Here is a 288358-nt window from a genome sequence, read left to right as displayed (position 1 = left end):
CAGGTAAGAAAATATTACTGATGTTGCATTTTCAGTGAGAGAAATGTTCAATAGCCATGAGTACCATTCACATAGAGTTGGGGAATGGCTGTAATCACAGCACTGTAAGATGGTGAAAGCTGTAGCATCTAATATAGGCCCCCTCCTGGTTTCAGAGATGGTCTTTCTGACTCCTCTTTCAAACAGCATTCCTCCCCATCCAGGATGTGTACCCTACGCTCTCATCATTGAACAAGTGGTCACTGCCCTGTAGGTGTAATTAGACTGTGGAGTCCTGGCCTGCAGGTTTTCACAACATTCAGAAGAGGCAGGTCTTCTGAAGCAGAAGAAAATCATATCAAAAAGGCCCGGGGTAAAAGAAAGACTGTTAACTGTTACCTAAACAAAAATCGTTAATGATCCCTAATCTGTCAGGTAAGGGAACAGTTGAGCTACATTTTCTCAAAACACCTGTTTCTGGAGCTTTCAAACCTCAAAACACACTACTCCACAAACAGGTCCACCCCGAGGATCGGGTTCATCAGAACAGAGTAATTTAGTGCATGCTGTTAAGTGCAGGAGGATGGATGTGATATATACATCGGGGAAACCAAACAACCTCTGGCTAAATGGATGGCACAACACAGAAAAGCGTTATTTCAAGTTGTTAATAGAAGTGGTTATACAAGCAATGAAATCGTTAGAGGCGTACTTAATTTTTCTAAATTTTGCTTTCCATTCTCTATAACGCAGAACACAAAATTCCATAATCTTGGCATATATTTTTTGTTTTTTGTGTATTGTGTTACCACCCTTCAAAAACAACACTCACAAACCTCATTTTCTGTTGCATGGTGCAACACTAACCCAGCTCCTCCATACCAACATTCCCAGAGGCTCAAGTTCTCCTTTGCTTGGTTATAAAACAATGAAACACACACAGCATGACCTGGAGGACTACAACATGAAAGAAGGCACAACGGCTCTTGCATCTCATTTAATCCACTCTTCTATCACTCAATTATAGTTGCTTCTCTGCAAAAAACAAAAAAATAAGTCTCATCTTGCTCTTGACTTTTTTTCTCTCCTTAGCTTTGTTTTTTCCCCTTCATCCTCTCCTTTTGCTCGATCTCCTAATTTACCTTCATCTGTCCTTTCCATACATTGTTCTCCTTTCCTCATCCCCTTTACATCAACGCTCTGCTCTAATCTTTCCTCCACCCCTCTGCCCTGCTCTCATCACCTCGCCACTATAGTGTCTTCTTTTTCTCCTCCAAAGGCTCGTGGTCTTGTTTAATAATTGATTCTGGCTGTCACAGTGTGCTGATAAAGACAACAGCAGGGCCATTAAAAGTTCCTCGCCTGTTCTTTCTTCCTGTTTTTTTCCCCTTCACTTTACAGACATACACACATACACACCAACTGTCTCTCGTCTCCCCCTCTGTTTTCTCACTTCATTCGGTCTCCTTTTCATCCTCCCCTCTTTCTCTCCACCTCCTCTCCGCCTCTCCGTCTGCTTGTTCAAAACAGTCGAAGCTGACTACTCCCTCTGAGCCCCTTTTCTCTCTTTTTTTTTGTCTTTACCTCCATCATCGCCTTCATAGCACGCTTCCCAGTTCATCCCTATTGTTGCACCCTTGGTTATCTTCAGTCATGTTAGTAACAACTGGCTGATGCTCTTTTTGATGCACAACAGGCGGATGACACTGTAAATTGTACAGAAGCACACTCAACCACTGTTGTTACACATCACACAGAGATACAAAAATATACCTGTCATTCTCTTTTGTACTCGACTTATGGAGTCACTGATTCAAATTTATTTTATTTTCTGTACTTCTTGGATTGTGCAGTTGCACAGTTGTTCCCTTTTCCTTCTTCTTTTGGCTTTTCCTTTTAAGGGTAGGTGGATCCTCCACCTCAATCCTGTCCTAATACCCTCTTCTGTTATACCAAAACTCTGCATGTCCCCCTTCAGAGCATTTATTAATCTTTTCTGTCCTCTTCTTTTTTTGTTGCAGCCGGGCTATATCTTTCTCCCTCTCGTTGACGGACACATGTATTCTATCTTGTTTCCGCTGACTTCCATTCCCCTATTCTCCAGAGCATACCTCCACTTCTCTTTTCCACCTGCTCCCTACTCTCACTAGAGGTCACAATGTTGCCTGCAAACATCATAGTCCATAGAGACTCCTGCCTGACACCATCTGTCAGCCTGTCCATCATCACTGCGGATGTAATGGTGATGGACAGGATGATTAGCATGAAACATGAGAGAGAGAGAGAGAGAGAGAGAGAGAGAGAGAGAGAGCGCTTATTTGACCACATCCTCCCATCTCTAAAAGTCTTTTTTTGTTCTTTTGCATTTCCTCCACTTTGTTTTTATCATTACTAAATGATGAATTCAGCACTTGCACCTTACTAATGTTTATTAGTATGAGTGTGACATTATTATAAAGTGCTACCCCCAAACATTTACAGGCTGTTGATAAAAGAAGATGAGCTGCTCCAAAGTGGTAAACATGGTTGTGCTCCAAGTTTTTTTTTTAAATTATTTTTTTTTAAGTATTGCTGCCATCGAATTGAAAATGAGCTAATGTTTTCTTAAAATAACAAACTTTCCCAGCTCAAACAGTTAATGTGGCGTCTATGATGTTTTGTGAATAAAACATGGGTCTATGAGATTTGCAAATCATTGAATCTAGTTTGTATTTCAGGCAGCATCACAACATTTTTGTAATTGGGGTTGTAACATTTTAGTGATATATGCACTCGCACACACATACACAACATTTTACACTGATACAGTATACACTAACATTCTCGTAGGGCTATCTGCAGCCCATTTTAACCACAGTTTATAGTGTTTTATCCATCCAGGGACTCCAGATGGAAATTAGCTACTAGCCAAAACTGGTACAAAACATCTTTTTCTCTTTTGTGTGATTAATGCATTTGTAACTAGTCCCTGAAACACACTGACTGCCTTTTATATACACTCTCCCCACAATTCAGGGAGAGGCGTAACAGCACTAATCTGTCATGCTCTGTCTCTCCCATTCATTACAGACACTATAATCCAGCACACCTCCGATGTGATCAGCCTCCAATTAGAAATCCATCAAGCCCAAGGTGCGTTTAATTGCCTTGTCGGAGCCACACTTCCCAAGCCACCACCTTTCTCTTGCCCAACTCTTTGCTTCACCTCACCGTGAGGTGTACTCCTCCCCAATAGCAGGATGTAATTTCACATTGACAGTGTTGCGCTATTGCTGACAACAGTGTTTATCTATCAAATGTTTGTACTAACAGATTGAGAACTGAGTTCCCTGCAAATGAGTTCACTGATTGAGGTAATGTTGATACTCTAATGTAATTGACTCTATGTCTGTCTGTCGGTATGTTTTAAATAGTGACATGAGAAACATTAGCGTTCTCTTACACATAGTGTTATAGGACATTAATTTGAATGCCTTAAGTTTGGAGTGATTAGGATCGTGTTTTCACATTAGCGTGCAAAGTTTAAGCTCAGAACACAATCAACATTTCTGTTTTTTTATTGAATTATTCAAAGATTGCACCCTGTGTAAACCTAACAAGTTTAAAGAACCTTAAGATAATAGATTAATGTTGTTTAGTGAAACATAATTTAAAAAGTGAACACATTTTAGTAAAATGAGCATGTTTTGGAACATCAGGTGCTTCAGTTAATGGACATAAATGTCATTCAAATAAACCTCCACAATACTAAAGGACTGAGTTGTGCATGTCCATCCCGCTCAGATGGTGCCTGATAATGATGTAAAAATCTGCAGCACATTTCAATATTTCTCTTGCTGAAATCATCCATCAAATCAGCAGTGTTACCATGTTATTCAGAGATCTGAACCACAGTGGATATTTTTCCAACCATGCTTCAGTTTTTGCATAGATTAGCTATGTATTTTTACCCAGATGTCTTGTACTCAAATAATGAAATGAGTCAAAAAAAATTTTTTTTTTGTCAGCAAAGCAGGGGCGGAGCGTGGGGGTGGCTTACGGGGCTTAAGCCCGGGTTGTTTTGTCAGAAGCCCGGGGTATTTTGGAGTGTAATTTTTTCATAGTTAGATGCCTGGCTGACAACTGTATAAAACAAAAAGTACACACAATATTCGAAGCACATAGTGCACACTGTGGGAATTTACGACTGTGCGTGAATCCCCCCCCTGATATTGGTATGATCCAAGCTCAGGCACTAAGCGACTGAGCGAGGGGGCGGGGCAGCTGCTGCCCGTGAGTGCGCTGTTGGAGAGACGGAGCCAGCCATACTAAGGAGAGCTTAAGTTTGACCAGGTACCAAAGCAAATCATTCGTACTGTACAAATAATGTAAATATGACGGTGCATCACGAAAGATTGATATGAAACTGATCACTTGACCAATATTACGTTACTTGCTCTTCAAGTGAATCAACAAATGGCAAAATGAAAAGCCGAACAAATGCTATTTTTTTTAGAGTCTTAGCTTACGTGTGTTTATTTCATATTTTCAGTTCTTACCCTCCCCGACTAAATCGGTTTCAGTTATGTACTGAAACATAAGAATGGACATTCGAGGGTTCTTTCAAAGAAAAAACTCAGGTAAATGTTATTTTATATATTATGCTTTGTATGTTGTTCAGTATATTTCTATGCAAAACAAGAGGGATTTCAGTACACAGCAGGATATTCACATTTGTAACCAGATATTTACATACACTTTAGGGAGAAAACATAAAACATTTTTACTGTACAACATCAATTTAGAGTAAATTTTTGTTTTAGATAAATATTGAAATATATTTTGAATTAGTTAAATTTCAGAATAAAGAGAGACAGAGCTATTTTTATCACTTTCATCAAATTTAGGAGTACATGTACACTAAATTTATTGTTAATTAATAAGAAAACTCCAGACGATTCCATTCTGAGCTGAAGAAGCTTCTGATAGGTTAGTAGAGTCCATGTGAGTAAACTGGTGCCACAGCTGTGGATGCATATAAGGCAAAACACAGAGCCTGTTTCTTTGACATGGGAAAATCAAGAGATATCAACCAAAACACCAGGAACAGAACTGTGGACCTCCATAAGTGTGGCTCAAGTTTGAATACAATTTGGTGCCATTTGCAATTAAGAAATACAGACAGTTTCTCTCTTTACTCTTAAAGTTAACAAATATGTTTTTATATTTATCAATCTAAAAAAAATAAACATTTAGTCTGATTTGATGTTACAATTAAAAAAGTGTTTTTATCTGAAGAGTAAATATCTGGTTTCAACTGTATATTTGATGATTGTCAGCACAAAGAGGGAGAGAGAGGAGAACGAGGACAGAACAGATGAACAAGAGCAGGTGAGACACACATGTTAGTCAAATGGTTGTTTACCAAAAGTATCACCGTATCATAGGTCCTCATGTATCTCGTACCTAGTGTTTCTTTTTAGGTTTGTTATTTTTCAAATTCTGTATTTATTAAGTTCTGCAGGCTTGTTTGCACAACAAGGCTGAATAATTATATAAACTTTTCTCAATCTAAATAGTGTACTTTGGTAGAATTAAAAAATAAGTGTAGTGCAGGTCTATGATGATTTTTAGTGCTACTATCATCTAGTTCTGATTCTGGTTCTGTCTTGGTTAAGTCCTCAGTAGTCCTGATTTTGAACTGTTGTAGTCCTGTTTTAATTCTGGATCAGTTCTGGGTCTGGTTGAATTGGGGTTTAGTCCTCGTGTCTTGATGCAGCCCTGACCTTGTTCTGCCTTGCTGCTTAATTAAAAAACTAGTTTAAGGTGTCCTGCACATGTGATATATATTTTTCCCTATATGAAGTCATTCTTTTTTGAACAGAGCCTATTAATCTTTCAGTCATTTCTACACCCCCCCCCCCCCCCCCCCCCCCAAAAAAAAAAAAAAAAAAATCCCACATGCATACTACTCTTTGGGCTAAGCCCCGGGTGTTTCAAATGTCTGGCTCCGCCTCTGCAGCAAAGTACAGTCCTTTTTTTTGTTTTGTTTTGTTTTGCAAAAAAAAAAAATGTGTTTGCAGCAAAAAATAATTCTCTATAAACAAACTGCTTCATAACATTATGTACATTTTGTGAAATGGCAGTGAAACACAACTAAAATAAAGATGTTTTTTCCTTTCCCAATAAATGGAAAAAGATAATTCCCAAGAAACATAATAGCCAGAACAATGAAGATATAATGTGATTTCCCAAATTAAAGCACAACCAAATGTGTTAAGCAATGATTGCATCAACTGCCTTTAAATTCTTGACCATAGGGCAGCAAATGCTAAGTACATCACCGTGAGCTGAGTGAAAATACAACAGAAAGGTACTTCGATCACCTCTTAGAAAACCACAGAGTTAAAGTCTGCTGCTGTCAGTCAGTCAGTGATGACAGCAGAAGGGATAACATGCCCCTGGGGGAAACACCTATGTGGCTCAGTTGGCAAAAACACTGTTATCTCAACATTTTATTGGGGTTTGTATTCAACGTGGTAGCTGAGTCACATATTATTGTTGTTTTTACTGTGATCTGTTATTTATTACACATTAGTTTCACAGTGAGATAACACACTGCAAGAGCATGCACACTGTCCAGTTAAACCCATTACTGGAAGCATGATACCTGCTGGACAATCCTGTAATCATTCCTTAAACACTCAATGAGCTTATTAGCAGTTAAAGCCTTTGCAATCTTGACACATACTGGCTTTGAACTTGATGTTAAAGAATAATACATGGGGATTTGAAATTAATCCAAAACATCACAGTCACTTTGATACCCACAATAAAATAAGGCTGTTTTTTTTATTCATTTATTTTATAAGGAATTTCATCATAACTTGTTTTAATGCATGAAAAATGACAGATTACCACTAGCTTCAGGAAATCACTGAACATTTAGATAAAACCATAATACCTGATATGTGTTACTGCTTTCTTCAAGGACTGTTTGTATGATTATCCGGAAACAGAAAAACTATTTGTAGAACATTTGTAGAATGTAAAATAAGAAATACCCACCTTTTTAAACCAAAATGTCAGTCATGCAATGTGAGGTGGGACAGTGTTAGTTGCTAGAAAGATTTTTCATGATAAATGCGATCTAAGTTGGTTTACAACCACTTTTCACAGATTCCCAGAAGTTTAGCAAAAGAGCAAATTTGCATGATTCTATCCAATACTGTGAATATTAGGACCCAAATCTTTAAGATACACAACTGGCCAAAAGAATGGAAACTACTTAATAAAAAAGCAGCAATAAACCCTCCAACAATACATACCAAAGTGGGAAACATCTTAAATAAGACATTTGTTTTTATTTCTTGCATTAATTCAGTCAACGCAAATCTAAATTTCATCTTTTTTCTTATTATCTCTTTGGGGGTGTTGGATTTGAATCAGATTATTAAGCAGCATGATTGATGTATATCGTGATCTATGTACTGAGTCTATTCAAGCTGTAATCTTAGATTTGTTTGTTGTTATTGATAGACCAGTGTTTCATCCTCAGCTAAGCTTTGACAGAATACTGAAGAGCTGAAGTCAGAACTTTCAGATGTTTGCTGCAGCATTTTTAATATTCTTTAAATTAAGTTTATTTTGATTTGAGGAAGTAAATATTCCAGTAACAGTTTTTAAAATTCCACAATGGAAAAAAAGAAAGGATTCTCAGCCTTGTTAATAAATTGATTTATAACACAAAGCTTTAAGCAATCTATTCTGTGTGAACAAGCTTGGAACTATTTGTGAATATCGTAAAAAGAACAGTGGTTGGCTTATCTTGCTATGGCATAAAATATCAAGAAAGAGAAGATAAAGTGTTTCAGATGTCATCCATATACTCACTAAGAGTCCTTCTGGAAAACAAGAGGGAAACGACCATGGGAAACAAAGAGAAAAGCAGGGTGAGTGGCAAAAACAAAGACATGAATAAATGAGAGGTATTGACATACGAGAAATAAGAGGCCAGACAGGAGAAACATGCAGACAGGAGAGTGAAATTAAACACCTGCATCGTGAAAATCTTTAAGAGATGGATTGCATGTTTCACTTCTATTACTCATGGTGTGCTACAGGATTCTGTTTTAGGGGCCTTATTATTTCTGTTATATGTGGCATTTGTTATTGCTGCTATGCATATGACTTTCATCAATATATCTCTTTTAAGCCCCCGGATGTTTCTAAGCTGCTGATCCTTAATTGGTGCTTAGACTATTAAAAGTTGGATGGTGGACAACTTGTTCAATGTAATTTAGAAAAAACTCAAATCCTCGTTTTTGCCCCTTTTCAGAGGCAAGGGAAACTCTTGGTCCCCTGGCTAGATGTGCAAAATCATGTATCAAATCTCTAGTTCACCCTTGTTTTTTTTATCCATTAAGAAATATTGCCCCATTATAAGTCCTATTGTTTAAGGCTGTGACATTTAAATAGTTATTCATGCATTTATTTAATCTCATTTAGACTACTGTAATTCAATATTTGCTTGTCCAATAAAAACTACTTGGAACGCCTGCAGTTTTTCCAAACACTGCTGCTAGTATTCTGACAAAGTCTTCCAAATACTCTGATATTACACTGTTGCTGACCCAGCTGCACTGGATCCCCACTGAATTCGGAGTCCATTTTAAGATTCTGGTTTTGACCTTTAGAACTCTGCATGGACAAGCAACATCTTACATCAGTGAACTTTTACATCCATACGTCCCCAGCATGTCCCTGAAGTCATGTGATCAGAGCCTATTGGCTGTGCGTCACATGAGGCTAAAAACTGAAGGAGACAGAGCTCTTGCAGCAGTTGAACTTTGGAACTCTCTCCCGCTGAGCTTGAGATCTGCAGACTTTATGGCCTCTTTTAAAAAAAACATATAAAAACAAGTCTTCTTTTTTTTTCACTTTTTAGACAGTTTTTTATGCACTGATGAAGCACTTTGTGATGTTTATCTTGACAAGTGTGATTACTATATTTTCATTGCTATGCTATATTTTCATTTTAATACTGTATCTAAAAACTTTATAGATATATTTTTCATCATAGATTATGTTTTTTAAACTGTGCAGTGATTTTAAGCACCATGGTCCCTAGGGATGGGTATTGATAAGATTTTTGCAATTCCGATTCCATTTTCGATTCTGTTTAACGATTCGATTCTTTATCAATTCTTTTTAAAAAAGGAGAAAACTAAGGTAGATTAGCTTAGAACTTTGTTTTATATCTTCTCTTTGAACAAGGTAGAAATTTAGGCGTAACATGGCCTTACAAACCCAACAGTGAGATCTTAAGAGATCCACAGCCTATGGCTCTTGAATGGGGTGTCACAGGGTCCCCAGGAAAAAAAAATTGTAAATGTAAAATAATAAAATAAATATTCTTGTGTAGCAATAACAAAGTATAACATAAATTATTCTGTAACAATTACACAAGAATATCCAGTAATGTCCCTGCCTACAATTAAACACATTCACTTACCTAAAATCGGGGGCATCTGCTGTGGCAAATGGGTGCAAGCCTTTTACCACAAACTTAGTCACTGCTCGGTGACATTCGTCTATCCTGGCCTGAAAGGAGACGCTACCGGTAGACTGCAGCAAGAACTGCCAGCGAGCGCCAGCCAGACTCTGTCTGTCTCATCATGGTCACCTAAATGCAGCGCACAGTAATGGCAGGTTTTGCAATAAGGCAGATTGCGTTAACATAATATGCACCGTTAGTTGATTATTTACCTGCCGCATTAACTGGAATTAAAAACACGACATTCATTTAAGGTTATTGCGTATTTTGTGAGCAAATGCTTTTGCATATTCGTAGTGTTTCCTCCCTTAAATGAAATATCTACTTTGCAAGTATTGCAAGTTGCCCTGTGGTCATCCATTCTTATAAATTATAATCAAACTTTTGAGCGTTTGAGCCACTTAGGTGCCGTGTTTCCTGCCAGGTAAATGACGCTCCGCAACGTGGTGACGTCATTCGGGGCGACTGGAATTGATAAGGGAATCGTTTGCAAAAATGGCAAACAATTCCAAGGAATTGAAACAGTGGGAACCGGTTCTCAACAAGAACCGGGTTTCGATACCCATCCCTAATGGTCCCTCTCCTGCTTAGCTTTAAGCACATTTATCCGTGATTTAAAATTAAAAAAAATCTTTGAAATGCTGATTCACTGGACTACACGGTGCCCTCTTACATATAGACATATCTCTTGATGATATTATGAAGAACAGACTCTGGTCAATTTTACCTGAGAAATGTTCTGAACAGCTTAACCATGCTGTATTTCACAGAGAGAGAAAGTCCCTCACATATTTTTCTTTTGAAAGACTGCTGATCAACAGATCAAATGCATCACTGGCTCACTGGTTTTGCTTGATCATATTAAGCTCTAAAGAAATGCTCATGCTTTAGGGAAGTGTGTGTGTGTGTGTGTGTGTGTGTGTGTGTGTGTGTGTGTGTGTGTGTGTGTGCGCGCGCGCTTGCCTGAAGTCAATAAATTGGATAACTACTCATCCATTTGTTAGCCTGAGAAAATGTGGAAATAGCCTTTTTGTTCACTCTATTTAGTACAATGATTTGATAAATCTCTACTTGCATCTCATCAATGTCTAATCCACCTTAATTAGATTAATTTATTTTCATGAGCTGCTGTAACAAAATTTGTTTTAAAAAAACTAAAGATAAAAATACACTCATCGGTAAAGTGAATACATAGATTATCACTTTAACTTCACATTAGAAAATATCATCATTACATTGGTCCCCTGTAAGCTTCAATTTAATGTAATCAGTCGCTATTTTATCTCCAATTGGATATCTTCATTTCTTTTAGGTTGTGTTTTTTATAGTAAATTTTTTGATTGTTTTGATTGTTTTGTTACAGATCCTCAAATTAAAAATAAATACAAAAGGTAGAAAATGTAATATATATTTTTAAAATATAGAGCTAAGTGGAACTAAGGTGCACAAGTGACAAGTGAAAATAGCCATGGTGTCATAGAGAGCTCTCAAATGACTCTCTCATTTGACTCTCGAATGACTTAATACCCAAACAGAAAAGATTTCTTATGGTGTTACAGTGGGGCAAATGATAACTGCAGTAACTAGTGAGATATCATGTACTTTGCTACCATATATAGTAAGAACGCATGTGTAGTTTTATATTATATGAATTGAATTTCTGGTGTTGCAAATACAGTAAATGTTTTTATTTCGACACGGTATCTGTGATTCATTCAGTCATTTTCCCATAATATGATTATTATATTGTGACTTTGTAGTTAACTAACCTTAGGAGATACAGTGGGGCAAAAAAGTATTTAGTCAGCCACCGATTGTGCAAGTTCCCCCACTTAAAATGATGACAGAGGTCAGTAATTTGCACCAGAGGTACACTTCAACTGTGAGAGACAGAATGTGAAAAAAAAATCCATGAATTCACATGGTAGGATTTGTAAAGAATTTATTCCTAAATTAGGGTGGAAAATAAGTATTTGGTCACCTCAAACAAGGAAAATCTCTGGCTCTCACAGACCTGTAACGTCTTCTGTAAGAAGCTTTTCTGTCCCCCACTCGTTACCTGTATGAATGGCACCTGTTTGAACTCACCATCTGTATAAAAGACACCTGTCCACAGCCTCAAACAGTCAGACTCCAAACGCCGCCATGGCCAAGACCAAAGAGCTTTCGAAGGACACCAGGAAAAGTATTGTAGACCTGCACCAGACTGGGAAGAGTGAATCTACAATAGGCAAGCAGCTTGGTGTGAAGAAATCAACTGTGGGAGCAATCATCAGAAAATGGAAGACATACAAGACCACTGATAATCTCCCTCGATCTGGGGCTCCACGCAAGATCTCATCCCGTGGGGTCAAAATGATCATGAGAACGGTCAGCAAAGATCCCAGAACCACACGGGGGGACCTGGTGAATGACCTGGTCACCATCAGTAACACACTACAACGGCAGGGAATCAAATCCCGCAGTGCCAGACGTGTTCCGCTGCTGAAGCCAGTGCATGTCCAGGCCCGTCTGAAGTTTGCCAGAGAGCACATGGATGATACAGCAGAGGATTGGGAGAATGTCATGTGGTCAGATGAAACCAAAGTAGAACTTTTTGGTATAAACTCAACTCGTCGTGTTTGGAGGAAGAAGAATACTGAGTTGCATCCCAAGAACACCATACCTACTGTGAAGCATGGGGGTGGAAACATCATGCTATGGGGCTGTTTTTCTGCCAAGGGGACAGGACGACTGATCCGTGTTAAGGACAGAATGAATGGGGCCATGTATCGTGAGATTTTGAGCCAAAACCTCCTTCCATCAGTGAGAACTTTGAAGATGAAACGAGGCTGGGTCTTCCAACATGACAATGATCCAAAACACACCGCCCGGGCAACAAAGGAGTGGCTCCATAAGAAGCATTTGAAAGTCCTGGAGTGGCCTAGCCAGTCTCCAGACCTCAACCCCATAGAAAATCTGTGGCGGGAGTTGAAAGTCCGTGTTGCTCGGCGACAGCCCCAAAACATCACTGCTCTCCAGAAGAGCTGCATGGAGGAATGGGCCAAAATACCAGCTACTGTGTGTGCAAACCTGGTAAAGACCTATAGTAAACGTTTGACCTCTGTTATTGCCAACAAAGGTTATGTTACAAAGTATTGAGTTGTATTTTTGTTATTGACCAAATATTTTCCACCCTGATTTACGAATAAATTCTTTACAAATCCTACCATGTGGATTCATGGATTTTTTTTTCACATTCTGTCTCTCACAGTTGAAGTGTACCTCTGGTGCAAATTACTGACCTCTGTCATCATTTTAGGTGGGGGAACTTGCACAATCGGTGGCTGACTAAATACTTTTTTGCCCCACTGTATATGGTGGAGTGACTGTTTTGTTGAATATACTCCTATGGCTGTCCAACATGAGATGGAGAGGGTATGAACAATTGTCTGATACGATCCAAACATTGGACAGAATCCTCCATTTTAAAAACTCAGTGTCAACTTCTCACACCAAACCCACAGCATTAGAAGATGAGATAAGATAAGACTTTAATCATCCCACGCCGGGGAAATTTGTGCGTTACCACAGCTCAGGTACAAATAGCAGAAAAATATAAATGTATACCAAGAATATAAAGTCAATTGGACTTGCAGATCAGTTTATTGAATCTATATTATTGGTAGGCAAACTGGAGAGGGTCTGTCACTGTGGCCTGGAGCTTGTCCAGAATGAGTTTATCCAGGGTCTTCATGATGTGTGATGTAAGTCCCATGGATGCATAGTCCTTAGCGCCACTAGGATGTGATTTCTTCAAAACGGGCATGACCTCTTCCAAACCATGCAAATTCAGGCTCATCCTAAAGATGTGATCAAATGCTTCACTTGCTGGGGGGCACAAGCTGTGAGAACCCTGAGGCTCATGTCAACAGAGCCTGCAGACTTGTCTGAGCAGAGTGTCATCATGCATACAAAGTCTGGCAAAAGCCAAAAAAGATGAATGATGTAAAATATATATACCAAATATAATCTGTTTTAAAGTCAGTGTCCACAATTTGAATGTGACATATTACAACTACATATTCAAAAGGAACGATTATGGAGTAAGGAGGAATCTATAAATATTGAAAGGTAACTGATGTGCAGAGGGGATTGCACTTTATTTTATATTGTCCTCTATGTAATGATGTATATGTAAATATTGTTTTAAAAGTTGATGTTCTTTAGGTTTATATAAGTTTTAAGAATTGATAATTAAATATGTATTTGATGAAAAAAATTGAGAAAAGTGAAAAGAGAAACGTAACATCTTATGTAATCGAAAACATTCTGTTGCTGCTTTAATGAGAAGTAGACGACTTTTTGAGATTGTTGCAGACCATGAAATAAATAGACCAAGAATTTAACTCCAAATTTAACATTACCGCGTATTGTTGATCAGGAATCTAAAGTACTTCTAAGGTACTATCATCGACCAACAGATAACTGGAATACCAGACTGCATTCCATCAGAACATTACAGCATTTCTTTGATTTTTTGAAGTGTGCAGTTGTGGTTGTTTGAGGCTATAAAAGGACAGGAGTGCCTTGACCTTTAATTGTATATACAACCAGTTTTTGCATTCAAATCTTATTTTAATTTTCATGGTCTGACCTAAAGAGAACCAATATGGGGGAGGGATACAAAACCTTGTAACCTTTTTTTCAGTTTCTCCTGTTTCCATTGTCTCATTTGCTTATTCTGGCCTATTGAGTCACATCGACACATAAACAAAACTGATTTCAGGGATGACATATCAGTTTTATAAAATGAAAGGCATTGTCAGAATTCCCTGTGATACTTCCGATTAAAGAGCTATATTAATGTGAATATGATATGCAGATTTCCACTGTGACAGCTTAGGTATTGTCTGTCAGATTGAAGACAAAATGAAATCTGCTTTCCATCAGCTCACATTTCCCTCAGTTCTTACTGTTTTGTATGTCTGTCGAAGAAAAATGGTAATTTATTATAACTCACAACAATTACACTAAATACTTGTTACACTACACCTGCCCCCAGATACAGTGGTTGGCAAAAGGTTAGAAAGAGGTTATTTCCTGCTCATTAAAGCCTAATAAATGTCCTGTACATATCATTGGGTCATCTGATTAATACTGTTGAATTGAACCATAATGTTAACAGTACTACACTGTATATTTTATATGCTTAAAAAAACACAACTCAGTCTTCCTAGATGAATGCACAGAAAATAACTTTGCTACATTTTTATTTTTATTTTAGTTCATCTTTACACTCGTTATTTCACTTAAGGAGAAATTGATTTGTGCATTTCTTTCTTGATTCCATTGTTCAGTTCACCTGGACCTGTCACTGTTACTACTTATGAAGCAGTGTTAACAGCAGGTCAGGTGGAGGCTTCAGCTTCATGAGTTAAACCAGACCGTTGCCCTTTACACCAGAGCTTTTCACATTGCTAAACCAAAGGACCCTTTAAACTGCATCTGATCTCTGCACTACTTTGGAAGCAGAAGGGAGAATACTTGTGGAGGAGGGGGTTAATGGACCTTGCAGGACTGAGTTGGCCACCATGGCAATAGTTATGGCATGCTTGACAGGGTTATTAGCTGATTGTCTGGTCACAACAACTCCCTATGGCAGAAGCTGATTCAGCTGAAGGTGGTGGCAGATCCCTGAGGTTGTGCCCGATAGCAACATTGGAGACTGCAGAGGAGCTGGAGGTTCAGATCAGACTTCCACTAGTTCTTTCCCCGCATGAACACTAACATCCAGGCCACTAATCGACAGTGTTGGGAAGGTTACTTTTAAAATGTATTCCACTACAGATTACAGAATACATGCCCCAAAATGTAGTTTGTAACGTATTCCATTACATTACTCAATGAGAGTAACGCATTCTGAATACTTTGGATTCCTTGATATATTGTCATGCTTTTTACAACTACATGAATGTACTATTGCTGTGTGATTTATTACTATTACTGAAGGATACTCGCCATACCAACACAACTAGATTTTTAAATCTTAAAATTAAATGAGTAACAGTAGGGTGGACATTAGGTAAGGCTGCACTTTTTGCAGAGATCTCGTATAGAAAACTATTCTGTGCGTATATAGAACAGGTCCGTGGCTCTGGACTGTAGTAAAGGGACCTCTGGCTAATACGTCAGGTTCCGTGTCGGGCTCGTAGCCGAAAACTAGCTTTACTTTGTTGTCTGGGTCAACTTTGCTAGCAAGAGACAGAGCGGGGCATTGAAAGGCTGCTCCAACGGAACTTATTGTTTCGGAGGAAAACACGAACAAAGTAAACAGTCGAGTCTTAAGAGCTTACTTACAACTGGGCTACACTGCCCATAAGGCTACATTCTTTAAGGCTATGCCTGTAACACTCTGCCTATTGCCTTCATATTTAATAAGTATTTGAATAGTAATTTCAAACAATATTTCGTCACATCATTATGCAAGTAGAGGTGACGTGGGCCGCGAGATTGAGACACAGGCATGAGAGCCTCTTAATGCGTGTTTTGTTCGGGTTTCCAACGGCGTGGAATTACCAACAACAGAGAGGGCATAGCATAACATATGAAACAGGAAAAGACAGCCTTATAATCCCTTCATTACAAAGTAACTGTATTCTGATAACCACCTTTTTAAACTGTAACTGTAACGGAATACAGTTACTCATATTTTGTATTTTAAATATGTAACAGTACATGTATTCCGTTACTCCCCAACACTGCTGATCGAGATAGATTGTTTGGTTGTAAAGGGCTATGTAACAGCCTAAGAGTATATATCCATTATAATTTGGACATATTCCATTCTTACTGAGAACAGCAAGAAGTAAATCTTGTTTAGGATACACCAGCTGCTGTTTTTTGTTTTTGTTTGTTTGACTAAATCACGATATGTCTTGAGTCCCAGCGCCCCTGGTACTGGGGGCAAAGGGGGTGAGCTGCAGTTTAAGCCTCAGTGAAGTTGAGTGGTTTTTTTTTTTTTGTTTTTTGTTTTAATGTAAATATGTGTGGTATCCACAGAAACCTCAAAATCTCAGCTAAAAGCTGATATAAACAATTTCTACAACCACCAAACATCACGAAAGCAACAAACAATTACAATGGCAGTTACAAAATTTTGCAAAATGTGCCTAAACACAGTGACGCCACAAACTCACTTATCTTTATGTAACCAAGCAAACGACACATTGTCTAAAAGCAGAGATCTCACAGATTCCAAAACTCTAAGTTTCATCACGTCACGACCAAAATTCACTGAACCAACGGCAAAAGAAGACCACAAATATACTTCATGTTCGATAAACAATAACATGGACTCAAACCTCCCGTGCCGTTTCTCTTGCTGAAACTCGTAACATAGCTGGTTTATTTAGTTTTCTTTGGTGTGTGGGAGACGTTCACATGAAGTTTAAAACACTCTTAATTTTGCAATGGATGACTTTTCACCTGGTGGAATAATTTTGTGGTACTGCTGCCTTTTGCGGCAATAGTTTTACGGCATGATTTGCAAATTACCGCATTAATTATCGCAAACAGCGAGTCTCATTCTCTCACTCGTCTGAAACTCCCACTGTCACCATATTTTCCTCTATTTTGTAGTATATAAACACAGAAGAAAAACAAATGAGAACTATGACTAAAGCCTGTTTTAACATTTTAGATATAAACAAAGTTTTTGAGCAATCGACCTGCTTGCCAGTCTTTAACAACTTCAACATTTCTCTGATGATGTCACAATGATCCAAGATTTGACTTTACACTTTACACTCTGTTCTGATTCACAGCTACACTAAACAAACAGAATCTACTTGACTTGTAGGTGTGTGGTAGCTCTCAGTTTGGTGTAGGCTGGATAATAAACAGTTAAAACTCCATGATAAGCATGTGTAATTATCTGTATCTTCCTGCTTCTTTCTCCATCTGCGTGTGTTTGTCTTGTTTCAAAATTCTTGCATGCCAGTACACTCGCCTCTCTGCCTATATGTGTGCACACACGCAGCATCTGCTCAAATTAGCAATTCAACTATACATTGAAAGCATACAAACACTGCAGCACACCCATCCTCAAACACACCTGCAGAGTGCATCCTCTGACTCTCACATGAGTGATTGGCCACGAAGTGATTAATCAATTCTTGATCTTAAATGACATGTTTAAAATGTAGGATTGAGACTATAATTAAAATGCATATGTTAATCATAATATAACTGCATTTAAATGTTAATGTTTAACAATTAGAATTAATAATTAACATCTGCATGTCGAATCGGGATGTTATCGCATGCAAAAATGATATATTTAAATCACTGACTGAGAAACTGACTATAAAATATGTGATTTTGTACCAGATATGGAAATAAAAAAAAAATAAAATAAAATACAGTAGCATAGCACTTAATATTATTTTGTATTTTAATTCTTGCAGTCTGGGAAAAATGATTAGTACTGTAAATTTACCACATATAATTAGAAATGACAGCGTGAGATTGGTGCATATTGATCTATCAAGTGTTTTTTGAAGATGAAAAGATTTAAATGCATAATACATGCAACTGGTAGCATCTTCATAAAAAAGACATAATTCTACCACATGATGTGAAATTAGCCAGTAAAATTGTGTACAAACATCTAATTAATACTTCAACTTAACATTATTATGTTTATTTCAAATAATCAAACATTTCCTCTGAGTAGCGCCATCTATGGGATGAATACAAATATGCAACTTTTACACACATGCTGCGTGCACATTAAAGAGAAACTTTGAACGTCAATCACATGCCATCTTGACACCCAAATACTAGCTTTTTCTAGCTGGTCACTAGACTGATTTTGTCCAACCACAAATTCAATTTTCAATGCATAGACACAACATCAAGATTTCTTATTTATTTTCTGAAAGAAAACAAACTGTGGCCTATTACACGTGAAAATGGGCCCTGCAGATCACTCGTAGAAAAATAATAAATCAGGAAACTACCAGACAATTTGTCTGTTGTGCTTTAAGGACACACCTAACTTGGGCCAAACATTCTGTGCATAAATTGCTAAAAGCTAATTTTCAGCATTTCAAATTTCTTCTTTGGAAAGTTGAAGAAGCATTTTTGATACTGTGATTGCAACAGAAATCTAATCAAAGTGTAATTTGTCAGAAAATGACAAGATAAAATTGATGTATAAATGTCACAGATGTGCTTTATTTTATTCTTTTCTTTTTTTCAAGAAGCTTGTACTTTTCACGAATACTCTGACTTATGATTTTGGTGTGATTGGCAGCATCAGAACTCGTGGCTAATCTAATTCTAGGGGAAAAAACATCATACAGAGTGAATTCTGATCAATCCTGTGGTTAGACGCTAACATGCAGCATGGTTGTGTTTTGACAAACGTAACCTGCAAGGATTTCTCTCCCGATTATCAGGAACAATTTACCTTACAGAGGTTAAAATGGTTTTAATTACATTTTAAAATCAGCAAGCAAACACCGACCGAGTCGGTTGCACTGCTCCACATACAAATGCATCGGACCAGGTTTAATTTGACTTAAGGGCCTGAGGGAATAATTTAGAGTCAGGTTATTCAGCACACATTGCCTTTCATGTGTTCAAAATAATGAAGCTGATAATCTAAAACGTTTTTCTGTCTGCCCGGCGGTAATGAAAGGCTGTGTATGGAAGAGTAGGTTTATACATGTATGTCAACAGGATTTGAATTTGAGCAGGGAAAACTAGCTAATCTTTTCTTTCCTAGATGCAAATTTATTTACTGCATAGCATCTACTCGCGTGTTGAGACGGAAGCATGTCAATGAGACTCGTGTCTGTGAGTATCATGTAAACATCTTACCATGTCCTGAGGGCAAAATAGCTTGGTACCTGACAACGATGTCAAAGCACACTCATCCAAGCAAAGTGAATTACCATCATGTGGCTATCTGGTATTCCATGTTATCCATAGGGAGACTTAAATATTCCCATTACAGCATATTTTTCTTTCATAGGCGTAATTTGCAATGCGCCGCTGCTACTTATACTGCAGAAAGAAAAGATGCTCATGTAATTCACCTGCTCATTGCTATGCTGATATTATGCAGAGTGAAGGAGAGTGATTGCTCCGCCAAACATATAATTTACTGGATGCTTTTAGCCAACGTACCTATAATGATCCTAATGTATGGTTTTTGATGCGTGCACTGCAAGATGGTTCTTTGCACTGTAAATGAATTCTTTATGGTGCTATGAAAATATTTTAGCATAAAGAGCATTTATGATGGCAGAAGGTACTACACTAAAAGCATTCTTCTTCTTCTCTTTTTAGCCGGTCCCTTTAGGAGTCACCATAGCAGATCTGCGTCCATCTCACCCTATCCCTAGCACACTCTTCTGTCACACCAACCCTCTGCTTGTCCTCCTTAACTGCATCTATGAATCTTCTCTATGGTCTTTTCCTCCAGCTTGGCAGCTCCATATTCAACACCCTTTTCCCAATACATCCACTGCACATATCCAGACCATGTCAGCCCTGCCTCTCTAACTTTGTCTCCACACTGCCCAACCTGAGCTGTCCCTCTGATGTATTCATTTCTACATCTGTCCATTTTGCACCTTACCACTGTTGCTGTCCTCATAGACAGACATGAGGAGCACACTGCCTTGTGTCCCCTTTGCTAGGTTGTTGTTGTTTTCCTAAAACTAAAAATGAAATGAAAAAGCATTTGCTTTGAGATCTATTCAAGTTAGTCTTTTGTGCAACTGACTGGTATTTGGTTGGTTTTTTTTTTGTTTTTTTGTTGTTGTTTTTGTAAACTCACTGTTTGTGCATGTTTCTATTGCGGACATTGTTTGGCACCACTTTGTTCCACCAAACAACTTTTAGATGAATTGGAATTTGTTTTTGCTAACCTTCATTGTCTTCAACTGAATGAATTCTACTGACTTGTGTTCCACTGTGAGTTTTTTTTTCACAGTATGCCTTATTCTTAAAGTTTAGAGCTAAATGATTTCTACATGATTTGCACTAAGTGTATAAACCATAATTTAAGTAAAAACATTACATGAATGAAAAAAAAAACAGTTGTAAATTGCACTTGTGTGTGTGAATGGGTGGATGACTGGGTGTGTAAAGCGCTTTGGGGTCCCTAGGGGGGACTAGTAAAAGCGCTATACAAATACAGGCCATTTACCACTTTGAAAATTTGTAGCATGTGCTTTTTGTAAATGTTGCATTTCCAGATGATTTCCACTAACGTTTTTGCACCCAGTCTTGTATGTGCTTTGTCTTGAGGGAACACTTTGGTAATACAAGATTAAGCTGAACAAAGTGTGTATGTGGCTCAGTCATTAGGTCACACTGTTTATAGCATTTAGCTCACAGCACCACACTGCATGCTTGTATCATTCATTACCTTGTTTCCAAACAGCAGGGAAGCCAAAAAACCTCACATCTTGTGTGCCAAAAGAGTTTTCTTTAGGCACTAGGAAGGAACAGGTGCCATGTATTTCCCTGTGTCACTAGCTGGTATTTCCTCATTCTCTTTCCATCCAGGCACTCCCCCACATTTCCTCTGCACTTCTATTTCTCTTTTTTTTTTTTCCTCATCCTTTGTTTCTGTTTTTCTTAACTCAATTTTTTCATCCACTGGAAGTTGTAAATGAAGCCTGGGTAGTTATACAAGCATGAATAACCTACTCCAGTTGTGTTTTTTTTTTCCTTCCTGTGCAAAAGCACCCACAGCTTCTAATCTCCATTCACAAAACACACACACACACACACACACACACACACACACACACACACTGCCTGTTACGGCCCTAGCAGGGCCTCCCCCTGAAGGTGCCTGTGTGGGCGTGTCCTTCAATCTCTTCTGTCTGAGGTGCCACCCTTTCTCTTTTACACAGCTGACTCCCATCAGTAATTAAGTATTTAAGCCCAGGGAAAGGTGAGCTCTGGGGCAGAGTGCCATGTGAATGGTTACAGCGAGTGAGCTGTGTGTTTGATGGTTGCTGCTAGTGAGCTGTGGGTGTTCTGTTGCAGCTTGCAAGCTGTGTGTTTGCAGCTAGTGAGCTGCTCTCTCTTTTTGACTTACGTTTTACTTTATTGACCAACGCTTGAGTTTTGTTTGTTTCCTTAAATGGTAATAGCGGCTTGTCCGTCTCTTTTAGTTGAATATTAATAGAAACTTTAATAAAACTCTTTCATTTAACCATTTTTGCCTCTGTCTCCTTTTTCTGACCCGGACACATTTTGTTACTTCCCCCTCACCGCCTAGACCCCTCAAGGGAACGTAACAATGCCACATAAGCCATCTGGTGCTAATACACAATTATATGAATAACAATGTGTTACGTCCCTCTGCAGCCTCTAATCTGCTCAGTGTGTTCAGCTGGTGCTAATTGGCCACACCTAGTCAGGTGTGGATAAAAGCATACCTGAGGCAAGCGTCTGGGGAGCTGACTTGTCTTTGCCTTGGTGGCAGCAGTCATTTGAGCCAACCTGCTATTCCATTTTAAGATAAAACCTCTTCTCACCCATGCTCTGGTATTCGTCTCCTTTTTTATATTGCGTCTTTTGAGCTGGGTCGTAACATAAGTGGCAGCTCGTCCTGGATATTTGGACATTTTAGTGGAGATTGAATATCAGTTTTTTGTTTTGCTTTTAAGTGGGTGAGTGATGGTGGTCACTGTAATTGCGCAAACTCCCTTTAGTAAGTGTGTTTCAGCTGGGTGGCTGTGCTGCCCTTCCATCGAAGCACTTGTTTGTTGTTTTGCTTTTTTGTTTTAGTTTATTGTGTTTGGTGGTTATCCTGGGTGGGGGGTACGCTTCAGGGTTTGGTGGGAGACTGTACCCCGGTCTGCTGCCTATCCTTGAGTTTGCGTTTAAAGGTGCCTCGAGCCCGGTACACCACTGAAGACTAGACAGGTAAAGTTTTATTGTTTTTTAGCATTTTAGGATGGGAGTTGCACATAGTAAATCAGTGGCACCAAACTTGGTAGGAGGTTTGAGACCATTCATGATTATGGTCTGTAGCTGAGGCAGGTAGGCTGTTTTTAAGTTGGCATTGTGTGTACACCATGTGTGTGCATATGTCAGTGTTGATGGATGCTAATGAGATCCTTGTGAGGTGAGTGTTTTGTGATGTGACCTTTAGTGTTGTGGGGAATATGGCTATTTTGTTGGATCACTTGTGAGTGTTGTTGGCCAGGTGATGGCAATAACACTGTGGGGTGCTGAGCCACCCTTGATGTGATCATTGTGTGGCCATAGCTCTCCATTTTGTGGTTGGTCACTAGTGTGCTTGATTTACTGAACTTTTTGGATTAAAGTAACTTGTTGTGGTATAGGGCCACTTGTATGTGACTGTTTGTGTGGTGGAGACAACAGATCACTTAGTTGTGATTATTTGTTGCTACTTTTGGTTTTGTGTTGTAGCAGATCAGGGCCCTATTTCAGGAAGCCGGTTTAGTGCAAACTCTGAGTAAGTATACCCCGAGTGAACGAAAACTCTGGGTCTTCGGTTTCACAAAGCGAGTTCAGATGAAGCCTGAGTGAGTCACCATGACGACACACTCCATGAAGCTAACCTGCCCCCTAGCAGGTTTACTGCAACTAACCCTGACTTTCTCCGCCTCTTTGTCGGAAACCTGACTGTAGGAAGTGTCAGACATGGCGTGCCCCTTCCTTGAAGAGCCAGTAGATGTTGGAGCCCAAATTCTCCGCAGAGCTCTCCGCCGGGAGAGAGTGGTTAGAGCGCGTTTGGACATATTATCATTCCCTGATGATTTCCTGTGTGAACGTTACCGTTTTTCAGCACAATCCATAATTTATTTGGATAACATCCTCAGGCCTAATATTGCCCATGTGACACATCGCGGACATGCTTTCAGTTCATTACATATTATTTGTACTGCACTCCGTTTTTGTTTTGTTTTTTTGTTTTTTGTTTGTTTTTTTTGCAAACGGGAGCTTTCTGTACAATATTGGTGATGCTGAGCACGTTTCCAAGGCTACCGTCTGTTGGGCAGTCAGCAATGTTACAGTTGCACTGAAACGTCTCCTGCACTCGTTTGTGGTGTTCCCCGGTCACAGACCCACAAGATTCATCAAAGAGGGATTCCACAAAATTGCAGGTATCAGGATGAACAAAACCTAATCCATGATGTGGTGATACATGAACTACTACTTACATGTTGCAGCTATTTTCAGGGTTCCCAGGCGTGATTGGCTGTATAGATGGCACTCACATTCCAATCATTGCTCCTTCAGTAAATGAAGGAGACTATGTGAACAGGAAGTCTTTCCACAGCATTAATGTACAGGTACATAGTTCCCTGTAGTATTTCACACTAACAAGTGATGTCATTATAGTAATGGATGCTAATTTGTGTTCTCTGCACTGTGAAGATCATATGTGATGCTGCCAACATCATCACAAATGTGGAAGCCAAGTGGCCAGGCTCTGTTCATGACTCACGAATTTTCCGTGAATGTACACTGAGCACCAAATTTGGACATGGTGGGTCGAAAATACTTTGAAATATACAGAGACCAATTGCTACAGGGACGTTTGCACTGACGTGTATCCTTCTGTCCTAGGAGAGGTCACTGGCTACTTGCTTGGTGATAGGGGGTATCCATGTTTACCCTATTTGCTTACCCCTTACCCTGACCCTGAACCGGGCCCACAGCAGCGATATAATCTGGCCCATTGCAGGACACGGGCCAGAGTTGAAATGACCATCGGAATGCTCAAGGCCCAGTTCCAGTGCCTGCAAAGACTCAGGGTCGCCCCAGAAAGGGCATGTGACATTATTGTGGCATGTGTGATTCTTCACAACATTGCCACAATTAGAGGAGAACACTGTCCATCTGAACCAGACATCAGCAGTGATCCACACGATGTACATCCTGACCCACCCACGAACATACAGGATGGAAGAGTAGTCAGAGACACCATACAGTGGGGCAAAAAAGTATTTAGTCAGCTACCGATTGTGCAAGTTCCCCCGCTTAAAATGATGACAGAGGTCAGTAATTTGCACCAGAGGTACACTTCAACTGTGAGAGACAGAATGTGAAAAAAAAATCCATGAATTCACATGGTAGGATTTGTAAAGAATTTATTCCTAAATTAGGGTGGAAAATAAGTATTTGGTCACCTCAAACAAGGAAAATCTCTGGCTCTCACAGACCTGTAACGTCTTCTGTAAGAAGCTTTTCTGTCCCCCACTCGTTACCTGTATGAATGGCACCTGTTTGAACTCATCATCTGTATAAAAGACACCTGTCCACAGCCTCAAACAGTCAGACTCCAAACTCCGCCATGGCCAAGACCAAAGAGCTTTCGAAGGACACCAGGAAAAGTATTGTAGACCTGCACCAGACTGGGAAGAGTGAATCTACAATAGGCAAGCAGCTGGGTGTGAAAAAATCAACTGTGGGAGCCATCATCAGAAAATGGAAGACATACAAGACCACTGATAATCTCCCTCGATCTGGGGCTCCACGCAAGATCTCATTCCGTGGGGTCAAAATGATCATGAGAACGGTGAGCAAAGATCCCAGAACCACACGGGGGGACCTGGTGAATGACCTGCAGAGAGCAGGGACCAAAGTAACAAAGGTCACCATCAGTAACACACTACAACGGCAGGGAATCAAATCCCGCAGTGCCAGACGTGTTCCGCTGCTGAAGCCAGTGCATGTCCAGGCCCGTCTGAAGTTTGCCAGAGAGCACATGGATGATACAGCAGAGGATTGGGAGAATGTCATGTGGTCAGATGAAACCAAAGTAGAACTTTTTGGTATAAACTCAACTCGTCGTGTTTGGAGGAAGAAGAATACTGAGTTGCATCCCAAGAACACCATACCTACTGTGAAGCATGGGGGTGGAAACATCATGCTATGGGGCTGTTTTTCTGCCAAGGGGACAGGACGACTGATCCGTGTTAAGGACAGAATGAATGGGGCCATGTATCGTGAGATTTTGAGCCAAAACCTCCTTCCATCAGTGAGAACTTTGAAGATGAAACGAGGCTGGGTCTTCCAACATGACAATGATCCAAAACACACCGCCCGGGCAACAAAGGAGTGGCTCCGTAAGAAGCATTTGAAAGTCCTGGAGTGGCCTAGCCAGTCTCCAGACCTCAACCCCATAGAAAATCTGTGGCGGGAGTTGAAAGTCCGTGTTGCTCGGCGACAGCCCCAAAACATCACTGCTCTCGAGAAGATCTGCATGGAGGAATGGGCCAAAATACCAGCTACTGTGTGTGCAAACCTGGTAAAGACCTATAGTAAACGTTTGACCTCTGTTATTGCCAACAAAGGTTATGTTACAAAGTATTGAGTTGTATTTTTGTTATTGACCAAATACTTATTTTCCACCCTGATTTACGAATAAATTCTTTACAAATCCTACCATGTGGATTCATGGATTTTTTTTTTTCACATTCTGTCTCTCACAGTTGAAGTGTACCTCTGGTGCAAATTACTGACCTCTGTCATCATTTTAGGTGGGGGAACTTGCACAATCGGTGGCTGACTAAATACTTTTTTGCCCCACTGTATGTCACAATCATTTCCTGTGACCCGTCACCTCAACATGTTACAAAACGAATACACAGATTCTTTGGTCAACTGGCTTTATTGGTCGCCCTGTATGTCCTGTACACAAGGTATAAATAGGTATATTAGTATGTTGTACAAACACTGACATAATTCGTCCATCTCTGACCACTTCACCCACCCTTAACTGTTGTTCCAGCAGTAAAATCTCCAACTTGGACTTTTGGATCTGCTGCTTGAGGTGTACCATTTCCATGTCGCACTTCTGTATTTTCTTGACCAAATATGTCTTGTACAGCTGCTTTACAGGGAGCTATTGCAACACAGGACATAGCATTGACATCCATAGTACATGCCTACTTAGGTTGGTTGTGACTCAGTGCTGAACATCCTACTGTGGAAAGGTTTGTTGGAGGAGTGGCTGGACCCTCTTCCTCTTCATTTCCATCATCACTCTGTCAGGGACATAGTAAGTCCATGGTGTTATCATAGTACCACATTGTATTCAGTTGTTATATTTTCCACTGTAAGATGTAAACCTCATGGTGTGTCTCTGTTGCGTCCTCCTCTGTAACAGTTGTCATTGTTTCGTCATCATTTGCCTGTAGTGGAGACATTAACAACATTGCTGTTCTACTGTTGACACATGTAGTCTGTGGAGTATTACGAGTACTCACAACTGCATGTTGGTCTGGCTCAACAGGGGGCTGCACCAGATGCAGTACACCAGGGGTGCTCAATCCCAGTCCTCGAGAGCTACTGTCCTGCAGCTTTTAGATGCATCCTTGTTCCGACACAGCTGAATCAAATGAATGGCTTGTTATCAGGCCTTCTCCAAACTTGATGGCATGCTGAAGAGGTGATCAAACATTTGATTCAGCTGTGTTGGAGTAGGGATGCATCTAAAAGCTGCAGGACAGTAGCTCTCGAGGACTGGGATTGAGCACCCCTGCAGTACACCATCACCATCAACTGAAAGAATATGGGGTTCATACAGGTCACTCATAACTTACTAGGGCCTAACTGGCAATTAACAGACATACCAATCACCGTACACCTCATTGTCATTATGCTCTCAAAGACAACCGACACTGAGGGAAGGCAAAATCAGTAGGACAATAACTTCACTACAACATAGTTCATTTTGGTAAGGAGTTCATCAAATGAATGTGTCGCACTGCAAAGGTGACTGTGAAGAAAGGATGTATGCACATCATGTATTGTTTTGGATTTACCTCTTATGTAGGCACTTGTGTCTTGCGGGGTTATTGCCTCAGAGGATGTCCACGCAGAGATGCCTTCAGCCACTGGGCGCCCACTGTTTTGGCTGAGGGCCAACTGCTCAGCCTCTGTGAGTGGTGGTGGTGGAGGACCCCCACCTGTTTTTCGGGCATCCGCTTTTTTTCTGTTGGCTATAACGGCTCACATTTGAGCATACAGAGTAAGCAAATATGTACTTGTAATGTGCTCAGATAATTTCAATGAGTGCTTACAGAAAGACAATGAATGTAGCCTCTAACTGCAATTGATTTGCATGGGACAAACAGACCAAGCACCATGGCTCGTAATACAATTACACCTTACCTGTTTGGACTATATTTTTGTATTTCATTTTTACTTGCTGCCAGGAACGTTTGGGGCCTGTTGGGTTGCACCTGCGCTCACATCACATCACAACATTAAATGTATACAATGATAATAGATAGGATATAGTACATTACCGTGTTAAATGGGTGGAGATCCCTAGATCAATGTTTACATTTGCGCTCACGCATTGACTCTGTCGGCTATGTTTTGCCATGCATGCTCCCTTTCTTTTGCAGCTGTGGCTGTGTTACTTTTTTTCTGCAAGATGTGCATGTTGTCGGCATATGCTACCATCAGGGTTTCGGCCTCAAGCGCTGTGAAATACGTCGACCGCACCTTCTTTCCCTCCGTCTCCATGGTGACTCGCTTGATCTGTGCTCCACTGATCAGGGCTTTATGTATCCTCGTGCGCTCGCTTAACTTGGGGTTGACGCAACTCCGCGTTGATTGAACTGATTGTTATCAGCCTTTCTGAAACCGAATATTCCGAGTTGGACAGTTCGGGGTTACTCAACCCTGAGTATCGTTTTTCACTCTGAGTTTTCTAAACCGGCTTCCTGAAATAGGGCCCAGGTAATCATTTTGGGTTTGTGACTGTTGTGCTCCTTTGTGTTGGTCACATGTTACTTTTTGTGTGTTCAGTGTGGCAACTTCAAATCCTCATGCCCATCCATGCTTAGAGATGCCAACTATAACGTGAACACTGTGCTTCTGTTAGCTTTAACTTTTATTCCAGGTTTGTGGGTCAAGGACCTGAAGGCTTCAGAGGGGCTTTTAATAAATTTAGGGGTCCTAGAGGAACCCTTTTAAGGGAGGAGGTGTTACGTCCCTCTGCAGCCTCTAATCTGCTCGGTGTGTTCAGCTGGTGCTAATTGGCCACACCTAGTCAAGTGTGGATAAAAGCATACCTGAGGCAAGCGTCCGGGGAGCTCACTTGTCTTTGCCTTGGTGGCATCAGCCATTTGAGCCAACCTGCTATTCCATTTTAAGATAAAACCTAGTGATGGCCAAATGAAGCTTTCCGAAGCACTGAAGCTTGTATTGAAAAACGGTTCATTACTCGAAGCTTTTCAACACAGTCCTCTCCGGTGACATCTGGTGGTGAAAATTTTGAAGAGCAGCTTGAATCTGCAAAATAAAACGGACTGCTCAATTATCAGTGCTCACTCAAGAGTGGAGTTCTCTCTGATATTGGGCCACCGTTCCGTTGCTTTGAACATGTAATTGGTTTTGTTTTCTCGATTGGGGGGCTGAAAAAAATGTAATGCGTATTTGCGTAATACATTTTGATCAATAAACTTTCCCTATTTAAACATGCACTATGGTGTGGCCTTTCTTTGCTCATAACTCCTTGATGTTGGTAAATACAATAAGTGAGCAATATATATAATATACATATGATAATGCACAGCACATTATGGAGTATGCCCCTGCTGTGAAGTCCTGCCTCCATCTACTTGTCGTTTAATCACTGGACAGCTGGACAGGTTCATACAAAATATTAGATTAGGCCAATTGTCCTATACATATTTTTGACCTAGGGGTGGGATTGATTGTGAACTGGAAAGGGAAAATGCTTAGGAAGCTGAGTACGGCTGCATCGTCACTGATTTGTAGAATCATTTTTGATTCGATACAGGATCCGATTCAATTTGATTGGAATCTGGAAAGTTTTGCCTCAGTCAGAAATATTACAATTCTGGTCATGTATCAGTATATATCCATAATTTCGTATCTATTAAAAGAAAGCTGACACATGTGAGACTTAATTAGAGATGTAAACAGAGAGTTATGAAACCTGCAGCTGCAGAAGCCAGCGAAAAAAAAAAGAGGCAAACACAGCGCGGACCCGACGACACACCAAAATCTGATTCTGACGCGTCGGGTCCGCGCTCTGTGTTCACGTTTGTATGCAGAATCCGTAAACCTGCTCCCAGTTACTGTTTTAGCTGCATGGTGTTTGACGACATGTTGTGAGGTTTAACCTGAGATGCTGGCGTTTCAGGCATAATAACGTTAATTTACAAATCGACACGGGATTTTAATGAATCAATATCACTTTATTCAATTTAGCATGGATTGTAATCAGAAAAGCGATAATCAAAACCCACCCCTAATCAAGAACTTGCAAAGTAAAAACATGATCTATGTAAGGTAGCCCTTTTGTTATTTACATTTAAAAAGAGGATTAGTGTTACTGTGCGCTGGCTGAGTCTGTTTCTTTTCTTAGAAATAGTTTCTCCTGCCCTGGAGAAAATCCACTTGCATGGAACAGAAGAGGCTGTGGAGTGCAGGAACTACACTGTAAGTTGGTAGATATGCAGGTATTCCTGGGTCCTGCAGACTATCACCTAAAAACAATAAACAAAATGATTTTCTAAACTGTGTAGCAATGTAATGTACGTATAGTGTCAAATACATTGTTGTAGTCTTCATTAGCTTTAATTCACATGGAAGTGTTCCTAAAGTCATATGCTGTAATGATATTTACATTATGAAAACATGATTTTGGACATTTCAAGTTTTTCACTTCGGCAGATAAAATGAATTGAGCAAAATCAACTCAAAATATTCCCACACGCCAGAACGTCCTCTCTTCCTCGCTGGCTCCATATCTGTCAGTGGAATGATCACCTCGTCGCTATCTGTCACCATCAACACACTCCACGAATCCCATGGATGATTCACTTCCTTATATCCGTTTGAATCAGGTACCGAAGCAGTTATGTGCGTAATGAAGCTTCGGACGTCACTGGTCACGTGACTTTTGCCAAACGAAGCAAGCCTCGACACAGTGCTTCTGAACCAGTGTGTTGTTTTTTTCGACACACGCTCCGGAGCGTCAGCTTCAAGCGGGCCATCACTAATAAAACCTCTTCTCACCCATACTCTGGTATTCATCTCCTTTTTTATGTTGTGGCTTTTGAGCCGGGTCGTAACAAATGGAAACAACATCTTGATCAGATTTATGAGCTCTACACACATTTTCTTCTGTTCATCACTCTTTCCTTTTCTATTCTTGGCCAGAATACAAGAGGTCTCCTGGCTTAGATTTGCTTTGGGTCTAAGCGAAACAAGGAAACAGAGGGAGTTAAAGAGTAAAGTTCCCTCAACCTCTTTCTTTATCTCTTCTGTTGCAAAATCTTGTGAAGTCTGTGAGTCTATGAGTGAAGTCTATAACGATGTAAGCCAATGCCAGTTGTCGTAGTTGTAGTTGCCGCATATTTCTGCTTCTGTTTTGAATCATTATATCATATCATGTCACTGTTCAAAATTAGTCCCAGAAGAGCCCCTTACTTCTAAAATGAATATCTTTTTATTAATTTTCCTTACCAGCTCCTTCCTGCTCACTGTCACTACGGAAGAAAGCTCATGCTGGAGTGAGAAAGCTGTGACATTCTCTTGACAGGGTCGCAGACATATTTATAAGCTGCTAAAAACAGTTTAGATTTATTTGTGCAAACATACAAATCAGTAGATGATGAATAATACAATTAATTGAGCCCTTATCACCTGGGTTAAATTACACTGCAATCATACATTTCTTGCAAAACTAATCTAGCTTGTGCAAAATAAAGTATTTTCATCAATGCCGCACAGACAGACCATTAAGCATAGCAATCACCAACTACACACTCAAAAGTATAGATGAAGAGTACCTGTGGCTTTTGCTTATTCTGTATGTACGGCATAGCAGTATGCAGCAACCTTTAATCAAGCATGAAGTAAATGGACATAGACACAAGTACCAAACTGTCGACGCACAGATTTGTATTCAGAACATTGGGTCAACTCGTGAGATATTGCTGTTCTTGCATTATTGATTTTTCAGTCAATATTATCGATCATTTAAAATTTTATCCCATGTGGTCCGACTTTCTCTTTATATTCTCCTAAGCACCAAAACTTGCTTTAGATGTTTTTAAAAATCTGCAGCACATTCTTTAGTTTTAATGACCTCCTTCTTTTTTCCTGCTTTTTTTTTGTTTGTTTCAGAATCAGATATTTCAAGTCAGATACGACAATATCCTATAATTAATTGTATAAATATAACAGCTGACTTAATTATGTGATAATTAATCAAACCATAGCGAGAATGTATTGGGGAAGAAACTGAAATATCAATTTTCCCGTGTCTCCTTAAAATATAAACATCCTTTTTCTTATGTTGCTGTTGTGGATTATGGAATTGCTCAGTTCAGTGGTAATTGAGGCTCAGTTAGGGAAGAAGCAGTGTAAATTTAGAATTGGGAAAGAAAAGGAACACAAGTGACTTCCTATCATTTAGTCTTCCAAAGGAACATGAAAAGTTATATTTATTTCTTCACTCTGGAGCTCACTAAATGAAGCAGCGTTATCCTTGTCTGAAAAAGTAGAGCAGCGAAAAGTTTGGTTGTAATAATTGTATCAGACACTTCATCAATGTCCTCAATAATTGGAGTGAAGTTTAATTTGGAGGTCATTAAGCATTACCAAAGTAGGACAGTCATTCACGGAGATGTGATTGCTATTCTTTATGTAGTTTCCACAAAAGCATCGCTGGCACTTGTCAGTTGATATCAATGAGAAAGGTGAAAAAAGAGCAACAGGCGTAATGATAGAAGATTGATTTGTACTGATGACCTCAGAATGTTGACCTTGCTTGACCCAGTTACCTATAACGGGCTTGTTTTATTCATATTGTGTGAAAATGCAAAAAAAGGTCCACAATGCACATGACACAGAATGTTCAAAAGAAATTTTATACACAACATAATACCGTCAATAATGCTTGACACTGTGTCGAGTGTGAGTATTTCCTTCTGTCCATTTTCGCATCTTTAGGAAAGTGCTTCATAACTCTAAATGATGTGGATTCATACAAACTGCTTAAACACCATCCTACAGGAGCGGATAGATGTACATAACATGATACTGAATGTACCACCACTCGACTTGCATTGTGCCTCATTTCTTGCCTGATCTTTTTTTTTTTTTTTTTTTTTTTTTTTTTAAGATGCTTCATTTGAGTTTTCTAGAGAGCGCTCAATGATTAGTAATGATCAATGGAAAGTGTAACTAGCATTAATCCTTATTTAAAACTCTTAATCCTTAATATAACCCAAGTTTGCTTGTGCCCGGCGATATTTTTTGTAATTCTTTACCTAAAGACTGTTTCTTTTTGCTCTTGATTTTATTTTCTTTCCACACAGTTATTAACACAATCCAACAGCATCATAGAAAGGCCTTGTGAACCCTCACCATGCTCATTGCTTAGATCTTTTTGGGTTTACATGAAAAAAGCGAGAAAAAATGAAGGTCTGGAAAAAGGCCATTTCCACTTACATTTCACTGGTCCATTCTCACTAGCTGTTAGAGAAACTCAATGTTGCACATCTATGAGGCATTTAGTTCAAATCAGAATAAAAAAAAACACTCAAGTATTATTGCGTTCATAATTATTATACTATGAAGGGAAATTACTTTGACTCATCTAGGCTAAACCAGGTCTGGCAACAAAATTCACTTCACACAAAGACAGCTGAGAAGCTTTGTTTTGTTTTTGTGATTTTTTTTTTTTTTTTTTTTTTTTTTGTGTGTGTGTGTGTGTGTGTGGTTCAACAGATTCACGCAGCTCTGTGGATAAGAATTAATTTTATGTCATATACTGGTCAATTCCCTTTGCGAAATATAATTTCAAGGGATTTTCCGTTTTTTGATTTTGCAGTAATAAATTCCTTTCTGCAGCATATCCAAAAGTAATGTCAATCTTAAATTAAAAATAAAGGCCTCCTGTGGAAAGCTGAGAGAGTTACAACTCAATAGAGAGTCTAATCAGCAACAGAAAAAAGGAAATTGGTGTGTGTGCGTGCGTGCGTGCGTGTGTGTGTGTGTGTGTGTGTGTGTGTGGGAGGGGGTGAAGGAGTGAGGGGGGATGACTCCTTTCAAGGAGATGAAAGAAGAAAGAGAAAGAGGGAATGGGGAGATGAAGAATCAGCCATTGTCTTGAAATGTGCCCCATGCAGAGTTTGTGATGGGCTGTTACTACATGGAGCAAGCTTATACAGCAGGCAGACCCTGAATCAAATATGAAAACCAATTCTACCAATGCAACTTCCACACTGACGCTGTCTTTATCAAAACTCTGAGTTCTTCATTCAGCTCACAGAGACAGACTGCAACATTATTATACGTGCTGTCAATACTTTTATAATCCAGTCTTTCCTCATATAATTTCTTCAGCTTTAGGTCAGTTAAGACCAAAGATTACCTTCTGATGATGACAGTAGATGTAACTTCAAAGCAAAAAACAACATGTATATATCTAAGGAGTGAATTTAATGAAAAACTTTTAAAGCATTCATTTGAGATCTTACTATGGAAGCAGAGAGCTGTTATATCACATTATAACATGAAAGCATTATTGTTCTAACAATATCCTTTTCATGTTAGAACAACATAATCTCACATTATTACAATATACATAATTATCACGTTCGTACAATATAATATTTATATTGTAAGAACGTAAAATGTTTTTGTTATAATGTGATAATTATGTATATTGTAATAAAGTGATATTATGTTGTTCAAACCTGAAAAGTATATTGTTATATTGTTGTTGTTTTCACGTTATAATGTGATATAACCCGTTCATGTGTTACGCCTGTCTATGCGTTGTGTTCTATGAAAGTAAGAGTCAGGAGACACCAGTGGGTCTTTGGCTCTTTACTGTACATCTGCAACACAGAAATAAAGGTCTGAGCTGTGTGTGTCGTGCGCCTGCATTCGCAAATAAGTAACACATTTGCTACATGTAGCTTTATTTTTCTTTTGCCTGTGAGGCAGCTCTACACTTCTGTATGTTACTTTCATTTTCTCTATGAAACAATATTTTCTTTATGGTTAATAATATAGATTTTCGTGAAAAACAAATACAAGCCCAACATACAAAACTTAGAGTTAAAGTAGTCCATTTTTCAGGTTTGTAGCTTGAAAATCTCCAGTGGCTTTCCCTTCCTTCTCTGACAGAAATAGTTATAGGCTTCTTAATAAAGTTTGGTACTAGGTTCAATTTGACTGATTTAATGAGCTGTGAGTTTTAAGTGCTTTGCTGTGGGGTGCAGATTTTCTGTCACCATGTACTCTTGTTCATTTAGCAACTTTTAAGAACTTTTCTCTCTAACTTTTTCTTTAATAGAAATCTTAATAACCACATGAAAGCTTCACTTTTTTGTGTTAATGTAATTCTGCTCTGGATTATGCAGTAAGCTCAAACGAAGCTGTTTTATAAAATGATGCAGATTAAACATTTCATTCAAAAAAGCTCTTTAAAGGAAATAGGCCAGCAATTCAAAAAAACAAAATGTAAAAAAAAAACCCCACAATGTTTTACCAGGAGCAGTTTCAACTGCTGCTGCTGCAAACTGGACATAAAGTGAGAGGTAACTTCAAAAGAAAGCCAAAAAACAAAACGGCGCTTCAAATGCAAATTACTTGAATGTGATGTATAGAATACTACAAATTCTAAGCCAAGCGTCTTGTTGCTTTCATTTAGACTTGCTGTTATGGACTGCACAATTCTGTGAGCTGATTCTTTATAAACTCCAAGCAGGAAAAACACTTTACAATATCTATCATTTGCCCACGCATAATCATACAGCCTGGTTCAGGTTCTCTGAGAAGAAGGCAAGCGCACAAACCCACACAAAAAAGTCAGGTTGATGTTTATGCTGTATATGCTGGATTTCAGCACTATTTATTTAGTCTTTATTTCTTGCTTTTAAGACAAACAAAGCACACTTGTTTCTAGTTTCTCTAAAACCTTTAGGAGTAAACTTGCTCATGGAGGAGTAAGCAAAAATACGCACGTGTTTGTTTGCTTCCTATCTGTGCTATGTGTACTTGACCCCTACTGTCCTCTTCACAGTTTAGTTTGGCAGAATCTACTGAATGATGGTTGTCTTTTGAATGCTACTTCACTTGTGTCACTCAGTGGATTCTTAGAAAACTGCTCGACACATTTGTCACACTGTAATGTGGTTGATCGTGTGGCATATGCAAGTGACCTTTGCAGCAGCACTTTTGTAGATTTAATGAAGCAGAGCATTGCCAATATCAGGATAAAACAGTGGCGTGCACTCTTAGCCGTCAGACAAGGACATAAACATAATACTTCATTGCTTTCCAAGTAAAGGATAATTGCTTACAAGAACATGCTTGTCATTCTCAATCAAAAAAACACTTGTATTTTTTGAAGGTTGTAAAGAACAGATTTATTTTTTTTTTTTATGTTGAGTGGGCCATTCATCAACCTTCACACAAATATACTGTAAGCCAGAGCTAACACTGCTGCTAATGTTATTTTCCTACTCCTACATGTTTTTCTGTATTATCATATTTTTAGTCCTCAAGAGAAATGTGTAACTTGATACAGATAATGCAAACACTTGCAAAGACATTAAGTCTGCTTTTTTTGTCATATGGCCTTCTTTCTCATCTCAGCATTACTCCATCATGATAACAATGGTGTTGCTGTGATTTTATGTGTTGTATTACTTATGTAACAAAACACTATCAAGATGCTGTATGGGTAAAAGTTAATTGAAATTCAAGCAGCACATGGTGTGCAGGGGGGTTGCTGGCTCTATCGGTGTATCTCATTGTGGAGTCTGTTGCAGCATCTTGCAGTGGAGTCTATTAGGAGTCATTTATTTGAGCTGTATGGCAGATTGATGCTAATTGTAGCTCTGAATCCATTTACTGTCAGTAAGCAAGAAAGACGGGGTGAGAAATAAAATGGGAGAATAACCCTGATATCTGGGCAAAGCAGCTCAGTGGTGTAGACTGTGTAGTTAAAAAAATAGACTACCTTTTTTTTTTTTTTCTTACCCAAACAAAACTTGTAAAACTTCACTTAGGTGATAATACAAAGTTTGAATGCAACCTTATATAACAACAAGATTGCCCTGTTACATCATGCCAGTACAAATCATTATGTACAAGTTATGCCCTTTAAAAACGTATAATTTTTGACCTTTGGAACATTAGAACAGAGATATTTAAGGTCAGGAGGGATTTTGTGAGTCATTGGAAAAATGGCACCTCCACAGCATGTGCTATCTCACAGGAGAGAAAAGGATGAAAACAAACTGATGTCAGGTTTGTAAGATTAAATAAGTCTGAATACATTGAAAGAAAACTAGAATGGCACAAAGAGAAACTGTGTCGTCTAAGAGAATTGTTTGAAAAATTGCCTTTTATTATTAGACATCTATAATATGATGTTCAGTCAAAACTATCAAGGTGTTCAGGTACTAAGGTACACATGTCAATAGCAGATCATGTCTTAAAAATAGCATAAATTCTCTCCTAAATAAACAATAATAATGGATAAACATGCTGCCCATCAGTATGCCACAAAAGCTAAAGTTACAAAGGATTTATTCGTGTCTTTCACTCTAAATAAGCAATAAAGAAACAGAGGTACTTCATTTAACACTAATGAAAAATGAACTGTGGTCTTTTCTGGACCACAGTTCAGTAAAAACTGACTGAGGCAAATGGACACTTGTGGTCAGTGTAGTTGAAATTTTCAATTCTTTTTGGAAAACTTTGATGCTGCATCCTCTGTTTTAAAGAGGAGAGAAACTACTCAGTTTGTTATCAGCATTCTGTTGAAATACCTGCATCTCTGATGATATGTGGGTGCAGTCCCAACTTTTATGATGTGCTATCAAATTAAATTCTTTTTTGCGTATTAGCTCAGTTTAAACATCTGAAATGTATTAATGTTTTATTGCGAATAAAATATGTTTTTGAGATTTACAAATCATTACATGCATTCAGATTTTATTTACATTTTACACAGCACTTTTTGGAAATGGAGTTATAATAAATATTTATTTATAAAATCATAAAACCAAACCAAAAATGCATAAACCCCATTAGGGATGTTCTGTAGTGAGATTAAAAAAATAAAGAAAATCTACAAAAAAAATAGTAACACATTAACGAGCTAACAGCCCTTACGCGTTGACGCCGTGCAGCCCTCGCACGGGGCGATCCACGTTAACTCGCTAACAGGGATTTGCCGCCTTAAATCGGTTATGGCGTTAATGTCGTATTAAAGAGATTAACGCTGACAGCACTAGAAAAAAATCTAACTAAAATCTAAATCTAACTGTGATTACAGAAATCTAAAAGTGGTAAAGTTTTGTTTCTTTGGCCGTATTTGCATGTCAGTCGGAGCACATGTACAGTACAGTGTCCGAGGCATAGATATCTACTGGGTGCTGTATGACAGAAAAAAATGACAGCATGGCTGCATCAAGGGATCACTTGTCTTTGTGTGTCACATGACTGACAACTGTCACTGAAGCTGTGCTCTCTTTGCAGTTGAAAGGCTTTGCTGTCATGATTCGTGACCATCATCGATGAAGAGCTAGTCATCATCAGTCAGTTATTTACAAGTCTTTTATATAGTCTGCTGTTCAGTATCCACATTCTGAGAACTGCTGGTGAAAGAGTTCAAGTCCAGCAGCATGCATGAATATTTTGCTATAGCACATTTATTTAATAAAGTGCCAAGAACTTCAAGTATTACTTTACCTCTACTGAGGCAGGTAGGCCACATAAAAATAAAACAACACGCTTCATCATCCAGAAAATATTAAGCTGTAGTCTGCCTGCATCACCAAGGCTTGACAAAGTCTGTGCACAGCCAGGAAATGTTTCTGCATGCAAACAAATAACTGTACTAACTCTAGTACATGAATGGCAACCCTTGAAGCTCCTTAGTGGTCTGTGAAGGCCATAAAGCACGTATGTAATACTAAATGTATTACCACTAGAGTTTAGTCTTGAGATGTTGGCTCAGAGTCGATTGAATCCTGACAAAAAGTCCTTTCAGCTTTTGTCATGCCATGCTTCTTTTTTTTTTTTTTTTTTTTTGCTTTTTTGTTTTTGCACATTTTACCTGAAGTAGAATTTAATGTTTGTTATTAGAGACCAAACAACCATTACAGGGGCACTACTATGCATGTTTACTTAAAGCAGACTGGGAAACTGGTATAATTAGAACAACTTTTCATCCACGGTGTTCACAGCTGTCCACATGGGTCTTTACAAGACACAGAAAAACCCAGCTTTAATGCACAGGGTTTGGCTTAAGTTGCTAATGACCTTTATTAGAATGCTCTTGTGTCCCTTGCAGGCCAGTGATGCAATGTAAAGATGTCAGGCATCATTGTGGATGGTAATCTGACATCTCTTTCAGTATGACATCATTATTATTGGCTTAAAGAAAGTAGGAAGTGCAACAAACCTTCAGAGAGAATTGAAGCAGGTACAGGTCTGTGGAGTTTTTCAATACCTTTATTGATTTTTTTGAAATTGCATGAATATTATGTTCTATATGTATGTTTTGTTCAGATCTATGGCCTGTCTGATCTCTGCCTTTTATCAGTGTTGTGCTAGTGATTAGGTCATCTTTAAACATAGTTCTTTATCTGCCATCAAATTGACCAGATCGCTATCTGCACATTGAAGTCCAGAGCAATATTTTCCTGTGGATTGCCTGGTATTAATACTCAAAAAATACACTAACCCAAACTATATTCCAAAAATATATGTCTGAAAAAGTAAAGTTAAACTTTTATTTGTGTTACAAATAAAGTCTTCTGGATTTGTTTTATCATTTTCATGAGTCCTGTTTACTTATAAATAATACAGAGGCATTTGGACTTGCACCTTCTACAGCATCCACTGGCAGAGGGCATAGATCTGTAATTTGGTGTGCAGATGCATCAAGTCATCAAAATGCCTTAGGCAAGAGATTCAATGATGTGCTGGCAATGAGGATAAATGGTTCTTATTACCTCTGTGAGTTGCATCTCCAAGTTAAGGATTCGTCCCTAAAGTCAAGTCTGTGAGCAGGAGTCCATCCCCCTCCTGTGAAAAGTCACGCAGGGGCTTTAAACCATATGAGTGCATAAATATGCCTCCTGAGGAGATATTGTGTTTTATAACGATTCACATAGAGACTATGATGTGGAGATTTGAGTGAAAATTAGTTCAGGTTTAGGTTCATCGTGCCCATTATACCATTGCTTGTCATTCAATGAATCTCCACATTGTCAGGTCACTGTCCTCCCTAAATACCCTCATACATAGTGATGGATGTGGCCAGTTTCCAATAAGTTTACCTAGTCCAGAATGCATAGTCAGGAGGTGCCATTAATCTGAGTAAACTCCATTGTATTGATCTGCTTTGCTCAGAGAGCACTATTTGGGAGGGCAGTAGTGTTTTCTGTCTGTCTCTGTACACTCAGACAATAATTTAACATTAAGGGCCACACGAATACTTATTTATTGTTCACAAAGTATTTACAAATACTTACATATACAGTATTTAGGAAACATTATCATTCATATATTATGTGCTGCAAAGTCTTCACTTAAATCCTGTGTTATTATTGCTAGCAGGTTACCTGAGATCCATGCAAACTACAGAAATGAAATCACGAACAGAGTGAAACACAAACCGGAAACAGCCACCGTTTGTCTTCAAAGTCAAAGTTGCTGCTTTTGAAATGTGTTGGATTTAGCATTACAGCAGAACTTATACTGTAAAGTTAAACATTCTGTTTCCAGTTAACGTTCTAATATTCCATATTTTTAAGTATCAGTACCACTCTGCTGAATGAATAAATACACATTTTTCCCTACCGACTAGATATTTCTCGGGGTCACCGACCCGTCTCTAGGTCTGTGTGACTGAGGCTGCGGATGAACTATTTTTAATCTATTCTCATAGCGTAGCTTTAAGGTTAGTGAATCAGTTAGCTGTCGGTAGGCCAGTCTACCATTTTGATCCAGACTGACTATCTTAATAGATATTGGATTAATGTGGAATCGCCAATCCCTAGAGGATGAATCTCATTTTCTTTTGTCTATTAGATGGCCAGCAACAAAGTACTGATTACAGATCCTCAGACGTTTAAACTAGGACATATATTCATTTAACTAAAATCCTTGTTTTTATCAATCTCCTTTTAATGTTGTGACTTTTGATTGGGGTCATAGCTGTTTTTATATGTGCTGATACAAAGACAAAGAATCCTAACTGACACAGTCTGCAGCTTGTGTGTTACAGATTTAACAAGGATAGTAAAGAATAAGACAACCCCCTTTTTTGGCATCTTTTATTTTTGGTAATTATTGCACTCACTTGCAATGACTGTCTCATTTGCAACCTGGTAGTTGTTGAAATGAACCGCAGTGACTGAGTGTAATTTAAATCTCCCTGTATTTAAAGCTCACTGTTAGTGAGGTCGTGGATCATTAGCTGTTCTTCATCTTCAGTCCTGTCTATCACAATCTAATGAATTATAACAACGTATAAATATATACTGTGTCTAAGTCATATTTTAGATCCAATTATAGAACTGTCTCATGAGTTCTGACACCCTTATTAGTAACGCTCAGTGTAAAAAAAACAAAAAAACAAAACATTTAGGTAACACCTTTTAGCACCTTTAGCTGGTATTGTGTGGTGCTTATTGTCTGGTGCATCACTTCATAACAGCAACACTGATGTATGATTAGAGTAAACTGAAGTTTACTGTAATTCTGCACTCAAACACAGAGAGCCTTCTTCAGTCAGAACCATCAAAATAATCATCATATCATGGAAGAAATTAAAGTTTTAGTTTAGACTCTTTTAGTTTAGATCAATGTAAACAAATTGTGAACCTTGACGGAAGCTTCTGAAATCATAAATCCATAAACCATAATTTCCAAGCCCTATAAGGAATTCAAACTTCAAACAATAATTAGGATAAATGAACCTTTCATTTAACCCAACAGTTACAGCTTAGAGGACATGGTGTTATTTTCTTTTACAGTACACTCAAATGTAAATTATCTATTTAAGAATTTAAATCCATTTTTGGGAAAGATTTTAGGATTTTAGGCATTTATGCAGGGGCCAGCTGTTAAAAAATGTTTTTACTATTCCTCTGTTTTACATTGGATCCACAAATTTCATTTAATAGTTATCTCTGTATCTCTACATTAGCTTAAAATTGTGATACAAGAATGCTAACAGAGAGAAATTACTCACTATAATTTTCTCATACTTTTGTGTGCAAATGTTTACTTTCTTTTTGTTTTCATTTAAAAGTTAATAAGAGTAACATTTCCTAAATTCCTAAATTTAGTGTAAGAAAAGAAATAAACAAGAAGTGAGATGGGGAGGCTACAAAGATCCCTGTCAGAGGTGTCAGAGGGACAAGTTGAGAAAAGCAATGGTGAACAAGAAAGAGATTAGAAGAGAAGTTCTCCAGGTTTAATTTACTATCTGCCTTTATCCTGTAATGACCCCGCTGGCTCTCTTTCTGCTGTGACTTCAGCTATGAATATAGACAGACCTTTAATCACTGCCTTGTGTATCCCACTGCAGATAATGTTCATCCGCTGAGTGCAGTGATAACAGTCGCAGGGCAGAAGCTTACGCGAGAAGCTTTACCCAAAATGTTCATTCATACATTACATTTACTTCACAGTACACTTTTTTGACTGTGGTTAGCAGCAGAAGCTCATAGCAGAACGTTTGTACCTGTAAAGCGTGATGCTGTGGCAAGTCCAGCTGTCAATTGTGTTATAATGAGGTAATCAGTTTATACCAGTTTATACCTAACAGATACCTTGGCATAGGGCTTCTACTCGTTTTGTGTGCTGATCCAATACCAGTGATAAAGCAATGAGCTCCCTCTGTGAGGAGCAGCCTGGGAATTATTCATTTGTCTTTAAGGCAACCTTAACTTGAACATTGCTTCTCAAACCTCGCAGCAATTAAATGCAACCAAGAGGATACATTTACTGAATTGGTATAAATTAGTAACGGACAAAATGACAACAGAACAAAAATGGATAAAAATAAAAGCTCATATTCAAGTTATTTACCTAATTTATGTGCACTAGTCTCACTTAAGCTCAGTGCCATAGGCTACATCATGCTGCTGTTTACGGTCACATTACTTCTTCCCTTCCTTTTTCTCAGTCTGAGTGCCCCTCCCATGGCTGTGCCTCGATACACACACACACATCATGTAAAGCTGAACCGATAAGAGATGAAGTGAAATATTAATGGAGCTGGTGAAAACACATAATGTTACTGCACATGAATGAAGTGAGATAGACGTCCCTGTTTTTCCACAGTGTGAACTCACTTGACTAAAACTGCTGAAAACATACAAATAAGCTTCAGTGAATTAGCAAAACGCTGTGCTTTGATATTAGCTTCCTCTACGCCACATTAGATTTTGTGCTAGCTACTGGAATGTTGCTGGAACAGAAAGAGAGAGAGAGAGATTATTTTTATTTCTTTTTATTTCAAGGAACCCTGAAATGATTGATCAACACCCGCAACAGAACAGATGTGCATCATATGAATACATCATTTTATGAAGAATAATGAATAAACTCAAAAACATATCTCAGCAGCCACAGTGACAAACATGTAATGAAAAATAAACCATATACTTTTTATAACATCAGACTATCCCTTTCTTAAGACACACTTGCAGGCAGCCACATTGACAGCACTGCATTACCAATGTAAACAGTTGCTCATACTGATGCAGGCACATGACAAAAGTAAATGGAAAATGGGAGAAAAAGGAAATGCTGTTCAAAATATTTTATTTGGCACACAAAAATGGCGGTGTTGGCATTTGCTGCTCCTGTTTGCTTCACAAAGAAATAGTTCAAATTGTGCTGAATTTAAATGGTTTCAAAAGAACAGTGCAGTAACCGAGGGCCAAGTGGACTGAGTTCATAAGCTCGGGAAAGTCTGCCTGCTTACATTAGTTTTATTTGAATACTGCACTACTGGGTGGTTTTTTTTTTGTTGTTTTTTTTCTTTACCACTATAGTGTTGTCATTCTGAAAACGCAATGTTGGTTTGTCAGCTCATGCACAATGGATTAAAATATACGTAAGATAACCATCTATTGCTTTACAAACTCCAGCTCTAGCCAGAGGTTTAAGCCTTCATCTATGCTTTGGACTTCCTTTTACTCCTAAAGTGTCACCAAGAAGTTTATATTCACCAAGGGCTGCTAGAGAATGCAGCATGATAATTTATAGGTCAGAAGTTTTTCATGATTTAACATCTACAGTAAGGGATAGATGAATGGGTAGACAGACAAACAGATGGTCGGGCAGGCGGACACACGGATTAACTTGGATATTGTATATGTATTTTATTATGACATTCATTGTTCTCAGGGTATATTTAATGATGTGTTTTGAGTCATCGTGAAGATTACTATGAAATCTGGTAATACAGGGTTTGCATTTCAGTTATTTTGCCAATCCTTGGACTTTTCATCTGCCATGTAAGAACTGGATAGTGAAATCAGGTATGCATAGCAGTTTTTTTTTTCTTTTTTTATATCAATAAATGATCGAGAATTAGGATATACATTTTATTGAATAAATTTCTCTGTGTTACATAGGCTTAAGCAGTTTACAGTGATCAACAAATAGAAACATAGTGATGCATGGAACCGTCATGAATGAGAAATGATATATGACATTCATGTAGTAAAGAGGCTGCACAATTTTGTTTAGTATGTCTTGGTTCTGAATAGTTTGCTCCAACAGCTGACTCACCCACTCCTGTTTTCCCCTTCTCCCACTCACTGCCTCTTCTATAGTTCAGAGTTTCTGTTCAGTGTCTAGTGAAGATGTAGAAAGCATTCTGTGGCATCGTGGTCATGCTCAAGTGCCTCTTTTGTGTGAGTGTACTGAGTTTGAGATAGATTACATATGTTTTAATCTGGATATACAGGATCGAATCAAAAAATAGGAAAAATGATCTATAACCTCTGCTAATTCTAAGCTTGTGTGGACGCAGTGAACATGATGATGTCTTAACATAATGTATACGCAACAAATGACATATTACACTTTCGTTATTTATTTATTTATTTATTTATTTAAGAAATATATAATATAAACCAAAGTGCAGAAGCAGTGTGTGATAATTACATACACTCCATGATTCACTAGCCCGTAAAAAAGATTTTATCGCCAATAATTTGAAGCAACTTGAAGTAAATGTTTTCTGCATGACTTTATCAGTCACTCACATTCTTCTGAAGGAATTTTAGCTCACTCTTCCTTAAAATGCTGCTTTAGTTCATTTCGGTTTTCAGGCATTGATTTATTCACAGCTTTCTTTAGTTCCCACCACATTATTTCTGGTAAGCTGAGATTTGCACCACTGTGACTCTTTTCCTTTGTGGCCATTCTGTTCTATAGTGGATTGTACTTGGGATCATTGTTCGGTTTCATGACTCAGTTTTGTCCTAGCTTTAGCTGTTGGACAGATGGGCCCATGTTTGACTCCAGAGTACTTTGGTATAGAGGAGTTGGTAGTCAACACGATGAATGTAAAGTGCCCAGGTGCTATGGCTGAAATACAAATCCACAGCAGCACCCCTCCAGCACCGTACTTCACAGTTGGTATGAAGTGATTGTGGTGGTATGGTGTTTCAGTTCTGGCTACCGTGGTGCTGTGTATTATGGCTAAAATCTCCACACTGGTCTTGTTTGACCAAAGGGGAATTGTTCCAGAAGTCTAATGATTTGTCTGGATGCAATTTTACAAAGGTAAGTCACATGAAACGATAGAAATAGTCTCACCACATTGCAGAACATGAATTAGCAAATTCAAGATTCTTTATTTGTCACATGCATACAGGGAGTGCAGAATTATTAGGCAAATGAGTATTTTGTCCACATCATCCTCTTCATGCATGTTGTCTTACTCCAAGCTGTATAGGCTCGAAAGCCTACTACCAATTAAGCATATTAGGTGATGTGCATCTCTGTAATGAGAAGGGGTGTGGTCTAATTACATCAACACCCTATATCAGGTGTGCATAATTATTAGGCAACGTCCTTTCCTTTGGCAAAATGGGTCAAAAGAAGGACTTGACAGGCTCAGAAAAGTCAAAAATAGTGAGATATCTTGCAGAGGGATGCAGCAGTCTCAAAATTGCAAAGCTTCTGAAGCGTGATCATCGAACAATCAAAATAGTCAACATGGTCGCAAGAAGCAAGGCGCCAAATAACTGCCCATGAACTGAGAAAAGTTAAGCGTGCAGCTGCCAAGATGCCACTTGCCACCAGTTTGGCCATATTTCAGAGCTGCAACATCACTGGAGTGCCCAAAAGCACAAGGTGTGCAATACTCAGAGACATGGCCAAGGTAAGAAAGGCTGAAAGACGACCACCACTGAACAAGACACACAAGCTGAAACGTCAAGACTGGGCCAAGAAATATCTCAAGACTGATTTTTCTAAGGTTTTATGGACTGATGAAATGAGAGTGAGTCTTGATGGGCCAGATGGATGGGCCCGTGGCTGGATTGGTAAAGGGCAGAGAGCTCCAGTCCGACTCAGACGCCAGCAAGGTGGAGGTGGAGTACTGGTTTGGGCTGGTATCATCAAAGATGAGCTTGTGGGGCCTTTTCAGGTTGAAGATGGACTGGGGGTTGAGCTTGACTCCTACTGCCAGTTTCTGGAAGACACCTTCTTCAAGCAGTGGTACAGGAAGAAGTCTGCATCCTTCAAGAAAAACATGATTTTCATGCAGGACAATGCTCCATCACACGCGTCCAAGTACTCCACAGCGTGGCTGGCAAGAAAGGGTATAAAAGAAGAAAAACTAATGACATGGCCACCTTGTTCACCTGATCTGAACCCCATTGAGAACCTGTGGTCCATCATCAAATGTGAGATTTACAAGGAGGGAAAACAGTACACCTCTCTGAACAGTGTCTGGGAGGCTGTGGTTGCTGCTGCACGCAATGTTGATGGTGAACAGATCAAAACACTGACAGAATCCATGGATGGCAGGCTTTTGAGTGTCCTTGCAAAGAAAGGTGGCTATATTGGTCGCTGATTTGTTTTTGTTTTGTTTTTGAATGTCAGAAATGTATATTTGTGAATGTGGAGATGTTATATTGGTTTCACTGGTAAAAATAAATAATTGAAATGGGTATATATTTGTTTTTTGTTAAGTTGCCTAATAATTATGCACAGTAATAGTCACCTGCACACACAGATATCCCCCTAAAATAGCTAAAACTAAAAACAAACTACAAACTACTTCCAAAAACATTCAGCTTTGATATTAATAAGTTTTTTGGGTTCATTGAGAACATGGTTGTTGTTCAATAATAAAATTATTCCTCAAAAATACAACTTGCCTAATAATTCTGCACTCCCTGTAGTTATACAAGTACAACACGGAGTGAAATGTATCCTGATACACTCCATAACTGTGCAAAAGGGGAAAGCAGAAAATTATGTACATTCAGTGAATATATATTTGGGGGGGCATTATGTGCAGTAAGTGGCATTGTGTGGAACAAAAGTCGGAACAGTTTGTTGCCAGGATGGGATGAGTCCTTTAGTATCTGAGCTGCTCTAGTCCAGCATCTCCTGGTGTAGATGTCCTGAAGGGGGAGAGCAATCCTGCAGCAGTGTTCTGCTGTCTGGATCGCTCTCTGAAGAGCCTTTTGGTCCTTAACACCCAAACCAGTAATGGATGTTCTGTGTGAGGATCCTCTCCACAGCGCCTGCATAGAAAGTCCTGAGGATCAGTGGCAAGACCCTGAACTTCCTCAGTTGTCAGAGGTGGTACAGGAGCTGCCTAGCTTTTTTGGACTGTATCTTAATGTGGGCAGACCATGTCAGGTCTGAGGAGATGTGGACACTGAGATACTTGAAGGACTGCACCCTCTCCATTGGAGCTCCATTGATAATAATGAGCTTGTAGTCCCTGTGCTGACTCCTTCTGAAATCCACCACTAGCTCCTTGGTCTTGCCGACGTTCGGCTGGAGGTGGTTATCCTGAACACAATGATGCCAGATTCTTCACTTCATCAATGTAGGCCGCCTCATCGATGTTGGAGATGGCCCCCAACACCACAATGGTGTTGGAGCCATGGGTGGCCACACAGTCTGAAGTATAGAGGGAGTAGAGCAGTGGCAAGAGTACACACCCCTGTGGTGCTCCCGTGTTGATGGTGATGCTGTTAGAGATGCATCTACCCACCCTCACCACCTGAGTTCTGCCAGTAAGGAAGTCCAACACCCATCCACACAGACAGCTGTTCCTAGATCCCTCAGCTTTGTGAACAGTTTACCGGGCACTACTGTGTTAAACGCTGAACTCTAATCAACAAACAGCAGTCTCACATAGTTACCCTGTTTCTTGTCCACGTGGCTAAGGGTGGTGTGCAGGGCATGGGCGATGGCTTCCTCTGTGGATCTGTTGGCTTGGTAGGCGAACTGCAGCAGATCTGTGCTGTTTGGGAAGCTAATCACCTTCATTACTACCGAGGTCCGTGCAACTGGCCGGTAGTCGTTCAGGCATGAGGGCTTGTTGTTCTTGGTCACAGGGATGATGGTGGATCTCTTGAAGCATGTGGGGACCACAGAGTTTGCCAGGGACTCATTGAGGATGGAAGTGAACACACCTGCTAGCTGGTTAGTGCAGCAGACGGCCGGTGTTGCCATCTGGACCCGCCGCTTTCCTTGTGTTCACTCTCCTCAGAGCCGCTCGGGCATCGTGCTTCGCGATGCTGATCACAGTTCTCTCGCTTATGATGTCACTGTCCTCAGTTGTCAGGCGGTAGTTACCATTAGCCGCCTGGCTAATCTCGAAATGGGCGTAGAATTGGTTCAGGTCATTGGTGAATGCACAGTCTGCGTTGATTGGCGCAGTGTCCCTGGTTTTGTAATGCGTAATGTTGCGTAGTCCCTGCCACATGCTTCATGTATCACCCTGGTGGAAGTGAGACTCCACGCGCTTTCACCACCAGCATTTGGCATCTCTCACTACGCGCCGCGCACTTAATGAGGCCGCTTTGTAGGCGCTCATATCGCCAGTGGCGAGACCCGCTTTGTAGGTGGCGGTCCTGGCGTTCACTGCAACGCGGATCGATCTGTCCACCCATGTTTTCTGGTTTGGGAATGTGGTGACTCTCGCAGTGGGGATGATCTCCCCGCTAGCATGTTGACAAAGCTTACTGCTACTCCCCTAAACTCGTTGATGTCGACTGCGCATGCTCTGAACATGCACTCAACGATGTAGACTGGGACGTCTTGTAGCTTAGCTTCAGATTGGGCAGACCAGTGTTTCACCTCCCTCATGGTTACTTCTTCCCTCTGTATGTTTTGTTTATACTGAGGAATGAGGCATTGTGGTCAGACTTCCCAAAAGCCGGGTGTGAGACAGTTTTGTAGCCCTGCTTGTATGGCGTTACTGTGCAATATGTAGGAAACATCCTGAAAATTTAGTCCCAAGCCTAGATATTCTCCAGCTTTACTTAAACATAGGCTGGACAATATACTGTTTTTACTGCTTGATTGATACAAATTGGTTACTTCAGTGGCCATGAGCGTTCAAAACACTGCGATTTAGGAAAACATGCAAAAACACTTTATAAAATCCCTTTCCACAATTAGTAGTGCTTTCACATTCAGGCATTTAGTCAGCAATTATTAAAGCTGAATTACTCTCAGGAATGACACAATTTGAAATTATTCTAAATAAGAACCAGCTCCTGATTATCTCTTGTAATTATCAACCCCATTTTTGGCAAATGAACATTTTGGTGTCATTCATTGTGTCACGAAACATTATTATGTCAGTTTTTAATGAAATATGAAGTTGCTGTTTAAAGTGCTTTTACAAGGTAATTACCCCAGAAATGGACACAGTAGTCATGGATTCTTTTATTGTTTCCATGTGCAGCCTCTGACAGAAATGGAAATCAATGGCCTGTTTTCACTTTATGCTGTATAGGAAATTATTTTCTTGAGGGTGTAAAGACTCAGACTAATTCTCTGACATTTTCTTCCCTTTACTTAGTCTCTCTCATGCTTATGTCTCTCATGCCAATGTTTTGGAGCTTACAATGTGTCAGCCATGCCCGTATGAGCCTCTTTGAGAAACTCTAAATTCGTTGGTCATATCAGAGCATAGAGTTTATTAGTAATGCCAGCCTTGCTGTTGTTCAGTGCTGAACGAATAAGAGGCTTGCAGGGGAGGCTTATCTGTCAGGGTGCACACGCAGCAACAGACACATAGCCCCGTACGCAAACACAAAGTCAATACAAAAAGGCAAATATGTCGGCAGAGGCTCAAAAAAGTCAAAGGAGCATGCATGTAAGCACAGATAGTAACACAACTGTTGGCATATGTAATGTATGGCATGTAAAGACAAAGGCACTCTAAACATGCAGACACACAGCTCCCTTTGGTCATGGTGAAGTGTAAACAAGTAAAAGATGGTTTCAGAGTGATTGTGGCCTTGTATTGTTAGGTACAGCATGAATAAGAGGCTTGCAGGGAAGGCTTATCTGTTTGCCAGCGCACACACACACTCTTTTCTCACTCACATGTGCACAAACACACATCTATCCTAACTCAGATAAGGCTTCTAAAACTGTGTAGATAACATTGCGAGGCAGTGTATGGCACAGATTTCACCATGAAAAGAACATGTACATGGGAGCATACACACATGCGCGATGGGAGCATACACACATGCGCGCACACAGACACATGCACACAGACGCACATTCCAGTGTTTCATGGTGTCATGTTAGGACAAAATGTTCAGGACTGTTCCATAAAATAACACATTCAGGCAGTTCTCCTTAACTTTTCAACATCTCTTATCGTGTTGTTAAGAGTAATGTTAGCATCTAGCTTTATTGCAGTAGTGCAAAGTGTGGATCAGGGAAATTATTTTACTGCTATTGGTAAATAATCATCATCATTACTATTGCATTAATAATATAATTTACAGTATTGATATTGTATTCAGAGGTTTAAACAGTGTGTGTGTCTTTCAGAAAGACTAAGTTGCAGGCTGACAGGAAGTTGCAGAGAGTTTGCAGAAGTGAAAGCAGAGTCTAAGTTATTCCGAGGAGCAGGCTAGACGAGGCTATTTGAATTACTAGGTTATTCAAATTGTCTGTTATACTTTTATATTCTTTCATTAAGTTTTTAGTAGAGGTTCTCGATTAGAACATTTATTCAATATAGTACATATAGTTTCAGTTAAGTTATTGTATCTAAGGATGAGCCTCGGTTCTGGTAAAAGGTCAGAAGTGCAACGGGTGAGATGAGAGAGCATGTAAGGTCAACACATACACACACACACACATTAGTTAGACTCATTTATAGGTGAGAAGTTGGTCATGTTTGTCTCTGGAAAGAGGAACAGCGTCTGGCAGGATGTGGGGCTCGTGTTCCAGACGAGATAGAAGACAATGTTCTTTTAAAAACCGTGTTAAAAGTCATTGTGGTTTTGATTTGACGTATGTATATTCTGTCTGTGACGTATGAAGGGGCATCATTAATTCAAACCCTGATGCTATAAAAATCTGTGTATGCTTTGATTAAGTTGAAGATCAATCCCTATCTGCATACAGAGTGGTCTTCCCACGCGTGTATTCATTAAAATCAATTGTTTGACCAAGATCTTCTGGACCAATGGTTGTTTGTACTCTCCTTCCTCAATATTTGAACCTTAACATTTGGGAGCTTCGTCCGGTGGTTGAGGAGGGAGAGAATTGGAGGTGTAGACGGTGAAATTCGGTGGTCCGTTGTGGTCAGACAGGCAGGCGTGACCTGGCAACCAAACTGAGGGGACAGGCGCCTTTATAAAAGAGGTAGGCACAGGCCTGTTGATTTTATCCGAAGTGTGCTGAATTGGATGATAAAATTAAATGTCTATTCAGTAAAAGTTGCCGGTAAATGTCTGCTTTGATTTTGATGAGAATCTCATGACAGTACTGAGGATTTAAAGCAGTTGGACTGCTGAAAATGATTGAATGCAGTTGGACCGCTAAAAGGATTTAATACGGTTGGACCGTGGAAAGCAGTTGGACTGCTCAATGATTTTAGTATGTTAGGGAATTTGGTTATTTTTTGGTTATAAGGTAACTCTAAGAGTCTGCTTCCTTAAGAGTGTGTGTGTGTGTGTGTGTGTGTGTGTGTGTGTGTGTGTGTGTGTGTGTGTGTGTGTGTGTGTGTGTGTGTGTGTGTGTGTGTGTGTGTGTGTGTAATTTAGTATGGATAAAAAGTGTTTCTCAGCCTTATTATTTTCTAACAAAGCTGACTGTGTCAGAGCTGTCAAAACTTTGGCTGATAATGAACCTCATACTGTAGACTGTCCGTAGATCCATGCGCTATAGATGACTCAACAGTATAAAAAGCCTACTTTACTGCCTTAGTGTCTTACCCATAGAAATTTTTTTTCAGGCTTAACACTAGAATTACTGAGCCTTTTTTTTCCCTAGTGCAAGTCCCTACTACTAGATTTACTAGCCCTGCGGAAATTCCCCCGACCCTAACAGAGAGATTCAGGTCTTTCCTTACCTGCAAAGCTACTTTCCTTCCTTACCTGCAGCGTACAATACACCATGGTAGTTTCTATGTGCAATATTTCTCATATGCAATATTAGCTCTTGTCAATCCTTGTCACTACATTGCATGCCTGTCCACAAACTTATATACACAGAGTTGTACATATATTTGTATAGCCACATAATATTTTACATAATATACATCAAATCTAGTTACACACACACACACACACACACACACCTATATATATATATAGATAGATACATGGATAGATATGTGTGTGTGCATATATATAATATGTATGTGTGTATATGTATATATGCGTGTGCATATATACACGTGTGTGTATTTATGTTTCCAGATTGTTTGTATAGGGCACTGTCTATACTGTGCTCTTTGTAACCATGTAATAGTTTTATTTAATTGTATATTATAGTTCCCATTAACCTGTCTTCCACCATGTTTTTAAGCAGGTTGGTCTGTGCTCACATACGCTAAATTGTTTTCCTTTTTAAATTATTCTTTTATATGGTAAATGGTAAATGGCCTGTATTTATATAGCGCTTTTCTAGTCCCTAAGGACCCCAAAGCGCTTTACATATCCAGTCATCCACCCATTCACGCACACATTCACACACTGGTGATGGTAAGCTACATTGTAGCCACAGCCACCCTGGGGCGCACTGACAGAGGCGAGGCTGCCGGACACTGGCGCCACCAGGCCCTCTGACCACCACCAGTAGGCAACGGGTGAAGTGTCTTGCCCAAGGACACAACGACCGAGGCTGTCCAAGCTGGGGCTCGAACCGGCAACCTTCCGATTACAAGGCGAACTCCCAACTCTTGAGCCACGATCCCCTTTCAATTAATAGCAATAACATAGTATATTGGAATATACTGTCAGTGAAAGTATAGACCAAAAAGAAACCACATACTGTGGACACAGTAATGTTAACTGTATAAAATAGGGTTGTTGTTTTTTTGTTTGTTTTTTTACTTGTGGGGTTCGGTTCACTGTTTCACTAATGCTGAGGCATCTAAGACTGCAGAACCAGCTGACTGAGTCCCTGCATTGTGCTGAAATAGTTGAGCTCTTTGATCAAAGCTCTCTGGCTTGTTTAAAAATGTAGTAAATATCAAAACAACTTACTTTTGATCTCATTATAAGTAATAAAATTCAGGCAAGTACTGGTGTCGTTCACTTAATAAGAGCATCAATGCAGTCTTGTTGTGACTCTAGCACTATCCACTGTATTGAAAAGCTCTGATCTAACAGCCTGAAATGGCTCTGCTGCCTTTTTTTTTTGACTGCTAACTTCTTTGCACAGCAGGGCTGTCTGTCTGCGCTGGCATATTGTACAAGATGCTTAAATTACCTCCAGTTTTAGCAGCTACACTGAATTTAATGAGGGTGAACTCTCATTAATTCAAGTTCCACAACAGAATAAAAAAAGGGCAGGCAGGGGATTACTCATTAGTCTGCTTTCTGTATTAATAATATGCAGCCTGAAGTCGTCAAAGTATATTTCTTTTTTGTTCTTGCAAGTTGCAGTTAATTATCAGAACATTTAATAATGTCACAAATAATTACATTATTTCTTAGTAGTGTTATGTACTACCATCAAAGCATTATGGCTTCGGAACTGAATGAAGCAATGTGGTCAACAGGACCCTGCAGAGGAATTTCAAAATGAATCCTTAAGTGTAACATTTGTTTAAAATTCTATCCTTGTAACTTATATTCCTGATATGTATAATAGAGTGAATATGTGGACACACTCACCTGTATAATTCAGGCTTCATTGTGTCAATTAACTCTGGTGTTTAACAGGAACACTTCCAGCTTTTGGTTGTGTTCGCTTTCTAAATTTGGCACACAATGATCCAATTACATGATACCAACCAGCTTGAAATTTTCACATAAATCCCCTGCAGTACGGTGAATTTATGTTCACTGGATCAACTGTATTATGTGAAGGTTATGCTGCACTTTTATCATTTACAAACAAGATTCAATCATAGCTATAACCTGGTAATAAGTAACTTTACAAGACTGATCAGAAACACAGGATCTAATCCTATTTTCTTTATAGTAGGATATCCTATATTCACCTATATAATTATAATAGGGATAAAATACTGTTTAAGTTTTCAAATTACTGAAAATTTCAGCGGTCTGATTCCAAAAGCATCCCAGGGCTGAGACGATCAAAAAATCTGTGTTATCAGTCCTCCTAAGCTTAAGAACCATTTCCCTGCACCACTATAGCTTAAGATGCGCTTAGAGATGATACCAAACCTGCAGGAAGCGGGAACATTACACTTTCATTTGATTCATCTGCCAGTTTTTCCCCTCGTGATCCTCAGCTCCCATTTCCTGCTACTGTAATCATCCTTTCTCGATGAAATACCACTCTCCCAAAATTTTCTTTTATTGGGTGTTGCACATTGTATGCCTACAGAATGTCATTTACAATGGATGAAAAGCATACTCACAAAACTCACACCACCACTGCTTTTAAGTATTTTATGTGCAGGAAGGAAATAACTTCCTGCAAGAGCAACTAAACTGATCAAAGTTTTCTGTCTTATAAAAAGCCGTAAACAGCAGTAAGCTGAAAGCTGCCGAGATACAAAATGTGTTTCCCCGTGTGCAATTAGACATGCAGTTTGTGATCTATTGTTTTTTTTTTGTTTTGTTTTGCTTTTTTACTAAAGCTAACATATACAGTACAGTAGCTTTTTGTTAAAATGCTTAATATTCATGTTGTATAGTACATACGTTGTAATGATTGGAAAGTTTTAGTTTGATTAGTTTTGTCCATTGGTGTACATTAGTACAAGTCCTTTTTCCTGTTGCCTTGAGCAGGGCATCTAGTGAGATCATTATGCATGCTCTAATTGTTTTTATTTTATTTTTAATAAATAAATAAATATATAAAAGATTAAAAGAAAAAAATCCTAGATTGGGTCATTCGTGAGTAGGTAGGCCTACACCCTTGACCACTCATCTCATCTGTGTGCAAACGGATTGCAGTCAGTATTACCTGCTGCCATCTGCAAAAGCCATAACAGCTAATCAATAGCTTGATCCATAGTGACAGAAGGCTAAAGCTTCGGCAGCTTATGTTGATACTTACAGTGCTTTTGTGCTCCCATCACCAGGTTTTGCTCCAGTGGATCGAGGATGACACAAACAGTACTTGTCCTGGGGATTTTTGTAGCTTCAGTTACAGCCAGTTCTATGAAAATAATGTGTGACCAAGTCACATTCTGGTAAATGAAGAGAATTTAAGAGATTATCTCAAGAGTCTACGCTGACAGCTACAACAGCTTGGACTGTTCTAAAAGGCTATATCTGTAAAGTAAATGTTCTGAGGTGATACAGAATAATCAGAATCAGAATCAGAATACTTTATTGATCCCTGGGGGATCAATAAAGTATTCTGATTCTGATAATACAAATATCACTGAACTACAGCTGCTTTACACTGCCTCACACCACATCAGACCTTATCTTCAATTGGTTACTGGATGTCTACCTCTGTGATCACTGATCCAAGTCTCAGTGAGCGGATTTTTATCTAGCCATCCAATTATTTCCGTCTTACCACTGTTTCCAACATGGTCCCCGGATGATCATACAATCAATGCACTGATCGGCACTACTGGAAGTCTCTGCTTTTCTGGCTCAGAGTGTCAAGAGGATCGGTCAGTGACTTTCCTTATTATATATGAAACTGCAGGTAGGACTGATTTTAGTTTCAAATAAAAATGACAGAAGATTAAAAAAAAGAAAAGAAGTACTGTCTATAATTTGACAGGACATTTGTCAAAATTTGTCCTACTTTATCCAAATTCACTCATAAACCATGTCCCATGGTGATTAATGAAAATAACAACATCACCACCATCTAGAGGGACAGCCAAAGGATTAAAGTCACGATGATGTGTTTGTCAGGACCATAAATGTGTATATATTATCCTTGTACAAAACTAAGTGGGAATTTTATCTGAAGGTGTTAGCATTCATTTGATTATACTCATAAAGTTAACCTAACCACAACAAAGTGACACTTCGGGATCTATGCCATCACTGCATAGATTATCATGAATTTTAAAAATGCCGTAGTAGATGAGTCTGATTAGGTTTCAAATGGTTAATCGATTGTTGATTTCACACATTTGTGGGCTCTTGGCTAACAAATGGATTGTGATTTCAGCAGGGAGCAATCCCATCAGCCAGCTGACAATGTCTCACTGATTTTAACATATGTTAAGAGCTAATCAATAAACTGATTGGCAGCAGCAGTAGCCTGAAGGTTAGACTTTGTCCATTTATTGTCACGGCCAGTCAGTTTGTGGCACTGAGGTCATACATGTAACGGTAAACATTCAGCTCTATTAAGCTGTGGGGATGTAAAGTAGTTAGTGTAGCTGACATCAGCAGTTCTTAAGTGCTATTTGAGTCATAACAGGAAAATGACCTTATTTAATCCCTCAGATATGACCAACAGGACATTCCAATTCAGCATTTTTTAATAGACTACAGCAGTGTTCACTCATAATAGCTTTACAACTCTTTAACAAGTAAATCACATAGAAAAAGATACATTTGCACAACATTTTGGGTTATCGCTCATTCACCATGCAAATTTAGCATGGCCAATAGAGACTAAGTAGAAAAATTATTATGGAACATGCCAGGTTAAATGAAAACTCATTAGCCTTCAAGGCACCTAACCCAGCAACCCTGTTGATGATTTGGAAAGACTAGCCCACTGATTAATTAAACATTAATGATTACAAAATGAGAGAATCCATTAGTCAGTAATGACATCTTGACTGTATGGCAAAGCTACACAGAAAACTGAAAGTGCTCACTGCTTTTTATTTATTTTTTTATTATTTCCTTTCTGCTCCAGCAATCCTAACCATAGACCACCCAGTCTCTGATTCCATGGACCACCACCATTTCTTATCAGTGTCCTGCAGAAAAGCCATATCTTAAATTTTGGCTTTTGTGGAATGGAGAGCTGATAAGACCCCATACATCTGAGCGGATCCCCTGTGAACCACTGAATCTGATATCCCTGCAACCTAGCCTTAACAGCTTTAATATATTTAAGGTATGTGACGCTTTGCAGTCTGGATCATGTTCTCAGACTACATATCCACTTGTCTCAGAACATCATGTCGACTGTGAAGTGGGTACATAAAAATCAGAGAAGATCCACTTCAAACTGTATAAATTCTCTAATCTCTGTCAGCAGCTTCACCTCTCCCCTCCATGTCCTTATTTTCTCAGTGTTCTGCTTATCAACCCAGAGAGGGGTCACTTGATTACTCACTTCTTTCTTTTCTTTAAGCCACAACCATCTGTCACATAGAGACATAGGAACAAGGAGAAAGTGAGTTGAATGACAACATGACAGGTGATGCATATTTGAGCCAGAACAGATTGACGACCACCGTCAAGACTAACTGGCACGGGAGAGGGAGGCATAGACAAGAAAAATAATTTTGATAAAGAGGAGAAAAATATATGTTCGTGCGCTCCACACATGGAATAAAAATGTTTCAAATAAGAACTTCCACGCACCTGTTCTGAGCATTGTAAAATACCACAGGGTTATCGGTGAGTATTCCGGAAGTATAGTCGTTTTATTTCAGAATAAAAGCGCAACAATTTCATACACAACGTATTCTGGTACTCTGGTCATCAGCGTTAACGTTGTTGAATATTATGGTTAGAAACTAACAATCACACCTACCAGGCTCTCTTTTGCTCTCTCTTAAATTGATAGCATTTTGTTTAAATACAAGTTAAAATTAATTTACCATATTAAACAGATTATTTTAGTTTAATTGACTTAATGCGTTTGTTAATTGGCCCACGTTGGCTAAAGATAACCCTCAGTTCTCTGCATTGCATAGTCTGCAGTCCCCTTAAAGCAGGGTGGGCAATGAATTTTCCCAAGGGTAACATTTGAAAATGGGACAGAACTCAGTTCTGTTCAGTATCTATTTATGTCTTTATAAGCTTGTTGGCGCAGTTCTCCACAACAGCCTGGTTTATTGTGTAAACCAGGGGTGTCCAAACAACTTACTCCGGCCCGCGGTCCATTTTTAATTGGCCCACAAGTAATTTTATAAATAGAATAGAATATGGCCCGCACTTCAACTTTTACTAGAGTATTGCACTTCTTAGTTTTAACACCAGGGGAAACTACTGTTGATCAAGGCAGTTGCTCCACCAAAAAGGACAATCACAGAAGAAATGTACCCCAAGTTACTAAACATGGCAGAACCAAAGAAGCGAAAGGTAGAAAGTGAATGCAGAAAATTTCAGACACGGTGGGAGAGTGAATATTTCTTCAAAGAATTCAAGGGGAAGTGTGTCTGTTTGATCTGCACTGAAACTGTGGCAGTTATGAAAGACTATAATGTACGACCTCATTATGAAACCAAACATCAGGCCTATGCATCCTACACTGGTGCTGAGCGAGAGCAGAAATTAAAGCAAATGGTAGCTCTCCTGCGGGGTCAGCAACAGTATTTTTTTCGTGCTCAAATTGTCCAGGAAAAGGCTCCAATAGCCAGCTATGAGGTCGCCCAACTCATCGCAAGACATGGCAAGCCTGTTTCAGATGGAGACCTCATAAAACACGGCCTCGTTAAAGTCACCGAAATAATGTGCCCGGAAAAAGTGCAGGACTTCAACAACGTCAGCGTGTCCGGAGATACAGTTGTGCGACGCACTGAAGACTTGTCAGCCAACATTAAACTGCAACTGTCTGATGAAGCTGTGCTTTTGATTTTTACTCCATCGCATGCGATGAGAGCACCAATGCCACAGACACCGCACAGCTGCTAATTCTTTTGCGGGGAGTGGACGAGAGCATGAGCGCTTTAGGTGAGTAAAAAATATATTCCACAGTACCCGTGTGTTAATGTGCAGGTACACATGCTTCAAATATCAATAATGCGCATCAATTCTGTCACTACCCTGCTTTTGCGCACAACTTTCTTATATGCACAGCGCACGCACACGTAGTCAGCTGTTCTCATCTGATGCAGATTTGCTCCTTGATCAAGTAACATTTGTCCGGATTTTTGGCACGAGTGGCGTACGATCAGCACCGCAGCTGGATGGCCCGATTTACATACCCAGCACAGCTGATACTCACCAGAATAATTTACTAAAATTATATACACTCCTGTTATTAAGTCCAGTTCAGTCTGTTAATGTTGATAACCGTTTCAAACGAACGTTAATAGGTGTGTTGCTAAGCCTAATAACTTAAATAACAAGCTTGAAATGTACCCGTCCCATTTTCCCCTTTATTGTTTTTTCTCTGTGCTGTAAATCTTCTAAGAAGAAATCTGAGGCTGCTGTTCTGAGAATGAGCTACCAAAGCTTTTTCTGGATAAATCAATAAATTTCTATTTCCATTTATGGAAAGCTGTGATGAAGGCAGTTTTGTCTTTAATTATATTCAACAATATAACATATTCGATCACTTTTAAGTGATTTTTCTAACTTTAATACACTAAAGTTAAGGTTATATACCTAATTTCTAGTAAGTGACCCGGCCCCTCCTATATTTTTATGTATGTGGCCCTCAGTGAAAAAAGTTTTAACACCCCTGGTGTAAACCCTTGGGAAGATTCATTAAGTGATTGGTAGCAGAATTCATGTTTACATAGGAACATCGTGGAAGCAAAGGGATCCTCTATGGGCAGACAATGACAATCAGACACTTAAGGGCAGCCTCAGACATTTTTATATGACTACTTTATCAAGAGCGGATGTAAATTAAACTTCACATTCATGGTATGGAGGGTGCCTGGGGTGGGGGGTGGGGATTCTATTACCATTCAAAAGTGAAGACTTTTAGGAATTTGGGAAATTTTGGAATGCATTTTGAATGACATGCAGACTTGCATGGGCGGATAGATTCCTCAAATGGTATTCCAGCCATCTGCCACTGTAACACCAGTGGTGCAATTTTATAAATGTTCCTATATCCAGTCACACTGTCAGATTCTGTCCTTATCCTAAAAACCAGTTCCATGTGGTTAAAAAAGTACTTGAAAAGCGCCACTCGCTGCTTTTATTTTGAAATCTGTATGAGGAAGCGATGTTCTCCTCTCAGATGAAACATGGCACTTGTCGGACCTGACACGCTCCGGGGATTAACGGTAACAGAGCAGCGACCTGCGAAGAGGATCGCGAAGCAGGTTAAGCTTTCAGTGAGCGAGTAACCGGGCGGCAGCTTGGCCGGGACGTTACTGCTCTTTTTATTCTGCTTCATTTTCTGCCCTTTTATACATTTTCCTCTTCTCTTTAACTCCTGACTGCAGCAGAGACCCACAGAGTTGAGAGAGGGTGAGCGACGGGAAGAGAGACTCAGAGACAGAAAGAGAGAGAGAGCGAGAGAGAGAGGACAGCAAGAAAGAGAACGGGAGGGAGTGGGTGAAAAAGAAAATCCCAAATTCGATATTAAAAGCTTGTCGAACAAGCCAGGAAATGTACTGGTTTGGATTTTAAGTGCTTAATAACCAACAAACTCTCCCTAACCCGCGAATTTTTCTGGATTAATTTGAGTTTTCCACCCCTTTTTTCCTACCTGGGATATTTTCTGCCTTGCAGCGGAATTCTCCCTGTTTCACCTGCCCTAGGTGAAAGAGGGAGGAGAAGGAGCGGAAGAACAGGCGAGAAATAGAAGACAAAAAGAAGGAAGACAGAGAAGAGGAATGAGACGGGCGGAGGGCTGAGAGAATCACTCCAGTTTTCTCTCGGATCGGATTCTTCCCTTACCAAGCGGATGGAGGGATGAAACCGGGAGAGAAGAAGACGGGGCAGAGTGTGAAAGAGAGAGGAGCGAGAACAAGAGGAGGATGTAGTCGTCGGGCGCTGTGAGAATGCAAAACGGACGCACCCCTCCGGAAGATCGGATTGAACTATAAACCTAAACGGAATTTACAGACAACCAAAGGATATTACGCACATTTACTTCGATATATACGTATATGGGGCATATTTTCGTATTTGGAGCATATTTGTGTGGAATTACAACTATAATTGCCACTATCTTCGCAATAATGGGATTTGGAGAAATAATTGCGCGCTGACAGCCGGTGAACGAAGAAAACCTATCCTTGAAAGAGGTAAAGTTTAAACTCTTTTATTTCTTGTTTAACGCACAAAATGAAGGCTCGGCTTTCTCTTGCCCTCTCTATCTATCCACCTATGCCTCCAACTCTTCCTTCTCTGTGCCTGGGTCTGCTGGAGCCGGGGAATGGTCGTCTGTTGAGGGGTAAAAGAGTTATTTCTAGACTCCCGTGCGCTGACATTTAGTCTGGATGCTGATATGCTGCGGGAAGGAGGCAGAGGGGGTGTAGTTTGATAGCATTGGGTAGGTGGCTGGAGGGCACAGAGAAGGGGCTAGTGCATTAAAGAAAACCACCACTGAGAACATTGCAAGGTCAAAATTAAACCTGGCGTAAGTTACAAAGGCTCTGTGTGAGTCTGTGGAGGTAAAGCCTACATTTTGAGCAGCTCTCTCCGTGTGTGTGTGTGTGTGTGTGTGTGTGTGTGTGTGTGTGTGTGTGTGTGTGTGTGTGTGCACGCGGGCGTTCGAGCCCGCGAGCTCAACCAGAAAGAATGAACAACTTGAGCGTGCGCGCAACGTGCGTCTCCAGCGAGAAGAAAACCCACTAAAATGTCCATGCAGCGGTTATTAAAGCGCGCAGGTATCTGCACTTCAGCACGCCTTTTTGTGCAGTACGCGCCACACCTTTACCTGATACCTGATACCTGAAAATAAATAAAATTAAATCATGCATCAGTGTTTGTGCGCGTGCGTAAAGCAATTAAACCCACACACAATGTAACTAGAACACCACAACGATTTAGCTTTAGTATCCACCGTCTGTCAGTTTCAAATAATGACAGGGATGTTTTGTGTATGTTTGAGACAGCGAAAGGGGGGGGGCGCTACCGCTGAATAGCATAGGCCAGTATAGTTTGTGTGCACAACATAAAAAGTACAATATCTAAATAACAAGAAATTGTATCCATTTATTGATTAATTTCAAGGTTTCTTGCATTTTCAACCCATTGCGCTGATCTTGACTCTGCATCAGAGCAGATTCTGTGCTGGCCCATCAAAAGCTGCTCGGCTGCTGTAAATGTGGCATCCACAAAGATATAAAGTCTACAGGGTGATAGTAGATATGCTTACACAACAGAAGCAAACTGCTAAAACCACAAGCCTTACACATATTTGCTCAGCTCTGGAGTGTGGTCCACTGGCGCTCCATGTAAACATGGTCATCCATGCCTGCAGTTCAAAACCCATCAGTTAAGTTTAATGTTTGTTTTACGTATCATTTTTGACAGTGTGTAGCTGGAAGGTTGAATATCCCTCCAGCCCACAGGAAGTATTTGTATAAAGAAATGAAAGCAGTTTTGAGCTGGCATTGTGCTCCATCCCTTGGCTGAGACTCATTCCTGCATTATAATGTATGAAACACAGAAAAAACACACACAAAATGGCTGCAATGAAAGTGGCTCTAATAATAAAATAACGTTTATGATGGGATATGCTGTTGTTTGTTGCTGTCATTCCAAAAAAAAAAAAATCCTGTCCACAGATGTCCTTTCAGGGGGTTCATTTAAAGCAGAATGAAAATTATTCACCAATTATGTGTATTTTTTTTTTTAATTAATTATGCCTGTCATAGAAAATTTTACTAATCTAACCAAATTTGTTCCCATGTCATCATTACCCTGTCTGTGGGGTTTCTTCTTTTGTCTTTCCCACGGTTCTGCATTTTGCTGGATTGGAGTTTCGTCAGTTTGTACTAGTACAGTACAGTAGCTTGCATTGATTGATCAAGGCAATAAATTTATGCACACGAGCCACTCGTGCTGGTGCTAATGGCCCGTGGATATGGAGGCATTATGCAAATGCATCCCCTGCTCTAGAAAAAGAGTGTGGGTGAATGAGCGAGGAGAGAAACTGGTGATTTTTGGTCCATTTTAGTTGTGTTTAGCCTCCTCTTTATGCCTGAAAGGAGTGGTTTACCATGCCATTAGGTTTTGGATAAATGACACTGCATGTGTGTTACAAACTGAGTTTTCATTTTGAAAGACTTGGAATGAGTTTCTATTAAAGCTACTTCAGAATAGTTGCTGAGGTTTGATTTACCTGGGTTACATCAGTGTAAAATTTATAGCATTTCATGAGCATCTGATGGGCTTGTAAGGCTTGGTTTATGCTTTTGTGTGTGGTGATGTCTATGAAATTTCTCTCAGGCGTAGGTGTGATTCAGAAGCATTATTCTTTACCTTGCATTACCACAACCCCAAAGCAAGGTGGTGAGGCTGTTATTTATTCTTTATTAAGGCCATCTTTTTTCCCTCTGTTTATCTGTCTCCAACTTTTTCCCTCTCTCTTTCCTCTCTCTGTTTAGCTATCTGACAGAGGGCTGCAGGATCCTGCAGAGTGGGTGGTGGAGCTCTAATTCAATTTATTCTACTGCTCAGAGACAGACAGAGAGAGCAGGGGAGATAGTGAGAGAAAGAGGGAGAGGGATGGAGACCACAGATGTTAGGGAACATTTCCTATTAGCAGAGGAGAGGGAGGCCTTATAGGGAGCTGGCCTGACAATGTGACATCTGGAATGCTTCTGCAGCTGTCTGAAATTATGTGTGCATGAGTGTGTGGTCATTATCGAGTGAAAAAACATGTCCTTAAAATGCCATCAGAGTCTGGAGGACCAAACAAAAAAAAACCCCTATTCTTCTGTCTGTTGTTCACTAAACTATCAGCTGAGGCACGCATGAGTGACAGCTCAGAGCTGTCAGACAAAGTGACCGGTGACATTCACTGAGCTCGTTTCTTCCAGTAAAAAACAAGCAGCTGAGATCCTGTTATCTTACAGTATGTTGTCAAAAATACTGCGTGGAAAATAATCTATTAAATGACTTTTCTGTCATAAACCACAGAAGTAAGTAAACCCCCAGTCAAGACTTTTTATTAGATCTTAAAGTAGCTCTTAAAAAGCCAGTATGACTGTGTCAGAGTCACTGTTTCCTAACTGGTTGAGATGTTTCTCATTATGTAATTAGAGCTATTCTTTCTGATTGGTATTGGAGTCTCACGTGGCATTTGTTTGCATTAATCTTCGCTGATAATACCTTATCGCTGAAGTGTGTCTGTCTTATTGCCCCTTAATATGCCCCATAATTAAGCATTTTTCTCAGAGACTGTCGGTGTTCTCTTTATTTTATTAGAACATGTCAAGTTTAATTAGGTGCATTCAGCTATGTATCTGCAATCAGCGATGATGTGCCTCACGATTTGATTTGGGTCCTCATTTCTTGTGTATATGCTTCCATTAAGTGAATTATTATGGAAAGCGGCTGATATACAAATAACACAGCAGCTGGAGGAAGCCAGAGGGAGTGTGGGTTGGAACTGTGCCTCCCATATCATATATTTCCATGTTTTTTTTGTTTTGTTTTGTTTTTTTTATCTCACCAAAATATTGTTGTTTTTTTTCACTCTGACATTAACCACAAATTTGCCTACAATGCATCAATCGTTTGTTTGAAGAATATTATACATAATTCCTGAATGTTAACCCAATTCAGTGGTTTCTGTTTGAGTTTAGAAATTTAGCATTTCAGATCTTAACTACAAAATTCACTGCTCCATTTGCTTAGAAACAAAAGCAAATCCATAAATAATAACTATATAGAATTTACCAGTTAACTAGTTAGCTACTAAGTTACTTAATTAATAGTCTTTCTCTGTAAGGCAGGATTAGTCTTTGGCTGATTGGTAGCTCTAGTTAAGATCCTGATTGAAACTCATTACAAGGTCTGTAATTATTGTTGAATAGATTTGTATAGATTTGTAAAGTTATCTCATCAGCTTCTTAAGTGCAGCTTCAACACACAGTCTTTGTTTGTAGTAGATATGTACTATTTTTCTTCTCATATGGTCTCTTTCTTTCTTACGTAAGTTACATAATGTTCACACCCACATTAGCCACCCCACCCCTCCCCATGCTACCTTTTTCCACACACCTGCTGCTTCACAATCACCTGTGATGTGTCTGACACTGCATCCTGCTTTAGGAAGCCGGTGGGGAGGGTGTTTGGGTGTACGTTTGGCTGTGCGTGTATGATGGTGTGAGCATGAAGACTGTGTGACATGACAGATGTGAGGCATGTTGGGCAATAATGAGCTGTGTGCAGCACAGATAACTGAATGTGACACAATACAGATTTCTGGCTCAGTGCCTACAGCACTGTTACCATGTCTGTGTGTGTATCTGTCAGTCTACTACTGTGAATGACACATATGCATTAGGTACAGGCTGATTAAGTAGACATTCACATTAACCTATGGGCCAGATTTGTTAAGTGGGAAGCATTGGAAAAATGTGATTCCACTCACATGGGAATGCAAAGTTGTGATCTACTTAAAATGTGCTAATTTATAAGCAAGTAATGTAATAGCCAGCATTCAACCAAGACCAGGGGGCAGCTAAAGAAGAATTGATTTGTTTTTGAATTTAAATGTAAACTGTTAAAAATTGCTTGAGGTTGTGTGTTAAGTGTTTGTGCTCTTTGGGTAAATCTGTCTGCTCCAGAGGAACTCAGGACTTAGCCATAGGAGGGCGTCAATTACAGTACAATCAGATTCTGACCCATCCATTTATTAATCCAATTACTGTTATTGTAAATCTGTGAATCACATTCATGTACTTGGGTGATGAGGGCGATGATTTAGTGAAGAGCTGCAGAACAAAAGTAAAGTTTTGCCACTTTGCTCACAGCTTCAAGCCATCCATATGTGCTGATTATGCATCTATCCAGCAATTGTTCCCCATCTTTGAAAACACCAGCAAGTGCAAAAACAAGACTTGTTTTTAAAAAAAGATTCAACACAGTAAATACTGAGCCATGAATTTAGTAAATCACGCTTGTGAGATTCATTTAAACGCTCTTCTTCTAAAATTTTGTATACTGAAAGCACAATTCGTTATTTCTCGTTGAATGCATATGTAATAAATCCTACAATTAAAAGCTTTAAACGATTAGCTACCAAGGAGGAGCACCATTAATTCATTCTTGTAGGCTTAAATATTACCAGGCTGTTACACATTAACATTAACACGCTGTAAACATTAAACAGACAAATTTGAAATCACGCAGGAAAAATTGATTAATAACAAACCCCTAATGTTTTATTTCCCAACGTGCTGATCACCTTTAATCAGCTTACAATCTCTTGAGTCTGTCATTTCTGGTTGAACGACCAATCCCCCAGCTCCAGGCTTCTGCTGACACCTATCAAAGATATGTCTCTGCAATTTAAAACTGTGAAAACCAAAATTCCAAAAGCATTTCTGTCTGGAGAAATGTGTGTGTCTTCACTAAGTGGGCATTTTTAAATCTTCATTTTAAATGACTTTCTGCTTCCTAAGTTAAAGAGCATCCTTTGTGGTCCTGTGATGATTAGATATTGTGAGCCCTAAGCTCTTACTCCTGAACTAAGTTTACCCTTGTGGATTCTGTTACTGAGTATTTTCAAAATTAGAAACTGCATTTTCAGCATTTTGCCTCCATCAACCTGATGTACATGACAAAGTTAGTGATAAAGTTCATTATCCGGAGTAAATGCATCTAATTATGTAAACTAATAGAGTACATAAATTAAATAACCAGCACATGCAATCTCATTTTCAGTAATTTGAATACAGTGAAAGAATTGCCAAGTTGCAGCACAAGCATTTTAGCATATGCATAACTGTTTTTACTGTCAACACAAGACTAATTACAAATATTGCAGAACTGTTTTTATCAGGACACTTCAGCAGACATGCACTCCATCTGTGAAACTGGACCACACGCTGCAAAACACTGCATTAGCTTAACCCTTCTGCCATCCTTTAAAAAACTCACACCCATCACCCTAGGGACCATTCTCAGCCACGCCATAAAAAGACCATATATCCATATTTTATTCCACTTTAAATTAGCCAACCTTGTAAAACTACTTCTCCCTGAAATATTCATGTAAAGTTTTAATTATATTTTCGTTGTTTTAACCCTTCAAATCCCAGTGTTATTACATGAGCGCCCTGTGTTATAAGCCCCAAAAACCAAAAAACGAAACTAAATATTTCCACAAAAAACCAGTTGAAGTAATATGTGATTGTCATTATAAGTAGGCCTTTAGATGGACCAAAGATTGGCACCAACATACATTTTGACCTGCCATTATTTTTTTTGCATTTTTTTGCAATTTAAAAATTAAAACTTCAAGGCCCTGAGTCTTCATTGACATCCAAGAAAAGAAGAAAAAATAAAATCATATGATGATAATTTGGGGTTGAAAAATAGCGTTTATAATGGAAGTCAATGGGCAGAAAATGGTCCCCAGGGTGATGGGTGTGGGGATTTCTGCTGCTCAGCCATTTTAGGCTGATTTAAGGAATTCACACTGGAATATTAACATTGACAGGTAAAAACTATCCTGTGGCAAGTTTGGTTATATTCCACTGAACACAGTGGAAATGGCAGCCATTTAACACATAGCAGTGGCACAAAAAGGTCCCAAGAAGGCAGGAAGGTTAACACAGTCCTATGCACAGTCCTATGGTATAGTAGCTTTCTGAACCAGTCCCAATAGTGAAGTGTGTGGAACATTTTATAAATCAGGATGCTTTGTAGCATTTTCCTTTCAAAATATTATGAAATTTCTTCTCCAGACATTGACGAGAGGATAAGACTGAGACACAGATATTTGATAACATCTTCTGACCTATAGCACCTTGGAAGTAATTTTTAATGTCAGTTCAGTAAGATATTACCTGGACTTAATGATTTCCCATGGAGCATTAGCCATTTCCAACCTCACCATCCTCTGCCTACAGAACGGCTGACAGAATTGAGTTTGTGCAACTCTAGATGGCTGTGAGTCCTCAGCCTCCGATAACAAAGCATTGAGACAATGTGTGCATGGTTTGTTTTGCTAATCCTGTTTTACAAATTTGTATTTGTATGTTCTCCCCAACTGTCATGTCTTGTGTACCATGCAGGAGTGTCACTTCAGTGTCTTACATAAAAAAAAAAACTTCTTGTATGAAAAGTTTCTTTCATGACAGTACCACTTTTTTCACAATAGAATACACATCAGAAACACAGAAAATGGTGATGCTATATTTTGTTTAATTAGAAGCATGTGTAGTTCCCCAGCAGACTGTGTTTTTTTTTTTAAGTTATCCAAAAACACACTTACCTGAAAAAAGTATACACTGGCTTGATATAGAATTATGAAACGAGTAGCCAAAAGGTGAACAAACAACACCAAACACTTGGCATTTAAACAGGGACCACAATCCATTGCCAAAGACAACATTTGAGAGCACTTACTCACACTGTGTTGAAAGAATAGTGTTTAAAGTGGTTAATTACTCCACAGCCTCATCCCCCTTTCTGTGTAAATGCTTTCATCAAGGTGGATTCCTAAATATCAGCTTTTGCAGTATACAATACTGCATTGCTGGCCTAACTTTAGGTGTATTTTTTTTTAAACTTGTTGGAAAAGTCTCTGCTAGGCCATTCCCCTAAAAGAGTGCTTTCACAGTTACCTTATCAAGTAAGATGGAAGTTAAAACCACTATGAATATTCCTCCCTTTTCACAAAGCTGGTTGTGAAAGTTGGAGATTTCAGAAAATGAATAAAATGCTATATGCTGTATTGGACCTTGAAGATCAGATATATGCTATATTTCCACTGGTTTACATAGACCGATCAGGCATAATGCTATGGCTACCTACCTAATATTCTGTTGGTCTCCCATGTGTTGGGGAACAACACGTTATGTGCCAAAGCATCCCTGCCCTGTCAGGAGCACTCCTTCACTAGACCCCTGAACATGTGCAGTCATATCTGGCACCAACATGTTAGCAACAGACCCTGGGACTTCCATGGATTGGACTTGTTTGTCCAGCACATCCCACAGATGCTCGATTAGATTGAGAGCTGAGTAGTTTGGAGTCAACACCACAAACTCTTTGCTGTGCTCCATTTCTCAGCCATTTTTACTTTGTGAGTGGGCTCTTTATCCTTCTGAATGAGACCACAGCCACCAGGGTGTAATCTTTCCATGAAATGGTGTACATGGTCTGCAACAATGCTTAGGTAGGTGGTACGTGTCTTTGTCCCGTCTTCATCCGCTCACCCCCAACCGCCCCCAGATGGCTGCCCCTCCCTGAACCTGGTTCTGGTGGATGTTTATTCCTGGTGAAAGGGAGTTTTTCCTTCCCACTGTTGCCAAAATGTTTGCTCATAGGGGGTCATATGATTGTTGGGGTTTTCTCTGTTTTCTTTGTATTGAGTCTTTATCTTACAGTATAAAGCGCCTTCAGGCGACTGTTGTTTTGATTTGGCGCTATATAAATAGAATAGAATTGAATTGAATTCAGTTGAATTAGATATCAAAGTAAAATGCACATGGATGGCAGGACCCAAGGTTTCCCAGCAGAACTTTGCTCAGAGCATCACACTGCCTCTACCACTTTGCGTTCTTTCCATAGGGTATTCTTGCGCCAGGTGTTCCCCAGGTAAGCAACGCACATGCACACAGCCATCCTCGTGATTAGGGATGGGTATCGTTTAGGTTTTATCCGATACCGGTGCCAAATCGGTACTTTTGAAACGGTGCCGGTGCTTAAACGGTGCTCGAACCGGTGCTTAAAGAATGGAGAACACAAACTTTGTCCAAAAACCTCTCATGTTCAGCTGGTTTTTTTTGTAAAAAGATAACAATGTGTGCCTTTTCTGCAGCTATGTGGCATATATGGTATCACTCTTGGCTGGAAGCAGTGCTTAATCAATGGGAAAAACACAAACTTTGTCCAAAAACCTCTCATGTTTAACTGTTTTCCACTTTTTCTTTGGTCATTTTAGCCTTTTTGGCCAGGGTGAAGGGAGTATCTGCCATCAAACAAGAAGACAGCCGCATGTAGCTATGACGATGTTTGCTAGTTCACCTTACCTGCATTAATGTAATAACGTGGTTAGCCTACTCAACGTAAATTACACACGAACAACATGAAGCTACTCATGCAGAGAAGAACGGCTGCTGCTGCCATCATCATTTCTGCTACACTGGCAGGGCTAGGGGGCAGGACTCTATTCTTCGGGTTTTTGGGGGATGTTCCTCCGGGTCCGATAACTGGCAACCCACCCGACGTACACGGTGTGAGGTCTCGCAGCAAGCTATCAAATACGGCGCATTTCTCGGCTTTTTAAAAAAACGCTATGCGTCGCCAGCTGTTTAATCGGATTCTTGGTGTTACCTCCTTTGACAGTATCACAGTATCAGCTTAAAGCACTTGTTGCAGGCTGCTGAGTTTGCATATTTTGCTGTGAAGTACAGCCAGACTTTCGACCGCTTCGCCTTGGGCATTTTTAATCTGTAGCTCTGCTCTAACAGAACGTACGTACCTGGCCCCGCCTACTATCCTCGGAAACGTAAAATGATTGGCTAGAAGTGTATCACAGCTCAGGAAAAAAAAGCACCGAAATAAAGCACCGAAATGTGCGCTGCTTTTCGGTCTGGTTACTACCGTTTATGTCAGAACCGGTGCCATCATGGCACCGGACACCGGTACCCATCCCTACTCGTGATGGAAAAGAAAATGTGATTTATCAGACTAGGCCATCTGCTTCTATTGTTCTGAAGCAGGGTAGGCAGTTAGAGCTAGGCGAGTCTCCTCGCTACTGGCTAAAACTAGTTTCATAAGCTTAATTACAGAAGAAACAACAAATACATCCAAAGAAGATATTGACTACTTGACTGTCACTTCTTTTAAAACTAGATTATAAAAAAAAATTAAACAACTTTGTGTAAAAGTACTGAAGCCAACAAGTATAGTTTGTTGCTCTTCACATGTATACCAAGGGCTATAAAGGGCTACAATTTCTACACTGTACAGAAAGGTGGATGGCTTAAAACAGCACAGTCAAAAGACAATGCAATAATGCCTTGCCTTCTTTATGGCTTGTGCTACACAACATTTAAAGCTATATTATGGAGCTACACCTTTCAGGACAATGGACGTTAACATGAAGCAAGTAGTCATTTCAGCACCACGGACAGCTCAGTGTGCTCCAGTAGTTTGACTGTTTGAGGCTACAAACAGGTTGTAAAGGCTTTAAAGAGTTCAGTGATGGTCAACTGATGTTTTTGTTTGTTTGTTTATGCTTCTCTCTCTCTCTCTCTTGACGCAGGGCTGAAAACCGAGTAGATTAAATGGTGCATTTAATTAAGAGGCTTGGGATCAGGAAGTCAGAGATCAGTGTTGGTTCTTGCCAACTATAGCTACATTTAGCCTAGCTTGTTAGTGCATGCCATCTGTTCACACGCAGATTAACGCTACACAGCAGGCCGGCCCGTAGCAATAGGTGCATTTTGCAGTGCGACAGAGTATAGGTTGCTGTTTAGCAGACTTGAATTCCTTGGGAAGTCTTTGGGTTAAATGTACTAAAAGGTCATCTTTTTAAGTTGTAATTATTAATACAATACAATGGAGGTCATGATTGTGTTGTTTTTTCCTTTTGAGCTATGACATTGTGTCTCATTAAACTCCCCAACTCCAAGTTAATAAAATAAATGCTTCTTGTGAAAGTGCAGAGCTGAAAATATTATATTCAATGCACAGTTAAATCTCATTTGCATCCATATGTGCTGGTTGTTGTTTAGGGTTCCATGCTGATTTGTTTTCTTTTACTCTTATGTGAAGCCTGCACATAATAGTATGTTTTAGGGTGCTTTTGCTTTCACTTGAGGTTTTATCCATCTGCTTTATAAGCAATAACGACCTCCAAATCACTGCATCCCACTTAGCTAGCTTTTACACCAAATACTATAAATAGCACCCAGCTAATCCTAGTTGCTGGCTATATCTTTATTTATTTCTTTACTCTTTCTGCTTGGCAGTAACCTGAGCTCAGCAAGCTGCATCCCAGCAACAAACACTTCAAAATCTGATGACTTGATATGTGTGGCTAAGGGATATTGATATGGTTAGAGGCATTTTCCAAAAACTTTGAGGATGCTGAGCAGTTAATTATTTTGGGGGGAAAAAAAAACAGCTGGGGCACAGTGTAGCAAGTCTAAAACAGATTGCTTGGACAGCGACTGAGCTGTGTGTTTGCATTAGATTAGAAAAAACTGTACATATAGAGGTTGAAGTTGTGGAAGCATTTTTGCAAGTATTTTGTAGGATTTAAATCTCCTTCAAGGAATGTGATTAAGCATATTAGCCCTGCACAGTTCACTTGACCATTTTGCAATCTTCAAAAATACATATTTCTTTAACCTTGTGTTGTTAGTGTAGAAGACAGTAAGGCAGGATTCACGCAGTTTAATGCGTCTTTGCTCTCACTTAGTTTGAACAAGGTGATGTTGTGTGTTGTTGAAATGAATCATGGATCCAAGACTTTGTCTTGCGTGCTCTGCTTGCACTCAAAGTTGACGTTTTTTTGGGCAGCTGCTGCTAGCCAGTCAAATTACAGAATGAAAATAACACCACAGGAGCAGGGCTCCTGCAGTTCAACAGAATATGTAAATAAGCAAATAGAGAGCCGAGACAAAATACTTAAATATTTTAAAATGCCATGATTTTTTGTTGACAACAAACTATTACAGCTGCTCTTTTTGGTGGTTAGATCAAATGAATCCATAGATCAGCAGATACTCTTTATGGTCTCTCCCCCCGCCTCTGTGTGTGTGTGTGTGTGTGTGTGTGTGTGTGTGTGTGTGTGTGTGTGTGTGTGTGTGTGTGTAATTTAGTATTGATAAAAAGTGTTTCTCAGCCTTATTATTTTCTAACAAAGCTGACTGTGTCAGAGCTGTCAAAACTTTGGCTGATAATGAACCTCATACTGTAGACTGTCTGTAGATCCTTCATGCGCGTCAGTCAGAATGGCTTGATCTATCTACCACTCTGCTTTCTCACAAACATAAGCACAAACAGAAACAGAAAAAAAGAGTTGTTTTAACATACTTCTATCTTTATAGCCTTATCTGCACTTGTGCTCTTAGTACAAAACAGACAATTTACACACAGGGAGCCGTGGCTGAAGTTTCGCATTTTGCTCTTGGTCTTAATTATTTGGACCTGAGGAGCAGTGGGATCAGTATTTAGATGTTTTATGGTTACATAAGCTTTGAGGGCCAATGAATATTCTAATCTTGCAGAGTAACAGATGTGAACCATGTCCAAACGTATTTTAAAAACACTAACCTGTTATTAAGACACAACAGTTGCCAAAGGGCGTAGAGTGTGGCTAGACAGCTTCCAGAATGAGGAAGCTGTGTGGTATTAAGAATGGGTTTACTATTCTCATGCTTTGTATCTGTTGCATAACATTTTGTGGAATAACAGATGGGAATTATAGTGATTTATTAGTTGGCAGTTAATACTGTAACATTAAAGCTTACATATGAATAAACACAAATTTTTTTTCCATTAATGCAGCAGACTTAAAAAACTGCTAATAATCTCCACTCCTTGAAAATGGTAGACCGCTCTGCCTTTTATATTTTGCCATACATGATATTTAAATGTAAGTGTACTTAATCTTTTTTCTCATTATGCCAATAAAGTTATGTCACATGTGGCACAATGCTTGATGAGACACTTTGTATGTAAGAACATTTGTCAGGGCTCTAGACTAAGTTTTTGCCACGGTTGCACTGGTGCACCTAAATTTTTTTTGTTAGGCGTACCCAAATTTTTCAACCGCATCGCTTAACATTGCAGTTTTACATGTGCACTTTTTTGGGGGGGGGGAATGCTGTCCATGCAGACAAAATTGATTTGTAAATGATTAAGTAACAATCTTGGGCTTAAAGTGCTTTAATATTGCCTACAATATTGCCAAAGAGTGCCAAACCTAATCATAATCTCGGCCTCCTCTGATGACCTGGTTGCTGCTGCCTGCCGCTGAAAGGCAGTGGGGAGAGGGGACACTTGGGCAGTGCATTTATCGCAGCAGATAATGTGTTTTCTGGATACACTGTGCTTTTTCAGCGTTCAAAGATTGATGGCACCGTGTCAGAGCACTGGCTATGAATTTCAGACGTATTAGGCCTTAACAAAAAAGTTATCAATCGTTCTTTTCAACTTTTCTCATTACCCACAGGAAGGAGATTTTCCTGGCCTGGCTTTTTATAGCAGGTAACCTTAAAAATATTCTGCAATATAAAGAAAGTATAAATTTCTTCAGTATTGAACAGCAGAAATTAGGCTTTCTGAGGTCATTTAAGTAAAAAAAAGATAGCGGTCGACAGCGCTGTAAATAATGTTAGACTGGTGGGTAATAAGCGAATGAATAATGTAGAAAACAGAGATTTGAGATGGGAAACTGTTCTTGAAGTACACACAGAGAAAGAGAGCTGTGCGTGAAGTGCGATTTTTATCGTGGTGGAAGCAAGACAGCAAAAGTAAGAGGGAATTCATGACAAAGTTTATCAAATGTGAAGCGTAGTTTGCTGCTTCTTTTGCTGCTGGTTAAGTGAATTTTGGTTGGAGAGAGATAAAACCTGCAGCTCAGAATCTAGCGCAAAAAAAGACGCAAACACAGCTCTCACCCGACGCATCAGAATCAGTGAGCTGTTGACTTTCAGCCCCAATGGCGTGTCCGTGTACGTGCCGTCGGGTGAGAAAGCCGAGAAAGAGAAAGCTGATTCTGATGCGTCGGGTCGGCGCTCTGTGTCTACGTCTTTGTGTGGAATCCGTTTATCTGCTCTCATTTGCTGTTTGGTGGTTGTTGAAATAGTTTCGTGAGCTTTAACCTGAGATTCTGGCGTTTTTGGCAAAATACATTTATATTCAAAAGTCAATTCACGATTTAATGAATCGATATCACTTTATTCAAGCTACTCACCTCTCTCTATCCACCGGCACTTTAAAACATACAGACGGACTACATGAATATCTGGAACCCGACCAATCAGAGAGGTCCTGCCCCTGACTATCTCTGATTGGTTTAGACCACAATAGGGGCATGTGTCTGTTGTTGACCACACAGAGACGTTCAGAGTTGCAGAGACTTTTTTTTTTTTTTACTCGAACAGTTGGTCACACAAGTTTTCTTTTAGTCGCACTATTGGTCGCACTCTAGAGCCCTGTTTGTACATTAAAACAAATATGTTATTATAAAGGAATTCATGTTAGGGAACTGCAACATTGTGGTTTGTATGAGCATCCACTACTATAGTTTGCAAACATTAACTTATGTGCAGACTTGTATCACAATGCCCAAAATAGATTTTTGCTTTTTTTCCAGATTAAATCAGTAAGGTGCTAGTTTAAAATTGATGGAGAGGCCTTGTAAGATTGATATCATGACTTGCAATCTGTATCAGGAGTGTCTGTTGTGCAGGAAGGGCTGAAAAAAGCATGATTAATGGAGAAGATGCAGGGAGTAGCAGAGTGTGGATTCATGAAGCACAAACACACATTCTTTCCTGCAAGTGTGTGTACACACACACACACACACACACACACACACACACACACACAAAGCATCTACTTATGTAGGCAACTATTTGCACACGCACAAACATAGCAAGTAGGCTGATAAAAGGATGTACCACATTGCTGCAGCTGTCCTCTGGGAACTAAAGTGGAGGCTTGATACAGCCATTTACCATCACCACACAATGACTCAGCACATTTACAAGATATGGACTGGGCACACTTTTTTGCATACATTAACTCATTCACTGCCATTGACGTCTATAGCCGTCAATTGCAGTGAATGAGTCAATGGGTTTAACTCATTCACTGCCAATGGCTGGCAGTGAATGAGTTAAGAGTAATTCTTGGTAGGTTTTGATCTCAGTCTTGATTACAACTGGGTGTGGTTATTGTAGTAGACCAGAATAACATCTAATGATTCAAAGTTGTGGAAGGGTCGTGTGTTTGCTGGAAATGCAAGAAAGTGAAAATCTTGTTCTGGTTGACCTCTGGTGGTTTATCCTTTCCCATCTGTAGCACTGTGGTGATAAAGTTGCTACGTGACATTTTCAACTGTGGAAAACAGTAAAATACTGATTTTCACATTGGTCTATCTACCCTGGAGGTCCTTTTACTGAGACCAGGCCTGTGTCTCTCAATAAAATGTAACCCAACACCATTGTTAGATGATTTCTATGCTTAAACAAACTAAAGTGAGTATAACATCCAGTTCTTTATTTCTGCTGCATTCAGTGCGTGGTAGCATCAACTAATCTGGCTGATAATAAATGAGGTGTTGAATTGAGAATTTTTGCACGCCGAGGTTTCATTTTGGCCTCACAATTGTGATCACTGATTGAATGTTGAAATGTTTTTCAGGTGGAAATTAAAATTCCTGAAGCTTAAGGTTTAGCAATGTTAAGCTTTTCTTTTTCCTTCATGAAAAAAAAATCTCAACCGGCAGTCTAATTCCTTATGTGATGATTTTGATCGAACTCTCAAGGTGTCAGATTACAATTTAATTTTTTGGTAGTTTTAAGTAAATGCTTTACAAAACAGCATTCTCTCCCCTTCACAGTTCTTCAGGGCTGCATTCAGCCCAAACAAAATGTATCAAAACGTAATCTGCTTTAAGTTCAATTCAATTTCAATTCAGTTTTATTTATATAGTGAAAAATCATTTATATTCTAAGGTAAAGACCCTATAAAATGAATAGTTTACTATTAACTTCTATTGATAGTAACTAGTGATTGAATATAGTTGTGGTGTATAAACACACAGGGAGGGAAAAAGAAATGCTCAGTGCACCCCCAGGGAAGCCCCCAGCAGCCTGAGCCTATTGCAGCATAACTAAAGGATGGTTCAGGATCACCTGGACAAGCCGTAACTATGAGCTTTATCAAAAAGCAAAGCTTTGAGCCTAATCTTAAAAGCAGAGAGTGTGTCTGTCTTGAAAATCCAAACATACAGTTATGTTGCCACAGTCTGAAACCCATCTACTACTCTCTTGACCTCCGCTCTAACGGCAGTGCTCACTACTTTTTAGGCTTCTGTGCAGTCAGTGATATCCAGGCCAAGACCTTCTGTTCTGTCTTCCAGTCTCTATTTACATGACTTATAATTCATGACTCACATGAATTATAAAAGCTTGTAAAAATTAAATGGTTGGCATACAATTTAGCCCATGGTGTCAACACTGTCCTTCTTTGTTCCCCACAAAGGGTTTTGCATACAACTTGCAAGGTCAAATATACGTGATTAGTACTACTTGGACTATAAATTGAAACCAGAAAGCTTCTATGTACCAACAATGTTGTTTATTCCTTCTGATTTATATGCAAGGAATGTAGATTGTTAGCATGCCTGCCAAGCAAGCTTTTATGTTACAGTGTTTTCACACACACCACTTTTGATAAAGCCTATTTTCTACACTTACACCATTTTGGCCCGATCCCATTGAAAAATGCAGCTCATGGTTGCAGATTCAATGTTCATGCTCTGACCTTTAGTTTTGGAATGCTACTTTTTCCTTAGCTTTATGCACATTTATCTTTTTGTGGTAAATAAGTTAAGAAAGTTATAGTATACATCGTGGTCTGCACCGTCCTACATTGACTAATGGCTACATTGCAATACTGACCTTTGTTAGGGTTTGCTGAGGGAGAACCTCAGCATAACACAACAATTTACATCTCCTCTTCTTGCTCCCAAAGATAACAAGTGGCAAGACAGAGCTGCAGTCCACAGAGATTTGATTTAATTGTTAGTGTGAGGATCGACCAAAACAAATAAAACTAACTCAGGTTTCATGAAATGAAAAGAAAAGAAAACATCTTACCTTCCTCAATCCAGAAAAAAGAAAATATAACAAAACAGGCTTCTCACTGCTACCAGGATGGTTCTTTTATAATGTATTTACGTTATACACTACAGATGGCTGTCAGTGAGCTTTTAAAGGGCATCAGTGAAGTTTCAGTTTTAACTATTGTAATAAACACAACATACTCATCTGGAATCACAAATCGCTCACAAATAAGCCTACATTTGGATAAGCCGTTAAGTTAAAGACTAACTGCAAACTTTCATTGCTCCATATACCGAGTAAACCAAAATGTTTGACAGTAATAATTGCATAGCAGTGGAAGTCAGAGAGAGCTCTGTGCTGACGCCACTTTGCTGGGTTAGTTTTAATGAGTCCAGGTATATTGCAACATACAGTGAGTCACAGCCTGTGACCCAGTTGAGCTTTGTTGCTCAGCATGACCTCATTCTGACTGCACAGTAAAACAAATCTGATGCTACTGCAGCTGTTTGATTTGGCCGTAACACAATCTGGAGAAAGCTAAGAAGTTACCTGAGCTTTTCAAATGAGTTGTGCCTAATTTCACAGATCTTTAATGTGCTATGTAAAAATGTCACTCCTGCTTTCAAGCAAAGCCATAAATGCATTCAGTCATTTCTGGTGTTAAAACAAACTGCCCGATTTTTCAAACTGAATATACGGCTCATGTATTCCCATATGGAAAAGATATATATATATATATATATATATATATATATATATAATATATATATATAAATCTTATAAAGCTTGTATCTGTCTTCTGTGAAATTTGTATGAAAAACATACAAGAGTGAAAACAGATATAAGATCCCTTGAAAAATTACATAAATGAAACTTGTATGTTTTGGATACTTCCTAAAACAATATATGAAAGTAATGAGAAAGTGGGCACTTTCATGAGTAAATCATATAAGCCTTAAATGATTTACTATATGAAGCAAGCTAAAGCTGATGCAAGTCTTTTATAAGTTGTTTCTATTTCTTTTCCATATGGGTTATGTGGAAAAAGTGAAGTGTGTGTGTGTGTGTGTGTGTGTGTGTGTGTGTGTGTGTGTGTGTGTGTGTGTGTGTGTGTGTGTGTGTGTGTGTGTGTGTGTGTGTGTGTGTGTGATCTCAGGTGATGTTGAGCTAACAGAGAACAGGCTAGTTGGCCTTAATCCTACCCTGCATGTGTGTGTGGTAGCATTAGATGTGTCATACATACAGTAGCGGGTAACCAGTGCTCACAAGACCACACGCATATGCACATACACATGTTCATAGCGTGCATGATGAGATAAGCTTGTTAGCAAGGCTTTGGCTCAAAGGAAATATCTTATTGTGCCAACAGTATCTAGGCAGGTTTTATTTCCTTGCATGAGTGGCAGTAGGAAGCAGCCTATACGATCACAGTCATCACATGAAAAGGAGTGAAAAAGTATGTCTGATGTCAGCTTAAAAACAAGTTTTAATTAAAGATTTACCTTTGACTTATATTAAAGTAAGTTGGCAAATACTTTAAACCATATACCCATTTAACATCACTATGACAGCATTGCCAGTAGCAATGTCATTTGAAACTTGCATGGGCTTAACTATAAATGCCAACCCATTTCCTTACATGGTTCCTAACATGTTTGCTATGCTAACCCAGTCTTGGTGGTACATCCTCTAGATGTCAAAATCAGGTTTTTCATGCATTTGTAATCCTCTTCCCCTTTCTTCTTTTTGATGTTTTTTTTTTATGCTTTTATGTTTTTCCCTTCTTTCAGTGTGAATGTGTGTGATCATTATGTCGTGATCTCAAGCCATCTGGGTTGGCTGGCTTGTTTGCATATCTGGTGTTAACTGTTATACATATTCATGACCAGGGTCTAAACTGGCATGAATATTCATTTTGTCTTCGGGCTGTAGACGGGTGGAGTGGTGTGATTCCAATCAGCAGAAAAGAAATTAACTCAACCTTTTGTGTGGTGGACAAGAACACTTGATGATTGCCATGGGCCTGTTGGTATGCCTGGTGAGCGTCGCGTGTATGCGGGCTATTGCATTTATTTAAGTCATGTGGCGGCCATTGGCAAACAGTGTCTTTGATACAGGAGAAGTTGAAAGCAGAAACAAAACAACCTCATGTTATGACACAAACATTTAAAGAGACATATCCTTCCCATGAAAGGGTATGGAAGCTGCTGGGCAGAGTTAAAGCAAAGTCCACCTCCATTTATCCAGTTTTGGGTTGCAGGTACGCTGGAGCCTGTCCCAGTTGGTCGCAGATGCCAACAGACTTAATAAACTGATCCGTAAGGCCAGCAATGTTGTGGGGATGGAGCTGGACTCCCTCAAGGTGGTGTCGGAGAGGCGGATGCTGTCCAAGATAAAGACAATGTTGGATAACACCTCCCACCCACTCCATGACATGTTGGTCAGTCACAGGAGCTTGTTCAGTGAGAGACTGAGATTACCGAAAAGCACCACTGAACGACACAGGAAATCATTCCTGCCTGTGGCCATCTCCCTGTACAACGCATCCACTTAACACACTGTTTGCTGCTACAGCTACACATGTTTCTTTTCCAAATATTTATTTATAAGTGACTTATGTATGTATGTATGTATATATATGTATATATTGTACTATTCTTAGTTAGCGTATTGTCTGTCTTGTCTTAATGTTGGTTTAAAATGGAGCACTGTAACAAAAAATAATTTCCCCCAGGGATCAATAAAGTATTCTGATTCTGATTCTGATTCTGTTATGGAGTGAGAGGAAGGGTACACCCTGAACAGGTCGCCACTCTTTCGCAGGGTTGATGCATACAGACAGACAACCAGTCACGCTGGCATTCACACATAAACACTTCACAACCGCATTCATTAATTAGTAGACTGTTTACTTACTGTTTGAGGGGATACACATCTACCGCACTTGTGGACTATTGTATAGATGACAAAAAAATAAATTTCAGTTGGTTTATATAAGCCGAAGGGCATCCAGAGCTGATGTTTTCCTCTATTCCTCTTGCTAAAGCCTGCGATTTGGACCTTGACATCTCTGTTCGCTGTGGCAGTTTCAAAGGAAAATTTGTTTCTATATTTAATGTTACTTGATTTTCATCCAATGTGCCTGACGTGTTTCTGTCTTTGATGTACTCTTCTCTCACAACTTTGGATCCTCACTTCTGCCTTTGTGTTGGAGGAAAAACTGACAAACCCAATGATGATAAATGTGTGTGAAAATAGCAACAAGCAATGTTGGATGAGTAGATATCACCAAGAAATGTGTGATTAATTAGCAATAAAAACAAGTGTATGACTGCGATAACCAAAAGCAGGGCTGTATCACTTTGAAGCTGCCCAAACTTTGACCCTGAAGTATAAACCCCAGGAGACATATTCTCTCACAGGACTACACATTCAGCAAAGCACAATATCAAAAAGAGCCTTAGACCCTGTTTGAAGGAATAAATTATATTATAATTAAATACATTTTAAAGGTTAAGACAAAACTGATCAAAGAAAGAGAACCCGAGTGACACAATGCTAAGAATAACCCAAAGCCAACGTTGATAATGTGCCTTTCAATCAAGCAACAATGCAACACTCAAGTTAGAATCTGTAGGATTGAGAAGAATCACTTATACTAAATTAACTGCCATATATTCTGTTATAACCACAACGTTTACACAGAATTACAATGATTAGTTCAAGAGTAGCGCAAATAGCTTCCAGAGAACCACTGCTCGCCCTATGGTAGGCGGAAGAGTCTGTCTGTGTATTAGCCCTGAAAAAAAAAAAACGTTGGGACAGGCTCCAACCTACCTGCAACCCAAAACTTGATAAGTTTTGGGTTGCAAAAGGAATTTGTATGCCCTAGAGGAAATTTGTAATGCAAGAGCTGGCCCAGGCATGTACCGAAAGCTTTCAGCTGTTCCTTTATTCACAATGGTTCACCAGACTGGGTAGCTCCATGTGGTGTTCTTTTGTTTTTTTTCTTTAAATTTAGTAGATGTTTACACTGGATGCCCTTCCTGACCCAACCCAACAGGTATTTGTGTCTCCTCTTAGTTCAATTCAATTCAGTTTTATTTATATAGCACCAAATCACAATGATAATTGTTTCAAGGCGCTTTATATTATAAGGTAGAGACCCTACAATAATACAAAAAAACCAGAGAAAACCCCAACGATCATATGACCCCTTATGAGCAAGCACTTTGGTGACAGTGGGAAGGAAAAGCTCCCTTTTAACAGGAAGAATCTTCGAGCAGAACCGGGCTCAGGGAGGGGCGGCCATCTGCCGAATGTTTAAACCAGTAAATTTGTATTGGTACAGTTATAACTGAAAAATACTTACATTTTTACTGACATGCGCTTTAATTTACCTGATATAAATGCATAGGCAACTGTAACGTACGACCATAAAGTTTTGGGAATGGTTCTAAATAATATCAGTGTATGTGTGCTAAATCCTTTCCAGTGTGTCAAAATGATCATCCTTGAACTTAATTTTTATTTCTGCAAAGTGGACCAAGTTGCTGGGAGCAAATCTGGAGAGTGGAAAAGAAGAAGAAGAAAGTGTGTACATTATTGTACTTTATTGAGCCCCGTGGGGAAATTGCTCTCTGCATTTAACCCATTCACTCAGTGAAGCAGTGGGCAGCCATTGGGCGCCCGGGGAGCAGTGTGTAGGGACGGTACCTTGCTCAGGGGTACCTCAGGGTAGCTGTTAAGGGGAATCGAACCCCCGACCTTCCGATCATGGGGCAACCACTCTACCTACTGAGCTATCCCTGCCCTAGGTGGTGAGCTAAGATTGTGTTGTCAACACACTCTGTGCTGGCACAAGCTGGCACACACCGAAGGGTGTTTCCATCAAGTGTTCTTTCTCAGATGCCTCAGGAGAATTAGGAGAATTTTGAAATTACAGTCCAGCCTGGGGGACAAATTGAGGGTTCAGAACCCCTGGAATGTTAAAGAAAACAATTATAGTCCGTGCTTTGCTCAGCACCTGGAAAAAAATGCCTTGGGGCTTGGAAACTGTTGGACTGAAAAGTGCTTGCTGGTAGCTGGAAATCCAGCGTCCATTGGCAGTGATGATTACTTCAAATAAAATTCAGGCCAGTTTGAAACAGAAGTTGATGTTTGTTCACCGCACAAGTTTGAGGTCCACAGTGGCATTGCAAAGCACCCAGGGCAATCTATAAATAGTAGCCTCAATGGGATCTGTCTAGACATGCACAACAAGATCATCTTGAATGTGAGAATGGCCAGTTTTAAATTAGGTCAGGTGTTTGATTTTTGAGTTTTGATTACACCTCATATTTCTAACATGGTAGCTGAAAGGAGTCTTAACACTATGTTGCATTGCTTTTATAAAATGTGATTGAAAGGTTTAAATAATTTCAAATTGTGGTTAACTTTAGCACATGTTTACTTGTTTCTGACTTGGATGCTGCCATTTTAAAATATGCTAATAAACTGAATCAAAGGTTTTCTATATCAACTACAAGTGGAATGAGGGAATAACTAGATGTAGCTGTTTAATGGCATAATATTTTTATATAATGCCTTTTTTGGACAGTACAACAACCACGGACTACTGGTTATGAGCTGTTATTGTAAAGTTAAACATCTAACACATGCATACACTGTAAGGTAAAAACACTGTTATAGGAATTTTAATGCATTCATTTACTGCAGTGAGGCTCTTGTCCTCAGTTCAGCTGATGATTTAAATGTAAAAGTGTCTCTGAGTGTGTTTAAGTACATACATCAGTATGCAGGACAGAGGGTTTAGATAGGAATGAACTAAAACGATCTCTCAGGTTCTGCAATGCATTTCCATAACCAAACGGCATTGTTTTCTAATGCTGAGGTGAATACTGATAAAAACCATATTTTAAGATGGTTTCTCCCATTTGGAGAGAAATACTCGTTTACTCAGATACACAACACACTCACTTAGGCATGCTTTATAGAAGACATAATAGTAAAATTCACACTTTTATGTGCTTTCACGCTCGCAGTGCATACCCATATTTGCAAGAGAACAACACCGGCAAGCACATCACTAAGGCACACCCACACATTTACCAGCATATAGAATTCACATTTGATATTTCTTTCTTGTTTGACAAAAAAAAAATGTTTTCGGAAATATGACTTGGTTTGTTTTCTGTGTTTGTGTGTGTGAGCATGCATGTATGTGAATAAAAGGGAAAACTCAGAGTTTAGCTTTGTTCAACCACACAAATGCTGCACACATACACTTTCCCAAATGCTTTAAAAGAACACACCAGGAGGGAGAACAAAGAGCCTTCTTGAAGAATAGACATGAATTATTCACTCAATCAGATAAGAGGACAAAAGAGAGAATGAGAGAGAGACATAGAGAGAGAAATGGAGATGGAGTGTGGGTGATACAAAGAAAGAGACAGACTGATGGATTGACAAGGACAGTAGGATTTTATGCTGTATTACCAGTAATGACAAGAAGGCCCTAAGGAGATTTGAAATTAAACAACACGGCTTGCTATCATCCTCTAAACTGCTCCCAAAAAACCACAAGGTGTAAAACTAATAAATGGCTTTAACTAAATAAATAGAATAACTCCTTCTTGAGGTACATTGCAGTACTTATCAGTAAAAGTCAGATGCTTTGGAAATCTGGGTCTTTTTCTTATCAGTGAGGTGTTTACTTTAAGGAAAAAGTTTATCCAGTGTAAATCCACAGGCAGCAACAGCTTAGCTGTAGAATCTTTGCTGCTTTTCAGCCAGATATGCTTTATCAGATCTAATATGGTGCTTCTTTTGTGTTCTACTGCTAATGCAGTGAGGCTGTAGTAACTTCAGTAGCAGCAGACAATTCAGGTATTCTATCTAATATAATGAAACTAGTGACAACAAAGTGTAGCTGCCTTATCAGCTTAGCACAGTTGTTGCCTGTATTTTAGTGCTGTGGTGGTTTTTCTGGTGCAGCTGACTTGGCCTATTTTATGTGCTGGAGAGTAAATACATATTTAATTAGGTTACAGTCTGTTTTTACATAATATTAATTGTTGTGTAATATTCTTGGTTGTTAGCCCAGTGTTACATTTGCGCTTATAAAACATAAATACAAGATTCATTGCCAAATAATTATACTGGCCTGTGTAGATACATATATAGGTCAATATACAAGCATTTAATAGGATAAAACAGTAAAAGTTAGACAAAAAGTTAAAAAAGCTCACATGCGACTGAACGCTATTTCAACTTTCTTCATTTAGCTGACATCATTTCCCCTGCCTAGTCATTCATCGACATGTGAATGAAGTTAACTGTGATTCGTACATTTCCACAGGCAAAGTGTGTGTTTCTCTTTGTCTTTATGCTTCATGCAGCACTTCCCCCAATCTGGCTTTGTCCACATCAGCAGCAGTATGGCTACACAAAGTTAGTAGTGAGATTTCCATATTCACCACAGGGCATGCATTATGACAGGTGAATACTGATACAGCTCAAACCCCTACAGTCATGACTGCTAATGGGCCATTGGCCTATTACAACTTATATAGCTGGCTGCAAACATTCACACATCATAATGAGTAACACATGACAGTAATGAGGTTTATTTCCCCTTTTGTTTTAGAAGAGAACCACTAGTAGTCCTGTAGTACTCTTGTAGTAATTACCACAAGGAGGAGAGATAAAAAAGATTGAAATAAGAGAGGATTGTAGGATAAACAATTGCATGAAAGACTTCAAAATCTCATACTTTATTCAATTGCTGGAATTAGGATGAGAGGCAGTAGCACAGAGCGAAAAAGAAAGAGAACCAACAGACTGGAGTGATTGCAGAGTCAGATTGAATTTCATGATTTATTCAATAGTCCCGGAGAATGAGAGAGAAAGCCAGGACGGTAAAGTGAGAGTGATTCAGAAAAAGAGAGTGAAAGAGCCTAAGAGGTTTTAAGAGACCCTGTAAGAAGTTTAATATCAGGTTTCCTAATCGTCTTTCTCCATTTCATCCATCAGCCCCATAGCTGGCAGAGAGAGGACGGCAGATCTTACACTACTACAAACAGGTAATCATGTTAATGGTAAACAGGGTGCACTTTCATTGCTGCAGGATGAGGCAATGTCAGAGGATTATGATGTTAGGTGGCACAGGACACCACATCTCTTCCCTTTAAATTCTGTTAATGCAGTTTAACTGCACCCCTCTCACCTGTCACACGCAGACATGAAAATCATATTGTGGTAGTTTACAGTTTAAAAATACGACGTATATGTGGAAGTGACTCACGTTGCAAGTTTTTAAATGGAAACTGAATGAAGCAGTTTTGGTCAGAAAGCTACAATCCATCGAGTTTAGCTGTGTGGCACAGTTATACTGTGTCAGTCGGGATTCAAAGGTATCTGTAGGACAAAAGTAGAGAAATTATGTAAAAGGACATACAGATACAAATCCACGTCACTCCATTGGGAACATAAAAGTCTTTCTGAGCAAGTGTAAGCTCAAGCCAAACTTGCTTTAGATTAAATAGATTGGATGTGTGAATGAACAGCTGGAGATTTAGTTAATGGAAAAGGATACATAATTATATCCACAATAATAATATAATCATAACTCACGGGGCTTTAATAAATCTGATGCAAAATCAGTAGGACTTCTTCATTTTTGGCTGTCTGTTTCATGATCCACACGTCTGCAGTTTTTAGAGTTGCTGATTGGATACGATTGTGATAATTCACCAACATGCGGCCAATTGTTTCATCTGAGGCCCCGGGTGACACAGGAAAGGTCCTGACTGAATAATGTGACTGCGTTCCTACAGTAATCTGTCTCCAAATCTACGGGGAAGCCAACTACTTGTTTTCCGTTAGCAGCTGTTCAGTTCGGAATGACAAGAATCCAGTGGAACACAGACAAGGCACATGGTCCACAACAGCTCCAAACACACACATACCCACACACTGGGTCAGGCTGCCAGATGCTGCCCAGACAAGGTAATTGAGAGGAGGAATGGAAGGACAAAAGGAGCAACAAGGGGAAATGAGAGAAAAGAAAGTGCGAAAGAGAGAGAGCAGTGCTCGTTAAGCCCTGAGGAGGAAGGTGCGAATGTCAAGAGAAAAGGAAACAGGAAACACAAGATAGTCATATTTGAGAAGTGTGAAAGGATGAAAAGGGACTGAGTGACACAGGAGAGGAGGAAAGTCACATGGGGTGGCACAGTCAGATGGAGAGAGAGACTTCGGAACAGGAGCTCCAGGGGTCAAATTAGAACAGTATGCATCATACTGCATCACCCATGAGGAGGAGTAGGTGAATACAAAGGTGACAGGGGGACTGCAGGATGACAGAAAGCACAGTAAGTTGTGAGGAGTAGCTAATTAATGTTAAATATATATTTTCAAAAGTGATTTTTAAAATTTGCCAAATAAGAACATGCAGGGATGTTAAGGGGAAAAAGAAGACAGGAAAAGGGTAGAGACCGCAGAGACAAAAAAATGCATACTGATGTACAGGTTTGTATTTGTTCAGTAGATCTACTTGTTTGATTTATGATTTTGCTTTATTTATGATGACTAGTAGGGGGTTCATTTAAGAGTTACTATATTACTTTCTACAATTCCATTCCTAATTTTGCTGAATGTCAAATGAATGAATGAAGTTGCATTATCAATCTTAACTTAATGAAATGCCATACCTGTTGTCTGTACTTGGCTCTTGAAGGATGCCATTGTCACAGAACATCCATCAGTTTTCTATCCAAGTCAGGGTCTCGGGGGGGCTACAGCCCATCATAGCTGTCACTGGGCGAATGGTGGGATACACCCTGGACAGGTCGGCAATCTATTAGAGGGCTAACACAGAGGGACAGGCAACTAGACCTAGCTCCAGTTTAGAGTCTTTGGACTGTGAGAGGAAGCTGGACTACCTGAGGGAAAAAAAGGTTCCAGCTGGCCGTCAGATTCAAACCCAGGAACCCACCTCTTTTTTATTGGGCATTTCACAATGAATTAACCATTATTTTATTGAGGGCAGTGTCACGTATAATTATAATTTTTTTTTTTTAACCAACTAGTGGGGCAAGTGGCTGAAGTAAAGTATCTTCCCCTGCCTTCTTTTTCCTCCTTCCTCGTTTTTCCATCTTAAATAATTATGTTCACCCATTCCTTCTTCATTCTTGGTGCTTAAACACTCAACACTGCACATCATATTTGTCTCACTTCCAAAGACATAATGAACACACATAACCCCAATCACACGCACATGCTCACGCGGGTATAACCATCTAAACGCTGTTTGTACAGCTCAATTCAGCTCACAGTGGGCAAGCTGGGAGCAGCCTCACAGCCAATTCTCTAAATGCTCCTACTGTGTGTGTGTGTGTGTGTGTGTGTGTGTGTGTGTGTGTGTGTGTGTGTGTGTGTGTGTGTGTGTGTGTGAGAGACTGTTTGCTAATGGGAATATGGCTGTGGGTTAACTTTGCCACCAGTCTCTTCATTTGGGTTGTAATGACTCAATTGAGAAAATGTTTAATTGTGTTCCTGCCGTTATCCTTACCAAACTTTTAGCTGGTCGGAGTGAGAAAGCATCAGACATGTAAGAGAAAGCAGAGTGATGAAGACTGTGAAGTAACTCTGCTTTCATTCAACGTTTCAGCATACACATACATGCGTGCAAAAATACTTAAATAGACACAAAAGTCGATTTGTTACCTCCCTTGTTTGCATAAATTATTAATTGAGCCCCGGCAGTTAATTTCATCGTGATTTAGGGGAAAATGTGACAGAAAACAACAAATTGTCTTCCTACTATTCCCGTGTTTTAGTCTGAATAAATTTTCCTTTGAGTGAAGCAAAAACACCCACACACATGGATGCATTTGATAGGTCTCAGTCTTGGCACTGAGCCCTGCCTCTGTGTTCCTTGACAAACCGGGGCCATAATAGATCTGGTGTAACACCAGCACTCACACTCAGGGGACAACACACAACTAAGGAGCCATAATTGAGATGTTTCAACGTGAGATAGGGAGAATCAGTGCATGGTGGTATGTATGCAAATTCAGGCAAACAAATCATACTCGTAGACACACAGCATACACACAAAACAAAGCTATATTAGCCCAACCATTAGTCTCTTCAATAAAGAGATGGGAGCTTAATTTACAAAGGCTTTTAGTGATTATAACCATGGGAAAATGTTAAGTGGATTGTGTGTATGTTCTCTATTTCTCAGTACTTAATGCTCTTACAAAATACAGAGTGCTTTTCTAACATTTAACAGATACATCAAAGCTTGTTTTGTTTGTCTTTTCAGCTACTATGCCCCTTAGAGCTCAGTAGCCTATAAATCACATTGCACCTCGCAATTTATGCCAACTGTTCTTTTTTATACTCACTTTATGTTGAGGTGTAAAGTAAGCTAGTGGAGGTCATCATGATGGATTGGTCCTTAGCGCCTCTGAGTTTTATGTGTGTCATATGACTGCAATTATAATTCAGTCATTTTCTAACCCACCTTAACTTTCCTAGCATTAATCTTACCTTTACAGCAATGTATTTGACCATGACACTAATCCTTTTCTATCCTAAAAAGGTGTGCTTTAGTAATTTAGCACTGTGCCAACATATTTCTATTAGCTATTTAGTTTTTAGCCCTATGCATGATTAAAGTTTAAAACCTGTGGAACCTAAACTTGCCAAACAAGACTTCATTCTTGCCATTCTTATCAAACAACTACATTTAATGTGGTTAGATGTGGAAATATTGCAAAAACCACATTTATAAATATTGAACTCAAACTGAAAACAAAAGAACATTTTCTAGAAACATGAATTACCAAGATCAAATGCACTAGCAGTGTTAGAATTCCTATTTTGTCCATGTCTGTCTCCTGAAGTCATGTTTCCAAGTAATAACTTTAATAATTTACAATTCTTTTAATGTCTTTGTGTCACCCAGTTGCACTGAAGTCAATTATTTTAGGCTAGCTTCAGGCTTCTTCACTTTCCTTCATCTCTCTTTTGTGGTTATGAAGAAAGTAGAAGCAATGTTCTGCAGTTCTCAGACATAGATGAACAATAACAGTTTCTTTTGATTATTGTAGATTTGGGTCACAGGAGCATCCCGCAAGCCTCGCAGTTGCTCTTGACCAGACGTCTGGCCACAACAATGTTGAGAGTTGACTCGAAAAATCAAATATTTGCTAAATATCTTATCAGATGCCAGATGTTATTAAATAATCACATTTTTGGTCTATTGCTGAACAGAGAGCTTTGGCTTATTTATGAATATTATTGCTGCATTAATATAACATAGGTCCTTACAATCAAATCATTTGGGCACACATAAATTCAAAGATTTTCCTTCTTTATGTTTACTACTTTCTATTTTGTAGAACTATACACGAAGAAACAAAAATAATAGTTTCAAAACAAAACAAATAAATGTTTTATTGTTTAAAGTCCTCAGCGTTGCACACTGCTGGCAATATCTAAACATATCCCATATGAAGTATGTTAAGATATTCCCAGATTAACAGGTGAAACTTGCCCTGTCGTCAAATTGCTTCCCTCCAGTTGTCTTGTGTCCATGTTATTCAGCAATTGGCATTATTTAGGTACTGTTGTGACCAGTATCATGGCAACACCCACTGTTACAGATAAGTTTTATTTTAGTTACCAGCCTCGAATTATTTCAAAATCATCGTATTTCCTTCTGTTATACTTCTAGCCTGTTTTCAGATTTCAGTTGCTAGACACCCCTGAACCCCAGACTGGACTCTGTGTTCCCTGAATGCTAACACATCTTTCCCAGCCTTTACTTCTCACAACAACTACAACCTGTGCTGTCATGTTTATTATAATTTTTTTCAGGGAAAGTGTTATTTTGCTGAGCCATGGTGTTCTTTTCCAGCAAATGTTGTGACTTTCATTCATTCATAGCACTAAAACAACTTTTACACTATTCTGCTGGGAGAATGGTATCCAAACACTGTTAAGTACCTTGCTCCGTGGATTCTTAACAGTATTTATTTTCTTCCATATCAAATATGACACTTTTGTAGTCTACATTAGGAGAATTTTAATCATGTTTTTTTATTCCCTGAGTAGACCCACGATAGATCCGTAAGGTTACTTACTAGGTATTAAACTGTAGAGCTGTTTAAAACTGGTGAGCGTGAAATCATTCTCTAACCCGTATTTTCAGTCTTGCTGATTTAGGCGCCACTGTGTACAGAAAAGGATGAGTTCAGTGGAGGAAAGGGGGAGTATATGACAGAGTGTTTGTGAAGTTGACAGGTGTTAGAGTTACAGGGTCATTAGCACCATAATTACCCAGTAATGACACAGTGAAAAGGATGTGAAGAAAACACTAACCTTTGTCCTTTTCTGTCTCTCTACATCTCTTCACCTCTCCTCCTTGACATTGCAGCAATCAGTCAGTACGCACGATCCCTCCCTGCGTGCACGGCTGTCTATGCATGACATAAAATAAGTGCAGAACACTATTTGGCGATTTTGAGCTTCGTGTGAGTGTGGAAGTGACTGCTTGAAAGTGCATGTTCAAGTCTATGCCTGATGACTCAAGGGGAAAGTGGTTGTGACATGTGGCATGCTTGGTGGGCAGCAGCGTGACAGTAAGTTGCTAGGAAGTTGGACGCACACAAGTGCAGCGAACAACCTGTCAGCATTGCATTAAGAGCTTTTAGCACTTCTTAGCAAAGCAATCTTGCTTTTGACTTTGAAAAGACACATGGAAAAAAAACTGCATAGCCACACACACGTACTGTGTGTGGTGGGAACAGAAATGGAGTTGGAGTCAGAAAATGTATTTATGTTCAAATCGACTTTTGGGTTCAGTACCTCAGCTGCATTCAGAACAGAGTGACAGAAGTGTTTCCTCAAAATAAGAAGGCTCTCATGTTCTTCCAGCAATTTAAAGTGAATTTGCTGTGGAACAAAGCTGCTACAACTGAAGACAGTCAGACAACATTTTGCCAAATCTGAAACTACTTCCATATGTTTATCAACATAAATGATTTTGAATCCCATACTGAACCATCCTAAATGTTAATTGACAGATTGGTTTTAACAGATCAAGGCATACTGCTTTCATTTAGCTCAGAGATATTCAATTCAGTTTTATTTATATAGCGCCAAATCACTACAACAGTCGCCTCAAGGCGCTTTATATTGTAAGACCCTACAATAATACATACAGAGAAAAACCCAACAATCATATGACCCCCTATGAGCAAGCACTTTGGCGACAGCGGGAAGGAAAAGCTCCCTTTTAACAGGAAGAAACCTCCGGCAGAACCAGGCTCAGGGAGAGGCGGGGCCATCTGCTGCGACCAGTTGGGGTGAGAGAAGGAAGACAGGATAGAAGACATGCTGTGGAAGAGAGACAGAGATTAATAACAGGTATGATTCAATGCAGAGAGGTCTATTAATGCATAATGCGTGGAAAATGTGACTGGAAAGGAAAAACTCAATGCATCATGGGAATCCCCCAGCAGCCTATGCCTATTGCAGCATAACTAAGGGAGGATTCAGGGTCACCTGGTCCAGCCCTAACTATATGCTTTAGCAAAAAGGAACGTTTTAAGCCTAATCTTAAAAGTAGAGATAGTGTCTGTCTCCCGAATCCAAACTGGAAGAGGGGCCTGAAAACTGAAGGCTCTGCCTCCCATTCTACTTTTTAAATACTCTAGGAACAACAAGCCTGCAGTGCGAGAGCAAAGTGCTCTAATGGGGTGATATGGTACTACAAGGTCATTAAGATAAGATGGGGCCTGGTTATTTAAGACCTTGTATGTGAGGAGCAGGATTTTGAATTTAATTCTGGATTTAACAGGAAGCCAATGAAGGGAAGCCAATACAGCTGTCAGGTTTCATAGATCGGACTCACGCGCAGACCACTAGTATCTTCAAAAGGTGCATTTATTTACAGTGTTTCCTACAGTGAAATTCATATATACACATAATGGTGCCAAAGGAAAAAAGGGGTCGGGGTTCCAGGGTCCAGGAATGAAAGAGGCAGGAGTCCAGGAAGGGAAGGTTTCCATTCAGTCCTAACACATCTCCTCTCCTTTCCTCTATCTCTCTTGCTCCCGTTCAGTCGCCAGGCACGGGGAAGAACAAGTCCAGAGGCAATCTATGCACAGGCAGAAAAAAACCATTAGTCTCCTGGTTCAGACATGCTCACAAACTGACTTTATAAAATACAGGACGACTGACGCTGAAGGCTCAACGATCCAGCGACGAGTAGAGCAGACTCGCCCTCTTAAGAAGGGTTCCAATCTCTCATGATCACCGACAGGTGTGCTGATCACCTCCAGGTGTGTAGGCCAGGGGCAGGAGCCCATACTGAGCTCCGCCCCGACAGGAGAAAGAGAATGGGAGAGGGCGAGAGAGAAAGAGAGAGCAGAGGTGAGAGAGAAAGGTAAACAAAAACAAAGCACCTGACGGCTGTCAGCTGACGAGGAGCGGAGACCATGACAGTACCCCCCCCCCAACGGGAGCCACCCGGCGACCCACCAGGCTTGTCCGGATGCAGGGGGTGAAACTCCCGGAGCATGGGCACATCCAGAACGGCCGCCCGAGGGACTCAGGAGCGCTCCTCCACGCCATAACCCTCCCAGTCAACCAGATACTGACAGCCACGCCCACGGCGCCGAGAGTCCATGATGCGAGTGATGGAGTAGGCCGGCAAGCCATCCACAAGCCGGGCGGGAGGAGGGGGCCTGGAAGGAGGGCACAGAGGACTGGACCGGACAGGTTTGAGTTGAGAAACATGAAAAACATCATGGATCCTCATATTACGAGGGAGCATCAACCTCACAGAGACGGGATTGACCAAAGCAGAGATCTCAAAAGGACCAATGAAGGTGGGCGTAAGCTTCTTCGACTCAGTCCGAACCGGAACAAAACGGGTAGAAAGCCATACCTTCTGGCCAACAGAGTAGTCGGGTGCTGGAGTCCGGTGCCGGTCTGCGATACGTTTATTGGTCTCCTTCGTGCGTAGTAACGCCGCTCGAGTCGCCCGCCAAACTCTGCGGCACCTGCGCAGATGAGCCTGAATGGAGGGTACAGAGTGCTCACCTTCCACAGCAGGGAAAAGAGGAGGCTGATATCCCAAGGACGCCTCGAAGGGCGACCGGCCGGTAGCTGAGGCAGTCAAGCTGTTATGGGCATACTCAATCCACGGCAACTCCGCACTCCAGATGGTTTGATTGGTGGAGGCGACGCAGCGCAGGGCAGTCTCCAGTTCTTGGTTGGCCCGCTCGGACTGGCCATTGCTCTGAGGATGATAGCCTGAGGATAGACTGACCTTAGCGCCCAGGGAGTCGCAGAACTCTTTCCAGACCCGGGAGGTGAATTGAGGACCCCGATCAGACACTATGTCTTCCGGAATTCCATGCAAGCGGAAGACGTGAGTGGCAAGTAGACGTGCGGTCTCCAGCGCTGTAGGAAGCTTAGGCAAAGCAATGAAATGAGCCGTTTTAGAGAAACGATCAATGATGGTCAGAATGACAGTGTTACCTGCCAAAGGAGGTAGCCCGGTAATGAAATCCAGTGCAATATGAGACCATGGCCTGGAAGGAGTGGATAACGGATGGAGCTGACCCGCCGGAAGTTGGTTCGAGGGTTTGTTTCGGGCACAGACCGTACAGGCCGTGACATATTCCCGAGTATCTTGGGCGAGTGAAGGCCACCAGAAGTACCGCTGGAGAAACTTGACGGTGCGATGTATCCCTGGGTGGCATAAGAACCGGGCCGTGTGAGCCCATTGCAGAACCTGGGACCTGACAGCGCGCGGAACATAGAGTCGGTGGGCAGGCCCCCCTCCCGGATCCGGTTCGGCTACCTGAGCCGCCCGGATGGCCGCCTCAATCTCCCAGGTGATGGCCCCAATAGTACAGGTTGCTGGCAGGATGGAATCAGGGTCCGGCTTTTCGTCAGTAACAGCGAACTGACGGGAGAGAGCATCCGGCTTGACGTTCCGGGAACCGGGTCTGTACGTGATTGAGAAATGGAAACGGGTAAAAAACAGGGCCCATCTGGCCTGTCGAGCGTTGAGACGCTTTGCCGTTTGAAGGTAGGACAGGTTCTTGTGGTCGGTCCAGACCACAAAGGGTTGAGTTGTGCCTTCCAGCCAATGCCGCCATTCTTCCAAGGCGAGCTTAATCGCCAACAACTCCCGATCGCCCACATCGTAGTTTCGTTCTGCAGGGGTGAGACGACGGGAAAAATAGGCACAAGGGTGCATCTTACCCTCCCTCCGTTGGGAAAGGATGGCCCCCACCCCTGAGTCGGATGCGTCGACCTCTACCACGAACTGAAGGGTGGTGTCAGGTTGGACCAGGATGGGCGCCGAGACAAACCGTTTCTTGAGCTCCTGAAAGGCAGACCGGGCGGCGTCGCTCCACTGAAAAACAAGCTTGGGAGAGGTCAACTGGGTCAATGGTAGAACAATCCTACTGAAGTCCCGTATAAACCTCCTGTAAAAGTTAGCAAAACCAAGAAAGCGTTGCAACTGGCGACGGTTAGTTGGTTCAGGCCAGTCCACAACAGTCTTAACTTTCACAGGATCGGGTCGAAGATCTCCACGCTCAATTATGTACCCTAGGAAGGCAACCGTGGGCACATGAAACTCACATTTCTCACTTTTAACGAACAGCCGGTTCTCCAGAAGGCGTTGCAGTACCAGCCGGACCTGGGTCTCGTGTTCAGCCTGGGAGGAAGAGAAGATCAAAATGTCGTCTAGATAGACAAACACAAATCGGTTAATATAGTCTCTCAGAACATCATTGACCAGAGCCTGGAACACTGCAGGTGCGTTGGTAAGGCCAAACGGCATGACCAGATACTCAAAATGTCCAAGATGGGTATTGAACGCCGTCTTCCATTCATCACCGTCTCGGATCCGAACCAGATGGTAAGCATTTCTCAAGTCCAGCTTACTGAATATGACGGCGCCCTGGAGAAGTTCGAAAGCAGAGGTGAGTAGAGGCAGTGGATACTTATTTTTGACCGTAATGTTATTGAGTCCCCGAAAGTCAATACAGGGTCGGAGGGTCTTATCCTTCTTCTCCACAAAGAAGAAACCTGCTGCGACGGGTGAGGAAGAGGCCCGGATGATGCCGGCAGCAAGAGATTCCGTGATATACTTCTCCATAGCCTCCCGTTCCGGCAATGAGAGGTTATAGAGGCGGCTGGCCGGTAAGGGAGCTCCCGGCAGTAGGTCTATGGCGCAGTCGTAAGGCCGATGGGGGGGCAGCGACTGGGCTCGGTCCTTCCGAAACACTTCAGCGAGATCGTGGTAAACAGACGGCACACTTGTTAAGTTGGAAGACCGCAGTGGCTCTGGACAGATGACCGATTGGTTAGGCGGTACGGCCGCCTTAAGACAGGTCATATGACACTCCTCTCCCCAGCCCGTAATGCTTCCTTTCTGCCAATTAATCGTGGGATTATGTTGCTGGAGCCAGGGATGACCAAGAACTAACGGCGTCTGAGTGGAGTGAAAAACAAAAAAACTAATCTCCTCCGAATGATTGCCAGACAGTGTGAGGGTGAGCGGTTCAGTGATGTGTGTGATGTCGGGGAGGCGCTGCCCTGATAAAGCCGTGACGCGTAAGGCGTGGGGTAGTGACTCCACAGTCACACAGAGTCGTTTAGCTAGTTCAGAGTCAATGAAATTTTGTTCTGCTCCAGAATCAATAAGCACAGAAAGTGAATGACACTCGGAGTGGACCAGCAGCTTAGCCGGCAGGGCTAAACGTGGAGGAGATTTATCCTGATTCAAACCGCCCACCAGTACTCCTACCATCACTGGCGGGCGCGGCCTTTTGCTCGCGACGGACAGGAGGCAATCATGTGTCCCTTATTACCACAATACAAACACTCACCGGCCGTGATGCGTCGCTGACGTTCTGCAGCGGTTAGGTGAGAGCTGCCGATTTGCATGGGCTGTACCTCTTCGTCGGCGCCCCCTGATGTCCGGGAGGACCGGTAATCGGCCGAAGCCTCCGCCCCTCGCGGCCCTGCGGCCTCCTGGGAACTGGAGTTCCGTGCTTGCCGACGAGCTCGTAGTCGCTCATCCACCTTAATACATAAAGACATCAATTCATTAAAAGCAGTGGGTAGGTCCCGCATAATCAATTCATCTTTCAGATCTTCCCGGATGTTATTTAACAATGTGCTCCTGAGCGCATCCGGACCCCAGCCAGTTTCTTCTGCCAAAATCCAAAAGTCGATTGAATAATCTGCCATACTCCGTTTACCTTGCTTAAAGTTAAGGAGGCGGAGCGCCTCAGCCTCGACTCCAGAGCCCTGATTAAACACAGTCTTAAAGTTAATCACAAACCTCTCAAAAGAGATCTCCGGGTTGGAGTTTAACACGACCTGGGCCCATTTCAAAGCCCGGTCACGAAGCATCTGTACCAAAAACGCAATCTTCGCCCCGTCATTGTTATGAAAACGCCGCTGTTCGCGGAAAATCAATGAACACTGGGCCAGAAAGCCAGGGCACTTCTCTGTCTCCCCCGAAAAGGGCTCAGGCGAAGGCAGAGGACCGTCAGAGGATGGGGTGGCTGCCGATGAGGGACTGGCCGCAGCCGCCACGAGTGTCTCCTGCGAGGCAGGGCGAGCCGGCTGGGAGGTCCCTGGCTGTACTCCCCCTGGCGTAGTCAAACCGGAAACAGCTTGAGTTAGTGCAGCGATCTCACCTCGCAGCTGATGTAACATTTATTCGTGGCGAGTCAGCGCCGCTTCTTGGGCAGCCAGTGCCTGACCGATGGTATTCTGATCTGCTGAGTCCATGTTGTGGCTGGATCGTTCTGTCAGGTTTCATAGATCGGACTCACGCGCAGACCACTAGTATCTTCAAAAGGTGCATTTATTTACAGTGTTTCCTACAGTGAAATTCATATATACACATAATGGTGCCAAAGGAAAAAAGGGGTCGGGGTTCCAGGGTCCAGGAATGAAAGAGGCAGGAGTCCAGGAAGGGAAGGTTTCCATTCAGTCCTAACACATCTCCTCTCCTTTCCTCTATCTCTCTTGCTCCCGTTCAGTCGCCAGGCACGGGGAAGAACAAGTCCAGAGGCAATCTATGCACAGGCAGAAAAAAACCATTAGTCTCCTGGTTCAGACATGCTCACAAACTGACTTTATAAAATACAGGACGACTGACGCTGAAGGCTCAACGATCCAGCGACGAGTAGAGCAGACTCGCCCTCTTAAGAAGGGTTCCAATCTCTCATGATCACCGACAGGTGTGCTGATCACCTCCAGGTGTGTAGGCCAGGGGCAGGAGCCCATACTGAGCTCCGCCCCGGCAGGAGAAAGAGAATGGGAGAGGGCGAGAGAGAAAGAGAGAGCAGAGGTGAGAGAGAAAGGTAAACAAAAACAAAGCACCTGACGGCTGTCAGCTGACGAGGAGCGGAGACCATGACAACAGCAGAAATATGCTCTCTTTTTCGAGTCCCTGTCAGGACACTTGGTGCAGCATTTTGGATTAACTGCAGGCTTTTCAGGGAGTTTTTAGGACTTCCTGATAATAATGAATTGCAGTAGTCCAGCCTGGAAGTAATAAATGCATGAACTAGTTTTTCAGCGTCACTCTGAGACAGGATTTTTTTTTTTTTTTTTTTTTTTTTTTTGCCTGTCCCGTTTGGCTCTTTTGCCATCAGAATTGTTGTCTAAAGGCAAAGAAAGATGCCCAACGGATTTACTTTACCAAATTGACCATCCCAGCCTTGCCGTAATGGTCCATTTGATTCACCTTTTATTGTTTATTTTATTTTCACTTACTGAATACGGGACAGACTTGACTGGGGGAAAGAAGGGGAGAAAGAAAGAGGGAAAGAGAAACAGCTGAGAAGAGGGACGGGGGAGAAGGGCAAAAAACACAAACCAACAGAACGGGCAGAAAAAAGAAAAAAAAAAGAAAAAAAATGCATATATCAATCACCTGGATCACCTGCTGAGAAAGAAAAAAGAAAACAAGCAGAAGAGAACAAGAGTAATAGAATAAACAACATCACAATGATATATGGGAATATGACAGTAAATACTAAATATTAAACATTATTGTGCAGCACATAAGATCAACAGAACACAGTGTGCTTTGAGGTAGGAGCCAAAAAGGGTGTAGTTTGTGGGTGTGATCACCCGTGTGTACACCTGTGAGCATGGACGCTCTTGTTTTTTTTAAAAGGTTCCTTCATGTAATGATCTTCTAGAGGGTGTGGGGGGGCCACAGCCCCGTCCTCCAGGGCATGAAGCAGGTATGGAGGAGATCAAAACTCCAGACATCCAGAGGCCCCCAGAACACAAGAGACCAAGGAAGACCAACAGAGGGGCAGCTGCGCCACTGTCCCAGAAAGAGCTGAGGAGAGTCCCAGATGAGGGCTCACTCAGCAGCCGCGGAGTAAAAGCCAGGGGGAGTTGCAGTGATGCACCCGTGAGCTCCGCCGGCAGCCAGCCATGCCTGAGTGACCGAGCCCCAGGCCGAGAGGCCGGGGGCACCCCACCTCCGTGGCCCGAGCGAGCCCCAGGCTCCAGGCCCCGATAAGCGGACGCCCATCCCCGGACACAAAGAACCACCAACGCACCGATGTCTGAGGGAGTCCGCCACTGGCAGGGGAAGTGGTGGTAGGGGGAGATAGGCCTCCAAACCTTGGAGGGCCTGAGATGTCCCCAGAGAGGTGGCGTCTGACACCCAACCTGACATATAGACACAGACATACAGGCACACACATATACAAACATCCATTCCCACCCTCATGCTCTCATATGCACTTACTCCACACTCAACCAACATGGAGACAGACATAAAGAGACGCTGTACACACGATCACACTCCCCAAGTGTACTCTACGAACCGGGTCTAGGTACCCTTGCCCCTGGAGGGGGGAACTGCACCCAGACCCAGGTGGTGTTACCCTTTTCCCTGCGGTGGGGGAGGCAGACCGCCCCGACTCCGCAGCAGCAGGGAGGCCCCACACTCCAGACCGCAGTCGGACGGCCAACTCCTCCTCCTAGCCCCCCCCGCTCCAGCAGGCTGCAGAGAATGGGGGTGAGAGAAGACTCCAAACCTCCCTCCACCCGCTCATTGTTGTGTTGATGCATGTGTGTTCTAAGGTGCATTTAAAACCCAGGAGGGCATGGAGCTACCTGCCAGAGAGCAGCAGGTAAGCGCATGGTCCCTCCTGCTAGCCCTCAATGTCTACGTGTATTTAAAATTGAGAGGTGGGCAACGACGCCAGGGGTGAGGTGTACACCCTGATGGTAATTTGGATTCCGTGTGTCGTGCCCACCCCCAAGATCCTATACGTATGTGTAATGAGACTGTGAGTGATGTGAATGTCTAAGTTGTGGGATAAAATTGAGGAAGAGGCAGCCAGAAGGGGACAGGGGGGGGGGGGGGGGGGTAGCCTCCTCTGCACCCTGGTGACATACCCCTACTCCAAGGTCCTGCATGTGTGGGTGGTTGTGGTGGAGCGGGAAGGGGGAGGCAGCTGGAGATGGGGGGGGGGGAGGGAAGGAAGGGAGGGGCAAGTGACCCCTCCCTGGGGCCAGCTCCCCCGCTGACCCCAGTAGGCACCCCCATACTCCGCGACCCGCCAGGGAAAGGGGGCCCAGGCCCATCCAGACCGGGGCCCAGTGCAGCAGCGCCCCCCGGCCCCACAGAGCCCGGGACAGTCCACCCAACCCCACCACAGAGAAAACTGCACCCACCCCACCATCCACTCATCTTCCAGACTACATAAGACAATAAACACCTAGGCTGAGATCTTCCTCCACCTCTCCTGTATCTCCCCCTCCTGCAGAGAGAGTTCCTGAAGAGAGGAAAGTTCCTGCAAGATGTGACAATCTCCCCCACCAGTTGAAGAGCCCCCCAGGTGGCTCGATGCACCGGCGGCACCCTGCTCCAGGGCTGGGCCCCCATGCACCCACCCACCCACAACCCCGGCAACACACCAACCAGGAGAGACAGGATATTTCTAACTTTAGAGATGTTGCGCAAATGAAAGAAAGCAGTCTTACATATTTGTTTAATATGTGCATTGAAGGACATATCCTGGTCAAAAATGACTCCAAGGTTCCTCACAGAGTTACTGGAGGCCAAGGTAATGCCATCCAGAGTAAGAATCTGGTTAGATACCATATTTCTAAGATTTTCAGGGCCGAGTACATTAACCTCAGTTTTATCTGAATTAAGAAGCAGAAAGTTAGCTGCCATCCAGGTCTTCATGTCTTTAAGACATTCCTGCAGTTTAACTAATTGGTGTGTGTTATCTGGCTTCATGGATAGATAGAGCTGGGTGTCATCTGCATAGCATCTGCCAGCTTGAAGGCCTGTGGTACATAGCCGATTATTAGCGATAGGTTGATCATAAATAAGACTGAAGCATTAATTAGGGACTTCTTTTATATATTGTGCTATGCTTGCAAATGCTGGTTTCTGACTTTTTAAGTCCCTTCCGGTGTCCCTGCAATGGTCAATGGTCAATGGTAACTTTATTGTCCCTAACGGGAAATTGATTTGCAGTGTGTCCGTACAAACAAGCAAACAGACAACCAACACATCACATACACTCACCAAGATAATATAATATAAGCCTGATAAAACAACCTAGGTTTTTCATCATAAAGTGCAATGTGCAATGGCAACAACCCTTATGGTTTAGTGTTATTAACCATGATAATAGATAAACCATGCAGGTTTTAGATGTGTCCTTGATCCATCACAGCTGTTTTAAATGGATAAATTACCTTCTCAACATGTCTTGAAGTTCTTCAGAGGCCTGGTAATGAACTAATCATGTGATTCAGGTGTGTTGACCCAGGGTGACATCTAAAACCTGCAGGGACACCGGCCCTCGTGGACTGGGATTGGGGACCCCTGCTTTAAAGTCTCTGCTATTTTAATAGGGAAAAAAAGAAAAATCTCTAACGTCAGTAAAAATTTCACAACTAAAGCCAAATGATCTGCTGCCTGGCACAATAGAAACAAATAAAGTCCTGGGATTTTCTTGCCTCTACTTGGCCCCCACTCTTTGCTATGGTAATCTTTTAAAAAGATTATTATGGCTTAAACTGAAGTAATGATTATTATTTGTTCACTGATTAATTCAAAAATGAAGTAGTCAGAAGTGCATAGCAGGACCCAGTGATACTGAACATGCCGATCGCAGTAGACTGTGTGGTTACATTTCCAGGGAAGTGCACATGAGGTTACACATTGGACAGTTTTTGAGGTTGGTTCGTACCTACAATGTAGAATTCCAGCTGAAGTATAAATTGTCCCCGGTATATTAAGAAAGATTTTCATCTTGAATATTTCATTCATCAAGAGCCAATGTGTGATTCAAGTCTTTCCTTGATTTTTCTGAGCTGTATATATTAGCACATCAAAAGTGTGAAAAAGCAGATTTGAGATTTGTAAATGAGTTGGTAGAGCTGATACTGAAGGAGGCAGTGAGCTCCAGCAGTTTAGACTTTTCCATCAGCAAACTGAGCTGTGTTCTAGTGGGCTTTGACCAAGTTTGTCCTCTGCCCACAGCTGTTGTTGGTCCATATATTATATATATTTTCATGAAGATTGGAATGATACTAACAATGATTACAACACTATTTTTCATTTGCCTGATGTAGTGAACAAATACAGTATAAGAGCTTTTAATTCTCTTTTTAATTCTCTTTGATAATACCAAAAAACAAAAAAGATTTTAAGGTTGTTTGAGGTAATGTTGTGCTTTTGGTAACTTTGCATCATATTTTGTTCTGATCAAATAGTTGCTACAGCAGCCTGACACAGTTTCTGCCTAATAGCTGGAAGATCTTTCTCAGCTTCAATCTGGGACTTTAAGATAAACATAACACTTTTTAGACACAAATAATTGTGTTATCCTGTTACTCTAAAATTGTCTATTAACATAACAGATGGGCAGGGCTGATAATATTTGCTACCTAATTCCCATATTATGATTTTATTTCCAACCATAGCCTCTAGCTGCTACCTTCATGATAACAGACAGCTAATGTGGCTTTTGAGTAGTTGGTGATAGTTGAACTGTTAATTGTAACATGCACCGGCCAGGCTGACATTTATGATAACTTTAAAACTTAAATGTTGAAATGGGAGCCTTACTTCCTAAAGAATTGCTTGGGTGGCTTGGCTGCCTGTCTGCAGTGGTGCTGTGTGAAGATGGCACTGTTGGCATCAACACTTTTGAAAATGAGGATCAAATCCCATAAAAAACAAAAAAAAACAGCATTGATTAGTATCTGAATATTGAGTTTTTGACGACGGCTAAAAAAAGGTAACAAGAAATCCAATGGAGGCTGACTGTTACCTCTAAACAGTTTTGCCCGGTTCGTAGATTCCTCAGGCCTCCAGAAAGAACACCGGAGACTCAGTAGTCAATTCACAACACTTTTATTAATCCACACTCATTGATCACACTTATTGATTATACCTTCTAGACGGGAGATGTACAGGACCCCTCTGCAGATCTCAAATCCTTTGTCTGTTACATGCAGTTTTGTATCAGTGACCCCCCTTCTAAACCCTCTACAAGGTGTCATAAAACTAAGTACTATGTTTACATACTTTCACTTGTGTGTGTGCGAGCCTGTGAATTCCTACATGTGCGCGTTCCCGCGTGTCTATGTGAGTGCTCGTGTGTGACTGTGTATGCATACCTGTGTGTATGTGTGAGTGCACATCAGTGAGTGTGCGTGTCAGTTTAAACACTGTGGGGGTAGGTGACTCCCTAGAGGTCATAAAAACCCATCTCCCTTCCAGACCACAGTTATCCAGTTACAAATGTTGAGACCCCCACCCAAACATCCTCTGGGGAATTTCCACTCAGCATTAACTCCTCTCTGTTTTACTTTCACAGTTCAACTGGGGAGGGTCTCCTATACTCTACTCCTAAGTTCATGACACAATCAGGCCTTTATTACATTGAGGGCAGTGTCAGTGTCTCTATAATAATTCTAGATGTTAACACATTTCTCAACTCTAAAACAGGCTACACATAATTCTACATTGTATGTTAACACATTTCTAAACTCTAAATCAGCTAAACATTCCTACACTGGGCTGAACAGGACTTCTCTCCTACAGCACTGCAGGTTTGTTATAAGAGTGAAAGATGGCTGTCTGTTACTTTCTTGAGGTGAGGAAAATCCTTTTGATCTTCCAAAGATAAATCCTGGGAAGAGCACAACTGTGTTTAACTGCCGCAGGAGAAATGGTAACATGGGTAAACCAGTTAGTAGAAAGACATGGTGTGGCAGAAAGAGATTTAGCCGGGGATTGCTTATTTTCATTGACGGTCACATTCTCTTATTAAGATGCACTTTAAAAGTTATGCACAGTGATCTGTTTTGGGACTGTAGCAAGGAAATTCTTTTAGTGTGGAGATTTACAGCTCAGAGTGGACTGAAGTCATTGTGTGGATTGTGCATAAGTACACCAGCTATAGTAAAATCACACCAGTCTGTGGATTAAATCGCTCATTACTCAAGCCAACAAAGGAGACTTAATTACAACTCAGATTAGGGTTGCTCGATTATGGCAAAAATGATAATCACGATTATTTTCACTGAAATTGAGATCTCGATTATTTGACGATCTTTATTTAACCCTTTAAGACCTACCATAGAACCAAGTCCACCAGAGCTTATATTATTGTTTTTTTTACATGCTGTAGTGCCATTTTTGGGAGCATGTCAAGTTGTTATACATCAATACAACTGTTATAGCCCATATTTTAAAAATATGTATGCATTAAGTCCATAGTAATTACATTAATTGCAATAAAGTGCAATAAACTACAAAAAAAATAGAAAATCGTTTTTGTTTTTTTACATATATTTCTACTTGGGGAAATTTAAGAGGCTTATCCCTCAAAACTTTAAATACAAAAAAGTTGCAAAAAATAGTTTCCCACCACAGGAAATTTATTTTGAGTGTCTTCATAGTTTTATTTTGGAGATACAGCAATTTTTATATATACACTGCAGGAAAAACAAAAAACAATCCTATGATGCAAATTTGCAAAGAAAACAGCATGTGCATCAAAATAAACTATTTCCAGCAGTGCAGTTCGAGTTCTAAGCATCCCAGAAACTATTCAGAAAAGTATAGAGTCAAACATGACTTATAAAAAACACCAGTTTAGGCTTTTAAGGCCTACAAGTAAAAAACTACATTTTCTGCGAAAATGACATCACTTCCGGTTTCGGACGGGAAATGGCGGACATGCGATAGTTCGCGTTGACGTCTTTTTCAATGTGGGAAGTGTTACAAACAGCTGATTGGATCGGCAAAGCGTGTTTCTGGAATATTATGTTTTTGTTCCTGCAAGCGCTTTTTATGCAATTTTTGCAGAGCTTTATGTGGAAGGAAACCGTGACTGAGGACAAGCTGATGGCATAAGATGTAAGTTTCATATGCAAAAAAAAAAGATTGCGCTAGCTTACATGGTTCAGGTTCTACAGGTATTTAAAGGGTTAACAATAACAATGTATTGAATAATGACTTTAAAAAATAATATAAAATAGTGTGCAAATACTGATAACAGTACAAATGTTTGCAATATAAAAAATAAATGAAAAATGTAAACATCTATGTTTAGTGAACTTTAGTGTTGCTCTGTGGTGCAGCAATGACACTGTAGCAAAGTTTACCCATTATGTCTACTTGATCCACGTCTGACTCCGCGAACCCATAATGTTTCCACACCACTGAAGTTTTTTTACCTCTCTTTTCAACCGACGGCAGTCACTCTCCTCTCCAAATAACTTCTGCTTAGCTTTCCGAGCTTCCCTCGGGTCCTCTTAATTGTTGTGACGCGTGTTCGAAATGGAGAGAGGTGCACTCGATTTTCCACACGGAGCAGCGCGAGAGTAAAGCACGAGGGAGGGGCTAATAATCGGCTCAGTCATTTTTAATGATCGTTGACAGCCCAGATCGTAATCGTGATTAAAATTTGATTAATTGAGCAGCCCTAACTCCGATACTAACTAGTGTATTTTCTTTTTCTGAATGGGTTAAGTGTGTGAGTGTGTGTCACGAATTAAATCCTGTTAGTTGTGGATGTACACAAAATGTTTCAACACACCTCCTCGTTGAAGCGCTGTCTTTATTTTTCTGCTGTAAAACAATAAGGAAAACATGAAAATTACACAGCAACACATGCGGGAGTATACAGTGAGCCAAATATGTTTTCATTCTTTGATTTTTCAAAGTAGCCATCTGCTTTGCTTTGATAACAGATTTGCATACTCTTCCCATTTTCACTGTTGGCTTCCTGCGGCAGTCATCATGTATTGAAGAGCTCCTGCATATGCTGCTTTTCATTCATTTTACGATCCAACTCATCCTAAGCCACCTCGACTGGGCTTAGATAAACATTTCCACTTGTCAAATTTTCATTCCTTTTGTTTCTTGGGTCTAGTGAGTTTTTTCTTTTCGGTCCTCAGTTAAACTTGATATCAAGGTAAACTGGTGGCGCTTTGAGGAACTTTTGTCTGTACTACATCATTAATAGTTCACACGTCTTCAGTGTTGTTCTGTATTGTAGAAAGCTGTAGAAATAGCGAAAAAGCACAAAAGAGGAGATATTCGCGCAGCATAAACTACTACTCTGAAATTTACGACAGCTGTGTACAGTGTGTGTTTGTGTGTGTGTTTATGTAAAGTGTGTACGTCTGCTCTCGTTTGTGTGTTCATGTTTGTAGGGCTCATATATCATCTGTGGGCTGACAAACTTCTCTGATTAATCACCTATACGCACACACATATGAACATAATATGTTCACACAGACGAATAATGTAATTCAAGGTTGTGGTCCAGTCATTTTTACCTCTGAGTACATGAGAAGGTGACATTATATTTGCATCCTGCTGTGTATGCATGCATATTTTTCCCTGCAAATCTGTGCCTACTGAACATTCTGTGGGAAAACATCAGTAATGACATATTACTGATGTATATTACTCTCATAAGCAGTGTACTTATCTTGTACCTTAGTTTCAGCTTAAGGAAAATCGGCTTCTGGTTGTATTATGTTTAGAATGAGTATGAAAGCGTGGTACGAAGCAGAAAGGTCAGTGGAACAATAAGTGCTCAATCCTACTAAAGAGGGTCACACTGAAAATCTGAAGCTCGGCAGAAAAGTAAAGAACACCACAATCTGTTTGTTTTTTCTGTGCTAAAGACAAGGAGGCAGTTTTCATTGACATAGTGATGTAGACTAGGCAATAATAACAGAACAACAAACTGAGAATTTAAATGGCCAATGGCTTGCTGCTCTGCAGGAGCAGAGTAGCACGAGTTTTAAATTTGGAATCTTACTGCTAGATAATCCTAATTGCAAGCACTACCACAGGAGCCTTTCAGGGTATACAAATGCAATTCATTTTGTGTGAAGTGATGTAGTTCACATAAATCAGGGTGCAGGGGTGACACAACAGAGACACGGTTTGCTGTTCTTTTTCCAGAAACATTTTCACACTACAGGAGTCAAAGATAAGTATGCAGTGTTGTTAGTACATTTTACAAATGTATTTACACACATTACTGTAAAATGTTTTTTTTATTTTTTTATTTGAATTGAAAACCCCCCCATTAATTTTACAAACATCAACCCATAATACTTGCAAAAGCATGTTTTGATGTTTTTTCTTTTTCTAAATTGCTGAAATCTCTGACTTAAAATTTTGTTTTTAGGGAACTTTTAGAGCAAAAGCAAAATAATTATCCAGTTTGATGGGTCTAAAACAAAACCATTCAGGCAGAATTTTCAGTATGATGTTTGGCAGACTGCAGCATTGCTCATGATTTAACTAATCCATTGAAACATGCTTTGAAACATGGTGGTAGCAGCATCATGCCATTGAGATTCATCTGTGCAGCAAAAATATATAAATATTATAACTGAGGGCAATGATGAAAATAGAGCAAGGCCCGCGAAGAAAACCTTCTCTAGAACTTACTGACTGAGACAACAGATTACCTTTAATCCTACAATGACCTCCGACGCAAAGCTGGAATGACTTCAGGGCAAGTCTCCGACTATCCTTGGATTGTGTGGCAAAATCCTAGGCTTAAGGTCTGTAGCAGATCTATGGAGTGACCAGAAGATGGAAAGATCTCATAGAGCTTCAGAGATTCTGTCACAAATAATGGGATAAGCCAGCAAAATCTGCTTTCCAAAGCTTTTAAAACTCATATCTGTAACTACTGACAAAGGACTAGAGTAAATGGATAAATACTTACAAGTGTAAGTTACAAATGTTTACAAAAGACTTCTATTGAAAGTCATGTAGGGGTGTCACTATATATTATTGATTATATAATATACAATATATGTATAATAATATATATTATGTTCAACACCAATAAATAGTCTTTTTGTATGTTTTTCTACATTTGTATTTATAGACCCCTATATGTACTTATATTTTGAGTTTAATAAATATGCTATATGCAACACAATACATAACAGATACAAAATGTAAAAACATTACACAAAAATAGCACAAACAAGTGAAGTGTTCAATAAATCTAAATCTAAATAATATAATAAGGAGCTTCATAATTTAAATCTAACACATAAATCCTGGTATTGTTCAATTCAGGTCCTTTTTATTTATATCATGTCAAATCACAACAGCAGTTGCCTCAAGGTGTTTTATTTTGTAAGGTACAGAACTGACAATAATACAGAGAAAACCACAACAAACAGATGACCCAAGCACTTCTCACTGCTGCCAAGCGCAAGAATGGGAAGAAAAAAAAATCAGTTTTAACAGGAAGAAACCTACAATCGGTTGGGGGTGAGTGAAAGAAGACAGGGCAAAAGTCACACTGTGAAAGAGATCTGGAGATTTATAATAACTAATGATTAAAAGCAAAGTGGTGTAGTGATGTATTGTGGCATGAAATGATAACGATCTATTCTTGTGGCAGTGGAGCTAAAACAGAATCTCCCACTGCCTGTTAAGTAAATGGTGCTGAGGATAGTCAGGATTCAGTATAGCAGAGTCACTTGGATGACCTCTGTTAGCCCGTGGAGAACAAACAACTGTATTCAAAGTAAATTCAGACTATAACAGCAATGATGGAAGAGAATTCTGTTAATCAGTCAAACAGCCACATTCTACAGTTGAAGTTTGATATTCAGGGATTCCTTGGTAGCAACATATCTCTTTTAAGATTTCAGATATAATCTACAGGGTGGGCCATTTATATGGATACACCATAATAGAATGGGAATGGTTGGTGATATTAAAGTCCTGTTTGTGGCACATTAGTATATGTGAGGGGGCAAACTCCTCAAGATGGGTGGTGACCATGGTGGCCATTTAGAAGTCGGCCATCTTGGATACAACTTGTTTTTTTTAATAGGAAGAGGGCCATGTGATACAGTTATTTACAAGTTTCTGACCACTTATAAAATGTGTTCAATGTGCTGCCCATTGTGTTGGATTGTCAGTGCAACCCTCTTCTCCCACTCTTCACACACTGATAGCAACACCGCAGGAGAAATGCCAGCACAGGCATCCAGTATCCGTAGTTTCAGGTGCTGCACATCTCGTATCTTCACACCATAGACAATTGCCTTCAGATGACCCCAAAGATAAAAGTCTAACGGGGTCAGATCGGGAGACCTTGGGGGCCATTCAACTGGCCCACGACGACAAATCCACCTTCCAGGAAACTGTTCATCTAGGAATGCTCGGACCTGGCACCCATAATGTGGTGGTGCACCATCTTGCTGGAAAAACTCAGGGAACGTGCCAGCTTCAGTACATAAAGAGGGAAACACATCATGTAGCAATTTCAAATATCCAGTGTCCTTGAGGTTTCCATTGATGAAGAATGGACTCACTACCGTTGTACCCCATATACCACACCAAACCATCACTTTTGTTGGTCCAACAGTCTTGGAGGGATCCATCCAATGTGGCTTAGTGTCAGACCAATAGCAGTGGTTTTGTTTGTTAACTTCACCATTCACATAAAAGTTTGCCTCATCACTGAACAAAATCTTCTGCGTGAACTGAGGGTCCTGTTCCAATTTTTGTTTTGCCCATTCTGCAAATTCTGTGCACCGATCTGGGTCATCCTTGTTGAGATGCTGCAGTAGCTGGAGTTTGTAAGGGTGCCATTTGTGAGTAGCTAATATCCGCTGAACGGATTTTCGACTAATGCTACTCTCCAGTGACATGCGGCGAGTGCTACGCTGTGGGCTCTTGCTGAATGAAGCTAGGACAGCCACTGATGTTTCTTCATTAGTGACAGTTTTCTTGCGTCCACATTTTGGCAAATCCAACACTGAACCAGTTTCAAGAAACTTAGCAAGCAGTTTGCTAACTGTAGCATGGGAGATGGGTGGTCTCGTAGGGTGTCTTGCATTGAAATCTGCTGCAATGACCCGGTTACTGCGTTCACCAGATATCAACACAGTTTCGATTCGCTCCTCACGTGTTAACCTCTTCGACATGTCAATGGCTGTGAACAAAGAGAAACTTGTAAATAACTCATGAAAGAATAAAGTTACGTTGAAACCAAGCACACCATTGTTTTTCTTGTGACATTACCAATAAGTTTGATGTGTCACATGGCCCTCTTCCTATTGAAAAAACAAAAGTTGTATCCAAGATGGCCGACTTCTAAATGGCCGCCATGGTCACCACCCATCTTGAGGAGTTTGCCAACTCACATATACTAATGTGCTACAAACAGGACTTTAATATCACCAACCATTCCCATTTTATTACGGTGTATCCATATAAATGGCCCACCCTGTAGTTGAATAATGACTGCAGTAACAGCTGCAATGTTTTCATTGTTAGTAACAGAGTAAATATAAACATAAATTGGTCATCGTCCATTGGAGAGTAACAGACTAATATTATTACACCACTGAAAAAATGAAAAGAAATGTTAGAGAAGTGTTGTGTAATAGCAAGATGGAATACAAGCTGACAGCAGTGGCAAAAGTTGAAGGCAAATTTAATGTCACTGGGACAAAGAGATGCACAAATTAAAAAAAAAAAAAAAAAAAAAGTAAAAAGTTACAAGTCAATTCCCTTAAAACAGACACAGTCACTGTCACCCTGGCAAGACTTCAGTGTCTGCCTTCATGACAGAGCGAGACTGAGAGAGGACAAGAGTAAGAGCTAGGTAGAGCGAGTGTAATGTCATCTCTGAAAGTGAAAGAGGTAAAGGCTACAACCTGTGTATAGCTCACAGTACCTGACACAATGACTGTTAACAATGTAATTACATCAGTCTCTGGCAGACAGCCCAGCTCTGCCTAATCCAATAAAACAGAACCAGCATGGTCAAAGTAAAGTTTTGCTAGAGAAACACTGGGAAGACAAAAAGTGGAAATCACAGCACTGCAGTTCAATACCAACACTGGTTCAGGAAGGTTTCTGCTTCCTTGTCTGGTCATCTGCCATCCTTATATTTTTTTTCCCCACATCATGTGTGCGGCCACAGGAATATACAACAGACTTGGGGGCTTTGGGAAAAAGTAATGGTGGACCTTCTAAAAAGAAACATCAATTTATTTAACATATCCATCATGTATCTTTGATTAATAGAAGGTAATACTCCTCTTTTTGTGAATCATCTCAACAGTGATGGAAACTGAGCTCCCTGGCTATCTGAGATCCATAAGTTGCCTAAAACTAAATGGGGGTTTTTCTAGGAAATGTGCATTTCACATTTATAGTACAAGTAAACCCATTTAGTTACATTTGCGATGATGCAATTTTCAGTTTGAAGTCAGGTAGCTGATGTCAGCTTTTAGTCAATTTACTATATTTTTCTACAACTTTGCAACCACAATATCTTCAGCATGCGCATGCCCTTGTATATCAATATATAGTTTGTTGCATCATCAAAATAATTACACATTCTCCAGTAAATGTGGGTTTCACATTTGCAAATCACTAAGACATGTGATACTGTGATATCTGGATTGCTTTTGCTTATTCTTTTATTGTAGGGTCTCTAACTTAAAATATAAAGCGTCTTGAGGCAACTATTATTGCCATTGGGCACTATATAAATAAATCTGGATTGAATTGAATTCAACTGAAGATAGTGAAAGATGGGATACTGTGTTGGATTCAATAGCTGGAGTAAGAAACAAGTTGACTGTTAGTTACTAACGTCATTGTAACCAGATGGTTGGTATTTCCATCATGATCTTATGTAATGTAGGTACTGTTGGCCTGTATTATTGTGCAACATTAGTGCATGGATTAAAGAGTCATCTGTCACAGAATTTGTTGTAGGTTTATGAAAACCATGACGGTGGAAGCCTGAAAGTAGGCCACTGGCAAAACAGACATATTAGCGGTTAGTGTTAGCTATTAAAACTTAAAACTAGTGACGCAGCATTCTTCATTTACGTTAGAGGCAAGACGATAAAGTTCACTAAAGATTAGCAAAGAAGTTGATATCATACAGTTTTCTGTCACGGTCAGCGGGGGCGGACCGTGTGGAGGGTGTTTCGAGGACCCAGGTGCGGACAGACGAAGGAGGAAAGAGTTTTACTAAACTCAAAGCGAGCCTTTATTAGGGCCGGTAAACAGTAAAGCAAAAATAGCCAAACATAAACTAAGGCAATGACCTAAACAAAGAGCCTAAACTAGGAAACCATTTAGGCTAAGACAAACTAAGACTGACTTGAACTTGTAACTATGAGCTATGAACACAACATGAAAAAGCTAAGAACAGAATTCTGGACTGGTACATGAAAGACTATGAAAACATGACAGGAGCAGATTACTATGAACATGACCAGTAACAGAGTCTGAAAAACTATGAATCATGACGTGTAGCTAGAGTGACAGGAATGGTAACAGACGACACGACACAGACTGAATGAAACACAGACTAAATACGCACAGGGATGATCAGGGGAAGTGGAAACACATGAGGAAGAACAGCTGACACACATGAACCTAATGACAGGACAGGGGAAGTGAAACTAAATACAATGAACAAAGAACACCAAGCTCTTTCAAAATAAAACAGGAAACATGGAGACATAGACATGACACAAACTTGACAACAAGGACCACACAGACATGAAGCATGGCAGGTAGATGCATGGACCAGGGAGACAGTACAGGGGGAGATGATAGAAACAACTAAGAAACAAAGGACTAAACCGCAACCTAGAAATGTACTAGATGAGCTAAACTAGAACACAAATGAATACAAAAGATACATAAAAACTCAAACACTGGGTCACACGACCCAGTAACATGACAGTTTTCCACTAAATAAAGAGCACGAGGTGTAGCTGACACGTTTTTGAAGGTCAAATTCCAATTTAGGTTAATTGCCCCCTAATGTGGCTAACTCTGGACACACACATAAACGTGGACATCTTTTTATTTATTTTTTTATTTACTCTGTGCTGATGGAACCAAGATGAGCAGTAAACAGGAGGAGTGGGTCTGGCTGTGTTTGTGAATGACAGATAGTGTAATACTGGGCACTTAACTATCAAAGAGAGGTCCACAGTAAGGACATTGAGCTGCTAGGTGCTAGCATGAGGCCACATTATCTACAGCAGGAATTTACACGTTATCATGATGATGATCTTTGCTGAATTGTATGTGTGTGTGATGTGTAAATAACTCCATACTGAACTTGAACCATACTGAAATTATGTACAGTACCCAGTGAACCTTTCCAGTCCTGAACAAAAAGCCCCAGTTTACAGTAATTATAACAGTTTTTATAGCATAATAGCATCATTTATCATGAAATAAACATAATTCTGTGTGGTCATTCATATGTAATGAGTCATTGTCATGCATTTGTTTCATTTTGTTCCCCATTCAAGCACTTTTACAGAGATGCACTGACTCAGAACAAATTCAAAGCTATATTATTTTTCCCATGGTGCCATGAAAAAAAAAAAAACTAACAATGTTAGTTGCATATGGAAGTTAACTTGTTTGCTAGATGCTCACTCAGATTTAGCATGCAACTGATTTCACGCCATATAGCAGCTCATGAGGCAGTTGTTTTTTTTTCAGTTTGTGAACATAAACAAAGCAATGTCTTCTCATAAATGCTCACAAATCTCAATGTAATTGTGCAGAGTTGATAATGACTAAATGGGCAAATTCTGTGGTGTATTTTTCCCCTCTGAGTATTTTAATATGTATGGGCCTGCTGGTTTATAAACGAGATGCAAATGCAAGTGGAAAAGCAGTCAGAAGCACTTTAACTACTAATGAGACTTGTGAGTATTGGAATGTTTGGAATGGATTTCTGGCTCTAAAGTTAAGCATTTTCCAATGGTCTTGGTTTAGGAAATGTTTTTTTCTAAACTAATATGCAATAACTCAGAGATTTGGTCTGTTGCTTGTGAGTTACAGAATTGAGTTAAGATTGAAGTAATGAGTCAGTATGTGAGAAATAGACTATCAGTTGTTGGATCACATTTGCAATCAAAAGCACATTATGCATAGAAATTGTTTTCATTGGGCTGTTGCTTCATGTTGTCTGTGCATTTGTTAGGAATATAGAACAAGCAGGGGCCATGCGTTCAAAGTCTTCAACTAGGTTTACTAAGTTAAGTTAATCAAGAAAGGTGAAAATCAGAATCATTAGAATCAGAATACTTTAATAATCCCCAAGGAAATTATGTGGCAATTATAAAATGTTGTTGTACACTTGCATAGGCTGTTTTTGAAGCTCCACATATATAATTGCAGAAGTATAATTTAGGCGTAACTGCAGATGCTTCTCTAATATGAAAAATTCCCATCAGCAAAAAATCCAAAGGCTTGATTGGAATTTCCCAAAAAATATAGACAAACCAGAAGGGTTCTGAACCAGTTTTCTTGACAGATGAGACCAAAATCAACAGAAAGTCCAAAGTGTGGAGAAAGATAGGAATCCAAACAATTCAAACTCATCAGTGAAACTTGGAGAAGGCATGGCCTTGGCATGTGTGGCTGTCTCTGGCAACTGGCTCAGTGTCTTCATTGATGATGGCAGCAGCAGTTGGATGATTTCAGAGGTGTACTGACACATTTTGTCTGGCAAATCCTTCAGTCTCATTGGCCAGGCCTTCATCGTACAACAAGACAATGAGCCCAAAGACACAGTCTGCCAGCTGAGACTTCTGTGATACAAACTGGAAGATATTAGACTGGCCAAATCAGTCATCATATGTAATCCCTATTGAGTGTTTTAAATGCGGAAAAGAAGGCTAAAAACACTGAGCCCCTGCTGACTTCAAAAGTGCAGGCAGGTACTTCAAAGGGCTAGAAAAAAATAAATAAATTCTAAATGTTTAGTAATGTAAGTGGGTTGTAGACTTGATATTGTTATTATGTTGTCTGTAACTATCTCTTACATTATTCCCTATGTTTATTCAAATTGCAATGTCATTTAGCTCATGATCACAAAAGTGTAAGTAATCAACAATCAAAGAACCAGAGTGATGAAACAATGTATGTCAGAGGTGTCAAACACCCAGCCTGGAATATAATATCGCATGATAACCAAGATTTCGTTTAATGTAAAGAAGTACAATTTACATTTAATTTAATGAAAGATCCTTATATAAAACAGATGAGGAACATACTGAAATATATGTATTTTTAATGAGTACAGTTTTAATAATGAGTTTTTATTTTTTATAATTCCAAAAGTTTGTCAAGATTCATGAATACTTTCTGTACATTTTCACTCAAGTGAAGAAACACTGGCATCACCTCACCAGAATGGCGAGTGTATTTTATTGAAAAATTTAAGACATCCCTGCAATTTTTACACTTACAAAGCCATCTAGTAGTCTAGCTTGGACTGTTGGGCTGGATTTGGATCCCTATGTTTTACACCACAGGTAGAGATAACAATAGATAGTTTACTGTCTATCCCTGTTAAAGGCTCAGTTCAGCTTTAGAATTGCCTGACAACTGTAGATTTTTTCATCTGTTGCCCAAATTTCCAATAAACTCATTTATGAACAGGAGGAAGCTATTGATTGTGTAAATGGCACGTTTACGGTTGTTTTAACCCTTTAAAGCCTCTAGAGTTTATCATATTAGATACATAAGTTTTTGTGAATTTTTGAGATTTCTACATCATCAGTGTGATTTTTATTTTGGTTTTTCAGGGCATCATACTGATGATTTTTAAGGAAAAAATATTTTAAAAAATGTTGTCACAAATATGAAATATAAAACTCATAGATGCAAATCAATATTTATTTATTTAGTTTCAGAAGGTTCAATTAACACTCCATTTTTCCAAAAAAATGAATGTTCATGGTTTAACATGGCCTCTCTTAACACTATCACAAGGTGGTTTTCTTTCATAAACTGACAAATGACACTTTGCATTACAGCAAAAAAACATTGTTTGATTAACAAGATTGGTGGCAATCTTTCTGTATGACTCTCAGTGGGTGCTCACCGTTTTCTATGGATGGATAGAGCTTATGGCCCCTCCTTTCTGACACACATCAGCTCATCCAATTATAACTTTTTTTTGCAATTGTTCTTGTTGATTTATAGACTGCTTCTCACAGTTTTGTCTATTTCTGTTTTGAGACATAAAGAATTCAGTGATTCTCATGGGACTTGACTTGCTGCCTAGCAACCGGCTTCAAATATATTGTATCTATTGCCAAATGTGCATTCTACTCTCTTTCTTTGCTTGGTTGTTGATTGTGTGCTACTTCCTGACAAGCTGTGCAAGTTGGAAGAATTTCGTGGTTTGTTAATTCTGATCCACTTTAGTCAAATTATAAATGACATACCCTATAGAACTTGTACTATGACATCAGCATGTAAAACCTGGGGTAATGAATCTGTGTATGTCATTGCACCAACTTTCCATTCTTGAAAATGACTTTTTTTCTCTTTGGTAAAAGATGGAAACATAACTGGAATACAGACACTAATTCTGTCCTAGATACACACGGAAACACACTCACATCACACACCAGAAGAATATATTCTGGGCTATTTCACAAAATAATGGGATATGCAATGTGTGTGTTCTGTGTACTTGTCTGATGTCCTTTGAAGTCCACTGACATTTTGCAGAGAGGGATACATAATTATGCATAACACAAGCACACACACACGCATCTATATATGCACCCATGCACTGCAAGGGTGTAAGATAGGCTGGCCAGTTTCATGGGGCTACAGATCAAAGGCATTTGTGTCTCTGTGATGAACTGTCTTCTCCCTGTTTCCTCTCCAACTATTTGCAGTATATATATATATATATATATATAAATATATATATATATATATATATATATATATTAGGGGTGCAACGATACACAAAATTCACGGTTCGGTTCGGTTCGATACTTTGGTGTCACGGTTCGATATTTTTTCGATACAAAAAAAATGTTCATGCCTTTTTAATTTGTCATTTATTAAAATTATAAATATATATTTTAACTCAAAAGTACAGTTTTTAAATTTAACCCTAACCCTTGTGCGTGTTTTTTATTTTGACAGCGAATGCGCACCTGCGGACCACTTATGTGCAGCCCTGGTTATTTAGCTCGTCATATTGCAGCCACAGAAATTATTTTGTCCATGAAACCATAAAGCTGCACTTTCTTTTTGCCTTATAGTCTGATTTGTCATAACTTCTCCGTTTTGTGGTAAGCTTTTCTTTGGCTGTCACTTCTTCACCCTGACCTGTCTTATTTGGCTCAGCAGAACTAAAATATATATACTGCTGCTTTTACACACGCACTCACATAAGCTCAGCGATTCTCTGCGCGATCAACCTCTCACATGTTTAAGCTTTCTGCGGGAGATTTCACTTGTCATGTTTGCATAGTAAGCTAACAATTAATAAGACGATGTCAGAGGAATTGGTGCACAAATTATCATCACTCACAGATCAGTACTGTCGCTCTCTATACACAGTTCGCACGATTGCAAAGTGAAAGCAAAAAAACAAGCGCAAATTCAAACGCGATTTCAATATGTCACATATTGACAGTGACTCACCGATGCCAATGACATAATTACCCAGCTACATTTCTGAAAGAATGCAAAAGCATTGACACATATTTTTCCTTCCTACAATAGCCCGACGGGCAGGGCAGAGAGAGATTTTGGTAGCCCGACTGAAAAAATCGCTAGCCCCGGGATGTCGGGCTAGCGATATTGCGAGCCCTGTATCTGATTGAGGAATTACTCATCTTTGGAAAAGAGAGTTTATTACAGAGAAATGTCTCTTTCCAAAATAAAAGCTATACTATCCGCTTCTTCTGGGCTATATTCTCAGCAGCATATTAAACATATAAGGAGAATCAGGTGCTAACAGCTGTCTAAATGACTCGGCTAAAGTTAGTAGCATGCTTGCTTGTTTTTTTTCTGCTTCCACTTGTCTTTGCACTAGGATGATGTCGGCGTAAATGTGCAGTCATATTCGTTGTGTTCCCACTAGTGCTTTCAGGTTAATCTCGTTGAAATGACGTTAAAGCCACAACACGGCAAATCTCCGTTAACGAGCTACCGCCGATCGCCCCGTGCATGGGGCTAGACGGCCAACACGTTAACGAGCTAACTGCGCTAACACACTAGTTCCCACCCATGTAATTGAGCATTGCATGGCACATCCAACATACTGTTTTACTTTAGTCCATGACTCGCTTACCTTCAGGGTCATACGTCACATGAAAACCAAAATAATTCCAAACGCCAGATCTGAATGAGGGTGGAGGAGGTCCATGTTGCAAGGAGAGCTTAACTTCTGTCTCGCTAGCTTGCCCTGCGCTCTTCCTTCTGACGATGCTGTCTGTGTTGAGCGCTCAGTGAATCTGCATTCGACTACTCCGCCTAGGCTGCACTGTCGAGTCTAGGCGGAGTAGTCGAACGCAGATTCACTGAGCGCTCAACACAGACAGCATCGTCAGAAGGAAAGTTGATAAAATAAATTACAAATTTTGTATTGTTCGATACATATGCGTACCGAACCGAAAGCACTGTATCGAACGGTTCAATATCGATACGAATATCGTTGCACCCCTAATATATATATATATATATATATATATATATCAGCTGGATAGCGTAGTGGTTAAACTACACGCCTTTGGAACAGAGGATCGCAAGTTCGATTCCTGCCTGGGGCGTCTGTATCCAGTAAGGGTCCTAAGGCTAGACCCCCTATGCTAAGCAAGCCTACCGCAGACATGAGCGAGACAGATAAATATGAAGGCATGCCGGCTCGGACGTCGCCCAGATCAACAAGGTCCGCGTCAGGTGTTGAGGAACCAGGGCACCCTGACGAAAAGTGGGCTACTGGAACAAGAAGGCATCGGTGGGCAAGGGACGAAAACAGGGCGTTGTTGGAATGCTACTACGCAAGTAACCCCGGCGGAAGGGGCTACATGAATAGGATGAGGGACCTATGGATTCTTCGATACCCAACATCCACAATGACGGCGAAACAACTAGTAGCTCAGTGTTCCAACATTCGAAAGAAGGGACTGCTCTCACAGCTAGAGATTGACGAGGTACAACACAAATGCTACGGCAAGGAGGAGTCAGGACGCCAGGTCAGGGGGGAGATATCATCACCCCCACCCGAGATTGGGTACATAGCCCCAAGTGCGATAGGAGAAGGATCGTTGAGTGCGAGAGGAACTGACCTGAAAAATAGGATCATGGCCAAGCTTGAAACCTGGATCCCCCGTAGCCGGTTACCAAGATTACGTGAAGTACCCTCAGAAGGTCTGCTAGATGATGTTAATGCAGCACTACGGGCAATACCTACAACCACAATTACCGACACTAACAAGCTGATCTACAATACGGCAGCAGTGATCAGTGAGATGCTTGGTTACAAGTTGAACAGCCACAAGGGGCAGTACCCTCCATGGAGAAGGAGGCTAGAGGGCAAGATCAAAGTAGCACGGAGGGAGGTTAGCCAACTAACAGAGTTGCAGAAAGGTGCGACAAATAAGGTGCCTAAGAAATACAGCAAGCTGTCCATACCTGAGCCCTTGGAAACTGCCAAGCAAAGACTCACAGCCTTGGCCAGCCGCTTGAGGAGGTACACCAGAGAGATAGAAGGCAGGAGAATAAACCAGCTGTTCTCCACAGAACCAGCAAAGGTGTACTCTCAGTGGCAAGGGAACAATAAGAGAACAGCACCACCAAGGCTGGAGACGGAGCAATACTGGAAGAGCATATGGGAGAAGGATGCAACCCATAACGGCAATGCTCAGTGGCTAGTGGATCTGAGGGCAGACCACAGCGACCTCCCTGAACAGGGTCCAGTAACCATCACAGTGGCAGATATCCAAGAAAGGGTCTCCAGTATGAAGAGTTGGACAGCACCAGGGCCCGACATGGTTCACGCCTACTGGCTGAAGAAGCTGACTGCACTCCACGAGCGTCTGGCAGCACAAATGAACCAGCTGCTAGTTAACGAGAGACACCCGGAATGGCTAACTGAAGGCCGGACGGTCCTGATCCCCAAGGACCCCAAGAAGGGACCGGTCCCCTCCAACTACCGACCAATAACCTGCCTCAGTACTACATGGAAGCTCCTGTCAGGCATCATATCGGCTAAGATGAACAGGCACATGGGTCAATACATGAGCGGGACACAGAAAGGAATTGGCAAGAATACCAGAGGTGCAAAACACCAGCTACTGGTAGACAGAACAATCAGCCGAGACTGCAAGACCAGACTGACCAACCTGTGCACTGCCTGGATTGATTACAAGAAGGCCTATGACTCAATGCCCCACAGCTGGATACTGGAATGCCTAGAATTGTACAAGATCAATGGGACCCTAAGAGCCTTCATCAGGAACTCAATGGGGATGTGGCGTACAACACTAGAGGCCAACTCCAAGCCCATAGCACAACTTACCATCAAGTGCGGGATCTACCAAGGAGATGCTCTGTCCCCACTGCTGTTCTGCATAGGCCTGAACCCCCTCAGTGAGATCATTAACAAGACTGGCTACGGATACCGACTACGGAACGGAGCAGTTGTCAGCCACCTCCTGTACATGGATGACATCAAGCTGTATGCCAAGAGTGAACGAGACATCGATTCACTGATCCACACTACCAGGCTATACAGCAATGACATTGGAATGTCGTTCGGACTGGAGAAGTGTAGTCGGATGGTAACAAAGAGAGGGAAGGTAGTCAGAACTGAGGGGATTGAACTACCAGAAGGCAACATTGCAGACATAGAGGACAGTTACAAGTACCTGGGGATCCCGCAGGCAAATGGGAACCATGAAGAGGCCGCTAGAAAGGCTGCAACCACCAAGTACCTGCAGAGGGTCAGGCAAGTCCTGAGGAGTCAGCTGAATGGTAAGAACAAGATCCGGGCCATCAACACATACGCCCTGCCCGTGATCAGGTACCCTGCTGGGGTAATAGGCTGGCCAAAGGAGGAGATAGAAGCCACTGACATAAAGACAAGAAAGCTCCTGACCATGCATGGAGGGTTTCACCCCAAGTCCAGCACCCTGAGGCTGTACGCTAAGCGGAAGGAAGGGGGCCGGGGACTGGTGAGTGTCAGCACCACAGTCCAGGATGAGACAAGGAACATCCAAGAATACATTGGGAAGATGGCCCCAACTGACCGAGTGCTCAGTGAATACCTCAGGCAGCAGAAACCCAAGAAAGAGGAGGGAGACGAGGAACCATCATGGAGGGACAGGCCCCTGCACGGTATGTACCACCGGCAGATAGAGGAGGTGGCTGATATCCAGAAATCCTACCAGTGGCTGGACAAAGCTGGACTGAAAGACAGCACAGAGGCACTAATCATGGCAGCACAAGAACAAGCTCTGAGTACAAGATCCTTAGAGGCTGGGGTCTATCACACCAGGCAAGACCCCAGGTGCAGGCTGTGTAAAGATGCCCCAGAGACAATCCAGCACATAACAGCAGGGTGCAAGATGCTAGCAGGCAAGGCATACATGGAACGCCATAACCAAGTGGCCGGCATAGTGTACAGGAACATCTGTGCCGAGTATAACCTAGAAGTCCCGAGGTCAAAATGGGAGATGCCCCCAAGGGTGGTGGAGAATGACCGAGCTAAGATCCTGTGGGACTTCCAGATACAGACGGACAAAATGGTGGTGGCTAACCAACCGGACATAGTGGTGGTAGACAAACAGAAGAAGACGGCCGTAGTGATCGATGTAGCGGTTCCGAATGACAGCAATATCAGGAAGAAGGAACACGAGAAGCTGGAGAAATACCAAGGGCTCAGAGAAGAGCTCGAGAGGATGTGGAGGGTGAAGGTAACGGTGGTCCCCGTGGTAATCGGAGCACTAGGTGCGGTGACTCCCAAGCTAGGCGAGTGGCTCCAGCAGATCCCGGGAACAACATCGGAGATCTCTGTCCAGAAGAGCGCAGTCCTGGGAACAGCTAAGATACTGCGCAGGACCCTCAAGCTCCCAGGCCTCTGGTAGAGGACCCGAGCTTGAAGGATAAACCGCCCGCAGGGGCGTGCTGGGTGTTTTTATATATATATATATATATATATATATATATATATATATATATATATATATATATATACACACCACACTCTTTTATTTATTTATTTATTTATTTATTTTTTCAAAGGGACCAACCAAAAGTAATTGACTCATTGATAAAGCTATTTCATGGGCAGGATGGGCAATTCCTTGATTTTGTCATTATCAATTAAGCAGATAAAAGGCATGGAGTTGATCTGAGGTGTGGTACTTGCATTTGGAAGATTTTGCTGTGAACAGACAACATGCAGTTAAAGAAGCTCTCCATGCAGATGAAACAAGCCATGCTGATTTTCTAACACTGGAATATTTCTAACATTTTGAGTTATTTTCCAGTGTTAGAAAATCAGCACTGCTCAGTGTTAGCCATTGTTAATCTTCAAAACTGACTAGGTTACTTTTAAACATATAACACTGTCAAAAGTGTTAATTTAACACTCAACAGTGTTGTATTTAACACTCAGAGGTGTGGACCCATATAGACACTCTCCAGTGTTAATTTAACACTCGGGATTTTGCTGTGTACATTTTTCTTATTGTTGTTTGTTGTACATCTTAACATATGCAGTCAAGAGTAATATTTTTCTAGTAATATTTCTAACAACAGCATAGCCTAATAATAATGTGCATACAGGGAAAACTAATTGTAGAAACTGTAATGTGTCTGGTGACTTAAATCAGCCCTGCACATTTCTCTTGATTCCCATGTTCCTGCAATAAACTCTTAACAAATCGAACATTTTCATAATCTAATTTGGAAAAATTATTGTTACTCTATTTTTACCCACAAAATTTGACTCAAGGTAACAAAACTTAATCACTGATTTTCTGTATGCAAACATCTGTGGAATGCCTTAAAAATGTTCTACATTTATGGTTTACAATGCCACTCGGCTCCGTGTTTTTTTTTCTTTTTCTCGTTTCTCTGTTTTGTGTGGACAAACCATCTGTTTGGTGGGCTGTGAAAATGTATTCAGCCTGAAATATCACTGAAATGCAGCTCAATGGACTTAACGGCCTGGAACAAATAACAGTATTATTCTGAGTGGATTACTCTTAAACATGCCTGGACCACCTGTTTCGTGAAATCAAAATGGCATAAATCCCCAATGAAATAAATAAATTTGAATCAAATAAATAAATAAAACTTTGTTTCACCATGGGAGATTAAGCCTGTGTTGACTTAGAGAATGAAATGAAAATACTCAACAGCTGTTTGTCTTGCTGGCGGGTTCGCAGGTTGGCTTTCTGGCGTTACTGTTTTAACATAGGGAATGTTCCTGACAGCACAACCTTATTTACTGGTAAATTCCCAACCTACCTGGTAAAAGAAATGTGGTTGTGACTGCACTAAATTTGTTGACTGCAAGGGCTTTTCTGATTCATCCATGCTTCAAATGAGTCTGTTTCAGTTTGAAGAGCAAAGATAAGTCACTCTCTGAAAGAGATATAAGAGGCCATGTGGTCAAGTTCCCAGTCTGCAGGAAAATTAGCCTGCTAGGCTCATTTAAACTGCTTTTGTTTTAGTGAAGAGGATGACGTGAATTTAAATGCCAAATACTTTGAAATACTGTATAAGATGATTTCCTGTTATTCATTATGGTAACTTATGCAGGAGGTTTGTAAGACAAATTTCTAAACAATTTGTTACCACCTACAATTTGCATGCAACCAGCATTCACAAATTACTCAAAAACGGGTATCTGATACAGATGTGATACCCTCCACTTCTATTTGAACATGCCAGATTTCAAATTCAAGCTAAATCCTGAATGAATGCTAGTCATCACAACAACTTGGAGGATTGATTTATTATCAGTTAGTTCACTGAGACTTTTATCTAAGTACCAAAACATAGGACAAACAAACAAAAATCTTCCATTAAAATTAAAAACTTCCAATTTGTCTTGTTTTGCTTTGTTTTAAACAAAATCAAAAAACTGAACATCAAAAATATTCAGTTTCTTTATTTGGAACACCAGCTTATTAATGCATCCAGCCAGTCGTGGGGTAAAAGTGCAGTGCAAAACGTCCTGTAACAGCAGATCAGGAAATTCAGTTAAATGTGAGAAAAATAACTGATAATTGTAGGGACAATATTATTTAAAAAGCAACCCTTACCAAGTCTGATTTTGTAGTTGATTTGATGCCTACCACAGAGCAGATTACTGGGATAAAGAGACTAGAGTTACTTATTATTTTGATATAAATAGTTTAAATAATTGGCAAGGCTTTTTAATCAGGACCTTTAATCCAAGAGATTTAACTGACTAATCTCTTCTTTCTGCAAAAGCATGGAAAACCACAGCCTCTATGAAATCAACATTTGTGCAAATAATCCATCCAGATATTGAGCCCAGTGTCCAATTGTTTAAACTGAGGTAGCTTATTGGAGAAGAATATCAGGGATTTGGAATTTCTTTTCATTCTCATCGGTGAGAGTTTATTGTTCCAACACGCTGAATACGTCTCAGATAATGAGTTTCTAAAAGCTGACGTCTCAGCATTTGGCCTAGAAATTGTTGAGTCACTCTTATTGATCAACCTTACACCTCCCACAGATTATTGTGTGCTGTGTAGCCTCTTTGAGTGCAGTACAGTGCATCTCTGTGCATCCACTAGTGATGTACCACATGCAATAATTTCATGGAGTTTTGGATCGTGAGACATTGATAGAGATGTCTGCTAGTGATTTATCAGTTACTCTCCAATATTTGCGGGTTGTGTTAATAGAATCCTGCCACCAAATATTTAAGACTGAACTGTTCGCTAAGCTGTATAAACATAATTCTTGAAGCTCTTAACTCAGGAAGTAGTCTTCTTGTAAACAACAGCTGCTGTCAATGAGAAATGAGTCAATGTTACTTGTTTCCTTTGTTTGTACATGAGGGACTGCAACATTCTGTGCTTCACGGAGACATGGCTGACCCCCATCGTGCCGGACCAGGCCGTAACTCCGTCGGATTCATTCTTTGTGCTCTGCGCGGACAGAACGGCAGAGTCGAACAAAACCAAAGGTGGAGGAGTGTGTTTCATGGTAAACAGAAAGTGGTGTGATGCCAGGAGCATTTCTACTCTCTCCAGCGGCTGCTCGCCACATCTGGAGTTCCTGAGCATTAAGTGCCGCCCTTTCTATCTGCCCGTGAGTTCACCTCGGTCATCGCCACGGCGGTCTACATCCCACCCCAAGCGGACACAGGTATGGCTTTGTCCGAATTATATGATGTGCTGAGCTCGCTTCAAAACAAGGACCCGGGCACAGCCCTCATTGTAGCAGGAGACTTTAACAAAGCGAACCTCAGACAAGTCATGCCAAACTTTTACCAGCATGTCTCGTGTCCAACGAGAGGGATCGAATTTTGGATCACTGCTACACGCCATACAAGCAGGGCTACAAAGCTGTCTCACAGACTTTTGGGAAGTCTGACCACAACGCCATCTTTCTCATTCCCCAGTATAAACAAAGCATACGGAGGGAAGACGTGACCACGAGGGAGGTAAAACGGTGGACTGCCCAATCAGAAGCTACGCTACAGGACGCACTCAACGACGTCGACTGGGACATGTTCAGAGCATGCGCAGTCGACATCAACGAGTTTACGGAAGTAGCAGTATGCTTCGTCAATATGCTAGCGGAGGAGATTATCCCCACTGCGAGAGTCACCACATTCCCAAACCAGAAACCGTGGATGGACAGATCGATCCGCACTGCAGTAAACGCCAGGACCGCCTCCTACAACGCGGGTCTCGCCACTGGCGATATGAGCGCCTACAAAGCGGCCTCATACGGCGTGCGGCGCGCGGTGAGAGATGCCAAACGCCGGTACTGGGAACGTGTGGAGTCCCACTTCCACCAGGCACGGACTACGCACCATTACGGACTACAAAGCCAGGGACACTGCGCTGATCAACGCTGACTCTGCATTCACCAACGAGCTGAATCAGTTCTACGCCCGTTTCGAGGTTAGCCAGGCGGCTAATGCTATCTACCGCCTGACTACCGAGGACAGTGACGTCATCAGCGAGAGACCGGTGACCAGCATCGCGGAGCATGACGTCCGAGCGGCACTGAGGAGAGTGAACACAAGGAAAGCAGCGGTGCCAGACGGCATCACCGGCCGTCTGCTGCGCTGCTGTGCTGACCAGCTAGCAGGTGTGTTCACTTACATCTTCAACGAGTCCCTGGCGAAGTCTGTGGTCCCCACATGCTTCAAAAGATCCACCATCATCCCTGTGCCCAAGAACAGCAAACCCTCATCCCTGAACGATTACCGGCCAGTTGCACTGACCTCGGTAGTAATGAAGGTGTTTGAGAGGCTGCTGAAGAACATCATCTCCTCCTCCATCCCAGACACCACAGATCCGCTGCAGTTCGCCTACAGATCCAACAGATCCACAGAGGATGCCATCGCCCACGTCCTACACACCACTCTCAGCCATGTGGACAAGAAACAGGGTAACTATGTGCAAATGCTGTTTGTTGATTACAGTTCAGCGTTTAACACAATAGTGCCCTGCAGACTGTTCACAAAGCTGAGGGATCTAGGACTTAACAGCCGTCTGTGTGCATGGGTGTTGGACTTCCTCACTGGCAGAACTCAGGTGGTGAGGGTGGGCAGGTGCTTCTCCAACAGCATCACCATCAACACAGGAGCACCTCAGGGATGTGTCCTCTCGCCACTGCTCTACTCCCTCTACACTTCAGACTGTGTGGCCACCCATGGCTCCAACACCATTGTGAAGTTTGCTGACGACACAGTGGTGTTGGGTGCCATCTCCAACAACGATGAGACGGCTTACATGGATGAAGTGAAGAATCTGGCATCGTGGTGCCAGGACAACCACCTCCAGCTGAACGTCAGCAAGACCAAGGAGCTGGTGGTGGACTTCAGAAAGGGTCAGCACAGAGACTACAAGCCCATTATCATCAATGGAGCTCCAATGGCGAGGGTGCAGTCCTTCAAGTATCTTGGTGTCCACATCTCCTCAGACCTGACATGGGCTGCCCACATTCAGGTCCAGACCAAAAAGGCTAGGCAGCGCCTGTATCACCTACGACAACTGAGGAAGTTCAGGGTCTCTCCAAAGATCCTCAGGATTTTCTATACAGGCGCTGTGGAGAGCATCCTCACACAGAACATGACATCGTGGTTTGGGAACAGCTGTGTGAAGGACCAAAAAGCTCTCCAGAGAGTGATCCGTACAGCAGAACGCTGCTGCAGGATTGCTCTCCCCCCGCTTCAGGACACCTACACCAGGAGATGCCGGACTAGAGCAGCGCAGATACTGAAGGACCCGTCCCATCCTGGCAACAAACTGTTCCAACTTCTGCAATCTGGTAGAAGGTTCCGCATCTTCCGGGCAAGGACAGAGAGACTCAAGAGGAGCTTCTATCCCCAAGTCATCCGTGCCCTAAACACACACACCCGCCCGCTCACATCATCTATAATTGACTGAGACAGGACTCTTCCAGACACTAAACCAAGGCACAATGTACATTTCAATTCCTTTAATTTTAAATATGTTTATATTGTCCATCCTGTAAAATAGTCAGATGTCTATTCATATTAATGTACAGAATTCACCTGCTTGCTGCTACTACTGCACATTCACCCAATGCATATACTATATATAAAACACCCAGCACGCCCCTGCGGGTGGTTTATCCTTCAAGCTCGGGTCCTCTACCAGAGGCCTGGGAGCTTGAGGGTCCTGCGCAGTATCTTAGCTGTTCCCAGGACTGCGCTCTTCTGGACAGAGATCTCCGATGTTATTCTCGGGATCTGCTGGAGCCACTCGCCTAGCTTGGGAGTCACCGCACCGAGTGCTCCGATTACCACGGGGACCACCGTTACCTTCACCCTCCACATCCTCTCGAGCTCTTCTCTGAGCCCTTGGTATTTCTCCAGCTTCTCGTGTTCCTTCTTCCTGATATTGCTGTCATTCGGAACCGCTACATCGATCACTACGGCCGTCTTCTTCTGTTTGTCTACCACCACTATGTCCGGTTGGTTAGCCACCACCATTTTGTCCGTCTGTATCTGGAAGTCCCACAGGATCTTAGCTCGGTCATTCTCCACCACCCTTGGGGGCATCTCCCATTTTGACCTCGGGTCTTCCAGATTATACTCGGCACAGATGTTCCTGTACACTAAGCCGGCCACTTGGTTATGGCGTTCCATGTATGCCTTGCCTGCTAGCATCTTGCACCCTGCTGTTATGTGGTGGATTGTCTCTGGGGCATCTTTACACAGCCTGCACCTGGGGTCTTGCCTGGTGTGATAGACCCCAGCCTCTATGGATCTTGTGCTCAGAGCTTGTTCTTGTGCTGCCATGATTAGTGCCTCTGTGCTGTCTTTCAGTCCAGCTTTGTCCAGCCACTGGTAGGATTTCTGGATATCAGCCACCTCCTCTATCTGCCGGTGGTACATACCATGCAGGGGCCTGTCCTTCCATGATGGTTCCTCGTCTCCCTCCTCTTTCTTGGGTTTCTGCTGCCTGAGGTATTCACTGAGCACTCGGTCAGTTGGGGCCATCTTCCCAATGTATTCTTGGATGTTCGTTGTCTCATCCTGGACTGTGGTGCTGACACTCACCAGTCCCCGGCCCCCTTCCTTCCGCTTAGCGTACAGCCTCAGGGTGCTGGACTTGGGGTGAAACCCTCCATGCATGGTAAGGAGCTTTCTTGTCTTTATGTCAGTGGCTTCTATCTCCTCCTTTGGCCAGCCTATTATCCCAGCAGGGTACCTGATCACGGGCAGGGCGTACGTGTTGATGGCCCGGAGCTTGTTCTTACCATTCAGCTGACTCCTCAGGACTTGCCTGACCCTCTGCAGGTACTTGGTGGTTGCAGCTTTTCTAGCGGCCTCTTCATGGTTCCCATTTGCCTGCGGGATCCCCAGGTACTTGTAACTGTCCTCTATGTCTGCAATGTTGCCTTCTGGTAGTTCAATCCCCTCAGTTCTGACTACCTTCCCTCTCTTTGTTACCATCCGACTACACTTCTCCAGTCCGAATGACATTCCAATGTCATTGCTGTATAGCCTGGTGGTGTGGATCAGTGAATCGATGTCTCGTTCACTCTTGGCATACAGCTTGATGTCATCCATGTACAGGAGGTGGCTGACAACTGCTTCGTTCCGTAGTCGGTATCCGTAGCCAGTATCCGTAGCCAGTCTTGTTAATGATCTCACTGAGGGGGTTCAGGCCTATGCAGAACAGCAGTGGGGACAGAGCATCTCCTTGGTAGATCCCGCACTTGATGGTGACTTGTGCTATGGACTTGGAGTTGGCCTCTAGTGTTGTACGCCACATCCCCATTGAGTTCCTGATGAAGGCTCTTAGGGTCCCATTGATCTTGTACAATTCTAGGCATTCCAGTATCCAGCTGTGGGGCATTGAGTCATAGGCCTTCTTGTAATCAATCCAGGCAGTGCACAGGTTGGTCAGTCTGGTCTTGCAGTCTCGGCTGACTGTTCTGTCTACCAGTAGCTGGTGTTTTGCGCCTCTGGTATTCTTGCCAATCCCTTTCTGTGTCCCGCTCATGTATTGACCCATGTGCCTGTTCATCTTAGCCGATATGATGCCTGACAGGAGCTTCCATGTAGTACTGAGGCAGGTTATTGGTCGGTAGTTGGAGGGGACCGGTCCCTTCTTGGGGTCCTTGGGGATCAGGACCGTCCGACCTTCGGTTAGCCATTCCGGGTGTCTCTCGTTAACTAGCAGTTGGTTCATTTGTGCTGCCAGACGCTCGTGGAGTGCAGTCAGCTTCTTTAGCCAGTAGGCGTGAACCATGTCGGGCCCTGGTGCTGTCCAACTCTTCATACTGGAGACCCTTTCTTGGATATCTGCCACTGTGATGGTTACTGGACCCTGTTCAGGGAGGTCGCTGTGGTCTGCCCTCAGATCCACTAGCCACTGAGCATTGCCGTTATGGGTTGCGTCCTTCTCCCATATGCTCTTCCAGTATTTCTCCGTCTCCAGCCTTGGTGGTGCTGTTCTCTTATTGTTCCCTTGCCACTGAGAGTACACCTTTGCTGGTTCTGTGGAGAACAGCTGGTTTATTCTCCTGCCTTCTATCTCTCTGGTGTACCTCCTCAGGCGGCTGGCCAAGGCTGTGAGTCTTTGTATGGACAGCTTGCTGTATTTCTTAGGCACCTTATTTGTCGCACCTTTCTGCAACTCCGTTAGTTGGCTAACCTCCCTCCGTGCTACTTTGATCTACACATATATATATATATATATGTATATAATGTTCTTCCTCTACACCCCCCCCCCCAATTTTTTTGCACATGTCAAGGAGCGTGTCAGGCTACATTTCACTGTGTGTTATACTTGTATAACTATGCATGTGACAAATAAAGAACCTTGAACCTTGTACATAGTTTGCAGTAAAATACTGAAGAACATACAAGTTAGCTCCACAACTCCAAGGTCTAAATATACCTTCCTTTCATCACCTGTAATCATCAAACTTGGATAGTGATCTGGCGTGTGATCTCTTTCTAATTCAGGGTAACGGCTAACATATAATGACATGATATGAAGATAAGCAGGTGGGATGCTAAAGCATACTGAAAAGGCTTCAATATCCATTATTTGCTCAAAACGGACTCTTTGAAAAGCAACCTGCATTAACCATGCAGTCTTAACTTTTCATAATGACACCTTAACGACAAAACCTTTGACCAACATGTTCTGTTCAGTGCAAAAAAAAAAAAGGTATGCAAAGTAAAAACACCAAAATGGAGTCCAGACTTACACACTTCAAATTCCAGTTTTCTTAACAAAAAGATGTAGCAGCACTTTGCTGTGCTCCGAGGACGCTGAAAAGCACTATAACCAGGAAGGTGGCCTTTTGCAGCGTGTCTTTTTTGCTGCAGGTGTTAGTGTGAAAAGAGCTTAAGTGGAGATAAGTCACTAGCAATGGGATTTTCTAGGAAACCCTGCTTGCATTCAGAGCTACTTTTTTGCACGTGTGTGTGTGTGTATTGGTGCTGAATGTGCATCTGTGTAGGAGTGATGCTGAAGGTGTAAAAAGAGTGCCCACTTTCTTTGTCCTGCTTCTGTTCTTTCATTATCAGCCTGTAAGTTTGTCTTTTTATGGAGCCACTGGTGGAATATGAGATATGTGTGCATGTTGTGTTAAACAAACTATAAGCAGGTATGGTCCATATATCATGGGCTGTTCACTCTTCACTTATTAGATATCATTACTAACTATTCTGTAATTCTTCTTCACCAAAACATAATGATGTGCTTTGGTAATACATAGATGGTTTCTCTAATAGTTATTGGAGCAAACTTCTGATGACATTCATTATCATCTACACACATAGTTAATGCACTGCTTTACAGTACCTAGATGAGGTTTTTATCCCTACTCAACAGCAATGGTTAATTTCCAGTTACAGTAACATGCTCAAGTTTAAGCTCATCAGTGATGTCACTTCCAGCCATCTTAAAGTGGCAGGTGGCACCCAGCCTGAGCAGTGTTTGGATCCTTATTCACAGCACTGTCTGGCCAGATCACACCCTCTCTCTTCAAGGCTTCCAGTTGATTTCTCACTTCTATATCAGAGCCAAGAGGTTCCACCCAGGTCACTCCCAGCCATGGGTTCACTGCAGTAGTTGTCAACACACTGTTACAGCCCTGTGTGTCTTTTAAAGAGCTTTCTGCCTTGTTGATTGCAATGCTGGTGGCCCACCTCTGCTCTGTTATTACTTTTGTTCATGGTCTTGGCAAATTTGAAATCGCCCATGGTGGTGTGGCGGTGCACTGGTTACAAATTACCCCTCACAACAAAAAAAGGCTCCAGTTTTGACCCTGCTGAGAACTGTGTCGACAGTTATGTGTGCAAACTAAAAGGTTCTTGACATTTCTTTGTAGGGCCCAAGACAGACTGGTGCCTGTCTGTGGTTTAAAAATAATGGAGGGGGGGATAGTGTGCGCAATTTCTGTTATGTATCAAAATGTGTCTTTTATGATTTTTTCTTTCCTCTTTTTCCACATTATTTTTTTCAGTACCTTATACATTGTGTTTTGCTAGAAATAACTGATGGATGCATTTGCAACTGTAACAGCTAGTGAAATGGCATAACTCTCATACCATTAGGGAAAGGTGGCATAACATGCATTGACCAGAATTAGTTTTAAATGTTGACACAAACAGTGAAATCCAAACACAGTCTTGATCTTACTTAGCTGAAAACACATTTTCCACCATGACAGAACAGCGAAGGGTAGACCATCATCCCTCAGTACACGCTGCTGTACTAAGGGATGATGGGTAGGACAAGGGACTTGGGTGGGCAGAGATGGATGGATATACAGATCGACAGAGAGAGGCAGAGTTACAGAGGGCGGAGTGGATAGCAGTCACTGAGATGAAGGGATGAGGTGGTAAAGAATGACAGGTGCAAGGATGAAAGATTGGTCAGCTGAAAGCACCACACCCCACCCCCAACCCCCTCACAAAACACACCTCCCCACACATGCACAAGATCCTCTCATGTTGGGTCCACGATTTTACACTGAGCTGTGGTTTTGTTTTCGAGTGGTGTTCTGAATATTCATCAGATTTCAAATTTAGCAGTGAAAAAGAAAACCAGAAACTTAAGTGAAGCCACACCCCATTTTAAGAGGCCCAGAGCTACAGAAATTATATAGACATTTACTGCTGCACTCAGTTACTGCACATATAAAAACACAGATGCAGGACCTGCTGGCTTCACAGGCTTCACATAACGAATACACAACACATAACAAATTACAATAGCTGGGCGCACATATGCTCATTGTCGCAAAAAGCAAAAACACAATGAAATGGTTGACATTTGTGACAACAGCCATACATTCACAGATCTTTGTCAACAGTCACATTGTCCATATTACTCAATTTAATATTGTTTATTTTCCTAATGGTAGTAGTACAGCTGGGATAGCTTACAGCCCAATCACAACCCTGAGTTGGATAAATGGATGGATGATAGTGATATTTGTCTTCTGACATCATAATTAGGACGCCGGATTTTATCAACAACATTAATGTTGAGAAAATATGAAAAATGTTGTTAAATCTCAAAGTTCATGCAAAACATGATTACTATGATTGTTCGGGGGTGACCATAGTGGTTGAATGTGTTGATATAAAGAAGCCATTGCAGTCTGGGCAGATATTAGAGATATTATCATCTGTACAGGTCAAGTCCAAAACAGCTACCTGTTTTTAAAACCCAGAGATATTCTCTGAGAATATACAAATCTTAATTGCTCACTGGCTTCATTTGAACTTGGAGACAGACATGAAACACACAAAAGCAGCAATGAAGACAAACAATTCCCAACTGTGGCTGAGTGCTTGTTCTACAGGCGTGTGGTTTATTTGCACAGTTTCACAGCTGGTGAAAGTAGCATCACAGTAGTGAGACATGCTGCACATACGCTTGCTTGCTAAAATACACTCATCATTGCTGAGTTGTGTAACCGCAAGTGACTGACCACACCTCAGTTATACAACTGCTCTCTGTAGTACACTACCAGCTTTTACAGTGACTGGATGAGTTAATGCGTATAAATGTGTGGGAGCATCAATACTGCGCTCTATTACTACTGAGTGGGTTGGACTCGAAGATAACACTGCGCTAATTAGACTTACTCATTTTCCAGTTCACAGTATGCACTTGTGCAAAGATAACATGGTGCATTTGTAAGATAAGCTGAGTCAGGATGGTCTTTATAGTCTCCTAGGGGGCATGGGGGTGTGCAGCAACAAAGAATACAGATGTAAATTGGAGAATAAAAGAAGAAAGGAAAGCATATAAATACACGCAAAGAAACAACAAACAAAAAGCATCTGTATTGTAATAATAAAACAAGAGCTTCCAGGGCAAGAATAGTAAGAAGTACTGATATCCCTGAACTCTGAACAAAGCAGCTGCACTTCGATGGTTTTATTTGTGTATTACTGTCTATCTATCTAGATCTATTTACATTTAGTATTTTCTTGCCAAAGTAAACAGCAGCAGGCACACCAGATTCCTTTCTGTTAAAATATCAGGTTCATGCGATGTGTTGATCATTGTTTGTTTGTTTGTTTTTTCTTTTACTTAAATCCAATCCTTTACTATGTTTTAACTAAAACCCAAACCAATGAGAGCACATTTTATTAACCCTTTAAGACCTACCATAGAACCAAGTTCGCCAGAGCTTATATTATATTTTTACATGCTGTGGAGCCATTTTTGGGAGCATTTCAAGTTGCTATACATCAATACAACCATTATAGCCCAAACTTTAATAATATGTCTGCATTAGGTGCATAGTAATTACATAAATTGCAAAAAAGTGCAATAAACTACAAAAAAATTGAAAATCGTTTTTGTTTTTTTAACATATATTTCTAGTTAGAGAAATTTAAGAGGCTTATCCCTCAAAACTGTAAATGCAAAAAAGTTACACAAACTAGTTTCCCACCACAGGAAATTTATTTTGAGTGTCTTCATAGTTTTATTTTTGAAATACACCAATTTTTATACACTGCAGGAAAAACGAAAATAAATATTATAGTGCAAATTTGCAAAATAACAGCATATGCATCAAAATAAACTATTTCCAGCAGTGCAATATGAGTCTTAAGCATCCCAGAAACGACACAGAAAGTCATAAAGTCAAACATAACTTTTTAAAACACATAACAAGTAAAACACAAGCTCAAAAGGCCCCGATCGTAAAAAACTACATTTCCGCAAAATGACGTCACTTCCGGTTTCGGGCAGGTCATGCGGTCATGTGATAGTTCGCGCTGATGGACGTAGGAAGTGTTACAAACAGCTGATGGATCGGCGAAGCGTGTTTCTGGAATATCATGTTTTTGTTGTTGCAAGTGATTTTTATGCAGTTTTTGCAAAGCTATATGTGGAAGGAAACTGTGACCTAGGACAAGCTGATGGCATAAGATGTAAGTACAACTCCTCCAGTTTCATATGCAAAAAAAATTATTGCGCTAGCTTACTTGGTTGCAGAGCTACCGGGATTTAAAAATAGTTACGCAAAACAGAGCGTGGCCGCTCCGATCGGCTGTAAAGGGTTAAAAGAAAAGTAATGTTTTTCCTTTCCTTTTTTCCAGGACAAAAAAAGCCAAAAACAAAGTCCAACAACTTGTTTGTGCATCTGTTCCATTGGTGCGTTAAGTATCACAGCAGCACAGATCAGAAGTGCTGTCTGGCTTCTTTATATTTATCTCATCTAGGAACATTGGTTACCCTTGGTATTTATACTGCTGCACTATTTATTTTGGCTGCTGTTTGGTTGGACAGAAAAACAGCACAGGACAACAGCAAGAACAGAAAAGAGCACAGCTGCTCTGAAGCTTCTTCTCGTGAATTTAATGTGACTGAGAAATATCAGCACTTTTTAGGTCATCCCAGGTGTTTTTACTTTCCAGGTAAGTGTTTTCCGATAGAGCTCTGTATTCAAGGCGTATAACTATTTTCAACATACCTAATCCTCTGTTTGCAGCATTTTGCATTTGTTAAAATGTTGACTTGTTTTCTATTTATAATCTTAGTGAATAGAAGGCACAGCCATTAATTCCCTCTATAGAAGACAGCAGAAAGCTTAAGCTCTGAATTTGCAGTGCACTGCTGTGCACAGACAGACGATCACAAACACAGACGTACAGACGCTGTTGTCCTCTTGCCTACTGACCTGTTTCAATAATTCAGAAGAGTGACTTGCTGGCTTGGCTGGCAATGGGTTCTATCCATGGACTCAGTCAAGCGTTACACACACACACACACACAGACTCACGCACACAAGTAAACTTGCATAAACAGGGCTTTATTATGCTTGGCACTTTTGCTTCCACAGTTATACTCACTGGAAGCAAACTTTAAAGATTTGACCACAACCTGTCTGTGCATACAGAAGTCTATCCGACCCAAAACATCTACCACACATCATCCATAATGGGTAAGTGGAGTGTGGAGTTGCAGGTGTAGCTGGAGTTAGTGTTTAAATGACGAAACACATTATTTGAACAAACATTATGCCCGTCTTTATTTATTCTATATACTGATTCAATGATGACGATACAGTGATTCAAACAGTTACCAATAATAAGATCAGGGTATTTACATTTAATTCCTTTGAGCCGACAGCTCAGGCTACAGAGTGCTCTAAATGCTCAGTCTTTATTTTTTCTACTTGTAGGTTTGTATGATGTCAGTGAGCAAAGAAATCCAGCTGTTCAAACCTTTTGTTTGCAACAATCAGCTGCTTGAAGGCAGGCTAGGAAAGGAACTAAAACTTCTTTAAGATAGTGGATGAACTGAGGGGCTGCACCAAGGACTGATGTAAAGGACAAAAGAAGAATTTTGAACCGTGAATCATGCAAAGCTACTCTAGGAGAAAGGGAGTTGGAAAAATAACATCATCGGTCCCATTTCAGAACATAACAGGAAATAATATTGTTTAACGAACAAGATCCAATTATGAGAGTCATGCTGGTAACTAAAAGATGTACGTCTGAATCAAGTAAACTAATATGCAAATGAATACTTAAAGCTGTACGGTTGTCAACTATGAAACCATAAAGACGTTTTCTAACATTTTTTCCACTGTGAATGACATCATGACATCATATTGCAGTGATTTGCTGGTACACACCTCCTGGCTTTGACTACAAGAAATCTTTGATGTCTGTGGTATCTCACTATGCTGCCCATACTGTGAACTCTAAAATACAGAATAAACAAACTGTAACTCCGAAGACATCCTGTGGCTGTTCAGCCTAGTTATGGCATTTCCTGGTTTGGAGTTACATAAGATATTGAATAATTAAAAGCAAATATTTTTAGGATCCCTTTTTCTCTTGACAAATTGGAATTCTTCTTTTCACCTTGGGATCATTCAAAGCTTTTAACATCATGGGGAACCCATGTTGAACAAAGTTGCTATGGCACTTCACCCTGGGTATCCAGGCCTCATTAAAGATAAATGCACCCATGCAAACTCCAGACTAAGGTGGAGTTAATGTAGTCTCACCAGGATGCTGGCTCAATGAGCTGGACTGGTTGTCTTGTCAAGCTTGGAATCTAAAGTAAATGTATTGATTCACAGTTTGTATAATGCTGTTCACTGGAATTTTTAAAGGTGAGTGAGAGAATTTTGAAGTTAGTCGTAACTGCATATCAAACTATCCTTTTGAAAGAACCTTTTTTTTGTTTGTTTGGTTTTTTTTTTTTTTTTTGCAGAATTTGATACCGATCACTATTTACACTTTTAATTTTAAACTGCACCCATTTGAAACTGTAAATCAAATCGTAATGACAGGTTTATAATCATGAGTGGGGTTAAATTATTCTCTGTTAAATTGGCTGGGGACTGGGATGGTCAGTAAGGAAAGGGTTAAAGTAAGGTGAGAAAGTCCTGACTCCATAGATGACTTTTATTTGTCTGTTTGTGTCTGTAAGTAGCTGCGCTAATAAGTTTAGTATGAAGTTACATAAGAGCCTTGGATGAGATTCTGCTGCACAAGCAAATTAATTGGAACACTTTCCACTCTGTATTCGTAGTTGTGCCTCCCTCAGGGTCATTTTCAGGGTAGCAGAATTCAGAAGTTGATTAATAAATGAATATTTCGGGGAGGAAACAGACGATGAGTAACACACTGAATCAATCATTCAGTAATTTGTTTTATTCAGCAACAAAACATACAGTATAAAAAAAGGATCAGAGATAGATGATACTGTGTGCTTACTAAAACATGCGTTTTTTTTCCTTCCCCATGAGCCCACTAGATAGGGCTCATTGCCTTGCATGCATTGGATTGTGCGATTGTGCATGTTAACACAAGTCAATCACTTTTGCTGCCAGTGGCAGATTTGCTGACAAAGAGACTTTATCTCTCTACAGAAGTTTCCTTTTCCTTTCCAAGGTCATCTTAAGAACTGTGAATAAAAAATATATATTTGTCTTCGGTGTATCTGTACAGTAAACATTTATGTCAATGAGACAACAATGATAAATAAATAAATTGTGTTGAAACCTGTGATAGCAATCCAATGGGTTGATTTGAGAAGGGTAGATAAAATGAAGTACATGTGTTTGCGCTTGTGGCAGATTTGTGTGTGAGTGTGTTTGTGTGTGTGTGTGAGAGAGATATTGCTGATACAGACTGATACACACTTTTGATGTGAGAGCAATCTCTCTCCATCAGTCTCTGTCTTCGCCTATCCTTCATCTTTTCTCTTTCACATACCTTTTGCCCCCCTTTTTTTTTTTAAAACCTCCATCCCTGCTTCATCACTCTGTCTCTTGGCACAGCCTGCACCCCTCCCCCAACACACACACACACACACACACACACACACACACACACACACACACACACTTGTGCCTTCGTTTTCTTAGCCCTGTCCTACACCCCTCCCTTCCACCTTCTTCCACCTTACTCTTTGCCCTCATTCTTTCCTGCTTGCCTCACTTTCATCCCTTCATCCTTCCCTCCTTCCCTCCATCCTGCTGGCTCAGCTGGTATACAGGCAGCCTTTGTTTCAGCTGTGTCCTCTGTCCTTTGAAGGAGGAAAGCTGAAAAGCAAGAGCCACAGAGGGAGGGGGAGGATAGAGGAAAGGAGTGAAGCAAGGGGCAAAAAAGGAAAAAAATCCATATGGAAAAGCAGGATAAAAGACAGAGGAGAGGAATTTAAAGAGAAACTGGGAGGGGATAAAGCAAGCAAGGAAGGAAGGGAGAGAGAGAGAGAGAGAGAGAGAGATATCTCTGGATCAATGGTCTGGGTTGTTCAAGTCATTGATATCCAGTCACAGCAGCGTATGAGAGCACATTTCCTGTGTGGTAGGATCAGTCTATGCGACACGGGCACTCACCTTAGCACACTTCCTCCTGGTTCAGTGGTGCACAATTGCAGCTCTTTAGTTCTCAGTTAAAGGCCAGCCAAGCAATTTATATAAAATTAGACTGTTTTGGAAGCCAATCATTGGTGTGGAACTCTGTACACCACAGCTACACTGTAGGCCAAAACACTTAAAAAAGCCACTAAAGATCTTAAAGGCAAAATATGGCATGGAAACCCTCAATTCTATTTATATTCACTATTTTTCAAGTCCAGTAATGATGTCTTTTTTTTTTTTTTACCTCTATAGTGAGAAAAACCCAGCAGAAAATTTTGGACCTGTACCTTCATCCATGATGCTGTAGCTGTGGTAGCCGTGGTAACATGTGAATCCTGCGGCGTTTCATCAGCATTTACATCTCTAAAGGTAAGAAGTATTTTTGTAATTTAAAAAAAAATACATATTATGTTTTTTCTTGCCATGAGCTTGAAATTGCTGGCATTCTCATATAAACTGAAAGGCCAGTAATTTGGCCTATCATAAAGCCCGAACAAAAAGAAACAGTTGTCTTGCCAAAATTTTATCAGATGTACAGGAACAGTTTAATAGGAAAATGCTGTGCCGACAGTTCTAGATTGATAGCCATTATATAACCACAATTAGTTGATATAAAAATATGTCCTTTGTATGGTTAATATATCCTGTTGGACACATTCTAATGGTATAAATATTTCACGTGTCAGCAAAAAGTAAAATTCCCCAAAAAATGAATTTTAGAATGGGGACAAAAATCCTCTTAGTTTTGTTTGCTACAACCAGTAGTGATTTTTGATACGGGCGACATGGGCGGTTGCCCAGGGCGGCATCATGGTGGGGGGCGGCATCACGGGCATCGGCAGAAAAAAAAATTGCTCGTACTCATGCTGCCCCGACATCATGCCAGCGCATATTGGGAATGGTACAGGCACTGATCGGTTTTCTATCGCCCATTTGCTGGGAGTAAGGGCGCCCTCCGTTTGCGAGGTGCGCCTGCTGCTTGCGGCACAGGGAGGAGAGGGCGGGGCGGGGGGCGATTCTCTGGCTGGCTGGAGCAGCATCTAATAACCAACTCGCAAAATAAAAGAAAATAAAAACAAACCAACAAACACGAAAACACCAGACATCATGATACAGTCTTATCATTTGCACCGATGTTTTTTTCGAAATTCTATACGCGAAAAGTGAGCGCGAGAGCCCTCGGTGCGCCTGCTTGCTGCTGAAGTCAAAGTAAACTTTATTGTCATGTCATTTATTGTCTTCGGAGGCGGCGAATTGGCGTGAGAGGGCGTCTGGCTTGACATTACGGGAACCGGGTCTGTAAGTGATCGTGAACTGGAATCTAGTAAAAAACAGGGCCCACCTGGCTTGCCTGGCGTTGTGGCGTTTTGCCGATCGAATGTACTCCAGGTTCTTGCGATCGGTCCAGACCACAAATGGCTGGGCAGCGCCCTCTAGCCAATGGCGCCACTCCTCCGGGGCTAGCTTGATGGCTAGTAGCTCTCGATCTCCCACATCATAGTTGCTCTCTGCGGAGGTGAGACGGCATGAAAAGTAGGCACAGGGATGCAGCTTACCTCCTTGCTGCTGGGAAAGCACCGCCCCCACTCCAGCATCCGAGGCGTCCACCTCCACAATGAACTGCCAGTCGAGATCGGGTTGGACGAGAATGGGCGCTGAGACAAAGCGGTCCTTCAGATGGGCAAATGCTCGTTGAGCCAGCTCATCCCAGCAGAAGGGAACCTTGGGAGAAGTAAGACGGGTCAGGGGCAGGGCAAGTTTACTGTAGTCGCGAACAAAGCGCCGATAAAAGTTCGCGAACCCCAGAAAGCTTTGAAGCTGTCTCCGGTTAGAAGGGGTCGGCCAGGCAACAACGGCTTGAACTTTTGCGGGATCAGTCTTGAGGTCACCCCGATCGATGACGTGGCCCAGGAAGGAAACAGTGGAGACATGAAACTCACACTTCTCCCCTTTAACAAAGAGACGATTTTCAAGGAGACGCTGAAGGACTTGCCTGACATGGCGTTGGTGGTCGGCGACAGATCGGGAGAAGATGAGGATGTCATCCAAGTAAATGAAAACGAAATGGTCGATGAAATCTCGAAGCACGTCATTCACGAGAGCCTGAAACACAGCTGGAGCATTGGTGAGACCGAAAGGCATCACAAGATATTCGAAATGGCCCAGGTGAGTATTGAAAGCCGTCTTCCACTCGTCTCCCTCCCTAATCCTGACCAGATGGTAGGCGTTGCGCAGGTCCAACTTGTGAAGACGGTGGCACCCTGGAGAAGCTCGAACGCGGAATTCAGCAGAGGGAGGGGATACTTGTTTTTAACTGTGATGGCGTTGAGGCCGCGATAGTCAATACAGGGCCGTAAACTTTTATCTTTCTTGGTGACAAAAAAGAAACCAGCGGCAACAGGCAATGACGAGGGGCGAATGAGACCAGCGGCAAGTGACTCATTGATGTAGTTTTCCATGCTTTCCCGCTCCGGTCGAGACAGGCTATACAACCTACTGGTCGGGAGCGGCGCGCCTGGGAGGAGGTCAATCCCACAATCGTACGGCCGGTGAGGGGGAAGGGAGCGTGCCTTATCTTTACAAAACACTTGCGCCAGGTCGTGATAAACAGACGGTATGGAGGACAGATCAGGCGGTTCTGAAATAGTTTTATTGGGTGGTAGGCTCATGGCGGGGGTGGCGGCTTTTAAACAGGACATGTGACACTCCTCCCCCCACCCCGAAATACTTTCCTTCCTCCAATCAATCACAGGGTTATGTTGACATAGCCAGGGATAGCCCAAGACTAGTGGTGTGAGCGGGGCTTTAAAGACGTACAACTGTATGGTTTCAACATGATTACCAGAAAGAGTCAGGGAAATCGGTTCCGTGATATGAGTAATGTCTGGAAGACGCTGGCCACTAAGGGCTGTGACTTTGAGTGAATGAGACAGAGGCTCCGTGCTAAAACCTAATTTTAGCGCCAGCGAGGCATCAATAAAATTCTGTTCTGCCCCGGAATCGATCAGAGCGTCGAGAGAATGAGTCTTGAGACGAATCGTTAGCTTAGCCGCAATCATGAGACGAGGAGGAGACTGTGAACAGGTGACCTCGCCCACCCGTACACTCCTCACTACTGGCGGGCGCTGTCTTTTGGCCGCGCCTGGCAATCCATGGCAATATGGCCCTTGCGGCCACAATAAAAGCACTCACCGGCTCTCCAGCGACGATACCGCTCCTTGCGCGACAGTCTGGAGCGGCCCAGTTGCATGGGCTGTTCACTTTCTTCCATGCTGTCCGATGAGTGACTGCCGCTAGGCGCGCCCCCACCTGCCGTCTCCATGCGCCCCGGGGGCCTCTGGGAAATGTAGTTTCCGGTTCCCCGACGCGCCCGTAGGTGCTCATCCATCTTCACACATAGTGTAATCACATCAGACAGGGTCTTAGGAACATCTCTCATCATCAGTTCTCTCTTTAACTCATCACAAATATTATTCAAGAGAGTACTTATCAATGCCGACTGCCCCCAGCCAGTTTCTTCGGCCAAGGTCCAGAATTCGACCGAAAAATCCGCCATGCTCCGCCTCCCCTGCTTCAAATTTAACAGTCTGTGGGCAGCCCCCTCCGCTCCAGTGCCTCTTTCAAAAACACTTTTAAATTTGGTGAGGAAGTCCTCGTAAGAAATGTCTGGGGCTGTTCTTAACACAGCTTGCGCCCAGTTTAATGCGTGCCCGCGTAACAGTTGAACCATAAAGGCGATTTTGGCCCCATCTGTCTCATATGTTCTTCGTAACTGACAGAATTGTAGTGTGATCTGAGTCAAAAATCCACCACATTTATCGAACTCACCCGAGAAAGGCTCCGGCGCTGGTAACGATCGCTCTGGAGGTTCTGTGGAAGCCGGCGTGGGGGAAACAGGCGGAGCGGCTGCAGATGGATTTGGAGCTGATAGCTGAGGAGAAACAGACGGAGGGGGTGAGGGTGGGCTTACCGACGGTAGACGTTGAGCAAGGGCTTGCGTGAGTGCGGCCAGTTGTTGATTTATGTGCCGAAGCATGTGTTCGTGGCGTTCCAGAATTGCCTGGAGAGTTGAGGACGGGTTGCTTGGTGGGATTTGAGTCTGCTGAGTCCATGATGGCTGGATCGTTATTGTTACGGTTTGGAGGACTCAAGCGCAGGACTCCGGTTCTGATGCTCACAAGAAGGGTTTATTTACAAGTCACCAGGTGTATATACAAGAATGTGCAGGGGGGGGGGGTGTTATATACAGCTGAGTGGGGGGAGAAGGGGCCTCCAGTGAAGTCCAAGGGAAAGCACGCGTTCTTCAGAATATCCACTGACACGATCACAGGTTCACACTCCGACACTGCCACACGGGAATCGCACTGGAAAAATCCAGGAAGCTCTGTAGACAGGGAGACAGGGTTAAGAACGACGCACAGAGGAAAACACTCTTAACTAAACTTGCTGTAGCTTGACTTCACTAACGCGTGGTAGACAACGATCCAGCGACGAACAGCAGTCACCTCCTGGCTTAAATGCTGCTCCCCTTAATGAGACCCAGGTGTCTCATCTCCCAAGGGCGTGGGCCGAGGGCGTGAACCCACAGCGAGTTCCGCCCCGGCGAGAGAGAAGAGGAAGAGAGAGAGAGAAACAGAGAGGGCTGATCAGCGTGCAGCTGATCCGCCTGGCCGTGACAGTTTCAGTTCTTTAGAGTTCACTCAGAGGCCTGTATGCCAGCTGGGGAATTCAACCTGCAACCGTGCAGACTCTTGTGAGCGACTTGAACGAATGCTTTCCTTAGAGATGGATCACCCTTGTGTGTGTGTGTGTGTGTGTGTGTGTGTGTATCCATTTGCACTGAAGCCCTCGACTTCTTAGCAAAACAGATCAAAGTCAAAGTCGAGTCTGCCTGTCCCCTGCTCACTTTGATGAATGGAGACCTGGCTTGATGGAGGGATGGGGAGGAAGGAGGAATAAAATGGGGAATGAATATATGACTGAAGTATAAGAAGCTCTGAATGAAGTGACAGGTTGGAAGGATAGATGGGTTTCACCTTTCCATCACCTTCTTCAATGATGTTCCTGTAAGGCACACTTTTAGTCACATGTTCTCGTTTCTCCCCCTCACTTGTTTTTTCTGTAATGGACATCTTTCTGCTCTCTTTATGTGATGCTTTTACTTTTTTCTTTTGCTTTTTTCCTTCTCTCATTTGACACTTCAAGTCTTCAGCACATGTTTCCATTTTTCCCTCACTTTCTTTTTGTGTAATCATACTGCATTCCTACTGTTAACCTCCTCCTTACCTTTCTATGTGATGGCCTTTTAGCATATGTGTCTTCTCTCTAGTAGAGAGTTGAAGGACTGCCCTCATCCCAGGGGGACATTTGGCAGCCGAGAACAGCTGAGGGCCAGGCATAGTCTGGGTCACCCAACTAACCTATTCCTGCCTTCCTTGCCTCTGGTCCTGTGGGATAATAGGTGTGAGGAGGGAAAGGGAGAGGACAGGGAGAAGAGATAAAAGAGGAAAAAAACAACAGGAGGAGTATAATTCACACATGAGAGGAGACGCAGGTACATAGGACGCACACTCTAAGGTAATTAGTCATGTTTACAAATCCCTATTTCTGTCTCTTTGTTTTGTGTGCAGCTGTTAGTCATGCTGAATACTTCCAAACTGGTTTCTGTGTAATTTTCTTTTAAATGAATGAAAAAAGAGATTGCAAGAACATTTCCTGCACAAGATAAATGAAAATTATAAACTGTGAATAGATGTAACATAGTTTGAGATTTTATGTATGTGTCTAAAATAAGGATCTGATCAAGGTTGGATTAAAACAGTTATTTAATCTATGACTCATTTCACCTGTTCACCCACCATCCTGTTACTGCAAACAACCAGACTACCAATTCTGCCAGCTAGTCAAATGGCAGATCAGTAAATTGCCACTCGGACCCCTGATAAGCTTTCTGGCAAGCGACTGAAGAGACTACCAATAAGAGTGAAGAATACGTTTGACATATGACCTGCTAGTAAACGCTTTAGAGGGTTACCCAGGTGACCCGAGCAAGGCATGTCCACAGCGACCAGCAGGCAGCTTCATGACAAACAAATCCTTTTCACTGTGTATGCAGCTTTACAACTGAAAAGATTTATCTTCCCAATACATCGTAAAGCAGTAAAAGCTTGTGAATATGTCCATTATAGCCAACCAAGGGAATGATTTATTGAAGGTACACAAGCAAATTGAAAACAAAATCAAAGAAATCTCAGCTGTGACACATGTTAAAGTGTGTGCTTTGTTCTAAATGAATCAGTTATCAAAAGAAAAAGGCTATCTCTATATTAAAAAAACAAAAAAATAAATCATATGGATGTAATGAAGGACTGGAACAGGCACTTACTGTTAGACTATGTGGAATAAGATGACTTTAATCACCTTAAAGCTTCTTTATGGACGATGGAAGGTGAAACCTGGATGTTAGAGAGTTTATTTTTTGAAGCGTAAAGAAGATAAAGCTGCCACGACAGGTGCCAGCAGTCACGCTGCCTATATTGTTCACTGAGTTAATTTGGGAGTGATTTCTGGATGTTTAAAAGTGGAACATGTTTGTTTGGCTGCATACCGAAGATTAAAGGATGTATATCAAACAGAAAAAGCTTCTCATTTCCTCTTTGTATCTGCTTTATTAAGGCCATTTCTTTTTGTTTATGAGATTTAGAAATGCCGTTCTTCACAAAGAATGCCTGTCAGGATTTGTTATCTTTCGTACAGGAAGTGAATTCCTGTCTCTATTGCTACCTCGTCACATCGCACACGCTCGTATTATTTCTGACTTCTTTTCTAAAAGTCTCTGTCTCTCTGTTGTTCTTGTTCACCGTAGGCAGAAGCAGGAAATGGAATATGTGAAACTAGACGTGAGGGTAGCCATACTTATTTATTTTAAACGGAAAGCCCACAGGCTGGCTAGAAACCAATGATGGATGACAACGATGGACAGAGACAGTGAGGTTAGGGACAGACACTGGTCCTCATCCTGGTTATTTTTTACAAAGTAAAAATAACTATAAAAATGTATAAGTTAATCTCAGAGATGGGCAGTAATGCGTTACACGTAACGTCTGTAGTACGATTACTTTTTATCAAGTAATGAGTAAAGTAACGGATTACTATTGCAAAAAAGTAAATACATTACTGTTGCTTTTGCATAAGCACGCTGCATTACTAAACCGTGATTTTGTTTGTAAAAGTGCCTCATGACAATGACGTATGATCAACAATGGATAATATGGAGTGCAGGAGAGAGTACGACCATACAGCATTTAAAGCGTGGAAATACTGACCTTTGTGTTTGATTCAGTAAAGAAGTGACAAAAACATTAGCGTCCGCTGTACACTCTGTGTGGGAAGAAAACTTCTTTCTACAGTGAAAAATTAAATTTCATTGAGCAAGCACCTAGCACGCCCCACAGGAATGTGAAATTCACAGAGAAACCCCCGGATCCCCACACTGACATGACTGCTGCAGCACTGGGCAAACCTTCACCTGCCCCACTCCTGCTAAACAGATGAAAAGAGATTTAAGAGAGACAGGGCTTAGTGCTGCTGAATCTTTCATTTTATTTATTTTTTGCTGTGTTTTACTTGCATCTATTTGAAAGAGTGAGTGTAAAAACTAAAAATTATTTTATTTTATATGCTGGAATATGCAGAAAATAGGTTTAAATGTCAATTTAATTATATATTAATTATATATTGCATATAATTTAATTTTTGCTTGATGCAATGTGCATAAAATTAAAAGATTAAAACTAATTTAAAAAAAAAATTTTAAACGAGACTTTTCCATTTGATTCACTTTTACATGATGGATTATGCAGAAAAAACAGAATTGGGCTAAAAGGTCTGTTGCTTTATTACGTATTCAGGCTGTGCATCATGTTTTTAAATGGAACTAAGTAATAAAGTAACTAATTACTTTTGAAAATAAGTAATCAGTAAAGCAATGGGATTACCTTCCTGGAGAAGTAATTAGTAACTAATTACTATTTTCAAGTAATTTGACCAACACTGGTTAATCTACACCTTAGAGGTGTGGACTAACATATCAAACAAACGGAAGAGTCTTTTATTGGTGTGTGGGGTTATCCAGCTCCAGGTTGGTGGTTAGCAATTTTTCCCTGACAGCAAAAAGGTCTTTAAATCCAAAGTGGGGATTTTCTGTACTTGGTACTACAGTCCAGGACAGAAAACACTGAGAGTTGGGGTAGGCTTCTTTGACCTTGAACTGGATATAATATACTTTAATATATTATATTAATTATATTATAATTAACAGAATTATTAAATAATTAACTGAATCTTTAAACAACAACAACAAAAACCTTTGTAAAATGGTGGCCACAGTACTTGATTCTTAGGTTTTAAAACTGCATATTTTTGACTTGACTTTGTGAATTTGTTGGGTGGATATGCTCTCATCACAAGAACAACGCTTAGTGTTGGTTATATTCCCCAGTGTACTTTTAAAATTTGCTGTTTCCTTTCTGCACATCAAACTCCACATTTCTGTTTCACTCAAACGCCCCATTTACTTTTAAAACCAATGTGTTCAGGCAGACAGCAATCCTACCTTCCCTTGAGCTAAATGTGCCTCTACCAACATATCTGGCTCTGTGTTACAGCTTCGGCCTCTGATGTGTACTCTCTTTTTTTTTTTCTCCTCTCATATTTCTCCTTCCTGTTCCTGCTTGGTGCATCCTATCTCTTTTCATTGTCTTTAAGTCCCATTCGCTCTCCCTTATTTCTTATTCAGCTGAGCACCCAGAGATTACAAGGTTTCTTTTGTCTTTCTCTCATCGTCTTTCTTTCTATTTCTTTTTCTGTTTATTTCACTATTTCTTTTTGTTAGAAATCTCTTTCTCTGTTTCTGCCTCTTTGAGTAATCCTTCACCTCACTCTCTCTCTAGATGTAGAAATACATTCAAGAACATGCTGAATTCTTCATATAAAGAGTGCTTAGTGCATGATTTTGCATTGATGAAAGCACGTTCTCTTGTGGAGATTTAAGGATAACTTTGGTGTTTCAGCAGGTCCATTTTTTCCCTGTGCTCCACTTAAAGCTGCAACTTACTTTTGCATACTGCATAATGATGTGTTTATCCATTTTTACTCTGGTCTGCATTTTGGTGTGCACTGACAATCCCCAAAACTAGTTAAAAAGACATTTCTGTGGTACTGATTTGTGAAAAAACAAGCCTGAGTTTGGTATACAATACTCAGGTTTGTATCTGTAACAATATCCAGAGGCTAGCAATCAGAAGATCATTATCACTTATGGATGGCATAAAAAATCTGAGAGGAGACAACACAAACAATAGTTCACCAAAGCTCTTCTCCATACAGCAGCTGGAAAATTTTTGGATTTCTCCCCAGACTGTCTAACAACAAACTTTACAAACTTGCTAAAGCAAAATGCACTTAGGTGTTTTGGCTACTTTAACATTGGCTGGAGGTTACCTCTCTCAGTCTTTCCCTGTTTGTATTTCTGTATGGTTCCTTTCTTTTATTGACTGTTCTCTGTCCATGTGAGGTGCGGGAACAGCCTGGAAAACAAAATGAACCTTTTTTTTTTTTCCTTTCAAAGCACACAACCTGGAATTTTAAATCTTTCAGAAGCTCTTCAAACTTGATCACACATCAGTGGAGATCTCATGTTACCTGATTTTATTGACCTTCCTTTTTCCAATGACTGGTTGATCACAGTAAGGGTTTCGGGCTATGGCGAAATCTTTTTGTATTACTACTAAAATCAGTGAAAAGAAAATGCTTCATTGTTTTTCTTGCTGCTTTTCTCTGGATACGTAGAGCCCATCTCTGGTCCAGATTAAAAATCTTTGAGTACTCCTTGTGATTTTAAACCAGATCTGAACTTTGTATTGCTCATCTAAATGTCAAAGTCCTCTTCCTAAACTCAGTTTGGTTAAGATTTGAGTGAAATCATCAGCTAATGATATTCTTGTTTGAAGCTTGGCTTAGAAACCTAATTACAGACTTTGCATTAATTTACAGAATCATTGAATTACAGATTCAGTCTGTTTCACTGTGACCACCTCAGAAAAAGGTGGTGGTATTGGAATTTGCATACAAAAAAACAAATGCTGTGCCACTATCTGTTAGTAAAGAATGTAAATTTTCTGCCCTGAAGAAGCCAGCTCATAAGTCGTTCAACCTTAAAAAGGTCCTACCTTTCAAAAACCACTTAAATAAGAAATCCTTCTTACTCGGATGCAACCACAAATGAGATTCCAGCTCTTGTTGGAAAAGATTTACGTACTTTAACTGAAATGGGGAACATTCTCAACTGCATTAATGAACATGTCTGTCTGTTTGTTAAGTTGTACAAACCCTCTGTGCTTCAGTCCCATTTAACACAACTTAAGTTGATGTTAAATCCAAGTTTATATGTTTCCCAAAGAGTCGTCATCTAAAATTCATAGGTTCAACAGCACTCAAAGGGCAGAAACAGTCATACTGACAAGGTTCTCTTGGTCAATATGACTGTTTTTGATGTTGCTCTTTTAATGATCTGTTATTCAGGTTTCTTTGGTCTCTTGCCTGTACTGAATATCAGTTGTAATTCTGCCTTTACTTATTATGTTGATTTGTGTTCTGGTTTTTGTGTTTTCTGTAGCCCCCTTGGCCAGATTTCTCATGCCTGCTACAACAGATTGTCAAACTGTAAACAGATCGGAGGCAGTGCTACTGGAATTTAAAGGCCCGTTTAGATGCATATAGAAAGTAGCAAGATCATATGAAGCTTTTCAGTTCTGCTTTGGTGAATTATGCGTGAAGTCTCATATTTAATTAGCTTCATGTTATTATATGATTTGTTTTTTTACTCTGACATTCATCAAACTATGTAGACTTAACTGTCAAGATGTACTTGATAGCTTTTGCTGTCATATGCATGGTTTTACAGCACACAAACGCACACACACACACACAGTTCCTTCATTAAGAAAGTGTAGGAAGTGTATTTTCCGTTCAGGGAGTTCACAATACATTTCTCTAAAGAATAAAGTCATCTACACCCATACATGTGCAGCAGCAGAGCATCTCCTGTCTAAATTTTCCACATACATCAGCAATTAACAAAGCTATCATGGGGCAGATGGTTGAAGAAGAAAGACAGCCAAAGAATCAAAAGGAATAAGGGATGGGAATGAGCTAAAAATACCTAATTTAACTTTTTATTTTGCTTTGCTGCATTCTTTAATCTGTTTATGTAATGATCATCTAGTCAGGGTTAAGGGATTTGGGGTTTGCCAGAGCTAAAATGACAGAAAGGCAAAAGGCAGGATGCACACTGGACAAAAACAGCTTTCAGTGTCATAAAAATATGATGCTGTCTTCTGCTGCTGTGCTGATAAAAATGCTGACGATGAGCATTAGTAGTGAACATTTTAGTAGTGTCCATTCACCAGGCTGGAACCCGAACAGCTTAGAGAATAAAGGATGTCGATGTGAGATGCTTCAACTATACGGCCCACTCTCATACTTTTGTATTCTGTACATACTAGCAATACCTTGATGTATTAAATATATGGACAGAAGTGACAGAAAGGATAAAGCATTTCCCGTAGCTTTAGGACACTGATTCAGTACGTCTTTCACACTGTCCAAGGATGTATCTGTCACCACCAATTGGAGACGCATCACTTGCTTCGCTTCACTTTCACTGCTGAATTTCTCTTTGCTTTCCAACCAGCATAAGGCTAACCATAGCTGCCTGGAGGCAACCACCATTTTCTGTAGGGAACTCCTTGAGCTGAACTCCAGATCTGAGAGGCACAACTTCATTGGGCACATTTGCAATGGATCTGCTTTTACTGTATGGACTTGTAAAACCACAAGGCCTAGGAGAGAGAAACATAATCTGCTTGCTATCATGACCTTCCAGCCCACCACCTCCACACCTCTCTAGCTTGAATGGTGAGAGTGTGTTGCTAAGTGGCATATGCAACTTCTGTGTGAGTATCTACAGCCTTGGAAGTCTTGGAATCGGCCACTTAGCCAATAATCTGCATTTCTGAGAAGTCTCAGAGGTGAAGCATCAGTGTAGAACCACACTGTGGAGCCGCTGAGTGCCACAGCCTCCAAAGACACTATGCTAGACCACAAGCATAAATCCAAGCTCTTCCTTTGGGAGAAGTTAAAAAAATAAAACATGCTGAACCTATGTTTAACCTTCTTCGCTGCACTACATAAATCATCACTGCCTAGCCTTTCAGACCAGTTTTACTGCTTCAAGTATCTTGGTTTCTTATTCTCAAGCAAAAGTCAAAAAGAAATGGAGTGATATCAACAGTAATGCAGAGGATCTACTGGACCATTGAGGGAACATTAGGGGCTCATTTCAACTCTCACTTGCAGTTGCTAGTGACTGAAAGAATCGGATGGGGATCAAACCAAGCCTCCTCCTTTGTGTGGCAGGACTCATACTAAAGGGGAAAGTAAGATGTTCAGACATTTGGTCAGAGATCAGAAATTTAAGAACATTTAGCCCTCATGTGGCCTGAGAGTGGCTTGAAATCCCTCAAAAGAACCTGTAAAAGGCTGTTTGTGACAGGAACGACCTAACCGATTTGCTTAGCTTGCCTCGTGTGCATGCGAGCCCAGGATTAGCTACAGATAAAGACTTTCTAGGAAGATTTTCTAAGTTTGAGTTAATGAAAAGAAGGAAGAATGCTTAATACCTGCTTCTAAAATATACATTTGCTGACAAAAGTTAAATTATGACTTCTCAAATGGTATCGCTTACCGTACCTTACATAGCTCATGTCAACCTTATGCTATTGCAACTTAATGATGGATAAGGGTTGCTGTGGGCATATAGATGTATAGGTAATACCTCACCAACTGTCAGTCCAAAATTAATAACCTTAGGCTCTATGAATAAGAGTTGCTTGGGAGAATTTTCAGATATAACAAATCTACTTTTTCTTGCCCAGAATGACATTCAGAAAACCACAGGAAAATCATGATATATATTTTTTTTGCTTCACCTTAATCAAAGCTGCTAGATGCAGTGAGTAAACACAGATGTTGTTGAATCAGATCTAAACAAATATGCTTAGACAAAAAAAAAACCAAAACAACACATGACCAACCTTCTGAAAATGCTTATTTAAACATTTTTTAAAGATTTATTTTTGGTCAGTAAACCTGTTTAGCTGTATGTGCCATTGCATATGGCCATATAATTGATCTATATCAATTTATATAAAAGTATAACTACTTGGTAAAGCAACTTATTTTTCTTTTTATTAATTAATGTGGGCAAAACGTAACGAGAGATTGCTTCATAAAAAAAACAGTACAAAACAGTTAACTCCAGTTATTATGGGGCTGTCTCTGACATATATTCTAAAAGATGTGAGATTTTTAAGCTTAGTCTTTTTTGCACACACAAACATCATCATCATCATCTTTCACCTCAGTCACTGAATCATTCTATGACTGTGAGCTGACAAGTAGCTTTTGATGGATAAATTTAGATTAGTCACACTCTCAGATGCTGTGAAGTGTGTATAAATCCTGGTATAAAAATAGGCGTGCATGTATTTTTATGCCACAGCTAATGTAAGCACGCATACGCACAAACACAAGCTGTATTTAGTCTAATTGTTGATTGTTTGTGCATATTTTTATATGTACACACATGAAAACAGACACACTGAGACTCACACATACACCATTGATCTGTATTTAACCTAGATACTGAAGTGATTAGCCAGTGGCTCTTGATAAGTCTGTCACACATTAAAGGCAACATAGCACATCCACTCTCACACACACATACATACATGCATATCGACTATGACTTGAGGCCTTGTTGTAAGATGTTTGTAACTCACTTTTCATATTTTTCCGTGCAACTTTTGCATCTTAGTCCAAAAGTAAAATAGAGCACGTCAGAAAATTATGGCAATATCAATGTTAATCAACCAATATCATTTAAAGGGATCCATTATCTAAATATAAAATCTATAAAAAGTATAATGAAATGTGGTGGATATAGATAAGGCATTATCAATCATAGGTAATTTCTGTAACTGTTACAAAGAAGTCCTATATGAATAACTCTTAATATTAATTGTAACATCATTAAGACCATTTTAATCTTTAAATTTAATGAAATTAAATGAAGTGGTTTTGGGAAATGCAACAAACAGCAGATAGCTATTTTCAGAGCAAAGAGTGTATTTATTTTCCCTTCAGCTAAAAAACCTACTTTACATTTACACACACTGACACCTGGGAAATGGCTGGTACAACCACATTGTTCTGGATTTAACCACTGGCCTGTTTAATGCTGGTCTCTGTATGGCTAAGTCAATTCTGGAATTATATTTAAAAATTGTTGCTTGTGTACTATCAGCTTTGGGGAAAAAGAAGCAGTGAAAAACCACAGATGACCTGACCACAGTACTCTCACCCCCTGTTCACTTTGAAGTACTCTACTACTATTTTTATTACTATGACACGATGGGACACCAAGGAGCAAGGTAAACACTGAGACAAAGGTCTGTGCAAGTTTAATATTTTCCTCACATGGCGGATTTCCTCTGGCCATGTCTTTACTGAGATTCACCTTTAATCTTTCTTTCTTCCTTTCGTTTTTCCTTCTTGTGCCTTTCTCTTTGTTGCTGTACACTTACCGTGCATTTGTTAATATTTCATCTCTTTCACTTTTTTTCCCAATGCAGAGCACATTAAATTTAGCGTTTCTGTGTGATTGGGTGTTAAATGTACTGCATGTAAATAATGTAAGAGTGTGCTCATGTTTGGATGACTATAAATTATTTATCCCACCCTCAGCCCCCACACAGACAAATACAATATCCACTGCGACAGACTGCTTGCACGCTACAGTCCTACCTGTTTGTGTCTATCCGTCCCTCCTCTTTTGCTCTCTGTATCTCATTTCTTATTGAGAATGTTAGTTAAAAATTACAAGAGCGAGAGAGCTTTTTTCCATGAAGTAAACATCTCAGTGGCCTGGCTGGAGACCAGTATTTAGCATAGTCTTTTTCAAACTTAAACTGTGTCTTTGGTACATCCTCCAGCTGCACTCACAGGGGGGGAAAGAGATATGAACATTCTTTATTTAGTAACTTGGATAACACCAAGATGCAGGATAAACTAGGTAGTCCATTGGTTATATAACCTCTCACTGTGAAGTATTTTAGCTCTGTATTTTCATTTATATTTTATATACCTTTTAGCGAACCAAGTAACTCTACTTTGTGCATTTTTTCCCAAATAGCTTGTGCTGAGGTACTGCGCATAAACAAAACTTAAATTGTCAGCTTTCAGCTTTCCTTAAAAAATCATTATTCAAATGACTAAACGGCAGAACCTTTAAGAAAGTAAAGCACAAAAGGTGCAGTCCTATTTAACTCTTAAGTAAATCCTAAAATCAGGCAGTGACTGAATAAATTAGTGTGATGGATGTTGCCCTTAATTCTTTTTGTATTAACCTTCTACTGTACGAGGATTACATGCCAGAAAATGTGCAAAAGAGAACGTCATGAAAATGTCAAAGAAAGAAATGTGTTATAAGGTGAAAGATAAGACCAGCATGAAGATGACAGGAAAGCAAAGTGTGGCTACAGAAATCAAATTTTAAAAAAAAAACGAGGTGTGTCACTATGACAACAACCTAATAAGTATAAAATATATAGGCAGGGCATTATTTATCTATTTAAATGTTGCCTAAATAATAGGGGTAACATAGAAGTATAGATGAGAACTGAAACTCAGTGACTAAATCTGAGGTATTTAGACAGATATAATTTGCAATCAGCTTTCACACTGATGACTGACAATAGCTGGTTTGACTATTGACAGAGATCCCAGTATTGTATTATTGATTCCCTCAGGGATGTAAGGTAACTAATGTCTATAAATGAAAACATAATGTTGGTAATTACTGGGTTATACACAAATAATACAAATAAGACATTCAGTAAACACTTAAATTATGATTATTTTTATTTTGTGTTGTCAAACTAAAAAAAATAATAATAATAGCATTAGTAACCATTACTAATTACCCCACTTTGTCATGTAGGTAAAAAGTAGTATAAAACACCACACACTATGACCGAATCACAAAACAAACAGTTCTGACAGTACACAGCAAATCCAGCATGTCCAAATTAACACTGTCGGATTTGATTTCAACACTATTAAAGTGTCTATATGGGTCCACACCAGAGAGTGTTAATTTAACTCTTTTTGGAGAGTTGGTACGTTAACTCTGATTTAGTGTTAAACACCAAATCTGTCTGGAGTTGATAATTTAACACTTGGTGTTAAGAGTTTATATATTAACTCTCAAAGAGTATTTTAGTTTAACTAAGTAAGAGTTATCTTCTAATTCATTCTAAAAAGCGGGAATTTTACTGTTCTGAACTTCTAGAAATTTCTTTTGGAAATAAACATTTACTAAAAAGATGCAATGGTTTTTGAAAAACATTTATTCTGAACTGTGCACCACAATTTCAAAACATTTTCTGAAAGATGTAACAGTGTACATGTTCTCACTTTCATTAGAATTTTGTTTATCAAAAGGTCTGACATAGGTGAGCTGGTAAATGCAAATAACAGCATTCTCATCACTTATTTCTTCAATACAATATGCATGTCCTTCATTCATCCCTTTGTGGAACTTCAACGCACTTCTGCTCTCCCCCATATTCCATCTTCACAAGCATATCCTGTGCGGAGATCGAATAAAAATTAGTTGACACTAATTAACGGCACAAATAATCCAGTAATCAATTGCAGCACAGTAAAAAAAAAAAAAAAGGAATCCTCTTTGAGCCATTACTTGTGTAAAGTATTTTCCCAAAAGACAAGGACACAGGCAACAGGTAATACTGAACTAAATGTAAAACCTCAACCTTTTTCATTTTTACCTAAACCGTGTGCACAAAACTCTGGAGGGATCTAAATTCTACCGTAGAATCGAGTCAGGACGTCTGTTATTGCTGTTTGCTCGTTTTTTTTTTTATGGGCGATCGTTTTCAGGCTTCAAGTAGCACCATTATACCAACATTTCACATTCTAGACATTGTTTTAGGTGTATTTGACCAAACGTTTGACTGAAAATTCACATGGAAGCTTTTTTCAAGGCTGTGGTATTTGCCCGCAAACAATACCTTTCAGCTAGCTAAAACAGAATATTATGCTATCAGCGAGCAACATGGCTAATGCCTTTCACACAGCTTTGTCTCAACTCCAAAGAGCCACAGAAGTAAAGGCTAATAACAATTGAAACAATCTTTGAAAAAATGACTTACCAAGCATGGCAAACAACTCAAATATGTAGAGCAAAATGTTCTGAAACGGCCTCACTTCAGCTTCGATTGGAGCCGTGCTGGGGGCGGAGTCTGTGAATTTACTCTGTTGGTGTCATAGCCCTTCTAGGAGTTCAGAGTTAAGAGGTCAAGAGTTAATGTTTCCATTTTAACACCTCCAGATTTGACAGAGAAACACTCATTTTTAACACTCGATTTTAACTACTATCATTTTACACCTCAGAGTTACATTAAAAGAATGTGACTCTGCTTAGAGTAAAATTAACTCTACTTTTGCAAGGAGACTATTAACACCAAAACATTTAACACTTTTGAATTTGCTGTGATAGGCATACAAGCGTGAGGATTTGCTTTCTTGAATGTGTAACTCACTTAAGCATTTGTAGAATATGCTTGCAGTCGTGGTTAAACATTTTCTTGTTTATGCTGCCAAATAACACCGAATCATTGCACAGATGTTATTTAAAAACCAAATCGCAGCTTTGCTCAAAGCTTCATTTGCTAGATCTGACAAAGTCTTGGAAACATGCATACTATATGATACTAAGAGTTGCACATGTAAGATGCCATTTTGGAATTTTGTTATGGAATAAAGCTTAAAAAAAGAATAAAGTTACATATTATACTAAGTATTATTCATCAACATAAACCAATTAACTGTATCTGAACTGCTTGGGTGAAATAAAATCACTTTTTGGCCAATTACATATTTTGTGGTGTAGCTTTGGATATTTATTATTATTCGTTCCCTATGTGATTAAAGGATGGAGACACATCCATATTTGCAATATAATAAGCTGAAACCTGATTATCTTCTTTTAAGATGAAATTCTTTTTTTTAAAAATGAAGCAATTGACGTTCAAGGTTACATTCAGAACTGCAGACGCTGTTGGTTTGGGGATTGTTAAAGGCTGTAGCTGTTTGATTGCTTCTGCACCAACACAGAGAAAAGTCAATAGTTGAGATGTGAGGGCCTAGTGCTGGGACGGAGGAGAATTTGGGAAGAAGAAGCTTCTACTCCTCTAGGAAATATCCTTTCTGTTAGATTTGCAAGCTGTGGTTTTCCAGCAAGAATATTGCTGTTTTATCTTTAATTCCTTGGAAGACTAAAGTTGACTGCTTCTCGATTATCATTTTCAAGTGCCTTACACACATGCACACATGTGCACAGGGAAATACACACATGCACATTTTCTGCAATCTTATCTGTCAAATGCACTAGTGCAGTGCAGTAGAAAATAAGATGAGAGACAGACAGGCACATGCGATATGTGAGACCAGAGTGTAATGCTTCCACATTCCACGTTGTGCTCTCATGCAGGCTATTTTCAGATACCACACACACACAGACCGACAAAGTGTCATTACAAGCTAATGCCATAATATGTTTGCCATGCCCTCCCACAACATTTTGCTCTGTAGGCCAGCCCCATTTACTGATCTGCATATAAACAAACAAAAACAATGTTGTTGTGCGCATTCAAATGCATGTGTGTGTGTTTTGCATGTGTATTCTTATATAAGCGTGCAGCCTCCTCTTGCCTGGAGGATGATGATGGAAACTGTTTGTCATCCTCCCACCTTTTTCTGTCTTTCTCTCTCTCTCCCTGCTCTGTCTTCATCCATTCAAATCAAAGGTACTTTATTGGCACAAAAAAAGGCATTTCCAGACTAGCATTAGAGTGCCGACATACGCAAATAGCCACTTAATTATGAAATCTGAACGCACATAATGATGGAGAAAAAGTGACTGCTAAAAGTGAGTGAATGGTTCAACGTATGTGTGAGTGTTCTAGGCAGCCTTTCAATGCATTTTAGTAATGAAAAATGCAGCTTTATTGCATTTTATTATTCCTTATGAAATGATCAGTTTCCTACGCTGCTGTCAGATAACACCCATGCATTCATTTAAAATTATGCCTCATATTGCAATGCTTTCAGTTGCTAGAGTAACGGAAGAGGAAATAGTCCCGTTCAATAAAGCTTTCTCAACTAAGTGTGTCCATTAGGCATCTTTGACAGGAGACTCTGCAGCTGGTGCAGACACTTGTGAGTGATTCCATGTCAGCTACCGGACCAGCTGACCAGGAGGTGAAGCTGGACGGTTTAAAACATTAGAAGAAATTCAAAAATTAAACACCGTAAAACAAAGTGTTTTATTCTTCTATGAAGCAGACTGTTTTATGGGGCATATTGTTGGGAACCCAACACGTAACACTAAGATGGTGTTCGCAGCTAGTCGGGTAAATGTGTTCATTGTGTTAAGCTTGAAAAGATTCCTGTGATCAATAAAACAGTTTTGTTAGCGTTGCTGTGCATTTTAAGCTATCTATATAAAAATATATGGAGAAAGAAAACTGAGCAAAACTTTGACTGTGATTTTCTCTAAACTAAAAACGCTAGTTGTGCACACGGTGCTCTCAGACACTACAAAAGACTGCTACAATATGACTTTGCTACTAACTCCAATTCACCATGTCACTTTGTATATATTTGTGGCTAGGTTATGTGAATATGTATCTGGAAGTAAATTATTTTCCTTTTATAGTGTCAGAGCACTTGATCAAAGAAAAAAAGAGCTCACTCCTTAAACAGTCACCCAATGGTGGAGACCAAAACAGAGATTAGGCCAGAAATACAACTCCAAACAAATGTTAATGTTGCTCTGTTTCTGATGATTGTGTTGCATTTTGCTTATTAATTATTAACTTTCTGAAATCCTGTAGGTGGTGCGTTGATGATTAGTTTTAATACCCCCAAAACAACCCATAAAATAAAGTCATTCTACATCAATACTAAAGAATATGTGAATATTAGTCAGAAATATTTTGTAATTTCTAGATAAATCTAATGATAAATCAGCCCATAATTAAGTACTTTTTTCTAGTTATTTAATTTTTGCTGGGATGCATTTTTATTAGCTATATTAAAGCCATTTTGATGTCTTAAATAAAAAGACTGTCCCTTTCTTTTTTTTGTCTTTCTCTCTTCATTTTATGTTATCCTACTTACCATAGTACTGTATTTGAATCCATTACTGCCAGTTTCTATCTTTCATTTATTCTAATATAAAGGAGGCTGACCCAATTTATAGTGCTTAAATAAAATATTCATTGCCCCTTTCCAATTCACCATTAATACTTTTTTCACCCTAGAGACCTAATTATGAAAATAAACCCTTTCTGTGTATCGTTCCCCCTCTTCTTCAAATTCATCTCAGTAATCCCACTTCCTTTTGCAGAAGGGGTCGATTCACTTGTTTTGCATTTATTTATGTCAGAAACAACGCAACATTTTGCTTGTAAAATAACCCTGCTGGTTAAGTTTATCATTCCTTCTGGTTTTGCTCAGTTTGCTTGTAAGTGTGCACTCACTTTGCTGCCATGTTGACTTCCAACCGTCTAAACAGGGTTAAGACATTTACAGTACATAATTTTTTTAGCAATAAAAGTGTATTACTGACACGCGACTATTTTCTAATTAAGCATGTATCAGTATTAATATTGAGAAAGACACATTTTTAAAAATGTTTTTGTATATTGAAATAAATGTTACACCATAACAACCTACATGGTTTTAATTTGAATTAATCTCGCTTCCATTTTAGTCCAAAGCATCCACCTTTGTCACTCCAGTCTTCTCTATCCTCTATCATTACATTTGTAAACCTCCTCTGAGGTTTTTTTTCTCCTGCCTGGGAGCTCCATTTTCACCGCCCTTTGTTCAGGATATGCAAACTGCTCAACGTGAGTTGTCCCTGTGATATACTCCTTTCTAACTCTCCATCTCCATCTCTGCCTGTTTCCTTTGTGTTAATGCCACTTTCTGCAAACCATAAATCATAGCAGGTTTCCTAAGTGGGGGGAGTGGATGGAGGGCGCTCTCTTCTTTGCGTCTCTTCGCATAGTTGATTGCGTTGTATTGTTGACCCCAGGTATTTGAACTCATTCCTCTTCTCTCCAAATCATATCTCCACCTCTTCAAGTCTCATCACTGTCTCACTATCCTCATACAAGTCCTACACAACCCTCACCAATTTATCTGCCACTCATGACAGTGCAACAGTTCGTCTTTTGGGACCCTATCATGTGATTTCTCTACATTTACAAAGACACAGTGCAGCTCATTCTGACCTTCTCTACACTTCTCCGACAACACTCTCAAAGCAAACATCACATTTGTAGTGCTCTTTCTCGACATGAAGCCATGCTGCTGCTCACTGTTGTCACCTCTCTTGCCTCGCGTCATGGCTCATCTGCTTTATCCCTCTGTAGTTACTACAGCTCTGCACATCACCCTTGTTCTTGAATCCTCAAATATCCACTCTCCCTCCAATATTGTCGACACTTTTTTGTCTATATTTCCTTTGTGCCATTTTGTAGGTTAAAATATCCTTAATTTTTTTAACGTGTACTTGCTTGAATGTAACAGAAAGTCATAGTTGTAGGCAGCAGATGCTTCCCTTCTCTTGGTTTGCCAATCTTCCAAAAGTTGGTAATGGCTCTCATTTTAACTATATTGGGTGGGACTTGTCACTGTAAAGGGACATACATAAGAGAGTTTAGATATGTTAGGTGTGTCCTTCTAATTTCTTCTCATATATACATGTACGAGTATATGAAAATGAGGTGCATCTGTAAAGGTGGTATAGATTAATAGAATGAAAGAAACATACATACCTGTGCTTCAAGTATGGGATGCGTGTGGTATGTGATATAAAAATTTAGATGACAGTGAGATAAATGGTACTCTTTATTTCAGCGTAAAAGTAAACACCTTAATCTAAGGCTGTTATTTATGCACTGTTGCAGTTTTGATTAGGCAGAAGCTATTAATGAGTCTTTTAAGCCTTACATTTTTGGAAGGATTGTTCATTTTTTTTTCAGTTAAAATTAAACAACCAGGAATTTTGTTCTCAAGGTTAAGAATTTCCAATTGAGCTAGACCTCATGGCCATGAGCAGGAAAGCAGGTATTAAATATGAATTGATGAAATTGAAGTGAGCCCTTCTTTGCTTCAATCCACATCGTTCTGTTATCATATGTATTCACAATTTTAATCTAAAAGCACCCTCATCTGTGTGCTGCACTAGTACAGAGAATATTTTTCGAGAAAATTCTTCATAACGGTCTCCAAACTGCCTTTATTCAAAATCAAGGGAATGCTTTTCAAAGGAGACTCAGTCACTTTTCATCCTGTGACTATGAGTCATAAATGCTTCTTTTATTCACCTGTTGCATGCACTCAGAAAAAATGATGCCCAGCAGAAACAAAGCTTGTTAATCTTAAGAGAGCTTTGCAGAAGATCACCAAAAGGCCTTCGAGCTATACTCACAGCCATAAATAGCAATTATTATTTACCAACCCTGCATTACACATACAGTAGCTCTGGGCATTTAGGAACCATTATTGTTTTCATATTGTGAAAGCCTAGATTTTTACTGGGTGTACTCAAAATAAATTGTTTGTTTTGAACATGCACGACTATTTTAACACATGTTAGAGGTTTTAAAGTGTTTCCTGCGAATTGATGGAATAAAAACATTTTTTGTTAGGATGACAAAACAAAAACACCCAAAAATAAATCACTGTGCTAAATCACAAAATGTTAAATTGCAGACATTGCCAACAAAAAGTACAACTGAGGATTTTGACAGTCTCATTTCTTTTATGGATGTTTTTATGTTTTAAAATGTTGTACATACTTGGCCCAATCCTGATGCTACATCTAAATCCAAGGATCACCTAAGTATACTACAGTGAACATCAAGGCAATCCATGGGATGCTTTATCATTTCAAATGCAAAATCTTAATCTGCATGTGAAATAAATGAGTAAAACGATGGTTTAACATATCAGATTCGAAAAATTCAGGACATCACCAATGTGAGTGGGATTCATCTTCTGGGATCAATTTCTGAAGTATTTTGTTCTGAATATAACAATCCAATTAGCTTTCCAGTTAGTTTCCAGTTAGCCTCATTCAAGATTTTATCTTAATACAGAATGCATTCTAATCTAAACCACAGTCACCAAACGTCATTGATACCTCATAAAATAATGAGCTGAGACAGTTTTACACAGTGTCTTCAGCCGCTTTGATATATGCATCTGTGTGCATTTTGACAGATTTTATAGCATAGAAAGTGTATTGTGAACATGAGGGTGCATCCATTCAGTGATACTTTGCTGTCTCTTGAAAAATAGTGGTGTGATGCAATGTTGCAGAAATAGAATTGTAGACCAGATATTACACAGCTTCTCCATGAATCAGGCACTTAAAGCACCAAACCGCCAAGATCTCATGTTACAAATCTTACTGTCTCACTGCTTTCTTCCTTTTACTGCTTCTCTTCTGTTCTCAGTCATACAAAAACAGAAGCCAGTGCATTTATAACTGAATCTAAAATCAATACATGTCTCAGGATAGTACATCTAGTATACATTTCTGTGTGCATGCATTAAACATGCTTCCACATCAGTGTGTCGCCTATGGCTTTTGGGCATGTGTGTGTTCTCACGTTCCACTCCTACCAGAATGACCTTGGCGGTGATCATCTTGAATTTCGGGCAGCTCGTGTACTCCTATAAATCATCCAGCTGGCTGTATCTGCCTTTGATTGGTTTGATTTGAACCATTAAATCCAATTCTGTCATGAAGCGGAGATTGTGATGCAGGACAGGAGGCAGGCTTAAGGAGGATTTTTCATCCTTAATGCAATGAAAACATGCATGTGCAGAATGAATTCAGTATAAAGTCAGGTGGAGAGACTGAAATAGACTGTTCAGTAAACCCCTTTCCTAACCAGCAGTTGTTCTGGTAATACATATAGCTGGGAATGAGAGATATTTATATACAAAACTCACGTTTTTTAAATGCCACAAAGACCAGAAGTATAAAAAATGGATTGCACAATGTGTTCACCTGCTGCAAACAGAAGCATACATCCCTTTCTTGAACACTGTTGCAGTAGTAACGAGTATCCAGCGGCATTTGTTTTTTTGTTTTTTAGGTAATTTTAGGTACTCGCAGTTGAAAACTGTACCTGCTCCATATTATTTATGAACATTTATAATCTAGTTTCCATGACTGTTGTTACACAGATTAGTCCTTATCCCAATACCAAAATATTAAGCTTAACTATACAATTATGGATTAAAATGGTCAACCTGAATATTACCTGCAAAGGTGGCACTCCATTCAATCCTGATATAAGTTGGTCTTATTGTTTTTTTTTCTTTACAGTATATAAAAAATATTTATATTACAGCCTTTCTTTGTTCAAGTTATGCATTCTAACAGTCTTTTCAGGATAGTGTTTGTGGGAACTATGGTGTTAAACCTGCTTCACTGCTCATCTCATACTAGTACCAACAGGCTTCTCAGATAAATGCATCACCACAAGTAGTGGTAGTTTGTATTTTAGTGATTGATAAAGCCTGTTTTTTGCACATTGACCACTGAGATGAAAAGGTTAATTGAAGAATGTTTTAACACATTTTTAGGTTAGGTTGATATTTTTTAAAATTATTAAGTGGAATCTTTAGCAAATCTATCACTATTATAATTAATGTGTGTCTGTATGTACACAGAAGGTATCGAGTATCTGTTTTAAATGCAAAGCATGCATACAGATTAGACTTAAGTCTTGGTGCGGCTGGGATTCATTTTCCTGTGTGTGTGTGTTTAGGCCTACTCAGCGCTACGTTCTCACAGTGCACTAATTGAATAAAGAGTAATTGTGATGTATTTAGGCAGCTGCTGACCCCTGTTGTTCAAGTGAGTAAACCATTAGCTTAAGCATAAGGTTTACTTCAGTGGACGCACAGAAAAACAAAGCAAACGGTGCAGGAGAGAGAACACAAAGCCAGCAGGTTACGTTAAGTCAGGGGTGTCCAAACTCCGGCCCGCGGGCCAACTGTGACCCGCGGGCCATTTTTAATTGGCCCACAAGTAATTTTATAAATAGAATAGAATATGGCCGCACATCAACTTTTGCTTGAGTGTATTGCACTTCTTAGTTTTAACATCATGGGGAGCTGCTGTTGATCAAGGCAGTTGCTCCACCTAAAAGGACAATCACAGAAGAAATGTACCCCAAGTTACTAAACAGAACCAAAGAAGCGAAAGGTAGAAAGTGAATGCAGAGAATTTCAGACACGGTGGGAGAGTGAATATTTCTTCAAAGAATTCAAGGGGAAGTGTGTCTGTTTGATCTGCACTGAAACTGTGGCAGTTATGAAATAGTATAATGTACGACCTCATTATGAAACCAAACATCAGGCCTATGCATCCTACACTGGTGCTGAGCGAGAGCAGAAATTAAAGCAAATGGTAGCTCTCCTGCGGGGCCAGCAACAGTATTTTTTTCGTGCTCAAATTGTCCAGGAAAAGGCTCCAATAGCCAGCTATGAGGTCGCCCAACTCATCGCAAGACATGGCAAGCCTGTCTCAGATGGAGACCTCATAAAACACGGCCTCGTTAAAGTCACTGAAATAATGTGCCCGGAAAAAGTGCAGGACTTCAACAACGTCAGCATGTCCAGAGATACAGTTGTGCGACGCACTGAAGACTTGTCAGCCAACATTAAACTGCAACTGTCTGATGAAGCTGTGCTTATGGAAAGCTGTGATGAAGGCAGTTTTGTCTTTAATTATATTCAACAATATAACATATTCGATCACTTTTAAGTGATTTTTCTAACTTTAATACACTAAAGTTAAGGTTATATACCTAATTTCTAGTAGGTGGCCCAGCCCCTCCTATATTTTTATGTATGTGACCCGCAGTGAAAAAAGTTTGGACACCCTTGCTTTAAGTGGTCTGGGCATTGGTGCATTTTGTTATGCATTAGATGCTGGTATAAGCCATGAAAGGTGCAGGCTTGTAGCCACAGAAGACCATGTAAGCTATTAATTTGATTGACAAAATGAAAAACAGAAGCTGAAAGGTATTTCCAGCAACAACAAGTATAACCTACAAGCTTTAATTCTCTTAAAGTCTGTGAGCATGCAAATACTAGCGCTGGATGTTGTTGCATTTAGCTTAAATTTTGTTTCGATTGACCCAGATCCTTCTTTAATAGGTGGGTGCATTTCCTGCAAGTGCTTAGTTGCATTAATGAGTGAAATTAACAGGGAAGTGGGAGCTTTTTTCCAACATGCTTTTCCAAGTCAAAAAAGAACACACAAAACACAACAAATCTTTTTTGATTCGATCTGACATCATTATTAACGTGAATAACCACAAATAAGTTGCATTTATTGTCATTTAGTGTGTATGGCTCATGTCTCGTGCCGAGCTAAAGAAAACACAGGGTCCACATATTAACTGCTCTGGAGCTCTCAATCATGTCACATGAGCTCCCAGTGGCAATATCTACGAGCACTTTAACCCTTTCCACCCTGGTGATTCCTGTACAAGGTTATGTTATTGACCCGCTGCCACTTTTAGAAAGTTTCCAAGCATGGCCCATCAGTAAATATTAAAGTGGATACAATGCTTTGCTTTATTTCTGTTGCATCCCATTCGGTAGGGTTGCAGCTGAATTGCAGTTTGGAAGAGGCTAAAATAAAACCTTTAAAAAAGAAAAATCCTTCTCGTTTAGTGTTTAGGACAAAAATTCTCACACGTTTTTTATCCACAGAGTTCAAGGTTATTATTTTGAATTACATTCTGAAGACATGTCTTGCTGGATTTTGGGGCTGTTACTTTAGTTGGAAACTTCAAAAGTAGGGTAGAATCTGCTGGGCTATATTCTCTTTAATGTGCTGAAAAAACAGAAAATTAAATGTGATCATTTCTGTGTCAATAATCTGATGCAATGTGGTTAAAAGCTACAGAACAACTCTGAAGTCAACCTCTCTTTTTTGTCATCCTCGAGTCAGCTTGAAAACTTTAAATGATTAAAAACGTGAATTCATCCAGATCAAAGAAAAAATGCTTGCTTGTTCTTACCTGGTGGCTGTCTGAGGTGGTGCAGGTCATCGACTAATCTGGAAGGTTGGTGGTTTGATGTCTGGCTGCTCCAAATATTGGGCAAGATATTAAACCCAAGTCGCTCACTGATGCATCCATCAGAGTGTGAATGTGTATGAAAGTTAGATAAAAGCACTTTAATAGAAAGGAAAAAAACATAGAAAAAGTGCTTGTATGAATGGGGGAACGAGGCGAGTTGTATAAAGTGGATTTACGATAACTAACACATGTAACAGCAACAAATTCACTGAAAGGATTTCATTATAATATCTGATGTTGATCTTACACCATAAGGGAAACTTTTAAAACTGGGGTACATCATAAGATACTTCAGTTACAGTGGGGCAAAAAAGTATTTAGTCAGCCACCGATTGTGCAAGTTCCCCCACTTAAAATGATGACAGAGGTCAGTAATTTGCACCAGAGGTACACTTCAACTGTGAGAGACAGAATGTGAAAAAAAATCCATGAATCCACATGGTAGGATTTGTAAAGAATTTATTCGTAAATCAGGGTGGAAAATAAGTATTTGGTCACCTCAAACATGGAAAATCTCTGGCTCTCACAGACCTGTAACGTCTTCTGTAAGAAGCTTTTCTGTCCCCCACTCGTTACCTGTATGAATGGCACCTGTTTGAACTCACCATCTGTATAAAATACACCTGTCCACAGCCTCAAACAGTCAGACTCCAAACTCCGCCATGGCCAAGACCAAAGAGCTTTCGAAGGACACCAGGAAAAGTATTGTAGACCTGCACCAGACTGGGAAGAGTGAATCTACAATAGGCAAGCAGCTTGGTGTGAAAAAATCAACTGTGGGAGCAATCATCAGAAAATGGAAGACATACAAGACCACTGATAATCTCCCTCGATCTGGGGCTCCACGCAAGATCTCATCCCGTGGGGTCAAAATGATCATGAGAACGGTCAGCAAAGATCCCAGAACCACACGGGGGGACCTGGTGAATGACCTGGTCACCATCAGTAACACACTACAACGGCAGGGAATCAAATCCCGCAGTGCCAGACGTGTTCCGCTGCTGAAGCCAGTGCATGTCCAGGCCCGTCTGAAGTTTGCCAGAGAGCACATGGATGATACAGCAGAGGATTGGGAGAATGTCATGTGGTCAGATGAAACCAAAGTAGAACTTTTTGGTATAAACTCAACTCGTCGTGTTTGGAGGAAGAAGAATACTGAGTTGCATCCCAAGAACACCATATCTACTGTGAAGCATGGGGGTGGAAACATCATGCTATGGGGCTGTTTTTCTGCCAAGGGGACAGGACGACTGATCCGTGTTAAGGACAGAATGAATGGGGCCATGTATCGTGAGATTTTGAGCCAAAACCTCCTTCCATCAGTGAGAACTTTGAAGATGAAACGAGGCTGGGTCTTCCAACATGACAATGATCCAAAACACACCGCCCGGGCAACAAAGGAGTGGCTCCGTAAGAAGCATTTGAAAGTCCTGGAGTGGCCTAGCCAGTCTCCAGACCTCAACCCCATAGAAAATCAGTGACGGGAGTTGAAAGTCCGTGTTGCTCGGCGACAGCCCCAAAACATCACTGCTCTCGAGAAGATCTGCATGGAGGAATGGGCCAGAATACCAGCTACTGTGTGTGCAAACCTGGTAAAGACCTATAGTAAACGTTTGACCTCTGTTATTGCCAACAAAGGTTATGTTACAAAGTATTGAGTTGTATTTTTGTTATTGACCAAATACTTATTTTCCACCCTGATTTACGAATAAATTCTTTACAAATCCTACCATGTGGATTCATGGATTTTTTTTTTTTCACATTCTGTCTCTCACAGTTGAAGTGTACCTCTGGTGCAAATTACTGACCTCTGTCATCATTTTAGGTGGGGGAACTTGCACAATCGGTGGCTGACTAAATACTTGTTTGCCCCACTGTATAATAACTCAGGGATATTCCAAATGAACGAAAACATTCAGGAAAGGCCTGTGATATAACATCTTGCACTTACTTTTTTGAAGAACTATGAGGTGAGTTATAAGCCACAGATAACTAAAATGCGAGACTCATTATCTGCAAATGATACAAAATCAACAGCTTTATTGTAATGTCATAGATTAGCTTGAGCTTTGCATGTTATTTTCCCTAATAGGTGATTGAGATGCACCTGAACTAATGCTTAATGTTCTTAAATGTAGTCCCTGCGGTAATCTAATTTTCTATATCACTTTAATATCTGGAGGTTGTAAGCTTCAGTGTATTTTTTCCTGTCAGGAAGAATACTTCGCAGTAAACAAATGTCACTCTCACCAACAAGAGCCCAGTCCTCTCAGACTGTGGGAGGACCCTTAAACGCGTGAAGGGTTTTCCTAACACTGACATAAATAATCTATTTCAACACAACAAGTGCTGTAGTAAACTACCTTACACTCCTCAGTAAAGAGCCCTGCAAAACCACTGGATGACACTTTAGGATTGTCAGAGTAGTTTCCTACTTCTGATGCTACATCCACGTCACGTGGTAAAGATTGTTGCTACGAGCTCTCGACTTACAACAGTCACTCAGAGATGAATACCAGCGGAACAGGTGCTGTTTTATTTAATGAGTCACTTTAAATAATCGCAGGTAGTTTTTAACTTTCATCTTTTGTGCATCACTTTTGCAAATTTAGCCAGGTTTTGTGGTAAGTCACTGGAGAAATAGACTAGGCGCTTAGTTCCTACTTTACGTGCAAGCTTCAAATGATGGGCAGTCTAAGGTCTGATTTAGATTTCTGCGGGGAAACTTTGTTGAACCTTTGTTTGACCCTATGACATAACCTATACAAGCGGTTGAAATTGTTGTCAGCATGTATGCTTGTGCTAATTGCTATTATTATTATATTGCGTATTAATAACTGTGTGGTCGTGGTAAAGCGTTGGGGGAGTTGAATTAGTTTGTTGAGAATAGAATTTGCTAAAGTGTCATTTAAATGGTTTACCATAAAGTGCATGATCACATTTGTATCACTCGCTTATTGGATGTGTGAAAAGCTCATCAGGAGGAAAAAAAACACTCAAAAAGTCTTCAATGGTGGCTTCTCCGCAGCTTCAAAGAAGTTTGAATGTGCGAATACTTCCAAGCCACCACTCTTAACTGCCAAGTTGTGCCTCTGGTTATCCCTGTGAGATTTGAATGCAGCCCGAGATCAGTTTCAGCATATGGAGCGTGTGGAGAATCCATTTGAGCTGTCCGGGGAAGCCGGTTGTTCATCAGTGAGCAAGCCAGGGGTGAAACTGGCTTTATGGGAGACCTTCGGGGGAACAGGGTGGATGGATTTCAAAGAAGTGGATAAAGCAGCACACACATGTGTGAAACAGAATCGTATTTTACACATCGCTGCAAACAGAGCTTAATTTGTCTTCCTTACCCATAATCCCTTTGGTTAATTCACCATTCCATTTGATCCCAGTGGTCCTACATGTCACCTCAAGCTACATCAGGTTGCGAGTGAAGAAGAGTTTGTGTGAAAATTAAGTTCAGTGCTGGTGAAATGCTCACTTTTATATGTGTGTGACATATAACCTTATCCCTCCTGTGTAGCGGATGGCTTTACGGTTTGCATATCGCATACAAAGCGTGACAGAACAACGTCCTCTTCATCTATCCTGCCTCGTCTCCTCTCTCTAAATGAAATTCGTCCCTCTCCCCCTTTTTCTTTCACACCTCAGCACTCATTTTAATTAGCTGGCTCTCTGATCGCTCTTTTTTTCCTCCTCACTCTCTCTGATAATTCTCCCCGTTTCCTTTCCATTTCTCTGTCTCACTCGTTCATTCTCATTACAGTCATTTCTCAGAGTAATTAATGAGGTGATATCTGCTTTCGTGTCAGAAAGGTCAAGAGCTGTCTCTCGCTCGCTCTCTTGCTCTTTCTGTAGCACCAGAGCATATGAGTCATCCGGTGATCTATTTAGCTGCTGCTCCATCTTTCTGGTCTTCTTTCGCTGCACTCAAACAGAGAGGAAAAGAAAAACTGGACTTGTACGACCTCTGACATCGTAGCAAATTTCATGTCAGTGATTTCACACAGATGTAAGAAGTACAGAGAGAGGACCTCACAACTAGACTACAGATTGGTGAATGGTTTTGTAATCAGTCCTGGGTAGTGTGTTAATATTACACGACTCTATATAATTTATTAAACTCTGGTCTTAACATACAGGTGCCATTTACAGTAGTTTGAAAATCTAAAAGTAGCAAATAGTAGGATACAAAAAATACTTTTGATCTCCAGGTAGGTTATGTAGTGGCCAGTGCTCCAAAGCCCAGGAGCCTGACACTCACCCCAACATTAAATGGCCATGGAAGGATTACTGAACTGAACATGGACACAGACCCAGGCATGCAAAGGGTCAAGAAGACCTGGCTCAGATTTGTCTTTTCCAGTCAAAAGACAAGAGAGGAAGGGATGCAGAACAACCTAAGTAACACACATAAGAAAAACAAAGGAAAAAGCAATAAAATATCCTCAAAGTGATGTGATAAGATAAGATAAGAGCTGCAAAACAACCATGAAGAGGCTAAGTATGACAACAAAATGATAACAATGGAATAAAAAACAGTGATACACAAAAACAAAGCCACCACAGAGAGACTGGAAGTGGTAGGATCTTGTAATTCTTCTCCAGGAAAAATACATCTGACAAAAACAAAATGTGGTTCCAGTTTGGAATAAACAAGAGAACTATGAGGTTAGCATGAGCAGTGTTGGTTGTACTAACAGTCTATGTCTGGGAAGTGCAGTGCAGGAACACCACAGTGATGAATTCACACCACAGATGGAGGCAAAATTGAACAAAAAAGCATTTTGATTTTAACACCTTCACTGTGTGCTTGTTAGTGATGGGAATGACATCCAAGGACTGATGAGACGTGTTGCTTTCTACAAGACATTCGGTTGCGCGGCTCCTTTATTACACAGGGACTCGGGTAATGGTATGAACACCAGCTACGCAAGTTGGTTAGATGAACCGGCCGTACCATGTGCTTTCTTTGCAAATACTCTGGCTTAAAATTCATTTTTTTGTTGAAATGGCTCCAAATGCTGCTGCTGTTTCATTCTGCACTCATGTCCTTTCCACTAACTGGCTGCTTCTCTGCAAAGACACTGATTGGAACAAATCAGTCTTCAAAGTAATGACATATTATGGGCAATTCTCTCAAAGCAGACCAAACTAAGACGTTATTGTTGAGGTTGAGGTTTATGTTTTTACCCTTCTTGGATTCTCAGAGTGTAAAAATCTGTTTTGTGGGATATTTTTCCCTTTTTGGTTTGGATTTGATTTATAAAGCAGTAGCAGGCCATGAATAAAACAGTTTACCTATACATATGCCATGGTGTGTTATTTATAATAGGTTATCTTATGAGAGAGTGAGCATTCCCAGTTGTAACTTTAAAACATCTTAACAAACCTATTATGGAACACACAGCATACAAGTTGTTTCTATTGTTTTGCTGCATTTGTGTTCAAATAAAAAGTGTGAGAAAAGTTCACAGAGACAAATCCTCAACTTCTGTTTCACCCTCATTATGTCTGTGTTGTGTTCTTCTGTGAATGCGTAGATGTTTGCGTGTGCATGCTTGTTTGTACTGTGATCTGTTTAATGGTGATTCTCCCATGTCCTTCAAACCTGAAATCAAGGTTGCCATTAATGAGGATTTTCTCTCTCTCCCTGACCACCCTGCACTCTCGCACTAACACTCTAATTAACTACAAGCACTGCGGCTTGTTAATGATGACTGAGTATGTGTGCCTTTTCACTCATGTTCATGCACAATAACACTGCTGAGCAATAAATGAGACTAATAAAACCCTCTTCTTGTTTGGTGGTCATAGTCATGTTTGGTTATAAAGTTGTTGTTTTTTTCTGATCACCATGACTGATCACTTTATTCTTTAACGTGCACAAAAAATCCACCACAGATGATTTTTAGAGGCCCAGCCACCTGTCTCCGTACTGCACTCATCATCATATCTACACTTGACTTTTAATATACATCTTTGCATTCAGTTATTTGAGTTGATATCAAAGGATGTGCAGTTGGTGATAGATAATGTATTATTACAGAGAAGCTTGAGGAAGTACATCCTTCTCCTTTTAAAAAGACTTTTGAATGGGGAAGCATGTTTTATCTCAGTTTCTTTGTCACGTTCCATTTGTTTTTAACATTTTACTTTTGCCATAAGTTTTTCCTTCTTTCCTACTAAATATCAAACAGATCCAAATGGCCTCCAGATGGCAGTAACAAGTGTATGTGACTGCAAACCAGGAGTTTGGGGCCAATTGATGGGACCAGTTCACTTAGTTATATGCATCTCATTTCAAATGTCATTAACATCTCTTTTTCTCTCTCTTGGTCTGTCTTGTTTCCATTTATTTTAGGTGTTGTTTCCAGGTACGGGGGGTAACCATGGAAAGGCTGGTACTGTGTGTAATGCTGGCCGTCGCTATGGCTGTGCGGGCACAGATATGCCCAAAACGCTGCGTATGTCAAATACTGTCACCCAACCTGGCAACCCTCTGTGCCAAGAAAGGTCTACTATTTGTCCCACCCAACATTGACAGACATACAGTGGAGCTACGACTGGCTGACAATTTTGTCACAAGGTGATCGTCACATCAATAATAACGATACTCATGAGACTAAACCATTTACATTAAAACCCTTCGATAGCTGTTGTTGAAACTCTATTGGTAGAACGTCTGCATTACTGCAGTACATGATGTTATATGAGTTGCCACTCTCGCTAGACTGTATTTTATAAGTGTAATGTGGGTCACTAGTATGGCAGTTACCTCATTTTAACGATATTTTATTTTTGTCTCATCTTTGCCCAAAGTGTGAAAAGAAAAGATTTTGCAAACATGACACGTTTGGTGGACCTGACATTATCCAGAAACACCATCTCCTACATCACACCTCATGCCTTTGCTGATCTGGAAAACCTCAGAGCCCTGCACCTCAACAGGTATGAACTAAAAATAATGTCTTACAATATGAAATCTTATTTATACGTTTTCTCTGAAGTTTTATTTCTCTTCAATTTCCCACAGCAACCGACTGACGAGGATAGGCAATGATACATTCAGTGGGATGTCCAAGCTTCATCACCTGATTCTGAACAACAACCAACTGGTCATGATTCACCAGGGAGCATTCAATGACCTGCTGGCACTAGAAGAATTGGATCTTAGTTACAATAACCTCGACACTATTCCATGGGAGGCCATCCAGGTTAGAACCTCTTTAACATGCAACACTACTTTGAAGCTTGTTTGGCTGGAGGGCATTGGAAAAAAAAAGCATCCCGAGGCAAAGTCCTTAAAAAATGTGGGTGCATTTATTTTAGACTTAAATGAGCTTTGGGACTAAGCAGAGGTCATTATGTTGACAGTTCAATAACTGTATATGCAGTTTCACTGATAGCCAAGATGTGTTAGATCTGGGGTCGGCAACCTGTGGCTCCGGAGTCACATGCGGCTCTTTAGTCCTTATAGTGCGGCTCCGCGTGGTTTGGGAAAATAAAATAGAAGTATTTAGCTGAAGTATATTTTATTTATGTTAGTTCTTTTTTAACTTGTAGTTCTAAATTGGAAGATTATTGTGATATTGAAATATAAAAATAAAATTATATTCTATTATTTTTTCATCGCTCAAAATAAGCGTCACACTCGCGGAAGCCGGTATACCCGCCGATACACCGTGCATTTATTGAGACTTTCAACCCCAGGTAGGCCAATTATGGATCTTCGGATCCACATTATGTCAGCAGCTGTTCTCCACCGTGAACAATGTTAAAGACAAACACCGCTCACCCCTCACAGATGACAGCTTACAGTCCTGCGTAAAGATGAAAGTGACTTCATACAGCCCCGATTTGCAGACGCTGTGCGCAGAGGTTCAGGACCAGAAATTCCATTGTAAACACATCACAGCAGACCCGACGATGTTTGCATGAACATGCTTTTCAGCATCTCTTTATTGACCACTTTTCACACACGGTTGCTGTACGCATACAGCCGGCTGTAGCTTTGCAGCTCACAGCCTGACACACACCAACACAACAGCATAGATAGCACAGACGTAAAGGCGGCAAGGCGTGATTGCGTTCGCCTCCCCTGCAGCGGCGCTGCAGACCACGTCCCGCCACACACCAGGTAAAATACATACTAGGCAGAATTTTGCAAATATCTATTTTTCATTTTTTAGCAGCATAGTGCTTTTTTTCAAATTATTTTTTAAAAGTCAGGTCAAGGCTCCAAAAGCCCAAAGGCGATATAAGGGCGGCGGCTCACAACAGTTTTTGTTTGCTGCATGGATCATTTTAGTTCAGCTGGGTGTCTTTCCTTTTGTTTTATTTCTTTAAGAGTTCAAAATGTGTTAATTACATAAATAAAATGTAACTTTCTCTGTAGCACTTCATGGATTTCATAAGCAACACATACATGAAGGTAAAAAACAATATATACAGTGTTATCTTCATTTTTCAATTCAATTCAATTCAATAAAACTTTATTGATCCTGAAGGTTGACCCCGAAGGATATTGGGTGCATTGGGTACATTTTAGATGTCAAAAAGTATTTGCGGCTCCCAGTGTTTTCTTTTGCGTGGAAATCGGGTCCAAATGACTCTTTGGGTGTTAAAGGTTGCTGACCCCTGTGTTAGTAGGTAATGTCAGTACTGTAATGCTTGGTAACTAAGTATAGTCAACTTTAAAACTTTAAAAGAGGTTTTTTTCACCACACATTTTGTTTCCTTGCTCTGTTCCCCTTATCATTATCGAATGTGTGAAAAATTTACCACATTGAAAGAAACAATAATAAATGTCTCTTTTATTCTGTTATTTATCCAGCGAATGACAAGCCTCCACACGCTGAGTTTAGACCACAACATGTTGGAATACATTCCAGAGGGAACCTTTTCCCTTTTACAGAAACTAAACCGGCTGGATGTCACCTCTAATAAACTCCAAAAGCTACCACCTGACCCACTTTTTCAACGAGCACAGGTATTCTTAGAATTTTCTTTCCCACCACATTCAATCAAAAACATTAAACACAGCCTACCACACAATACCACCGTATTTAGGCAATTAAGTCCTTGGGGAATTCACGCAAAATAAAATAAAAACAGGTTGTAAATCAGCAGGCTAAAGCTGTTTATCTATTTTTCAGTGCAATTATTAAATCAATTTATTTTACTGTAATGTAAAAAAGCTGCAAATCAAATGCAATCAAAGTAGGTGTGACCACCTCTAAAAACTGTTAGTATGTGCATTTTGCTGGGCTCGAGCACACTGAATATCTCAGCAAAAGATCAGACCATGCAATGCTCAGACAAACTGCAAAAATCCAGCAGCTGCATCTCAGACTCTGCAGCCCTTATTTAGCATGTTAAATGTTAAAATTGCAGTAGTACAAATACAAGGAAAGTGAAAAGTATGGTTTGTTTGGAAGATTTGAAAGAAGGAAACCTTTCTTATCTAAAAAGAAGAGTCCAGAGTAGAAGTATTGATGGCCATAAAGCACAGTGCCACATTTGGTGATCACCAGTCACAGCCTATCTGCACAGACACCCCATACCAACTGTCATGCATAGAATCGAGAGCCCATTATTTGGACTTGTTTTGCAGCCTCAGGTCCTGGGCACCTTGCAATCATTGAGTTGACCATGCTCCTTTGTATACCAAAGTATTCTAGAGTCAAATGTAAGGACAAGTCTCCAGCTCTCTTAATTCTCATTATTAAGTAGTTTATGTTTATGATGGAGCAAGGAACCACACATTCAACTGACCAAACTCGACCGAACGTAGTGGAATTGTCTATAAAAATGTTGCTGTTCTAATTATTACATTTTTTTAATGCACTCCCAGGTTCTAGCAATGTCAGGGATGCACCTCTCTTCTTTTGCACTGTCATTCGGTGGCAACCCTCTCCACTGCAACTGTGAGTTACTTTGGCTGCGAAGGCTGAGCAGGGAGGATGACCTGGAGACGTGTGCCACACCCCAGCACCTGTCTGGCCGATACTTTTGGTCCATCCCTGAAGAGGAGTTTCTCTGCGAGCCTCCACTCATCACCAGATACTCTCACGAGATGAGGGTCCTTGAAGGCCAGAGAGTTGCTCTCAGGTATCAGTTCTTGCTAGAATTGCATCTAAACATAATATGGTGGTTATGAAATCAATAATAATCAGGGAGTAAAGTTTTTATTATGTGGTGCAGTTTTGCCATCATCCTGTAACCACCTGACTTGCACAAACATGCAAGAATATGAAAAGCCTCACTGCTTACTGACACATAAAACATCAGCGACAGACACAAATATTACCAAAGACTTTACAGGACAAAACTAAATCAAGACAACAACAGCTTTTCTATTCAATTCGATTCAGTTATATTTATATAATATAGCGCCAAATCACAACAACAGTCGCTTCAAGGCGCTTTATATTGTACAGTAGATCGTACAATAATAGATTCAGAGAAAACCCAGCAATCATATGGGAAGGAAATACTCTCTACTAACAATCTTGTGCAATACAAATTTATTTCATGAAATTGAAAAAGTGGAGAAAGTGTATGGTTAGGTAATTAGGTGTTGACAACACATTTTTATACCCAGCACTTACTTTATCATAGTAATATTGTTACTCAAAAGAGTGACCATTATTTGTTGCTTTTAAAAAATGGGGGAATTATTTTACACACTTTTCACCACTCAAGTTTTCCTCTGCAACATCTGAGGTGCGCTGTCACATAATTACCAATTAACTTTAAAAACCTTTGGTAGAAAATGTCAACAAATGAACACAAATCTTTAGTAATTAAATTTGAAGAAATGCACACACAGTGCAATTTGCATATCTTTACCCTTTAAAAAGTCTGGGGTTAGGGTTGAAACAGCTTAAATGTATGTGTTTGTGTCACTTTCATTTCTCGCTTTTTCACTTCAAATGAACTTCACATCCCAGGAGCCCTTTTTAGTTCATTTCTAACATTAACAACCATGTGTGGAGAATGTGTAGTGTGACTCCAGCTAAAAATGTGATTTTTGTTAGCTCTTATTCTATAACTTTTGAAGCACTTCACAGTAATTGTAATTATCTGCAGAAAAGGGGAAAGCTAAATTACCCTGACAAACATGCTCCTCACTTTGATTGTTTCTAATTTGAATCCTTCAAATTGAGTCTGCTTTGTTGCGAAACCATTTTTTGTTTGATGAAATAGAATATTATGAACATTGTTTTTTTCTGACTCTTCTTTTTTGGTTTATAGCATGTGAGACATGAATTAAGCTATAAAATTTGACTGGTTGATACCATTTCTGGCTGTTTATTTGGATCTCTGTCTCAAAAGAGCTATGAACTATGACACAAAAAAAATTAATAACTACTTTTTTAGTATCTTAACTTACTAATTTTACACCAAGACAAGGAATTTTTAAATGTCAGCATTGAGTTATAATAATTTTATTGACCCAGAAACCTTTTAATATAGAAGTAATACTACTACAACCTAATACTACTCCATTATTAGCTAACCAACTGTAGTACAAAGGCTATCATTTGTACTCTAATTCAAATGTGCTCTGTCAACATAGTAGATAAGTTTCAGCCTCTTACTTTTCACCCAAGTCTCAGAGGAAAAGTAGCAGGATTCCAGAAACCATTAAGCATTAAGATTTGCTTCTACTGTACTGTTGTCCCTGTGCTGTCTTGTTTCAAGTTTCAATTCACTGGTTTTCTGTCTTTTAAGGTGTAAGGCAAGAGGTGACCCAGAGCCAGCCATTCACTGGATCTCTCCTGAGGGTAAACTGGTCTCTAATTCCTCCAGAACACTTGTCTACGCTAACGGGACTCTGGACATTGTCATCAGTAAGGTGCAAGACACTGGCTCGTTCACCTGTATCTCCTCCAACCCCGCCGGCGAGGCTCACCAAACAGTGGATTTGGTTATTATCAAACTCCCGCACATTTCCAACAACACAAACAACATCCAGGAGTCTGACACGCGATCGTCGGACATTTCCACGTCAACCCGAGGCGGCGCCAACGGGAGCAACGTGACTGGTGATGTGAAGAGTGGTGTGGATAAGAGGGTGGTGACAGCTGAGGCCACGTCATCAACTGCACTGATCAAGTTCAACTTCCAGAGGAATATACCAGGAATTCGGATGTTCCAGATACAGTATAACGGAAGCCAGGATGACTCACTGGTTTACAGGTAATCTTGACAGCATCACTGCATAACATTCATTACACAGAGTGAGAAATTGAATATGATGTGGCCTACTGAGAGAATGAGCCAAGCTTGAGCAGCATAGATCAAATTACATCAGAATAGATCTAACTTTAATAATCCTCTTGGAAAATGTTTTCACTCGAAATACAAGTGGAACAGCTGGAGAGAAGTGAGAATGTAAGGCATCTGGGCACTGGCATACCTACAAGGCTGATATATTGGCACTGCAAGGTGACTATAAGGGAGTTATTAGGCCACTCCAAGTGGGCTACTGGGGCACTACGAAGAAAGAATGCTGGCCGTGAAAGGGATACATGTGGGAGTTGTAAGGTCACTATGAAGTCTCTGCATGAGCTTGAAGGTAAGTGAGATTTATGCACATGGGCAAACCGAGGCCATGACCATGGAAATTCTAGGTTAAAATACCCTAAAAAACAAACAAAAAATGTGTATTTGCCAATTCTGTTTGATCATGAAAATGATTATGTATTCACTGGGATTTTTTTTTTCAACCTACACACTTCCTTGTCTGAAATTTGCATAATTAATCCTAAAGTGGAAGACAATAAGCTTGTTTTTTATCAGAGCATATGCACAGATAATCCGTCTTTATTTACTCCCTTACAGGACAGACAAAAAGTTCATATCGGGGCAAGTTAGACTAACAAGGATATGAGACGAGGATGGAAAGCAAAGAAACATGAGTGTTTGACAATCTCGCAAACTAACACAAAACAGTCCAGCCTGCTGACTCAAACAGGATGGCCTTGACGGCGAGGGCTCTGCTGGCCTTTCTTGACTTTTGTTGTTTGCACAGGATTACACAGATTAGATCAGTCTCACAGGGAATGATTGTTATTTGAGCCAAATATTTACTCCAGTAAATTAGGGGGGGAATTAGCAAACACCTCAAGCTTCCATAGGGAAATCTCTTTCCTATCGCTACTAATCCCTACACGTACATCAATATGCATAATGGTCAACGGGAACACCGGGAATGACCAATTGGGTCATCATGACCGTGACCTTGGTTTCCAGGAAAGTCTTCTTTCTTCATAATTCTTTGTCGCTAAACCCCGTTTAGAAAGTGTAACATACAGAGACGGGACAAGTAGGGTTTATAGCTGTCCGTCTTTTTAAGATAACATTACAGCTGTTCTGTTGCTCTCGCTTAGATTCACAGCACAGAGTCTGTGCATTTAGACTTTCACCTTGAGACTTCAAAATACTACATTAAGTACTACAAACAAGCAGCTTTCTGTGGGGCCACAGAGGGGGAGTTATTAGACAGCCTATCACGACCCACGCTGATCATTCCTCTCTTCGTTAGATCGCTTATTCTTTCGTCCTGTCCTTTCATATTCCCCACTTCCCCTTACTCTCCCTTTTTTCAGTAGGAAGTTTTTGGTGTGTCTGTGTTATTTTGCAGTTCCCTTGTCTTTAGGTAACGGATTGATTTCCATTCAACACCTCTGCTTGCACAAAGCAGCAGCCAATTGATTCTGCTTTTTCATTACCTGCACATCAAAGACAGAGAGGAGGGACAGAGTGGTAAAAAGAGAATAGTAAAAGAGGGAGAAAAGAGAAGGATGAATGGAACACGAAGGGAGATGGCAGGAAAAAAATTGTGAATGTAGGCAGGAAAGAGAATGATAGACACAGGTAACATGGCCCCACTGTCACTGTCAGGTGGGGCTCTTACTTTTCAGGTTCAATGCCACAATAGACATTTCTGTGCTTTACTCCCCAGTGAGTCGAATGCAGTGAGTGACGGTTTAAATCTTCACAAGTGTACCCTTTCATTTATGTTAACCATATGACCCTGCTAGTTGCTGCAAAACTGAAAAGTAAGAGTTATAATACTTGATTCTGTATCGATTTGTGCAGGGAAACCTAAATCCACTACTTCTTCCTGAGGGAGATTGGGGTCAGCTGCAGAACAGAACCCCTGGAGCTCACAGGGATTTGGTGCCTTGCTCAAGGACACTTGAGAGACCGGCAGATGTTCACTGATACAGTACTGCTGTTTTAACACCAGTCCTGCTGCTTAAGGATTGTATTTCTATTGCGGAGTCCGGTCTAGTCCATAGTAAACCTCTCTTCAGAGAAGCAATCTCACTGGCATTCTAGTTTTTATTAACATGAGTAATTTCTTTGTCTTTAATGTTAGAGAGACAGCCCAGCAAACTGCATGGCTTTAAGAGAGAAAAAATAAAGATGAATAGTAGAGCAGGGCGATATGGCCAAAAATATTTATCACGATATATATTTGAAAATTTGCGATAGGGATATAACCGACGATATAATTGATGCGAGACAAAATACAACTCCACAACATTTACTAGCGCAAAAAGACAACCTTCCATTTATTTTCACTTAAACAAGAAGCTGGTTTTTATGTACATTAAAGCTTTATAAAAATGTAACAGTGCAAATGCAAATTCCTTGCTGAAAGTTTAACCAAAAGGCATTTCCAGTAGAAATGGGCTGACATATCCTGAGCATAACCATGTATAATATCCACTGAAGTTAAAAAGAGGTGCTTTGCAACATTAAACTGCAGTGTGCAGTATGCATTTTTCGGACCATAAGGTGCACGGGATTATAAAGCACATTAAGCGAAACAAAGCAGTCAGATAAATCAAACTTTATTAAACTCATTCTTCTTGCTTCCTCCACTTCTGTACCATTGATTCATTAATGTTGAATTCTCTGGCAGCTGCTCTATTCCCATGTTGTTGCAGTATATTAATGACTAACCTCGTATTGTGGATGGATTATCTCAGTTGTTCTCCTGACTGAAGTTTGGTCCGTTTACAGCATCCTGCCATGCGATTGCATTTGTCTCTAACCATGAAGAACCTTCACGTTAACTTTTATAAGTGGAAAAGTGTTAGTGTTCGTCCTCCAGCTTCACTGTTTATGTTATGCTAACATAGCTGTGTCGCTAGCGATCACGTAGCACATCATTATATACCAGCTAGCCCAACTTCAGTAACCCTACAAACGTCACTGCTGTTTAGTTTCCTGTCTTCATTTATGTTGGAAGTGATAGCAGAGCTGTACGTTTGATTTTTTTCAGAAATCTCTCCGTCAGAACATGCTATATCATGCTTAGGTAACTAGCGAAACTAGCGAGCTAACTTCCGCTAGCTTCCTGCTAACTTCTAACTCCGTTAAATGTAATAACTTTTGTTTTCATGGATGCCTGGAAGTTAAACTTTATAGTTACACCTGGTAAAGCAGCAATGCTGATCGTTTTATTAAAAATGAAAGAATTTAGACAATTTTTAACTCTAAGTGATGCTGCAGTGTTGTTTGACCTGAAGCATACGGAGTTTATAGGACCCAGATTACTCCCAGATTTAAGAGCATCTTAGTCCGACAAATATGACAATAACAACGGCTGCTTGCATGTTCTGCAAAAAAATGTGCTTTGTTGTGTATCTGACGGACAAACACCAAACCAGTTCCACATCACTGAAGTTGCACCATTTTTACAAACCAATTCTGGTTCATCTGTTTCACTCAACAATCGGCCATGTGCGTATGAAAACAAAGGCACTGCGCATGCGCGTTTTACTCCCATTCTATCGCGATATTTCATTTTCCTATCGTTGCCTAACATTATACCGGTATTACCGTGAACGGTATAATATGGCCCAGCCCTAATGAATAGCCACACGTTTGTCTGATTATAGACAGTATGTCTCTTTTTTTTCATATGGGGACGTAGATTAGAATCTGGAACATGCATCTCTCAAACTGTCGTCTTCCAGCTTGGCCTGACAGTGCTTAAATGATGGAATTCTGAGACTTGACTACCACTAGACAGTATATTCAGGGTACTTGCTATGAATGTCATGGAGTATGATGTTTTCAGAAAGCATGCTCTGGAAAGAAAATAAATGAAAGTCAGTAGAAGTAAACAGAATACATGTGTGTGAATGAGACAGGTGGAAAGATGCTGGAAAGAGTAGAGGTAGTCAAGGTAGCTGAGTTTAAATACCTAGAGACAACCATCCAAAGCAACGGACGGTGCACAAGAGAGATAGCATGGAGTGGGTGAAGATGAGTGGTGACAGAAAGACAGGAGCAAGAGTGAAAGGAACAGTTTATAATGTATCATTTGGAGACAAAGTTACAGAGGTAAAGCTGAGAATCGTTTAGACATATGTGGAGGAGGGATGGTAAATATATAGGACCAAGGATGGTGAACATGCAGCTTACAGGCAGGAGGAAAAGAGAAGAGGGTTGGTGTGAAGAATGTTGATTCTGGGAATAGGGTGAGATGGAGGGAGGTAATCCACTGTGGTGACCTCTAAAGGGAATAATGAAGAAAAGGAAGTGCACCATGATTAGTTTTATTTAGGGTGGGTAGCATTATGGTGAGTGGTTAGCAGTGTTTCTAAAGTTGTGTCCTGCTGGGGATTTGTGTGTAGGCCCCTTCTGTGCTTGTGTTCAAACACATGCATGTTAGCTTATTTGTTTAAGGATATTTTCTATAAAACATATTCACCTACATTATTGTCTAAATGTTGTCCTCAAGGTATCTCTTCACAGGAAGGTACATCGCTTTGTTGGAGATGAGTAAGAAAATAATCTGGATTTATTCCATAGCCATTTTAGTTACATTGAATATTGGGAATCCCAAAAATGGCAGTTGGACTGCAACAAAATATAATTTGACATTATATGTCAATCTAAAAAACATTTGATTAATGACCTATTGTCCTGATTAATGGACAAAGAACTGCAAAGAATTAACTGCAAAGAAAAAATACATATCAGTTTCCTTTAACTCAAAGAAATCTTGCAAATCTTTGCATATTAAAATATTAAACAAGATAACATTTTGGTTTGTCTTTAAAATATGACTAAATTATCGGTCGAAGATCTGACAATTCTTGTTCTACAGAACATTTGAAGTCTCGAGTTGTGATTATTAATCACTTCTCAGTCCATTTGGACCAGTGTCCAATGAAATAAAGCTGATCAAATTCTGATCCTTTCTGTACTATTTTATCTGCCTGAGCTGCTTTCCACAATTAAAGGCCTGCTCTATTTCGCGGGGTATAGATTGCTGTTAAATTGGATTCTTCACATATAACTTACATTCAGGCAGAAGTATCTTGGATGTTTTTTTGCTGGCGCTCACTGTCACTTTTACTAAGTAACATGATAAATGGTGCCAACAACAAGCAAGGTCAGCTTTGCTAATTAATGTTAATTATTGTTTAGGTGGTGACAGAAGCGTCACTGTGAACTCATGCTGCAGAATTTCTAGTCTAGTACTCATCAAAATTTTGATTAAGTAGTTAAGGTGTGTCATGTTAATTAGGTATTTACAGTGTGTCTGATATTTAATCAGCATGTATGTAAATAGAATCACATCATACCCGATACTGGCAAATATCTTATATCACAGAATTAAGATTAAAGCATAAACCAAGATATTTCTACTGGCTATGACCCCAGTTTGTAGTGATTTTTTCCAAAGCTTTATCAATGCCAAATTGTCCTCCATAAACTTCATTGTTCATCAACCACAGTGACCAAAAATAAATTTGGTACATTTTTTCAGGGAACTTTTAAGAGAGCTGTTTTGTCTGAAAGCAAAATGAATTAACCTTATTTTACAAGGTACTCAAGGTCTTAATCGAGCGTACCAAGAGCGCCACACCATTTAATTCAAGCCACTTTATAATGCAGAACCAACTGTGGATTCAGTAAAAAATATTTGTAGTTAAATTGTTTAGCAGCTGTTAAGTTTCATCATCATCTCTTGTCATGGTCTCTATAACTCTAAACTTGGATTTGTATAAATAACTGCCAGAGGAAGTAAATTGAGTCAACAACACAGCTCATTTCCAAATTTCAGCCTGATATTTCAGGGTCATATCAAGTAAAGAGTGGTATTGAGTAAATAATGTGATGACCTTTTACTCATGACTAGAGCAGAAGCAGCACATGTAGTCCCTGGCCTTAACACCTCACTGGTTTCATCGTGGAGGTCAGAGCCACGTCGATGATGATGCTGAAGCTCACAGTGAGCGTCGATACAGGCGACTGCAAAATGGCCACAAAGTGTAACACATTCTTATCACAGTGAAGAACCAATTTCTGTATTTAATTAAAGGTTTGGATGAATACAATCTATTATTGGATCAGAGAAAAAAATCAATTTGCAAATTATAAGATGAATAGGTGTCTTGTTTAGTCAATGAGCAGCATTTTATAATGGTGATGGTAAAAGGCCTCTTAAAGACGTGTGCGCTGAACATAGAAAGAAATGTTGATGAATGCTGTTTTCCAGTGAAGTGGAGCAAAAGCAAAAATAAAGATAATGAATTTTGCATTAAAGGTCTTCCCGATTTTAAAACGTTAGACTCGATCACAGCAGTCTTGTGTAAAACCTAACTGAACCTGATGTGCATACATGATGTTTGAAACTTTATGAAAAAAAAACATTTTCAAAAAATTCCAGAGACACTTGAACATAGTCACATCCATTAATTAAAAAACAGTTTAGAACAACAACTTAGATCGTTTGAAACGACGTGCACAGTGCTCCATTAATATCCACTCAGATAACAACTATGTGTGAGTATATCCAGTTAAGTCTTGGTTCCTCAGAGCAGAAAAAACAGAAATTTACTTGTCTATAGAGAGGGAGAGAGAGACAGAGAAAATTGACATCATAGCTAAGAGCGAAACCAAACTGACTTTTGAAAATGACTAAATAAAAGAACTTGTGCTGTACTGTATACACCCATAAACTCAAGCCCTGGAGTAGCAATTTATTTAAAGCTACAACAGGTCCAGTGACATAAAGACTTCAAAATATCTGCCAAATCTGAGGCTATGGCGTATCAAAAGACATTAACTCAGCGTTGACACTCTCTAAGTAATATAGAAATGCACACAACCTCTATTGTGAACTGTGCTGCCATTTGTTCTTTGATATTTTTTTTCAGCTGTTGTTTTCCAGTCCAGCAGATCCATCGAGCTACAGGGGCTGGTTGCCATTTGCCAGAAAAACTACACATCAAGCAAGTTGTGTGGAAAGCTTTTTTATGAGACCACACAACAGGGGGCGGGGGATGAATCCAAGCTTACATTCACTCCCTCTGTTTCTCTCTCTCCTCTTTCTGTAACAGGAAGTACAGTAGTTTACCCTTGCCAGTGGTCCCTGTGGCCCAAGTATACAGTAACACCTAGCTCAACTGCGCTTAAGACATGAAAAAGCATCCGCCTTTATCCTGCCGTAATGTTCCAGTTCTGATTTTATAGTGCCATAAACATATAGCAGGACTAACATAACACTTTTATTGCTGTAAGTAGTCTATTGGGTTTTAAGCTAACATAAGAAGTACAAGGAAAGTACCACAGCAGTGAGCATGAGTCTAAAGGAAAGAAGTCATGATAAAAGTGAAACAAGGGGTAGACAAAGGGAACATAATGATTTATATGCCTTGGTGCAGCAGAGAAAGGCTGAAAATGTGGAACAGTTGGGAAAAGAGAAGGAGGGAGAAAAGGATGATAAAAAGAGGGTAAAATGATAAAATAAACATGGAGGTATGTGGTAATAAAGGGGGTGTGAGAAGGGGAGGGAATGTGAGGGCAGCTGGAAGAATAACCACACTGAAGTTGTTCAGAAAAGGAATGATTTAGGAAAGGGAGAAAGAGGCTGAAAAAAGAAGGCAGCAGAGATGAAAAGCAAGAAAGTAAATGGCAAAGATGGAGGATGGAAAGGAGGCATAAGGAAAGGAACAGAAAAAACATGAAAAAGCTAATGGGAGATCAAAACAACAGATTCAAGAATTAACATTATGCAGGAAGGATATATAGAAGCAGCCAGCCACAGCATTAAGGAGATGCAGATGACTCAGCGAAGCTGGAAGAATGGAGCTGAGCTGGGCAGATGGAGGTCTACGGCTTGCAGCAGATAATGCTGAAACATCTTTTGAACATCTGGGACAGCTTTAGCTGCATGACACGTTGACATCTAGTCATAACTATAATGAGATTCAGCTAAGACTTTTTTACATTATTTATTTAATAATTGTTTAGTCTCACTGCAGGTTGTTTATCTTATATAAGTTACTAATTTTGTTTTCCTCACTCTACATATTTTAAATGAAGTCAGTGGTTTTGTATACTTTACTTATATAAATGAATTTATTCACTCTTGTGTTACTCGATCCTGCTCTACTGCCTCATTTGGTTTAGAAGTCGAGCAGTCTTAGGTTTCATTCACCATCATATTTCTGGTCAAAGGAGCTTGCAAAGAAACGTGAATGTTTTGCTTCCCACTGACGTCACACAAAGATTTACGGTGTGTTTTAGAGGCTATCTTTGGATGCTCTTTGGTAATTTGCGGTTGTTTCATCTGGGCTGTTTATACGTTAATTTCTTTGGAAATTATGATGATGAGAGAAATCATCCAAAATACACTATTAAAGTGTAGCAGGTGACTGCGGCACAGGAGCTAGAGCAGGCCATTCTTCAGTCCGCATGTTCCTTCTCAAGTCCTTTGTTTTTGGCAAGCTTCCATCTCCAAATTACCCTGATCCATATGTGAGGCCATGTTATCACTCATACACATTGCAGCACTGCATGAGTACAATTAGTGCTGTATGAAATGTGCATAAGTGGGTAAGTCTAGCTCATAGTGGAATGTGTTGTAAAAATGCCAAAACTATAATAAGCAAATGAAAAGCTGCACAGTTTATTAAGAGTTTTCTGTTAGTTTGACACTGTAGGCAGAACCTTTTCACATTTGAAATATTTTAATGTACTGTTACTATAAACATCTCGACTAGAGCAGTTTTTGAATTAGGAACTTCTGATCACAAATAAACTCAGTTTGGTCCGCTCTGTTACGTTACCCCTAAGAGTGTTTTTAATATTCATAAAACTAATTTTAGAACTAAACTTCCTTCACTCGTGAAATCTTTTATTGATTCTCACTGCAAGCAGTAATTCATTATGATTTCTCAAGACCCCTAAAATGTCGTCTTTGAACAGATTGAAATTTTTACAGCCAAGTGAGAACGAACACTGTAAGCTACGTTCATTTTTCACTAATTTAGTGTGTAAGGATGATTATCTGGAAAGCAATTTGAAGGGTTGGGATAATTATAGTTTTTAGATAATGCTGATACACTCTGACATTTAAATGAGGTGGCAGTGTGTTTTCTTGGGAACTGTGATATTATGACTGTAATTAAAGTAATTTCTTAACACTGTTTGTAGAAATGGTTTTCAAAGCTTTTGTTTTATTCCTTTGCTGCCGACAATCTGAATGCATACAGGGTTAAATGGGAAAGAAATGCACAAGTTGTTAGGAGTGCCCACCTGTCCTTGTCCCACCTATGACTACAAGCTGCGTAGGTGCTTGTTAACCATTAGTTCTGGTGTCAGGGGCACTATGCACGGTAACACAGAGATATAAAGCTCACTACTGCAATGTTTTCTGTCTGCCCGAGAGACTTGGACCTATTAGCATGGCATGGTGCCATCTGCTGTGTAAGCTACATTAGCTTTGAGGTTAGCAGTAATGGAGCAGATGTGGAGCTACCATTAATCTTCTTCACTTTGTGTATATAAACCTGTTATACGTAACTGGTTTGATTGTATTTGTGTTGTCAGATTGTTTGCTCAATTGTTTAGAAAATTAAGTTGAAGAAAGTTATTTTCAGTAGCCTGTGAAAGTAATGACTAATGTGAGTGATTGCTGTGCAATGCGAACCGTTTTTACTGCACAAAACCAAAAAAAGTATGTAATAAAATTAAGCTAAGACATGTTTAAAAAGTGCTATGCAAAGAAAAGTTTTTTAAAACCTATAACTGCTTTTGCAGGCTATTTTTCTGAGCTTATCTGACAAAGTTTTCTATGTTTCGGGCTATTTAATCTAGACTAGCTTCCATTGCAGTAACATGGAAAGCTCTAGCCAGAAGCACTGCATACAATTTTCTGAAATAATTGGACAACCTACTCTTAGATATCTGTGACCCACATTTTGGTCCTTTCTCTGTTTGAGTAACACAGCTGTGCAGTTTTACTGTGGAAAGGAAAGAAGATAGTGGTTAAATACAGCAGGTCAAATAATGAAAAATTAAAATAGAATTCAGTTGTAGTGCGTCATATCACATGAACTCCATCAGTATTGTTAATGAGATGACCAGTTCTATTAATTTTCCCTCTTGGTGGTTGGGGTGTCATGGGTGGTCATTTATGTGCAAACACTGTTTTGTTGTCTCAAATGTACTTTTTTGCATGGTCACTCTCAAACTTAAAGTAATCACAAGTAAATAAAGTATGTAAGGAAGTAAATCACAAAATCCAGGCTTCAGGCCCAATGTTGTCCCCTCTTCTCACATCAAACTGACATCAGATCATCCATGCATGACCCCAAACAGTGCCTGTTTTGTTGTTGCCAGAGTTGCTCAGCTTGCATTCACTTGCAGACTTAAAAAAAACCCCTCAAACTCTGAAGTTGGAAAAAAAAAATAAAAAGGCAGGATTTTGCAGGTCAGAAACAGGGAGGTCTTAAAGGGACATTTCCACTGTGGCTCACTCATATAGTGCTATGGCTTTCACTTCATTTTTGTTTCAATGGCCAGCAATGCCACATACGCAAAACTAGAAAACTCTCTCTCTTCTCTGAAATGGAAAAGAAAATGATTTCCCTGCAGATATCTAAAACGACTAATGAGCTAGACAAAGCAGTGAAAATAATTGTGTGTTGTTCACCCACGGTGTCACATATGATCTAACTGGACCGTGCTGCTGGGGGCAAAGACTACAGCTGAGTTATTAGAAGTCCTCGGCCCATATTGCAAAACTCCAGCTTGACCTGAAGGTCCTGGTTTTGTGTGTTGCACCACTGCCATGCATGCCTTCAAACCTCCTGAAAGACTGCATATCTGTGGCCTTTAGGCTTTCTCCAATGTTTAATCAAGTGAAAATGTCTGAAACAGAACAATCTGGTATCAGAGTTCACTGTTCCATTCATGGATGGAAGCATTTGTCATGAGACAGAAAGCAGGAAGCAACAAATTGAGATGCTTGCTTTGACCTGGACCGGGGCGAGAGAAGTGAAACTCGATTAACATGCACTCTAATACAACGCAGAAGCCACAACCGTGCACATGCAGGCTTCTGTTTACAATCATATAGTCATTTCAGTGATGAAGTCCAGGAGTCCAGGTATGGTGACAAACGGCAGGAATAGTAGACTTGCAGTGGTAAAGAATATTACTGTAATGGAACTCACACACATAATTACATACATGTACAGACACATATAAGTACATAAATGGATACTCATAGAGAAACATCCAAGCTGACATTTTCTCTTGTGTAATGAAAGTGTAATGAAACCCTGAAACACACACACACTCACACAGAGGCGCCCTGGGCTGAGGGCTTGGCAGAGCAGAGTAGATAGATTAGTGTAATAGTCTCGGCCAAGGCAATCATCTGCCCACTGTAGGGCTTCAAAGACTGGCAGCAAGATCCAGCTCAGACACAAAGAAATTAACCACAATGAATGAGTCACTTTGGATGAGTTCACACTGCTAACAGCTCAAGAAGGAATGTAAGGGAAAAACAGAAAAAAGAAGAAAAAAAAAACACACAAAAATGGGGAAAAAAATGTACTTTTGTGTGCTGAGTAAAGCTCAAACAGATTTTCAACATCTTGATTGTTGATTGTATACATAAATTATAAATGGTGATAGCTTTGCTTGCACACTGAAAATGAAAAAGTTTTTCCTTATTTCATTGGCCAGAAAATGCTGATATTTTAATGAAGAAACATTCTAATTTAGTACCTGTAAAAAGGAGGGTTCGTGCAGCTAATGGTTTCTTGGAAAGATTCATGTATGGCAAAGAAGCAAACAAGCCCTCGAGCCCAGTGCATTATTCCTCCCTATTCTTTTCCCGGTTTGTTTTTGACAGTAGAAAATGCTTTTTTACTATTTAAAATCATATTTTTTCTGCCTCCATTGTAAAAGCGGAAAATGTACATTTCCATCTTTGGAGCAACAAAACACCAGACTGTTTAGGAAGAACAGCATTTCCCCTGCAATATTTTATTTTCCTATTTTAAGTTACTTTTCTAACAGACAAAGGTGGACAAAAACTGTTGATGATTATGATAAATATGCTTAAACTATATTTAAACAGCCTAGATTTTGTGATCCAAGAACTGGACTGAAAATGACTGGAGCAAAAACAATGTCCAAAGCAAAACTTTGAAAGACATCAGAAGGCCTGAAGAAATATTCCTCAAAACCATTATAATAAATAAATAATAATAAAAATAATAATACTACAAGGAAGTCTGACTATTTGAAAGCAAATAAATAGGGGCTAGAAACTTTTGAAAGATTCTATAGTATAAAACTAGAAACACAATTTCCTACTTTGCATTGAAAGTTGATGACTTTTAAACCCGCATAACCTTGAAAAGCAATATACACTACCAGTCAAAGGTTTGGACACACCTTCACATTTAATGGCTTTTCTTTATTTTCATGACATTTATTTTCATAACTCAAAACATATTTTAGATTCTTCAAAATACTCACCCTTTGCTTTGATTACTGCTTTGCACACTCTTGGCATTCTCTCGATGAGCTTTATGAGGTCGTCACCTGAAATGGTTTTCCAACAGTCTTGAAGGAGTTCCCAGAGATGCCGAGCACTTGTTGGCCCTTTTGCCTTCACTCTGCGGTCCATCTCATCCCAAACCGTCTTGACTGGGTTTAGGTCAGGTGACTGTGGAGGCCAGGATATCTGGCTCAGCAATCCAGTTTCGTCATAGCAGTTGCTGGTTTTTGCAACTTCACTTGGAAACTCATTCCAAATTTTAGCTATTTTCTGGACTGACTACCTTGAGTTCTTAAAGTAATGATGGACTGCCATTTCTCTTTACTTAACTGATTGGTTCTTGCCATAATATAATTCTAACAGCTGTCAGCTGTGTACCAACCTGACTTCTGCACAACACAACTGATGGTCCCAACCCCATTAAGAAGTCAAGAAATTCCACAAATGAACCCTGACAAAGCACACCTGTGAAATGGAAACCATTTCAGTTGACTACATCTTGAAGCGCACTGAGAGAAGGCCAAGGATTTGCAGTGCTGTCAAAAAGCAAAGGGTGGCTACTTTGAGGAGTCTAAAATATAAAATATAAGACAAGTTATTTATCAATTTTGTCTTTGCTACATAATTACATAATAATAATAATAATAGATTTTATTTGAGGGCGCCTTTCAAAAACCCAAGGTCACCTTACAAAAGAACAAAATTAATAAAAGCAATAGTCATAAAATACATAAAAATAAGTGATTAAATAAATAATTGCAAAGCAGAACTTGACAACAGATAAAATCAGCACTAAAGCGAATACGTTTGAACAGATGTGTTTTGAGCTGTGACTTAAATGCGGGAAGAGAGTCATATTTCTTATGGCTGGAGGAAGAGAGTGGCTGGAAGAGCAGAACGACTGAAGGCTCTGTTCCCCATAGTGGTAAGACGTGCGGACGGAACAGTAATAGTTTTAATAGTTTTGCAATTTTCATTAGTTTTTATTTTTATTTAGTTTTGACTTCAGATTTTCAATTTTATATCAGTTTTAATTAGTTTTTACCAATTGTTTGCTAGTTTAGTTTAGTTTTTATTTTTTGGAAAATCCTTAGTTTCAGTTTAGTTTTGATTAGTGTCAGTTATAGTTTTAGTTGTGTTTGCAATAATTAAGTGCAACAAAATCCCAGTTTCATCATATCAGTCATGCTCTTCTGCTTATCCTTGGGTATGTTGCTATTCCAGCTACCATACCCTGCACCCTGGACAGGTCGCCTGTCTGTCGCAGGGCTAACACGCAGAGACAGACAACTCACATTCCCACCTATGGGTTCTTTAAATAAATAAATAAATAAATAAAGGCAGATGAACAACCATTGATACCAGGCAACTATAAAATGTATATCTTGGCCCCAATGAGACTATTAACTCTTGCAGCACCGGGTGTTCGTAATTTTGGTTCAAGTGAATTGATACATTTTTTTGAAGGCAATTGACTCACACAGTTATGTAGATGTGCCCGTCCTGTTGTCTCGGGATGCATCACGCTGCCTTACCTGGGGTTAGCTTCTGTTTCTGGGGATGAGGGTTGAGTGTGCTCCCTTACCTTTTCAAGGTAAGCTAGGTTAGCCTTCTTGTGTGAGCTTTTCAAGTGCACTTTAAGGTTTGTGGGATTTTTTTTCCCCTTTAGAAATGTCCCTCATAATTTGTCTCTTTCCACTACAAGACACTTGCTTTATCCAAAACACAGTCATATTCAAAGTAATCCCAAATTGGACTCTGGCGCTTTCTCCTGACTTTTCCTGACATGATTCTGCGCGTGGACGCAGCAACACAGACGACTCGACTAACGTACTGCCACCTGCTGGCATAATGAGACAGCAAGAAAAAAATCTGGAAACTAAACTTCATTTTCACCCTTGACTATTGTATGACACACACACATCTACGAAAACTAAACACATTTTTGCTATAAATTCAGTTAATTTTAGTTAGTTTTGTGAACACTCATTACAGTTTTAGTTAGTTTTCCTCTTTTTATTTTTATTTCCGTTAACGAAAATGTTTTTTCACTTCTAGTTTTCGTTATTTCGTTAGTTTTCGTTAACGATAATAACCTTGGTAAGATGAATAGCAGATGAGGATCGGGAAACAGTGGTGATATGGAGCAGGTCACACAAATAGGAAGGAGCAGATTTATGGACACACTTGTACGTGAGAAGTAAGAGTTTAAAATTTATCTTGGCTTCTATGGGCAACCAGTGAAGCTGCTGAAGAACTGGCGTAATATGAGCCCTTGACAGAGTACGAGTTGTGACCCGAGCTGCAGAATTTTGAAGAAGTTGGAGTTTATGAAGGGACCTTTTAGGGAGACCAAATAAGAGGTAATTGCAGTAATCAATGCGGGATGTAATACGACTATGGACACGGATGGCAGCAGCATGGGGAGTAAGGAAGGGATGGAGTCGGTTAATATTACCTAAGTGGAAGTATGTAATTAATGTGGGACTGGAATGAGAGAGTATTATCAAGTATGACACCCAAACTCTTAACCTGAGGGGAGGGTGGGAGAACTTTCAGTGTTAATGGAAAAACTGTGGGATTTGGATAAGATAGAGGCTGTACCAACAACTAAAACTTCTGTTTTATTACTGTTTAGTTTAAGAAAATTGGAGGAGAACCATGATTGTAGGTAGGTGAGAGGGATAAATTGGGTTTAGAAGAAATGTAGAGCTGGGTGTCATCATGTATCTTGCTTCATATATTTGATTTCTTCATTATGTATCTACAATTTAGGAAGTAGTAAAAATAAATAAAAGCCATTAAATGAGAGGGTTTGTCCAAATTTTTGACTTTTTAAAAGAAGAAATGCTGGTATGAGCTGTCAAAAGATAATCAATAAATGCCTATAGTTTAAGTTAAAATGCAGAGACCTACCAGGAGTTATGAAAACAAACGCTTTTTATAGAAAGATATTACTGCTTTAAACACAGCCACACATACATTCTTGCACACAAACGAAGCCCAAAGCAAGCACAGCAGTTAATAGAGAAATTAATCCCTGTCTGTGGATGCATGTGTATCCAAATGCAGCTGCTTGTGTTTGAGCTTGTAGGTACCAGTGACTTTCATTCCTGTCATTAACCTGCTATCTTCAGTATCCTTGTATGTGTCCCACCATAGAACTAATGGCATTTTCAGGATGTGTGTTTACGTGTAGTCAAGGTTCACCACTATTGTGATAAAACCATTAAGAGAAGCAAAGGGTAGAATTCTCATGGTCATCCACTGTTCAGATGATCCTATTAGTATTCATAGGGTTGTATGAATACCCTTCCTCACATGCACTCACATTCACTTAAAGCCTTGTGCTGTTATTCCATAGAGGGTATAGTCATGACCTGCCATTAAATTCATCCCCGAGCTCTTAATACTAACCATTAAACCTTAACAAGTCTTCTAACCTTCGCTTAACTCGAACTCAAAACCAGATGCTTTAACCTGGCCAAAGTAGCCCTCTGCTGCTCTCAGTGCACGCTCGACCACGGGCTTCTGAACTAGCTGCCCTCTTTGGATTTAATGAGGAATTTCATTAGCATTTTAATGACAAATTCCAGGACCGCTGACAAGACTTTATTTTAGAGAAACTGAAGGGCAAATATGCAAAACCTCCACTCAATGTGACAAGTGTCCAGTAAAGAGCAACAAATTGGACTCAAAATGTCCGAGTGTCCAAGAGAATATCCAAAATGATTCATTCTTTATTCATCCTTATTGTCAGAACTGACGAGGAAAGACTGAACGGTTTAAGTATACTTGTGCATCGTCGCAGGTCCATGCTGTCAAAGGTTGTCGGCTCAAACCTTCTGTGCCATAATAAGTCATTTAATTATCCTTTATTTGAGGATTCAGCATCCAAAGGAGCGGAGTGTGTTTACTCTGTGTCATTTCATTCACTTCACTTTTCGTCACTCTTGATTTTTTTTTCTGCATTCCTGTCTTCTTTTAAAAATGCACTGTACTGTTTTATTACTCTGGAGGATGGTGTCACATGTTTGTAGAAACAAAGCAGTGGGTATATTCATTATTTAGATTGTGCATATTTTCTGCACAGTGTTTTCACTATGATGACATGAGGAGCCTATCTTCTTACAGTCGTACACAAGAGAACTGACAGAAGTTCACCTGATGTTAGAAATTTGTTTAAGGTTATGAATGATGGTTCATTTGAAATTAAAAAAAAAGAGTAATGTCCTCCCACAGCAATTATTTCATGTACTTTTCATATTTTTATGAAAACCTCCCTGTTTAGTTCGACTTTATTTTTAACATTTCATGGACAGAATAGAACAACTGAATATAGCGAGGCCACTCAGCCTTGTTGCATTTTGTTGCAATTGTGATACTGCACCTAAACTATCTCTTAAAGTGCTAATTATTTTAATTTCCTTCAACTTACAAATGTTGAATCTCCAAAACAGCCACAGAAAGGGAATAGACTAGGCTAATTAACGCTGTATGTAACTGCTCATGATTCTTGCTATTCTGCCTCTTAGGCACTATTGCTACTGCTTTAGTTCTTTATTTGTCGGGAACCATGCATAGAAGCATTTAACTAGTATTGACTTTCTATCTGCACTCCTTAGGCAGGCAAACACAGCATTAGTTATGAAATCCAAATAATAGATGTTGAGTCAAATATAATTACTAGTTTATTTGTTTCTCTATGAAGGCTACTGTTTTCCACTAAGGTAGACTATATTAGCCATCTCAAAAAGGCTTCAAGAAGCTTGAAGCCAAGAAACTGCTGACACACATGTTGAACTGTCATTTTGCCTTCCCTGTCTTCCTGCCACAGAATGATCCCTCCATCAAGCAAGAACTTCCTAGTCAACAACCTGGCAGCAGGCACCCAGTACGACCTCTGTGTCCTGGCCATCTACGATGACGTTATCACCTCTCTGACAGCGACGCGAGTGGTCGGCTGCGTGCAGTTCACCACCGAGTCAGAGTACATGAGATGTCATTTTATGCAGTCTCAGTTCCTGGGTGGGACCATGATCATTATCATCGGAGGGATAATAGTGGCCTCGGTTCTAGTTTTTATTATCATCCTGATGATACGATATAAGGTGGGTCTATCTCTGTCGCTCTTGTCCAGTCTAGCCATAAGGCAGCAGGAATGAGGCAAGAGAGCTTTTCATTTAGCTGAATGATTGTCGTTATGGTGATCATGTAACAAGAAAAAGTCACGAAGTGATCTAGTGATTTTTTTTTTTTAATCTTTTGGTCTTCTTTGTATCTTTCTAATCAAAACTGTAAATTAGAGCTTAAATAAAAGCATTAAAATGATTTGTCTACATAAACTGATATTTTGAAGCATTTTAAAGTATCCTTAACTGATGCAAAAGCTACATCTGTTATAGTCATAGTGGTATTAGGTCTCCTGTAAATTTTTAAATATCATAGCATATTTTGTTTTATTTACAACAGCAACTTAGTCCTGATACAGGGACCAACAGGTTGGACTCAACGTGAATTTTAAAAGGGAAGAACCAGGTGAAGACATAAAGGACTAAACGTGTGCCTTAAAATGCATAAAAGTATAACTCAAAAAGTGTTTTTCTTGTTACTTGAAAGGATTCAAAGGGAGACACTCAAGATGAGAAAAATCGGATCTAATTTTCCCTTTTCCCTATGTTTTTTCCTCAGGTGTGCAACCCTAGTGAGGGTGGCAAAGGCATTTCAATGTCAATGACCAACGTTCACTCACAGACCAATGGGCAGCAATCTCAGGGTTGCACCGTGACTCCAAGCTCCTCTAAACACGGCTCAATCGGATTAGACGACCTCTCAGGAGGCACAAAGAGGAGTGGTGCTGCAGCAGCGGGAGGTGGGAGAAAGGATACAATAGCTCAGGCCTCTGAGTCTTCCCTGCCTGACTGCTCCACAGCCACATCAGTTCTCAGCCAGGCTTGGTCGGCCAGAAGCCCAACAGCTGGAGCCGAGGAACGAGAGAAAACAGTTGAAGAGAGAGCTCAAGCCGGCATTGCATCACCCACCGCCACCACAGGCTCCCTACACAAGCCAAAGCGAAAGCCCGCCCCAACTAAGCCTGGCTCTGCTTGCTCCAGTGGCCAGGGGATGATCGAGAACCTCCCAACTGCCTCCTCGACACGACCACCTTCCTCTACTTCCACCGCCTCCTCTGCCCTCCTTCATTCCTCATCCCCCGGTGCCCTGGAGAACCTCAACACCAACCGAAATAACTCCACCGCTCTCTCTCAGACCCCACCACCTCCCTTTGCCTCTTCCCCTTTCTTCAGCCCCATCGCCACACCGAGCCCAGTCCCATCTGTGCGATTCAGAGAGACGCCCATCCTGCGCCGGGCTCCTCGCACCGCCGCCTCTTCTGCCAGATATCAGACTCTTCCTGTGGAGGAGGGAGGAAGGAGCAGAGCTAGGAGGAGGTACTCACTCAGTGAAGGAGGCTCAAAAACTCACTCCGCCCATCAGGGAGGAGGAGGAGCACCCAAAATAGGGCGCGTAATACGGAACAAAAGGAGCCAATCAATGAGCGGTATGCTACTCCCAAAAGATGGGGACGAAGAGTCGGACAAAGGGCGGTGTGACTCTGACTGGATCTTAGAAAGCACAGTTTGAACTGGAATGAGCCAGCGACCATAAAATGAACTTTGGTTTATTCATTGTTTGTCCTTTGTGTGAGTGGATGCGTGCAGTGTGAATCAAAGTTTTGTTTATAGGCGTATGTGTGAAAAGCCTGCTTGTGTCACGAAAAACTTTGCGTGTTGTTACTGTGTGTTTTCCTGTTTGAATTTTCTTTCTAAACGTGTGAGAGGTTGACTGTGTTTCTGGTAAACGTGTGTGTGTGTGTGCGCACTTTTTAAAAAAATAATCAGTCTTTTCATAACTTTTCTCCACAGTTATTTGTACTTGATTTACAGTTTACAGTTTTGTTTTTTGCTTTTGTTTCCACTTCAACAGTATCCATTTTGCAGTCAATCATTCAGCGAGTGGATAACTTGCCTTGTCTCGTAGCGTCCTCGAGTTGTCTCGTTGGTTCCACTTTATAGCACAAAAGAAAAACAAGACAATGGACTCGCCACGTCATTTCCCGATTCACTATCACCTTATCTGAAAAATACCACAAAAAGGGAATTAATACAGGAAATAAGAGGAATAAAAAAATACAAAAACGGGAAAAGCACACCATTCTTAATGTTCACACGCTCACAGAGATGTGCATCCATAATGTGGCAAGAGAATAGCAGTCGGTGCCTTCTTTTGCACTAACAGACCCTCACTAACCGGATTTAGGACTCCACCATGGCTCCACGAATGAGGGGACGGATTAAGGAAGAGAGATTTCACACATAGCCTTTCTTACCTACTGCGGAGTACAGACCTTTTCTGGACACATAAAGACAAAATGTTGCAGACAGATGAAGACTTTAATGAACCTCTTATGAAATTGATATTTTTTAAAGCGAAGTATTAAAAAAAAAAGCAAAGAAAAAAAGCAACGTGAGAACCTTGTGAGCTTTTCACTGACACTGGTATAATACAGCCTGTGTTGGTCACAAGCTCACGGAAAGCTTCTGTACAGAAAAAGACAACATGTACTGTTGTTATGTTGTGTAAAATAAAAAAGGGATAAAATGAAAATGGGAATGTTATGGGTGTGCTTTACAGCGAATATACAGCATGTCAAAAAATATACTGTGCTGGCATATTGCTCCAGTTTTTCATATCATTATTATATATTATATTATCTTTTCAATTGGAAAATTGTTTGAATGATGCGGCTTTTCATTCATATTTTGATAATTCGATGTATCGATGTTTACCTTAAAACCTCAGGCATAGTTACACACACACACACACACACACACACACACACACACACACACACACACACACACACACACACACACACACACACACACACACACACACACACACAGACGTAGTCTGGAGGTTTATTCACAGCACAGAATCTGATTTCCATACCTCCCACCTCTCACTGACTGCATTTATTAGAGGGAAGCAATTTAGGAAAAAGTGCTCCCTGTGAGGCTTTGACAGTTTGCCAATGTGCCAATGAGTAAGGCTCACGTGACCTGTTTTTAAGTGCTTACAAAACAATCATAGCGCTCACATGAAAAACAGACTGTTGTGTAGCACGTGAGAAATAAGAGAGGGAGCAATAATTCAGCTCCATACAGTGCTTTATGATTCTCATATAGAGCACTCTTCTAAAGTAACAGGCACTTCTTATAACAGAAGAGCTTCTATCCTCCCCACTCAAAGGAAACCTTCTGTTGTATCTCTGTCTGTGGTGAGTTTTTAAAAGTTCTTATGTGTGGACCAGAATGATATTCAACAAAATCTACATCCAAAATCTGAATGTGGTAACAAGGACACACAGAAGCACAGCACAGTTGCCAAAGAAAATGATTTTTGTTGACTTACAGGCAAGAACCATAAAAATCTTCACTTGTGTACAGAAGACAGGAGGGTTAATATTACGTGGATTCAGAAGGTTGCAGTGAAGGCTACAGTTCAGTTCTATTCTATTCTGTTCTATTTTAGGCCTAATACAGCATAACTAAGGGAGGGTTCAAGGTCACCTAATATATCCCTAACTATAACCTTAATCAAAAGGGAATGTTTTAGACCTAATCTTATAAATAGTGAGGGTGTCTGTCTCCCAAATCCAAACTGAGGACCTGGAAGCTGAAGGTTCTGCCTCCCATTCTACTTTTAAATACCCTAGGAACCATGAGTAAGCCAGCTGTCTGAGAGCAAAGCTCTGTTGGAGTTATACGGTACTATAAGGTCTTTAGGATAAGACTGCGTCCGATTATTCAAGAACTAAGTGAGGAGCAGGATTTTAAATAAATTTAACAGGCAGCTGATGAAGAGAAGCCGATGTGGGAGAAATATCCTTTCTTTCTATTCACTGTCAGTAGTGTTGCTGCAGCATCCTGAATCAACTGAAGGCTTTCTATGCAGCTTTTCGAGCAAATTGAGAATAATGAATTACAATAGTCCAGCCTAGGTGTAATAAAAGCATTATTACTGAATTATCATATACTGGGTATATTTCTGAACTAAAACTGGTGGACTTTGCAGGACTCTGTGTTACAACAAAACGTTTAAACCCAGATTATTTCCTCAAAAGAGACAGTAGAGTTGAAGGGCTGATGATTCCAGGTGAATGGGGTTGTGATGACATATGTCGCTGATGCCAGAGAAGCCGGTGAACAGTGGCAGTCATGCTTGCTATATTTGCAAGCATGAGGTTGATTTGGTGGTGAGTAGAATTAACAGATGCCTGTCTTGCTGGCACACAAAGGAAATCTAGGGCACGAGAAGAACTTGATTACAAAACTGGAGATCAAAACGAGAGCAAGAAAATTAGAGAGGAGCCTGGGTGTTGTTTCCCACTACAGCTGACAAACCAGACATCAAACATCATCTTTTTCATACTGACCCAAATTTAAGAATCATCACTGCTGATGAGAGGTTGGGCTACAGCTACAACCAGACAATTTTCAGTTGAACAGTCCACAGCTGTGGAACCATAAGGCAGCGCTTCAAATGAGACCAGTGCACAGTAGTTATTTTTTCCCCAACATTTACTGGGTTGTGTATTTTAACATCAAACATGAGACTACGCTGCTCAAAAATGAAAGTCGGCAAATTGGCATTTTGTGTCAGGCGCAGTGGCCCGTGGAAATGGAAGGGACTCAAGTGCAGATTCAAAACCGGAGGCCAGGGGTGAGGTGTAACGAAAAGAGATATTTATTTTACAATGCTCAAAGGCTAACAGAAAGTGCAGACTAGAATCAATGAACATAAACTAGATGTCTGAGGCGAGAGAAGATACTGTGATGATAACTAGACGGCAGGGATAACTGAGTGCAGGTACTGGGCAGGGGAAACTGTGGCGGGCCAGGGCACTGAAATAGAGGAGAGAGCAGTCAGGGGAATCCCACAGAGAGCTGCGAGTGAATCTAAGGATAGTACACTGAGCTGTCTTACAAACTTGCAGGTGAGGGTTGCGTGGAGGGGGGAGGCAGGAGAGGTCCAGGTGGGTACTGCATGCAATGCAGGGAGGCAGGCAGGAAAGAATGGCAGCTCCGACACGGAGAGGGATTACCGGCGGCAGCAAACTGGTTTCCAGGAGAGCTTGGTAAGTGGGTTTTCGCGGCTGACGAGAAAAACAGAGATACGGTTAATACATCTGATGAGTCACCAAGGAATGGACGTGAGGCCGAGAACTGACTAAAGTTGGCAGATAATCTGGCGAAGACCAGTTGAGTGCGCCGGTCATAAATACTGCTGGTCCGATTGCCATCAGGTGAGGAACAACAAAGACTCCACCCAGTGGGGAGGAGCTGATGCTGTGGAAAACCACCCAGACCACGACATTTTGACATCCTGCTTGAAGGGCTAACTCCCATAGCACAACAAAGGGCTCCCACTGGGAGGAGGCCTTGGGTAGACCCATGCAGGACACACTGGAGAGATTATATCTCTTGGCAGTCCTGGTGTTACCTCGACACTAAAAGCTGATTTTTCTCAAACATTCTGTTGTGCAATTTTGTGCTAGTAGATTTGTCGATTTTAGAAATATTTCAAACGGACAAAAACCTCCATAATGTAGCCTGTAAACTCCACAATCAGAATGTGCCATATACTCGCGCAAAATAAGAACACAAAGAATTTCCAAATAGAATTTCCACATCAACAAACACAAAGAGTAACAAGGCTGTGGGCCACACTCAGTATGGGTGAAGTCGATATTAGTTAACATCAATGCAGGAAATTGATTCACTTTTAAATTAAATTACCAAAAAATTGTTTGACATGAAACTGTTCTGACAGCCAATTTCCAATTGATGTTCTCACTTCAATTAACAGACACTGTTGTTTTAATTAAGTAAATTGAATTGACAGAACTAATGGTGAGTCATTGCTGACCTTTACAAGCAATTTGAGTGTTTATTGTGGTTCTTCTTCCCGCTTTGGGTGGCATTTAGGTTAATATATTAATATCAAAGAAAATTATGTGTTTTATTCTGATAACACAATTTAATTAGAGTGAGAGTCTTCAAAACCAAAACCCTCCCCCCCATCACCATATCACTCCCTGGTGTTAAATTACAGCAGCTGATGAGGCAAGCAGACATGGAGTAAATGTTTAAACAGGAACTCGAGCCACTGGAGAGTTACAGGAGAAGATGAGAGGGGAAACAAAACCCCTTCCTACAACTCTCCTTGATTAATTTGTGTAAAAAGTCCACGGTTACTGGTGGACAGCTGTCCTGTTCATTCACAAATGGGAATATGACACGAAGCTCACTCATTCGTAGGTTTACCGCCAGCAAAGAATGCCAACCCAGTTCTAGGGTTTCTCACAAACACTTTCAGCAAACATGAGAAACACATTAACAGAGCTTCTTTATTACAAGCCCAACTCTGCACAAGCTTTCTTAACAGTCCTCTTTTCCTTGCTAGCTACGTGCACCACCTCTGGAGGCCCGGCAGAGGAGGCAGTACTGAAATATGGAGAGGGACTGATTAGAATCTGCAGAACAGGTGTGTCACTCACCTCACCTGAGCTGTCCCATCGAGCCCAACCTCTCCCATCGGCAGCCAATCGAAGAGCTCACCCCACCAACACAGGGAACACATTCATAAGCTTCCTCACTTTAAAAGCATATCTCCTGGTTCACACCTCCTCAATTGACCTTCAAATGCCTGCCTTAAGCTGTGAATGCTTAATGGTAAGAGGCTTTGGAGGAGAATATCCCTCCCTGTATCCTTCTTCCTCAATTTCTTTCCCTTTAAGCCCAGCTCTCTTTCCCTTTCCACCCTCCCACTGTGGTTCTTTCATTTCTGATTTTATATTTTGGGGATTTAAGAGCAGATTTTATACAGTGAATGATCGGGTTTTTTTAACAGAGAAGAAGATTAAAGTAATAATCTGAGGAATTTGCAGTATATTTCTGTTAATATTCTGAGTAAGATGCTAAATGAATAAATAACTGTGGTGAAGAGTGATCCATAGCTGGGGAACAGGATATGGAAGAGCAGTCTAATGGAGACCATCTGATCAAGCACCAGCTGAAGTGTGAGTCATCTGGAGGAATAAGGGGTTGGCTAGAAGTGTGCCTTGGAGACATAACAGTGAAACTGTGGAAAAAGGTGAGTTAATTAGAAAAATATGAACATCTGTTGGACACCATAGTACAAGATCCAGTTGCTTTCCTTCTAAAAGAAGGACAATATCCCAAATTCTTAGACTATGTATAAAGCCTGACATCTAATGGTGAAAAACAGGCCATGTTGCAAAGTAAAGGACCAGTCAGGGTGGTCTTGGCATCAAACACACGGGGTACAGGGGATTGTTGCATAGACTTGAACAGAAGTCCCTCTGGAAACTGCAGCTAAAATGTTTCTTGTGGTGAAATCATTCATGCCTAACATATTGTGTTATTCAAGATAATGGAAGAAAAACTTGATGCGGGTAAAAAAACAGTTGGCTTTTAACATGTGTTTTTAGTCTCTATCTTTAATAATAATCTCATCCTACATATGACGAACCAGCTTTGTGACAATGAGCCATTATTTTCTTTTTGGTTAGATTTTTTTATTTTGGAGTTTGTGCCACGATCTTTGGCACACGATTGCTATTCATCTTTTGCTCCTTCCACACATCCAGTTTGACAGTGTACAGTTTCTTGAGTTTTTAGGCAAGCAAATTAATGAATACTTTGAGCACAATTCAGATCAAACATCGGCAAGTGTGAGTTGGGAAGCCTTCAAGGCATACTTAAGAGGGCTAATCATAAGCTATTCTAGTAAGAAAACAAGAGAAAGAAACCAAAGGATAAAATATCTGGAAGAAAAAATTAAAATGTTAGGAGAGACAAGCTTTCAATCAGGCCAAAATAATGAGGACAATGTAAAAGAATTATTACTATTGAGAACGCAATATAACGAAATGACAAGCGAAAAAGCAGCTGTAAATTTATTGAGATTAAAGCAACAATTCTATGTCCAAAATGAAAAACCCAGCAAATTCCTGGCTTGGCGTATAAAACAGCAGGAATCTGAAAAGGCAATTACAAAACTTGAAACTTTAAATGGAAATATCATAGTAGACCCATTAGAGATAAACAATGCATTTAAAGTGTTTTATGAAACATTATATAATTCTGAATTCAACAATGCAACTCGAATACAATCTTTATTTCTAGATAAAACTGGTATACCAAAAATTTCAGACGAAGACAAAGAAAATGTTGACAGGCAAATTAGTATGCATGAAATTATTGATGCTATAAACTCTCTAAATGCTGGTAAAACAGCTGGCCCAGACGGATTTCCAATCGACCTTTATAAATACTTTAAAGATAAATTAGCACAGCCCCTCTTAGATATGTATATAGAATGTTTTAATACTGGTAATCTTACTGCTTCATTGAGGGAGTCCCTGATAATATTCCTTCCTAAACCTGGAAAACTAAATAACAAGTGTGAAAACATGCGTCCTATAAGCTTAATTAACACAGACACTAAATTATCTGTATAATTCTCGCCAAAAGATTAGAAAGTGCTCTTCCAGTTATTATAGGAGATGATCAAAATGGATTTGTTAAACATAGGCAGGGTTTTCATAATGTAAGACGAGTCCTCAACATTCTTCATAATCAAAGTGAACAGGAAGATACAGTCATTCTTTCGCTCGCCGCGGAGAAGGCTTTTGATAGAATCGAATGGCCATATTTCTTTGATGTCATTGTTAGATTTGGGTTTGGTAATTTATTTCTGCATTGGATCAAGCTACTACACTGTCAGTCTGTTGCTCAGGTTCAGACAAATGAGGTAATTTTTGTACCATTTGACATTAAAGGAGGGTTCACCATTATCTCCACGTTTATTCCTTTTAGCTATTGAACCTCTGGCAATAGCTGTTAGAACCAGTGGACAAATACAAGGTGTTAGGATTGGTAGAAAGGAGCATAGAATTGCTTTATTTGCTGATGATGTCATGCTATTTTTAAAGCAACTAAAAACTTCTGTGCCTGCTATAAAGGATTTAATAGATCAGTTTGGGGCCTTCTCAGGGTATAAAGTAAATGTAACAAAATCATCATTAATGTTACTTAAACAAGGGTATAATCAAAACGTAAGTCAGAATATATCTGGCTTTACTGTTAATTCTGAACACACTTATCTAGGCATTAAAATAGTTCCTTCACTAAAAGATGTGGTGGTACTTAACTATAATACAATTCTACAGAAAATTTCCAAAGATTTGGAGCGTTGGACAAGTTTACCACTATCTATTATTGGAAGGATTAATGTTCTTAAAATTAATGTATTACCTAAACTCTTGCATATGTTTCAGAATGTCCCACTGGCTCCTCCTACTGGATTGTTTACAAAACTAGCGTCATTAGTCAGAGAGTTTATTTGGAACAAGAAGCATCCCCACATTCGCTTGTCTTTGTTGTATCTTCCCTTTGATGCAGGGGGGTTGAAATGCCCCAATTTTTACTGGTACTATCTGGCTGTTCAACTAAGGACAATAATGTTTTATTTTCCATCCCAAAATACCCCATCTTGGGTGGGGATGGAAGCAAATTCTCTTAAAATGCCACTCTGCGCAGCCAAAACAATTAAAGAAAGAAACAAATAATCCCATTGTCCGAAATATGATTAAAGTTTGGTTTACAATAAAAGAAATGATGAATATTAAGAATAATCTCTCTCAGTTTAGTCCTATTTGGGGAAATGCCTTATTTGTACCAGGAAATTTGGACGCAGGGTTCCAGGGTTGGGCAGAAAAAGGTGTTAGGAAAGTGGGTGATCTTTTCTGTGATGGAATAATTGTCATGGCTGGGTCTGTGACCCAGCATTTTGTGTTCATTATATATTGTGTATTTCTGTTTTTAGTATGGGGATATGTTAAGTTGTTGTTTTTGCATTAGTTAGAACTTGAGTCTTTGTGTTTTGTCATTTATTGTTTGGGTTAAGCTCATCCATCTCTCTTAAACCCCTAAGTTGTTCAGCCTTAGTTCTGTTTATTGGATCTCCTCATTTCCCCTTCCCCTGGATCTTAGTCTCATTTGCCCTTTGTGTTGTCAAGCCCATGTTGTTTGGTCTGTCTCATGTTTCCTGTTTTATTTTGAAACAGTCCTCTGTTCTTTGTTCATTGCATTTAGTTTCACTTCCCCTGTCCTGTCATTAGGTTATGTGTGTCAGCTGTGTCCTCATGTGTCTCCACTTCCTCTGATCACCTCATGTGTGTATTTAGTCCTCAGTCTTGCTGTGTTCAGTGTTGCGTTGTCTGTGTTATCTCCCCTATCCCTTGTCACAGTTTGTATGTTGTTTAGTCATAGTCTAAATCCCAGTCTATGTTCAGGTTTTCCCTCAGTTACTTTGTTGTTGTTTTTTCCGTGAGCTTTCGGCCCTAAATAAAGGCTCGCTTTTTGTTAAGTCCAGTTTTGTGTCCTGGCCTCTGTCTGCTCTTGGGTCCTCTACTCACTCCACACGGTCTGCCCCGGCAGTCCGTGACAATAATGGTTTCATTTGAGGATTTAGTTCCAAAATTTAAAATCCCCCAAAAACACTTCTTTAAGTATTTACAGATTAGAAGCTTCATTTCTTCCATGCAAAATCAGTCTCTCAACATTACCCAGTTAAGTAAGTTAGAGGAGTTAATGGTGAAAAAATGTGGTAACAAAGGCTTAATTTTAACATTCTATAACTGGATTGTCTCTGCCTGTTTCTAAGTTAGAAGCTTGGAGAAAAGACCTAAATATTAATATTTCTGAGGAGACATGGAAGTCAATTTGCTTAAAATCACAAAAACAATCAATTAATAGTAACCTAAAGTTATTACAATACAATTGGATCATCCAAACATATGCAACACCGGTGAAATTGAACAAATATAATAGCAGAATTCCAGATACATGTTTTAAATGTGGAGAAGCCCGTGGAACATTTTTCCACTGTATATGGGAATGCAGAATTGTCCGTGCATTTTGGCAGGAAGTGATGAACAAAATAAACCAAATTTTGAATACAAAGATTGCTTTAGATGTATAAATGTTGCTATTACATGTGTATTCTAAAAATCTTAAACTAGGAGCCCATCAAATTGAGTTTATGGATTATTGTACATTACAGGCAAAACGTATGATTGCATTAAATTGGAAAAAATCAGATCCTCCTGCTATTTGTGCTTGGATAAATTTTTTGGCACAGTGTATGGCAATGGAAAGGATAATGTATTTTCTCAAAGACAAGTTAACATATTTTGATGAGATTTGGAAGCCATTTAAAAACTTTATTAAAGAAGTAAACATTGGACAACTGCAGGAGTGTGGATGAGGGGAAAATTGTTTAGTAGCTATTTCTGTTGTGTATTTTTTTTTCTCTTTTTTGTTTCCTTTAATATGTTTAAATGTCACATATTGTACGAACGTATACCGTATTTCCCGGACTACAGAGCGCACCTGAATATTAGCCGCACAAGCTAAAAGCAGGGGAAAATCCTGTTTTGTACATACATTAGCCGCACCTGACTAAAAGCCGCAGGTGTTTCAATGTTGACTTATCATATGTAAGAGAATATGCACAAATCGAATTGTCAGGAAAGAGATGGCTGTTTGGAGACACACCACTTTTATTAATATTTTGAAAAACAAGTTATGAGTACATATTTGCATAACCTTTTAGGGTATGTGTACAAGTAGTGGTAATTACAAGTACAAAACATGTACTGTGCTTCATAAATGAGTAACAAATGTAGTACATAACAATAACCTACAGCACACCAGAAAAATAGATTCAGACTACCTTTTAGGCTCAGGTGCAGTGACACGGCTTTAACAAGAAGAAAAGTCAGTCATTCACCACCATCTTTCTCTTCTTCCTGCGCACTAAAACCACCAAAGTCCTCTCCTCCAGTGTCGGAAACGAACAGGCTCAGGATGGCTTCATCATCCACTCTCAGCTCCTTTCTTTCGTTGTCACTTTCAAAACCAAAGAAATCCTCATTGTCAGTGTCAGAGTCGAACACCTTCTGAAGAGCCTCCTCTCCATCAGGCAGCAGTCCAGCCCTTCGAAATCCGTTGGTGATCGTGGATGTTTTCACACTTTCCCACGCTGTCAGAATCCAGTGGTGGAGTTGGGCATAACTTGCTTTTTGCAAGTTTATCGCCGCTCATCATCCACGCCTCCAGCTGAACGCGTAGTGCTACTTTGAAGTTTGTTTTTCGCGCTACTTCGTACGGCACTACGTTGCCTGGCGGATGGACATGTGACTAACATACCACTCTTGAACTCCGATCCTTCCGCCAGGCAACGTAGTGCCGTACAACAGCGGAACAAACAAAACAAATCCGCTCATGGACAATCCATAGAAAAGCCGCACCTGACTAAAAGCCGCAGGGTTCAAAGCTTGTGCAAAAAGTAGCGGCTTATAGCCCGACAATTACGGTACATATTTTATGTGTTTTTTATTTGATGGGGTGGGAGGTGGGGTGGGGTTCCTATTACTGAAACATATTACTGGGAAAACAAACCTTTGTATGCTGTTGCAAAAAGCAATAAAAATATTGTTTAGCACAGTGTAATTATATAGGTCATGTAGTTTTGGCATTTCTCATATGTGATCTAAAGTTTTCAAGCCAGAGACTTTTTCTCCAACAGATTTGTCATGCACGTTAGTCCAGCCCATTTAAGGTCAAAGTGTGGCCCATGATGTAAAATCTAAAAAAATAAGGGCTTAGTTTAACCCTGACTTGATATTCATTAATTTTTTTATATTTAGTAGAAACTTATTCCAAAAATATTGAATTTTTTTGTCTCCTTCAAACTATTAACACTGTGCTGAGGACAGATGTCTCCTCTAAGTACTGCTTTGAACAGAGACATGAGAGTTATTAAGGGCATGATGTTCAAATTCTTCAGAAAGATGAGTTCTCTAAATGAACACTAGTTATAACATGTTGCAGTTTCAAAAATATTTTAGACATCTGCCAAGACATTACGTCCATTTTTTACATTATTTATTTATTTATTTATTTATTTTTAATGACATAGTTTCAGTGCTTTTATATTCACTTGTACTTGAATACATTTGAAGACACAAGAAAAAGATACACTTCAGAATAGACAAAGGGTCCTTGAGATGACGCAGCTTACGTAAATGGTTGTGCAAGTGGATACGACATCATTTACTGCAGAGACTGTGTGGCCATGTGCAGTTCTGAGGTATTTCTGCATAATATAAGCAAAGCCATCAAATATTTTGTTTAACAACGTGGACACAGGTGAAAAGAAGATTGATGTGAAGAAGAAAATGAAGCGGGTGAAAAAAATCTTTTCAAGGAAAGAAGACAATAATCAAAAGGTTAAGCAATATCCCATCTGACTCAAGACAAGGTGACCTTGAATATTCAAACAATGCAAGACACTGAATTGTCATTTATATTTTTCTCATGTGAAAAACTCAGGGCAACTTTAGGGTGTAGATTTCCTTATAAAATTGTGGCCTGTTGTTGAAAATTCAACACATCACTTAACCAACCTGTCTGTCCCAATATTTGAGTTTGTGGGACTGTCATTATATATTTTTTCAAGAGCACAGCATGCCAAAAACATATCTAAGCTCTGTACAACAGATGTGATGTAGAATCAAGGGCTGTCTTCCAATTCAGGGTCTGCAGCCTTAAAGTACGGACTTCAAGGCCAATTACGTCACAGCGGCGCGCCGAAGGCTGTCCCAATTCAAAGGTTGCTCGAAGTGCGGCCCTGAAATGCGTCCTTCATTTCCCTGAATTTTAAGGCTGTGGCAGTGTAGACTTCGTGGCCCAACATATCCCAGAATGCATAGCGCGGCGATGGGTGTGGATAAATTTGCAGAAAAAAACGGCGGATGAGGGGCGGCCGAAGAGTACACTTTAAGGACTGAATATTATGTCACTTATTTATGTGCAAATGTTTAATAACGAAGAACATTAAAACATTACTGTTGGCTACATGTCTGCAAAGTTATGTGACATTAGTGACGTTTGTACGAACTTGGTTTTAAAGCCTTTACTTTAATATATACGCCGTTCAATAGCTGAGCTTAATCTTACAGAGAATGATCAAAGCTCATGTAGAAACAAACAAACAAATGAACAAAAGATTTTCTCCTTCATTTCTGTCAAACAAAGCTGTATGACACGTTTCCAGCTGTTAGTATCATGGTTGCTAGGCAACCTGGGCAGCGCAACGGAGGCTAGACCGTCCCATTTCACAAGCCTCGCACTTCCGGCCTTAGCGGTCTTTGAGTACGCGGCCCTTGAGGATCGTTGAGGCTGCGTACTTTAAGGCTGCAGACCCTGAATTGGGAGACAGCCAAGGTGAATGGCATCAGATGACCCATCTGCAATCACCGAACCTTCAGAAGATGGTTAAACCGTGGTCATTAAGAGATAGATATGGTCAGTAATGATACTCAGGTAGGCTGTGGTATTTAAAATGCTCAGTTTGTACCAAGGGGCCCGACAGTTTGCCAAGAAAATATCCCCCGTACCTTGACACCACGAGAAGCAGTCTGAACCATTTATACAAGGCAGGATGGAGCCATGCTTGCATGTTGTTTAAATCAAATTCTGTCCTCTGAATATCAAAGGAAAAATCGAGACTCATCAGACCAGGCAAAGTTTATCCAGTCTTCTGCTTTCCAGTTTTGGCGAACCTGTGCAAAGTGCAACCTCACTTTTTAGTTAACAGGAGTGGTCCTTTGCTACTCTTGCCTATCTGCATTAAGGTTAACCATGATGTGTATCAAGAGACTCTCTTCTGCAAACCTTGGTTGTAATGAATGGTTGTTTAAGTTAGTGCTGCCTGACCTGTTGTCTGACCGCTAACATTAACCAGGCATTTTTTCCCAGAGCATTTTTTTAACACTTGATATTTTCTACAACACATCACCATGGCGACTTTACTTTATTTGCTATCAATCACAATAATTAAATAATTAATCAATCCATCCATCAATCTGTCCTCCCATTTATCTCATTCACTCTCAAGAAATAAATTGCAACATAAATGAGTAGAAATATAACAAGCATGCAAGTTTCATCTCAATGAATCAGGTGAAAAAGTGACATCGACAGCCATGCATGGACCAATAAGCAAAAAGCAACAATCCAAAACATACACTCAACATTAATATTAATATTTCCATTGTTTTCATCTGTCTCAAGATTGGCTGCTACTCTTACATGCACGATCTTAAATGTCCCCTCTTTTTCTGTGGTTGTTGAACGTTACACTGCTGGAGGTTGAGCGCTGCTATCTCCTTCATAACATTAAAAGCCAGGTATGGGTACATGCATTAATTACAATTTCTGTCACGTCTTCAAGGAATTCAGTTAAATATCAGATCAATTTAGGTTCCTGTCTGAATTCATTTAGTGTCACAAATGATGCTACTTCAACCACAGATACATGTTGCATACAAATTAGAAGTGTTTTCTTTCTCATGACTAGTCACAGTCTAATTTTGCCACTTCCTTAAAATACATCTTGGCATCCAATTGAGCTACTACTGTGTGATTGTAGGTTTTATTCACACCTCTATTTTGGATTACTTGTAAACAAAGATAAAAACAATGCATTGCTGCACTGTAGTTTATTGTCTATGCTCATTCATTTATTACATTTACTGAACAAATATAACGACATCATTCTGAACTGAACCAACATGAACCAAGAAAAAAAGAAACATTTAATTAATTACACTGACCAAAAGCTGGCCATGCGGCACTTCACTTCAGTAATTGCTTCGCTGAAGTTCTTCCTCTGTCTTTTATGCGGTTCCTCTGGATGTGAGTGGTTGTTTGCCAAGAAAAGTAAAAGCACGCCAACAGAGATAGGAAAGAGTTGTGGAAGTTGTCACGTTTGAAAGTTGCTGATATTCTGAAAAAGGGAAGAGTTAGTGCTATGAATCAGATCCAATTTCATGCAGCATGGGAGAAAGAGGCACGTAATTTTAAGTTCAGCCCCTGGGGCGCTGGGTTTGTTTTTTCGTGTGATTATGTTTGTTTGAGCTCATTTTCTCACTTGTATCTGAGCCCACATGTACATGAATAGGTGGGGTGGTTGAAGAAGACAAGGCTGTATTTTTGAGTACCAACTGCATTTATGGATTTTCTTTTTTGTTATCCCTCAAATAGAAACAGTATGGTTTCGTCGATAGCATACTTTCTCTGGATTGTATGGAATAAACTCACATATATATCCACAAATGTGTATCCTTCTCTCAAATGAAACTTGATATAATTCAGTCATAAATTCCTCAGAATATAGGCACCTCTTAACCATCATAGTGGCACAATACTAGCCGGCAAGCATAAACAATAAAAATGACAAACTACAGCCAAGTTGGCTGTAAGTGATCCTGAATCTAAATTACTTTTTTTATTATACACAGCTCAAAAAATAAAGGGAACACTTAAACAACACAATGTAACTCCAAGTAAGTCACACTTCTGTGAAATCAAACTGTCCACTTAGGAAGCAACACTGATTGACAATCAATTTCACATGCTGTTGGGCAAATGGAATAGACAACAGGTGGAAATTATAGGCAATTAGCACGACATGCCCAATAAAGGAGTGGTTCTGCTTCTCAGTACCTATGCTTTCTGGCTAAAGTTTTGGTTACTTTTGAATGCTGGTGGTGATTTCACTCTAGTGGTAGCATGAGTGGCTCTTCCTAACTTTTTTCCTCTGACTCTTAAAACGTCTTCCTAAAAAGCTCTGCGAGAGTGATGACACTGCAGTCAAAAGGCTGTTTTAGTTCCAGATTGTGCGCTGTGGAAGTTCTCCTGTCCGGGAAAACAAACAAGCAAAAACAATCATTTTGCGCTGTGTTGCTTTTACTTCATGAATTTGACTTGCCAACCAATTAGTCACACAGCTGAGCTTTAAACTGAACAGGAATAGCTGAAGTAAGAGAACAAACACCTTCCTGCGGCCCCGTGCTGAGCTGGGGATGTCAGCCCTGCTCACTTGCCACGAAATGTTAAAAATCAGAGACAGAGCTGAGCGCCAAGTACACATGAAAGGCTTTGTGTGGTAAGGGACTGGAAAGACAGATGAAGGGATGAGGGCAGTGATTGTACAACCTTCACACTACTTTTTCATCCATTTTTGCCACCCTTCCATCCTAAAGCACCTTAAGTGTGCACTCTCCTGCAGCACTCTCCTAAGGGGGCCAGACTAATTTGAATATCCCATGCTGTCTGCCTTTTCATGTGATGCCCCTCTCTTTTTTTTTTTTTTTTTTTAAGAGGCATAGATGAAAAAGCCAAGAGGTTGGAGTATGGGGTGGCGGGCTGCGCTGAAAAGGAGAAATGGCATCAGGGTACAAGGATAAGTGAGGTGTGAGAGGAAGAAGGGAGAATGTAAGGAGGTTTGAATCCATGTTTATTAACTGTGAGGATGAATTGTTGAGAAGACAGGCTGCACTGCTGAAAAGGTATAATTTCTGACATGTAAGCATAGTGTTGTCAAAGCAGCATGTGTTAAAGCTGCAGCATAACAACTGCATACAAACAAAGCACAGCATGCCACTCTACATCTTGAGTTGAGAAGCTACAGCACAGTGTAAGTGCAGAATTCTAAATACCTCCTAAAAACTTCAATCCACAGTAGGCCCCATATGGAGACACAAATTCTCTTTTCATTTCAGAAAAAGACACAACGGGAAATTCAAAGTCAGACAATTCAAGAACTTGGGGAGTAAGCTAAAGTGCTTTCTTGCTGGGAATATGTGGTACTAATTTAGGTACACAATGCAATTACATGTAGCTCTGGAAGTAAAATGAGAAAGGAAAAGCAACTAGCCTCTACTTGCTGACTGAAACCATGCAGCCCTCAGTGAGCACTCAGCAGAAACTGAGGTACAAAATTTATATTCAAACTTCACACTGAATTAATAGAAGGGTGCGTTTGACAGATGAAAATGATTGTGTGATGAAATGAGAGCAAACATGGTTAAACATACTTTACTGTGGGATAAATATGTTGTGAACAAAAATGATTGGGTAGATAAGAAACCACTTCCAGTCCAATCCAAAGCTCACCATTCTGCTTTCATTTTCCTTTTTGTCCTCTCTCAGTCCTCCTCCTCACCCGTTCCCTCCATCCCAAAAGGGCAGACATGGTTTACCAATTTACTCCACTCTGCACTGTGAGCACATGTTTCTATCTCTCTCTGCAGATGGATGAATAACTGCTAACTGGAAATATGTTTTGGATGAATATGTTGAATGTTCTTGTAGACTGACAGAGAAGGAGGAAAAGATCCATGAATGCATGTTGTTTTTTTGTTTTTAAGTGAGATCTTGAGTAGAGAGGATGAAAGAAGGAATACACATTTTTTTTTTTTTTTTTTTTTTTTTTGAAATGTGTTGACAAAGAGAAGTTGCTCAGGGGCATTAGATAATGTGTCACATAAAAACATCAGAATCTATGCAGCTTTTAAAAATCTTTTTGTACACATACAAAAATGGAGTACGACTACTCAAACACTACAAGGCTTAATTCGTGTATCTTATAGTCCATGGCAAGATTTCGACCAAGAAAGCAGAATTATGTCTATGCTTTTACTTTAGAAATTGCTTCTTGCAGACATATACCCTGCATCTTTCTCTATGATAGCTTGGATAGGCTCCAGCAACCCCATGGCCCATGAAGATATTCATCCAACATTGCATTTGAAGCCAACTTTAGCTTCTGAATTCAGGCAAGTGAAGTTAAGACTTAGATTTTAGAGTACACAGGATGTGAATCTGGCACAAGTGCCATGACACAAAATGTTATTAGCAATATTGCAAGATCTCTCACACTTAGCTTCTCACATTCAGACACTTATTAATGACAGACTGGTGTTCTATAATAAATATGCTTATCTTAAAAGTAAATTTTAGTGGATAAACCTGATCACTAACCAGTGAGTAAAAAACAAAAAAACCCCAAAAACTTCAAAACACAAATGTCCCAAATGAGATATAAACTGCTATTTCCTGGCTTTTTCCACCGCCACCACGCTAGCATCCTAATGTGGGCTTTATTGCTTTTCAAAACAGTTAACTTACAGTTGTAATCAGGAGTTTTCATTCACTCATTATGGGCATGGATATCATGTCAATTTGATGCTTTTAATGATTTCTTTGAATGTTTCTGTTTCCCAAATAAAATGATTATTCAACATACATGTTACAGCCCCTGGCCTTGGAAGAAGCGAGCCAGCCTTCCTGCATGCAAATTCGAGTGTGGCAACCCACACAGACAATTGGCTGCCTGGGAACCTGTGGTTTGCACCTCCAGGGAAAGTCTATGGGACCAGCTGAGGGATGCCAGACCAATCAGCAACTGATTGGGCACACCTGCGTCTTTAAAAGGCTGAAGAACATTCATCCAGGGGCTGCTGCTTTGTGTTGAGTGTGCAGTCTGCACTGCATGCTTCTGTCTATGAGCCTTGTTTGCAAAACCTTGTCTAAACTGTGAGATTCTCTCAAGTAATATTGGTTGTGCTATGGCCTGTGAAGCAAATTTTGATTTCTAAGCAAGCAAGTTGTTTTCTATTTGGTTGTTTGTTGCTATTATTTTTCAGTTCTCTGAGTTTTTAGTCCACTGTGGAGCCATTTTACATTGGCATTGGACTCAGAGGTTTCTGGCTAAGAGAGAAACCCGTGCTTCAAAGTTAACCCCTTTAAGTGTAATTGAAATGTGGAGGTGCCTACATGGGTGTGCCGAATACCTTTTTGGAGAAAAGGCTGGGTGGAGTCAAACTTCAGATCACTGTACTAGCTGTGTAGCACAGTGGTGGTAGAATCATGCTCTCGGGCTGTTTTGCAGTAGTGCTGATACATTGCAAAAGGTGGATGGAATAATGGAGGAGGACTACCTCCATATTCTTCACTTTCACCTCAACAGCTAGATAGCTGAAACTTGGGTTTCTTACAGGACAGTGATCCCAAACAAATCAAAACTGGTATTGAATGGATACAACAAGATAACATTAAGCTTCTCAAATAGCCTTTCCAAAGCCCCACACTCAACCCTGTGGAAATGTGTGGACTGTGTTTAAAAGCTGGGTCGGTGCCAGGAAACCAACCAGTTGAAATGAACTCTATTTCTCCCAAGAAAAACAGTCAGATATCCAGCCACAAATGTGCCAAAAGCTTGTTGATGGTAACCAAAAGTGGTATGCTTGAGGTACAACTTCTGAGATTTTGATCCACAGTGGATTAGAGAAAAGCCAAAATAAATTCAAACACTTCTTGTTTGCTGTATAATGTATTCTGTGCAAACCTGAAAAAGGAATAGTGCAAAAAGCCCCAAATTACCTTGACATTCATGGTGATTTTTATGTAAACCTCTTAATATTTATCTCCTGGCAACCAAAATTGCTGTGCCAAGTGTGTCAAGGCATCAAAGCCAAAGGACACTTTGCATTTGATTAGCTTTGACATTGGATGCTGAATTCAATGACCACCCTGTGGTTCACTGACTGAGCATAACACAGAACACCTAGCACGCAAAATAATACCAGATTTCAAAAATGAAAAGGGGACAGAATTGTTGTTGGATCTACAAATTTATTTCAGACTGGTTTGGTTTGGATTTTGTTAAAACAATTGAGGCATTGATGCAGAATTGATGCTCTACAATATGCAATTTTTCAGTTAGTAAATCATAATGTTACATGCTTTGGCTTCAATGGCAAGCATTTATCAGCCTCACTACCAAGTTGTGCAAGATGGAGCAAAAGTAAACCTCAACCCTCCTTTTGTCCCTCTGTGGGGGGTTACTCCCACTAGGTTTATATCTGGGACTCTCCACCATTTGACCTTAGAACTGAAGAAGCTTCTCGGATGAGAGGTGAAACATCTTCAAGTAACTTAAAGGAGTCTAGACGCTTTTCTTTGCAAGCTCCTTTGACTACGATGACCTGGATGACTGAGAACCTTCACAGACAACCCTCAAAGCTAAGTTGTCCATTATGTACATGTGGCGGGGCGTGGCCGTGCAGAGGAAGCGGACGCACCGGCGCGGCATCCGCAATCATGCCCCGCCGAATTAAATATTGTACTGGGTCCTGTGGTTGGCGTTGTTGTTGTTGTGATAATGTTGAGCGGGCAGCGGGAGAGCTGCAGCTCTGTGAACAGCAACCGTGTGAGTCAAAGTATGCTGCAAAGCATGAATTTGCGCCGTGGTCTTTTACAGTACAATACAGAAAAAAAAAAAACCATCACTAGCTGTAGGTGTTAGTTTGTCATCTTTTCTCTCTGAAGAGATGATAAGGCATGGAAAGAAGTAAATGACTTCTTGAGGAGCTGTGGTAGGCAGCAATGTAGACATGAGAGAGATACATCTGGAAAATACACTTGAGGTCAAGGAAGGATAAGAAAAAGGCATGGGAGAGCATGCTGGGAGAGCAAATCTGACATGTGGAGGTGAACAAGAGCAAGATTTGCATCAGAGAAAGAAAGTAGGAAGGCAAAAGGAGTAGAGTAGCTGCAAAGATCAAAGTAAGTTGAGTTGGCTGTTTATTTTATCAATCCAATATTTCCTGGTACATGGAGAAGTGAGCATTGGAGCACAGGGGGGAGAGAAGAGAAAGAGGCGATTTATGGGATCAAAGCAGGGCAGTTAGTGTATGTGTGTGTGTGTGTGTGTGGGGGGGGATCAGAAATTAATGTGTTTATTTGGAAAAAGGAAAATGTGTTGGTCTTTGCTAACTGCCAAACTTACTTGCTAAATGGTTTTATGACAGAATGTGTTTACATCTTTAAAGGCTATCACCAGAGTTACGTTTTTTTTTTTGTTTTGTTTTTTTGCTGCCATTAACATGCATGCATCCATTTAAAGCAACCCAGAGGCATGCTGCGCTGCTCCTCTAACAAATGCAGTTCTTCTGATATCACTTCTGAACGCCATGATCACACTACCAGAATTATGTTTTTACCCAAAATGAAAGAGAAACTCACTAAATCTCTATCAGTCATTATTCTCGGCTCTGTTTGCATTGTCACCGTTTTGCACGCCTAATGAGGCAAACCTAAAAAGAGTTTTCCTCAAAGCAAAAACTATAAGTGAGGGAAAGTAAGTAAAAGTTGCATTTCACATGCTGTCCAGCATGTTTTGCTGTAATAGCTCAGTGCAGCACTGTGTCTGAGATGTTTTTAGGCATTTCTGAAAATAATAGGCGCCTGTGACGCCTCTGAGGTAAGTTAATCCTCCGCCAGCAGACAGCTGATGCTTTGTGGTAAATGCAACTTTAGACTCCTTACAGGCTTTATTAGCTGTATAAAAAAAGAAAGGTACACCAGCATGATGCTTTAAACCAGGCTATCTTTTCAATGGCTTTGTGTACTTGTCTGTGTGATTTTGTGTGCATGAGTGTAGTGATAGTAATGTAATTACTACTATTGGCAAATGAACAGAGGGAGACAGAACATAGCAAAGAGAAGAAGGCACAAGACAGAAAAATCCCATCTTGGCAGAGACGCCATCACCAACACTCAGCAAACACTCTGGACTTCCTATTCTAAAGTGACTGACCCAATACTGAACCTGCTGCTGATGCGATGCCCCCCTTGTCCATGTGCAGCCCAACTCTTCACTCCCACTTAATCTAGACTTCTGAAAATAGAATTATTAGACCAGATTGTTTACTTTGCAAGTCTTTTTGTTGTCTGACCCCACCCCCTCCCCTTTTGGAAACTGTAGAAACTAACATTTCTGCAGTTAGAGATAGAATTCTTGTAAATTCCTTTTTGCGCACCAGCACAGTAGATTTTAAATGAAACAATCAAAATAGAAGCGAAGTAAAATGCATATTTTCTGGTTTAAGAAAGAAATGCTGTTTTATACATAGTGCCACATTTCGTGTCATGGTCCTGGAGACATGGTCTGATGACTCAGTTTTTTGTGTTTATTAATATTATCTTATGTTCTTGTTTTATTCTGGTTATGTATTCTGTTAAGATTTGCTAGTAGGTAGGTTTTGATTCAGTACTCCCACTGTTCCAGTTCAGTCAGGTCTCTGTGTAAAGCCTGTGTCTCTACATGTGTGTTGAGTTTCCTGTTTTACTTTGAAGGTCTTTGTCTTATGTCAGTGTCAGTTTTGCATGCTCTCCCGTCTCGTTTGTTTAATCAGTGTCAGCCGTGTCTCCCAGCTGTTTTCTTATGGTATTGTTCACCTCTTGTATTTAGTGTCTGTACCTTACCCTGCTATCGTTTTGTCGTCCCTTATTCCAGCGGTCCCCAACCCTGGGCCTCGGACCGGTACTGGTCCGTGAGTCGTTTGGTTCCGGGCCACGAGAGTAGAGGCTCAGGTGTGAAATGTATGGTTTTCAGGGTTTTTATCGGTTTTCAGCGTTATTTTGTTATCGTTTTTATCGTTTACTCGGTTTTCCTGGGTCTTTTCATGTGTCTTATGAATAAATCTTCTTTTTTTTGGTACCGGTACTAGTTTTATTTTGTTGTATTTATCCGCGACACCTTAAAGGCCGGTCCGTGAAAATATTGTCGGGCATGAACCGGTCCATGGCGCAAAAAAGGTTGGGGACCGCTGCCTTATTCTACACTGCGTGCTCCGTCTGCCAGCTTGCCTGCCTGTTTAGTTTATTTGTATGATCAGTTTTAGTTATTTTTCTGGGGTTTTTTTTTCTGCAACCCAGCAATAAAGCTGAGTGTTTTTGAGTTTATGTTTGCCTCTGTGAGTCCTGCTGTTGGGTCCACCATTCCTGCATGCCTTCAAACAGCCATGACATTTTGACAGTTTCAAAAGCAATTGAAACTATCAGTTTCATTCGTAGGGGAGGTCTGTTATCTCAGTATTTCATAATAAATTCACCTAATGAAATTTCTGAGTTGATTTATAGTTTTGATGTTTGCCTTTTCCTTTTTTTTTTTTTTTTTTTTTTTTTTTTTTGCATTCTTTTTTTGATGTAAACTCCACTGTCACTACATTTTAGGCCAATGTTTTAACCTATCAGCATTTTTCCTAGCATAGGTCAAATGCTGTTAGCATTTAGGATGACTGGATGCCCCATAGCACAGGCACTGGCTGAATTTGTAAAATCCATAGTATTATAAATTTGTAAAGAGAAGACAAATACACACAAAAACACAACCTGTTAATCTTGTGATTTGCTTTAGAAATAAATATATGGTTTCTGGCTTAAATAGTAATATTTGAGCTTTTGAGATTATGAGGACCACTGATTAATAAGATGGAGTTGGGGGAGGGAGACGGCTAACAGAAACCTGCTGTACCCAGATGAAGAAGCATATATAGCACCTTTGTACTCTCCTGTCATGTCATGCTTTCGACCGCCAAACCCCTTTCTTAACTAAGGGAAACGTAACTGTAGAGCTACACTTGGCAGTACTGTCATTGCTTTAAAGGTCCTGTCAGTCAGCAGAGGGGGAGAAGTAGAACTACAACATCCATAAAAAAATAGTGTTAGAGGAATTTTGAATTTGTTGAAAGAGTTTGTTGGCTGAAAGAGTAAATGTCATGTGCACATTTGCACATTTTCTTATTTGAAGCTATGGAATAGAAAGTTAAGTGCAGGCATCTTTATGTGTGGGTGTGGTACATGCTCATGGTTACCCATGCTTGTGTCCTGATGTGTTTTATGTAGGTGTCAAGCCATTTGCAAACTCTCCCCACACAGTTAGAGGGACATGCTTGCCAGCACATGTAAGTGTGTGTGACATTTTCTTTTTACCCTCCTGTTTCCCTCAATTTGCTTTGAGTGCTGTAAACATAATTCTTGTCCTGCGTGTTTGTGTGTGGAGCGTGTCCTCAGTCACACAATTTTGCTTTTCAGGCAGCCTCAGGGATGACTGAGTGAGCAGGCTTCAGGATTATAGGATTAAAAATAAAGGACGACAGTAATTCTGATTATTACCTGGATTATCAAAAAAAAACAACAACACCTGTATCCAATATCAAATGATATAAACAAAATAAAAAAATATATATAAATAAAATATTTGGCTACAAATGTACTTGTAATGATTCCATAAAACAGAATTTGGACAGAAGGCAGGGTTATGTCTACTGAACTGCTATATAACTGAGGTTTGAAAAATTGTGTCCTTCTTGCCTTTCCATCCAATTAATGTTTGTATTCTCGGGTAAACTTGGCCATATTGCACCAGTTTAATCTGGGGTTAATTTTTTTTTATGAGTGCTCAGCTATCTTAAATAAAATGCACATTCTGTATAAAATCTAAGGTAGGCTTATAAATAGCAAAAACATTAGTATTTTGCAGACTGTAAATGCTTGTAGTGTCTATTGTTGTGTCCACAGCCAAGGCTTTTTGTTAGATCGGTCTTTTCAATCAACACTGACAATCTTGTATCTCTTAACTCCATGCTTCTAGGGGGGAAATGACTCAGGCTTTGACTTGCACTACAATAAAGTACACCCACTTAGATACTGCGGTGAAGCTTAAAGTGGTAGGTGTTAGAACCCAAGACAGTGAGAGTCCCTTTATTAAATGAAGACCTCATTTTCCTCACAGACACAAGGTCAGATCAAACCAGAGCAAGTGCATGAAACCTCCCTCACACCTCACTCTCTGCAACGATATGAGGGGTCCGTCAGGAATTTCCCAAAGGAAATCATGTTTTTGCAGCCTTGATGTATTTGTATTCACCTGGGGCAGACGGGTTTACCACTGATAACAGGACACAGGGGCTAATGTACCCTATTGCCTGACTGCCACCTACGTGTGGTCACCAAATCAATCTTTAAGTTCTGATCTCTTAAATCTGGGACAAAAGATGACGATATTTGCTTTTAGAGGGTTAATTATAAACCAGGTTATATGAACTGTGAAAATTATTATCAGGTCCCAGAGGGCCAAGACATAATTGTGAGGTAATAAATCAAGGAAAATGCTGTAAAGATGCTAAAAACGGCCAGCAACCCTCCAGAAACCCTCAAATGTGTCTGTACTTCCTAGATTCCCCTACAATATAGTTTTCAGTGTGAAGAATATCAGATAAACACCTCTCAAGATTAGACAGCCAAAAATGTAGACTTGTCTGTTAAATAGTGTGATCTACAGCATAAAAATTTAAAAAGAAAATATAGCTCTGACGGGTGTGGATCAAGAACTTAGTGGTTTTACGGCTGCTGATACCTTTCTGATTAGCTGCTGCCTTACCTGTGTGTCTTACCTGTGTGCTTGCTGCTTATTGTTGCAGTAGCAGTAGGCACTGAATTAGTCAGTAAGTCATCAGTAGCAAAACCCATTTTATTGCAATGTGCAGTAACATGTAGCAGGTTATATAAAGCTTAAAACAACCTTATTTAGTTTTGTTGCAATCTGTATTCAAACTTTGTTTAACTTGTGGAGTGCACCACAAAGCAAATTCCATATAGTTAGATTCTATTTGAATTAGCTGGCTCTAGAAAACTTAAAAACCCAGTCAGTGACTGGGGATATCATGGCAGTGACAATCAAGTTTCTTTGTACTCACAGACTTTCTGTTTCAGGCTCAGTTTATGGTTTAACTTGTCTATCGCACATGAGTGGAACACTTCAGTCAGGAGGAAAATGTCATTGATAGTTATGAAGAACATAACAAAACTGCAAAACAGAAGGCAGGTACTGCAGCTAAAACAAGAGATCTGTGCTACAGAAAGCTGTCAGTCTTGTGAATTCATAAATAAATAAAGCTGTGTAAAACAGATTTGGCAGCATATCTGGACCAGTCCAGAGAGAAAAGAACAAGTGAACCGAACAGATCTCCAGATCAAGTTATGTGTTCAGAATAAGTTACATAAACCTTGCTACAGGCTCAATATAACCTGCTAACACATTAATCTTACATATAGTATACCTCTCAGATAAATCCCACTGATGATGGTAACTTAACAAGGTAGCGATATGAGGCAATGCTAGGTAAGATTAAATTAAATAAAGAATACTAAAAATTTCTGGAAAATTCTGGAATGATTTAAATGGTTTTCATGAAAAAGGCTAGTGCACACTGACTGATGAATGTGTTTCTGCATGTTGCTCAGTTCTTAGTGCTTCATCACCCTTAATCAGAAAACAGTGACTGGCCAAATGGTACACTGAAAGAATCAATATTCATCACACATCAGTCTCTTCTCCCTCCTCTCTATCTCTGGCCTTGACTGGTGTTGGCATAGCAACATTGCACTTCCTTTAAATTATGGTGTAGCACCGAAACAGACACTAGCAGTGACCCTGGAGAGGCAGCAATAGCAAATCAGCTTCCAGGAAGAAGTATGTGCGTATATATGTCCTATTGCCAGATGAGAAAATTCACATCTTCATCTTATGTTAAGAAGGGACCTTTGACTCGAGGCTGTCTGAACAATTTTTCATACTTTTGATGGCCTCCTTTGCTTCCTTTCGCTGTTCTTCACCTGTACTTGTCCTTGTCACCTTTGTACCACCTGCCAAGATTTTCTATGGTAACTATTATTGGGATCACAATCTTTCCCCTTCTACAGAATCAAAGAGAAGATGCAGATTTTACAATCTATCACAGCGAAATACCTCAAGGCCTACTTTATTTTTATGCAACATTTGAAAAAATAAACATAAGACTGATAAACTTCTGCATGTTACAAATGTCACCCGCCTGTGGAGTCCAGATTCAGCTGTACATTTATAGTTTGATCCGGGTGCACACTTACACTGGCGGTTTAATGACTATCCATAACATAGTGTAAACTTTGTGTTTGATAGCTGATAAAGAAGCAAACTGATGGTTTGTCAAGGAAAGTGTAATATACAACAATAACAGATTATCCAGAACACATGCAGGAACTGTAGAAATAAGAAAAAGCACCAGTAAGCCTTGTCAAAAGTGAATTGTTGAGATATCTTTGTGTTCCTGCAGAGCAAATAGCACTGTTGGACTGCTGTAGTAGCCATTATAATGCAAGAACCACAGAACTACATTTGACTATTTAGGGCCACCAAGGTTTATTCCTCAGTAGCCTGTGGTATCACAATAGATGGATTACTGTATGGGCAAAGTGAGTAGATGACCAGGCCCTTAAGACTTCTTTAATGTCTACGCCTGTGTATTGATGTTTTGTAAATTAGCTTAGTAGTTGAGGCCAAAATGAAGAACCTATAGTCACAGCATGGGAGAAAGGCACAATACTGTTGATCATCTTATTTTGTTAGATAGATTAAACCACTGGGTGGGTGTATCGGGTATCGCATTGGAATGGTTTAAATCCTATTTGTCAAATCAATCTTTCTCTGTGGCTACCTCTAAGTTCAGATCCTCTCTTGCCTATGGGGTGCCTCAGGGCTCTGTCTTGGGACCAGTATTGTTTTTGTTGTATTTACTCCCTCTTCTGCAACTTCTTAGCTCTTACTCTGATATTTCATATCATTGTTATGCAGATGATATTCAGCTATATATCTCTTTTAGGCCACCTGATGTTTCTAAGCTCCAAATCCTGCAGTCCTGCTTAGATTCCGTTAGAGATTGGCTGGCTGGTAATTACCTTCAACTAAATGCTGATAAAACGGAAGTCATTGTCTTTGCTCCTGAGAAATTTGTTCCCCTTGTGGTTAAAAATCTAGGCCCTCTTGCTTCTTATATTAAACCCTCCATTAGGAACCTTGGTGTTACATTTGAACCAGCTCTGACGCTGGACACACACGTCAAATCTTTGGTTCGCTCTTGTTTTTACCATTTAAGAAATATCGCTAAGCTGAGTCCCACTGTGTCACATTCCGAATTGGCAATGATTATTCATGCTTTTGTTTCATCTCGCTTAGACTATTGTAATTCCTTGTTTACTTGCTTACGTAATGCCTCCCTGGAACGACTGCAAGGTGTTCAGAATGCTGCTGCTAGGCTTCTGACAAAGCCTCACAAATACTCCCATGCCACTCCCCTGCTGATTCAACTGCATTGGCTCCCTGTCAAGTTCAGGGTCCAATTTAAGATCATAATCATGACTTATAGGGCCCTGCACGGTGTAGCTCCAACTTACTTAAGTGATCTTCTTCTTTCTTATCACCCCAGCAGGTCCCTGAGGTCTTGTGACCAGGGGTTGCTGGTTGTCCCACATACAAGATTAAAAACAAAAGGTGACAGAGCGTTTGTATCAGTGGCTCCCAGACTCTGGAACTCGCTCCATTTGAGTTTGAGATCTGTGGACTCAGTCATGTCTTTTAAAAAGCAGTTAAAAACCTCTGTTTAAACTCGCTTTTGGTTGATTTTGTTTTGTTTTAGATTTTAATGTCTGTTTTCTGCCTCTGTAAAGCACTTTGTGATTTTATCTTGAAAGGTGCTATATAAATAAAATTTTACTTTACTTAATAAGTGGGTCAGCACAATGTAAACTCAAGCCTAAATTATCAACAGCTATGCAGATGTTAAAGTCGTGCCTCCTGTGTAGGACTAGGATTATTTTCTGAGATGAGTGATATTGGTTGGTGTAGCCATGGTAGGGCCTAAAGGACTGGAAAGATTCAGAGCACCATGTGACATTTGCACTAGGAAAAACTAGGGGCATGATTTTGGATTACATACAACATTTTTGTAGCATGTACAGATAAAACTATTTGATGCTACTTGTTGAAGATGGTCACAGAGAACAGTCCTTTTTGGAAAAGTGCAGGATATTATAAATGAAAAAGGATAATGCAGAAACACCTGAATAGCCTATCACTTACTGTCACTGAATCTGAACTGTCTGACATTTACTTAAGTTCTATAGAAATTCAGCCAGACCCATTACCATGTTGCAAATATATAAAACATGTGTTTACTGCAATACTGGCTGGTTAAAGACATCGAAAAGTTGTCATTTTAATGCCCACTACTATATATACAAAGACGTTTCCAACAATGCTTTTAAGCCTAAAGTGAACAAAACTTGAACACACAGTTGAATACAGTCTGGCCTTCTGTCATTTGATAGAATGACCTTTCTGAGGTTTTTAAACCAGCGACTATCCTTCAATAACAATAATAGTGTAATTTTCTGTCTGCTATAACTTTCTGTCTAGACTAGCTTTCTCTAATTACTGTTTTGTCAGAGCTCTCCTTTTATTCCCAGTTTGTCTTATTTTAGTGATTTTTCTTTCGTTTTATCAAATCAGCTCCACACTTAATCTTGTTAAAGCTAACAACAACTAACCTGCTGAGAGTTGAAAGTTTTCACTTTCTCTCTGCATATTTTGTCTGACATAAATACAGGGTACTGTTCACAGCTGTAATCTGAAGTGGAAGCCTGAAATGCCAGATCTATGAAATGAATCCAAAAACATAGCAATTAGAGTGTGCTGCATAAATAAGCATTTGAGGATGGAAGTGGTAGTTCTGCTTTTATTGGAGGAAACGTTGATTAGATAGCAAATGCTTTTTTTTCCTGCTTTTTTATGTTTGAGTGTCCTTTACTTTCTTTCTGTCTTACCTCTTATTCATGTCAGTTTTCCTTGATAATATCTCTCTCTTTTCTTCCAATCTTATCAATGTCAGTGTTTATGACATTGATAAGATTTAAGTGTGTAATGAATCCACGGTGTAGTGTCTTTTTCACGGCAGACATGATTACTTGATTAAGATTTGATCACAAACGATGAACACCGTTATTCTGTTTAATTTTTTTGCTTACAAGCCAAAGCTACACAAAGACATGACTATCTAACATGACATTAAATAACCCAGTTATTAAAGTTATTCCTCAGCTTGTACAGTAACTACTTTTGTTACATGGAATAAAGAAGGTTGGATCAAGGATTTTAAAGAAATCCCCCCGTTTCCCAAAAGTCTGTTTTTTCAGTGGTCAGAATGGTAAATAAAAATATGATGACAAGTCTGCCAAATCTGAAAGAAATATCATGCAGTCATGTCAAAATCAGCATTCAGCAAACAACAAAATATATTTCTGAGATCCTTTTGTATCCAGACCATAAGTAATTTAGAAATAAGACGTGGACTGGGCCAAAATAACCCGCTGGTAAATGACTAGAGCTATTGTTGGTCCTATAATACACCAAGATGAATCCATTATTATTGCAGTGCAATGTGTAACAGCCTGCATCATTATGTCATGTTAGGTTGTAATCTGCAAGAAAAGCTAAGCATTTTTTCCCTTGCAGAGTCTTTTGAAAGTGCAGAGTCATAGACTGGAAAACTGTAAAGCTGACATAAATGTAGATATAATATAACTTATATATGAAGAGGTGCATGAGACATTTTGTCACCTCATTCAAATCAATGTGATTTTAATTATGTGAATAGGCCCAGGTTAGTGGAATACTTTATTAAAATAATTAAAGGGCATGATAATATGGTGCTGTTTTGTTAAAATGACATGTATTTTTCTTTATTTCCTCCTAATGTGTTGCATAATGTAATAGGTAACTTGGTGCAGGCAAGTGGCAGCATCCTTTCTGTTTATACAATGCATACAGCACACACAAGTCATTGTTTATGCTTGGTTTGTTAGTTTGATTTCACATTTTAACCTAAGCTCCCATTACACCCCATTTAACAGTTACTGGAAACATATTTAGGGTTAGGGTTGAGTTATCTTCCACCTCTGCTTGAAACACCTCGACTTTATCTGAAACATTACATCTTCTAGTTTTCTGAAAATGTGTCTTCTGTAAATGTAACATGTGGACAAAGCAAAATTCAACCCCAGTGAGTCAACAGGCACCTGGTGGTAGGTAAGAGGTTATATATCTGGCATTCAAAAGTGATGCTTTGCTACTGCCTTTTCATGCTCACAGTTCATGACTTTGTACCAATGAAGGCTCCTGTGAACTGGGCTGTGTAGGGTAAACACACACAGGATAAAACCCTTCATCATCCTGTCACTTGGTCCTTTGAGGTACAGGATGCAGCCGCCCGAACCTCAAATGTTTTCTCTCTGCAGACTGAAGCACACTTGATAAGTTACTCATGGCTGTGCCACAGCAGAACCTGCAGACTCTAGACTGTATTAAGCTGGTGTTGCAACTCATCAACTCTTAAACTCATGTTGATTTCTAATCCTTACTGCCAGTGTTTGGGCTATATTTACTGGATCTCGTTGCCTTTGAAGACAATTGTGTTTCTCTTATAAACCAAAGAAGCAATAACAGTGTATGTAATTGGTAATTTTCCTGTGTCTTTCTGCTGTGTGATGACTCACTAGCTCTACACCAAAGCCCTAAACTGAGTTTGAAAACTCAGCAAAACAAAAATCAATACACCAGATGAAGCTGTGTACTGCAGAACTTAAAGCCGCACCATCATTGTAGAGTTTCTATTTTTAGGAAAGATTATGATGAAGTGTGTGACACAGAGACAAAATATCACCTGCCATTTTCTCCCCCAAAGAATATCTGTTAACGTAACTGTGCATTTACTTCATTTTTACATTTCTGTTCAAATATTAATTAATCTCTAGGTTAGATTTTTAGCACTAAAGCATTTTTCCTTGACTAGTAAATACATTAAATTCCTACAGTTCACACCTTGATATTATTTAAATGGCTTCTTTAAACTGATTATAAGTTACCCTTAAATTGGTTTAGAAAAAGTGCCTCTAAGATACAATTACTAGTCTGAAATCAATATTTGTACATTTTTATACTAGTGGAAACTGGAAGATACATGGAAGACATATTTTCACATACTGGTACATTTATAACTGAAGAAAATTACTATCTCAGTTTCCTGGAATGAAAGGTACAAATTCATTATGTCCTTGTTATTTGTCATTGTTGTAGTTTTAAATCTGCAATGAACATTTTTTTTCATGAATAAAATTTTTGTTTGACCAGGTCTGATAGATGCAAACTACTGCAAATTCAAGTACCTCATTCAGTCCAAACGTCTACAGAAAAAAGGATTGCACACAAAACAACAGATTTTATATTTAGCAAAACAGACTGTGTGAGATTTTGAAATCTCAGCCCAGTAAACTAAAACAAAACTAAAAAGAACTTACCATGCCAAGAGCAAATGTCTCTTTCAAGTAAATGTTTTAAAATTGCCTACAAAGGTAATCTTTTCTGCTTCTAGCTTCTGGCTTCTATTCCATTTGCCACTGCAAAAGCACTATATGAATATTCCTTCCCATTGAGACATTAGATTAGATTACATTTGAGGTAAAGCTATCTCTCTCTGAAATTTCACCAAAGTAATGGATCCACAACCACACGATGACAGAATGACGTCATACTCAATCAGTGTGCTAGTTTACCAGCCTCAGCTTTTCAGTGCTCTTGGTTTCTAGCAAGCTAGCTAGCATGCTGGTCAGGTTTGTGTTGTAGTGCTTCTGGGTATGAATTGGCTGCTGTCCAGTGTGTCTATCATACCTCTGTTAAATAATTCTCACTACAACATCTTGGACTGCTGTTAGCAAAGACAGTTCTTGAGCTACTCTAGAAACCTTCTAATCAGAACCTACAGCAAGCAGAAAACTGTTTATGTGCCGCTATGGAAAGCTTGCCTGGTCTGCAGACCATCTGTGGGATAGGATTACCTTACAGGAAGCCTTGTTCTTTATGTGTCACAAAGCAGTTAGAAATGGAAATATGTGCACAAGAGTACCTCAGAACTGTACTTAGTAAAATTAATTTGAGAAGTGAGAAAAAAACAGAAATAATTTTTAAAAACCTCTGAAATAAAAATCCATTTTGACAAATGCAGAAAAGGAAAAAAGCTGAAAGTAAATCTGAAAAGTACCAGTTGAGATCACTGTGTGCTTCACCAACAAAAGAGCTGGACTGAGAGACGTGAAACTAACAAACTGGAATTCAACGCTGTGAATCATGAAAACAGGAGAGAAGAGATAACAAAAGACTTGAGAGACTAATGTGTTCTCAGTTTATAAATAAAGCACATGATGTTCCTTGAAGCAGAGAAAAAAAAGAAGAAAAGTAATGTTTTTCTGTGAAAGCAGTGTTATTGCATATACAGTATCATGCTTCCAAGCACAAGGTAAGATACAAGAGGGACAAATAAAAAGAAAAAAAGACTGTTCCAGTATTCCAGTCCACTGACCACAACTGACAAGGTCCTCTATCAGTCTGGCAGTGTGCTGATCCCACTCACTGTGCTGTGCTGAAATTTGAGAAAACAAAACCAAAAAAATCTTAAGACTGTGAAGAATGGAAATAGGCAAAAAGATAATAATAAAAGAACATTTATGTTAAAGAGAAATCACTTCTCTTCCACACCTGTTGTTTTCATTTTCCTTCTCCTTACCTGCATATGGGTAAATATTAGATATCAGATGATCGGTGATGATCGACTGCATAAAGAAGACAGATGTAACCACCATGATATGAGTCATGTCTCAATGTTCTCAAAATGAGCATTTCCTTCCATCGTCATCTTGGTGTTGTGGCGAGCGAGGGGTGGAACTAACTGGAAAAGCGAAACCCACTTCTCAGTCACAGTAGACCCACACTGTTACTAAGAAGTCAAAATAATACGTGTCCAGTTAGAAATGAAATTATAATCTGACCACAAGATGCTTACTGAGTTCATGAGATCAAGTGAGTACCAGACATCTAAATTCAGACATCTTTTAACCAGAGTCATTGCCCAATGCTCACCATTAAAAAAAAAAAATACAGGTTTCAGATACACAGTCTGCGGATGCAATGCTGGAAGCCTGAAGCTGAGTGAGTCAGTCGAGTATGATGTGTTTGCATTAGAAAAATGCCATCTCCTGAGGCGATATACTATCAGAGGCAGCGATTTTATGGCAGGCACAAATATAATCCACATAGTCTAAAAACAGCATTAATGCTGGTATAGTTTTCGTCGTTGGCACATAGCTTCTCATACTTACCAGCCTATACGCTTTCACCTATCTACTTGTCATTAACTAATCTTTGTTACTATCTGAATCTATTCATTGATTTTAAGGGGCGATCGTGGCTCAAGAGTTGGGAGTTCGCCTTGTAATCAGAAGGTTGCCGGTTCGAGCCCCGGCTTGGACAGTCTCGCTCGTTGTGTCCTTGGGCAAGACACTTCACCCATTCCCTACAGGTGGTGGTCAGAGGGCCCGGTGGCGCCAGTGTTCGGCAGCCTCGCCTCTGTCAGTGCGCCCCAGGGTGGCTGTGGCTACAATGTAGCCAGTGTGTGAATGGGTGGATGACTGAGTGTGTAAAGCGGTCCTTAGTAACCATTTTAAGGTACTAATCAATAACAAGTTTTATAAAAACACTTAATAGTCTGCATATTTTATATTAACAACAAACCATATATCCCTTTAAAATGAAAATCGTGTGCATCATAAACAACAATATGTTTTTAATTTAGTAGTTCCTAGTGAAAAATTGCATCTGCCTTTGCCAAAAATGCAACTTAAGATTTAGAGACAACTGGGGGGTCAAATCAAATCAAATCAAATCAAATCACTTTTTATTGTCACATCACATGTGCAGGCACACTGGCACAGCACATGCGAGTGAAATTCTTGTGTGCGAGCCCCACAAGCAACAGAGATGTGCAAACACAACAACACAAACGAGCAAAATACAAGAATGGCCAACCTGAAACTAATAAATATATGTACAATATATAATAGTGTATGCATTTCTGGATGTGTATACTAAATATTTTCCTACGTGTGTGTGTGTGTGTGTGTGTGTGTGTGTGTGTGTGTATACACATTTTTACAAATTAAATAGTAAAAAAATAAAATAAAATAATAATAATAATAATAATAATAATAATAATAATAATAATAATAATAATAATATATAAAATATACAGAGTTGAATATGTGCAAAACAAGTGGCATTTATATACAGTGTGGAGTGCATAATGTTGAAATGGGTATGTTCACATCCGGAAGAGTACAGATTTTTGTAGCTCTGAGTCCTAATTGAGAGGAATCTAAGTCAAATTTAAGGAACAAATTTAAGCATATCTGATCCTAGGTACACAAGACTTTCCAAAACTGTTTTGTTCTTTCCCACATATTTGTACTGTCTAAGAACTGCAATGAAATCACACTTATAACAAACATTTAAATAAAATCTCATGATGCTTTAATGCTTGATTACGGGACAGCGCCTTAACAGCTGCTGTAAGTATGTATGCATACACAAGTGTACCCTTCATATACAAAAGAAAAAGTTATTTTTGAAAGTGAAAAGGCAATCTGTCAAGCAAGTCTGAAAAAACTGAGTTGCACCTACAGTGTAGACTAAGTGCATATCTAGACTGAAATCACATTTCCATACTAGGTGTAAATTAAGTCTCCCTCTCTATTCTCCCTTTCCATCCCTTGTGACTGGATTAGCGCTGAAGTGGACTCCTCAATCTAAAGCTGCTATTGCTCTCCGCATTAGCCATGATATTTTCACTCTGCCAGGTGATATTAACAGGTCACTGGATTATTTAAAGGTGATAGGAAAAAAGAACAGAGCTAGAAAGGCATATGGGCAAATCAAACACAAAACAGCAGATGAGATAAGGAGATGAGAAAGGCCAGTTCCTCTAACTCTTGCTGACTGGTGTGATTTCAAAAGAGATTTGAATCAAAGGTGCTTCGATCTACAAAGGTAAACATCACAACTGACGTATATTCAAAGAAACCTGAACAGTACACTGTCAGTAAAGCGGGATTTCAATCCAAGAGAAATGAAAAAGTCCCTTATTAACTACTGATTGATAAAAGGTAAGATCTAGAAAATAATACATTTTATTCAAAGTCCTTGAAGACTGAAAGAAGTCACATCCTTCCTGTAGACCATTTCTGTTTAATATGATGTGGTTACGTACAGCAAAGAGCACTGGAGAAATTTATTTAGAATAGATGATGTGATTAATCAGATACATGACCACACATAACTGGCAAAAATGCTGTGGGCTCTTCACACCTTTCAGTAAAGTACCCTGCTATAGCCCTGCTACTGTCTACCACAAGCTAAAACAGATGACCATGCCTATATCTACATCCTATCTATATACACATGTCAAGATTGAATGTTTTGAAATCACTCTGTGCTTTGTTTCATGGTTTACCTTCTTGTGCAAGACCACTGCTTTGCATGTTACAGTTTGAGCAAATGAATGAGTCAAATCAGCTAAAGGAACAATATGAAAATAAACATTTAAGGAAAAAATAGATAAAATGCCACAGAAAAAAAAGACTTACCCAAAATAATTTTTTGGAAAAAATGGGGCTAATTATTTTCATGCAAGATAAAACTAGAAAACACAATGAAATGCTAAAATCATCTACAGGAATAAAACCATTTGGCAAATGTTAAGAGCGATAGGGGAGGCATGCAGGGGTGACTGGCAACTGAGAACTAAGTGTTACAAAAACATGTGACTACAGGAACCACTAGAATTCATATTGCTAGTCTAACTAGTTAACAAATATTAAAGCGAATAAAGACCAACCAGGTTGGAAATCTCTATAACAACAGTGTTACGAAGCTACAGTAGCATTGCTGCTGTCTGGGTGTGTCCTGTTTTCCTCTCTCTGTACTCCAGTGCCAACCACTTTCTCCTGTAGAACCAGTGCACAGCTGGCTCCACTCAGCAATCACTCACCCTTGCAGTATAAAAACTGGGGAGAAGCGCTTCTTTCTCTCAGTGGGCCAGCCTTAGTACTGAGGTGAGCATCAGTGTCATTTTGGGCTTAGTTTGTGGTCCGAGTACTGAGCTGTTAAGGAACACCTATGTTGTCCAGCCCCCTGAGCAGTGTGTTTTGTTTTTATTTAATTCAGAATCTAGGCTTTGCTTACATGTTTTAAATTCTTTCTTAAAAAGGCAGTGGTGGAGCTATCTCTTTAAGATCTAAATATATATTGATTACCATGCTCATCTCCTGGCCCAATTTACAGAATGTAACCAGCAATTATACCTTATCAGAATAAACTCACATTGAAGCATCTTCTCACTGCTTCTCCCAAGCTCATTTTATTATAGTTTACCTGATGCAAGGTAATGTATGTGTATATCCTAGTGTGGTCTTACAGGTAGCTGTACCACTTGTAACATTGTGACTGATGGGAAGCAATATACAGAGAACGACTGCCACAGTACTTTTCATTTAGTTTAGGGTGTGTGTGTGTGTGATAAATAAGTGTTTGCGTGGCTGAGTAAGTATGCGGGTGGGCATTTACTCTGTGTGTACTGGTGCATGCAAGCATTTATGCATATCTCTGTGTGAGTGGAAATGGACAATTTGCTGCGTGACACCTGGCCATCAATCACTGTCTCTTCTCAACCCAAATGAGGTAGCATCACCGTTGCCATGTGGTGGTCGACATCACAATAACTGACATCTACATGCAGAAGTAAGAGTGCTTTATATTGCCTTTTCTGTCGATAAGCTACAGAGCAGCAGCAAGAACAACTATAAAAGAGGAACAGCAACTGGAAAGTTTTAATGATGTTCATCAGGCCAAACAAGTTTTCTGTTAGAGTACCTGGGTCATTGACCTAGTGTTTGGAGTTTTGCTATATTATTGAACTTTGTTGTTATTATTTATAAATTCTAGTCTTTTGGTTTCTATGTTAGAGTTCTTAATCTTCTGGTTTATCTCTGTGTGTTGCATGTTTTTTCTGTCTCCCCTGTCAGCTGTATCCTCTTGTCAAGTCAGCGTCTCTGTTTTGTTTCCTGTTTTACTTTGAAAGTCAGTGTCTCATGTCAGTGTTTCTAGTTTTGCTTTCCTTGCCTAGTTAGGTCTGATTTTTCCCAGCTGTGCTTCCCTTCTGTCTCCCATTCCCTGATTGCTCCCTCTGTGTATTCAAGCCCTGTATTTCTGTTGGTCTGTGTGGCGATCTCTCTCATCCCATGCTGTGTGTTCTGTTCGCCTGCCCTGCCTATCAAGTTATTTTGTATTTTCAGTTTAGTTATTTTATTTTTTTATTTTTTTGTACAGCAATAAAGCTGTTTTGAATGCACTTTCCCCTCCTTGAGTCTGCACTTCTGGTGCACCATTCCTGCCTGTTGCACACAGTACATGACATTTTCTAAATATTCATAAAGCCTTCATAGATATGTCTGTTATAGGAATTGAAGATGAATAACATTTACCTGACCTGTTGTATATTTAGTTGTAATGCATCTGCTTTACCTAAAATGACCACAGATATGAGATATGCAGACTGCTAAACTTTTCGGGTTATTCTCCTAAATTAAGTGTTGTGAATAATTAATGTGTTGGAAACACACCTTTGTTTAAGGTCTCACTTTCATAGCAAAATATTCTTTGTAGAAGTCTGCAGTACAACTGTAGCCTAAATTTTAGGAATTTTCTAAGGACATAGTGGCCTCAGTAAAGTGGAAAAAGTTTGGAAACACTAGCGCTCTTCCCAGAGTTAGCTGCACTGAGTAACTGAGAACAAAAAGCCTCTGTGGAGGATCTGACCAAGAATCCAACAGTACTCTAAGGGGTTTTCAGAAGTCCTCAGCAGAGATGGGAATTCAGCAGCACTTCATCAGTCTGACCTTTAAGTAGAGTGTCCATCCACCAGAAATAAAAAGGCAGCCTGCCCAGTGTTTGTCAAACAGGAACGAAAACCGACAGTGTGAGGGGGGAAAAGACTCTCTCCTCTGATGTATAAAGTTAGAATATTCCTACTGTCTGCTGAGCAATTAAAAACATTATGAAATAATAGTTGCATACTTCAAAAACAAGTCACCTTTGACTGCTGCTATAAGTCTGCATCATCTTCAAAGACATAATGTAGAAGATACAAAGGTAGTAGAATGTGTACTCAACTTATATTCCACTTCAAATGTTCAAAATGCAAGAACTACTTGAGTTTTGCTCATATATACAACTACAGTCATCTATTGTCCAGTGAGCTTTTTTTCAAGTAAACCACAGGTTTTTTTTTTTTTCTCCACTGTTTCAGAATGTAAACAAGAGAGGCTAAACACAAAGCCCCCATACCATCTGTTGCTGATGGAGCTAGTGGCTCTTGTTAATACAAGCCTCACTGCAGCAGATGTACACTGCCCTCAAAAAGTATGTAAATAGTCGAGGGGAAAAAAATCATGTTTTTGTGCTTCCATTTGGAATTTGAGATCAATGCAAGACCTCAGGTCTCTGAGCAGTTTGTTTAGAGTTGCTGTCTTGCATCATGATAAAGGTGGATGAAGGCAATTCCTTCATCTACTGTTTATTGGTTTGTTCTCCCAAAGAGCTGGAATGATTGATCTATTACCAACACGGTCTGGGTTTTCTGGTCAAAGGTTGGGTGTGTTTTAACGAACTCTTAGTTGGCTATTTCTTCAGTCTCAAAAATCCCTCAGCGTGACTCAACCCTCCTGTCTAATTCATATTCAATATATTATTAATATACAATGTGTCACTTTTTATTTTTAGCTTACTTTGCCCAGTAGGGAGACAGAGACAGAAGATCAGTGAAGGAGAAGAGGGATAGAGGGAGTGAAAAATATGTCAGTGGTAAGAAGGAAGTCGAGGGTGGAAAGACAGGGCACAAACACAGAGACAGATTGATGTGGTCAGGAAGCTAATAAAAGTGACAGTATTTTGCTCAGTCTGCAAACAGGATTGGACTTCAACCCTGTGCAGTCTGTGCCTAGAGGAGGGAAATTAACAATCTGTCTGTTCGTTTAGTGACTCGTTGTTTCCTGACGCCTCCCGGGTGCCTGTTAGGAATCTTAACAAGGACAAGACATGGCAGCACAGACATAGATGGAATGTGACAAAGAAAAACGGGATGAAACTGACATATATGCTGCACTTATTTCATGTGAGAGGTGGGCTCCTTTTCTGAGATGCAGATACCTTTACAGGTGGTAAACTACTGAAGTTTAGAAAAACAATCTACTTGACTGTTCACTTTACATGTATGAGAATTTCTTTTTAAGTGTAAGAAATGATTCATTACATATAAATAGATTCCTTTTCAAAGCAGACATATGACTCACCAGTCAAGGAAATGTATTAACATTTAGACTGCACCAAATAACATCAATCTAATAAAGTTAAGTATAACTTTTTTGTCCCCAGCAGAAAACTCACTTTTAGTCTGTGTGAATCACAGTTAAAAGCAATGTGACATTCTTTTCCTTTTCTACTGAACCCATGAAATACATTATGCAGCTCTACTTCATGTATGAAAAAGCATATTTGAAGAAGCTGTGAGCGAGAGAAAAGTCTACCCTTGCTGTCTCAAGTGCCTAAAATGAGCTTAAATTCATGAATGTTTTTTAGCTTTTGCTTTAAACCTGCTGGACAGTTCCAGCAATAGTAGACGATGTGACATATTGATGGGTTCGCTGCATTTTATTCCAAAAAGATTTCTTTTAAAAGACTCAAAACCGAAGTAGTCATTAAATTTTTCTCTCACAAGTGCACATTAAAACAAGAGGCAATTGGTTATTTTATTTTTTGAATTCAACAGAAATCCAATTATAATAGTTAGCTTTTTTGTACTCAACATGTCAATGCAGTAACAGTGTGGCTAGATCTTTTATTTTGATATTTAATCTGTCTTATATGTGTGAATAGAACGATGGAGATATTCTTGACTACACTGCTATATACAATTAATCCAAGGAATAAAAGGTCTGACTGAAATGCTGATTTTGAGCTCTTATTCAAAGTTTAAATGAAAGTATTAGTCATTTTCGATACTTTTTAAATGGCTTATACAATGTAACAATGAACTGTAATACTTGAACCCTTTGCAATAAATGACTGAAGTCTAGAACCCATCAATTTTTATCAAATGCAGCTTCCTCCCTCGTGATGCTTTGCAGTAGGGTTACATATTTGTGAGTATGCTTGCCTTCGATTTTGTCTTCCTTTTCGTTACCTTAAGAAATTCTTGGGTCTTTATGCAACGTGGTTTGATCAGAAGGGAAAAGCTTTCTAAAATAGGAAGAGCAGTGGGGGAGCCAAGGCAGTAGAGAAGAAGAGCCAAGGCAGGGACAAGAAGAATTTAAATTTTAAAAAAAAAACCTATAAAAAAATTCCAGCAATGACAGCCAATCAATTAAAACCACTAAATGTCCAATAAAAGTCCATTAAAATTCTCAGGCAGGGCAGCATCCTCACACGTCCTCCTCTCCACTCCTTCACTCCTGCGCCAACTCAGATGGGCAGAGCTATTAACTCTGCTCATTGCTGTTCTCTGCTTGACAACCGTGGTTTGCATCTCACCGTCCGAATAGATAGGACCACTGTAATCTCTTCCAGCCATAGTGCTCTTTGGTGATCATCATCATCATCATCATCATAGAGTCCTTTTGTCTGTTACATGTTGCTCTGGCAGCCATGTCACATTTCACCACCCCATGACTTGCCCCCTCATCCTTCCCGCCAGGGCCTCTTATTGGTCTTTAGGTGCAAGCAAGATTAACTCTGATTGGTCAATGGCGGAGTTCTTACATGACATGAACTCTCACGGGTGTATAAAATAGTGATAAGGTGTGATGTGTCTTCCAAGTCAAACAAAAATATAATAATAAAAGCATACAATTAAACTGTAAGAACAAAACCCCTTAATATTATTAAAAAATTACAAATAATAACACACGGAAACCCATAAAAAAAAACCTTATCATTTATTTAAGGTAATGAATATGAGCTTAGAAAACAATATATGCAGCCTGCTCCTAAATATTTATGCAGTGAGAGGTTTCCTTATTTATATTCTTCTGACTGATTATTATTCTGGTAACTAGCATTAGTATATATTGACTGGTCACAACTGCTATTTGTCTCAAATATCTAATCAGCCAATCACATGGTTGCAACTCAGTGCAATTAGGATCTGAACATGGTTAAAACAACCTGTTAAAGTTCAAAAATATAATCAGGATTGGGAGTAAAGGTGATTTAAATGACTTCAATGACTAGTCTGGGCATTTCAGAAACAAAATCACCACTTTGATTTGCAGAAAATGATCTGAAAAAGATAAAATATCTTCTGAGCACCAGTTATGTTGGTGAAAATGCCTGTGTGAAGCCATAGGCCAGAGAAGAATAGCCAGACTGCTGTTAGGAAGGCAGCAGATGGGCTACAGCTGCAGAAGACCACACAGGGTGCCACTTCTGTTGCTCAAGAACAGGAAGTTTGAATAGCTATTTGCTAACTATGTCTTCAGTACACAGCTAAAAGGCTGTAATAGTTAGAAAATTAGAAAAAGCAAGGCCTTTTCTTCACTGCTTCAAGCCTCGCGTTACGAAATTGCACATGATTAACAGGCATGTTGCATCTTATCACTACGCATATTTGGTTTTAGTGTCATTTCTTGAATGATATTGTACCTTAACCCTAACCAATCTGCATCACATTCAATGCTGTAAATGGCCAAAATGGGTTAGCATGAATAGCAAAACTGGCCTGAAGAGCTCTTTATACTTAATCCTAAGATGCTTTTTGACTTTATACCAATTATCTTGGGATAAATTGGATGTGATATCAGAGTTGGTAGGAGGCAGTGCACTCTGGTGAGAAAAAAATGATTTCATTATGCAAGAGCACTTTCTTAACTTTAGATTTAATATGTTTTCATGATCCTTTGGACTTATAAGCACCATCACAGATATACTGAAGATTTCTGGCAGTTCATAGCGTCCAGCAGCAGTGCTGTAAGTTTTATCAGCTTTGATAAATGAGGAAAGAAGACGTTCCGGCTTTCCAGCCAGTTACTATAAGCCCATTTCTTTCTTCCAGGATAGATTTTAAAATGAATACATTAACACAATTCTGCTCACTTTTTCATAGAAAGTAGATGTAATAATACGGTCTACCATGTCGATCTGGGATTATATGAAATACCAAAATCCTGATTGATTTTGAATATTTATGTGTGTGCATGGTAGTGAGATACTCACATACAGTGGACTTAAAGGTATTTTTGATTTTGGTTGCACCAACCTAGAAATCTATATACTAATGTACTCTTGATATTTTGATGTACTGCTTTTTTACTTGGGCGTTAACCAGTCCTCCCACACAGACCTGATGATGACATCATGGAGTCAGTCTTAAATACTAACACTGAGGCAGCCTAAATGTAAATGGACAGAAGGACTGTGGCATCCTCTCTGGTTCTCCTACTTGTTCCACCATTTTTCTGTTAAATTTTGCAAAAACTGGCATGAAAAACTGAGCCTCCAAATCAACAGTAGTTTTGCCAGTAGGAATATTTGCACTTTTTCCAGATTGTTGCACACATTTTCAAAACCTAAATCAATCTTATTGAAGTATAATTCTTCCACAGCTCAATGCTGCGTGCATTCTTTCCCCATGATTAAGTAAAACAACACTGAAATGTCCACCCAGAGTATGTTCAGTTAATAAGCACAGACACAAATTAGAAAACACCAGGACCATACCCTTCTGTATCGATACAACAGTGATCCAGTGAAGCTGTGAATTATTGCCTCTGCATGTGTGACTCTTTAATTCTATTAATGTGTCATCTACAATGCCAGCAGACTCCCAACAATGACAGTGATTTATCCTGAACCACACTAATCAGCTAACCGAAGAGCTGCAGACCGGCTGACCAGATTCATTGACTGTGACAATACACAGATCAGTTTAAACACACTGGCACTTTGATGAAGTGGGGAGCTGGAACACCAACCTGGTAGTTGAGTCCAACTAAGTTAGTTAGTTTTGTAGTTAATTTCAAAATAACACATTAAACTCAATCATTGGAACCAATTAAAGAAGATCCCAGCAAGGTGTGATTTTCAAGCACTGGGAGACTCAGAAATTAAATTTCATTATATTTAATGCAGTAGTGCAATGTATTAAAATCTAAAGAAAAGAAATCTAAGAGTGAATGAATGCATACAGTGGAACTTACTGTTATTTTTAAACCAAATTATACACACAGACTTTTTCTACACAATATCAGACATGTTTCTGCATGTCTCCACATTTAAATGACCTATTTAGTGTAAGATGCAACAGCCAACCAAAGCGCCTCATAGAAAGTTGACTCATTTTATCTCCGCATATAAATATAAATCAGCATAAATCATAAAAGATCATGTCACGGTTCTGGGTCTTTGTGACCCAGCATTTTGAGGTCTTGTATTTTATATTATGGTTTATGTTCTAAGTCCTTGGTTGTACTGTTTTGATTATTGTCATTTCTCTAGGTTTCAGTTATGGTTGTCAAGGGTTTAGTTCTATGTTTTGTGTGATGGCTTCCCTATTTTCCGTGTTGTGTCTACTGTGCCTTTCTGTCCCATGTTTCAGGTCCCTATGTTCTTTCTTCCCAGTCTGTTAAGTTTACATGTCTTGGGTTCAGTCAGTGCATTTCCTGTTTTACTTTGAAGGTCTGTGTCTCGTGTCATTGCTTCTAGTTTTGCTTCCCTTGTCTCGTCCAGTCTAATTACTCCCAGCTACAACCAGCTTCTCCTCCTGTGTCTCATTCCCCTCGTTATGCCCCAGTGCATTTAAGCCCTGTGTTTCTCTGTGTCGGTGTTGTGTGGTCCCTTATGTTTGTGTGCATTTCCTCGTGTCTTCCCTGTGCCTCAGCTTTAATGTCTCCCAGTGTAGTTTTGTATCGCTCCGTGTGTTCCTGTTATATAAAGCCGTGCCTTTTGAGTTTATCCCTATGTGTTGTGAGTCGCACGTTTGGGTCCTCGCCTGCCTACACACAGCTGCTTCCTGACAGATCATCTTTCAAATGAAAAAGTAGTATCTGTGTTATCCAACTGTGCCATAAAACCAAACCATAATTGCGTCTTTTTATTGATATGTGAAGAACAGGATCCTCGTGGCCCCTAAACACCACCTAATTCAGGACCAAAGTCTCAGTGGGTTTAATATTCTGAAAAGCCTAAAATCCACCCCAATATCTTCACCGAATTACAAATGCATTCAGCACACATCATTTTCTTCTTCACTCAACATAATGTTGCCATTGAAGATAATAAATGTAGCAGTTATATTTCCATCACCATGTTTGTGGCCTAACATCCTTTGATTACAAAGAGCACTGAAATACTTACAAAGACCATTTTTAGGCTCAGTACCCGTGAAACAAAGTCACATTTTTAGGTTCATTGTATTTTATTGCACGTTTGTGACATGGCTTTCATTTACTATTTTATATGCTCCTGACCTTGTTTTAGGCAACAAGCATGCGTGCAATTTTCTAGGAAAGTCTTTTTCCCATAAGCAGTCAAACAATTCAGTCTTCAGAGGGAAAATGCACAAGGTAAGATAATATGTTGCCTGACACAACATGTCTACAGCGTGCAGTCTCACTACATGTCAGACTACTTAATTTGACTACTTCTATCAGTGGAAGGAAGCAGTAACATATACATCCTCTCTAGGTGAAAAGCTTCTTATTTTACTCACTATAGCTTTTGACAGTTGATAAGAATTTAACTGAAGGCTGGCAATGGTTGACTTTAGTGTTCAGTACTGTTAGTCAATAAACAGCTCGTGCCTGACAACGTAAATGGTGATTCATCTCACTGTATTTTGTGACTATATGAATATGAATATAGGGTATCTGCACTTATCTGATTGCAGATAAGTGGGGTTTTTTATCCTCTACTGAAGCTTTTTTTCTTAAACAGCAACCTATCATAGCTTCACGCATATTATACATATTCATTCTGCGTCTGAGCTGTGAACTCTCCTACAGCTGTGACTGTTAGGCATGCCATGTTGATAAAACGCACGTTATTTGCCATGAAAAAAGGAAAGAATCAAAAAGGGCATATGATTCATGCATGTCTTGGTCATTTTTTCAGAAATAGATATTCAAAAATTACTAAGAAAGAGCTTTTAAAAAAAAAAAAAAAAAATCATGATGTTGCAAAAAACATCAGTTTCAGGACTTACATGCAATATTATATTTTTTTATGACTGTAACTTATTATCCATATTTATTACACTTTGAGCATGTTTATACTACATACTCCTTTTAAATACACCATTGAGGTTGTTGGTGCTATTGTCATTCAGAGTAAGGGCCATGCTGTCAATCCATCCCAGAAACTCTTGTCAGATCCCAGGAGTGCTACCATGACAACCATACTAATCAGGCTGCTGCTGCCTGATTAGCATCACAGAAATAATTGGAGCATGGAGACAGGCACACACTCAGAGCAACCTATCAGGTCTGGCAAGTGTATTTGTGACTTGCTCTATCTTTAATAAACTTCATCAGCCTCTTTATTATTCTGCACCGGCAACACTAGGTTCTCTCAACACTCCTTTTGTTGATGTATGCAAATATGTAAAAATTTAATTAAGCATTTATGAAAATGTCTAAGTTTGCATCAAGCTACCAAATAAAAATCACAGTATGAGACTTTTCCTATAGTATTTTCTTTTCTAATTTCCACTAGGCATATCCATTTTATGGCAATTAAATCAGTTTCCATCTATTAGAAGAACAAGTTCTGTACTCATGCATATAGAAGGTTTAGATACAGAATAACTGAACAAGTGTAAGGAAAAGACAACAGGGAAATTCTTGTGGCAGAACAAATTACATCTTGACTATGCAATCCATGCTTTTTACTGACCTTTGTTCCTCTTACTAAGTATTGAAAGATTCTCATGTTCCAACATGCCATCATGTAAATGGACACCTTGGTTGTGTGAGCATGTGGATTTAAACATCAAGCTTCAAGCATTTTCATTCATTTTTATAAATGTCTCGCTTTGCACATTTGACCTCAGAAATGTTTTTAACTTACATCCACACTTGTAATGGTTGAGAAAATGTCTGAACTTGTGAAGTTAAGCTACCTAAGACCTTCTTTTGGATACTGTTCAAAAGCATTAGGGGTTTTGACTGAATGTCTTTGGGCAAGCTTTTCTGCTAAAGAATATTTCTTCTTTCATATCAGCTAGGCTCAAGCATATTAATGAAAACCCCTGACGGGCTGAATTAATCTGGGAAGTCTTAAATGGAAATACAAGAAGAACATTTGAGATGACCCTCATAATATTATTTTGTTTTTCTTTTTTTCTTTTTTCAAATCACAGCAAGAAGGAAATAACAGCTCTGAAAGCTTTTCTGCAAAATCTATCATAACTAAATTATATACAGAAAGCAAGGACAAAATTAACTGTGAGCGCCATGCATACTGTAATCCATGGATTTGTGTGGTGTCTTTCCTTTGAGCTCACTGCATTACTAAAAAAGCAGCACATAAAATGTAAGTGCACAAATTCAAACATAAGTAGAATTATGTGTAAACAATGTATATTAAGGATGGATATGGCCAATTAGATGCCACCTAATGGTTTCTATAGTTGGATGTTTGGAGTGACGTAATTAGCTAGTGCTAGTTAATGCAAGTTGCATTCATAAACTGTACAGACTAGAGATGGCACGATACCACTTTTTTATGTCCGATACCGATACCGATATCATAAATTTGGATATCTGCCGATACCGATATGAATCCGATATAGTGTATTTTTTAATCAACAAAACTGTTTTTTAACCCTTTACAGATGCACAAACAAGTTGTTGGACTTTGTTTTTGGCTTTTTTTGTCCTGGAAAAAAGGAAAGGAAAAACATTACTTTTCTTTTAACCCTTTACAGCCGATCGGAGCGGGCACGCTCTGTTTTGCGTAACTATTTTTAAATCCCGGTAGCTCTGCAACCACGTAAGCTAGCGCAATAATTTTTTTTGCATATGAAACCAGAGGAGTTGTACTTACATCTTATGCCATCAGCTTGTCCTAGGTCACAGTTTCCTTCCACATATAGCTTTGCAAAAACTGCATAAAAATCACTTGCAGCAACAAAAACATGATATTCCAGAAACACGCTGTGCCGATCCGATCAGCTGTTTGTAACACTTCCTACGTCCATCAGCGCGAACTATCACATGACCGCATGACCTGCCCGAAACCGGAAGTGACGTCATTTTGCGGAAATGTAGTTTTTTTACGATCGGGGCCTTATGAGCCTATACTTGCGTTTTAAAAAGTTATGTTTGAGTTTATGACTTTCTGTGTCGTTTCTGGGATGCTTAGGACTCATATTGCACTGCTGGAAATAGTTTATTTTGATGCATATGCTGTTATTTTGCAAATTTGCACTATAATATTTATTTTCGTTTTTCCTGCAGTATATAAAAATTGGTGTATTTCAAAAATAAAACTATGAAGACACTCAAAATAAATTTCCTGTGGTGGGAAACTAGTTTGTGCAACTTTTTTGTATTTACAGTTTTGAGGAATGAGCCTCTTAAATTTCTCTAACTAGAAATATATGTTAAAAAAACAAAAACGATTTTCAATTTTTTTGTAGTTTATTGCACTTTTTTGCAATTTATGTAATTACTATGCACCTAATGCAGACATATTATTAAAGTTTGGGCTATAATGGTTGTATTGATGTATAGCAACTTGAAATGCTCCCAAAAATGGCTCCACAGCATGTAAAAATATAATATAAGCTCTGGCGGACTTGGTTCTATGGTAGGTCTTAAAGGGTTAAATATCTTGCTGCATTTTGTATAAGTTCATACTCAAGTTTAAAACAACAACTACACTAAAGCTATTCTGTTATACCTATATGCAAAAAAAAATTTCATAGTTCAGCAATACTGATCAATCTAATAAACTTAAACCTACACCATCCTCCCTATTCTGGTATTTTAAAGAGTAGCGTAAATATTAAGCAACCTAACTAATAGGGTTCCAACTCCCAGCAACAACAAAAATAAATAAATAAAAAATAGGGAACCACCCCTCACGCTCCACCTCATGATGCTTAATCGACGTAATCAACCTCAATTTGATGCAGTGTGAAAAAAAATGCACAGAAATCAATTATTTTTCAAGAAATATTAAATAGATTCAACATCTTTCTTCAACAAAATTGCAGACTGCACAGATGGTACCTTCCCAAAGGAAAAAGTACTATAGCTTACTAGGGTATATTAGACTTAATAGTTACTATATACAGTAATTGACTTCTATTCATTTTACATCAAATTAAAACTTTGGGTGTCAGATAATTATTTATTAAAAGCTCGACATTTTAAATGAGAATAAGAAAGAAAAGTATGTCTTTGTGCCCCCTTTTCCCTGTTAATGCCCTATCGGCCCCCCTGGCTAAACTTTGCTAGATCCGCCCCTGCACAGTTACCAGCTGTCAGCTACCTAGAAAAAGATTCTCGAGTAGAAAGTAATAATAAATAAATTCTAACAACAGCTGATCAAGCTTAAACGTGCTGCTGTTGTTCAGCCGCTGGTTTCCTCTTTCTGGTGCAAAGTGGGCCAAAAGCAAAGAAGAGAGACCGACTCGAGACAGAATAGCCGATCAGCTGATCATTAAGCAGTTTCATGATTGAAGTAGCAGCAAGAAGAGGCAGTCGCTTGTTAAGCTTAACGCAGGAATGCTTTACAAACATTCAGAGATGGACTTACACACTTGCTTTACTTCTCTCGGGATAACTTTGTCGGAGATGAAATGCTGGGTTGTTAGCTAAGCTCCAAATGCTCTCCAGACGCATGCAGGTCCCGCATGCCACAGCCGACGTGATGCATACTGCTCCGACGTGCTAACGTTCTGAGGTGAGTTACAAGTTTTGTGAGGTGCTTTCATGATATTTAATGGATCGGATTACATTTTTTATTTTTCTCCGATATCCGATCCAGTAATTTAGGTCAGTATCGGACCGATACCGATACGTAATATCGGATCGGTCCATCTCTAGTACAGACACAAACTACAGACACACATAGTGGCTAATCAGTGCTAATTTACAGACTAACAACATTGTGCTTCTCGTTTGATGAGGAACATTCTACAAGCTACACAGTATATGTTTATTAGCTACATACTCAAAGTTATAAGAAGTGAACTGCAAATGGAAACAATATCTGGCTCTGGGTGCTTTTCAACAAACCTTGTGGTTATTAGGGGAAGGCAGCTTAATATAGCCTCACATGCCTACTGTAGGGTGTATGGTGTCTTGTAAACCTTGTGGTGTTATTCACAGAAATATATGAATTTACAAACTTGCTACAACTGAGGATAAACTATTAACTTAGTAATGATGGAAATAGATTAAAATATAAGTAAGTAATTCATAGAAAAAGAAAAAGAAAATCAGTTGTTGTATGCTAGCCTAAAATTTTATTTTGGGAATTTATTAAATTTGCAGTTTAGTCTGATAAAGTCTTACTTGCGTGCTGTGCTTTGCAGTTTCAGTTTGGACCTAGAACATCAACATGTTAATGAAACCTTATTTCTACAGCTGAGCAGTATTCTGTCAAAGAATCCACAGTGAGACCACGAGAATGCAGTAAATTGTCTACCGTGAGGTTTTGGCCACACCAGCATAATCTTTGCTCACCACCTGGCTCCTGTGATTTTTGTCCACTTACCAAAAATGAAAACCCAATTAAACTAACTGCTGTTTTGAGACACTGGGTGGGATCCAGCATGCATTTTAGATGAATGCTGGATTCCAAGTGGAAGGGGACATAACAACAGGATTTTTTTTTGTGTGCTTTAAATAGCAGTTTGAGTTTAGAAACATTTGCTTTAAAAGGTTTGTGTTAGCATCTTTAAGCGTTGAAGTTATAAAATATGATGCCAATAAGGAACACTGTAAGAGTAATAATTTATGAAAAAGTGGCAATCATTAATTAGTAATTGACCGATTATTTAACCTGCTCCCGTTATCAGTCACTGGCATCTTATTAAACAGGACATGTTGCTCTAGAACAGTGCTTCCCAAACTTTTTCCAGCCACGTACCCCTTGAGACATGTCACCCTCAGCCGCATACCCCCTACTACGAACGACTCTTAATTAGTGTCTATAAATACATTGCAATATCGCATGCATAAAGATAAATACTGCACAGTCGATTATTTCTCACCACCAAATGAATTTATCAATATTTTTTAGTAATGACAGAGTTTTAATAACAAACTTTACTACTTAATACTAGCAGTGTATCAAAGGATTTATTAGAATTCACTTTTTTGTCGAGAGCATAAAGGCCATGAACTTTAAATAAAGTTCTGTTTAATGAATGTGATGGATGTGCTTGAGCAGAGGCACACAGCTCTTCAATGTTTGGCTCAATTTGGGAAAGGCTGAGTCTTAAATCGTTTTCCACACAAAGTCTTGCTCTGTATTTTGTTTTCATGTTTGTTAAAGCAGAAAATCCCTTTTCGCATAAGTATGTGGTGGCGAAAGGCATCAGAGTCTTGACAGCGCGCTTAGCCAGCGCGGGCTGTTCAGTGCGCAGCCCTATCCAGAAATCCGCCAGGTTCTTTTGAGCGTGTTCAACTTTTAGAGATCCATCTGTGGCGATTTCAATTAGGCTCTCCTGGTCAGACGGTGATAACGAAGTAGGCACGGCGGTGAACGGGTGACGTATCCAATCATTTGAGCCGTCCGTCTCTGGGAAGTATCGGCGTAACTGCACCGCCAGCTCCTCAAGGTGCACGTTACATTCGCGCTTTACACTTTTAGATAGTGTGAGATCATTAGAGCACAGAAAATCATGCAGCACAGGAAAGACTTCAGTGTTGTTTGTATCCAAGCAGTTCTTCCAAAGGTTTAACTTCTTTATCATGGCCTCAACTTTATCTTGAACATTGAATATAGTTGCAGAAACGCCTTGTAATCCGAGATTGAGCTCGTTCAGACGAGAAAATATATCACACAGATAAGCCAGGCAGGTAAGGTACTCTTCATCATGCAAATGTTCAGACAGCTCAAAGGGATGGTTACTGAAGAAAACTTTAAGTTCATCCCTCAACTCAAAGAAACGGGTCAGCACTTTCCCTCTAGATAGCCAGCGAACCTCTGTGTGGAGTAATAATGTCTCATGCTCGCTGCCCATCTCATTGCACAACGCAGCAAATAAGCGGGAGTTCAGCGGCCTGGCTTTCACAAAGTTAACCATTTTTACACTCGTGTCCAAAACATGTTTCAAACGGACAGGTATTCCCTTTGCAGCAAGAGCCTCTCGGTGGATGCTGCAGTGTACCCAGGAGGCATCTGGCGCGACTGCTTGCACACGCGAAACCACACCTCCGTGTCTCCCAGTCATGGCCCGTGCGCCATCAGTACAGATGCCAACACATCTGTCCCACACGAGTCCATGTGTGTTCATGAATGTGTCCAGCTTTTGAAAAATATCTGCGGCAGTTGTCCTTTGTTCCAGCGGTTTACAGAACAGCATGTCCTCCTTGATGGTTCCTTCATGAATGTAGCGCACATATACGAGAAGATGCGCCAGGCCAGCCACATCCGTGGACTCATCTAGCTGTATTGCATAACATTCACTGTGGCGTATGCGCAGAAGTAGCTGCTGTAAAACATTTTCTGACATTGCATTGATGCGCCGTAAGACAGTATTGTTTGATGATGGAATGGACTGTATCGTCTTTTTTGCCTTTTCCCCCAACATTGTCCCTACCATATCTAAAGCAGCAGGGAGAATGAGGTCCTCCACAATAGTGTGGGGTTTGTTGCTTTTAGCCACTCTGTAACTGACCATGTAAGATGCTTGTAGTCTGTTTTTATTCATAAGATCTGGCACCTGAATGCAGGTTTTACTTGTTGAAAGTGATTTTAGCTGTCGCTCAAAATATTCCCTTGGTTTATTTTTCAAATGGGGATGATTTGTCTCTAAATGTCTGCGCAAAAGTGAAGGTTTCATTGAGTTCTGAGACAATACTTTTGCACAAATAACACACTGTGGCCGGGGAAATCCACCAATATTTATACACGTAAATAGGGCTGGGCGATATGACCCAAAATTCATATCTCGATATTTTTTAGCTGGATGGCGATATAAGATATATATCTCGATTTTTTTTTTAAGCCATAAAGTAAGAACAAAAAGAGAGTTCTTAGTCAAAGCTGTGTCCCAGATGTCACACAGGCACTTTTATTAACATACAGCACAGATGTACATGAAAAATTACTCAAAATTAAATTATGAGCATTCATTAAATAATAATGCTCCATAAATAAAAGAAAACAAGGTTGTTTTTGTGCTAAACAAAGAGCTCACAATTGTGCAGTCAAAATGTAAACTAAAAGACGCTGAGCGTAATAACAAAGACAGACAGATTTCACAGCTGCTCTGTTCCCAAGTTTTACTGCGTGACTGACAGCCTGGAGTTTGAAATCCACTTCATAACCACGTCTCTTACAGGTGCCATTTATGGTCCTTATACACACACAATACGGTAATATTACGTTGATGCACAGTACGTATCACTCCGCGAAGCTCCTCGGTAGCCGTAATGCGCCGACAATCTATCAAGCGGTGCAGCTCCGTAGCTTACCAAAGTCGTACTCAAACATTTTTGGACAGATTGCTGAGCGCCGTGTACCACATAAAATCGGTTCGCGGCCATCAAGCACAACCAGAATTCATACATAAGGCGCGCTATCAACTTTTGAGAGAATGAAAGGATTTTAGGGTTAGCGCTGTTAGCTCGTTAGCGCGGTTAGCTCGTTAGCATGTTTAGCTCGTTAGCACGTTGACGCCGTCCAGCCCCACGCATGGGGCGATGCGCAGTAACTCGTTAACGGAGATTTGCCGTGTCCGTCTTGTCGCTGCCTGCACGTGAAGCGATGGGGTAGGAGGGGGAGTTGTCTTCAGTGAAGGCGAGGCGGAGTAACGTTGCGTAGAGACAAAAGTGGACGAAAGAGAGGCAAACTTGCGGCTCCACAACTATAATTATAACGTAACATAGACTATATCGATATAAAGGTTATTGTCACATCTTATATCTCGTATAAAAATATATCGATATGTTTTAAAAACTCGATATATCGCCCAGCTCTACACGTAAACCCCAGCGAAATATAATTGTCATCATATTTGCGCTTCTTTGATGAGGTTGTGTTACAGTCCGTGCTGTCATGCTTTCTCCCACTTTGACGCTCCGCATCAGACACTTCATCACTTTCCACATGGCTGGCTCCAGCTATGCTAGCCACTTGGCTAGTAACCACAGATACATCCCTGCTAGCACTGCTAGCATCCAAATCTGACGAACACATTGTTGTTGAACAATCACCTGTGCGGTCACTGGAAAATGCATCTTCAGATATGAGCTTATTGGTTGTTGTGGCCGGTGTCTCTGTGGTAGGGCCTTTTTTTCTTGTTAACCACTTGTCCATTTTCGCGCTGCACTGAATGCTTGGAGGCAACTTCAACTGTTAGGTGTCAGTCATTTGGGCAAATCACGCCCATGTATTTTGTCAGAGCTATTTTTTTGCTGAACACCAGAGGGTGGTATATAGTCATGTATTTGACAGGCAAAAAAAACTGCATTAGCGCAAATTTCGGCTTTTAAAACTTTTGATCCCCACTCCAACCCCAACCCACGCGTACCCCCTACAGCCACTTGCGTACCCCCGAGGGTACGCGTACGGTAGTTTGGGAACTACTGCTCTAGAAGGTATTGTAAGAGGCAGCTGAATACAAATACATAAACATGCAACAACAGCTGTTCCTCAATGAATGCACGTGAGACTTAATACTCTTCACAGGTGCACAGTTGCTGGAAGACATACAATCTTTGACATAAAATCTGCATGTGCACATATACACTCCCACACGGTCGACTGTGATCACGTGGTGTTAAACTCTTACACAGTCTCCCCCTCAATGCACTGAGTACATTTCCATGCATAATGAGCCTGGGTCACATCTGAATAATTGATAGGAGAAAATGGATTTGGGAATCCATTGTAATTTCTCCTCTGAGCAAAATAACCACCTTCCCAAAACAAGAACACTGATGATAAATTTCTACCAGAGAGAGGGTTTCGGGAGATGGAGAGGGTGTGTATGTGTGTGTGAGCAAGAGTCAACACAGTTAAGTGTTAATTAAATCAATATTCACATTTACCTGAAGCAACCCGTGTTGCCCTTCACACTTCCTACCTTTGCTTTTCCTCTGTTTCAAGTCCATACATCTTTCTCCATTATCTTTTCCTACCCACCTTTGTTCCCACTTGCTCCTTTCTTCACCATCTGAGATTCTGTTTTGCTCTCTGTAGTGCTTTTAACAGATTCTGCAGTTATAGACCCACAGTGCTCATCCAGGTAACTAAGGGTATGGGTAATATTTCAGGTCTGGAATTTTTGGGAGCCTTGTGTGGATATTAGCATTTTATATGCTGAGCTTAAGGCTCAGTTTGAGCATTCCTTTCAGTAATCAGTTATTCCCATGTAAATGGTTTGACAGCTGTGTGTGTGAAACAAACAAGCAGCCCATTTATTAGATCCTTGCAGTAGCTTCCAGTCAAATAAAGAAGTGAATTTAAGGCCCTTCTTATTGTCTCAAAGATCTGGGTCCAAAACATGCCAGCGATTTCTTTGTATAGTGCAAGCGTGCTAGATACCTCAGATCTGCAGAGACTGCTCAGTCAGTGTTGCCCAGAGATCAAACCAGGCATGTGGAAATGCCTTTCAGCAGTCTTCTGGTAATCAGCTCCACAAGGAAATCAAAAATACACTAAATTTAGCAACTTAAACTAAACAAAAGACAGTTCTTGTTTTAAGAATTGTAACACAAGTTTTTATGATGCTTTTACTTACTGTCTGAATTCTAATATAAACTTGTATTTTATAGCTTTTAGGCTTCTTATCTATTGTCTGTAAAACTCAGTTTTATTAAGATTTTAATGACTCATAAACAAAAAGCATTTGGGAAAATGAAAGACAGGCTGAGACATGCATTACTGTGGATTAAGGTTAAAATGTTATTACAAACATAATTATAGTAGCACATCTTTTATGTTTTGGATGTATTTCAGAGGGAAAACTCTAAAGCACTTTATATTAGATCATAATGCAGGTTGTAAGCTTTGCAATATGTTACAAAAAGATTCAGCTGCATTGCAAAGGTCACCAAGGTTCACAGATCACAATGAAACATTTAATAAAATGTCTCATGTCCATCCTGCAGCATAATCAATAACAAACTTGCACAAAACATAGTGCAAACGTGCAAAGGTATATACTGCGTGTGGATATTCTGCAGTTCTTTATATTTGCTTCAATAACTTTGAGTAATTTCATAAATACACAGCTTATACTATACACCAACAATGAACTGCATTCAAAAATATTTAAACCCCTCAAAAGGCAAAATATTGTGAGAAATCACTTCAGCTAAAGAGATAAAAGATAAGGTTGTGTATAGCTCTATAGAGAGAACTTTGAGACCATAATATTGGGCTTTTTAAAAGCAATAAAAATAAACCCAGTTTTCTCCCAAAAGAAAGGCAGTAAAAAGAATTCAACCCGAAAATCAATGTTTTGTGGAGCATAGTTCTGTCTTTATGACCTAAAATAAATCTTTTTGGTATTTTCTCCCAAACTTTAATTTATTTGAAATTCTTGTCCATCTCTTATGAATAAAAAGCATTTAGCCTATTAATATTCTCTGGTTTCCATGGTGTCACTACTTTTTAATCAAATTGGATTCAAAATCAAGATATTGATTTTTGATATATGTTTGAGATTATCGTCCTTTTAGAAAGTCCAGCGATGACACAGTTATAGTTTACATACTGAAGGCAATACATTCGTCTTCATACTGGTCTGGATTCCTGTCTATGTCTATGAAGCTTTCCACATAAAATTCCTGCAGCAGGAAAACTACTACTGCTGATCTGGTACTTTGTTTTGTACAGGGCTCAAATGTTTCCACTTCTGTGCATTAGCAGTTATTGTATTAACTGTAACAGTGGTAGTAGTAGCAGCTTTAATAGATGTATTGTCAAGTATTAAATATCTGTTTGTATATTTGTATATAAGTGAGAAATTATTGTTTCATCTAGCAGAATGTAAAGAGTGTCTTGTTGAGTTTTGCTGGCTGATGAGCTGAACTCTTATCTGTCAAATACCTTCCTGGCCTGAAGACAAACTCTCCATCTTGTCAGGCTGAAGGCTTGTAGGCTGTGATCTTCCAGCTGCTTACCGAAATTATTCATTTGTGAGTTACACAATTATGCAGACATCACGGACATGGTGGAATCTAAATGAATAACTGCCAAGTACTGAAAGTAGGTAAATATTTTTTTACTCAACGAGTCACAGTCAGAGGGCAGACTGAATGTTCCACAATTTGCCAAATGCTTCGTCTTTTTTTTTTCTTTTTTTGTGTCCCGTTTGGATCTTTAGCCATCAGAATTGTTGTCTTAAGGCCAAGAAAGATGCCAAGCTGATTTATTTTACCAAGTGGATCATCATGGCCTTGCCATATTGGTCCATTTGATTGACCTTTATTATAATTATGAATTTATTTTACAGTGGGGCAAAAAAGTATTTAGTCAGCCACCGATTGTGCAAGTTCCCCCACCTAAAATGATGACAGAGGTCAGTAATTTGCACCAGAGGTACACTTCAACTGTGAGAGACAGAATGTGGAAAAAAAAAATCCATGAATCCACATGGTAGGATTTGTAAAGAATTTATTCGTAAATCAGGGTGGAAAATAAGTATTCTAATTCAACTACTTTGATTACATATATAAGGTAACATATAATAACAGAATAATCTAATAATTCCCCCTTTTGATCTCTGAAAGAGATCACTTACAACATGCACTCCAGGGTCGCAAGGTCCAAGTTTTCTTGATCCTGAGGCCCTCTGTCCCCCTTTAACGGGTGGACCATATGTGGGATGACCTCTGTGTTCACGCAGTTCAGATGCCAGCAAAGTTAGATTTACAACCATAACAGCAGTTACAGATGACTCTCCCATCACTCCCCAATTCTCCCACAGCTTTATTTTGGTGCTCCAGTTTTCCACTCCCATTTTAATGCCCCCTTATACCTTTCAAATGTACTTAGACTAGAACCTCTAAGGAGCTTTTAACCTTTATTTTTATTGCTGCAGCTACCAGTGTCTTCCAGTTGGGTGATTCTCAGCTTCTTTCTTCGACCTCCGGGGTTAGACCACCCTTTAGTCATTGCACAGTTCTGGGGATTATTCTGCCCCGATTTCAAACAAGGATCTGTGTGTTTTGGGTTCACCGGCGTGTCCCCCTTTTTGCCAAGAGCCTCTTGAACCTCGTTGGTCTGGTGTTCCTGGTTTTCGCCAACCCCTTCATGGTTATTGCTGTGTTTGTGGGATCCATGTTCTCCAGGAGCCCAAACGCCATGACACTTGACCCCAGTTGCTGTCTCGGCAGTCCCTACATCTGTCTCTGCTGTGAAGGGTCCTCACCTCTCCGGGTCCCCGTCTGGTGTCTGTTCCTTTCTCTGCAAGAGACAGAAAACCAAAACACCTCTCTCCCTAGCCTTGATAATCTAATATTGTTATCCATTGTTGTTCTAATGATTCAAATTTGGTTTAAAATATTATGTTCAGGACCTATTCTAATCATAATCTATGTGTGTGTAAAAGAAATCAAAAATTAGTGAACCCTTTCTAAGTCTAACACATTATAAGCTTAAGTTTTACCATAGCTAAATTATTAAACACAGAAATAACGTCATAAGATGTTCATAAAACCATTGTTTGATGTTCGGACTCAACTTCCCCCTTTTTGACACACTCCCATGTGTCAATTCATTGGAGCTAGACAATTAAAAGAGAAGGTTGGTGACATCATATCTCAGAAAGTATCAGAAATTCTTCTCTCGAGTACCGTTGCTCCAGCCTTGTCATCCCTGAGGATCTTCGATCCCGAAAATGTCCCTTCTCCTCATGTAATAAAGTCTGTCATCCTTCCATGCCCTGGTAACTGGTCCATCCAGAGCTGTAACATTTTGAAATGTACATACAACAAGCCAAACCACACCTTGGTCACACCAACCCTCTTCCGCCCCGAAGATGTCCAATGCCATCCTAGTATGGACTGTCAAAAGTGGCTTTAACGCTGACTATCCTGACAATCCATTTTATAACGTTTCCTGGTCAGATTTGCCAATCTCTGCACCAGGGTTTTAAACTTTTCGCCATTTCCATTAGTTGTTATTTTTATTTAGTTTCGACTCCAGATTTTCAATTTTTACCAGTTGTAATTAGTTTTTACCAATTCTTTGCTAGTTTAGTGTAGTTTTTATTTTCTGAAAATCCTTAGTTTCAATTTAGTTTTATTTGTGTTTTGCAAAAATTAAGTGTAACAAAATCCCAGTTCCATCATATCAGTCATGCTCTTCTGGTTATCCTTGGGTGTTGAGACTAATAACTATTAACTCTTGCCGCACCGTGTGGTCCTAATTTTGGTTGAAGTGAATTGATAACCTTTTGAAGGCGATTGTTTCACACCTTTATTTAGATGTCCCAGTCCTGTTGTCTCGGGATACATCACGCTGCCTTATCTGGGGTTAGCTGTTTTCTGGGGATGCGGGTTGAGTGGGTGAGCTCTTCAAGGAGGGGGAGTGTGCTCCCCCTGATGAGGTCTTCTAGGTAAGCTAGGTTAACCTTCTTGTGTGGGCTTTTCAAGTGCACTTTAAGGTTAGTGGGACTTTTAGTTTTATAAATGTCCCTCATGACCCCCTGATGACCCAGTATTTCATTTTTGCACACTGTAGTACACATTTTAGTTTTTGCTTGTAGCTCGCATACTCTACTTGCCACTCCTCTAATTCCTGATGTTTCTTAGAGAGGGCAACAGTACCTTTAAAATTATATCACATGTGTGGGGGTGTGGCCTTGCCAATTGTTTTGCCCACCTTTTCAAAATGGCCGGCGTGCCCACAAGCACATTTCATAGAAAAAGAAAGGTAAGCTTGATATTTACATTTAAAATGTTTTGTTAAACTCAGATCTTTATTTTATTCTTTTTGCAAGTACCCCTCCTCGGTGGCGAGAAACTGTTGGTGTGGTCAAGTGGGTGCTCTAGAAACAAACGCTCAGGACAGAACAGTTATCAGTCATGTACTTCCTACAAATTTTGCATATGTTTTATTTCATATTGATCCTCTGAGTGTAATGGTACATTTTAATTTGAATTTATCCAAACTAAACACAATATTTTCTTTATTTACTTTGCTCTTGTTCTTTTTCAGTACCACATCCTATCAAATGTCCCTGTCGATTATATTCTACATTTAATAACTTACTATTTCAAGTGAGAACCTAAATCACGTGGACCAATGTTTATTATTGCATATCTCTATTCTGAATGTGGCCAGTCATTCATAGGTATTGTTCAATTTTGGCGATTTTCCTCTATAAAATTTAATTGACTTTTTACAGTGGCCTGCTATGGTTAATAATAACATATTCCAGTCATGAGTGGTATCAAAAGTCTTCTCCACTGTAGCATTTGGCATTCCCAATAATATAACATGATACCTTACTCAAAACACAGCTAATATAGCACAGTTTTCTTAATGCAAACATCGGTAACTCAAAATCAGCAACCACAGTGTTAAGTCTGCAGTTCATACTTATGTGAAGCTAGAGTCTCCTCCTCCAGTCTCTCTTATCCTCCTGCTCCTGAAAAAACAAAACAAAACAAAGCGAAGCATCCACCCTTCTCTTGTCGGCTGGGTGAATTGTTTATTGGCATTTACTAATCCTAAAGTGGGTGCAGTCATTGTCTCAGTATCAAGTCAGTCAAAGCTTTTAGTCGTCAGTCCATCACAGTCCATTCACATGCATACCTCCACACACATTCATACCAGATGTTGCTGATAATGGAGTCTCACGCGCAACCTATTCGAGCATCCATCACCAGCAAGATGACGTCATCATTTTAAAGGAAAACAATTCCTTGTTGTTTTTTGGGCCGGATTGACTCGGTGCAATCCTTTTAGACTCAGAACTTCTCAGTGTTCCCTATAAGTGAATTTCTCCCAAGCCAATTACAATCATGGAGAAGCACACTTTGCAACTGTTTTTGTAAGAATATTTCATAGCGCTTTAAATTTCAATCTTTCAGGCCTGGTTTAAAGAGCTGATTGTTAAATCATGAACTCACAAAATATCAACATATCACCACCGGTGGATCACACCTCTCAGATGTTTTTTCTCCAGTGCACTGTAACAAAAACGAAAACAGACATAACCAACAAAATACTACTAAAATAACACAAACTAGGGCCCGTTGCAGACATGTCCAAGCATAAAACTATCCCTCTCTCGCTTACGAGAAAGAACACAAGCCAAAGCTCACTGATAAAATCAAGCTAGCGCTAAACAAAACCAAACAATCAACCAGAAATTCACAGGAACATTTTGCTTCCTGCCGGGACAATATTGTGTGGGAATGAGAACCTCAGGTGCCGTAACACCTTTTGTTCCTCCTTGAATTAAAACTCAATCACAGAAAATGCCGTACTCCAACCTAAACTTACACTATTAATTCATCATTTTCACTCTGTGCCACTGTTCCTCATCAGGGCTGTGTGAAGCACAGCAAAGAATTCAGTCAAGGCCTTGAGCCATAAACAGACATCACGCACAGACATTGTTTTCATAACCAAACTTTTTTAGACCTTATTCCTAAAATCTACATAAATGCCCTCTGGGTGACATATAACACATTCTAAGTATTTAATGGTAATCAATGGCTCCTCATAAAAATTATGCATTGGGATGTTTGTGTGCAGCATTTTGCATATCAGCATAAGCAAAGCATTCTTCATTGCATCAGCGTGTGTGTGTGTGTGTGTGTGTGTGTGTGTGTGTGTGTGTGTGTGTGTGTGTGTGTGTATGTGGATCACTTCTCAGTGAATCAGCATTCCAATGTGTGTGTGTGTGTATGTGTGTGTGTGTCATTTCTCACTCACTCAACGAGTGCACGTGTTCATGTGTGTATTTCACTTCATTCTGAATCTGTGTGTTTGGAGACCATTGCTGCTGCTGCTGCTCAAAATTCAGTCCGTCCTGGTTCTGACCCCAATTGGGGCAGTCCTTTCTCCAGTGTCGATGTTCACCGCAGGTGAAACCTGCATCTTCTTCTGTGTTTTTGTCCATTCTGAGGTGCCTTCTGACCTCAGTTACTCCTCTTGTCTCGGTCACGCCCTTTTTCGCCACCCGATCATCCGTGTTGGTCCATCACTGTCCTGCACAGTGTGAATGCAAAGTTATCAAGGTCAGCATTCTTTCGCTCGGCCTTACTTTTCATTCGGGCTTGGCGGGCGTCTCGTCACAGCTCTGTCAGCTGACGCAGTCTGGGAATTTTCCCCCGTGTAGTGAAACGGGCCTTAGGTTTAGTGCTCTCCGTCTCGGCTGCATGAGATCACATTCCTGCAGGTCTGTTGACATTCTCAGGTCGTTGTTGTGGGTCCAGCTGTTGCAGCATTTGGTCAGTGTCACGTATGGGGGAGAGCAGGAGTCCAGTCAGCCTCGGCTTTCAGGGCCGGCAAAGCAGCCTGTAATTAAATATGTATAGAAAAAACAAAAACAAAACAAAACAAAAACAAACAAAAAACAAAAACAAACGAACAGGAAAATGTTGTTGTGTTGGCTGTGTTATTCAGAGGGGAGACAATGGGGCCAGGCCCTGTGTCAGCCTTCTCTCCCCCTTTTTTTGTTTTTTGTCTCCCGATATAATCAACTCCTAACCCACCAAGTTGACAGGACAACACCGGTATATGTTAAAATTCTTAAGATCATGTTTAAAAGCCCAAAAAGGAACTTTCTTTCATTCAGTAATCACTTTTATTAATCAATCAACAGAAAACATGTCACAATTTGAATCTTTTAACCACTAAATTTGTTGTGTCTTGCCTGGTTGGTTAGACCAGTGTTCCTTTTTTTTTTTTTTTTTTAGTTAAATTGTTGTCCTGCAACCCAGAGGGTTTCTTTGTCAGTAATGTATAGACTTCATCATTTAAGTATGTTAATTTTTCTTTAACCTTGCTGGAAAATCTTCACGTGTTCATGAGTGTAAGCTGTTTCTTCATTGCGTGTATGTGCATTTGTATAAAAGCAGGTTAATTTTATCTTTTCTCAAACTAGGCGTTACCTTAAAAGGAGCCTTTCTCTCAGATTTCTCTGCTTGTGTGTTTTTGTTTCACCTTTTTGTTGTGATGCTCCGGACGCCTTCCCAACCTCCACAAGTCCGTTGGCCCCAATTTTATGTGTTAAAACTTCTCTTAATTTCTCCTCTAATTCTCTCCTCGCTGCTGTCTTTTTCACAGCTGCTGATTCGTGCTGGGTGTGGTTCCCATTACCTATAATTTTGCTTCGGCCGCTGTGCTTGTGGGGGCAGTTGGTCCAGGTCCGCAGCTTCCTGTATTAACACACTAAGAGATTTATTTAATTTCATTTTCATCACTGTTAAACAGATAAGCAGGCAACACGCCTACCTTGACAGCGTCATAATTCTCCACTACACACCTCTTACTATCTCTCCTTTTTATTTTTATTACACCACAGAGTAATACACCCAATTATGCCCGTCTATCTCTATGTGGCTCCAAATTCCCTCTTTATTTTAATTTCACACTCGTCAGGGGACAGGCACACAACAATTTCAACCACTGAAACGAGGAATTCAACCTTTTTATATTTCTTTACTAATCTAGACTCAACCTTTGTTCGCAAAATGTGTCTTGTTCTAGTCCGGAATAAATGTGAACCCGTGATTACACGGCCGTTCCAGTGTTATTTCCGTAGCTATGCGGGGGCCCTCACCTCCCCAAGTCACCACCTCAGCACCCGGACGCCGCCGGTCCTGCCCGCGCGTCCACGAACAGGAGGGTCGCTACTCCATAGGCAAAATGTTCCACAGGTACACTAGGCATCAACCTTTGATCCTAAAATGTGTATTTGCTCTAATGTCCTCCTAATCAAACACATCAACCGTCACTGTCACTGTGTTCACGCTTCACACTCCACACAAAAAACACTCAGAGCGCGCCTCACTCACACTCTCACTCAGTGCGCGCTTTACCCACAAGACAGCACCCAGAGCGCGCTTCGCAGCTTCACACACACTCTCACTCAGAGCGCGCCTTCACACTCACACACAACACTTTTCCTCAGCGGGAATTTTACACAGAAACCTCTGAGCTCAACTATTAGATCTTCTTAAAGCACACTGCACCATAGACCAAAATACCCCTTTCTCTGCGCTTATGACCGCCACCACGGGGCAAAGTCGCATCATAAAAGTGATGCTTGCATCCCCGAAGTTATACCTGACATCATAAACCAGGTGTTGCTATGTACTTAAAATTTTACTTTGTATTATGACCGCAGCCCTTAAAACTCGACTGACGCCACAAACCACCGTCAAAACCTCTATCCAATGTACTAAAACTAGCACCAACCACTACTGCACTTCACGGCCGCACCACCGGAACACGCCGTATCATAAACCAAACCTACGGACGTGTTTCGCTCTCGCGTTGCCAGCGTTCAACTGCACCGTGAAGCCAGCATCTGCTTTTCCTTAAATCAACTTCTATTTCATAGCCGGCAAAAGCCAGGACGTCACTGACACCATAAACAAAATAAACAAACCTCGACTTCAATGTACTGGACTAATGGCCGCGTCTTCAGAAGAAATTCTAACGTATTATTGCTACAGAAGCCAGTATTAGACAAAATTAAATGTGGAAGGTAAAGTGGCTGCAACTAGTCCAACGTAGTATGTTATTAGTATCTCGGTAGAAGCAGTTTACTGCAACTAGTCCAACGTAGTATGTTATTAGTATCTCGGTAGAAGCAGTTTATTTAACACACTGGAATTCAGCCTCAACTTATGTTGTTAGTATCTTGCGCCAAAAACCAGACACCGACAAATTTACTGTGAAAATACATGTGACTCAGCGAACAGATTAATTTGGAAAGCCCAATATGCACATTTGGTATTTATAATACAACAGGCTGTGCTTACCTTTCTGTTTTAGGCCGGCCTTCTGTTCACTTTGCCCCACGATCTCACCAAAGGCCAAATCTACACCTCCTCAGCACACCAAAGATCCGGGTCACACGGCACCAAGTTGTTGAATTCTCCCAATTCTTTGAATCTTTGGGCTGAAGGAAGGACAATACTCGGTGTATAAATGCTCAATCAACAATCATTTATTTCCATACAATTCAACAGTAAGAGCATTACAACGTCCGGACGGGAGAGATGCTACCAGAGGGTCAGGCACATGTCTCAAAATGGTGACGGGTTGCTCAGCTTTTTATAGTCTCTAGTGGCCCCCAGCTAGTCGTAAAAGCCAAAACATCACATTTTTTCTCTGTTACAGCGCCTAAGTTATGACCTCGACAGTTGTTTCTCTGCTTTCTGTAAGGTGGGGGTGTGGAATGTGGTCTATCTATCTCCCCTGTCTTTAGACACAGAGTCTCCTGCTTACAACCTTCTCTTCATGATTCAACAATTAAGCATGTCAAGAAAACAGTGTAACACATTCCCAGCAGATCAAGGATACAGAGTGATGCACATTTATCTAATGAACTAATATGTGAATATGTTCTGTTAACTCAAAAGTATAATGAGAACTAAACTACATACAGCTCACACACTCTATATTAAAGGGTATAATGTGATCTACAGCAGTATTCTAATTCAACTACTTTGATTACATATATAAGGTAACATATAATAACAGAATAATCTAATAACGTGTGTGTGTGTCTCATATATATATATATATATATATATATATATATATATATATATATATATATATATATATATATATATATATATATATATACACACTAAACATGTTCTGACATTTAGACATAAGATTTGTGATTTTTTTTTGTTGGTATATCTGGAAAAACGTGCATCTCCCATTTTTTTGAAATTGCCGTTTTTATTATTACTATATTTATTATTATACATTTTTTTTCCTGCTTATCCAATTCAGCTGTTGTGGAGTGACAGACTGCTCTGTTGCAGAGCATCTGGAAAATCATGTGACTGCAGTAGGAGAAGAAACAGTAAAAAAGCTTAAACAAATTTATGTTGTAAAGTGTGACAACATTGTTCCGCTAGTCCGTTTGATCCGTTAGTTATGCAAGTTGTGAGGTGGGGCCTCCATTGGTCAGACTTGCTTTGTCCAGCACATCCCACAGATGATTAATTGGACTGAGAATTTGGAGAAATTTGGTTGCCAATCAACACCTCAAACTTGTTGTTGTGCTCCTATATGCCAATATAATACTATCAGCGTTTATAATGAGTGATAAATGAACATTTTATAACAAAAAACCAGGAGAATCACCTTTCAATCGAGTTACGAGTGTTGATGTTACATAGACTGTCCAACAGAGGGCACTCTTCAACTTCTCAGGTGTTGACAAATGTTTGGAACACCACTCACACAACAATCAGCTAATCTGGTCGAGCAAAACACAAACGAGAAATCCTAGACCTGGGGCCCGTTCTTCGTACCTCGCTAAGTAGGTTAGCCGGATTAGATTGTTGACGATTTCGCGTGATCCTGGATCAGTCGGTTCCCCGAAGCTCATCCGGGACTTGCTGTCATAGCAACAGAGCCGTAAGCGTAAACCTGCTCGGGAGCAGGTTTACTTTATGTAAACAGGATTAGATCGCGGCCACGCAGGTATGTCCGCTTCATTTATACGAAAGCAACAGCGATATTCCACCACTGTTTCACCATAAATAAATAACATCAATGTAACTAAAGACAATGCAGCACCTGATCCATTTATTGATTTCACACAGATACATACAGGTCATTTCCTAAAAAAGGGAAATGTACTATTAATATTCTATTACATGTATGTGATTATTACAGATTTAATTCATATTTCAGAGTAGCAATTGTAAATTACTTCGTGTAATCAAGATGAGAGACCACGGCTATAAAAGCGAAGGTGGATTTGGGAAGTCTGTCGCAGCCATGTCCTGTCCGTATACGCGACCAACCCATTGCGGAAGGTGCAAGATTGATAAGGAGAGTCCTCAGAATTCAGCGTATATTGCGGGACAGACAGGATCCTTTAGCTCAGCGCGACAGTGTGCTCATAGAGAGATATCGATTTTCCCGTGAGGGTATTATTCACTTAACCAACTTGTTGACGAGGGGGTGCAGGACCACCACCTGTCTTTTTTTCCTCTGCCCTTTTCTTGGTTGCTGTTATAAACAAACAGATTATTCCAGGGTCTCTTTCCAAGAGACTAAAAGCAATATAAGTGATAAATATTACCATTCTGTAGGATATTCTTATATTTCACTTTTACCTGTTCCCATGTTCTAGTGGGTCCTGTCGTGGCTCTAATGTGAAAGAGGATAAAATATAACATATTATAATATAATGTAATATAATATTGGATAATATAGTGTAATATAATAAATCTACCCTACCGCCTACTGGTGTTGGCCAGAGGGGCCGATGGCGCGATATGGCAGCCTGGCTTCTGTCAGTCTGCCCCAGGGCAGCTGTGGCTACAACTGTAGCTGCCTCCACCAGTGTGTGAATGTGAGAGTGACTGAATAGTGGCATTGTAAAGCGCTTTGGGTGCCTTGAAAAGCGCTATATCAATCCACTCCATTATTATTGTTATTATTAAATTACTTACGAGTTTAATTTGTCAGCAACTTCCTGCCAGCCCTCGCTCCTTGCTTTTGCAGCCTTTGCAGTGTTCCCTTGCGTTCTGATTAAACTCTGAAACTCCTGAAATCCCTCACTCAAGAGTTCTTGCTCTGCTGCCGAAAAATACCGAGCCGAGCGCGCTCCGTCGACATTTTCGCCGACCAATCAGAGGGTTGCCGATCAATGTTTCTACTATCGATGCGTAGCCCCTTTTACGACACCCAGTGATGTCACATTACTGCGTCCAGCTGTACTAATCGTCAACAGCAGGTGTGTTCGGGGAACCGGATTAGCGAGCTCACGGTTAGCGCGATGATTTGATCTTGGATGTGTCATTTGATCTTGGATGTAGTAAGCGACGTACGAAGAACGGGCCCCTGGGCCCTGTTTCAGGAAGCCGGTTTAGAAAACTTAGAGTGAAAAACGATACTCAGGGTTGAGTAACCCCGAACTGTCCAACTCGGAATATTCGGTTTCAGAAAGGCTGATAACAAGTAGTTCAATCAACGCGGAGTTGCTCTAACCCCAAGTGAAGCGCGCGGACGAGGATACATAAAGCCCTGATAAGCGGAGCACAGAGTAAGCGAGTCACCATGGAGACGGAGGGAAAGAAGGCGCGGTCAATGTATTTTACAGCGCTTGAGGCCGAAATTCTGATGGCAGCATATGCCGATAACATGCAAATTCCGCGGAAAAAAGTAACACAGCCTCAGCTGCAAAAGAAAGGGAGCATGCATGGCAAAACATAGCCGACAGAGTCAATGCGTGAGTGTTAATTTAAACATTGATCTAGGGATTTCCACCCATTTAACACGTTATTTTATCATATGTTATTTTATTTGTTATTTTATACATTTTATTTTGTGACGTGATGTGAGCGCAGGTGCAACCCAACAGGCCCCAAACGTTCCTGGCAGCAAGTAAAAATGAAATATAAAAATATAGTCCAACCAGGTAAGGTGTAATTGTATTATGAGCCATAGTGCTTGGTCTGTTTGTCCGATGTAAATCAATTGCAGTTAGAGGCTACATTAATTTTCTGTCTGTAAGCACTTATTGAAATTATCTGAGCACATTACAAGTACATATTTGCTTACTCTGTATGCTCAAATGTGACCCGTTATAGCCAACAGAAAAAAAGCGGAGGCCCGAAAAACAGGTGGGGGTCCTCCACCACCACCACTCACAGAGGCTGAGCAGTTGGCCCTCAGCCAAAACAGTGGGCGCCCTGTGGCCGAAGGCATCTCTGCGGGGACATCCTCTGAGTCAATAACCCCGCAAGACACAAGTGCCTACATAGGGGGTAAATTCAAAATAATACATGATGTGCATACATCCTTTCTTCACAGTCACCTTTGCAGTGCTACTCATTCATTTGATAAACTCTTTACCATAATGGATTATTTTGTAGTGAAGTTATTTTCCTACTGATTTTGCCTTCCCTCAGTCTTGGTTGTCTTTGAGAGCATAATGACAATGAAGTGTAAGGTGATTGGTATGTTTGTTAATTGCCATTTGGTCCCTTGTAAGTTATAAGTGACCTGTATAAACCTCATATTCTATCAGTTGATGGTGATGGTGTACTGCATCTGGTGCAGCCTCCTGTTGAGCCAGACCAACATGCAGTTGTGAGTAATACTCCACAGATTATATGAGTTTACAGTAGAACAGCAATGTTGTTTATTTCTTTACTACAGGCAAATAATGAAGAAACATTGACAGCTGTTACAGAGGAGGAAGCAACAGAGACACTTTATGAGGTTTACATCTTTTAATACTTTGTGTACAGGAAACACAGGTGACCAATAAAGCCAGTTGAACAAAAAATCTGTTTATTCTTCTTTCAACATGTTGAGGTGATGGGTCAAAAGAAATGATTGTGACATATGGTGTCTCTGACTGCGCTTCCATCTTGTATGTCCGTGGGAGGGTCAGGATGTTCATGGTTTGGATCACTGCTGTTTGGTTCAGAAGGATAGTGTTCTCCTCTAATTGTGGCAATGTTGTGAAGAATCACACATGCCACAATAATGTCACATGCCCTTTCTGGGGTGACCCTGAGTCTTTGCAGGCACTGGAACCGGGCCTTAAGCATTCCGATAGTCATTTCAACTCTGGCTCTTGTCCTGCAATTAGCCAGATTATATCGCTGCTGTGGGCCCGGTTCAGGGTCAGAGTAAGGGGTAAGCAAATAGGGTAAACATGGATACCACCTATCACCAAGCAAGTAGCCAGTGAACTCTCCTAAGACAGAAGGATACACTTCAGTTCAAATGTCCCTGAAGCAATTGGTCTTTATATATTTTAAAGTATTTTCAACTCACCATGTCCAAATTTTGTGCTCAGTGTACATTCACGGAATATTTGTGAGTCATGGACAGAGCCTGGCCACTTGGCTTCCACATTTGTGATAATGTTGGCAGCATCACATATGATCTTCACAGTGCAGAGAACACAAATTAGCATCCATTACTATGATGAAATAATTTGTTAGTTTGAAATGCTACAGGGAACTATGTACCTGTACATTAATGCTGTGGAAAGACTTCCTGTTCACATAGTCTCCTTCATTTACTGAAGGAGCAATGATTGGAATGTGAGTACCATCTATACAGCCAATCACGCCTGGGAACCCTGAAAATAAATGTAAAATTTAAGTAGTAGTTCAAGTATCACCACATCATAAATTAAGTTTTGGTCATCCTGATACCTGCAATTTTGTGGCATCCCTCTTTGATGAATCTTGTGGGTCTATGACCGGGGAACACCACAAACGTGTACAGGAGACGTTTCAGTGCAACTGTAACATTCCTGACTGCCCGACAGACGGTAGCCTTGGAAACGTGCTCAGCTTCACCAATATTATACAGAAAGCTCCCGTTTGCAAAAAACCGAAGTGCAATACAAATAATATGTACAGAACTGAGAGCATGTCCGCGATGTGTCACATGCGTAATATATGGCCTGAGGATGCTATCCAAATAAATTATAGATTGTGCTGAGAAACGGTAACGTTCGCACAGACAATCATCAGGAAATGATAAAATGTCCAAACGCGCTCTGATCACTCTCTCCCGGCGGAGAGCTCTGCGGAGAATTTGGGCTTCACGATCTACTGGCTCTTCAAGGAAGGGACACGCCATGTCTGACACTTCCTACTGTCAGGTTTCCGACAAAGGGGCGGAGACAGTCAGGGTTAGTTGTAGTAAACCTGCTAGGGGGCAGGTTAGCTTCACGGCGTGTGTCGTCATAGTGACTCACTCAGGCTTCAGCTGAACTCGCTTTGTGAAACCGAAAACCCAGAGTTTTCGTTAACTCAGGGTATACTTACTCAGTTTTTCCACTAAACCGGCTTCCTGAAACAGGGCCCTGTTGTGACAAAACGAGATTATTTTAAACTGCACTTTAAAATCTTAGTTATATCTTAGCATGGACTCATCAATAACTAGACATAGGAAATGCCAGGACAATCTGTTTGTTTCATGTGTCTCAAAGATAAAGCAATTTTGTATATCGAATATTTAATAATAATGGATTGGATTTATATAGCGCTTTTCAAGGCACCCAAAGCGCTTTACAATGCCACTATTCATTCACTCTCACATTCACACACTGGTGGAGGCAAGCTACGGTTGTAGCCACAGCTGCCCTGGGGCAGACTGACAGAAGCGAGGCTGCCATATCGTGCCATCGGCCCCTCTGGCCAACACCAGTAGGCAGTAGGGTAAAGTGTCTTGCCCAAGGACACAACGACCAGGACAGAGAGCCCGGGGATCGAACCGGCGACCTTCCGGTTACAGATACGCTTCCCAACCCCCTGAGCCACAGTCGCCCTAAATCTGATATTCACCAATTCACCAGATATCAATATGAGTCTTAAAAAATGTACATTGGTCATGGTTTGTTTTAGTCACAATGTCTAACTAGCACATGCTTTGCATTAATTTAATATTTACTGAATGTTAAATAAGTAAGCTGGGCAGCACGGTGGCACGGTGGTTAGCACTGTTGCCTCACAGCAAGAAGGTCCTGAGTTCAATTCCACCAGCAGGCCGGGGTCTTTCTGTGTGGAGTTTGCATGTTCTCCCCGTGTTTGCGTGGGTTCCCTCCAGGTACTCTGGCTTCCTCCCACCGTCCAAAGACATGCAGCTTGTGGGGATAGGTTAATTGGATAATACAAATTGCCACTAGGTGTGAATGTGAGTGTGAATGGTTGTCTGTCCTTGTGTGTTGGCCCTGCGACAGACTGGCGACCTGTCCAGGGTGTACCCTGCCTCTCGCCCTATGACAGCTGGGATAGGCTCCAGTGCCCCCCGCGACCCTGAAAAGGATAAGCGGAAGCGAATGGATGGATGGATGGATGTTAAATAAGTAAACCTTCCACCTCATTTTTATGCGTTCTCCTTGTGTTTTGTCTGCTAAAGTAACAATTTAATATGATGACAAGTGAGGATTCAAAAAGTGGATCCATCCCTGTCTGTGAGCTTTATTTATAACTGGAACAACATAGCATCACATTGATATTCCTTTAACATCACTGGTGGCATCCCAGATGCTATGCAGCTCTTGCCAATAACTGTTAACCTCTGGCACCCATCGCATGGAAAACACAGATTTCCTTTTAGAAATTGCAGATTTAAGGAGGTGACCCTTTCAATCACATTCTCATTCCTGCTCAAGCAGTCAAGTGCCCTGAATTATGTAGAAGAAAGTGACAGAGAGAGATAAAGTAAGGTGAAGAGAACGTGACTGAGCTGGACGTTAAGAGGCTGTATGGCTCGATATGCCCGGGAACCATGTTTAAATAAACATCAGACAGGCAGAAAAGGTGAGAGCCATGCACAGTCATACTTCAGGGATATTCTGCTCAGCCCAGTCATACATAATTCTTCTTGCTTTCTAGAATATCAGGTTGCCCTGTCCATGTGCAAGTGTCCGGAGCTACTGATATTCATGCATATTCAATACCAACTATAAATCTCTTCCACCCTCCCTTCTTTCTATTATTTCTTGAATCTGCCTACATGGGGTCTTGCTGCTGGATGTTAATCCTAATCTCGATTTTATTCCTCTCCTCGCTTCTCAGAGTTTAGCCGCATGAGGTCTGCAGCCAAAAGAGAAAGAGACTCAACAAAAGAACCGATCAGCCAGCCTCTCTTTTCAGTTTTGATCTCTATTCATTCGTATTACATCTTGTGAGGTCCACATGTAAATATTGATATATAAATTTTTGAAATGGCATTTTGAAACTCAGTGACAATTTGACTTGGCTAAATAAAAGACACAATTATTTGAACCAAGCAAGAAACGAAATTTTAAAATCATGAAAATACATTTATAAACTTCATTTAATGTTCAACTTATCCTTCCAAATGGGAAAAATGTGATTTCTCAGTGACTTTGAAAGTGCCCCGATTGTTGGTGTCAGACGGGCTGATCGAGTAGGCTATGTCTGAAACTGCTGATCTCTTGGCTTGTCATCACATCAGCCTCTAGAGAGAAAAACAAATCTTTTTGTTAGCTGTAGACCTGCAACTGTCAGCCAAAAAAAGGAAATCTGAGGCTACAGTGCGAACAAGCTCACTTAAGCTGGACAGCTCAAGACTGGGAAAACAAACCTGTGACTTAGTGAATCAACCTGCCCAGGCTCCTGCTGCTGGTAGTCTCCCAGTGTGTGGAGTTCCTCCATATGACTGTTGACCAGTTGCTTTTATTTAGGCCTCAAATGACTTCTAATATCAGGATAATGCACCAAATCAAACTGCTTCAATTGGCTGAATATATCCAGCAGACATAGGATAACTTTTATTTTTATTTTTATTATAGTCTCCCAAAGAATGAGAGGTATTCAGTGATATTCAATTTGTTCCAACATGAAAATAGTCACCTTCAGTGGCCATGCTGACTTAATTGTCCTACAGTGGAGTCTTCAGTGGATGCCAAAGAAGAAAACTCTTCTTTGGCATCCCAGAAATGATGTAAAGCTGAAAGAGGTAAGAACTACAGTTCAGTAATCATTTTATTTCTGTGGGGTTGTCATTTGTCATTTGATAATATAATATAAGATATATATATATATATATATATATATATATATATATCTTATATTATATTATCAAATGACAAATGACAACCCCACAGAAAAGACACAATATATCTATATATAGATATAGATATATCTATATATAGATATATCTATCTATATCTATATATATATCTATCTATATCTATATCTATCTATATCTATATATATATCTATCTATTAGGGGTGCAACGATACACAAAATTCACGGTTCGGTTCGGTTCGATACTTTGGTGTCACGGTTCGATATTTTTTTCGATACAAAAAAAATGTTCATGCCTTTTTAATTTGTCATTTATTAAAATTATAAATATATATTTTAACTCAAAAGTACAGTTTTTAAATTTAACCTTAACCCTTGTGCGTGTTTTTTATTTTGACAGCGAATGCGCACCTGCGGACCACTTATGTGCAGCCCTGGTTATTTAGCTCGTCATATTGCAGCCACAGAAATTCTTTTGTCCATGAAACCATAAAGCTGCACTTTCTTTTTGCCTTATAGTCTGATTTGTCATAACTTCTCCGTTTTGTGGTAAGCTTTTCTTTGGCTGTCACTTCTTCACCCTGACCTGTCTTATTTGGCTCAGCAGAACTGAAATGCTTTTACACACGCACTCACATAAGCTCAGCGATTCTCTGCGCGATCAACCTCTCACATGTTTAAGCTGCGGGAGATTTCACTTGTCATGTTTGCATAGTAAGCTAACGATTAATAAGACGATGTCAGAGGAATTGGTGCACAAATTATCATCACTCACAGATCAGTGCTGTCGCTCTCTATACACAGTTCGCGGGACTGCAAAGTGAAAGCAAAAAAACAAGCGCAAATTCAAACGCGATTTCAATATGTCACATATTGACAGTGGCTCACCGATGCCAATGACATAATTACCCAGCTACATTTCTGAAAGAATGCAAAAGCATTGACATATATTTTTCCTTCCTACAATAGCCCGACGGGCAGGGAAGAGATAGATTTTGGTAGCCCGACTGAAAAAAATCGCTAGCTCCAGGACGTCGGGCTAGCGATATTGCAAGCCCTGTATCTGATTGAGGAATCACTCATCTTTGGAAAAGAGAGTTTATTACAGAGAAATGGCTTTTTCCAAAATAAAAGCTATACTATCCGCTTCTTCTGGGCTATATTCTCAGCAGCATAAGGAGAATCATGTGCTAACAGCTGTCTAAATGACTCGGCTAAAGTTAGTAGCATGCTTGTTGTTTTGGTCTTTGCACTAGGATGATGTCGGCGTAAATGTGCAGTCATATTCGTTGTGTTCCCACTAGTGCTTTCAGGTTAATCTCGTTGAAATGACCTTAACGCCACAACACGGCAAATCTCCGTTAACGAGCTACCGCCGATCGCCCCGTGTGTGGGGCTAGACGGCCAACACGTTAACGAGCTAACTGCGCTAACACACTAGCTCCCACCCATGTAATTGAGCATTGCATGGCACATCCAACATACTGTTTTACTTTAGTCCATGATTCGCTTACCTTCAGGGTCATACGTCACATGAAAACCAAAATAATTCCAAAAGCCAGATCTGAATGAGGGTGGGGGAGGTCCATGTTGTAAGGAGAGCTTAACTTCTGTCTCGCTAGCTTGCCCTGCGCTCTTCCTTCTGACGATGCTGTCTGTGTTGAGCGCTCAGTGAATCTGCGTTCGACTACTCCGCCTAGGCTGCACTGTCGAGCCTAGGCGGAGTAGTCGAACGCAGATTCACTGAGCGCTCAACACAGACAGCATCGTCAGAAGGAAAGTTGATAAAATAAATTAAAAATTTTGTATTGTTCGATACATATGCGTACCGAACTGAAAGCACTGTATCGAACGGTTCAATATCGATACGAATATCGTTGCACCCCTAATATAATATATATATATATATATATATATATATATATATATATATATATATATATATATATATATATATATATATATACATACACTGACCGAGTGCTCAGTGAATACCTAAGGCAGCAGAAACCCAAGAAAGAGGAGGGAGACGAGGAACCATCATGGAAGGACAGGCCCCTGCACGGTATGTACCACCGGCAGATAGAGGGGGTGGCTGATATCCAGAAATCCTACCAGTGGCTGGACAAAGCTGGACTGAAAGACAGCACAGAGGCACTAATCATGGCAGCACAAGAACAAGCTCTGAGCACAAGATCCATAGAGGCTGGGGTCTATCACACCAGGCAAGACCCCAGGTGCAGGCTGTGTAAAGATGCCCCAGAGACAATCCAGCACATAACAGCAGGGTGCAAGATGCTAGCAGGCAAGGCATACATGGAACGCCATAACCAAGTGGCCGGCATAGTGTACAGGAACATCTGTGCCGAGTATAACCTGGAAGTCCCGAGGTCAAAATGGGAGATGCCCCCAAGGGTGGTGGAGAATGACTGAGCTAAGATCCTGTGGGACTTCCAGATACAGACGGACAAAATGGTGGTGGCTAACCAACCGGACATAGTGGTGGTAGACAAACAGAAGAAGACGGCCGTAGTGATCGATGTAGCGGTTCCGAATGACAGCAATATCAGGAAGAAGGAACACGAGAAGCTGGAGAAATACCAAGGGCTCAGAGAAGAGCTCGAGAGGATGTGGAGGGTGAAGGTAACGGTGGTCCCCGTGGTAATCGGAGCACTAGGTGCGGTGACTCCCAAGCTAGTCGAGTGGCTCCAGCAGATCCCGGGAATAACATCGGAGATCTCTGTCCAGAAGAGCGCAGTCCTGGGAACAGCTAAGATACTGCGCAGGACCCTCAAGCTCCCAGGCATCTGGTAGAGGACCCGAGCTTGAAGGATAAACCGCCCGCAGGGGCGTGCTGGGTGTGTTTTGGTATATGTAATACAACAAAATATAAAAAGGGTTTTGAAGGCAACTTGAGTGAGTCATAGCAACATCATCACAAACAGCTGATTTTCAGATGATCTCTTTCTGCTCTGTGCATTGTGTGCCTCTGCAGTTTATACTCTCTCCCATGAACTCATATTTCTGTAAATATTCAATATCGAGACAAGTGTGTTGGCAGTTCAGCTTTCAAAATGTGACCACGATGCAAGTATGAAAAATATGGTGAGAAACTTATAATATGAACTTGGTATTTGAGATTCTTCTCTTCTCGAGTTGTTGTTGTTGTTAGGACACCAACTGGCTTAACCTTTTCCATCTTCAATTGCATCTCTAATGCAGCGAAAGTGCAAGAACCACTCCAGTGTTGATTACAAAGAAATAATGAACTTTGATTTCCTCAAGGTCCAAAAGTTTTTTGAGGAACTTATTTTAGATGGTTGGAAAAAAAGGCAGCTTTCAAGGCCATAATTTTTTCCACCTGTCTTACTGGAAAGTAATTATCCAGTTCTTTCAGAGGCAAACAGATAGCAGTCTCCAGTGTTTTGGTAAACCATCCATCCATTGGGGTCTGTCTTTAATTGGAGGGCAGTTTCCTGGAGCAAAGTTCACATCTTTCTAATGAGCAAACATGAATTATTACAACAGATAGTTTTTAAGTCTCTCCTATGCTAATTACAATTAAAAGTTATTGCCGAAACTTTTCACTTCTCTACAAAAATTTGTATATCCAGCATGTGTTTCACCATATAAATTCACTTTTTAGTCATTTGGATTACTGTACAAATTACTGCATCAGAAAACTAAAGATAGATCTTTGTGTATTATTACAGATTCAAAGGCTTCTGTGCATATCCAAATAATACTGTTCAAATCCCAAATTCTCCTGCTGTGTTTAAGGAAATTATATTTAAAAGCAGAATATTATCTAATTAAGACTGCTTTGGGGGGGAAATTCATGTAATATTAAATGAAGATACTAGACTGAAATTGCTGTCGAGAGTCTCCTCTGTGTTGTCTCCTCTCAATAACCTTTAGAAAGGAAGCCAGAGAAAAAGAGATAGCAAGGAAGGAGGAAAAGACCAGGAGAGAGATGTCATTAACTGCTTTGAACTTTAACTGATGACAAGTTGGTCGTGTCTGCTAAGCATATGTATAACCTATTCTTTTCTCTAATAAAGCTCCTGTGTTGTTCCCCCTTTCTCTTAGCTCTCAGTCAGGGTGTTTCTGCACCATCGTCTTTTGAAATTGGTTTGAGGAATAAAATGCTGTGTGAATGATCGGCTTGTCTGTGACATGTGACAGTGAGTCACTGACAGGCTGAAGGCAGATGGTAGCAACATCTGACTCTGGATTTAAGTGCTTTCTTTCATCTGCTTTACAATTTTCCTTGTGTTGAGGTATGTATTCATGACTGAAGCCCCCTTTCCTCTACCTTGGACCAGTAGATCTGAAGGCTCAAGTTTCCAAACTACTAACCCAGACTCAGAATTACATGCACTTCTAAACCCATCGCTCTCAATGAGTTTTTTGAGTGCTTATAAACCGGCAGATATAGCTTAACATTGCCTAACATTGCATTTAGATATGTAGCCTAATTTATGGTGTGTTTTCCACTAATGCACTCCAGTCCAGTTGTCATAGCTGACCAAAGATCTAAAAGAATATATAACCCATCTTAAAATAATACAATATATTTACTTGACAGTATGAGACTGATCAAGCTCCTATTTTTGATGTTTTAAAAATGCATACATAATGCAAGATACAGTAAATAATAATAATAATAATAATAATAATAATAATAATAATAATAATAATGGATGGATATGTCACAGGTTTTTGACCCAGCGTTTTGTGTATTTTAGTTTTATTCTTTGATTATTTTATTTTCTCAGTGTTTCCTGGTTTCTTTGTCTTCTTCTTTGTCATTGTGTTTAGGTTCACTTCCCCTGTGATGTCGTTAGGTTCATTTGTGTCAGCTGTTTCCTCGTGTGTTTCCACTCCCCCTGATTAACCCTTGTTTGTATTTAGTTTTCACCAGTTTCATAGCCAGTTTCTCAGTTTAGCGTTTGTATCATTTTCACCTTAGTTTTCATGTGTGCGTCTGCCATCAGCCCAAATAAAGGTTTGTTTTGGGTTCAAATTGAGTTCCGTCTCCTGCAGTATCTGCTCTTGGGTCTGTTTAACAAACACATCGGCCCACCTCGCTGTGACGGTATATCCTTGTGAACAGAAAGCAAAAAGCGAGGCAGATTAAGTTCATTAAAAGGAAGTGTTAAGATATGTTGACAAGGTAGAGTTTCACCCCATTCTTTCCCCCAAGTCTATTTCCTGTAAAACGTATGAGTCTCTGTTAGCCCAAGGTGCTTTAGCTTTCCACTATTCCCCCTGAAGTTGTCTCCTGCAAACACAGAGAGAAGAGAAATGTGACAAAACACTATGAGACACAATTACAATCTTGCAGAAAACTCTCGACTATTACCACATCTCACAACACCCCATTACTTTTGGTATGTTTGTTTTTAAGGTTTTAAGGTTGAAGTATTTTTTTGAAATGAAAGCCTATTTGTCAGATTACACTGCACAATGTGTCAAGAGAGCTGGTGAAAATAGACGCAATCCATTTCAGTTACAGTGGGTGAACTGATGGATTTTATCTAGCTCAATGGGACCAATACAGTTGCAGCAGCAAAGTCCTATGTTAGTGAAGTCAGACCACAGCAGACACTTAGAGTAATTGGATATACCACACTTTGTGTATTTTTGGGTGGGTGAGAGAGCAGATAGTAACATTTGAGCATAGACCAGTCCCCCCCCCCCCCCCCCCCCCCCTTTTTTTTTTTTTGGAATTTGTGATAATCCAGAATCAAAATAACATTCCATTCATTACTTCAAATTTGCTTTCATTTTTGAGTAAATGGGGGGGGGTTAGACACATTAGTGTTATTGATTCTGTAAAGTAACAAATCACCAAGTCCATCATCTGGGAACTATCAGTTCCATTAAAAAGAAAACAAAAAAATATCAGTGCCTTTTTACGCAATTTCTGTGATAGGAGAAGAATTTCAAGCAATTCCTAAAGTTAACATGATTGATCTTCTTAAGTTCAAGTTCCTCAAAGTTCTTAAAAATCTTAAAATCCAAAAGGATTTTTATGACCTAACACAATCCTTATACCAGCACTGCCATTTCTAGAAACGACAACAAGAGCTCATATGATCAGACTCATTAAACTTCCATCCATTTATCCTCTTCCACTTTTCCAATTAAGGTTCACTGGGGGCCTGGACCCTATCACAGCTACAAACTTAACTTGTTTAAGCAAAATTTTTGTCACTAACATGTTTGGTCATTTTCCATGTCATAAAGAATATTTATAATTGGTATAAGTATTTTTTAGAACTCTAATTTAGAAACCTCTGACTTGAAATGATGAGTTGTTAGCCAACTGAGAGATGGATCCCCAAGTCTTAGTGACATTTATTCTGTTTCAGGAAAAAAGTTCTTTTGCAGATTCAAGTCAGAGAATGTAGAAGTGGATAGTGATTGAATGATAGATGAATTGAACACTTTACCGATCTGTCTAGCTGCCTGTCTGCACATACAATAGGCCTTGACTGACAGGGGGAAGACGAGCTACAGTGGAAGGATTGGGATACAGAGAAGGTTGCAATGATTGATGAATAGAACCAATACAGATGGTTCCCCAGGTTTATAGAACGTTTGGGATAAAAGGATTGGAAAACTGAGCGAAATGGATGTCGACAAAGAATGACTGACTGATAGGAATTCCAGAGAGGGCTCTGGTAGGTTAAGAACAAATTTTCATGAATGTGTCTACAAGCAACAGTTTTTGTGTCGATCAGATCTGTAACATTATGTGTTGTTCACTTGTCTCCATTTATCAACCATCAAGCCAGTCCATAACAGGCAGAACAACTACAGATTATCCCCAAACTAATTTAAAAGCATGGCCTGACAACACTGACTGGAAAGATAAGAACATAATAGGATAAAGTCTTGAATTTTTCACGTTGTTGTCAGTTTTTATTTGAAGTCTTGTAGTGACTTGACATGCAGAGAGAAAACATTGGCTATAGCAGGAAGAGATCCATATACCCAGAGAAGTTCAGATGCTCTGCAATCCCACAGCTCACAGCTCCGTGTTCAGCATCAGACATCAGAACACACAGTCTATTGTCAAGGGTAATGTTATCTGATGCTACAGTGAGTTAGCAGTTTCTTAATATGAGACCATAGCAGTTCATTTCACATCTGCTGCATGAATCTATTTTCCTGCCCAATCAGATCATAACACTTTAATGGCATATAAGCAAGCATTACTTAAGACCTAATGATAAAATATTTTTGTTGGGCAAATGTAAATTTGCTAAATTGCTGCAAGAGTTTGCAGCACCCACTTACAGGCTCAACAAGGCAATAAGTGTGGCAACGTGTGAAATGGACATGTTGGACCAGCATGTCTGTTTAACACTTCACTGTGATATTGGGTTGAGAGCTTACATTTAAGCAAATCTGGAATATGAAGACCAAGTCATGAGAAGAACAAACTGCGGAAGCAATTGAGATTAAGTCAAGTCTTGCTCTAACATGACTTTTCTCTCAACTTGAAGACTACACATTTATGACAAAAAGTCCACAATTAATACAAACAATAAATCCGAAGCAGTTTTATAAAGTATATACATTAATGATTTGAAATACTGTAAACCAGTGGCAGGTTGTCGGGGTGCTTGAAACTCCATCAGCTTAATAACTTGGTGGCATAAACCATAAGGCACCTTCAGAGGTCTTGTACAGTCACCGCATCTTATAAGTCATATCAGTTCACTTTCCTTTAAATCTCACATCAATAATCTCACCCGCTCTGCCTACTTCCATCTACGTAACATTAAAAGATTGCTTCCTTCTCTTTCCACCCAGTCTACATCCATTCTTGTCCATAGTCTTGTTACCTCCCGTATTGACTACTGCAATTCTCTTTTGCATGCCCTCCCCCAAAAATCCCTCCATAAGCTTCAACTGGTTCAGAACTCTACTGCTCGCATTATCACCAGAACACCCTCCTACCAGCACATCACCCCTGTTCTTCAGGAATTTCACTGGCTCCCTGTGAAATTCCGGATAATTTTCAAACTTCTTCTGCTCACCTTCAAGGCCATTCATAACCTCGCTCCTCCTTTCTGACCTGTTAACCACCACTTGTTCTGCCCGTTCACTTCGTTCTTCTTCTTCTATCCAGCTTGCTGTACCTTCCTTCCGCCTCACCACCATGGGAAGCAGAGCTTTCAGCTGCTCTGCTCCCAGGCTGTGGAACTCTCTGCCCCCAGAAATAAGAAACATTGGTTCTCTCCCCCAGTTTAAATCCCAACTCATCTTTTCAAATCTGCATATTCACTGTGAATCCACTGTTTGTTCATTTTATCTTGTGCTTTTATTTTATTGTTCTTATTCTGCCATTGTTTTACTAAGTGTTTTATCCTATTGTAAAGTGTCCTTGGGTGATTTGAAAGCCGCTCATAAATTAAAAAATATATATATTATTATTATTATTATTATTATCACCACTATTCTTGTCTTATATGCTCTTGACTTACTAAACCATAGAAACCACAGCCCTCCTGACGCTTCCCTCTGGTTTCAGTCTTACTCTGGCTTTCACACTTGCTTATTTTTCCCACATAAATTGATATTTTCCTTATTTTCTTTACCTTGAAAGGCACAATTCTTACAAATTAAATCAAAACTGTTCTCTTGTCTCGTGAGTGGTCACAATTGTTTTCTTTATTCCACAGACAAACTGTGACCAATTATAAACAATATGCTGTCTAAGTGTCTGCAGCATTCGATGACTAATGACCTGTGTGTGCATTTTTTGTGTTATCTGGCATATTTGACCCATGGCACATGAAAACACATATTTTCTTCCACTCTTGATTACAAGACCCTTTTTTTTAAAGCTTAAACTGCATAAACATCAACCAGAGTAATCTGCAACCTTTCCAGAACATTTAGACTGAGAGGAGGTGGTGAGGGATCATCACTTCACTGGCAGGCTGTGAGCTTTACAGCATATCTTAAAATCCTTACAGCAAGTCATTACATGGACTTGCACTCTAATACCCAACCAATTTACTTCAACTTTACACTTGGCTCCAGCAATGCCAGGCTCTTAACCGTCCCTGTCATTTCCAAAATGTGAGCAGGTGGTAGGTCATTTCATTTTATAGAAACAGTCTGCCTTGCCATGTCAAGGAATTAGAAACAGTTTCTATTTTTAAAATGAGAAGAAGAAAAAAGCAAACGCCTGTTTTCAGACTTTGCCCTATACCTGACCCAGCCTCACATATCAGGTCTTTCCATCATTATCATCTATATATCAATAGGTAGGAGTGTATGCATTCACTTCTTTATTAATGACTACCTGCACTACTTAGCCAGTCATTAAAAAACAGCAGCATGAAAAAAAAAAGATGGGAATGGGGGAATTCTATGCTAAATTAATCATTAGCTATATTTACTCCAGCTGGGTTTGATGGGTCTTCAGCAGCTGCATGTATTAGATTGTGAGACAAAAAGCAGCAGGATTTCAAAAATAATGAACACATAATTGGACATGAAATTAGCTTCAGTGTTGGAGAGATGGAGCAGAAAAGAATAGCAGATTGCTAACAATTTGAATATTTAAAGATAACTTCAACCTGCTAACCATCCAAATTGCACAAAAAACATTTTAAGGTGCAAAACAGTCAGGTCAAGACACTATCTGATGCCATTCCTGGCTATTAACAGACAAGAACTAAACATACAATAGGATAATAATCACTGTAGTTACTTTTGCCTGAGGATAATTGTTACTCTGAATAGTCATCCAATCTTCAACATGCAGAAGCTGCTTTTCTGACAATAAACATGGCAGACAGGTAAGAATGTAACATTTTTAGTGTTTGCACTGTTTTAAGTTAATTAAATGTCATATCCTCACATATAATACTGCTTATTTGCAACTGTTGATGTTGATGACTTAACTTATGATAATCAAATGACCAACACTGAATGAAAAGATGGCTTTGCCAGTTATTTGGAATTTGGGTTAAAATTGTGGTGTAATGTGACTGGAAACCTCATTGCTGGTCCTGGAAAAAGCTCTTCTGAGTTAGACTGAAATTCCTTTGATTTAGTGCTAAACATCATCAAGTTGGAGCACTAAAAGGTTTAAAAGACTGCTTTTAATGACAGTAAAATTAAAAAATACCCAGGGGTACATTTCCATGTAAATTAAACTGAACTGGGCAAAAAACAACAACAACAATTGAAATATGCTTGTTATTCACACTTTCCGAGCTGTTCTGTTATCCAGATATTAGAAGGTGAGTTGTTGAAATAAGCAGCTGGTGTTGCTTTTCCAGATGATTGTCAAGATGTCCCAGCTGAAAGAGCGCTACTCAAAAAAGTGACAATGAATATAGAAAATCTGTTTAATAATAATAATAATATATATTATTAATTCAAAATCATCCACGACTTGCAATAATGACATTTCCTATTTCCTTTTCTGGCATACGGCTTAAAGTAAAGAAACATTTATTCATTAATAATTCAATTCCTCACCTCAGGGCATTTCATTTAGTAGTAGTAGTATAGCAGATGTCTGCCAGGTTTCAACAAAGGACAGTACAATAAACTTGCTCTTGGGCAGAAAATGTAGCAATGTGTTAAAATGTAGGCGTTTTGGGGTGTTAATTAGTCACTGCATGAGAGAAGTAGCTCTAAGGAGGCCAAGCAGGACCCAGCAAGTTGGCCAGGCAGGAGGAAGACAAAGATACCAGTGTCTACTACCACCAGGAGGTGAGATCACTGTCTGTTTGCTAAGGGGAACGATGCATATTCTCATTTGGTCGGCACTCTGGGTGGTCCTACTGAGCAATGGTCATGTGAAAGCTGTGATAAAAGTGTCCATTCTATTAATAGAGATGAGCTGTCAGGCTTTGTGCAGTATGTCTGTTCAACAAATGTTAAGAGTAAAAAGAATTAGACAGTTAAATGAGAATAAATGTCAATGTGAATATAGAATGTATACTGCAGCAGAAAAAAAGATAAGAAGTGCATTATAAAAAGGAGGTAAACGATTTGAAAGATATAACAAAGCAAAAACAGGAAAAGACAAGAGAGTGTTGAACAACTCCTATCAGTCTCAGTTGCTGTCCAGCTGCTTACAGTAGGAAGGACTGCAGTGTCCACACACACAAATATGCACACACACCAGACATTCTGCCGATGGCTGACACAGATACTGCAATGCAGAGAGATGAAGGGAAGGAGCCAGCGAGCAAACGAGTAGGGGGGAGAAAAAATGAAAAGAAGAGAAGAAGGGATCATACTGTGACTGAGAGGAGGGAGGGGGAGAAACAGAGTAGGGTTACTAAGGAGCTCTAAAGTGGAGAGGAAGAGTAAAGAAAACAATGAAAAGACAGTGGTTGACAGAGAGGGTGACAAATTAGGAAGGATGCAAGTTGGGAGGCAGACTGAGGGCAGCAAAAGGAGAAACATGGGCTCTGTTAATCAGAAAGTATTTATTTATTCAATTTTTAAGTTTGATTGTGACAATTTAAATAGATAAATAAATAGTAAAAAAAAAAAAAGAGTAGCAGGAATGCTTACTTTCACAATTTTGAGCTTCTTAATTGCCAAGCTCATAGAATGATCATCAACAAGAAGAAGCATGACTTGGTAATAAAATTGATGCATCCATATTAAAAAAGAGATTAAAAGAAGAGTCATAATTTTACTGTTTGTTTTTCTAAATTTGGCAAATTTAACAGATTACTGCCCTGATAAGGGTGTCCATCCATCAGAGCCAAAATAGAGAAGAGCCAACCAGAAGAAACCTTTCTGTGAATTGACTGTAAAGTGTGTAAAAGACATGCTTTGTCTCTCCTAAGCGTGAGATGGACACGCATGCAGAAATTGCATTACCAGTAGGGGGAGATAATATATTTAAAGCCACAAAGTCAGTAGTGAGCATAAAAAATATTAAGTACATTCCAGGAGCCTTAATTGTCTGAATCTATTAATCCCTTTCCCGTTATTATTTTCATGTTGGCTTAAAAATAGAACATCTCCCTCTGCTGTTACTGCAGATGACTGCAACTTCTGCATGAGTGTACATTTCATGTTTTGGAGAGGCAATGCATGAAATGGACACAGTGGACCAGCATGTCTATTGTGATATTACACTGAAAAAAGTGATATTGTCTCCTTTTAAATATAGCATATTATATTTTGGTATATCTTTTCAATTCAAATGAGTAATTCCTGTCTACATATATAATTCGAGTAACTCCAGAATACATTCCCTGCGTTTTAATCCAATTAATTTTAGTTAATTAAATGTAGCTCAAAATGCTTAAGTATGTTTTTCATAGCCTCCTGCTGGGCCATTTTGCGCATGCGTTAGGACAGGCCACCATTTTGCACGCGGACTGAAGAAGCGGACTCTTTGTGTGCTGCAAGCGGGCTCAAGTTAATCGCACAACTTCATATAAAGGTGGTCTAGCTTCGGTAAGTAAACCTTTTACGGTCGTTTTTGTTTTATTTTTTTACCTCAGTCAAAGCATGTTGACTCTTTAAGACGTGTGCACATGGAGAAAGAAGTCTAAGTAGTTGTACACCTCTGAACTTTGTCATGAATTTGACTTAAGCTAGCTATGTGCTCTATTAGCTACTGCTCTATTAAAAGAGTAATTGTATTGATGCGTTAAAATGTCATATGTTTTTAGCTTAGTTCTTGTGGCACACTTTGTACTAACAAATTATGGAACGAGGCAATTTCTCTGTAGTTAGCTGTAAAGTTCACTGTACAGTCGCCTGCAGTTTTAAGTTGAGAAATCGTCCCTCCCGCCACAACATTGGCATTAAGGAATAGTCGGGCGGGGGAGGGGGCTTCTGAACGCACCTGCACAGTCAGGGGTGCGGTAGGAAATAAGTAGGATTGGCGTTGCACAACGTCTTTTGTGCAGAAAAAAATAATGGTTGTAAACTGTGGAGGAGAATAACTCAGTGGTTGCCAAAAATGTGAGATCAAAAGGCACTGAGAGTGATGTTTGTCAGAACTGAAATTAACTCAGAAAAGAAGTTGCTTCACTTGATAGAGCTGTTGAGTGCAAGACCTGTCAGCGGTCTGGTTTAGCATTTAAAGCCTCGCTACGTGCTTCCAAACCGCTGCATTTAATCTCAGAGAAAACTAACACAGAGAAGTAAAGCAAGTGTGTAAGTTCATCTCTTTATGTTTGCATAGTATTTCCATGTTGAGCTTAACAACCGATGTATGGAGCCACAGCTGGACTGGCTGTCGGAGTTTTGTATTGAGGGGGAAAGGAAGCGATTTGTTTTATACTTCAGCTAGAATGAAAAAAGACACAAAGCTGGAGTTATTCGGTGTCTTCATGTTGAACAGCTAAAACTTCTTCCCTCATTCTCCCCCCTCCCTCTCCTGTTGCTACTTCAATCATGAAACTGATCGATTATCAGGTGATCGGCTTTTCTGTCGCTAGTCTCTCTCATTTGTTAGTCACCCAGTTTGCGCTAGAAAGAGGAAAACGGCAGATAAACAACAGCAGCACGTTTAAGCTTGATAAGCTGTTGCTAGAATTTTTTTAATATTACTTCTAGTATCCGCTTATGTTTTCTGGAGCCACAGCCGTAATAGCTGCTGGTCATGATAGTTTGGATATGTGGTGAGAAGGAAACATGAAGGTGAAACCAGGAGAAGTTTTTACTGAATCATTAGAGCTGAACAGGTAATGAAGAAACAGGTTTACATTTTAGGTCACATGAATGAGTTGAAGGGAAGTTATGAACTGTTTATGAGAGACAAATAACACCAGGATCCTTTTCTATGTAGCTGACATCTGGTAACTGTGCAGGGGCGGATCTAGCAAAGTTTTGCCAGGGGGCCAGGTAGGGCATTAACAGGGAAAGGGAGACACAAAGACATAATTTTCTTTCTTATTCTCATTTAAAATGTCTAGCTTTTAATAAATAATTATTCTAAATCTTACTACCAAAGTGGTGATCTGGTTAAATGTATAGAGATCCATTATTGTATGTAGTAAATATTAAGTCTAATATATGCCCTAGTAATAGTAGTACATATAGCACTTTTTCCTTTGGGAAGGTACGCTGTCTGCGCTGTCTGCAACTGTATTGAAGAAAAATGTTGAATCAAATTATTATAGAAAAATAATTGATTTCTGTGCATTAAAGTAGATTACGTCAATTAAGCATTATCAGGCGAAGGGTGCGGGGTGGTTTCCTAATATTTTTGCTGGGAGTTGGCAGTCCTATTAGTTAGTTTAATATTTCTATGTACTGTTTAGAATACCTGAATAAGGAGGATGGTGTAAGTTTTTTAGGTTGATCAGTATTGCTGAAGTATAAAATATTTTGGGTGCAGTGTATTTTTTGCATACAGGTATAACAGAATAGCTTTAATGTTTTGTTTTTAAAACTGAGTATGAACTTATACAAAATGCAGCAAAATATTTATAAAAACAGTTTTATTTATTATAAAATACACTATATCGGATTCATATCGGCATCGGCAGATAATCAAATTTATGATATCGGTATCGGACATAAAAAAGTGGTATCGTGCCATCTGTAGTTTGCACAGAGGCACAAGTAAGATTTGTTTTGTTACAAGGGAGTATCATGAAGTAATGCACTAATGGCTTGGAAACGGTAATTGTTTGTCTTTCTAAAGTTTATTTTTTTTTTTATTTGTCTTCCTTTTCTGGCAGATTTTCTTCCCCTTATGTGTTACTGTTTATTCAAGAAGATGGTGTTATTTTGGTAAGTACATGCAAATTCCTTACATATTTATCACAACAGTATTTGTCACAGTATTGCAGGGACAAGTTTATCTATCTCATCTTAAGGGTTCTTGTGATTATTAATATTGATATTAATTAATATCAATTAATATATATGATTAAATTTCTTTTATCCAGGACAAAAGAAAAAAAAAACTTGCGAAAGTGAAATGAAAAACAGGAATTTAGTTCTTGTGAGTTAAGAGGATGCAGAGCATAGGGTTAGATGGAGGTGGATCATTCACTGTGGTGATCCCTGAAGGAAACAGCCAAGAGAAAAAGGATCAGATTGCAAAAAAAAATGTGGTTTGTTTGCATACATGAGTCTTTACGGTACCCACAGGACTCCTGAAGTATAAGTACTCTGAAGTTTGCAGAGCAATTTCAGAGATGTTTGGGGCTTACATGGCAAGCATGTTTTTAGTTGCACATCTAAATTTTCTCTGCTCTCTGTTGCTGATGGCAGAGTTCTGCCCCGCTGACCTCACAGGTGAGACACTCCCACCAGTGGACAAAGAGCACAGGAAAATGTGTTGCCAACCACCTGAAACAGACAAATATCTGCTTTTTAAAACCCTTTAAACCCGTTAAATGGACTGATGCCATTCATTTCTTCTTTGATTAACAGTAGTAACATCCTTCATGCACTGTATACTAACCCATATGATAATCATGCTTTATGAAGTGATGGCAATTGCATTGTAGCATTTAATGAAGAAATAACAAAATAATCATACCAATGATTAAGCACCAGTCTTCTTTTTTTCTGTGTGTGTGTGTGTGTGTGTGTGTGTGTGTGTGTGTGTGTGTGTGTGTGTGTGTGTGTGTGTGTGTGTGTGTGTGTGTGTGTGTGTGAGATACAGGTAAATGCTGAATTCCAGTGTATTACAACACTTCAACTGGAGATGACCTTCGCGGCACAGTTAGACAGAATTACACCTCAGTTGATGACAGTTTTCCAGAAGAAGGGCGGTGTTTCTGGGCAGAAACTTGCCCACCACTTGCAGATCATGCAAGAGGTAAATCTGAATATTGCAAATTCTATTTGGATTTCTTTTGTCTTAAGTGGCAGGTCACTGGTGAGTCCAATAAGCCGTTTTAGGTGACCAGCCAAGCAATCTAAATTTTGAAATTTCATATATAAATTTTATTTACTATGTTTTAACTGACATATGATAAAATTTACTTATTGCGAATGTCAGACATTGTTCTTTTTTCCAAATTGGTTTAATCAGCAACTCTCTTTAAACAGGCTGAAAGTGATGTTAAAGTGAAAAGGGAAGCAGTTCTCAGGGCACTTTGCCTCTACCTTGGTGAAGAGGACGGAAGCCTTATTCGGGAGTTCTTTGTAAGTCATTTAAGTCATTGTAAGCAAGTCATCTATACACACACTTTTTAGATAGATATCTGTGTGTGTGTGTATTACACACACACACACACACACACACACACACAAACGACTAGATTGGAATTTAATTGTAGAGTTAATTGTTTTTTCTTTTACCTTTTTATTAAATGTTTAGGACATTGAAGGAGATGATATCCAGAGAGACCTGAAGAAGCACACCATGGGCATTTATGTCATCAACAGGGAGGATGGACAAAATGGACATTATGATGACATTGGAATATTTGTTGAAGGGGAGATAGTCATGGACAACATTGGATCTCTGGCGCAAGCTTGTGCATTGATGCTTGGAGTAATCTATGCACTAAACCTAGCCTTCCCCAAGGAATTGAAGGACTATTATGAATTCATTTAGAAAGTGTTGATGGGATTCGATGGTGAAAAGCTCTCCCCCAAAGTCTTTGGGCTGAAGAACAAAATTGCTACTGGATAGGAAGATTTCTAAAATAACACATCAAGAGAATGCTGTTATGTAAATTACCAATGACTGGTGCTCTTGTGAATAGGAGTGAAACTCTTGTACAACCATCATTTGTTCTGTGTTATGTTTCGATTGAACATTTTAACTTTCAATAATGAATGTTTCACGTGTGGTACATTTGAGTAGCTTGAAGAGCAACTTTGTAATTATTCAGTTATAGCTGCTGCCCTGCGTATAATCAGTGTTAACTCAACCGGATAAAAAAAACAAAAAAAACCATTCATGATTACCACACTGCAGCACACTGGTAACACTTTAAAGACTATTAATTGTTTTGAAGCGAGTATGTTAGGTCAGAAAATATGTAAAACATTCAGAATCTTCAAGGAAGGACTAGAATGGAAA

The 288358-nt window shown here is 40.0% G+C and overlaps 1 protein-coding gene and 2 long non-coding RNA genes across 3 annotated transcripts; 1 reads left to right on the top strand and 2 right to left on the bottom strand.

Annotated features, from left to right (window-relative positions):
* Positions 1-60305: 60305 nt before the first annotated feature.
* Positions 60306-199416, top strand: LOC146646446 (leucine-rich repeat and fibronectin type-III domain-containing protein 5-like). Its single transcript, XM_085391163.1, has 10 exons — positions 60306-61301; positions 139765-139881; positions 173269-173493; positions 173727-173855; positions 173941-174121; positions 175741-175896; positions 176761-177017; positions 178644-179111; positions 196589-196862; positions 197443-199416. Exons 3-10 carry the CDS (start codon positions 173297-173299, stop codon positions 198391-198393), a joined length of 2613 nt encoding a protein of 870 aa, XP_085247289.1. The 5' UTR covers positions 60306-61301; positions 139765-139881; positions 173269-173296; the 3' UTR covers positions 198394-199416.
* Positions 156024-156951, bottom strand: LOC146646447 (uncharacterized). The gene is made up of 2 exons (XR_014908713.1): positions 156867-156951; positions 156024-156281 (listed from the first exon to the last, which is right to left on the bottom strand). It is a non-coding gene; the product is annotated as an uncharacterized LOC146646447 (long non-coding RNA).
* Positions 199417-259349: 59933 nt separating the features above from the next.
* LOC146646445 (uncharacterized) lies at positions 259350-263332 on the bottom strand. The gene is made up of 2 exons (XR_014908755.1): positions 262524-263332; positions 259350-261259 (listed from the first exon to the last, which is right to left on the bottom strand). It is a non-coding gene; the product is annotated as an uncharacterized LOC146646445 (long non-coding RNA).
* Between the last annotated feature and the right edge of the window lie 25026 nt (positions 263333-288358).

This window comes from Rhamphochromis longiceps, linkage group LG19 (assembly GCF_057381845.1).
Source record: "Rhamphochromis longiceps isolate RC_006_pf linkage group LG19, R_longiceps_female_GT1.1, whole genome shotgun sequence".
NCBI classification, from domain to species: Eukaryota; Metazoa; Chordata; class Actinopteri; order Cichliformes; family Cichlidae; genus Rhamphochromis; species Rhamphochromis longiceps.
Note: the sequence above shows the minus strand (reverse complement) of the source record. Positions and strands in the feature narration are given on the sequence as shown.

Bases quoted from the DNA above. Each gene is read 5' to 3' on its own strand.
- LOC146646446 (XM_085391163.1), top strand. From the start codon at position 173,297: ATGGAAAGGCTGGTACTGTGTGTAATGCTGGCCGTCGCTATGGCTGTG. The intron at 173,856-173,940 runs GTATGAACTAAA...AATTTCCCACAG, and splicing joins AGAGCCCTGCACCTCAACAG to CAACCGACTGACGAGGATAG. The intron at 175,897-176,760 runs GTATTCTTAGAA...ATGCACTCCCAG, and splicing joins CACTTTTTCAACGAGCACAG to GTTCTAGCAATGTCAGGGAT.